The sequence below is a fragment of the Salmo salar genome, chromosome 21 (genome assembly GCF_965601325.2).
Source record: "Salmo salar chromosome 21, fSalSal1, whole genome shotgun sequence".
Classification (NCBI taxonomy): Eukaryota; Metazoa; Chordata; class Actinopteri; order Salmoniformes; family Salmonidae; genus Salmo; species Salmo salar.
The window spans coordinates 50,963,454-51,215,000 of NC_138311.1; the positions used below are offsets into that span (position 1 = coordinate 50,963,454).

General features: G+C 43.7%; 7 protein-coding genes and 1 non-coding gene across 21 annotated transcripts in view; 4 read left to right on the forward strand and 4 right to left on the reverse strand.

Annotated features, from left to right (window-relative positions):
* The window catches only part of LOC106582458 (INO80 complex subunit D), a 45,848-nt gene extending 30,040 nt beyond the window's left edge, over positions 1-15,808 (reverse strand). For all 4 annotated transcript variants that reach the window (XM_082967229.1, XM_014165592.3, XM_082967228.1 and 1 more), the window contains exons 1-3: positions 15,513-15,808; positions 6,246-6,359; positions 5,933-6,113 (exon numbers count right to left, since the gene is read on the reverse strand). The gene's annotated coding sequence lies outside the window, so the exon portion shown is untranslated. The remainder of the gene's footprint in view (positions 1-5,932; positions 6,114-6,245; positions 6,360-15,512) is intronic.
* A 4,853-nt stretch (positions 15,809-20,661) lies between these two features.
* LOC106582459 (uncharacterized) lies at positions 20,662-24,452 on the reverse strand. Its single transcript, XR_014382071.1, has 3 exons — positions 24,000-24,452; positions 23,136-23,247; positions 20,662-22,893 (listed from the first exon to the last, which is right to left on the reverse strand). It is a non-coding gene; the product is annotated as an uncharacterized LOC106582459 (transcript).
* A 1,538-nt stretch (positions 24,453-25,990) lies between these two features.
* LOC106582460 (disintegrin and metalloproteinase domain-containing protein 23) lies at positions 25,991-79,394 on the forward strand. 4 transcript variants are annotated; one of them, XR_006761235.2, is made up of 27 exons: positions 25,991-26,352; positions 27,772-27,989; positions 28,527-28,603; positions 42,933-42,996; positions 44,910-44,992; positions 45,337-45,400; positions 49,269-49,341; positions 49,732-49,799; positions 51,555-51,620; positions 52,039-52,107; positions 53,277-53,443; positions 53,762-53,846; positions 53,924-54,011; positions 54,182-54,233; positions 57,180-57,279; positions 57,392-57,463; positions 57,552-57,638; positions 59,268-59,348; positions 59,438-59,488; positions 59,725-59,788; positions 59,956-60,061; positions 60,216-60,335; positions 60,440-60,608; positions 61,517-61,628; positions 64,340-64,430; positions 66,368-66,629; positions 79,058-79,394. XR_006761235.2 is itself a non-coding variant. In XM_014165597.3 (26 exons), the coding sequence occupies exons 1-26, from the start codon at positions 26,277-26,279 to the stop codon at positions 79,101-79,103; spliced, it is 2,349 nt and encodes a 782-aa protein (XP_014021072.3). In that variant the 5' UTR covers positions 25,991-26,276; the 3' UTR covers positions 79,104-79,394. The 4 variants fall into 4 exon arrangements, 2 of the variants coding, with proteins under 2 accessions (XP_014021072.3, XP_014021075.3); XR_006761236.2 differs by having other exon boundaries at positions 66,368-66,548; XM_014165597.3 differs by lacking the exon at positions 66,368-66,629.
* A 21,266-nt stretch (positions 79,395-100,660) lies between these two features.
* On the forward strand, positions 100,661-117,079 carry LOC106582462 (caspase-8). Of its 2 annotated transcripts, none has more exons than XM_045704864.2 (13): positions 100,661-101,685; positions 103,460-103,743; positions 106,235-106,340; positions 106,484-106,619; positions 106,781-106,854; positions 106,972-107,017; positions 107,154-107,230; positions 108,897-108,930; positions 109,041-109,136; positions 110,046-110,134; positions 110,317-110,437; positions 112,158-112,531; positions 114,227-114,369. In XM_045704864.2, the coding sequence occupies exons 1-13, from the start codon at positions 101,683-101,685 to the stop codon at positions 114,233-114,235; spliced, it is 1,449 nt and encodes a 482-aa protein (XP_045560820.2). In that variant the 5' UTR covers positions 100,661-101,682; the 3' UTR covers positions 114,236-114,369. The 2 variants fall into 2 exon arrangements, with proteins under 2 accessions (XP_045560820.2, XP_014021077.3); XM_014165602.3 differs by having other exon boundaries at positions 100,663-101,685; positions 112,158-112,674; positions 114,227-117,079.
* An 8,370-nt stretch (positions 117,080-125,449) lies between these two features.
* LOC106582463 (interferon-inducible double-stranded RNA-dependent protein kinase activator A homolog) lies at positions 125,450-129,869 on the forward strand. The gene is made up of 8 exons (XM_014165605.3): positions 125,450-125,591; positions 125,810-125,985; positions 126,144-126,225; positions 126,322-126,397; positions 126,553-126,670; positions 126,847-126,941; positions 127,058-127,220; positions 127,352-129,869. The coding sequence occupies exons 1-8, from the start codon at positions 125,533-125,535 to the stop codon at positions 127,507-127,509; spliced, it is 927 nt and encodes a 308-aa protein (XP_014021080.1). The 5' UTR covers positions 125,450-125,532; the 3' UTR covers positions 127,510-129,869.
* Positions 129,870-131,025: 1,156 nt separating this feature from the next.
* LOC106582464 (oxysterol-binding protein-related protein 6) lies at positions 131,026-225,252 on the reverse strand. Of its 4 annotated transcripts, none has more exons than XM_045704866.2 (23): positions 224,964-225,252; positions 190,454-190,747; positions 178,239-178,361; positions 178,007-178,060; positions 177,322-177,435; positions 176,542-176,730; positions 173,602-173,878; positions 168,716-168,819; positions 163,836-163,928; positions 158,409-158,589; positions 155,139-155,269; positions 154,567-154,674; positions 153,909-154,040; positions 151,837-151,924; positions 150,172-150,425; positions 146,385-146,522; positions 145,334-145,397; positions 145,140-145,218; positions 144,482-144,626; positions 144,110-144,254; positions 141,314-141,440; positions 140,558-140,680; positions 131,026-138,076 (listed from the first exon to the last, which is right to left on the reverse strand). In XM_045704866.2, exons 2-23 carry the CDS (start codon positions 190,601-190,603, stop codon positions 137,968-137,970), a joined length of 2,928 nt encoding a protein of 975 aa, XP_045560822.1. In that variant the 5' UTR covers positions 190,604-190,747; positions 224,964-225,252; the 3' UTR covers positions 131,026-137,967. The 4 variants fall into 4 exon arrangements, with proteins under 4 accessions (XP_045560822.1, XP_045560821.1, XP_045560825.1 ...); XM_045704865.2 differs by having other exon boundaries at positions 173,602-173,881; XM_045704869.2 differs by lacking the exon at positions 163,836-163,928 and having other exon boundaries at positions 173,602-173,881.
* Positions 225,253-226,824: 1,572 nt separating this feature from the next.
* Positions 226,825-230,837, reverse strand: rbm45 (RNA binding motif protein 45). 2 transcript variants are annotated; one of them, XM_014165614.3, is made up of 11 exons: positions 230,291-230,837; positions 229,376-229,498; positions 229,014-229,140; positions 228,804-228,923; positions 228,533-228,706; positions 228,303-228,432; positions 228,069-228,168; positions 227,769-227,932; positions 227,332-227,540; positions 227,203-227,233; positions 226,825-227,066 (listed from the first exon to the last, which is right to left on the reverse strand). In XM_014165614.3, the coding sequence occupies exons 1-9, from the start codon at positions 230,558-230,560 to the stop codon at positions 227,348-227,350; spliced, it is 1,401 nt and encodes a 466-aa protein (XP_014021089.1). In that variant the 5' UTR covers positions 230,561-230,837; the 3' UTR covers positions 226,825-227,066; positions 227,203-227,233; positions 227,332-227,347. The 2 variants fall into 2 exon arrangements, with proteins under 2 accessions (XP_014021089.1, XP_014021088.1); XM_014165613.3 differs by lacking the exon at positions 227,203-227,233.
* A 4,569-nt stretch (positions 230,838-235,406) lies between these two features.
* Positions 235,407-241,704, forward strand: LOC106582467 (cytochrome c). Of its 3 annotated transcripts, none has more exons than XM_014165615.3 (3): positions 235,407-235,574; positions 240,723-240,896; positions 240,998-241,704. In XM_014165615.3, the coding sequence occupies exons 2-3, from the start codon at positions 240,728-240,730 to the stop codon at positions 241,141-241,143; spliced, it is 315 nt and encodes a 104-aa protein (XP_014021090.1). In that variant the 5' UTR covers positions 235,407-235,574; positions 240,723-240,727; the 3' UTR covers positions 241,144-241,704. The 3 variants fall into 3 exon arrangements, with proteins under 3 accessions (XP_014021090.1, XP_014021092.1, XP_014021093.1); XM_014165617.3 differs by having other exon boundaries at positions 235,413-235,544; positions 240,721-240,896; XM_014165618.3 differs by having other exon boundaries at positions 235,440-235,548.
* Positions 241,705-251,547: the final 9,843 nt, after the last annotated feature.

The following is a 251,547-nucleotide window of genomic DNA, read 5'->3' on the forward strand; positions in this document are numbered from 1 at the left end:
AGGGTAGGATGGATATAGGTCTATAACAGTTTGGGTCTAGAGTGTCTCCCCCTTTGAAGAGGGGGATGACCGCGGCAGCTTTCCAATCTTTGGGAATCTCAGACGATACGAAAGAGAGGTTGAACAGGCTAGTAATAGGGGTTGCAACAATTTCGGCAGATCATTTTAAAAAGAGAGGATCCAGATTGTCTAACCCGGCTCATTTGTTGGGGTCCAGGTTTTGCAGTTCATTAAGAACATCAGCTATCTGGATTTGGGTGAAGGAGAAATGGGGGAGGCTTGGGCAAGTTGCTGTGGGGAGTGAAGGGCTGTTGACTGGGGTAGGGGTAGCCAGGTGGAAAGCATGGCCAGCCGTAGAAAAATGCTTATTGAAATTCTCAATTATAGTGGGTTTATCGGTGGTGACAGTGTTTCCTAGCCTCAGTGCAGTGGGCAGCTGGGAGGAGGTGCTCTTATTCCCTATGGACTTTACAGTGTCCCAGAAATTTTGGGAGTTTGTGCTACAGGATGCAAATTTCTTCTTGAAAAAGCTAGCCTTAGCTTTCCTAACTGCCTGTGTATATTTGTTCCTAACGTCCCTGAAAAGTTGCATATCACGGGGGCTATTCGATGCTAATGCAGAACGCCACAGGATGTTTTTGTGCTATTCAAGGGCAGTCAGGTCTGGAGAGAACCAAGGGCTATATCTGTTCCTGGTTCTACATTTTTTGAAAGGGGCATGCTTATTTAAGATGGTGAGGAAGGCACTTTTAAAGAATGACCAGGCATCCTCTACTGACGGGATGAGGTCAATATCCTTCCAGGATACCCGGGCCAGGTCGTTTAGGAAGGCCTGCTCGCTGAAGTGTTTTAGGGTGTATTTGATAGTGATGAGGGGTGGTCGTTTGACCGCAGACCCGTTACGGATGCAGGCAATGAGGCAGTGATCGCTGAGATCTTGGTTGAAAACAGCAGAGTTATATTTGGAGGGCAAGTTGGTTAGGATGATATCTATGAGGGTGCCCGTGTTTACAGATTTGGGGTTGTACCTGGTGTGTTCATTGATAATTTGTGAGAGATTGAGGGCATCAAGCTTAGATTGTAGGATGGCTGGGGTGTCAAGCATGTTCCAGTTTAGGTCACCTAGCAGCACGAGCTCTGAATTCCATGCTCCTTCCAATTCCATGCTCCTTTGAATTCCATGCTGTCACAGTTACCAGCCCTTTCAAGCTTAATTAACATCCTTATCATTTATCGCCCTCCAGGTTCCCTTGGAGAGTTCATCAATGAGCTTGACGCCTTGATAAGTTCCTTTCCTGAGGATGGCTCACCTCTCACAGTTCTGGGTGACTTTAACCTCCCCACGTCTACCTTTGACTCATTCCTCTCTGCCTCCTTCTTTCCACTCCTCTCCTCTTTTGACCTCACCCTCTCACCTTCCCCCCCTACTCACAAGGCAGGCAATACGCTTGACCTCATCTTTACTAGATGCTGTTCTTCCACTAATCTCATTGCAACTCCCCTCCAAGTCTCCGACCACTACCTTGTATCCTTTTCCCTCTCGCTCTCCTCCAACACTTCTCACTCTGCCTCTACTCGAATGGTATTGCGCCGTCGCAACCTTCGCTCTCTCTCTCCCGCTACTCTCTCCTCTTCCATCCTATCATCTCTTCCCTCTGCTCAAACCTTCTCCAACCTATCTCCTGATTCTGCCTCCTCAACCCTCCTCTCCTCCCTTTCTGCATCCTTTGACTCTCTATGTCCCCTATCCTCTAGGCCGGCTCGGTCCTCCCCTCCTGCTCCGTGGCTCAACGACTCATTGCGAGCTCACAGAACAGGGCTCCGGGCAGCCGAGCGGAAATGGAGGAAAACTCGCCTCCCTGCGGACCTGGCATCCTTTCACTCCCTCTTCTCTACATTTTCCTCTTCTGTTTCTGCTGCCTCTAACCCTAGGAAGCTCTTTGCCACCTTCTCCTCCCTCCTGAATCCTCCTCCTCCCCCCCCCCCCCCCCCCCCCCCCCTCCCTCTCTGCGGATGACTTCGTCAACCATTTTGAAAAGAAGGTCGACGACATCCGATCCTCGTTTGTTAAGTCAAACGACACCGCTGGTCCTGCTCACACTGCCCTACCCTGTGCTTTGACCTCTTTCTCCCCTCTCTCTCCAGATGAAATCTCGCGTCTTGTGACGGCCAGCCACCCAACAACCTGCCCGCTTGACCCTATCCCCTCCTCTCTTCTCCAGACCATTTCCAGAGACCTTCTCCCTTACCTCACCTCGCTCATCCTTGACCGCTGGCTACATCCCTTCCGTCTTCAAGAGAGCGAGAGTTGCACCCCTTGTGAAAAAACCTACACTCGATCCCTCCGATGTCAACAACTACAGACCAGTATCCCTTCTTTCTTTTCTCTCCAAAACTCTTGAACGTGCCGTCCTTGGCCAGCTCTCTTGCTATCTCTCTCAGAATGACCTTCTTGATCCAAATCAGTCAGGTTTCAAGACTGGTCATTCAACTGAGACTGCTCTTCTCTGTGTCACGGAGGCTCTCCGCACTGCTAAAGCTAACTCTCTCTCCTCTGCTCTCATCCTTCTAGACCTATCTGCTGCCTTTGATATTGTGAACCACCAGATCCTCCTCTCTACCCTCTCTGAGTTGGGCATCTCCGGCGCGGCCCACGCTTGGATTGCGTCCTACCTGACAGGTCGCTCCTACCAGGTGGCGTGGCGAGAATCTGTCTCCGCACCACGTGCTCTCACCACTGGTGTCCCCCAGGGCTCTGTTCTAGGCCCTCTCCTATTCTCGCTATACACCAAGTCACTTGGCTCTGTCATATCCTCACATGGTCTCTCCTATCATTGCTATGCAGACGACACACAATTAATCTTATCCTTTCCCCCTTCTGATAACCAGGTGGCGAATCGCATCTCTGCATGTCTGGCAGACATATCAGTGTGGATGACGGATCACCACCTCAAGCTGAACCTCAGCAAGACGGAGCTGCTTTTCCTCCCGGGGAAGGACTGTCCGTTCCATGATCTCGCCATCACGGTTGACAACTCCATTGTGTCCTCCTCCCAGAGTGCTAAGAACCTTGGCGTGACCTTGGACAACACCCTGTCGTTCTCCACTAACATCAAGGGGGTGACCCGATCCTGTAGGTTCATGTTCTACAACATTCGCAGAGTACGACCCTGCCTCACACAGGAAGCGGCGCAGGTCCTAATCCAGGCACTTGTCATCTCCCGTCTGGATTACTGCAACTCGCTGTTGGCTGGGCTCCCTGCCTGTGCCATTAAACCCCTACAACTCATCCAGAACGCCGCAGCCCGTCTGGTGTTCAACCTTCCCAAGTTCTCTCACGTCACCCCGCTCCTCCGCTCTCTCCACTGGCTTCCAGTTGAAGCTCGCATCCGCTACAAGACCATGGTGCTTGCCTACGGAGCCGTGAGGGGAATGGCACCTCCGTACCTTCAGGCTCTGATCAGTCCCTACACCCAAACGAGGGCACTGCGCTCATCCACCTCTGGCCTGCTGGCCCCCCTACCTCTGAGGAAGCACAGTTCCCGCTCAGCCCAGTCAAAACTGTTCGCTGCTCTGGCACCCCTATGGTGGAACAAGCTCCCTCACGACGCCAGGACAGCGGAGTCAATCACCACCTTCCGGAGACACCTGAAACCCCACCTCTTTAAGGAATACCTAGGATAGGATAAAGTAATCCTTCTAACCCCCCCCTAAAAGATTTAGATGCACTATTGTAAAGTGGTTCTTCCACTGGATATCATAAGGTGAATGCACCAATTTGTAAGTCGCTCTGGATAAAAGCGTCTGCTAAATGACTTAAATGTAAATGTAAATGAAGCTGGATGGGGGGCAATCAGTTCACATATGGTGTCCAGGGCACAGCTGGGGGCAGAGGGTGGTCTATAGCAAGCGGCAACTGTGAGAGAATTGTTTCTGGAAAGGTGGATTTTTTAAAGTAGAAGCTCAAACTGTTTGGGTACAGACCTGGATAGTAAGACAGAACTCTGCAGGCTATCTGTGCAGTAGATTGCAACACCGCCCCCTTTGGCAGTTCTATCTTGGCGGAAAATGTTATAGTTAGAGATGGAAATTTCAGGGTTTTTGGTGGTCTTCCTGAGCCAGGATTCAGACACGGCTAGGACATTCGGGTTGGCAGAGTGTGCTAGGGCAGTGAATAAAACAAACTTAGGGAGGAGGCTTCTAATGTTAACATGCATGAAACCAAGGCTTTTACGGTTACAGAAGTCAACAAATGATAGCGCCTGGGGAATGGGAGTGGAGCTAGGCACTGCAGGGCCTGGATTAACCTCCACATCACCAGAGGAACAGAGGAGGAGTAGGATAAGGGTACGGCTAAAGGCTAAAATAACTGGTCGTCTAGTACGTTCTGAATAGAGAGTAAAAGGAGCAGATTTCTGGGCACGGTAGAATAGATTCAAGGCATAACGTACCGACAACAGTATGGTAGGATGTGGATACAGTGAGGGTAAACCTCTGCATAGAGTGACGATGAAAGAGATATTGTCCCTTGAAATATTATTTAAACCAGGTGATGTCACCGCATGTGTGGTAGGTGGAACTAAAGTGTTAAATAAGGCGTATTGAGCAGGACTAAAGACTCTACAGTGAAATAAGGCAATAAATATTAACCAAAACAGCAATGGACAAGGCATATTGACGTTAGCGAGAGGCATGTGTAGCCGAGTGATCATAGGAGTCCAGTGAGTGGCTTCAGGCAGCTTGCGGGTCGGGGCTAGCAAGCTAACAGAAGGGCCATGGAGGGACGTCGCGACGGAAGAAAGTCTGTTGTGCTTCTACACCGGCATTGCTCGCTGTTTGGGGTTTTAGGTTGGGTTTCTGTACAGCACTTTGAGATATCAGCTGATGTAAGAAGGGCTATATAAATAAATGTGATTTGATTTGGCCCCCTCGTGCTGTTACATCGGCAGATGGATCAGCAGGGCTCCGTGTGGTAAACCAGGCCAATTGGCAGAATAGGTATAGCGGCCAGAGAATTTGTCCGGTGGGCTAACAGCCCGATGTGCTCTGGACATGGTAGCGGATGGGATTTCAGGGGATGAAGCGATAGCGGAGCCAGTTGAGAAAAACCCCATCGGGCGAATCATCACATCGGTGGTCCAGTCATGATGAGTCGTCGTGGGTCCAAGCCAGTTGGCAAAAAGAGGTATTGTAGCCCAAGTAGTGGCTGATGGACCTCTTTGGCTAGCCGGGAGATGGGCCTAGCAAGGCTAGCTCCAGGCTAAACGGTTATTGCTTTGGGACAGTGACGTTAGCCAGGAGTGGCCACTCGAATAGCAGCTAGCGATGATCCAGGTGAAGGAAAAAAAAAAAAAAAAAAAAAGGTTCAGAGTTTGCGGTAGGAGTCCGGAGATATGGGGAAAAATAAGTCCGATTTGCTCTGGTTTGAGTCGCACAGTGCAGGCATGCGAGAGTTGTCCGTGCTAGTTAGCTGGCTAGCTTCTGTTGGGGTTCCGGTTCAGGCGACGGTTCAGACGACGGATCAGCAGGGCTCCATATGGTGGGTATAGTGGCCAAAGAATTTGTTCGATGGGCCTCTTAAGCTAACAGTCCGTTGTACTTTAGACAGCTAGCGGGCCGTGGCTAACTAGTAGCCAGTTAGGTGGCAAGCTTTTGATGAGTTGATGAGTTCTTAAGTATAAAAATAGCAGATCCGTACCACAGTGGGTGAGGCGGATTGCAGGAGAGTATATTCAGTCCGTATATAGAACGTGATATTAAAATATTAAATATATATATGAAAAAAAAACAAGCAAAAACATTGTTTACAAGGGACAAGACAAAAACACACATCCGACTGCTATGCCATCTTGGAGAAAGTCTATATACTACTACTTGGACTCTATTCCAAGAGCCGGCTTGTACTGTATACACAACAGTGTAAAGCACATACCTGGTCTCCCAGGGACAGGAAGTGAGGGCATACGGCTTGGAAGTCAATGCTCCCACAGGGCATACGTCAATCACATTCCCAGACAGCGCCGACATGAACAACTTCTCCACATGAATGCCAATCTGCAGGTCCCCTGACAGTGGTCCCCAGATCCTCCACACCTGTAATCTCACTGGCAAAGCTACAAAGGGGGAAAACCTTATTTGGCACATAGGTGTCTGTCCCCTTTGAAATTCTTGGTAATAATAAGGTGTTGCCCTCTATAATGAATGCTTCCAAGGTGGACCATACTATGATTACTAGCCTGACTCACCGGACACAGTGGGTGGACTGGATACAGCAGGTCATGACGGTCTTGATGAAGGGACCAATGTTCTTGTCCTCCACAGCTCTCTTGCTCTCTAAGAAGCGGCTCTGGTCACTGGTCCTGCACAGTCAGCACACAATGGCAACATGTTCCTTTAAGAAGTCCAATGCCAAAAACCTTGTTACCAGTCCCCCCCCCACAGGCTGAACCATCATCATGACTAACCAGTCCCTCCCCACAGGCTGAACCATCATCATGACTAACCAGTCCCCCCCCACAGGCTGAACCATCATCATGACTAACCAGCCCCCCCCCACAGGCTGAACCATCATCATGACTAACCAGTCCCCCCCCCACAGGCTGAACCATCATCATGACTAACCAGTCCCTCCCCACAGGCTGAACCATCATCATGACTAACCAGTCCCCCCCCACAGGCTGAACCATCATCATGACTAACCAGTCCCCCCCCACAGGCTGAACCATCATCATGACTAACCAGTCCCCCCCCCACAGGCTGAACCATCATCATGACTAACCAGTCCCTCCCCACAGGCTGAACCATCATCATGACTAACCAGTCCCTCCCCACAGGCTGAACCATCATCATGACTAACCAGTCCCTCCCCACAGGCTGAACCATCATCATGACTAACCAGTCCTCCCCACAGGCTGAACCTGTGGGGAACAAGGCTGGAAATTCAAAACATCAAAAATCTAATAATTTCAATTTCTCAAACAATCAACTATTTTACACAATTTAAAAGATAAACATTTTCTTAATCTAACCACATTGTTCGATTTTCAAAGAGGCTTTACGGCAAAAGCATAAAGTTAGATTATGTTAGGACAGTACATAGCCACAAAAGTACAAACATCCATTTTCAATTCAAGGTCAGGCGTCACCAAAAGCAGAAACCAGCTAGAATTATGCACTAACCTTTGTCAATCTCCATCAGATGACACTCCTAGGACATTATGTTATACAATACATGCATTTTTTGTTCCATCAAGTTCATATTTATATCCAAAAACAGCATTTTACAGTAGCGTGAAATTCAGATTTTTTTCTTCTCTGAAATGCTTCCGGTGAACATAACAAAATTACTATTCGAAAACATTGGTAAATTATAATATTGTCATTCAAAGAATAATATATTATCATCTCGTAGTTGCTACCGAATGGCCAGATCTCAAAATAACTTTACTGGGAAATCACATTTTGCAATAAACGGGGTGCTATGCTAAGAACAATAAGCTATGCTATACAGTTAGCATCATCTAATATCGATAATAACATTGTAAATATCCCCTTACCTTTGATTATCTCCATCAGAAGGCACTGCCAGGAATCCCAGGTCCGGAACAAATGTGGTTTCTTTTGACAAAGTTCATAATTTATGTCCAAATAACACCAAGTAGTTAGCGTTCATTATGCTCCCACAAAACGTGGTGGGGGGTTGTAAAATCACGCCGAAAAGCTAAAAAAACCTAGTAAATAATCTATTTACGTTCGTTCAAACATGTCAAACGTTGTTTAGCATTAATCTTTTGGTCCATTTTTAACGTTAAACATCCGTAATATTTTCACACAACCTATCCTATGTCTAGATTAACAATAATGACAAACTCACGCTTCTCAGATTTATGCGCAGGCGCAAAAAAATGAAGTGACGACATGTCAACTTCCTTGCATTCTAATTTGCTCTCTGTTTATCATAGACGCTTCAAACAACTTTATAAAGATCGTTGACATCTAGTGGAAGCCGTAGGTGTTGCGAAATGAATCCTTTCTCACTATGGTATCTATAAAACAATGACACTAAATAGTACAGTCACAAAATTCACTTTTTTTTTTAAATCTATTTTTCACAGGTTTTTGCCTGCAATATGAGTTTTGTTATACTTACAGACACCATTCAAACTGTTTTAGAAAATTCAGAGTGTTTTCTATCCGAATGTGTTAATAATATGCATATCCTAGCTTCTGAGTTGGTGTAGGAGGCAGTTAAAAATGGGCACATATTTTTTTCAAAATTTCTCAATACTGCCCCCGAGCCCCAACAGGTTAAGTCACAGTTTATTGAGATGCATGAATACACCACACCAGGCTTACATTAGGTTATAAGCCTACAAATAGCTATAGTTGAAGTCGGAAGTTTACATACACGTTAGCCGAATACATTTAAACTCTGTTTTTCACAATTCCTGACATTTAATCCTAGTAAAAATTCCCTCTCTTAGGTCAGTTAGGATCACCACTTTATTTTAAGAATGTGAAATGTCAGAATAATAGTAGAGAGAATTATTTATTTCAGCTATTATTTCTTTCATCACATTCCCAGTGGGTCAGAAGTTTACATACACTCAATTAGTATTTGGTAGCATTGCCTTTAAATTGTTTAACTTGGGTCAAACGTTTTGGGTAGCCTTCCACAAGCTTCCCACAATAAATTGGGTGAATTTTGGTCCATTCCTCCTGACAGAGCTGGTGTAACTGAGTCAGGTTTGTAGGCCTCCTTGCTCACACACACTTTTCAGTTCTGCCCACAAATGTTCTATGGGATTGAGGTCAGGGCTTTGTGATGGCCACTCCAACACCTTGACTTTGTTGTCCTTAAGCCATTTTGCCACAACTTTGGAAGTATGCTTGGGGTCATTGTCCATTTGGAAGACCCATTTGCGACCAAGCTTTAACTTCCCGATTGTTGTCTTATGATATTTCTTCAATATATCCACATAATTTTCCATCCTCATGATGCCATCTATTTTGTGAAGTGCACCAGTCCCTTCTGCAGCAAAGCACCCCCACAACATGATGCTGCAACCCCCGTACTTCATGGTTGAGATGGTGTTCTTCGGCTTGCAAGCCTCCCGCTTTTTCCTCCAAACATAATGATGGTCATTATGGCCAATGAGTTCTATTGACATTTCAGATGACATTTCTCCAGAAAGTACGATCTTTGTCCCCATCTGCAGTTGCAAACCGTAGTCTGGCTTTTTTATGGCGGTTTTGGAGCAGTGGCTTCTTCCTTGCTAAGTGGCCTTTCAGGTTATGTCGATATAGGACTTGTTTTACTGTGGATATAGATACTTTTGTACCGTTTCCTCCAGCATCTTCACAGGGTCCTTTGCTGTTGTTCTGGGATTGATTTGCACTTTTCGCACCAAAGTACACTCATCTTTAGGAGACAGAACGCGTCTCCTTCCTGAGCGGTATGATGGCTGCATGGTCCCATGGTGTTTATACTTCGTACTATTGCTTGTACAGATGAATGTGGTACCTTCAGACTCCCAAGGATGAACCAGACTTGTGGAGGTCTACAAGTTCTTGGCTGATTTCTTCTGATTTTCTCATGATGTCAAGCAAGGAGGCATTGAGTTTGAAGGTAGGCATTGAAATACATCTACAGGTACACCTCCAATTGACTAAATTTATGTCAATTAGCCTATCAGAAGCATCTAAATCCATGACATCATTTTCTGGAATTTTCCAAGCTGTTTAAAGGCGCAGTCAACTTAGTGTATGTAAACTTCTGACCCACTGGAATTGTGATACAGTGAATTATAAGTGAAATAATCTGTCTGTAAACAATTGTTGGAAAAATGACTTGTGTCATGCACAAAGTAGATGTCCTAACCGACTTGCCAAAACTATAGTTTGTTAACAAGATATTTGTGGAAGGGTTGAAAAACAAGTTTTAATGACTCCAATCTAAGTGTATGTAAACTTCCGACTTCAACTGTTTGCTATGTAGTTGTAGGCCTATTAGGCTAAAGCCTACTGCAAATTATTGTTGTTTCTTCCTGAAATGGCCGAATGCACAGAGCTATCCTTCAGCACCAAAAGCTGGGTCAACTTCATTGTGTGATCCTGACGCTGTCCTTTCAGAACCACGAAGAGTGCATCTGTCGCTTAAAATGACACTCATCAAGATATGTTGCCTAATAGTCCTACTCATCACTTATTATTATTAGAATTACAGATAGAAGATGATCACTTCTCACAATGGTGCTCTTTAGTAAAGTTAGATCGAAGATCAATGTCTCGCAAGATCACATAAAGATGTATTTCTATTTTACATAACGAACAGCATAGCAGGTCTATAACATTACCGTAACCTCAAAAACACCTCATTTATAATGAGATTTTAGGATGGTTAGCTGAAGCTGAATAGTAAAAAACCTATATCATTATGCACCAAAACTCAGAGCCACTGTGCAGGTTATGCTTTGATTGAAACAAAATACAAGGCTAATAGTTTATTAACATCATCTGCTCTAATTCACTCAGGAAACAGTCATTCAAGAAGAGTGAAATGCTGATTCCCATGAAACTGATTGACATCAAATGATTGGAAGGGAGATGCAGTTTGGACTTTCACAGGTAAAACGTGAAGAATTATTATTCATGATTAACAGGGATGATGGATTATTGTAAATTGGTAGCATATGCCTAACTTGGTGTTTGAGGGTATTAAAAATATAACATTTTCTTGAGAAAACCTTTATTTAACTAGGAAGTCAGTTAAGAACACATTCTTATTTTCAATGACAGCCTAGGAACGGTGGGTTAACTGCCTTGTTCAGGGGCAGAACAAAATATTTTATACCTTGTCAGCTCGGGGATTCGATCTTGGAACCTTTCGGTTACTAGTCCTACGCTCTAACCACTAGTCTACCCTGCCGCCCCAGCGTAGCCTAGTTTGCATAGGCAAACGTTGCAATTGGAGGATGCATTTTATGCATATTCTATAATGATAGGCTATTCAGTTGGCTATGTCTGTCGGTAAAAAACTTTGATTGAAGAAATGTTCATAAAAAATAAAAAAAAGTGCACTCCCTCATCTAAAATAAATTACACTACATCACTGTACACTAGTGTATACACATTTATGTTATTCTAGGGAAATTGGGAGATGACGACAATGGGCAAAGAGATTTATTTGTAGACTAATACAAAATCAGTGGTGGATTTAGGTACGTGCGACATGTGTAGGGCGGCATCTTGCTGGTGGCAGCACGGGGGGAGATGTGCCGAAAATAGGGGGAGATTTTCAAGCCCCTGCCAGAATTCCCCCCCCCCCCCTTCTTCATTGCTGCCACTTGCTTGCTAGTTGAGATTTCTGTTCTTCACTCCTTTGTCAGTTTAGCCTACATTTCACTGATCTTAGTAGCAGAAAGCATTTTTGTCTGCAGTTTTCAGTTTGGCTATTTGTTTCAAGTGTATGTGGCAGTTCTAGCTTGTATGGCGCCCTAGGCGAACCCCCCTCTTCAGTGCCCTAAATCCGCTACTGATTTTGTATTAGTCTATAAATAAATCTCTTTGCCAAAATTCATCATCTCTCCAATGTCTTATTCGACTAGTATTTTTATTTTTTGTGTAATAATTCAGCCATAATTGTTCTAAAATGTTGATTGCTTGCCAACATTTTACTCCCTCCTCTATGTTTAAATAACACACATACATTAATTATTAATTTTGGTTGCCTATCCTGACGTGAAGTTTGTTCTACAGAAAGTATTTGACTAGGCACAAAATGAAGGAAATTAGAAGGGGGGGATTATGGCAGGGGGAGATTTTCGGCAAGACACTGGCTTGAGTAGATGGAAACACTCAAGTAAATCCTGCATGGATTGGTAAATTGGTAAATGCACTAACTTTGTTGGACCGAGGTAAAGACAGTTTGAAGTTGGATATTCAACGGATATTCGCGCTTTCAAACCTCAATAGCTTTCAAACCACTTGAGCCACAGACTACAAATAAGTGTCATGATGTTGGAAAAATTTCACAGGTCTTATTTTCACGATTTGGACATTCATTCGCTTTCCAATGCTAATAAACATGTGGAAATCTGAGCAGCATTTTGTATTCCTAGTTGAATTAGTTAGGGAGCATAAACAATGAACAAACTTTTTTTTACATTCGAAATTCGATAGATCCTTGGTCATGTGACCTACTTGACTCAAACAAGGTTCAGAATGTCCACTGACTACTCTTCTATATTGCACACCCTTTGGTTTGTCCATTTTCATCTCACATGTTTTTACATACATTTTTCTAACTTTCTCATTTCAAAAGCTCCTTGGTCATGTGATCTACTGGACTCAAACAAGGTTCAGAATGTACACTCAGTGGCCCTACACATTGCACACCCTTCAGTTTGTCCATTTTCATCTCACACGTTTTGATATGAATTTCTTTCAATTTATAATTTCAATAGCTCTTTGGTCATGTGACCTACTGACTTCAAACAAGGTTCAGAATGTCCACGGACTAGTGGAGACAGGTGCCGCAAGGCATCCAGTGCGGTAACGCGATCGATCACGGAGAAGCTGGCGGGAGCCCCGGGGAACTCTGGACGCACGCCAGGCCCTTCTCGCGGATCTCCCCAGCTACGGCGTTCGCCGGCCCCACACATTGTAGGTGGGGAGGTCTCCTCTACACTCACTAGACTCGAGGCGGAGACTAAACCCATTGGCCCCGCAGTGATAGGGCGTTGCATGGATCTGGCTCATGCCCTAAGAAGTGGGGAGAGGTATCTCCAGCTTGTCTGGGGAGGGAGGCCTACATCTGATGTGGGTAGTACCATCCACACCCATTGATTTGCTGCTGAACCATAAAACGGACGGAAGACGCCTAGGTTCCCACTGGGCACAGATCACTGAATGTCAACTTCATGAAATTCAAAGGAGTGTACCCACCTGTCGCGGTCACACTCAAATCACCCGTAGGGTGACTGTGACCCCTCATGTCAAAGTGAGGAATATCGATTGAAGCGCTGGTAAAGGTGGTTCCTATGGTTCTGTCCCGGAGGGCTGACTGGGCACGCAAATGATTGAAAGGGGATGATTATTTTCTGTTGCTTCTTCCGACACCCGGTTGATGGTGCCGCTAGATACTGCGAGGGGTAATTGGTTCTCAAGGCTATAAGTATTGCGCTGGCACTTGATGTGGATTGGGTGTAAAAAAAAAAAACAGTTAAAGTCCGCAGAAGGTTAGTAGAGGCATTTGATGTCCAGTTTGTAAGACAGAAAAGCCTCTGATGATACCACCGGGCGTGACTCAGGGGCTGGGGCAGCACTCAGTGCTGTGGAGGTTGGGTTGGGGACTTAGTCTCTGGGCGGGTCACCAGGTGCACAGAGCTTGTTTCAGGTTACCAGGTGCACAATGATGCCTCCATCAAGGCGGGGGGCACTCCGCGTCCGAGCGGGGCGGCCGGACTCGGGGGCAGCACTCAAGCCATGGAGGTTGGAGTGGGGACTTAGTCTGTGAGCAGAAAGAAGCGGGCGGGTCACCAGGAGCACAGAGCCTGTTTCGAATTACCACATGCACAGAGCCTGTTACGGGTTACCAGGTGCACGTGGTTCCTGACAGCGGGACTATAGATGTTTTAGTAATTCCAGGGAGTAAGCTATATTCTAAGGCCAAGGAAGAGGGGTGTTGACCGGGTAGGAAGAGTAGGTGTGGAGGCCTGGAGGTCTGTAGTTCCAGGGAGTAAGCTTTACACTCTCAGGCCCAGGGAGAGGGCAGGCAGGCAGGCAGGCAGGCAGGGAGTGTAGGCTTAGAGACCAGGATTCAGAGGTTACCAGGTCAATGGAGGCCTGCCTTGCAATCATGAAGGCCCCAGGGAGAAGGCCCAAGTGAATAGGTGTGTGAGTGACACTGTCCTTCAGGAGGGCAGAGCAGGCAAATTAATGTAAAAACGTGTGAGATGAAAATGGACAAACTAAAGGGTGTGCAATATAGAAGGCTAGTCAGTGGACATTCTGAACCTTGTTTGAGGTCAGTAGGTCACATGACCAAGGAACTGTTGAAATTAGAACGTTTACAAAAAATGAATGTAAAATCAAGTTAGATGAAAATGGACAAACTAAAGGGTGTGCAATATGTAAGGGTAGTCAGTGGACATTCTGAACCTTGTTTGAGGTCAGTAGGTCACATGACAAACGAGCTATTCAAATTATAAACATTGAAAAACAGAAAATTCATGTAAAATTGTGTGAGATGAAAATGGACAAACTAAAAGGCTGTGCAATATGTAGGCACGCTGAGTGGACATTCTGAACCTTGTTTGAAGTCCGAGGTCACATGACCAAGGAGCTATTGAAATTTTGAAAAATTCATGTAAAAACATGTGAGATGAAAATGGACAAACTGAAGGGTGTGCAATGTGTAGGGCCACTGAGTGTACATTCAGAACCTTGTTTGAGTCCAGTAGATCACATGACCAAGGAGCTTTTGAAATGAGAAAGTTAGAAAAATGTATGTAAAAACACGTGAGATGAAAATGGACAGGGTGTGCAATGTGTAGGGGCACTGAGTGGACATTCTGAATCTTGTTCGGAGTCAGTAGGTCACATGACAAAAGAGCTATTGAAATTTAAAAATGTAAATAAATCATTTAAAATAGTGTGAGATGTAAATCGACAAAAACAAGTGTGTGCAATGTGTGTCTATGCCATCGGGTTAGCTAGAACCAGTTTTGAAAGTTTTAGGAGTAATGGTTAAAGAGCTATTGAAATTTGAACAATTAGATTTGTCACTATGTTGATGGTCCCTAACTTCTGTTGGTTGACGTAAGGAAAACTACAGGCGAATATCGTCGAATATCCAGTCTGAAACTCTCTTTACCTCGGTCATTGTTGGTGACTGCCACGCCCCCTGTAGAGTGAGCCACTCCTGAGAGACGCAAAACGATATTATAATGCACAGCTAGCTAGCTAAGCGAATAAGTAAAAAGCTGGTTTCATCAACAAAGTTGTCACTTAGAAAATGCAATCACTCCCATGTTGGCAAGCAGCATCACCTGACATTACTGTATAAAGATAGCTAGCTGGCTAGCTTTAGTTTCCTTTATAGGATAACGCCTTACCCCTAACTAGCAAGCATCTGTCTTTGGTATCTAACGTTAGCTGTCTCCCTAGTTTAGGCAGGCATAAAAATATTGTGTAAACAGTTAGCTAAAACACATGAATCACTTGCCTACGGAAGCCACGTAGTTGCATATACATTATACAAAAATAACAAGAGCTTGCAATGCATCATTTTTAGCCCCGACCACCCTGACCATTCCCATGACCACCTTGGCTAGACTACGCGAACGAGTTAGCTAACGTAGCCAGCCAATACATCTTTTTACACCCATCAAACTTTATGGTGCCCGTACTATATACAATTCTGATGGTTTTAAAACATCTTCAAATATCACATTCCCCTTATACGTTTGAGATGCAATGTACACACGAGAGCTGTCATAGCGAGTCCTTACCTTGCCCCTATGTCACTCCAGCCTTGGTAGTGGCACCTCAACGATCACCACTGACTGCGCACTTTCTCTATTCAGCTGCGTCACTATTTGGTAATCCCCATATAATGTACCCTAATGTAGCACATAATGTTGCTATCTAACAGTGTTAGGGAAGCTACTCTGAAAATATAGTTTACCAAGATACCAATTACTTTTCACTGGAAGAAGTTACTAAAGTTACTTTGAAAAAGTAGTTCACTGCATCCAAACTACTTCCTGAAAAATTGCATATGTAAATCTGAAATGTCGGACTACAAATCGCAAGAATAGTGCTCTTTACAGGGGCGGTTGGGGGGGGGCAGAGGGGGTCAGTGCCCCGTGACAACAATTTTGGACCCCCTTGTGCCCCCCCTAAATGTGGAGTATGAAATAATTTTTACATAACACATTTTTGCTCTCTTATTAGACAGTGGCAACGTGGAACACTAATGATTATGAACATGGTATTTTGCCTGCTAATGCCTGCAATGCAGTGAAGAAAACGATATGACAACAATAACGTCTAATGTAACTGGCCCCTCTAACAGTACAACTGGCCCCAGCTTGGGGGGGGGGGGGGGGGGTTGATCATTAGAAAACCCTTTTGCAAATATGTTAGCACAGCTGAAAACTGTTGTTTTGATTAAAGAAGCAATAAAACTGGCCTTCTTTGGACAAGTTGAGTATCTGGAGCATCAGCATTTGTGAGTTCGATTACAAGCTCAAAATGGCCAGAAACAAAGAACTTTCTTCTGAAACTCATCAGTCTATTCTTGTTCTGAGAAATGAAGGCTATTCCATGCGAGAAATTGCCAAGAAACTGAAGATCTCGTACAACGCTGTGTACTACTCCCTTCACAGAACAGCACAAACTGTCTCTAACCAGAATAGAAAGAGGAGTGGGAGGCCCCGGTGCACAACTGAGCAAGAGGACAAGTACATTAGATTGTCTAATTTGAGAAACAGACACCTCACAAGTCCTCAACTGGCAGCTTCATTAAATAGTATCTGCAAAGCACCAGTCTCAGCAACAGTGAAGAGGCGACTTCGGGATACTGGCCTTCTAGGCAGAGTTGCAAAGAAAAAGCCATATCTCAGACTGGCCAATAAAAAGAAAAGATTAAGATGGGCAAAAGAACACAGACACTGGACAGAGGAAGATTGGAATGAGGTGTTATGGACAGACGAATCTAAGTTTCATCTGTCCTGTACATTTTTTTTTTTTAAGTTTGAGGTGTTCGGACCACAAAGAAGAACATTCGTGAGATGAATGAAAAGGGAAAAGTGACTGTATGGTAAGAAGCTCCCATCAAACCAATCCAACTTGTGGGAGGTGCTTCAGGAACCATGGGGTGAAATCTCTTCAGATTACCTCAACAAATTGACAACTGGAATGCCAAAGGTCTACAAGGCTGTAATTGCTGCAAATTTAGGATTCTTTGACGAAAGAAAAGTTTGAAGGACACAATTGTTATTTCAATTAAAAATCATTATTTACAGTTGAAGTCGGAAGTTTAAATACACTTAGGTTGGAGTCATTAAAACTAGTTTTTCAACCACTCCACAAATGTCTTGTTAACAAACTATAGTTTTGGCAAGTCGGTTAGGACATCTACTTTGTGCATGACACAAGTCATTTTTCCAACAATTGTTTACAGACAGATTATTTCACTTATAATTCACTGTATCACAATTCCAGTGGGTCAGAAGTTTACATACACTAAATTGACTGTGCATTTAAACAGCTTGGAAAATTCCAGAAAAGGATGTCATGGCTTTAGAAGCTTCTGATAGGCTAATTGACATAATTTGAGTCAATTGGAGGTGTTTCTGTGGATGCATTTCAAGGCCTACCTTCAGGGCCTCTTTGCTTGACATCATGGAAAAATCTAAATAAATCAGCCAAGACCTCCACAAGTCTGGTTCATCCTTGGGAGCAATTTCCAAACACCTGAAGGTACCACGTTCATATGTACAAACAAAAGTATAAACACCATGGGACCACGCAGCCGCCATACCGCTCAGGAAGGAGGCGCGTTCTGTCTCCTAGAGATTTTTGCTGTGTGGTGCAAAAGTGCAAATCAATCCCAGAACAACAGCAAAGGACCTTGTGAAGATGCTGGAGGAAACAGGTACAAAGGTATCTATGTCCACAGTAAAATGAGTCCTATATCGACATAACCTGAAAGTCCGCTCAGCAAGGAAGATGCCACTGCTCCAAAACCGCCATAAAAAAGCCAGACTACGATTTGCAACTGCAGATGGGGACAAAGATTTTACTTTTTGAAGAAATGTCCTCTGGTCTGATGAAACAAAAATAGAACTGTTTGGCCATAATGACCATCGTTATGTTTGGAGGAAAAAGGGGGAGGCTTGCAAGCCAAAAGAACACCATCGCAACCGTGAAGCACGGGGGTGGCAGCATCATGTTGTGGCGGTGCTTTGCTTCAGGAGAGACTGGTGCACTTCACAAAATAGATGGCATCATGAGGTAGGAAAACTATGTGGATATATTGAAGCAACATCTCAAGACATCAGTCAGGAAGTTAAAGCTTGGTCGCAAATGGGTCTTCCAAATGGATAATGACCCCAAGCATACTTCCAAAGTTGTGGCAAAATGGCTTAAGGACAAAGTCAAGGTATTGGAGTGGCCATCACAAAGCCCTGACCTCAATCCCATAGAAAATTTGTGAGCAGAACTGAAAAAGCGTGTGTGAGCAAGGAGGCCTACAAACCTGACTCAGTTACACCAGCTCTGTAAGGAGGAATGGGCCAAAATTCACCCAACTTATTGTGGAAAGCTTGTGGAAGGCTACCTAAAACGTTTGACCCAAGTTAAATCATTTAAAGGCAATGCTACCAAATACTAATTGAGTGTATGTAAACTTCTGACCCACTGGGAATGTGATGAAAGAAATAATAGCTGAAATAAATAATTCTCTCTACTATTATTCTGACATTTCACATTCTTAAAATAAAGTGGTGATCCTAACTGACCTAAGAGAGGGAATTTTTACTAGGATGAAAGGTCAGGAATTGTGATAAACAGAGTTTAAATGTATTTGGCTAAGGTGTATGTAAACTTCCCACTTCAACTGTATAACCTTGTCAACGGCTTGACCCTATTTCCTATTCATTTTGCAACTCATTTCATGTATGTTTTCATGGAAAACAATGACATTTCTAACTGAGCCCAAACTTTTGAACGGTAGTGTACATGTAGTTTACTACTCCTCAACACTGCTATCTAATCAATAAATTGCCATATCTCTATGAATGCATTATCTACCAATAGTGAATATAGCTAGTCAACAATAAACATGTTAGTATTTTTAATTAAACACAACTACTCAACAATAAATATTTGTGTATTTTTAATTAAACACAACTACTCAACAATAAACATGTTAGTATTTTTAATTAAACACAACTACTCAACAATCGTTTTTTTAATCTGTAAATTAGTCTACTGGTAATTTCTTTGCATGTCATGTGAGAGAATTTCAGATATTCTCACTGGCTGAGCAATTCATTTCCATCAATGACATGCAGAATGTTTTTGCTTTCCCTGAGATGCAATTGATTTTCATTCCTATCTCTATTCAATTCAAGTTGTGCCGAAATCTCAGATTAAATGTCCAAAAACACTAATCTGGTTTCATTCATTCCAAATTATTTTTAAACAACCCCATCCATTTGCCAGTTAAATTAATCTGAATCAAATGTCAATAGCTGTCACGTCCTGACCATAGAAAGATGTTATTTTCTATGGTAGAGTAGGTCAGGGTGTGACAGGTTTTTTTCCTATGTCTTCTATTTCTATGTATTCAGGTTCTAGTTTTGTATTTCTATGTTGGGGTTTTGATTGGGATGATCTCCAATTAGAGGCAGCCGGTCCTCGTTGTCTCTAATTGGAGATCATACTTAAGTAGGGTTTTTTTCCACCTGGGTTTGTGGGAGATTGTTTTTGAGTAGTGTATGTTTCACCTCTGCGTCACGGTTTGTTGTTTTGTTCTTTAGTTTATGTTTATGTATCGCATAGTTTCACAGTGTAAATAAAATGTGGAACGACACACATGCTGCACTTTGGTCCGCTTCTCCTTACGACAACCGTGACAATAGCCCACTTTTCCAAGCGTTGTATCAATATATTTGTGAGGACAGACACTTGGAGACGAGAAGCAAGTACAGGGAGTGAATATTTTATAAATAACCGACATGACACTAATCAAGGACAGCGTCTGGACAGTGGTAACAAAACAACATTAATGCTGACACGGGGATGAAACTGAGGAATAGACAGATATAGGGGAGGCAATCAATAAGTGATGGAGTCCAGGTGAGTCCAATGAAGCGCTGATGCGCATAACGATGGTGACAGGTGTGCGTAATGATGGGCCGCCTGGCACTCTTGAGCGCAGAGATTGGGAGCAGGGGGCAGGCGTGACAATATTGACGGAAGAAATGGGGTTAATTAATACAACAATGATACAGTTGATGTTCTTTGAGGCCATGGTCCCAGATGTGGACTTCACTCAACCAAACTCAACTCATCTGGGTTTGTTTGCTAAGGGGGTTTTGGCAATAACAGGAAATAGCTGCATTTACATTGTAAACAACTGGACTGAACTTCAGGAAGCCAGCAGTTAGGACTAAGTGAGGTACTGTTCCAAGTTTTATTGTCACGTGCACAAGTACAGTGAAACACCTTTATTGGAAATGCACATGTGGAGAGCGGCAACACTCTCTCTAGCTACACGTGAATAGGTGTTAGGTACTCAGGTCTTGTGTTTCCTGCTTTCATCAACTATGCGTGTAGTATTTTTATTCCATCTACAGGGTATTGTAACCATAATTGAGGTTACAGGCAATATACCGTTGGTCCTGTTAGATTGAGAACCACACCATATAGCGACACTTCTGGCACTGCGTCTGTATAACACAGAAGGAATACATATTAAAACCCACTACCAATACAGAGAAGGAATACATATTAAAACCCACTACCAATACACAGAAGGAATACATATTAAAACCCACTACCAATACACAGAAGGAATACATATTAAAACCCACTACCAATACACAGAAGGAATACATATTAAAACCCACTACCAATACACAGAAGGGACTGGATTCATTGTTTATTCCTTTGACTCAAGTATATTATAATTAACAAATCAATTGCATGCCAAATTTCCCTCATATATTTCAAATTCCCACAAAAGAAATCCCACACAGTGATTGACAATGTGAACACTATTGGAAAATGTAATGTAAACATTGAGATTAATTTATACGCTTAATATAATTAGAAAATAAAAATAACGGCCTAATAGAATTTGTCTCATGTGTACAGCAGCCATATAATAACAGAGTACACTACAACAACAAATCAACTTGTAATGGAAAACTTTTCAACGTAAAGAGAAGGACTAAATTCCCATCAGGGTTAAACTTGGATTTGTTTGATGACCGAAATCTAAATACAAAGTGTTTATGAAAATGGTAGATCTGCTTCTAATCATTCCTATTCCAGAGACAGCCTGTTCCAGAGACAGCCTGTTCCAGAGACAGCCTGTTCCAGAGACAGCCTGTTCCAGAGACAGAGACAGCCTGTTCCAGAGACAGAGACAGCCTGTTCCAGAGACAGCCTGTTCCAGAGACAGAGACAGCCTGTTCCAGAGACAGCCTGTTCCAGAGACAGCCTGTTCCAGAGACAGCCTGTTCCAGAGACAGAGACAGCCTGTTCCAGAGACAGCCTGTTCCAGAGACAGCCTGTTCCAGAGACAGCCTGTTCCAGAGACAGAGACAGCCTGTTCCAGAGACAGCCTGTTCCAGATCCAGCCTGTTCCAGAGACAGTCTGTTCCAGAGACAGCCTGTTCCAGAGACAGTGGGGAAGGGTGGCCCCCTTTCCTATTTGTCTTCGGGGTAAATAGGATCAGATACTTATTTTTTAAATCATTAAAGTTGCCTCTTTTCTCCTGTGCAAGTTATTCTTTCAGCGCACGTCTTTACTCAAGTTTTCCTATGAGGGCACTCAAACAGATGTTGGCACTCAAAGTAATTGCTACTTGGAAGTATCCAACTCAAACAACTAGCACAAATGTTACACTAAAGTAAAATATAAAATAAGTCACATTTGGACTAAAATAATGGTCAGGCTGGTTCTTTTAGGTCAAATAACAGTTTCTGCTGGTTTCTGCTATAGGTAACTGTGGGATTAGGTCAGTATAATCAAACAGTTGATGATTCTGTGGGATCCTGTGGTGAACTGATGTATGGAGGTCTTATGTCTGCTACAGTCACTGATTCAGTTACAGAGATGGACTGGTTGAGCTCCCGCAGAGAACTCTTTGTGATGTCCAGACACGAGCGTTTCAGGAGCTGGCGAACCTTCTTACCCACCAGCATGTAGATGAAGGGGTTGACGCAGCTGTTGAAATAGGCTAAGCTAGTAGCAAGAGGAAAGCCTGTCTTCAGAACAGCATGTAGGTACAGTGATGAGTGGAAGGAAAGCTCCATTAAACTAAAGGTATGGAATGGTGCCCAGCACAAAAAGAAGGCCAGAATGACAGCTGAAACTGTCTTAGAAAAGCTAGACAGGGACACAGAATTGTCAGACTGGTGGACTTTGATTGCCAGGAGAATTCCAGTCACACAGACGGCACTGAAGGGCAGTAGGAATCCCACTGCAGTACGGACGACCACCAATGTAATGTGTCTCACAGCAGCTATATGTCTGTCCTGGACATTGAAGTTGTTGAAGCACATCACCCGGTCACGATAACTCACAGTGTCACGGAATATCAGGGTAGGGAGGCTCAGTAGAACAGACACCCCCCACACACAGCCACATACGATCCAGGCTCGCCATACACTGCGACACCTCTGACACCAGCTAAGGTGGATCAATGAGACATACCTGTCTAGACTGAGCATTGTGAGAAAGAGCACACTGGCATACATGTTCATCACAGACACAAACGAGTTTATCTTACACATGACCAGCCCAAAGGACCAGTGGAAGTCTCGAAGAACGTAGTCGATAGAGAACGGTAAAAAGAGCACAAACACAAAATCTGCGATGGCCATGTTCAGCAACCATACACTGTTCACTGTCCGTTTGCTTTGAAATGCCATCACCCATATGACTATTCCATTTCCCATGACACCGAGCACGAAGGAAATACTATACATGACTACTGATATGATGTGCATAGCCTCCTTTTGGGAGTATCCATCTTGGACTTTTTCTTCTTCGAAGTCTCCATAGTCCAGGTAATCGTAGGTGTAATTGCCATAGTCCTCCATGGATTCTTCCATTGCTGCAACACTACCTACCATTTGTAAGCCGAGGTCCTGCAAGAATGAGAAAGCAATGATAAGATACATCCTTTAAATATGTGGATTTTTCAGTAAAAGTTGCTCTGGTACCGGTGTAGTTTAGAAACAATAATTACTTATTTTAACACAATGTTGTTAATTACTGTGTAACCGCACGAGTATAAGAACTTAATATATGTTACCAGACTTTCTGTCAACACATAGCCTACTGTTATGTCATAATAGCCCATAATGTTTTGATATCATAGATTCTTCACCTGAATGCCCTTGCACTTCTTTGACACAAATGTCCTTGTAATTATCCAGGTCACAGTTCCTCCAGATGTTTTAAAGCAGAGATTGTAAAATACAGCTGGGTTGGTCCTTTTCCTGGAAGAGTGTCATCATTAGTAAGCCAACTAGAAAAAGAGGGGATGTGGAGTGCCCACACCCTTCACACACACCACACACACACACACACACACACACACACACACACACACACACACACACACACACACACACACGCACGCACACACACCCTTCACACACACACACACACACACACGCACGCACACACACCCTTCACACACACACACACACACACACACACCCTTCACACACACACACACACACACACACACACACTAAATCAGGAAATCACCCTGCTTGTCTGTTTCTTCTGGGAATTAACATAAACTTGGGACCTTTAAAACACAGGAAACCTCCAACCTACACAAATGTGGAAAACACAGTCTCTTCAGTCTCAGTTCCTCTAACTTGGGCCTTGAAGGTCTATAGTCAGATATAAACTGACGGCAACAGTAGAAACCCTTCAAAACCCGTACCACATAATCTTCCATTTAACTGCAGGCCTAATAAACATGTATTTTGTTTTAAAATAATTTGCCACATGATACAAGTATGTGAGCTATGAAACTATTACTAACATAGACATGCGTGAGCTGGGCGTATTCTATGAAATACAGATAACACTGATTGATCAGAAAAAAACTAAATCTGATATTTTGCAGATGCTGTCCATTTTCCTATGCGTTATCCAACAGCCACGAGAGCCTAGTCTACTTATACAGTAGCCTATATATATATATATATGTATATGTATATATATACATACATACCTTCCAGTCGCTAAAAGTTACTATGTCCTGCCAATCCTCTCAGAGTCGGAATCAGTCAAAATAAAAACGTTCAGAAGTTCAACGGCGTTAACGTAGTTAGGCTATAGCAACTGCCAATACTTTACAATTTGTCTCATTCAGTGATATATTTCATTGAAATTCCAAACTCCATCCCTATTTTATCACTGGAGTTGGGGTATTGTTCCTGTTCGGGTATCTTCGTTAGTCTGTGCTGTGCATAAACCCGTTACGCCGTAATACATATTGGAGGAGTTGTGTTGTCGTCCAGTAGGCGCGTCCACTGACGCGTCACTTGCGCTGTATAAGAATGAGGAGTACTGGGGTAAAGGAAGGAATGCCTTGTGTAAGATTGTATAATCGTTATACTTGTAGTCTGTCAAAAAAAGATCGCATGATTTATAGAACAGTCCAGGACGGATCTCCCGACTGGTTGACCACTGGCAATCAAATCTCAGAAGTTCTAAGCACCAGCCTACAATATAACATTTATACAGTCTAACCAACCAATATGATTTACTGTAGTGTAGCACATCATACAGAAGCTCAATATACCGAGTCTAAATCATTCTAGAGTCCGGTAAGTAACCCTGGTCATCACGAACACAGAAATTGCATTATTTGGTTGTTTTACAATCACTCCTTATCATCTTGTTCAGATTTTCGATTTGATGTCAAGTATAAGTTACCAAATTAAAATCCTCAGCATTCCAAAGTTGTTGTTTGATTGATTGATGAAGCTAAAAAAAAATCCGTTGGTGCAAATTAAATCTCCAAGTGATGTCCTTTAGTTGGAGCACTGCTCACGTATTACCCCGTCTTGGCGTCGTGAGATAACAAAACAGGCTTTTCTCTTATCTCTGCCAAGCGACCATCTCACTGCAGACCCATTTAGCCCTGAGTGAGGAGCTGTCATATCCTGCAGGACTATTTACATTTTAGTAATTTAGCAGACACTCTTATCCAGAGCAACTAGGGTTAAGTGCCTTGCTCAAGGGCACATCGACGGGTTAGGATTCAAACCAGCGACCTTTCGGTTACTGGTCTAAAAAATCTCTTACCCGCTAGACTACCTGCCGCCTCATGATAGGATGTGGTGTGTGTGTGTGTGTGTGTGTGTGTGTGTGTGTGTGTGTGTGTGTGTGTGTGTGTGTGTGTGTGTGTGTGTGTGTGTGTGTGTGTGTGTGTGTGTGTGTGTGTGTGTGTGTGAAATTGTTGGACCCATACATTATTTGAACTGGACTTGCTGGGCGCTGTCTTAAAAACATGATTGAAATACTGCCTCCTGTGAGCATTTCCTTGACTGTTTAAAAGCGCTGTGGACATGAAATCTGACGGTGCCACGTGTTTTATGCAAAGCTTTATCAAATATTTAAAACATAGACATGCAGGCAATCATCGACATTGATTGTGTCCTTTGAACTATAGCATTAGCGCAACAGATATACTCTCCTACTAGCTCTGATCGTATAGGATCTGTCTGTGTGGGAATCTGTATCACACAATTTCCCAAGACAGATCGTAGACCATTTAGTCTAGACTTTGATCAGTTAACAAAATCCCACACATTTTGTTGCATTTTAATGAACACCCTTACCATGTTTAAGGGAAGGCCACGATGATCGACAAAACAATACAAATAATTCCCATCAAAATAGCTATTCAGCTGTTATGATGTTTATCACTGTGAGATTAGACAGAGATGGGCACTGTGGAGCAGAATACAGTAAAATATTAATAATCCGTCTGTAAAATACGTAGGCCATACACATTAGCCTACCCACCATAACACAAAACTGCTCACTATTTATTTTGTCTATGTAAAATACAGTGGATAGACAGAGTAGACATGACATTAAACACTACAATACATGAATGCAGTAGGGATGGGAAGCAGTTCAAGCAGATGATCTCTGGGATGCGGGGATATCTTCCCTGTGAAAAAAGCACTTGCTTGTACTTTTAAAGCTTGTGCACGAGCCTGTGCTATGTGCGCGCGGGCAAAGCGTGGATTTATATTGAATTGTTAAAAACACCGCACTTGCGCGGATGCAGCATAGAGTCTGCTGGTTGATTTCAAGTGGCTGGCCATCGCCTTCCATTCGCCCCGCGCCCGATGCTGCAGGAGTCCTCTCCCCCGGTGACTGGATACATGAAGAATTTCCCGTAAACGACATCTCCCCCGCTATAACGGGCCGGAAGATAATTACTGCGTTGACGTGTTGATATACATATATTTTAAAATATCAAATATGAATCATGCATTTGATATTTCTAGCAAATTTGCTCGTGAGCATCCTTGCATCCGGGCTCCATTCATCCATAGCATCAATCGGTATGTAGTCTACTTGCATGTTCTTAGCCCAGTCAGAACGGTATCAGGAACATCTAGTAACTTGCATGCTCCTTTGTGTCATTATCTGATAGATATGTTCGTTTTTCTCGCTGTGCTGTTTCTAATTTGTGACGGAAGTGTCTGGTCCGGAGGACAAGTCTTTTTAAGTGACGTGGAGAGAGTGGGCTAAGTATCTTTTTTGTTCAGGTTATGAACATGAAATATATCTAAATTAACTTGTGAGGAATGTTTGACATTAACTCCTTTTAACTCTAGGCCTACCATTTTGTCCAGTTATTATTGGGTATTTTCCAGAACGTGTGTGCTCATTTCAGAGGAGCCAGCAAGAATAGTGCACTCTATATGTGCTCTGGGTCATTAGACACCATTAGACATGTACCTGTCTGGGGAGTGAACATTACTTTTTATTTCTGTACCAGTGCTATGGCCTAATATCTAAATGTTCCTATGGTTACGCCCATTGGGACTTTTCCAGAACATGAGTGTTCATTTGGGAGGAGTTAGCAGGATGACATGTCTGTTTATTTTTGAACTATTGCTATGGTTCTAATGATTCCATGCCCTAATATGAAACCAAACTCAAATCAGTGCAAGGCAATAAGATAATGGGGACTAAATGCCAGAGGGGATGAGTCATGAAGAGAAGTTACTATGAGTGTGATGTAAAGAGGACAAATGATTGTGTGCCGAGGTTGAACAGGCAGTTGTTTTCATGAACCAGCTTGGCTTTTATTATATTGTAATAAAGTCTATTTGAACTCACAGGCTCCGGTATTTGAGAAATATTATTGACTGAATATTTCCCACGACATTATTAGTACCTCAACGAAGATCAGAACACCTTTATAAACTGCTGATCTTTGAGACATTATTTCCCAGCATTGACCTTATCAAGGCGCTTATATTATGAATTGAACTGTGCTATTTCCAATAGTAGAATAATATTCAACAAAACATAAAGTAGTCTACCCAGTCTGTCATATTCAATTGATCTGTTTCTTTTTGTTGAAGTCAACTAGAGTTTTATGTAATTGAATTGCACATTATTTTGAGTTTTTATAATTGTGTATTTCATTGTAAGCATAGCATTTTTATGGGAATCCCCGGGTATAATTGTTAGGTAGATTTTGAAAATGTTATGTCATAGTTTACTGCCATAACCTGCTATACTCAAATGGTCTGAATACACAACATTATACAGCAATATGTACTTTAGTCTCTCTCCTCTGTATCCAGGAGGAATGGGGAAGTCATGAGCAATTCCTGCAGTAGCAGCAATGTTTAACATTATTAGATTATGATTGACAGGCTTCCATATGTGGGGGCTATGCAGAGTGCCAACTGACTGTCACATGCTCGTGTGGTGGTGGGGTATTTCCTCTTCTGCACTTTCTCAAGGAGGAGAGAATGAGGTGGTGGAGAGGGACGCAGAACCATTATTGTTGGAGCGAGAGGCAACTGCAGCAGCGGCCACAGACAACACAAGTCACCGTGCGGCTGAGCATGTGATCACCTACCCTTCTCGGCTCATCTATTACCTGAAGGAGGACTCAGAGAGCACTTACCATGACCTGGACACCCGGACTAGGAACCAGGTCACAGAGGGTCATGACCAGGTATGACAACATACCAGACTAATATGCATATGGGATGGTCATCCTATTACAGCCTCAGAGTTGCAGTGAGATTATACTTGTCAATGGACGTACACTTGTCCATGTTGGCACACTGGATAAAGTAAACGGATGAATGGGTATACTTTGATTGAAATGATAGTCTAGACGGAATCATCAATGAGAGCATTGTGAGGGTGATTAACTATTTTACTTGATATGCAAGGGACTTACTTAACTTGGATTGGCAGTGAAGTTGGCATGCCATTCCTTACAGTCATTATTACAGTTGCAATTTCTCAATGTAATACCCATGGCTATAAGATTCTAATTGTATGGTTATTAACTAATAATAATAATAATAATAATAATAATACATTTAATTTGTATAGCGCTATATCTACTCTTACCATTACCATTATCAAGGGTGATCATTCTTCCAGTATAGCTACACGTAGAAAGGAAAACAGCCTGATAAGAAGTGAACACAGTGACCTGTGTTTTCACAGGGATGTGTTTAACATTCTGTCTGTTCCACAGGCAGTCCATCTTGCCCAAGCCAGTTTCCAGTTAGAGGCCTTTGGCTCCAGATTTGTATTGGACCTAACGTTAAACAAGTAAGAGCTTTTTATCTACCTTAAACCTCACTGTTCTTACTCAATACAGTTTGGACAGCAGGCGGATATGTTAGCTTATGAAATAGGCATGGGGATTTACTAACAGTGATGAATATGGGAATTTGGGTGTTGCCCTGCTCTTGGTTTTTCATGTTTTACAGCAGAGAGGTCTTTTTATATGAACTTAAGGAGTCATTTTCTGAGCAGTCTTCCATTTTGAACCAGTGTGTGGAACACATCCAACTACAGCTTCTGTTGTCCAGGTCATGGTTACAACAGTAGACACATTATGGCTGACAGGCTAGCTGACAGCTTCTGTTGTCCAGGTCATGGTTACAACAGTAGACACATTATGCATGGCTGACAGGCTATACTCATTGATACGGAGAACACCATATTGGGCTGAGTGGGACATCTTTAAATCAAAAGTGACAGGCCCCATGATTCCTGGGAGTTCTATGTGATTTTTTCACTTGTAATTAGGTGTATTAAAGGAAGATACCTAATCAGTTGTACAACTGAATGTATTCAACTGAAATGTGTCTTCCACATTTAACCCAACCCCTCTGAATCAGAGAGATGCGGAGGGCTGCCTTAATCAACATCCACCACGCCCAAGGAACAGTGGGTTAACTGCCTTGCACAGGGGCAGAACGACAGATTTTTACCTTGTCAGCTCGGGGATTCGATCAAGCAACCTTTCAGTTACTGGCCCAACTCTCCTTATCCGCCAGGCTACCTGCCGCCTCATGTGAATGATTCATGCAGGGCCTCACGTAGATAATGGGGTATGCTATGGCAATTGAACAGGTCATCTTGAGAGAGAGAGACTGCCTGTTTGTCTCATCACTGGTAGACTCCATATTGTGACCACCATCAGCCTTCTCAGCACTGTCACATGATCAACATTAGCTACTATGACCGTGAACATACATTATGGTGTGGGCTGACTATAACAAGCTAAATGAACACTTATAGAATGAGCATGGCAAATGCATTGTCTTTTCAAGTGAATAGAGGAATGGGGAAGCATGGAGACTCATGGTAGACATCGACTACTGAAGGTGGCGTGGTCTGATGACCATGTGAAGGTGGTGTGGTCTGATGACCATGTGAAGGTGGTGTGGTCTGATGACCATGTGAAGGATGGCAGTAGAGATGGGGGAAGTGGTCATATGGACCAATGCTGTCAGAGGAAGAGGGTTGATGTTCCTGATTGCCAGGGGCCAGATGTTGGCACTCTGTTTGGGGACGTTTGACCATGGGTCCACTATGCCTTAATCACTGTCAGAGGGAGTAGGGATTGTGGTAGTTTATAGCCATGTAATCTAGAACCATGTAGCTTGGTGTATAGATTAGCACCTGGCCCTCCCACACACACACACACACACACACACACACACACACACACACACACACACACACACACACACACACACACAGTAAACTACAGCATGAAGCATGTTGCGACATGAGGGGTTGGTGTCCTGTCCCTGACCTGAGAACTTAACCATCTCCGGTCCTCACAACACAAACTAGTTTTGCTGTTACTCTCAGTCCCAACACTCACAATTGCACAACAGGCTTTGAATAATAGGGTTTATGCAAGAACACAAGTTGTTTTTTTAATCAGATGATAATTAGACAACGACCTGGGCGGCGGGGCAGCAGGTAGCCTAGCTGTTAAGAGCGTTGGGCCAGTAACCAAAAGGTCGCTGGTTCGGATCCCTGAGCCGACTAGTTAAAAAAAAATCTGTTGATGTGCCCTTGAGCAAGGCACTTAACTCTAATTGCTCCTGTAAGTCGCTCTGGATAAGAACGTCTGCTAAATGACTACCTACGTCGATCTGCAGAAGTGAAGAGAAGCTGTGCTTTGTGACCAGATTCTATGTTGTTCTTCATTGTTTGTGAGTGAGCTTACTTTGGCGCATGTTTTTTGTTGTCTGTGTCTATGGGTAGGATGAATTGTGTTCACTGTTGTAGCTGCGACAGTGCTGATCTAAATATAGATAGGTCTGCAACCCTCCAATGGGCACAACTTCTACCCCCTGCTCACTGCTACCTGTCACTATTGCACCTGGAGAACATATTTTCAGCATAATGGAGTTTGTTATTCTTAAAGGGATAGTGGTTTCTTTCCCTGTAAGCATTTGTCGCACAAATCCCATTCAAGTCATGCTACTGATATATTAGCATTTTTGGTGCATGACGTTGAGCTTCACAGTCAATTTTAGATACTTTCGGATGATGTGGACATGATCCATGAAAAATGTCTTTCTGCACATAATTTCATTTAAAGTACTCCAAAGTATTTTTCCATCATTCTTTATGTCATTGATCTTGGCTTCATAATACAGTTTATTCTTCATTTTGTTGAGTTTAATCACATCATTTCTCAATTTGAAGTAAGATGTGCAGCCAGACTTATTAGGCACCTCTTTTCCTCCAACTCTTTCAACCATACAGTTTTTCAATTCCTCATCAATCCATGGAGCCTCAACAGTTCTAATAGTCAGTTTCATAACAGGTGCATGTTTATCAATAATTGGAAGAAGGAATTTCATAAATTCATAAAGTGCAGCATCTGGATGATCCTCATTAATCACATCAGACCAACAAATATTTTTTACATCATCCACTTAACAGTCACAGCAAAATATTTTGTATGATCTCTTATACACTATTTTAGTCCCAGCTGTTTGAACTTTGGCTTTCCCGGATATAGCCACTATATTGTGATCCAGCTTTAGAACAAAGTTCTACAGTATTAGTAAAAATGTGATCGATACATGTGGATGATCTTGTTCCTGTAGTGATTGTAAACACCCTGGTAGATTGATTAATAACCTGAACCAGATTACAGGCACTGGTTACAGTGAGAAGCTTCCTCTTGAGCAGACAGCTTGATGAAAACCAGTCAACATTCAACTCCCCAAGAAAGTAGACCTCTCTGTTAACATAGCATACATTTTCAAGCATTTCACAAATATAATTTAGAGACTGACTGTTCGCACTTGGTGGCCTATAGAAACATCCCCAAAAAAAGGCTTTAGATGTGCCAAATGAACCTGCAACCACAACACTTCAATAACACTTGACATAAGATCTTCTCTAAGCATTACAGGGATATGGCTCTGAATATATATAGCAACACTTCCCCCATAAGCATTTCTGTCTCTTCTATAGATGTTATATCCTTTTTTTGCTACTGCTGTATCATCAAATTAATTATTTAAGTGAGTCTCAGAAATTGCTAATATATTAATGTTATCTGATGCTAGCAAGTAATTGATTTCATGAACCTTATTTCTAAGGCTACATATATTAATATGGGCTATTTTCAGCCCTTTCCTGGGGGGCTTATCAGAGATAGACATAACACTAAAAAGAGCAAACAAAGCAAGAGACAAAAATATACATTCAGCAGTCCATTAATCAATGTGTGTGTGTGTGTGTGTGTGTGTGTGTGTGTGTGTGTGTGTGTGTGTGTGTGTGTGTGTGTGTGTGTGTGTGTGTGTGTGTGTGTGTGTGTGTGTGTGTGTGTGTGTTCGCTGCGGGGTTGAAGATACGAACCCATAGGCTTGGCTCTCTCATCCCCTCCAGGCTTCTAGGAGGGAGGGTGGACAATGAGCCTGTCATATCGGATGTAAGCCATGTCCCCACACGCTCTGGCAGCTTTCATGGCTGGGATCAGTTCTTTCCTCTTCTGACGCACAGCTTCAGGATAGTCCTCGTTAAGGAAGTTATACAGTGCCTTGCAAAAGTATTCACCCCCTTGGTGTTTTTCATATTTTGTTGCATTACAACTTGTAATTTAAATGGATTTGTATTTTGATTTCATGTAATGGACATACACAAAATAGTCCAAATTGGTGAAGTGAAAGGACATTTTTTTTTACTTGTTTCAAGAAATTCCCCAAAATAAAAAACAGAAATGTGGTGCATGCATATGTATTCACCCCCTTTGCTATGAATCCCCTAAATAAGATCTGGTGTAACCAATTACCTTCAGAAGTCACATAATTAGTTAAATAAAGTCCACCTGTGTGCAATCTAAGTGTCACATGATCTGTCACATGATCTCAGTATATATACACATGTTCTGAAAGGCTCCAGAGTCTGCAACACCACTAAGCAAGGGGCACCACCAAGCAAGCGGCACCATGAAGACCAAGGAGCTCTCCAAACAGGTCACAGGTCACCACTAAGCAAGTTGTGGAGTAGTACATATCAGGGTTGGGTTATAAAAAATATCAGAGACTTAGAACATCCCACGGAGCACCATTAAATCCATTATAATTTTTTTTTAAGAATATGGCACCACAACAAACCTGCCAAGAGAGGGCCACCCACCAAAACTCACGGACCAGGCAAGGAGGGCATTAATCAGAGAAGCAACAAAGAGACCAAAGATAACCCTGAAGGAGCTGCAAAGCTCCACAGCGGAGATTGGAGTATCTGTCCATATTACTACTTTAAGCCGTACACTCCACAGACCTGGGCTTTATGGAAGAGTGGCCAGAAAAAAGCCAGTGCTTAGAGAAAAAAATAAGCAAACACGTTTAGTGTTTACATTTACATTTAAGTCATTTAGCAGACGCTCTTATCCAGAGCGACTTACAAATTGGTGCATTCACCTTATAATATCCAGTGGAACAACCACTTTACAATGGTGCATCTAAATCTTTTAAGGGGGGGTTAGAAGTATTACTTTATCCTATCCCAGGTATTCCTTAAAGAGGTGGGGTTTCAGGTGTCTCCGGAAGGTGGTGATTGACTCCGCTGTCTTGGCGTCGTGAGGGAGCTTGTTCCACCATTGGGGTGCCAGAGCAGCGAACAGTTTTGACTGGGCTGAGCGGGAACTGTGCTTCCTCAGAGGTAGTGAGGCGAGCAGGCCAGAGGTGGATGAACGCAGTGCCCTTGTTTGGGTGTAGGGCCTGATCAGAGCCTGAAGGTACGGTGGTGCCGTTCCCCTCACAGCTCCATAGGCAAGCACCATGGTCTTGTAGCGGATGCGAGCTTCGACTGGAAGCCAGTGGAGAGAGCGGAGGAGCGGGGTGACGTGAGAGAACTTGGGAAGGTTGAACACCAGATGGGCTGCGGCGTTCTGTATGAGTTGTAGGGGTTTAATGGCACAAGCAGGGAGCCCAGCCAACAACGAGTTGCAGTAATCCAGACGGGAGATGACAAGTGCCTGGATTAGGACCTGCGCCGCTTCCTGTGTGAGGCAGGGTCGTACTCTGCGAATGTTGTAGAGCATGAACCTACAGGATCGGGTCACCGCCTTGATGTTAGTGGAGAACGACAGGGTGTTGTCCAGGGTCACGCCGAGGCTCTTAGCACTCTGGGAGGAGGACACAAGGGAGTTGTCAACCGTGATGGCGAGATCATGGAACGGGCAGTCCTTCCCCGGGAGGAAGAGCAGCTCCGTCTTGCCGAGGTTCAGCTTGAGGTGGTGATCCGTCATCCACACTGATATGTCTGCCAGACATGCAGAGATGCGATTCGCCACCTGGTTGTCAGAAGGGGGAAAGGAGAAGATTAATTGTGTGTGTGTCATCTGCATAGCAATGATATGAGAGACCATGTGAGGATATGACAGAGCCAAGTGACTTGGTGTATAGCGAGAATAGGAGAGGGCCTAGAACAGAGCCCTGGGGGACACCAGTGGTGAGAGCACGTGGTGCGGAGACAGATTCTCGCCACGCCACCTGGTAGGAGCGACCTGTCAGGTAGGACGCAATCCAAGTGTGGGCCGCGCCGGAGATGCCCAGGTCGGAGAGGGTGGAGAGGAGGATCTGATGGTTCACAGTATCAAAGGCAGCAGATAGGTCTAGGAGGATGAGAGCAGAGGAGAGAGAGTTAGCTTTAGCAGTGCGGAGAGCCTCCGTGACACAGAGAAGAGCAGTCTCAGTTGAATGCCCAGTCTTGAAACCTGACTGATTAGGATCAAGAAGGTCATTCTGAGAGAGATAGCAAGAGAGCTGGCCAAGGACGGCACGTTCAAGAGTTTTGGAGAGAAAGGAAAGAAGGGATACTGGTCTGTAGTTGTTGACATCGGAGGGATCGAGTGTAGGTTTTTTCAGAAGGGGTGCAACTCTCGCTCTCTTGAAGACGGAAGGGACGTAGCCAGCGGTCAAGGATGAGTTGACGAGCGAGGTGAGGTAGGGGAGAAGGTCTCCGGAAATGGTCTGGAGAAGAGAGGAGGGGATAGGGTCAAGTGGGCAGGTTGTTGGGCGGCCGGCCGTCACAAGACACGAGATTTCATCTGGAGAGAGAGGGGAGAAAGAGGTCAAATCACAGGGTAGGGCAGTGTGAGCAGGACCAGCGGTGTCGTTTGACTTAGCAAACGAGGATCGGATGTCGTCAACCTTCTTTTCAAAATGGTTGACGAAGTCATCCGCAGAGAGGGAGGAGGGGGGGGGGGAGGGGGAGGAGGATTCAGGAGGGAGGAGAAGGTAGCAAAGAGCTTCCTAGGGTTAGAGGCAGATGCTTGGAGTTTAGAGTGGTAGAAAGTGGCTTTAGCAGCAGAGACAGAAGAGGAAAATGTAGAGAGGAGGGAGTGAAAGGATGCCAGGTCCGCAGGGAGGCGAGTTTTCCTCCATTTCCGCTCGGCTGCCCGGAGCCCTGTTCTGTGAGCTCGCAGTGAGTCGTCGAGCCACGGAGCAGGAGGGGAGGACCGAGCCGGCCTGGAGGATAGGGGACAGAGGAAATCAAAGGATGCAGAGAGGGAGGAGAGGAGGGTTGAGGAGGCAGAATCAGGAGATATGTTGGAGAAGGTTTGAGCAGAGGGAAGAGATGATAGGATGGAAGAGGAGAGAGTAGCGGGAGAGAGAGAGCGAAGGTTGGGACGGCGCAATACCATCCGAGTAGGGGCAGAGTGAGAAGTGTTGGATGAGAGCGAGAGGGAAAAGGATACAAGGTAGTGGTCAGAGACATGGAGGGGAGTTGCAATGAGATTAGTGGAAGAACAGCATCTAGTAAAGATGAGGTCAAGCGTATTGCCTGCCTTGTGAGTAGGGGGGGAAGGTGAGAGGGTGAGGTCAAAAGAGGAGAGGAGTGGAAAGAAGGAGGCAGAGAGGAATGAGTCAAAGGTAGACGTGGGGAGGTTAAAGTCACCCAGAACTGTGAGAGGTGAGCCATCCTCAGGAAAGGAACTTATCAAGGCGTCAAGCTCATTGATGAACTCTCCCAGGGAACCTGGAGGGCGATAAATGATAAGGATGTTAAGCTTGAAAGGGCTGGTAACTGTGACAGCATGGAATTCAAATGAGGAGATAGACAGATGGGTCAGGGGAGAAAGAGAGAATGTCCACTTGGGAGCGGCTACGCGGTGTGGAGCGTTTGTATGGCCTGTGCAGAGGGGAGAGAACAGGGATAGACAGACACATAGTAGACAAGCTACAGAAGAGGCTACGCTAATGCAAAGGAGATTGGAATGACAAGTGGACTACACGTCTCGAATGTTCAGAAAGTTAAGCTTACGTTGCAAAAATCTTATTGACTAAAATGACGAAAATGATACAGTACTGCTGGCTGGTGGAGTAGGCTAGCTAGCAGTGGCTGCGTTGTTGACTTTGAACGTGTAGCTGGCTAGGTAACCTCGATAGTTTCAGTACTACCCCTTGTCATGATACAAAGCAACTTTGTAGCTAGCTAGCTAACATAACACTAATCAAGACGTCCTTGTAATGTATTTAGTTTCTACAATGCTGCTCGTCGGTAATAGTTGGCTGGGTTAGGAAAAATGGCGTCGCAGGGGACGGAAATAGCTGGCTAGCTGACCTCAATGGCTGGCTAGCTAACCTCGGTAATTACTAGACTACACAATTATCAAGCTATGACAAAGACAACTAAGTAGCTAGCTAGCTAACACTGTTCGCCAAAAGGCGTGTGGGAGACTCCCCAAACATATGGAAGAAGGGACTCTGGTCAGATATGACTAAAATTGAGCTTTTTGGCCATCAAGGAAAACACTATGTCTGGTGCAAACCCAACACCTCCCATCACCCCGAGAACACCATCTCCACAGTGAAGCATGGTGGTGGCAGCATCATGCTGTGGGGATGTTTTTAATCGGCAGGGACTGGGAAACTGGTCAGAATTGAAGAAACGATGTATGGCGCTAAATACAGGGAAATTCCTGGAACGAAACCTGTTTCAGTCTTCTAGAGATTTGAGACTGGGACGGAGGTTTACCTTCCAGCAGGACAATGACCCTAAGAATACTGCTAAAGCAATAGTCGAGTGGTTTAAGGGGAAACATTTAAGTGTCTTGGAATGGCCTAGTCAAAGCCCAGACCTCAATCCAATTGAGAATCTGTGGAATGACTTAGAGATTGCTATACACCAGTGGAACCCATCCAACTTGAAGGAGCTGGAGCAGTTTTGCCTTGAAGAATGGGCTAAAATCCCAGTGGCTAGATGTGCCAAGCTTATAGAGACATACCCCAAAATACTTGCAGCTGTAATTGCTGCAAAAGGTGGCTCTACAAAGTATTGACTTTGGGGGGGGGGGGGGGTGAATAGTTATGCACGCTCAAGATTTCTGTTTTTTGTCTTATTTCTTGTTTGTTTCACAGTAAAAAATATTTTGCATCTTCAAAGTGGTAGGCACGTTGTGTAATAGCTTGATATGGAGCTAGCTAGCAGCTAGGCTAGCTGCAACCCTAAATAGCTCCTCAGACCAACCCTTGATCAGCAGGAGTCACTAGAACACAATGAGCCAAGTAAAGCCCCCCCAGCTTTACGACACTGGGCCAATTGTGCGCCGCCCTATGGGACTCCCAGTCACAGCCCATTGTGACACAGCCTGGAATCAAACCTGGCTACTGTAGTGAGACCTCAAGCACTGTGATGCAGTGCCTTAGACCACTGCACCACTTGGGAGGCTTTCAATACTGTGATTTTATTGCGATTCGATGTTCAATACATATTGCTGACTATGTCTGCTGCAGAGGGACAAGAGAGAGCCATGAGAAAAACAAATTTTGTCCAGACAAGGAAATAAAAGTGCTGAAAACAAATTGGCTCCCTATTTGCACTGAACAAAAATATAAACACAACATTAAACAATTTCAAAGATTTTACTGAGTTACAGTTCATATAAGGAAATCAGTCAATTGAAATAAATTCATTAGGCCCTAATCTATGGATTTCACATGACTGGGAATACAGATATGCATCTGCTGGTCACATATACCTTAAAAAATGTAGGGGTGTGAATCAGAAAACCAGTCAGTATCTGGTGTGACCACTATTTGCCTCATGCAGCGCGACACATCTCCTTCACTTAGAGTTGATCAGGCTGTTGATTGTGGCCTGTAGAATGTTGTCCCACTCCTCTTCAATGGCTGTGCGAAGTTGATGGATATTGGCGGGAACTGGAACATGCTGAGCATCCAAAACTTGCTCAATGGGTGACATGTTCAATGGGTGACATTTTCAGCTTCCAGGAATTGTGTACAGATCCTTGCGACATGGGGCTGTGCATTATCATGCTGAAACATGAGGTGATGGTGGCGGATGAATGGCACGACAATAGGCCTCAGGATCTCATCATAGTATCTCTGTGCATTCAAATTGCCATTGATAAAATGCAATCGTGTTCGTTGTCCATAGCTTATGCCTGCCCATACCATAACCCCACCGTCACCATGGGACACTCTGTTCACAACGTTGACATCAGAAAACCGTTCGCCCACACAACGCCATCTGCCCGGTACAGTTGAAACCGGGATTCATCCGTGAAGAGCACACTTCTCCAGGGTGCCAGTGGCCATCGAAGGTGAGCATTTTCCCAATTAAGTTGGTTACGACGGCGAACTGAAGTCAGGTCAAGACCCTGGTGAGGACGACGAGCACACGGATGAGCTTCCCTGAGACGGTTTCTGACAGTTTGTGCAGAAATTCTTCGGTTGTGCAAAAACACAGTTTCATCAGCTGTCCATGTGGCTGGTCTCAGACGATCCTGCAAGTTAAGAAGCCAGATGTTGAGGTCATAGGCTGGCATGGTTACATGTGGTTGAGGCCGGTTGGGCGTACTGCCAAATTTTCTAAAATGACGTTGGAGGCAGCTTATGGTAAAGAAATAAGCATTACATTCTCTGGCAACAGCTCTGGTGGACTTTCCTGCAGTCAGCATGTCATTTGCACGCTCCCTCAAAATTTGAGACATCTGTGGCATTGTGTTCTGTGACAAAACTGCGCATTTTCTAGTGGCCTTTTATTGTCCCCAGTACAAACTATGAAGGAAAAATTCAGTGTGGTTCCAGCCTACTAGCACAAAAATAATGTTGCGATATTGTCAAAACTATACAACATATCGTCAAAAATACTATCCCGATATGTAACTTTATCGATGTTTCCTTCCATCACTTGAAAACATTTATAGAAAGTTTGGTTTAAATCAAAAGGGATGCTGTTAAAAAGTAATTGAATTCAAATGGATTTATCCAATATAGTTTTCATAGAACCCCTATATGCAGATGGTTTAATGTATTGTAGATTGAGTATTTATTGGGCTCATAATACCTCTGTTTTAATAAGCATTGATCTGGGACTGCTTCACTCATTCAGTGTGTCTGGATCTTGGATACAGAACAGTATGTCTTGTCCTCCCTCTCCCATAGCATCACTATTCAATTCTGAGCAGAGCTGATTATTTCCATGTGTCAGAGACATAGCAATGACAGCATCGCGTGTCAGTGAATTTGGGCTGGAACTGGTCCGGCGCCAGGCCCCAGAACCTCCTGCAGTTGCTGGTCTCCCCCTCTCTTCTAACACTGCATTGTCAGTCTCCTGTGGACTCAAAGACCTCAGGGAAGGACTCCCTCCTCTTTAGCCACACACACATAAACACTCGTGCACACTGACTGCACATTGCATTGCACTGCGACATGTACTTCCTCCGGCCTCCCTTCTCCACAAACTCCACTCACTCACTTACACACACACACACACACACACACACACACACACACACACACACACACCACACACACACACACATCTTTGCATTCCACTGATCCAGCCCACCAGACTCTGCAATGCTGCACTCCCCCCCCCCTCTTTCTCTCTCTCTCTCTCTCACTTTCTCTCCATCTCTCTCTCTCTCCCTCTCTCTCTCTCTCTCACTTTCTCTCCATCTCTCTCTCTCGTTCTCTCTCTCTCTCTCACTTTCTCTCCATCTCTCTCTCTCTTTCTCTCTCTCGCTCTCTCTCTTTCTCTTTCTCTCTCTCTCGCTCTCTCTCTCTCTCCCTGTCTCATCCATCAAGCTAAAAATAGCCCTTCACTGGTGCTTTGACACTCTCTCTCTCCATCCCTTTCTCTCTCTCTCTCTCTCTCTCTCTCCCTTTCCCTCTGCTCTCTCTCTCTCTCCCTTTCCCTCTGCTCTCTCTCGCTCTCTCTCCCTTTCCCTCTGCTCTCTCTCTCTCTCTCTCTCTCTTTCTCTCTCTCTCTCTCTCTACACCTAACTGTGTACAGGACTTCCTGCCCACTCGCTGAGCATCACTCAAAACATGTCAGACACACACACATTTTGAAAGACATTGCTTAATCTTTTGTTTCTTACTTATCTGCAGCAAAAGGTGCTGTATGTCCGGGGGTGGGAGGGAGTGTTCAATTAGATCTACAAGGTTACCTTGAAAAGTGCCGTTGTGGCAGAAATGGCAGTCTCTTGAAGTCAGTGGTCAGCTAACATATTGACTGTGTGTAACTGTGTGGTGTGGCATGGCTTGCTGAGTCAGACGGTGGGAACAGCCTGGAGGACAGTGGGGCTCAAGGTGAACCAAAGGCCTCAAACAATCATGTATCATGTCATGCTTCATTGACACCATGTTGAAAGGGGATATGTTTTGCTGGGTTACTTATATCAATATCATGCCAGTCGCTGATGTTCTTTCTATGTTTTTTTGCTTGTCATGGATTTTATTTCTGATCAATGCATTTGTGAAATAGTGAAGCATTGTTTTAGATATTTTCTTGCTTTAAATGTTTTTCAAAGGTTAGAATAGATTTGACATTGTTTTGAACTCCAACGAGCACTTCACTTGTTGGCTCTGTACATGACAGCTTTGTGATGGATTCTGGATCCCATTTTGTACGCTGGCTGTCACCACTGGATCCCATTTTGTACGCTGGCTGTCACCACTGGATCCCATTTTGTACGCTGGCTGTCACCACTGTGTGTTGACTGACTTTCAAACGGTTTCAGAGCATGTACCTTACTGTGTTATACCTACAGTATCATTCTTATAAGGTATTATTGGTACAGTCTTTACCACCTGCAGCTCCACAAAAAGGATCTGATGCATCTAACCTGCTGATGCAGCATCTTACCTGCTGATGCAGCATCTAACCCGCTGATGCAACATCTAACCTGCTGATGCAGCATCTAACCCGCTGATGCAACATCTAACCCGCTGATGCAGCATCTCTTCCGCTGATGCAGCATCTAACCCGCTGATGCAGCATCTTACCTGCTGATGCAACATCTAACCCGCTGATGCAACATCTTACCTGCTGATGCAGCATCTAACCCGCTGATGCAACATCTAACCCGCTGATGCAGCATCTCTTCTGCTGATGCAGCATCTAACCCGCTGATGCAGCATCTTACCTGCTGATGCAACATCTAACCCGCTGATGCAGCATCTTACCTGCTGATGCAACATCTAACCTGCTGATGCAGCATCTAACCCGCTGATGCAACATCTAACCCGCTGATGCAGCATCTCTTCCGCTGATGCAGCATCTAACCCGCTGATGCAGCATCTTACCTGCTGATGCAACATCTAACCCGCTGATGCAGCATCTTACCTGCTGATGCAACATCTAACCCGCTGATGCAGCATCTTACCCGCTGATGCAACATCTAACCTGCTGATGCAGCATCTTACCTGCTGATGCAACATCTAACCCGCTGATGCAGCATCTAACCTGCTGATGCAGCATCTAACCTGCTGATGCAACATCTAACCCGCTGATGCAGCATCTAACCCGCTGATGCAGCATCTAACCCGCTGATGCAGCATCTAACCCGCTGATGCAGCATCTTACCTGCTGATGCAACATCTAACCCGCTGATGCAGCATCTAACCTGCTGATGCAGCATCTTACCTGCTGATGCAACATCTTACCTGCTGATGCAGCATCTAATCCGCTGATGCAGCATCTTACCTGCTGATGCAGCATCTTACCCGTTGATGCAGCATCTAACCCGCTGATGCAGCATCTAACCCGCTGATGCAGCATCTTACCTACTGATGCAGCATCTTACCTGCTGATGCAGCATCTTACCTGCTGATGCAGCATTTTACCTGCTGATGCAGCATTTTACCCGCTGATGCAGCATCTTACATACTGATGCAGCATCTTACATACTGATGCAGCATCTTACCTACTGATGCAGCATCTTGCATACTGATGCAGCATCTTACCCACTGATGCAGCATCTTACCCGCTGGTGCAGCATCTTGCCTGCAGATGCAGCATCTTACCTGCTGATGCAGCATCTTGCATACTGATGCAGCATCTTACCTGCTATGCAGCATCTTACCTGCTGATGCAGCATCTTACATACTGATGCAGCATCTTGCATACTGATGCAGCATCTTACCTGCTGATGCAGCATCTTACCTGCTGATGCAGCATCTTGCATACTGATGCAGCATCTTACCCGCTGATGCAGCATCTTACCTGCTGATGCAGCATCTTACCTGCTGATGCAGCATCTTGCATACTGATGCAGCATCTTACCTGCTGATGCAGCATCTTACCTGCTGATGCAGCATCTTGCATACTGATGCAGCATCTTACCCACTGATGCAGCATCTTACCCGCTGATGCAGCATCTTACCTGCAGATGCAGCATCTTACCTGCTGATGCAGCATCTTGCATACTGATGCAGCATCTTACCCGCTGATGCAGCATCTTACCTGCTGATGCAGCATCTTGCTTACTGATGCAGCATCTTACCCGCTGATGCAGCATCTTACCCGCTGATGCAGCATCTTACCTGCTGATGCAGCATATTACATTCTGATGCAGAATCTTACCTAGTCTTCCTATAGCTGCACAGAATGCAACGTTTATGCTACCTTTAACTGTGAGATGATGTGGGTGGGTGTATTTAGGTTGACTTGGGTGTATTTGACTGTTGGGTTTGAATAAGATTACCTAAGGTTTGTGATGATTGTTGAATGTTGTTCATGAAAGCCACAAGGAAAACTGAGTCACGGTTCTAGATCAGACCACAGCCAGACGGTTAGGGCTGCAGGTCATCACAACAGATACTAACCCATGTACCCTTCTCTTTCTACTTCCCAGTGACTTGTTGTCGTCGGATTATGTGGAGATCCACTATGAGGAGGGTAAACCTGTTCTATCAAAGGTAACATCTCCAGGCAGAAAACACTCTGTTTGGGTACCTGTTTTCATTTACCTTTTTTCAGGCGGAGCCTAATTGGTTCCCAGTGGAAGATACAGGGCCTACAGCTGGTAAAGGATGGATTGGTTTGTTTTACGGTGGCTGATTAGGGCCAATCAAAGTACAAGTGGATAGTTAAAGTAATATGTAGCAAAACGCTTAAAGACTTGTCAGTTGTACCATGTCGACAGGACCTCTGCAGTTCACAGACATTCAAATAAATAATATGGCCGTTGGCCACGTATAGTACAGAGAGGTACTTTTATATTTCTACTGTGATATTATTTATCCACTTGGTCTTGATCTGTCCTAATACAGCTCTTATTGATTACCATTACCTAACTTCATCAAATACAGTATGTGGTGCCAGTTTGCATCATCAGTTCAAATCTGATTCGTCCTGATGTTCAAATATGATTCATCCTGATGTTCAAAATCTGATTCATCCTGATGTTCAAATATGATTCATCCTGATGTTCAAAATATGATTCATCCTGATGTTCAAATCTGATTCATCCTGATGTTCAAATATGATTCATCCTGATGTTCAAATCTGATTCATCCTGATGTTCAAATCTGATTCATCCTGATGTTCAAATCTGATTCATCCTGATGTTCATATCTGATTCATCCTGATGTTCAAATATGATTCATTCTGATGTTCAAATATGATTCATCCTGATGTTCATATCTGATTCATCCTGATGTTCAAATATGATTCATTCTGATGTTCAAATATGATTCATTCTGATGTTCATATCTGATTCATCCTGATGTTCAAATATGATTCATCCTGATGTTGTGTAAGTGTTGTTTCTGTTTTAATGATGAAGAAAGAGAGTGAGGGAGAGCTAGGGGAGAGAGAGACGGGAGAAAGAGAGAGGGAGGGAGGGATAGATGGGGGAGAGGAAGGATGGATGGTCGAGAAAGAGAGAGAGAGAGGGATGGTGGAGAGAGAGCGAGAGCCAGAGAGAGAGAAAGGGAGAGAGAAAAAGAACTGCTGATGGGCTGAGGGGCTGAGGGGCTGATGTCTAAGGGCTGAGGGACTGAGGAGCTGATGTCTGAGGGACTGAAGGGCTGATGAGCTGACGGGCTGAGGGGCAGATGGGCTGATGGGTTTAGGGGCTGAGGGCTAGGCTGAGGGGCTGTGGGCTGGGCTGAGGGGCTCAGGGGCTGAGGGCTGGGCACAGTGGAGCTAGCTGACTCAGCATGGCTCCACTCCGCTCCCCTGCAGCCTCCTGCCTCTCCTGCAACCCAGATCACGTGACAGGGAAGGGAGAGACTGGCGCTCTGCAGTAGCTATGCAGCGTGGGATGGTGGGAGAGAGAGAGAGAGAGAGAAGAGAGAGTGAGAGAGAGAGAGACAGAGAGAGAGACAGAGAGAGAGAGACAGAGAGAAAGAGAGAGAGAGAGAGAGAGAGAGAGTGAGAGAGAAAGACAGAGAGAGAGAGAGAGAGAGAGAGAGACAGAGAGAGAGACAGAGAGAGAGAGAGAGAGAGAGAGAGAGAGAGAGATGAACCATTGAGGTATGAAGAGAACAGTCTAGTTTGAGGCCCACAAACACAACCCACACTCCAGAAATGTATTATTTCTAAATGTGGGCTGATTGCGTAAACCAGGCTGCAGAAGATGTACTGTATTGGAGAAAAGTATAGTCCTCCCAACTGAATTAACAGTATTACAACACAGTTGCAATATTGCAGCAAATACACAAAGGTACTTAATCTGAAGTATATTCCAGATTGTATAGATGGATTAGTATGTGTAGGTGTTCTAATCATCATGCCCCCCTGTTCTCCACAGTAGGTTGCTGTGATGTGAAGTGTTGTTTAAGTGTTGTTTCAGTGTTGTTTCAGTGTTGTTTCTGTGTTCCCTCAGGGTGGTGAGCACTGTTACTACCACGGCCAGGTGAGGGGGAAAGATGATTCCCACGTGGCCTTGTCTACCTGCAATGGGCTGCAGTAAGTGAAGGAACAGCAGCAGTTTTATATATGATAATCCGTGCCTGGAATATGTGTGGAGATTCATCTGTGCTCTCTACAGCTGCTATTGACTCAGTATTGACTGTCTTCTCTCTTCTCTTTGCCTCTCGTTCCCCCTGTCTTCTCTCTTCACTTTGCCTCTCGTTCCCCCTGTCTTCTCTCTTCACTTTGCCTCTCGTTCCCCCTGTCTTCTCTCTTCACTTTGCCTCTCGTTCCCCCTGTCCTCTCTCTTCACTTTGCCTCTCGTTCCCCCTGTCTTCTCTTTGCCTCTCGTTCCACCTGTCTTCTCTTTGCCTCTCGTTCCACCTGCCTTTGCCTGACAGCGGAATGTTTGACGATGGACTCTATCTCTATATAATGGAGCCTTTGCAACAGACTCACACAATTGTAAGTTCTTCCTTCCATTTATGTTTTTAACAATCTTTGCTACACAAATAACATTGTTCTACATCTACTTGTGCTACTGCTAGGATCGCTTTTGCCACTTTTAACCTTACTAAAGCCTCCTTTTACCGTTACTAAAGCCTCCTTTTACCGTTACTAAAGCCTCCTTTTACTGTTACTAAAGCCTCCTTTTAACATTACTAAAGCCTCCTTTTACCATTACTAAAGCCTCCTTTTAACATTACTAAAGCCTCCTTTTAACCTTACTAAAGCCTCCTTTTACCATTACTAAAGCCTCCTTTTAACATTACTAAAGCCTCCTTTTAACCTTACTAAAGCCTCCTTTTACCGTTACTAAAGCCTCCTTTTACCGTTACTAAAGCCTCGTTTTAACATTACTAAAGCCTCCTTTTACCATTACTAAAGCCTCCTTTTACCGTTACTAAAGCCTCCTTTTACCGTTACTAAAGCCTCCTTTTACCATTACTAAAGCCTCCTTTTACCATTACTAAAGCCTCCTTTTACTGTTACTAAAGCCTCCTTTTACCGTTACTAAAGCCTCCTTTTACTGTTACTAAAGCCTCCTTTTACTGTTACTAAAGCCTCCTTTTACTGTTACTAAAGCCTCCTTTTACCATTACTAAAGCCTCCTTTTACTGTTACTAAATGCCTACTTTTAACCTTACTAAAGCCTCCTTTTACTGTTACTAAAGCCTCCTTTTACCATTACTAAAGCCTCCTTTTACTGTTACTAAAGCCTCCTTTTACCGTTACTAAAGCCTCCTTTTACCATTACTAAAGCCTCCTTTTACCGTTACTAAAGCCTCCTTTTACCATTACTAAAGCCTCCTTTTACTGTTACTAAATGCCTACTTTTAACATTACTAAAGCCTCCTTTTACTGTTACTAAAGCCTCCTTTTACCATTACTAAAGCCTCCTTTTAACCTTACTAAAGCCTCCTTTTACCGTTACTAAAGCCTCCTTTTACCATTACTAAAGCCTCCTTTTACTGTTACTAAAGCCTCCTTTTAACCTTACTAAAGCCTCCTTTTAACCTTACTAAAGCCTCCTTTTACCGTTACTAAAGCCTCCTTTTACCATTACTAAAGCCTCCTTTTAACCTTACTAAAGCCTCCTTTTACCGTTACTAAATGCCTACTTTTACCATTACTAAAGCCTCCTTTTAACCTTACTAAAGCCTCCTTTTACCGTTACTAAAGCCTCCTTTTACCGTTACTAAAGCCTCCTTTTACCGTTACTAAAGCCTCCTTTTAACATTACTAAAGCCTCCTTTTACCATTACTAAAGCCTCCTTTTACCATTACTAAAGCCTCCTTTTACCATTACTAAAGCCTCCTTTTACTGTTACTAAAGCCTCCTTTTACTGTTACTAAAGCCTCCTTTTACCATTACTAAAGCCTCCTTTTACCGTTACTAAAGCCTCCTTTTACTGTTACTAAAGCCTCCTTTTACCGTTACTAAAGCCTCCTTTTACCATTACTAAAGCCTCCTTTTACCGTTACTAAAGCCTCCTTTTACCATTACTAAAGCCTCCTTTTACTGTTACTAAATGCCTACTTTTAACATTACTAAAGCCTCCTTTTACTGTTACTAAAGCCTCCTTTTACCATTACTAAAGCCTCCTTTTAACCTTACTAAAGCCTCCTTTTACCGTTACTAAAGCCTCCTTTTACCATTACTAAAGCCTCCTTTTACTGTTACTAAAGCCTCCTTTTAACCTTACTAAAGCCTCCTTTTACCGTTACTAAAGCCTCCTTTTACCATTACTAAAGCCTCCTTTTACCGTTACTAAATGCCTACTTTTACCATTACTAAAGCCTCCTTTTAACCTTACTAAAGCCTCCTTTTACCGTTACTAAAGCCTCCTTTTACCGTTACTAAAGCCTCCTTTTACCGTTACTAAAGCCTCCTTTTAACATTACTAAAGCCTCCTTTTACCATTACTAAAGCCTCCTTTTACCATTACTAAAGCCTCCTTTTACCATTACTAAAGCCTCCTTTTACTGTTACTAAAGCCTCCTTTTACCATTACTAAAGCCTCCTTTTACCGTTACTAAAGCCTCCTTTTACCATTACTAAAGCCTCCTTTTACCATTACTAAAGCCTCCTTTTACCATTACTAAAGCCTCCTTTTACTGTTACTAAAGCCTCCTTTTACCATTACTAAAGCCTCCTTTTACCGTTACTAAAGCCTCCTTTTAACCTTACTAAAGCCTCCTTTTACCGTTACTAAAGCCTCCTTTTACCATTACTAAAGCCTCCTTTTACCGTTACTAAAGCCTCCTTTTACCGTTACTAAAGCCTCCTTTTACCATTACTAAAGCCTCCTTTTACTGTTACTAAAGCCTCCTTTTACCGTTACTAAAGCCTCCTTTTAACATTACTAAAGCCTCCTTTTACCGTTACTAAAGCCTCCTTTTAACCTTACTAAAGCCTCCTTTTACCGTTACTAAAGCCTCCTTTTACCGTTACTAAAGCCTCCTTTTAACATTACTAAAGCCTCCTTTTACCATTACTAAAGCCTCCTTTTACCGTTACTAAAGCCTCCTTTTACCGTTACTAAAGCCTCCTTTTACTGTTACTAAAGCCTCCTTTTACCATTACTAAAGCCTCCTTTTACCGTTACTAAAGCCTCCTTTTACCATTACTAAAGCCTCCTTTTACCATTACTAAAGCCTCCTTTTACCATTACTAAAGCCTCCTTTTACTGTTACTAAAGCCTCCTTTTACCATTACTAAAGCCTCCTTTTACCGTTACTAAAGCCTCCTTTTAACCTTACTAAAGCCTCCTTTTACCGTTACTAAAGCCTCCTTTTACCATTACTAAAGCCTCCTTTTACCGTTACTAAAGCCTCCTTTTACCGTTACTAAAGTCTCCTTTTACCATTACTAAAGCCTCCTTTTACTGTTACTAAAGCCTCCTTTTACCGTTACTAAAGCCTCCTTTTAACATTACTAAAGCCTCCTTTTACCGTTACTAAAGCCTCCTTTTAACCTTACTAAAGCCTCCTTTTACCATTACTAAAGCCTCCTTTTACCATTACTAAAGCCTCCTTTTACCATTATTAAAGCCTCCTTTTTACTGTAAAGGCACATTAGGTTATCTAGTGAAAGTTGACATACTTCATTGTCAAGGGCAATCTTGTTTTTGAAGGAAGTCCATGGTGTACTATAATGAAGGACATATGATAATATCAATCAATCAAATGTATTTATAAAGCCCTTCTTACATCAGCTGATGTCACAAAGTGCTGTACAGAAACCCAGCCTAAAACCACCAAACAGCAAGCAGTGGAGATGTAGAAAGCACAGTGGCTAGAAAACAAAAGTGCTGTATGTATAGAAACGGTTTTACCACACTAATCTCTCATTGATCTTTTTCTAAAGTCACATAAGCCCAGAACACTATATCCCATTCATGATGATAATGGAAAGGACAGTGATAATGGAAATGATCATTATAATGGAATTATAATGATAATGGAAAGGATAATGATGGTGGAAATTATAACGATAATGGAATGATAATGACACTGGAAAGGATAATAATAATGGCAAGGACAGTGATAATGGAAATTATCATTATAATGGGAATATTAATGATAATGGAATGATCATGGAAAGGATCATGGTAATGGGAAGGATAATAATAATGTAATGATAATGTTTTTAGCGTAGTCACGTATTCCATTTTTAAATATTGATTGATGTTGACTCTGTAGTTGTGAAAACCTGATCGTGTCCCTTGTTATGCAGTTGAATGGGAATACCCTCCGATACCCTCTTCCCTGTTCCCTCCACCCTCATCACACCCCTGTTGACGGCCTGTTGATGGTTTCTCCCTCACAGGATACAGCCGCACGGCCCCACTCACTGCGCAGGACGCCCAGCCTCCAGTGGAACAGTGACTCAGAGGAACTGGGTAAGGTGTTCTGCATCTGACTGCCATCTTGGATCTTGCATAACCTCCACCCACCCTCCACCACTTTACATCAACACTCTCATGGCCTGTCTACCTGGCCTTCCGGAACCTCTCCTACTACCGCTGACATTAGATTCCCCTCACCTGGGTCAAGTACATAATGTCAAATACTTTCAAATACCTGTGTTGCGCTTGATTTGGTTTGCCCAGTAGAGTGGAAGGTAAATGAACTTAATGCATACCTCAACTTAATACTTTAGTGTATTTGACGCAGGTTGGGACTGTTGACACATAACCACAGAACCCAGCATGGCATCGGTATCCTGCCATAGACCTCAGTGTGTTTCTCTACCTTTATTATTGTGTTTCTGTGTTCCCCTGTTTCTCTAGTGAAGGACGAGCGGCTGCTTTCGGAGCTGGACGACATGGCCTGGCTGAAGCGTAGGAAAAAGCGGGCTGTAAGTCTGTGACCTCATCAGTCCCTTAAAGGGATTTTGTAAAACACTCCACCTACTCTGTCCCTAACCCTACTGTGACCCTACTGTAACCCTGCTGTAACCCTAACCCTACTGTAACCATACCCTAACTCTAACCCTACCTTAACCCTACCCTAACCCTACCCTGACTCTACTGTAAACCTACTGTAACCCTACTGTAACCCTAACCCTACTGTACCCCTACTGTAACCCTAACCCTACTGTAACCCTACTGTAACCCTAAGCCTACTGTAACACTAACCTTACTGTAACCCTACTGTAACCCTACGGTAACCCTACTGTAACACTAATCCTACTGTAACCCTACTGTATCCCTAACCCTACGGTAACCCTACTGTAACACTAATCCTACTGTAACCCTAACCCTACTGTAACACTAACCTTACTGTAACCCTACTGTAACCCTACGGTAACCCTAACCCTACTGTAAACCTACGGTAACCCTAACCCTACTGTAAACCTACTGCAACCCTAACCCTACTGTAAACCTACTGTAACCCTACTGTGACCCTACTATAATCATAACCCTACTGTAACCCTAACCCTACTGTAACCCTACTGTGACCCTACTATAATCATAACCCTACTGTAACCCTAACCCTACTGTAACCATACTGTAACCCTAACCCTACTGTAACACTAATCCTACTGTAACCCTAACTCTACTGTAACCCTACTGTATCCCTAACCCTACTGTAACACTAACCTTACTGTAACCCTACTGTAACCCTAACCCTACTGTAACCCAACTGTAACACTACTGTAAACCTACTGTAAACCTGCTGTAACCCTAACCCTACTGTAAACCTACTGTAACCGTACTGTAACACTAACCCTACTATAACCCTACTGTAACCCTAACCCTACTGTAATCCTAACCCTACTGTAAACCTACTGTAACCCTACTGTGACCCTACTATAATCATAACCCTACTGTAACCCTAACCATACTGTAACCATACTGTAACCCTAACCCTACTGTAACCCTAACCCTACTGTAAACCTACTGTAACCCTACTGTGACCCTACTATAATCATAACCCTACTGTAACCCTAACCATACTGTAACCATACTGTAACCCTAAACATACTGTAACACTAATCCTACTGTAACCCTAACCCTACTGTAACCCTACTGTATCCCTAACCTTACTGTAACACTAACCTTACTGTAACCCTACTGTAACCCTACGGTAACCCTAACCTTACTGTAAACCTACGGTAACCCTAACTCTACTGTAAACCTACTGTAACCCTAACCCTACTGTAACCCAACTGTAACACTACTGTAAACCTACTGTAACCCTAACCCTACTGTAAACCTACTGTAACCCTACTGTGACCCTACTATAATCATAATCATGTTATAACCTAGTGTGCTATGTAGCCTCTTGTTCTAACCTAGTGTGCTATGTAGCCTCTTGTTATAACCTAGTGTGCTATGTAACCTCATGTTATAACCTAGTGTGCTATGTAGCCTCTTGTTCTAACCTAGTGTGCTATGTAGCCTCTTGTTATAACCTAGTGTGCTATGTAACCTCATGTTATAACCTAGTGTGCTATGTCGCCTCTTGTTATAACCTAGTGTGCTATGTAACCTCTTGTTATAACCTAGTGTGCTATGTAGCCTCATATAATTCTCTATTTTCTTCTCATCCTCTATAAATCTGCCATTGCCGTGTCTTATGAAAGTTAACTAATCTGTGGCTTTTTCAGATGCCTAGGAATGTATTTGAGGAGATGAAGTATTTGGAGATTATGATCGTCAGTGACCATAATATGGTATGTGCCCTCAAAAACCAAGCAACACTATCTAAACAAAACACAGGAAACATGAATGCATATTTCAGCAATGTTTCATTCTTTTACTGTTAAGAGTCTCCACAACATTCCAGCAACACCAAGGAGACCTGATTTTCCTTTCTTGTCCTATGCTTAGCCAGCTACACCCACAAGAGGTTGCAACACTGTTGAATGTGGTGGTGGATGTATGATTCATATCCTAGCTAACGTAACCGTCGTCCAGATTTGAAAACACCAGGCTTATTCTATTGTTGGTGTGGACCATCAAAAATCAACATGTATATTTTGTGTATTTTCTAAAAAGGGTGTTGTAGAAGCTTGTATAAGTATTTATTCATATTCCCCTTAATAATAGTTTTGAATAACATTTGTGTCATTGTTTTTGTGTGGTCTGCAGTATAAGCGACTCAAGACCAAGCAGCACACCAGGAACTCTGCCAAGTCAGTGGTGAACCTTGTTGATGCTGTGAGTAACATCTTCAGTTGGCTCTGAGAACTGATTCTTTTATTCAACTGCAGATATTCAGACCTTCACCTCCTCTTTCTGGTGTATGTTTCAGGGTGTCCATCAGAACAATCTAGAATTATGTTGAACTGATTCTAATTCCCTGGCTCTTGTGTGACTAAACAATATTTTCAATGCAATCACAGTTTAATCAATCATAGTTGAATCAATCATACGTAGTTGAATCAATCATAGTTTAGTCAATTATTGTGTTTGCAAAACACAAGTATATCTAAACGTTGAATTTACAGATTAATTGATCAAATGTATATGTATTTTTTGTTGAGAACAGCTGTTTACCATTTATATTAAAGTTCCCCTTGAGGTAGAACACAGAATTGACCACTTCCTCATGTGTCATACACTGTTTATCTCATGTACCCTGAGTCTCATGTTCCCTCAGTTTCCTGTACCTCAAGTCTCCTGTAATCTGAGTCTCCTGTAATCTGAGTCTCCTGTAATCTGAGTCTCCTGTACCCTCAGTCTCCTGTACCCTCAGTCTCCTGTACCCTCAGTCTCCTGTAATCTGAGTCTCTTGTACCCTCAGTCTCCTGTACTCTCAGTCTCCTGTACCGTCACTCTCCTGTAATCTGAGTCTCCTGTACCCTCAGACTCCTGTAAACTGAGTCTCCTGTAATCTGAGTCTCTTGTAACCTGAGTCTCCTGTAACCTGAGTCTCCTGTAACCTGAGTCTTTTGTAACCTGAGTCTCCTGTAACCTGAGTCTCCTGTAACCTGAGTCTCCTGTAACCTGAGTCTCCTGTAAACTGAGTCTCCTGTAAGCTGAGTCTCCTGTAACCTGAGTCTTTTGTAACCTGAGTCTCCTGTAACCTGAGTCTCCTGTACTTCAGTCTCCTGTACCCTCAGTCGGCCCCATACATGTGTCTGTTATGTTCAGATTATACACTGTATCACTGTGCTTGTTGTTGCTCTGTGTAGCTGGGATGTGGAATAACAGTATTGTGTCTCTCCTTGCTCTCAGTGTGCTGTTTTCCCTGTCCTGTCCTGTCCTGTCCTCAGACAGTACATATGATCATTCACACCCAGTATTCTTCTCCTGTTCCTGTGCTGTGATCTCTCCATCTCTCTCTCTCTGTGTTCTCCCACTACCCCAACATGCTCCGATGACAGATCTTTAAGGAACACCTGCACACACGGGTGGTTCTGGTTGCCGCGGAGATCTGGACGGACAAGGACCAGATTCCCATCAGTGTGAAGCCTCTGGACATGCTGAAAGATTTCTCTAAGTACCGGGCGCAGAGCATCAAGCAGCACGCTGACGCTGTGCACCTCTTCTCGTAAGTGCTCTCTCCTCCCTGTTCCTCAGGGCCACCCCATACTGATGCTGTAGTAAGTATCTCTTGCACACAGAGCCCTTATGGCTTCCCAGATCAGTAGATCATGTTAAAGGACTAGGCCCTAATGCTTTGGCATTTTTCCATACACTTTTATTTTTCCTCCAAGGGTGGCTGAATACCACTCACATGTCCAGCATATGTCTGTCTGCCTGTCCACCTGTCTGTCAGCCTGTCTGTCTGTCTGTGTATCTGACTGCCTGTCTGTCTGCCTGTCTGTGTGTCTGTCTGATAGTTACTCTGTCTCTCTTCGATGCACAGCAATGTGACCTTCCACTATCGCCGAAGCAGTGTAGCGTACTTCGGGGGCATGTGCTCTGTGAGCCGTGGAGTAGGGGTCAACGAGGTGAGACTAATGTCCAGGATCATACTGTTTTATTATGGCAGAACAGACGAGTAACTGCTAATGTTTTGTACCTGCAGTATGGCACCACATGGACTATGGCTTCATCACTCTCCCAGAGCTTGGCACAGAATCTCGGCATCCAGTGGGATCCAGCCGCCAAGAGAAGTACGCAGACCAGCTCACATTCATCACTGCACATTAATTTCTGTCTCACAGATTTACAAAGCAGTCCTTTTTAGAAATATCTAATTTTACAATCTATGTTTTAAATTTGGAATAATTTTAGGCACATATGTTTCTTTGATGGACATGTTGTGTGTTGTTCTCTCTCACAGAGGAATGTGGCTGCTCTGACTCCTGGGTGGGCTGCATCATGGAGGATACTGGGTAATGGGCTGCTGAACTACTGTTATTCTCACTCTCTATTTCTGTCTATGTCTCTCCCTGTCATATGTGCCCCCTCACACACACATACACACAGACAGATATACTACCGTTCAAAAGTTTGGGGTCACTTAGACATTTCCTTGTTTTGAAAGAAGACACCAGTCTCAACGTCAGCAGTGAAGAGGCGAGTCTGGGATGCTGGCATTCTAGGCAGAGTTGCAAAGAAAAAGCCATATCTCAAACTAGACAATCTAATGTACTTGTCCTCTTATTCAGTTGTGCACCGGGGCCTCTCACTCCTCTTTCTATTCTGGTTAGATCCAATTTGCGCTGTTCTGTGAAGGGAGTAGTACACAGCGTTGTACGAGATCTTCAGTTTCTTGGCAATTTCTCGCATGGAATAGCCTTCATTTCTCAGAACAAGAATAGACTGATGAGTTTCAGAAGAAAGTTCTTTGTTTCTGGCCATTTTGAGCCTGTAATCGAACCCACAAATGTCAAAGGAAGTTTTATTGCTTCTTTAATCAGGACAACAGTTTTCAGCTGTGCTAACATATTTGTAAAATGGTTTTCTAAAGATCAATTAGCCTTTTAAAATGATAAACTTGGATTAGCTAACACAGCGTGCCATTGGAACACAGGAGTGATGATTGCTGATAAACATCAGCCGTTTCCAGTTACGATAGTCATTTACAACATTAACAATGTCTACACTGTATTTCTGATCAATTTGATGTTATTGTAATGGACAAAAAATCTGCTTTTCTTTCAAAAACAAGGACATTTCTAAGTGACCACAAATTTTTTAACAGTAGTATATATATATATATAGAGAGAGAGAGAGAGAGAGAGAGAGAGAGAGAGAGAGAGAGAGAGAGAGAGAGAGAGAGAGCGAGAGAGCGAGAGAGAGAGAGCGAGAGAGAGCGAGAGAGAGAGCGCGAGAGAGAGCGAGAGAGAGAGAGAGCGAGAGAGAGAGAGAGCGAGAGAGAGAGAGAGAGAGAGAGAGAGAGAGAGAGAGAGAGAGAGAGGAGGGGGCCGAGAGAGAGGAAGTGAAAAGGAGAGAGGGAGAGATGATATAACACTATTATTAGAGCTCCTATTAGAAGAGAGAATAGATTCCGCGGATTTCTGTTGAGGGAAATGTGTAATGATGAGCTGCTAACCACCTAGCGCCCCAGCCTCTCTCTATGAGCTGTTAACCACCTAGCCCCCCTCTCTATGAGCTGCTAACCACCTAGCGCCCCAGCCTCTCTCTATGAGCTGGTAACCACCTAGCCCCCCTCTCTATGAGCTGCTAACCACCTAGCTCCCCAGCCTCTCTCTATGAGCTGGTAACCACCTAGCCCCCCTCTCTATGAGCTGCTAACCACCTAGCGCCCCAGCCTCTCTCTATGAGCTGTTAACCACCTAGCCCCCCTCTCTATGAGCTGCTAACCACCTAGCGCCCCAGCCTCTCTCTATGAGCTGGTAACCACCTAGCCCCCCTCTCTATGAGCTGCTAACCACCTAGCCCGCATCTCTATGAGCTGCTAACCACCTAGCCCCCCTCTCTATGAGCTGCTAACCACCTAGCACCACAGCCTCTCTCTATGAGCTGCTAACCACCTAGCCCTCCTCTCTATGAGCTGCTAACCACCTAGTGCCACAACCTCTCTCTATGAGCTGCTAACCACCTAGCGCCCCAACGTCTCTCTATGAGCTGATAACCACCTAGCTCCCCCATCTCTATGAGCTGCTAACCACCTAGCCCCCTCCCTATGAGCTGCTAACCACCTAGCTCCCCAGCCTCTCTCTATGAGCTGGTAACCACCTAGCACCCCTCTCTATGAGCTGCTAACCACCTAGCGCCCCAGCCTCTCTCTATGAGCTGCTAACCACCTAGCCCCCCTCTCTATGAGCTGCTAACCACCTAGCTCCCCTGCCTCTCTCTATGAGCTGCTAACCACCTAGCCCCCCTCTCTATGAGCTGCTAACCACCTAGCGCCCCAGCCTCTCTCTATGAGCTGTTAACCACCTAGCCTCCCTCTCTATGAGCTGCTAACCACCTAGCGCCACAGCCTCTCTCTATGAGCTGCTAACCACCTAGCACCCCAGCCTCTCTTTATGAGCTGCTAACCACCTAGCTCCCCTGCCTCTCTCTATGAGCTGCTAACCACCTAGCCCCCCTCTCTATGAGCTGCTAACCACCTAGCGCCCCTCTCTATGAGCTGCTAACCACCTAGCACCCTAGCCTCTATGAGCTGCTAACCACCAAGCACCCCAGCCTCTCTCTATGAGCTGCTAACCACCTAGCCCCCCTCTCTATGAGCTGCTAACCACCTAGCACCCTAGCCTCTATGAGCTGCTAACCACCAAGCACCCCAGCCTCTCTCTATGAGCTGCTAACCACCTAGCTCCCCTGCCTCTCTCTATGAGCTGCTAACCACCTAGCCCCCCTCTCAATGAGCTGCTAACCACCTAGCTCCCCTGCCTCTCTCTATGAGCTGCTAACCACCTAGCCCCCCTCTCTATGAGCTGCTAACCACCTAGCGCCCCAGCCTCTCTCTAAGAGCTGCTAACCACCTAGCCCCCTCTCTATGAGCTGCTAACCACCTACCGCCCTAGCCTCTCTCTATGAGCTGGTAACCACCTAGCCCCCCTCTCTATGAGCCGCTAACCACCTAGCCCCCATCTCTATGAGCTGCTAACCACCTAGCACCCCAGCCTCTCTCTATGATAGTAGGCCAATGACAGGATGTATAGAGCTGTAGCTGCAGCCACCAGAGGCTGTGCAGGGTCATGACCTGCGTTAGCATGTGAAAGTTGCCTTGACTTCATGCTTGTGTTGTTGACAGTGGCTCTTGTTGCACACTGGTCCAGAGTCACTGCCACACCTTTCACTCTCAATCTAGCACATGGTCAATTAACAGTTGGATGTTAAAGGTGGATGTATTCCTTTCCCCCCAGGGTCCAGCATCCCCGGAAGTTCTCCAAGTGCAGCATCTCAGACTACAAGGAGTTCCTGCTGAAGGGCGGTGGATCATGTCTTTATAACAAGCCAACCAAGGTGAGTAGTTTACGTTGCGGTCGCCATACAGCTGAACATCAAAAGAGCGATACTGTATTTAACCAGTAATTCAGATACTGTTATAACCCTCTGATTGTGTTTGTTTGGGCAGCTGTTTGAATCTACAGAGTGTGGGAATGGATACATTGAGGTGGGAGAGGAGTGTGACTGCGGAGATAGAACAGTAAGTTACTATTAAATACTAGTTTATTTACATCTCATTAATATGGTTCAAATACAGTGTCAGACTGGTGCTGCCGTCTATGTTGTAGGAGTGCTACAAGGAGTGCTGTAAGAAGTGTTCCCTAGCTAATGGTGCACATTGTGCTGATGGACCTTGCTGCAACAACACTTGTCTGGTAAGAGCTGTTTAATCACTGTCAGGTTGCTCAATAAGAACCAATATGGCTGTTTAATCACTGTCAGGTTGCTCACTAAGAACCAATATGGCTTTTTAATCACCAGTATGTTTTTTTTTGTTAGTGTTGCTTAAAACCTGTTGGGGCTAGGGGGCAGTATTTGCACGGCCGGATAAAAAACATACCTGATTTAAACTGGTTACTACTCTTGCCCAGAAATGAGAATATGCATATAATTAGTCGATTTGGATAGAAAACACTCTACAGTTTCTAAAACTGTTTGAATGGTGTCTGTGAGTATAACAGAACTCATATCGCAGGCCAAAACCTGAGAAGATTCCATACAGGAAGTGCCCTGACTGACAATTTGTTGTCCTTCTGTTGCATCTCTATCAAAAATACAGCATCTGTGCTGTAACGTGACATTTTCTAAGGCTTCCATTGGCTCTCTAAAGCCGCCAGAAAGTGGAATGGGGTGTCTGCTGTCTCTGGGAAAAGAACAGCAGCAGAATTTGTAAGTGGTCAGCCTGGGGACAGTGAGACTGAGATGCGCATTCACGAGACTACTCCATTTTTTTCTTTCAGCCTTTGAATGAATACAATGTTGCCCGGTTGGAATATTATCGCTATTTTACGAGAAAAATAGCATAAACATTTATTTTAAACAGCGTTTGACATGCTTCTAAGTACGGTAATGGAATATTTTGATTTATTTTGTCACGAAATGCGCTCGCGCGTCACCCTTCGGATAGTGACCTGAACGCACAAACAAAACGGAGCTATTTGAATATAACTGGATTATTTGGAACCAAACCAACATTTGTTATTGAAGTAGAAGTCCTGGGAGTGCATTCTGACGAAGAACAGCAAAGGTAATCCAATTTTTCTAATAGTAATTCTGAGTTTAGTGAGCCCCAAACTTGGTGGGTCTCAAAATAGCTAGCCGTGATGGCCGAGCTATGTACTCAGAATATTGCAAAGTGTGCTTTCGCCGAAAAGCTATTTTAAAATCTGACACCGCGATTGCATAAAGGAGTTCTGTATCTATAATTCTTAAAATAATTGTTATGTATTTTGTGAACGTTAATCGTGAGTAATTTAGTAAATTCACCGGAAGTTTTCGGTGGGTATGCTAGTTCTGAACATCACATGCTAATGTAAAAAGCTGTTTTTTGATATAAATATGAACTTGATTGAACAAAACATGCATGTATTGTATAACATAATGTCCTAGGAGTGTCATCTGATGAAGATCAAAGGTTAGTGCTGCATTTAGCTGTGGTTTTGGTTTTTGTGACATATATGCTTGCTTTGAAAATGGCTGTGTGATTATTTTTGGCAGGGTACTCTCCTGACATAATCTAATGTTTTGCTTTCGCTGTACAGCCTTTTTGAAATCGGACAATGTGGTTAGATTAACGAGTCTTGTCTTTCAAATGGTGTAAAATAGTCATATGTTTGAGAAATTGAAGTTATAGCATTTTTTAGGTATTTGTATTTCGCGACACGTGATTCCACTGGCTGTTGACTAGGGTGGGACGCAAACGTCCCACCTAGCCCAGACTTAAGAGACCTGATAAGATTGGTACAGGAAATCCCAGTCTCTTGTTCTCTCTCTCTCTATGTTAGTTCTACCCACGTGGTTACAGTTGTCGCTATGCGGTGAATGACTGTGACATCTCAGAGACATGCTCAGGAGACTCTGGCCAGGTGAGTTGGGCTTTAACCATTCATTTCTGAAAAAGGATGAAACGTTCAGCTGTCTTAAAAGGAAATATTTTTTATGTTGTTCATTGTAGTGCCCTCCCAACCTCCACAAACAAGATGGCTACCAATGTCAAGTCGACCAGGTGGGCAGCATGATCACTAAGCCACAAGGACATGTACCTATTCAGATGATGTGATTTTAGAAAAGGATTGTCATTGTGAACTTGCTTGAACAGATATTGAATGAATAAGTATACTCCGTGATTCTACACATGCATTGCTTACTGTTTTATGCTGGGTTTCTGTAGAAGCACTTTGTGACATCTGCTGATGTAAAAAGGGCTTTATAAATACATTTGATATGATTTTGTCTCTTTAGGGACGCTGCTACAGTGGAGAGTGCAAGACCAGAGGAAACCAGTGCAAATACCTCTGGGGCCCAAGTGAGTTCAGAATCCCTCTTGCTTAAGTTACTCAATGCCAGTACAGTGGCAAGATATGTCATATAAAATGCAGAGAATCTGAGACTTGTACTTTAGTGATATTAGCTTGTTGTGAGGTGTGGTCACCCTCCTCCCTTTCTCCTCTCCTGTGTTACCTCCTTGTGCAGAGGCGGGAGGCTCTGAGAAGTTCTGCTACGAGAAGCTAAACACAGAAGGAACCGAGAAGGGAAACTGTGGAAAGGATGGAGATAAGTGGCTCCAGTGTAGCAAGCAGTGAGTTTACAGCTGATACCAAATATACACTGCTGTACACTGTAGTCATGCACTATAGCAGAACAAATAGTCAAGTACTGCTGTCTCTGTTCTACATCAATGTAGTATTCACAAATTGTCAATGTTCCCTTAGTCTCTGATTCTCCCTCTGCAGCGATGTGTTCTGTGGGTTCCTGCTGTGCAGTAACATCGGACACAACCCCCGCATCGGCATGATGAAGGGAGACATCACTCGTACCTCCTTCAACCATCAGGGCAGGCCGGTGAACTGCAGGTGGACACAACCTCCTCACCTCACCTGTCAACGCACAGAGACAATATAAGGATACTAACTCACCTCTCTCTTTCTATGGTCTCTCTCTCTCTCTCTCTTTCCAGTGGTGGCCATGTTCTTTTGGACGATGAGACTGACTTAGGCTACGTGGAGGACGGAACGCCCTGTGGGCCGTCCATGATGTGCCTTGACCACAAGTGTCTGCCCATCCAGTCCCTCAACATGAGCACATGTCCCAGCGGGCCCAACAGCCAGGTGTGCTCATCCCACGGGGTGAGTCCAGGGGAGCTGGTCAGGGTTCCCCAACTGGCGACCGGCGGGCCGAATTTGGCCTGTGGTTGGTTTAACTTTTCTGGGGGGGGGTTTCATTGTTGGACATAAAAGAAAAGACTGTATAAAAACCCCAGCTCCAAGTGATTTTAATTGAAGAAATCTGTTCCCAAGTATTTCTCACACATAATATAGAGACACAACGTGATCGGATACAAATGTAAGGTTTGAAATTATTATGTTTTAGTCAAACATTATATCTGTTTGGGCTTCTTGTGGTCAATTTGCAGTCCACAAATGATTTGTAATTATGTCGTCCCCCCACCTCCCGAAAATGATCCCCCAGCTGAATCTAGTTGATGATCCCTGCTCCAGGTGTACCCATATGAAGCTGAATCTAGTTGATGATCCCTGCTCTAGGTGTACCCATATGAAGCTGAATCTAGTTGATGATCCCTGCTCTAGGTGTACCCATATGAAGCTTAATCTAGTTGATGATCCCTGCTCTAGGTGTACCCATATGAAGCTGAATCTAGTTGATGATCCCTGCTCTAGGTGTACCCATATGAAGCTGAATCTAGTTGATGATCCCTGCTCTAGGTGTACCCATATGAAGCTGAATCTAGTTGATGATCCCTGCTCTAGGTGTACCCATATGACCCCAGCCCAGAACTACAACCTTGAAGGCTTTGTTATTAGCCATAATGGTCCACAATGGTGTCTCCAATGACACAGTGTCAGCAAGTGAATTATTCACTACAATTTCACCAATCGTGTAAAATCCTCAGCATGCAGTAGTAATTGAGCCTGGCGACGAGTTTAACAAGGGTGACGTATTAATTTGTCATGGAGCATAGATTAATGAATTCCTCCCTGCCGCCTCTCTTCCTCCCTTTGTCCTACCTGGCCAGGTGTGTAACAACGAGGCGACGTGCACCTGTGACACCACCTGGGCTGGGACAGACTGCAGCATGCCCGACCCTCCCAAGGTGCCTGCACCCACAGAAGACGAAGAACCAAAAGGTTTGTTTCCATCTCGTTTTCAGAACCTCTCCATGGTAGACTAAAGTAACATGCTTCCCTGACTAGAATCATTCCATTGACTTTTAGATCATCTTTACGTCAGTTGGTTTTCAAATACTTTCTTCTGTCTAAAGATCATAGCTACAGTTGAAGTCGGACGTTTACATACACCTTAGCCGAATACATTTAAACTCAGTTTTTCACAATTCCTGACATTTAATCCTAGTAAAAATTCCCTGTCTTAGGTCAGTTAGGATCACCACTTTATTTTAAGAATGGGAAATGTCAGAATAATAGTAGAGAATGATTTATTTCAGCTTTTATTTCTTTCATCACATTCCCAGTGGGTCAGAAGTTTACATACACTCAATTAGTATTTGGTAGCATTGCCTTTAAATTGTTTAACTTGGGTCAAACGTTTTAGGTAGCCTTCCACAAGCTTTCCACAATAAGTTGGGTGAATTTTGGCCCATTCCTCCTGACAGAGCTGGTGTAACAGAGTCAGGTTTGTAGGCCTCCTTGCTCGCACACGCCTTCAATTCTGCCCACAAATGTTCTATGGGATTGAGGTCAGGGCTTTGTGATGGCCACTGCAATACCTTGACTTTGTTGTCCTTAAGCCATTTTGCCACAACTTTGGAAGTATGCTTGGGGTCATTATCCATTTGGAAGACCCATTTGCGACCAAGCTTTAATTTCCAGACTGATGTCTTGAGAGGTTGATTCAATATATCCACATCATTTTCCATCCTCATGATGCCATTTATTTTGTGAAGTGCGCCAGTCCCTCCTGCAGCAAAGCACCCCCACAACATGATGCTGCCACCCCCGTGCTTCACGGTTGGGATGGTGTTCTTTGGCTTGTAAGCCTCCCGCTTTTTCCTCCAAACATAACGATGGTCATTATGGCCAAACAGTTCTATTTTTGTTTCATCAGACCAGAGGACATTTCTCCAAAAAGTACGATCTTTGTCCCCATCTGCAGTTGTAAACCGTAGTCTGGCCTTTTTATGGCGGTTTTGGAGCAGTGGCTTCTTCCTTGCTGGGCGGCCTTTCAGGTTATGTCATATAGGACTCGTTTTACTGTGGATATAGATACTTTTGTACCCGTTTCCTCCAGCATCTTCATAAGGTACTTTGCTGTTGTTCTGGGATTGATTTGCACCTTTCGCACCAAAGTACGTTCATCTCTAGGAGACAGAACGCGTCTCCTTCCTGAGCGGTATGATGGCTGCGTCGTCCCATGGTGTTTATACTTGCATACTATTGTTTGTACAGATGAATGTGGTACCTTCAGGCGTTTGGAAATTGCTCTCAAGGATGAACCAGACTTGTGGAGGTCTACAATTATTATTATTAAAGGTCTTGGCTGATTTCTTTTGATTTTCCCATGATGTCAAGCAAGGAGTCACTAAGTTTGAAGGTAGGCCTTGAAATACATCCACAGGTACACCTCCAATTGACTCAAGTAATGTCAATTAGCCTATCAGAAGCTTCTCAAGCCATGACATAATTTTCTGGAATTTTCCAAGCTGTTTAAAGGTACAGTCAACTTAGTGTAAGTAAACTTCTGACCCACTGAACTTGTGATACAGTGAATTATAAGTGAAATAATCTGTCTGTAAACAATTGTTGGAAAAATTACCTTTGTCATGCACAAAGTAGATGTCCTAACCGACTTGCCGAAACTATAGTTTGTTAACAAAAAATTTGTGGAGTGGTTGAAAAACAAGTTAATGACTCCAACATAAGTGTATGTAAACTTCTGACTTCAACTGTACATGTCACAGAACATTTGTACATGTCAAAGTGAATGGAAGGTCCTTCAAGATGGCTATGGCATTTAACTAGTGTGCCTTTTAATTCTCGTTTGACTGTTTTTAATTTATAAATGTTTTTAATCCTTTTTAACTTGTATTGCTATTTTTTAAATATATATATATATTTTATATCTGCTTTTGTTGCTCTTATTGTTTTACTGTGCTATTTTACTGTGCTATCGTTTTTTTTAAGTGCTAATTTTAACAGCACTTTAAGCTGCTGATGCTCGTATGAAAGGTGCTAAACAAATCAATTTGATTATAATCATTAAAGTTATTATTCTGGAATAGGCACACAGATACATCTAATGATTCCCAGGAGAATAGGTGCTGTAGCTGTGGCCTCTAATACCATTACAGATATAGACATCATGATATCACCATCATCACAGATATAGACATCAATCCCTTCTAGACAACTTCCTAGACAAAACGTTTCACTGTCATAGTAGAAAACCTAAACAGTATATTTGACCTCTTAACTTCCCTGTCAAATCAAAACATTTCAAGCAGGCAACAACAAAAAATTAACAACAAGGGCAAATGGTTTGATGAAGAATGCAAAAACCTAAGAAAGAAATTGCAAAACATAGAGACCCAGAAAACCTGAGCCTACGCCTTCACTATGGTGACTCACTAAAACAATACAGAAATACACTACGGGAAAAGAATGAACAGCACTTCAGAAATCAGCTCAATGTAATTGAAGAATCTATAGACTCTAACCACTTCTGGGAAAATTGGAAAACTCTAAAAAAATAACACGAAGAGTTATCTATCCAAAATGGAGATGGATAATGTATGGATAAACCACTTCTCCAATATGTTTGGCTCTGTAACAAAGAACAAACAACAGGCATTCATGTCTTTCTCCCCCATAACCCTTTGCAGGTCCTAGTGCCACGAATCTTATAATAGGCTCCATCGCTGGCGCCATCCTGGTGGCTGCCATAGTGCTGGGGGGGACCGGATGGGGCTTTAAGTAAGCAACACACCACATGCCTCTTCTCCATGACTCTGGCATCCCCTGCTGTTGCATATAGACACCAGTGTTTGAGCTCCTGCTACAGAATACGGACATGGACTCAGGGACAAACGCGCGCACACACACACACACACCTGATAAAGAATGGGACACACACACATACCTGATACACGTTTGTCCGATGTACCATCACTTACACAGTAAGCAGTAAACACACACTGACATGTTTAAAGTCATCTTGCATCTGTTCATGATACCTTTACTTGTCTTAAAGGTCCACAATCAGTCATATAGGGTGAATAAATACCATAGAGATTATGTTGGTGGGAGAGGTTGGGCATCTGTGAGTCTGTGGCAGAACCTCAAACTGATAAGATGGGCACAGTTCAAAGTTTGACGTGCATGTTCAGTACAGTTACTAAACCTGCTAGCTAAACAGAATAATCATTAAATCAGCTCTATAGGATCACTTGGAGACCAAACTGTTCTTACTACTAATCTAGTAAATGCATTAAGATTATACTGTAGTTTCTCGATACATTCAGATTATAGCTCCTCGACACATTCAGATTATAACTCCTCGACACATTCAGATTATAACTCCTCGACACATTCAGATTATAACTCCTCGACACATTCAGATTATAACTCCGACACATTCAGATTATAGCTCCTCGACACATTCAGATTATAACTCCTCGACACATTCAGATTATAGCTCCTCGACACATTCAGATTATAACTCCTCGACACATTCAGATTATAACTCCGACACATTCAGATTATAGCTCCTCGACACATTCAGATTATAACTCCTCGACACATTCAGATTATAGCTCCTCGACACATTCAGATTATAACTCCTCGACACATTCAGATTATAGCTCCTCGACACATTCAGATCATAGCTCCTCGACACATTCAGATCATAGCGCCTCGACACATTCAGGTCATAGCTCCTCGACACATTCAGATTATAGCTCCTCGACACATTCAGATTACAGCTCCTCGACACATTCAGATTATAGCTCCTCGACACATTCAGATTATAGCTCCTCGACACATTCAGATTATAACTCCTCGACACATTCAGGTCATAGCTCCTCGACACATTCAGATTATAGCTCCTCGACACATTCAGATTACAGCTCCTCGACACATTCAGATTATAGCTCCTCGACACATTCAGATTATAGCTCCTCGACACATTCAGATTATAACTCCTCGACACATTCAGATCATAGCTCCTCGACACATTCAGATCATAGCTCCTCGACACATTCAGATCATAGCTCCTCGACACATTCAGATTACAGCTCCTCGACACATTCAGATTACAGCTCCTCGACACATTCAGATTATAACTCCTTGACACATTCAGATTATAACTCCTTGACACATTCAGATTATAGCTCCTCGACACATTCAGATTATAACTCCGACACATTCAGATTACAGCTCCTCGACACATTCAGATTATAGCTTCTTGACACATTCAGATTATAGCTCCTCGACACATTCAGATTATAACTCCACTACACATTCAGATTATAACTCCTCGACACATTCAGATTATAGCTCCTTGACACATTCAGATTATAGCTTCTTGACACATTCAGATTATAGGTCCTCGACACATTATGTTATGTTCACTAATCTGAGGTATCAAGTGCCAGTCGCTCACTGGTAAACCTGTTGTGTTGAACGACAGGGGTGTTACACACCATTAATCTAAAGAAAGAAAAGGAGTTGTTCAACCAACAAAGCATGCCAGTTAGCAAAGCATCATGTTTGTCACCAAAACATTTATTTCTGCATGTTGACTTGGATAAGGTCAGTTCATTGCACAAAGGCTGAGCCTAACCCAGGATGACATGCTCCTGGGTTACCATACTCTTATCACTACCATCATCTTTTTCTCACTCCGGTACGAGGGTTCGAGGGTGAGAGTTTAAGCGGAAGTGGTGAGAGAGAAGCCAGGGCCATATTGTTGGCCGCAGCCTTTGTGCCATGGCTGGCCACACCCACCTGGATGGCCAGGCTCCGCCCTAGAGCAGAGCAGGACTCCCGGACCCGCCCACACCAGCTGCCATTGCTGCCTGCTTCACAGACCTGGTACACACACGGCGCATTGTACTGCATGACCCACCACGCACATCAATAGAGCCATCTCCAACTGGCCTACTATTGAAACAGGTGCATGACAGACTGCTAGAAGCCCTACATCAAGCCACTTACAGAGAGGTTATGCACAACTCATGTTGTTGGTGTTATCTTGTCGTTGTTGTTGTTGTGGTTGTTGATGTGTTGTTGTCTCCTCTTTCCCTCCTTTTATAGAGTACATTTTTGTTTGGTTCTCTCTCTCACCCCAGATGCTAATGTTTTGAATGGAACAAATGTGTTTTTTCCCTGTCAGAGATGGTAATGAGCGATACATGTCCTCTCCTTGTCCTTGTGTTTTGGAAAGCTAACTGTATGTCACATGGACTAGCACAGCCTTTTCTCATTGCCTCCAGCACCATGCTGTGGTTGCTAATGTGAAACACAAAATCAGTGTCATTGCAATGCAGAAGAATTTACTCACTGTCTTTCTGAAAAATAAACAACCATAAAAGCACTGCACATGCCAATAGTTAATGTACCAATAGTTAATGTACCAATAGTTAACGTACCAATAGTTAACGTGCCAATAGTTAACGTGCCAATAGTTAACGTGCCAATAGTTAACGTGCCAATAGTTAACGTGCCAATAGTTAATGTACCAATAGTTAATGTACCAATAGTTAACGTGCCAATAGTTAACGTGCCAATAGTTAACGTGCCAATAGTTAACGTGCCAATAGTTAACGTGCCAATAGTTAACGTGCCAATACTTAACGTGCCAATAGTTAACGTGCCAATAGTTAACGTGCCAATAGTTAACGTGCCAATAGTTAACGTGCCAATACTTAACGTGCCAATACTTAACGTGCCAATAGTTAACGTACCAATAGTTAACGTGCCAATAGTTAACGTGCCAATAGTTAACGTGCCAATAGTTAACGTACCAATAGTTAACGTACCAATAGTGAACGTACCAATAGTGAACGTACCAATAGTTAACGTACCAATAGTGAACGTACCAATAGTTAACGTGCCAATAGTTAACGTGCCAATAGTTAACGTGCCAATAGTTAACGTGCCAATAGTTAATGTACCAATAGTTAAAGTACCAATAGTTAACGTGCCAATAGTGAACGTGCCAATAGTTAATGTACCAATAGTTAACGTACCAATAGTGAACGTGCCAATAGTTAATGTACCCATAGTTAATGTACCAATAGTGAACGTGCCAATAGTTAATGTACCAATAGTGAACGTGCCAATAGTTAATGTACCAATAGTTAACGTACCAATAGTGAACGTGCCAATAGTTAATGTACCCATAGTTAATGTACCAATAGTGAACGTGCCAATAGTTAATGTACCAATAGTGAACGTGCCAATAGTGAACGTGCCAATAGTGAACGTGCCAATAGTTAGTTAACGTGCCAATGGTTAACGTGCCAATAGTGAACGTACCAATAGTGAACGTACCAATAGTGAACGTACCAATAGTGAACGTGCCAATAGTTAGTTAACGTGCCAATGGTTAACGTGCCAATAGTGAACGTACCAATAGTGAACGTACCAATAGTGAACGTGCCAATAGTTAGTTAACGTACCAGTAGTTAACGTACCAATGGTTAACGTACCAATGGTTAACGTACCAATGGTTAACGTGCCAATAGTTAACGTGCCAATAGTTAACGTGCCAATAGTGAACGTACCAAGAGTTAGTCAACGTACCAATAGTTAGTAAACGTACCAATAGTTAGTTAACGTGCCAATAGTTAGTTAACGTGCCAATAGTTAGTTAACGTGCCAATAGTTAACGTACCAATAGTTAACGTACCAATAGTAAACGTGCCAATAGTTAACGTACCAAGAGTTAACGTACCAAGAGTTAGTCAACGTACCAATAGTTAACATGCCAGTAGTTAATGTACCAATAGTTGATGTGCCAATAGTTAACCTGCCAATAGTTAGTTAACGTGCCAATAGTTAACGTGCCAATAGTTAGTTAACGTGCCAATATTTAACGTGCCAATAGTTAGTTAACGTGCCAATAGTTAACGTGCCAATAGTTAACGTGCCAATAGTTAACCTGCCAATAGTTAACATGCCAGTAGTTAACGTGCCAATAGTTAGTTAACGTGCCAATAGTTAGTTAACATGCCATTAGTTAACGTGCCAATAGTTAGTTAACGTGCCATTAGTTAACGTGCCAATAGTTAGTTAACGTGCCAATAGTTAGTTAACATGCCATTAGTTAACGTGTCAATAGTTAGTTAACATGCCAGTAGTTAACGTGCCAATAGTTAGTTAACATGCCAGTAGTTAACGTGCCAATAGTTAGTTAACGTGCCAATAGTTAACGTACCAATAGTTAACGTGCCAATAGTTAATGTACCAATAGTTAACGTGCCAATAGTGAACGTGACAATAGTTAATGTACCAATAGTTAATGTACCAATAGTGAACGTGCCAATAGTTAACGTGCCAATAGTTAACGTACCAATAGTTAACGTGCCAATAGTTAATGTGCCAATAGTTAATGTACCAATAGTTAACGTACCAATAGTGAACGTGCCAATAGTGAACGTACCAATAGTGAACGTGCCAATAGTGAACGTGCCAATAGTGAACGTGCCAATAGTTAGTTAACGTGCCAATGGTTAACGTGCCAATAGTGAACGTACCAATAGTGAACGTGCCAATAGTTAGTTAACGTACCAGTAGTTAACGTACCAATGGTTAACGTACCAATGGTTAACGTACCAATAGTTAACGTGCCAATAGTTAACGTGCCAATAGTGAACGTACCAAGAGTTAGTCAACGTACCAATAGTTAGTCAACGTACCAATAGTTAGTTAATGTGCCAATAGTTAGTTAACGTGCCAATAGTTAGTTAACGTGCCAATAGTTAACGTACCAATAGTTAACGTGCCAATAGTAAACGTGCCAATAGTTAACGTACCAAGAGTTAGTCAACGTACCAATAGTTAACATGCCAGTAGTTAATGTACCAATAGTTGATGTGCCAATAGTTAGTTAACGTACCAGTAGTTAACGTACCAATGGTTAACGTACCAATGGTTAACGTACCAATAGTTAACGTGCCAATAGTTAACGTGCCAATAGTGAACGTACCAAGAGTTAGTCAACGTACCAATAGTTAGTCAACGTACCAATAGTTAGTTAATGTGCCAATAGTTAGTTAACGTGCCAATAGTTAGTTAACGTGCCAATAGTTAACGTACCAATAGTTAACGTGCCAATAGTAAACGTGCCAATAGTTAACGTACCAAGAGTTAGTCAACGTACCAATAGTTAACATGCCAGTAGTTAATGTACCAATAGTTGATGTGCCAATAGTTAACCTGCCAATAGTTAACATGCCAATAGTTAGTTAACGTGCCAATAGTTAACGTGCCAATAGTTAACGTGCCAATAGTTAGTTAACGTGCCAATAGTTAGTTAACGTGCCAATATTTAACTTGCCAATAGTTAGTTAACGTGCCAATAGTTAACGTGCCAATAGTTAGTTAACGTACCAATAGTTAACGTACCAATAGTTAACGTGACAATAGTTAACCTGCCAATAGTTAACATGCCAGTAGTTAACATGCCAGTAGTTAACGTGCCAATAGTTAGTTAACGTACCAATAGTTAACATGCCAATAGTTAGTTAACGTGCCAATAGTTAGTTAACATGCCATTAGTTAACGTGCCAATAGTTAGTTAACGTGCCAATAGTTAGTTAACATGCCATTAGTTAACGTGCCAATAGTTAGTTAACGTGCCAATAGTTAACGTGCCAATAGTTAGTTAACATGCCAGTAGTTAACGTGCCAATAGTTAGTTAACATGCCAGTAGTTAACGTGCCAATAGTTAGTTAACATGCCAGTAGTTAACGTGCCAATAGTTAGTTAACGTGCCAATAGTTAACGTGCCAATAGTTAACCTGCCAATAGTTAACATGCCAGTAGTTAACGTGCCAATAGTTAGTTAACGTGCCAATAGTTAGTTAACGTGCCAATAGTTAGTTAACATGCCATTAGTTAACGTGCCAATAGTTAGTTAACGTGCCATTAGTTAACGTGCCAATAGTTAGTTAACGTGCCAATAGTTAGTTAACATGCCATTAGTTAACGTGCCAATAGTTAGTTAACGTGCCAATAGTTAGTTAACGTGCCAATAGTTAGTCAACGTGCCAATAGTTAGTCAACGTGCCAATAGTTAGTCAACGTGCCAATAGTTAGTTAACGTGCCAATAGTTAGTTAACGTGCCAATAGTTAGTTAACGTGCCATTAGTTAGTTAACGTGCCATTAGTTAACGTGCCAATAGTTAGTTAACATGCCAGTAGTTAACGTGCCAATAGTTAGTTAACATGCCAATAGTTAGCTAACGTGCCAATAGTTAGTTAACATGCCAATAGTTAGTTAACGTGCCAATAGTTAGTTAACGTGCCAATAGTTAACGTGCCAATAGTTAACGTGCCAATAGTTAACGTGCCAATAGTTAACGTGCCAATAGTTAATGTGCCAATACTTAATGTGCCAGTAGTTAATGTGCCAGTAGTTAACGTGCCAATAGTTAACGTGCCAATAGTTAGCTAACGTGCCAATAGTTAGTTAACGTGCCAATAGTTACTTAACGTGCCAATAGTTAGTTAACGTGCCAATAGTTAACGTACCAATAGTGAACGTGCCAGTAGTTAACGTGCCAGTAGTTAACGTGCCAATAGTTAACGTGCCAATAGTTAGCTAACGTGCCAATAGTTAGTTAACGTGCCAATAGTTACTTAACGTGCCAATAGTTAGTTAACGTGCCAATAGTTAACGTACCAATAGTGAACGTGCCAGTAGTTAACGTGCCAGTAGTTAACGTGCCAATAGTTAACGTGCCAATAGTTAACGTGCCAATAGTTAACGTACCAATAGCTAACGTGCCAATAGTTAGTTAACGTGCCAATAGTTAGCTAACATGCCAATAGTTAGTTAATGTGCCAGTAGTTAACGTGCCAATACTTAACGTGCCAGTAGTTAACGTGCCAGTAGTTAACGTGCCAGTAGTTAACGTGCCAATAGTTAACGTGCCAATAGTTAGCTAACGTGCCAATAGTTAGCTAACGTGCCAATAGTTAGCTAACGTGCCAATAGTTAGCTAACGTGCCAATAGTTAGCTAACGTGCCAATAGTTAGCTAACGTGCCAATAGTTAGTTAACGTGCCAATAGTTAGTTAACGTACCAATAGTGAACGTACCAATAGTTAACGTGCCAATAGTTAACGTGCCAGTAGTTAACGTGCCAGTAGTTAACGTCCCAATAGTTAGTTAACGTACCAATAGTTAACGTGCCAGTAGTTAACGTACCAATAGTTAGTTAACGTGCCAATAGTTAACGTGCCAATAGTTAACGTACCAATAGTTAACGTACCAATAGTTAACGTGCCAATAGTTAGTTAACGTACCAATAGTTAGTTAACGTGCCAATAGTTAGTTAACGTGCCAATAGTTAGTTAACGTGCCAATAGTTAGTTAACGTACCAATAGTTAGTTAACGTACCAATAGTTAACGTACCAATAGTTAGTTAACATGCCAGTAGTTAACGTGTCAATAGTTAATAATGTACCAATAGTGAACGTGCCAATAGTTAACGTGCCAATAGTTAACGTGTCAATAGTTAATGTACCAATAGTTAAAATGCCAGTAGTTAACGTGCCAATAGTTAGTTCACGTACCAATAGTTAACGTGCCAATAGTTAGTTAACGTGCCAATAGTTAACGTGCCAATATTTAACGTGCCAATAGTTAACCTGCCAATAGTTAACGTGCCAATAGTTAACGTGCCAATAGTTAGTTAACGTGCCAATAGTTAACGTGCCAATACTTAATGTGCCAGTAGTTAACGTGCCAATAGTTAACGTGCCAATAGTTAGCTAACGTGCCAATAGTTAGTTAACGTGCCAATAGTTAGTTAACGTGCCAATAGTTAGTTAACGTGCCAATAGTTAACGTGCCAATAGTTAGTTAACGTGCCATTAGTTAACGTACCAATAGTTAGTTAACGTACCAATAGTGAACATACCAATAGTTAGTTAACGTGCCAATAGTTAACGTGCCAATAGTTAGTTAACGTGCCAATAATTAGTTAACATGCCAGTAGTTAACGTGCCAATAGTTAGTTAACATGCCAGTAGCTAACGTGCCAATAGTTAGTTAACGTGCCAATAGTTAACGTGCCAATAGTTAGTTAACGTACCAATAGTTAACGTACCAATAGTTAACGTACCAATAGTTAACGTGCCAATAGTAAACGTGCCAATAGTTAACGTACCAAGAGTTAGTCAACGTACCAATAGTTAACATGCCAGTAGTTAATGTACCAATAGTTAATGTACCAATTGTTGATGTGCCAATAGTTAACGTGCCAATAGTTAGTTAACGTGCCAATAGTTAGTTAACGTGCCAATATTTAACTTGCCAATAGTTAGTTAACGTGCCAATAGTTAACGTGCCAATAGTTAGTTAACGTACCAATAGTTAACGTACCAATAGTTAACCTGCCAATAGTTAACATGCCAGTAGTTAACGTGCCAATAGTTAGTTAACGTACCAATAGTTAACATGCCAATAGTTAGCTAACGTGCCAATAGTTAGCTAACGTGCCAATAGTTAGCTAACGTGCCAATAGTTAGTTAACATGCCAATAGTTAGTTAACATGCCAATAGTTAGTTAACGTGCCAATAGTTAGTTAACGTACCAATAGTGAACGTACCAATAGTTAACGTGCCAATAGTTAACGTGCCAATAGTTAGTTAACGTACCAATAGTTAACGTGCCAATAGTTAGTTAACGTGCCAATAGTTAACGTACCAATAGTTAACGTGCCAATAGTTAGTTAACGTACCAATAGTTAGTTAACGTACCAATAGTTAGTTAACGTGCCAATAGTTAGTTAACGTGCCAATAGTTAGTTAACGTGCCAATAGTTAGTTAACGTACCAATAGTTAACGTACCAATAGTTAGTTAACATGCCAGTAGTTAACGTGTCAATAGTTAATAATGTACCAATAGTGAACGTGCCAATAGTTAACGTGCCAATAGTTAACGTGTCAATAGTTAATGTACCAATAGTTAAAATGCCAGTAGTTAACGTACCAATAGTTAACGTGCCAATAGTTAACGTGCCAATATTTAACGTGCCAATATTTAACCTGCCAATAGTTAACCTGCCAATAGTTAACCTGCCAATAGTTAGTTAACGTGCCAGTAGTTAACGTGCCAATAGTTAACGTGCCAATAGTTAGCTAACGTGCCAATAGTTAGTTAACGTGCCAATAGTTAGTTAACGTGCCAATAGTTAGTTAACGTGCCAATAGTTAACGTGCCAATAGTTAGTTAACGTGCCATTAGTTAACGTACCAATAGTTAGTTAACGTACCAATAGTGAACATACCAATAGTTAGTTAACGTGCCAATAGTTAACGTGCCAATAGTTAGTTAACGTGCCAATAATTAGTTAACATGCCAGTAGTTAACGTGCCAATAGTTAGTTAACATGCCAGTAGCTAACGTGCCAATAGTTAGTTAACGTGCCAATAGTTAACGTGCCAATAGTTAGTTAACGTACCAATAGTTAACGTACCAATAGTTAACGTGCCAATAGTAAACGTGCCAATAGTTAACGTACCAAGAGTTAGTCAACGTACCAATAGTTAACATGCCAGTAGTTAATGTACCAATAGTTGATGTGCCAATAGTTAACGTGCCAATAGTTAGTTAACGTGCCAATAGTTAGTAAACGTGCCAATATTTAACGTGCCAATAGTTAGTTAACGTGCCAATAGTTAACGTGCCAATAGTTAGTTAACGTACCAATAGTTAACGTACCAATAGTTAACGTGCCAATAGTTAACGTGCCAATAGTTAGTTAACGTGCCAATAGTTAACATACCAATAGTTAACGTTCCAATAGTTAGTTAACGTGCCAATAGTTAACGTGCCAATAGTTAATGTACCAATAGTGAACGTGCCAATAGTTAACGTACCAATAGTTAGTTAATGTGCCAATAGTTAACGTTCCAATAGTTAGTTAACGTGCCAATAGTTAACGTGCCAATAGTTAACGTGCCAATAGTTAACGTGCCAATAGTTAACGTGCCAATAGTTAACGTGCCAATAGTTAACGTGCCAATAGTTAGCTAACGTGCCAATAGTTAGCTAACGTGCCAATAGTTAGGTAACGTGCCAATAGTTAGTTAACGTGCCAATAGTTAGTTAACGTGCCAATAGTTAACGTGCCAATAGTTAATGTACCAATAGTTAGTTAACGTGCCAATAGTTAGTTAACGTGCCAATAGTTAACCTGCCAATAGTTAACGTGCCAATAGTTAACGTATCAATAGTTAACGTATCAATAGTTAACGTACCAATAGTTAACGTGCCAGTAGTTAACGTGCCAATAGTTAGTTAACGTGACAATAGTTAGTTAACGTGCCAATAGTTAACGTGCCAATAGTTAACGTGCCAATAGTTAACGTGCCAATAGTTAACGTGCCAATAGTTAGCTAACGTGCCAATAGTTAGCTAACGTGCCAATAGTTAGCTAACGTGCCAATAGTTAGTTAACGTGCCAATAGTTAGTTAACGTGCCAATAGTTAACGTGCCAATAGTTAATGTACCAATAGTTAGTTAACGTGCCAATAGTTAGTTAACGTGCCAATAGTTAACGTGCCAATAGTTAACGTATCAATAGTTAACGTACCAATAGTTAACGTGCCAGTAGTTAACGTGCCAATAGTTAGTTAACGTGACAATAGTTAGTTAACGTGCCAATAGTTAGTTAACGTGCCAATAGTTAGTTAACGTGCCAATAGTTAGCTAACGTGCCAATAGTTAGCTAACGTGCCAATAGTTAGCTAACGTGCCAATAGTTAGCTAACGTGCCAATAGTTAGTTAACGTGCCAATAGTTAGTTAACGTGCCAATAGTTAACGTACCAATAGTTAACGTGCCAGTAGTTAACGTGCCAGTAGTTAACGTGCCAATAGTTAACGTGCCAATAGTTAACGTGCCAATAGTTAACGTGCCAGTAGTTAACGTGCCAATAGCTAACGTGCCAATAGTTAGTTAACGTGCCAATAGTTAGCTAACGTGCCAATAGTTAGCTAACGTGCCAATAGTTAGCTAACGTGCCAATAGTTAGCTAACGTGCCAATAGTTAGCTAACGTGCCAATAGTTAGCTAACGTGCCAATAGTTAGTTAACGTGCCAATAGTTAGTTAACGTGCCAATAGTTAACGTACCAATAGTTAACGTGCCAGTAGTTAACGTGCCAGTAGTTAACGTGCCAATAGTTAACGTGCCAATAGTTAACGTGCCAATAGTTAACGTGCCAATAGCTAACGTGCCAATAGTTAACGTGCCAATAGTTAGTTAACGTGCCAATAGTTAGTTAACGTGCCAATAGTTAGTTAACGTGCCAATAGTTAGTTAACGTGCCAATAGTTAACGTACCAATAGTTAACGTGCCAATAGTTAGTTAACGTACCAATAGTTAGTTAACGTACCAATAGTTAGTTAACGTGCCAATAGTTAGTTAACGTGCCAATAGTTAGTTAACGTGCCAATAGTTAGTTAACGTACCAATAGTTAACGTACCAATAGTTAGTTAACATGCCAGTAGTTAACGTGTCAATAGTTAATAATGTACCAATAGTGAACGTGCCAATAGTTAACGTGCCAATAGTTAACGTGTCAATAGTTAATGTACCAATAGTTAAAATGCCAGTAGTTAACGTACCAATAGTTAACGTGCCAATAGTTAGTTAACGTGCCAATAGTTAACGTGCCAATATTTAACGTGCCAATATTTAACCTGCCAATAGTTAACCTGCCAATAGTTAACGTGCCAATAGTTAGTTAACGTGCCAGTAGTTAACGTGCCAATAGTTAACGTGCCAATAGTTAGCTAATGTGCCAATAGTTAGTTAACGTGCCAATAGTTAGTTAACGTGCCAATAGTTAGTTAACGTGCCAATAGTTAACGTGCCAATAGTTAGTTAACGTGCCATTAGTTAACGTACCAATAGTTAGTTAACGTACCAATAGTGAACATACCAATAGTTAGTTAACGTGCCAATAGTTAACGTGCCAATAGTTAGTTAACGTGCCAATAATTAGTTAACATGCCAATAATTAGTTAACATGCCAGTAGTTAACGTGCCAATAGTTAGTTAACATGCCAGTAGCTAACGTGCCAATAGTTAGTTAACGTGCCAATAGTTAACGTGCCAATAGTTAGTTAACGTACCAATAGTTAACGTACCAATAGTTAACGTGCCAATAGTAAACGTGCCAATAGTTAACGTACCAAGAGTTAGTCAACGTACCAATAGTTAACATGCCAGTAGTTAATGTACCAATAGTTGATGTGCCAATAGTTAACGTGCCAATAGTTAGTTAACGTGCCAATAGTTAGTAAACGTGCCAATATTTAACGTGCCAATAGTTAGTTAACGTGCCAATAGTTAACGTGCCAATAGTTAGTTAACGTACCAATAGTTAACGTACCAATAGTTAACGTGCCAATAGTTAACGTGCCAATAGTTAGTTAACGTGCCAATAGTTAACATACCAATAGTTAACGTTCCAATAGTTAGTTAACGTGCCAATAGTTAACGTGCCAATAGTTAATGTACCAATAGTGAACGTGCCAATAGTTAACGTACCAATAGTTAGTTAATGTGCCAATAGTTAACGTTCCAATAGTTAGTTAACGTGCCAATAGTTAACGTGCCAATAGTTAACGTGCCAATAGTTAACGTGCCAATAGTTAACGTGCCAATAGTTAACGTGCCAATAGTTAACGTGCCAATAGTTAGCTAACGTGCCAATAGTTAGCTAACGTGCCAATAGTTAGGTAACGTGCCAATAGTTAGTTAACGTGCCAATAGTTAGTTAACGTGCCAATAGTTAACGTGCCAATAGTTAATGTACCAATAGTTAGTTAACGTGCCAATAGTTAGTTAACGTGCCAATAGTTAACCTGCCAATAGTTAACGTGCCAATAGTTAACGTATCAATAGTTAACGTATCAATAGTTAACGTACCAATAGTTAACGTGCCAGTAGTTAACGTGCCAATAGTTAGTTAACGTGCCAATAGTTAGTTAACGTGCCAATAGTTAGTTAACGTGCCAATAGTTAGCTAACGTGCCAATAGTTAGCTAACGTGCCAATAGTTAGCTAACGTGCCAATAGTTAGCTAACGTGCCAATAGTTAGCTAACGTGCCAATAGTTAGTTAACGTGCCAATAGTTAGTTAACGTGCCAATAGTTAACGTACCAATAGTTAACGTGCCAGTAGTTAACGTGCCAATAGTTAACGTGCCAATAGTTAACGTGCCAATAGTTAACGTGCCAATAGTTAACGTGCCAGTAGTTAACGTGCCAATAGTTAGTTAACGTGCCAATAGTTAGTTAACGTGCCAATAGTTAGCTAACGTGCCAATAGTTAGCTAACGTGCCAATAGTTAGCTAACGTGCCAATAGTTAGCTAACGTGCCAATAGTTAGTTAACGTGCCAATAGTTAGTTAACGTGCCAATAGTTAACGTACCAATAGTTAACGTGCCAGTAGTTAACGTGCCAGTAGTTAACGTGCCAATAGTTAACGTGCCAATAGTTAACGTGCCAATAGTTAACGTGCCAGTAGTTAACGTGCCAATAGCTAACGTGCCAATAGTTAGTTAACGTGCCAATAGTTAGTTAACGTGCCAATAGTTAACGTGCCAATAGTTAACATGCCAATAGCTAACGTGCCAATAGTTAACGTGCCAATAGTTAGCTAACATGCCAATAGTTAGTTAATGTGCCAGTAGTTAACGTGTCAATAGTTAACGTGCCAATAGTTAACGTGCCAATAGTTAACGTGCCAATAGTTAACATACCAATAGTTAACGTTCCAATAGTTAGTTAACGTGCCAATAGTTAACGTGCCAATAGTTAATGTACCAATAGTGAACGTGCCAATAGTTAACGTACCAATAGTGAACGTGCCAATAGTTAACGTACCAATAGTTAGTTAATGTGCCAATAGTTAACGTTCCAATAGTTAGTTAACGTGCCAATAGTTAGTTAACGTGCCAATAGTTAACGTGCCAATAGTTAACGTGCCAATAGTTAACGTGCCAATAGTTAGTTAACGTGCCAATAGTTAACGTGCCAATAGTTATCGTGCCAATAGTTAACGTGCCAATAGTTAACGTGCCAATAGTTAGTTAACGTGCCAATAGTTAACATGCCAATAGTTAACGTACCAAATCAATACCAGGAATCTACTGTCCGGTGACGTCATTGAAGACATTAGCTGCAGTGAGCAGTCCATTATGAAACCACCAGATATGACTGCTGTTGTCTAAGAGATGAGTGTGGCTGCTTCTCCAATGTGCACTTACTTTACCACCATCATCAATAATATACCAGACATTGACCCCTGTCTTCTTTCCCGACTCTCCCCTGAACGTGAAGAAATGTGAAGAAGCGAAAGTACGACCCCAACGCCAGCGCCATATAAGGTTGGAGGAGAGGCCAGCGGGCACAGAGGGAACCTTCTGGACTTCCTTAGTACTCTACAGCTGGACTGCACTTACTGCGGAGAATTTGTTTGGCATTAGAGATTTACTTGAAAAATACATAGAGGACAATTTAACATTATCCATCTTAGTCATGTAGAGATGTAGCCTTTTTCAACCCTAAAAACCCACCTAACAACCTCACCCACCTACCTAACAACCCACCTAACAACCCCACCCCCCTACCTAACAACCCACCTAACAGCCCCACCCACCTACCTAACAACCCACCTAACAGCCCCACCCCCCTACCTAACAACCCACTTAACAGCCCCACCCCCCTACCTAACAACCCACCTAACAACCCCACCCACCTACCTAACAACCCACCTAACAACCTCACCCACCTACCTAACAACCCACCTAACAACCTCACCCACCTACCTAACAACCCACCTAACAACCCCACCCCCCTACCTAACAACCCACTTAACAGCCCCACCCCCCTACCTAACAACCCACGTAACAGCCCCACCCCCCTACCTAACAACCCACCTAACAACCTCACCCCCCTACCTAACAACCCACCTAACAGTCCCACCTCCCTACCTAACAACCCACCTAACAACCTCACCCCCCTACCTAACAACCCACCTAACAGCCCCACCCCCTACCTAACAACCCACCTAACAGCCTCACCCCCCTACCTAACAACCTACCTAACAGCCCCACCCCCCTACCTAACAACCCACCTAACAACCCCACCCCCCTACCTAACAACCCACCTAACAACCTCACCCCCCTACCTAACAACCCACCTAACAGCCCCACCCCCCTACCTAACAACCCCATCCCCCCACCTAACAACCCACCTAACAGCCCCACCCCCCTACCTAACAACCCCATCCCCCTACCTAACAACCCACCTAACAACCCCACCCACCTACCTAACAACCCAGGTAACAACCTCACCCACCTACCTAACAACCCCACCCACTTACCTAACAACCCAGCTAACAACCTCACCCACCTACCTAACAACCCACCTAACAACCCCACCCACCTACCTGACAACCCCACCCACCTCCCTAACAACCCACCTAACAACCCCACTCACCTACCTGACAACCCCACCCACCCACCCACCTGACAACCCCACCCACCCACCTAACAACCCCACCCACCCACCTAACAACCCCACCCACCTACCTAACAACCCCACCCACCTACCTAACAACCCCACCCACTCACCTAACAACCCCACTCACCTACCTAACAACCCCACCCACATACTAACAACCCCACCCACCTACCTAACAACCCCACCCACCTACCTAACAACCCCACCCACATACCTAACAACCCCACCCACATACCTAACAACCCCACCCACATACTAACAACCCCACCCACCTACCTAACAACCCCACCCACCTACCTAACAACCCCACCCACCTACCTAACAACCCCACCCACCTACCTAACAACCCCACCCACCCACCTACCTAACAACACCACCCACCTACCTAACAACACCACTCACCTAACAACCCCACCAATGGCGGACTGGCCGTCGGGAGCACCAGGACATTTCCCGGTGGCCTGAGGGTCGTTTTGGCCTGCCGTGAATAGTCAACTTGACCAGCGATAATATAGCAAGCAGGAATAAGTTGACGGAGAGTCCATAAATCAGGCGCGACACTCACACTCTCGCTGCAGTGTCCCCGTGCCAAAAATGACCTCAGGTCTCTCCACGACGCACATAGCAACCTTCTACCTGCTTCTCTACCGATAACATTTTAGACAAGTCGCACGGCGAAATGGACGGTGAGAAAAGGAAAAGTGGAGCAGAGAGGGAGAGAATAAAAAAGAGAAAGGCCCTTGCCACAGATGCAGCTAAATGCTGCAAAATAAGCGACATGTTCGCCAGTAAGGGACCAGGTCAGTCAAAAACACACACACACTGACACACACACGACACCCAGCATGGCTAGCTAAACCACACACACTGACACACACACGACACCCAGCATGGCTAGCTAAACCACACACACTGACACACACACGTCACCCAGCATGGCTAGCTAAACCACACACACTGACACACACACGACACCCAGCATGGCTAGCTAAACCACACACACTGACACACACACGACACCCAGCATGGCTAGCTAAACCACACACACTGACACACACACGTCACCCAGCATGGCTAGCTAAACCACACACACTGACACACACACGTCACCCAGCATGGCTAGCTAAACCACACACACTGACACACACACGACACCCAGCATGGCTAGCTAAACCACACACACTGACACACACACGTCACCCAGCATGGCTAGCTAAACCACACACACTGACACACACACGTCACCCAGCATGGCTAGCTAAACCACACACACTGACACACACACGTCACCCAGCATGGCTAGCTAAAACACACACACACGTCACCCAGCATGGCTAGCTAAGTAGCCTAGCTAATAATAGCGACACAACGGCAGGTAGGCTAAACAGTTTGCACGTCTTACGTCTTCTTGAAGGAATTATATCATAGCAATGAGTGCAACATAGTGATCATAATATGACATTGAAGACAATATGTTTCAACTAGTAAAAATAGTAAACCTAGACTATGGACTTGCCAGCATTCGATCATGACTCATACCACATAAGCTGGGGAAAGTGCACATACACTGTACAGCGAAACAGGCTACAGTAACATAACCATAATACATCCATGAACGGAACACAGTAGTCTGTGTGTCACAGCACAGGCAATGACTAAGATCATTAGCGCCATTAGTACAAGCATTACAAGTTACTACATTAATATACAGCTCTGGGAAAGATTAACAGACCACTCCAAATTAAGAGACCACTCTTCATTTTTTCCCAGAGCTGTATTAATGTAGCCTACTGATACACTAATGATAGTGAGTATGATAATAAGAGTATTTTCTTTGTAGGTGGAGAAGGAAGCAGCAGCATCACTAGAGCTTCAGGTGCTCCTGTAGAACCAGAGATGGTGGTCAGTACAGAGTCAGACTCAGAGCAGGAACCTTCAGGTACAACTTCAGAGCACAAACCTAAACATGTAGGCTATGATTTTACATTAATATGTGCTTTATTTATGAGATTATCAGTAGGACTGTAATCAGGGGGCCATACCTTGTACATTTGTATGTGCTATGATTGGTGTATTCCTAGTGAGTTTTTGAGGGTCCACCCATAGCCATAGCATACCTTAAACTCAGTGTTCAGATAGGCTATTTGTTGGTCAGTCCCAAATGTTTGCATTTTGTAATGTGGATGACTTTCTTCCCAGATGAACATAGTGGCCAAATGTATAACTAGTTTGGTACCCGTTACATCAACAAATAGGGTTAGCCTACAAATTAGTGGTCTGGTGGTTTCCGTGAACAGGGTGGCCTGGGATGGAGTCAAATTCCCGGCCTGAATTATTGTTTCAGTCCGCCCCTGAACCCCACCCACCTAAAAACCCCACCTATCTAACAACCCCACCACACCCACCTACCTAACAACCCCACCTATCTAACAACCCCACCCAACAACCCTACCACTTAACAACCCCACCCACCTACCTAACAACCCCACCACTTAACAACCCCACCCACCTACCTAACAACCCCACCACTTAACAACCCCACCCACCTACCTAACAACCCACCTAACAACCCCACCCACCTACCTAACAACCCAGCTAACAACCCCACCCACCTACCTAACAACCCCACCACTTAACAACCCCACCCACCTACCTAACAACCCCACCCACATACCTAACAACCCCACCCACATACCTAACAACCCCACCACTTAACATCCCCACCCACCTACCTAACAACCCAGCTAACATCCTCACCCACCTACCTAACAACCCCACCCACCTAACCCCACCCACCCACCTAACCCCACCCACCTAACCCCACCCACCTACCTACCTAACAACCCCACCCACTTACCTAACATCCCACCTAACAACCTCACCCACCCACCTAACAACCCTCCCACCTAACAACCCCACCCACTTACCTAACATCCCATCTAACATCCCCACCCACTTACCTAACATCCCACCTAACAACCCCCCCACCTAACAACCCCACCCACCTACCTAACAACCCACCTACCTAACAACCCAACTACCTAAAAACCCAACCACCTAACAACACCACCCTGATATCTATAGCCACAGAACTCCTCTCTTCTGATCGCCAGTCCACAGTGGTTCAGGCGGAAAACACACCATTCTATTGTCTCAGCAGGCATGATTTCCCTCACAGAGCGTGCAGCTCGCTTGCCCTGGCATGCGGAGCCCTCGCAAAGAACTGCATGGCTACCAAAGCTATGAACAGCACACAGCAAAAAAAGAGAAATCTACTGAATCATCAAATGGAGGAAATAGCCTCATAAAAATGGGAAATGCAGACCACATTCAATAAATGGACATATATACATTGGGCAAGATTGTACATAAAAGAGGAGCAAGAGTCCAGCTTCTGAATTATAACATATCATTTCTGCTTTGGGTTTACTTTAAGCATGTTGTATAGCGGGTGTTTATGGTAATGTTAATGTAAAACAGTAACGGAATTATGATTTGGTCCAAAATGCTATAGATAACCAGAGAATGTAATGATCTACCTATTAGGTGTTCAGCAAAGTTATCACTCGTTACACACTGTATTTATCCAATATAGAGGTCAAGGGTCAGGGTCAGTATACATGGGATAGAGCAGAGTTCGGATTTAGGGGTGTCTCCTCTAGAGGTCAGATTTAGGGGTGTCTTCTCCAGAGGACAGATTTAGGGGTGTCTACACTAGAGGTCAGATTTAGGGGTGTCTTCTTCAGAGGTCAGATTTAGGGGTGTCTTCTCCAGAGGTCAGATTTAGGGGTGCTTCTCTAAAGGTCAGATTGAGGGGTATACAGTACATGTGTCTTCTCTAAAGGTCAGGGCATAGTAATAATGACAAAAAGATAGATCACACATGATACAGTCTATGAATGACGTCATCGGGTTCCTTAAGCACTTCCAGTAGTAACTCAAAATCCAAAGAATCAATCACGTGGAATGTTTGGATGTTGTCGCACACAGAGCACTTTCCCCATAGTCTGTGTGCCTCTCTCTCCCAGTGCTGCAGACAGACACACAGTGTGTCCCTGCAGACTAGTTCCACCTGTCTGATCAGGTGGCATCACTATTTAACAGTCCTCATCAACACCCACTATTCTGGCTGGCTTGTGCTCTCATAAACTCTTACTAGAAATCAAGTTCAGCTCTGCTGGTACGCTGCATGTATTCACACTATAGTGGGCTTATAATTCTATAAGGGAGTCCCAAAATCCGCAAGATAAAATATGCTGCTAAAGATAGGTGCATGTCAACAAACAAAATATTTATCTTTTATTTCTATGCAAAGAAAGATATTGCACAAACGTATGGGGTTATTACATGTAATAATGATATCAGTATAAACATGGAATAAAAACCTGTGCGAATCAGACAACCTTTTGTATTCAGCTATTCCCACATCTCATTTCATTTCGCTTCAAAGCACTGAAATAAAGAATGACAATGCATAATTAAACCAACATGTCCAAGTGAAAAGCGGAAGAGCATCCTTTTACATTTGTTAAATCGAAGAAAATATATATTTTGTGTGTTTTTCAACCTATCTAAAATGACTATTCTAAATCTGACATACTGTATGTGCCGAAGCCTCAACAGGTTACTTTTCCAGGACTTTAGTTTCCAGCTGACAGACAGACAGCTGGTGTGTTCCAGGTGCTGCCATAGCACTGGCATTGTGTAAACCTCCATGTTAGTCATCATCTCGTGTCCCTATCAACACTGCATCACGTACAGTTGGACTGACGAATAAACGACTGAAATATTTTATCCAAGAACCTCTGTCTTTCTTATGAGAGTACTAGTAGTACACATCTGGCCTAAATTATACAGGCAATGTACACCATAAACGAGTTTAGAGCAGCTGTTGTTTTGCACTTGATTCTGTATATAAATCCATCATGTGATACTGTCCATATCTTGGTCTCAGACGTGTTGAATAGGAACATGAATGTGAGTGTATTATAAATATGTAGGCCCCATGTCATGAAAAGAAAACGGCATCATCAGCCAGGAAGTGCAGCTCAAACTCCTGTAAGTGAAGTCTTCCAAAGTGAAGATGCTTCTGTCACACATGTACAGTATAACAACCGCTTTCCTCATGTTTATACCATCTAAATGAATAGAGAGCCCTGAACTTCCTTCTTATAATCAGTCTATCATTTTAATTTGAACTTTACTATTCCTAATTTGTACCCTGACGCGATTGCTTTCCTTTATTTGAAAGACAATTCTTGTGTCTTCTTATCCAACCTGGTCTCAGAGCATTTTGTATTATTCTGTACGTAAATCCGAGACGTTCCATTTAGTATGATATGATACGTTTCGTATGGTATGTATTAATTTGTGGACGTCCGTCACTCATTTCGTATGATATGTTACGAATTACAATTTGGATTACACCAAATACAACGGGTGTAGACTTTACCGTGAAATGCTTGCTTACGAGCCCTTCCCAACGATGAAGAGTTAAACATTTATAATTAAAATAGAAAACACAAAGAGCCTCCCGAGTGGTGCAGCGGTCCAAGGTACTGCATTGCAGTGTTGCGGCGTCAATACAGCTTGGGGTTTGATCACAACCAGTTGTGACCGGGAGTCCCATAGGGCGGCGCACAATAGGTCCAGCGTTGTCCAGGTTAGGGGAGGGTTTGGCCGGGGGGGGGGGGGGGGGGGGGTTTACTTGGCTTATTGCGCTCTAGTGACTCCTTGTGGCGGGCCGGGCGCCTGCATGCTGACTTAAGGTCATCAGTTGAAAGGTGTTTCCTCCAACACATTGCTGCAGCTGGCTTCCGGGTTAAGCGAGCGGATGTTATGAAGCGCGGTTTGGAGAAGGAGGCCTGACTCGACCTTGGCCCCTCCCGAGGCCGTTGGGGAGTTCGCAGCGATGAGACAAGATCGTAATATCCCGAAATTGGGGAGAAAAAGGGGGTAACATTACAAAAAAAAAAAAAAAAAAGATTTAATAACACAAGAGGTACACAAGAATGGAGCTACATACGGGAGCCGCCGCAGTGGAGCCGGAGTACCAGTACCAGATCAATGTGGAGCTATATACAGGGAGTACCAGTACCAGATCAATGTGGAGCTCGGAGTCCAGTCCGACGGGAGCCGGAGTACCAGATCAATGTGGAGCTATATACAGGGAGTACCAGTACCAGATCAATGTGGAGCTATATACAGGGAGTACCAGTACCAGATCAATGTGGAGCTATATACAGGAAGTACCAGTACCAGATCAATGTGGAGCTATATACAGGGAGTACCAGTACCAGATCAATGTGGAGCTATATACAGGGAGTACCAGATCAATGTGGAGCTATATACAGGGAGTACCAGTACCAGATCAATGTAGAGCTATATACAGGGAGTACCAGGTCAATGTGGAGCTATATACAGGGAGTACCAGTACCAGATCAATGTGGAGCTATATACAGGGAGTACCAGTACCAGATCAATGTGGAGCTATATACAGGAAGTACCAGTACCAGATCAATGTGGAGCTATAGACAGGGAGTACCAGGGTTACGAGATATATGAGGTAGATATGTACATGAAGGCAGGGTAAAGATAATAGACATCAGGATAGATAATAATAAGAGTAAAATAAAGAACAGAGTAGCAGCAGCAAATTAAGAGTGTAAAAGTGTGTGTGTATGTGTGAGTGTATATATAGTGTGTATATACAGTATAGTCTTGTGAGTGTGCATAGAGTCAGTGCAAGATAGTCTGGGTAACCATCAACTATTGAGCAGTCTTATGGCTTGGGGGTAGAAGCTGTCTCGGAGCCTGTTGGTCTGAGAGCCAATGCTCTGGTACCGTTTGCCGGACGGTAGCAGAGTGAACAGTCTATGGTTTGGGTGGCTGGAGTCTGGCAATTTTTGGGGCCTTCCTCTGACACCACCTGGTATAGAAGACCTGGATGGCAGGGAGCTCGGCACCCGTGATGTACTGGGCTGTCCACATTACCCTCTGTAGCGCTTTTTGGCCGGGTGTAGTGGATTTGCCATACCAGGTGATGCTGCAGCCAGTCAAGATGCGTTCTATGGTGCAGCTGTAGAATTTTTTGAGGGCCCTTGCCAAATAATTTCAGCCTCCTGAAGGGCAAGAGGTGCTGTCGTTACCCTCTTCACGACTCTGTGGGTTTGTGTGGACCATGTTAATTCCTTAGTGATGTGGAAAATGAGGAACTTGAAGCTCTCGACCCCCTCCACTACAGCCCCGTCGATGTGAATGGGGGCGTGCTCGCCCCTCTTTCTCCTGTAGTCCATGTTCAGCTGCTTGACAAAGATAAGTTTTTATTATTTCACAGACAACCTTTAGACTGAATATTGATTAATTGTCCCCATGGGGCATAAAATGTGGTTTAACCCATTTATGTTGCGTAACATACTGTCTTGTCAACAATTCAATCATGTTTTTCACCAAAGTAAGTATTTTGAATAAAAACTACATGTACCCTATTCTTAGTCCACTGTACTTTTTACTGACATATCAATCACCTGGTTAAGCACATTTTTACAAGATTCTTGCTTTTTAGTCTTTTTACATTTTGACTACTTATTTTCATATTCCTACTATTCAAGGACTCTACTAACAGGAATGGTGCTATATTAATCCCTCACCAATTGAATTCCTGCCTTTTATCCAACATCTCATTACAGCCCTCTGAATGTGCAAAGTTAGAGTCTCACAACACTGAACTGCAGCAACCCAAAACAAAACAAATGATGTTAATTGATGCTGGAGGGCTGGGGGAGTTGACCAATCAGGTGCATGTGAAGATTTTGTTCATATCCAGTTCTAAATCCACTGTCAAAATATGCTCTACCAGCCAGTTGAGGACAGGGTTAAAGGGCAACTCCACCACTTTTCAACATCATTTTCATTATCTCCAGCACAATACCACTGTATACATGTGTGAAAACGATGCATTTCTACTTTTTGTAGAAAGAAAATATATAAAAGTTCAAAAGTTCTACCGGATGACGTCATCAAAAGTTAGAACATATTAAAAACAGTGATTTTCAAAAAAAACGATGAGATTTGTGGGGACGTGGCTAACAAGAAAATAACCCTCCCTCTGGCTTGAAACTCTGTGTGGGTTTTGAAAAACCCCGTGTTTTCTTTTTATCCAACCCTGTGATGTCACAGAGATCTTCCTTCTCATCTTTCTAACCACAGATCATAGAAACATAAATGTGTAGACAATGGTTTGCTGCTGGAGAAAATGAATATGAGGTTGAAAAGTGGTGGAATTTCCCCTTTTTAATGCTTTAACTGATTGAATCTAGGCCTTTTCTCTCCATTTTACAGTTTGGGCATGGATACTTTTTAATAGGAGGCATCCTCGGCTCTGTCTGTGTGTACAGGACACACGCTGATCTGGTGCCTCCTTAGACAGTGTGCTGTGAGATGCTAACCACTATGTTGTGTGTTGATGTACACTGAACAAAAACATAAACACAACATGCAACAATTTCAAAGATTTTACTGAGTTACAGGTCATATAAGGAAATCGGTCAATTGAAATAAATAAATTAGGCCCTAATCTATGGATTTCACATAACTGGGAATACAGATATGCATCTGTTGGTGACAAATACTTTTAAAAACAAAGTAGGGGCGTGGATCAGAAAACCAGTCAGTATCTGGTGTGACCACCATTTTCTTCATGCAGCGCAACACATCCCCTTCACATAGAGTTGATCAGGCTGTTGATTGTGGCCTGTAGAATGTTGTCCCACTACTCTTCAATGGCTGTGCGAAGTTGATGGATATTGGCGGGAACTGGAACATGCTGTCATACACGTCGATCCAGAACATCCCAAACATGCTCAATTGGTGACATGTCTGGTGAGGCCATGGAAGAACTGAGACATTTTAAGTTTCCAGGAATTGTGTACAGATCCTTGCGACATGTGGGCGTGAATTATCATGCTGAAACATGAGGTGATGGTGGCGGATGAATGGCACGACAATGGGCCTCAGGATCTCGTCACAGTATCTCTGTACATTCAAATTGCCATCAATAAAATGCAACTGTGTTCATTGTCCATAGCTTATGCCTGCCAATACCATAACCCAACCATGGGGCAATCTGTTCACAATGTTGACATCAGCAAACCACTCGCCCACACAACGCCATGCATGCTGTCTGCCATCTGCACGGTTTAGTTCAAACCCGGGATTCATCCGTGAAGAGCACACTTCTCCAGGGTGCCAGTGGCCATCGAAGGTAAGCATTTGCCCAATTAAGTTGGTTACGACGCCAAACTGCAGTCAAAATGATCCACCAACAGTAACTCTTGAACTGTTCAATCTAGAGACACCAAACTAACATTCATATGTTAAAGGCCCAATGATCTAGAGACACCAAACTAACATTCATATGTTAAAGGCCCAATGATCTAGAGACACCAAACTAACATTCATATGTTAAAGGCCCAATGATCTAGAGACACCAAACTAACATTCATATGTTAAAGGCCCAATGATCTAGAGACACCAAACTAACATTCATATGTTAAAGGCCCAATGATCTAGAGACACCAAACTAACATTCATATGTTAAAGGCCCAATGCAGATGTTTTTATATCAATATCAAATCATTTCTGGGTAACAAAACAGTACCTTTTGTAATAGATATCCATAAAAATGGGCTAAAATTGTTTTTAGCAAAATACTTTTTCTCAAGCAAGAATTTTGCTAGGACTGTCTGGGAATGGTCTGAGTGGGGAGGGAAAAACTAAAACTAGTTTGGAACGCTCTTTGTTATTTATCTATCAACCAATTTACTGCATGGTGATATCATAGCATATAGCATAGCATATAACCTGCATAGCATATAACCTGCTGATTATAAGGTCCTGTGTAGATTGTATTTTCAACCAGCAACTATCAGGAAATAAACACTGATCAAATGTTTTCACACTTTTACAGTGTTAGTTTAATCAGCTGTTGTAAAATATGATATAGAAACACAGGAAAACGGAGTTTTGACTGCACTGGGCCTTTGTAAGGCTTTCCTAACCTTCAAGACAAGGGTTGCATTCCAAACACTTAACAGACACTCCACTCAGCCCTCAAATTAAGTGGACACTTCTAATGACGTATCGTTACGTCTGACAAGTATACACTTGCAGGGTAAGGGAGGAAGAATTGATTTTTAAATGGACCACCCTTGCCCGGAAATTTGTCATCCCACGACGATTGTGTTTTCTAGTGATTGGCATTCCAGCTCTTTTCAGTGAGCCGGCTCGTTCGGCTCAGCTCACCATAAAGAGACGGCTCTTTTGGCTCCCAAACGGCTCTTTAAAAAATATATATGTTTTGTATTTTTTCAAGTCAAACAGTTTGCGATAGTTTGACTATGATTGGTGTTAAAACAATTGTAATTAAATTATTACATTAAATCATACTCTGCCTTCAGCACAATGTATTTAAAAATGAATTGGTTTGTTATGAAAAAGAATGCTATAGAACATTTGCATTTAAAGTATAACTTTTTAATGTATATAAACAAAGTGCATATAAATGTAACAATTCAAAACTGCTCATATACATATATAATACTGGATTAAATAATGATGTAGTAATAACTGCTTACTGTACCTCTCTCCACTGATCTCCACAGTGACCTGCTCAAAGGGTTCCAGGACTCTGCACACCTCCTCCACCACCTCCCATTCCTCTTGGGTCAGAGCATCAACAGGTGCATTGACAATGGCCAGGGTAGAGATGATGGCATCCTTTGACTCAAGAAACCGCTTCAACGTATAAAATGTTGAATTCCACTTTGTAGTGCAGTCTTGTTTAGGCCTCAGCTCAGGCATCACCATCTGGCGTTGTGTAGACTTTAGTTTTTCAGCACCTACTGTGCTCCTGTGGAAGTATTCCACAGCTGCTTTCACTTTGGCTCCCAAACAGTGGGCTTCATCACCTTCAGAGCATCTCTTACAATCAGGTTGATTGTGTGGCCAAGAAGTGGATGAAGGGTCCATTTAAAAAACATTAATGGCTTTGGTTATGTTAGCTGCATTGTTTAGTTCAGTTTAGTTTATTCATTTGACCATTTTAAAAAACAAGCACACATAAAACCTGAAAAAGCCATTCATGCACATGAATAAAACCATGGAGGATAACACAATACAGTCTGGGACTTATTTCCATTGTGGTCCTCTTGAGACAAGATGGAACACAGTACGGCAGTGAAATAATAAAACAAAAACATAGAAGAAGAACATCTATCTCATCATTCCAGTTACATCATAGGGGTTATTCATATGGGCACAGAGGACATCAATCATATTTTTACCTTATTTTTAAAGCTGTCCAGAGAGGACGTTGTTTTTATAGCAGAGGCTCCACTATACAAGACAGTACCTTTCCCAGCATTTCTCCTGAACCTGTAGAAGAACACATCAGCAACACCTGATCTGTGTGCATCCCTAACACGAGGAAAGTAATCACTTAGATATCTGGGCGCAGAACCATAAATATCATAAATGTCAACCAAACCCAGTCTAATCTGGGACACCCTAGCCTCAACAGGTAGCCAGTTGAGTTTCTGAAAGCAGCTCCTGCCTATGTGAGTACGTGGACTCACCTTTAATACTACCCTGATCAGCTTATTCTGGGCTATCTGGAGCTTCCCCTTCATAAGTTTAGATAAGCCCCCAAACCAGGAAGTACTAGCGTAGTCAAAATGGCATTGAATGAGGGCAGTAGCTAGCACTTTCATGGAGTCCTTATCAAGCAGCTTGGACTTTCTAGCCAAAAACTTAGTCCTGGCGTTAACCTTCACCTAGCACCTTAGTGGCCATGCTCACACCTCCCAAGCTTCCATCAAGGATACATCCCAAGTAGCTAACAGAGGTTTTAGTAGTCAGCACCTCACCCCCTAACTCCACTCTGATTTCAGACGACCTACACAATTTAGGTCTGGATCCAAAAATAATTGCTTCAGTTTTCCCTAAGTGCAGAGATAGCTTATTATCTCCAAGCCATTTGCTAATGTTAGTAAGCTCTGTGCTAAGTATGCTTTCCAACATAGTTTTACTTTTATGAGACACCAGAAGTGTAGTCATCCACATAAAGAAAAATACGGCAAGAACAAGGATCTTTCATATCATTAATACACAATAAAAACAGCAGGGGCCCAAGCACGCTCCCCTGCGGAACGCCACAACTCATTGGTTTTGCCTGAGACAGTGAACCATTAACCTCTACTACTTGCTCCCTTCCTGATCAATAGGACTTTACCCAGCCTAGAGGGATACTGTTTAACCCCAGTGCCTCCAGTTTGGAGATTAGGAGACAGTGGTTAACTGTATCAAAGACCTTCTGTAGGTCAAGCAGTACCACTCCACACAGATTTCCCTCATCAATCTCTTTCCTGATGAAGTCAGTCAAGTAAAGTACACATGAATCAGTGGAGTATGTTTTTCTAAAACCCGACTGAAAATCATACATTAGACCCTGTTTTTCAACATATTCATACATTTGCTCATGTACAATTCTCTCTAGGATCTTTGATGTTACACAGAGGATAGATACAAGCCTATAATTCCAGGGTCAGACTTTATCCCCTTCTTATACAGAGGTATAACTTTAGCTTGTTTCATGTCCCTGGGAAAGGTGCCTTGTTCAAGAGAGAGATTAACGATATGTGTAATACAAGGGTCAATTTGCTCAGCACAGTCTATTAGAAACCTTGCAGGAACATTATCCAGGCCTGTGGCTTTGGAGCATTTAAGCTCTGCCAGCATACTGACTATTTTGGCTGTTGCTACTTTTGCAAAAGAAAAAGAGTTTGGCTGAACCCCTAACTTTACATAATACTTCTTGACTTGGTTGCTTCCATACAAACCAGAAGTGGTGGGCAGCTTGCTAACCAGCTCATTGGCAACCTCTGCTTTTTCATATACCATCTCACCCCTGATGTTCAGTCCAATACTGTTTCATTTGTTTTTGGTAGTACTACTACAGCCTAGTTCCTTAAATGATTTCCAAAGCTTTTTAGGGTCATTGTTGTTTTCAATTATTTTCTCAGCAAAGTAACCCCTCTTAGCTTCATCCATCCTGCTCTGTGCTTCATTTCTGTGACGTTTATATAGGACAAAAATCATGCTGCTCTTGAGAGTTCTTAAATTTCTTAAAGGCCTTATTCCTTGCTTGGATAGATTCTAGAAGCTCATGATTAAACCAAGGGCTAGATCTCTGCTTTACCCTGACCTGTCTAATGTGAGCCATCACATTCACCACATCAAGGAATCTACATTTAAAGACTTCCCAGGCACTGTCTACCCCTACACTACCTAGCACAGGTGATCAGTAAATTTTACCCACTTCCTCCCTAAACTTTTCTACACAGTATTTTTTGAGTCCTCTGGTTCTAACGGTTTTGTGTCACTTAAATATATCTTTAAAAATCCTCCTTGTGCAAGATGTAATAAAATGATCACTGATTCCATAGACTATTACTCCACTCTGCGATATTTTAGATTTATCAGACACCAATATTAAGTCAATTGTACTTTGCACTGTTTCACATATCCTGGTGGGATTTTTTATCATTTGGGTCAGAGCAAGTGATCTACAAAAGTGCATAAATACATTGTGGGTTGGGCTATTCTTTTTGCAGATATCAGTATTGAAATCCCCTAACAAAATGATTTCCTTCAACAGGGTATCATTACAGTTTGACAACACAATTTCAAGACCATAGAATGCATTATGCTTGGGCGGCCTATAACACACCCCCAACAAAATCGGCTTGGTTTTGGGAAGGCAGATATTCAGCCAGACAATCTCCAGATCAGCGTTTAAATCCGATCTGACGTTAAAAGCAATGTCTGATCTTACAAACGCACATATTCCCCCACCATTCCGATTCCGATCCTTCCTGACAACAGAGTAATTACCTCTCAATTTCTGAGTCACAAACAGATGAATCCAACCATGTCTCAGTAAAACATAAAACACCCACCTCTGATTTGCAAACCAACAGGCGTATCTCATCGATCTTCGGTAGTAGGCTTCGGACGTTTAAGTGCACAAAATGTAAGCCCTTCTTCCCAAAGGCCTCATTGAATTCCCAATCTACTTGTAGCTCGCCTCCCACTGCGCTGCCATCTTCCCCCTGCCCTGCCTCCGGTGGCCTCTCTGTCGCCATGGAGCACCCCTCCCCAGGTGCCACTCCATCGTCCTCACCACCGTGTCCCCCGTCACTCGCCTCTGGTTGCCTCCGCTCCGCTGTGGACCCCCCCTCCTCCGGTGCACTCTCCACTCTCGGTAAGTCCTCTGGTCCCACTACACCTTCAATGCTCACACACCCCGCGGGTACAGCACACCGACAGCAACGGTAAGCTTCATTGACCCCTTGCCCAAAGCTAGAATCGCTGCATTTTAGATGAATCCACTGTGCACATTTCAAACATACCAAAGCTTTGCTGTTACTCTTTATCCACCGTTCGCAAGAGGAGCATAGGCTGTTTGATGGGGTTCGAGATAAAGTGGGGTCCAGGGATTTGATGGATATCACCCGATAAGAGAAGGCATAGAGTTATTATAACATCTCCACCATTAATTTGCGATTTCAGACTGGATTTAGATGATCGTTTTGGTTTGTGCCAAGGTGCTATGAAAGTTCGGTACATAACATTCCTTCCAAATCCGAAGTGCTGGATGCCATCAAGCGTGTTTGCATGACTGAGAAGTTGCTGAGAATTTACTCTTCTTTCATCTAAATAGCAGATGCAATTATTTCCAGGTTGCTAACAGACCACTTTTCCCTCTACTTGCCATTCTCTGGCCACTCTCAACAGTTCCTCTGCCAAGTTCTCTGAGGTGTGTTTCTGTCACTGAACTCAAAGCAGTCCAGAAGACAGCTAGACATTGAAAAATCTTCAATGAAGTGACATGTGGTTACCCTTGATGTCAAGCAGTCAGTGGCAAACTGCAGTAGCTTTTTGGACTCTTTCCCACACTGAAGCCTGTGTACTCTCGTACAGATGTGGAATAAGGGATTTTGAAAGGGTTTTCCTGCTTGGAATTGTGTACATTGGATTTAGACTATTGCTACAATTTCTAAAACCTCTGTCCTCCACGATCGAAAATGGCTGGAAATCGGTGGCAATCATTTTAGCCAATGCAATATCCATTTGGCCTTGTTTTGCTACAGACAGACTTCGGCATAAACTGGTCCATGGAAGACTGCGTTGCTGTGGGTCGTGGAGTAGGGCTACTGGACTGAGTGGATACATCTCTCCACCACTATCACTAGCAGGTCCGCTAGTTTCTCGAAGCTCCGCTACAGCTCACAGTTGGGTGCACAGTTCGCATATGCTGGTGTAGGTTGTGCATAGAACCTGCTTTATATGAGATTTTATTTTGGGAAATTTTACACTATGCTCTAACATTGTCTACATTATTAAAATGCATCCAAATGCTACTGTGCTTCCGATTCATTTTCCAGCTGTTGTTTTCACAGCTGTCCTTCCTCTTTCTTCTCGGCTGCTAAGTGTGTGACTGAGTGAGTTGGCTTGGCCATCCCTCACGCATCTTTGGTTCATTGGTTGACAATGTTGTGTCTGATAGACGGGAACAACAGGTGAGACTGTTAGTCTGAGCAGACAGTCAGAATGAATGTGTGCGCTTGAGCATTTAGATGTAACGTCTCTCTACGAGAGATGGGTGTAGGAGTCAGGCGCAGGAGAGAAGATAATTCCAATAACAAGAGTTTAATAAAGTCCATCAAAAAACACAGGCACCGGACCAAAAATACAGTCCAAAAATGACCAGAAGAAGAAAATCCAAAGGATATAACCTGCATGAAAAAATGATGAACAAAATATCACCCAACATAAAACAGGGAAACGAAAATAAACCCCATGACACAAAGCGGGTGGAGAGAAAATAAATACCCACACTAATCAACCCAAACAAGGAACAGGTGCACAACCAAAACAGACCAGACTAAACGAAAAAAGGATCAGTGGCAGCTAGTAGACCGGCGACGATGACCGCCGAGCACCACCCGAACAGGGAGAGGAGCCACCGTCGGTGGAAGTCGTGACAGTACCCCCGACGCGCGGCTCCCGCAGCGCGCCGACACCGGCCTCGAGGACGACCCGGAGGACGAGGCGCAGGGCGATCCGGACGGCGGTTGTGGAACTCCCTCAGCAATGATGGGTCCAAGATGTCCCCCCTCCTTACCCAGCACCTCTCCTCCGGGCTGTACCCCACCCAATCCCCGAGTTAGTGCAGGCCCCCGACCCGGCGCCTAGAGTCCAGGATGGACCGTACAGTGTATGCCGGTGCCCCCTCGATGTCCAGGGGGGGCGGCGGGACCTCCCGCACCTCAGCGTCCTGCAGTGGACCAGCTACCACCGGCCTGAGGAGAGGGGTTAATACGATAGTGAGGGGGGAGTCTTAACAAAACCGTGGCCCCAGCTTCCGGCAGGGCAGGCGGAGGGACAGATTTCAGGTCGAGTGCCAGACCCGGTCCCCCGGCGCGAATACTGGAGCCTAACTGCAGTGGCGGTCAGCGCTCACCTTCTGCCGTCCACCAGCCCATTTAAGAGACTCCTGGATGTCTCTCCAGGTCTCCTTTGAGCGCTGCACCCAATCCTCCACCGCAGGAACCTCGGTCTGGCCCTGATGCCATGGTACCAGGACCGGCTGATAGCCCAACACGCACTGAAACGGTGACATGTTAGTGGAAGAGTGGCGGAGTGAATTCTGGGCCATCTCGGCCCATGGGACGAACCTCGCCCACTCTCCTGGCCGGTCCTGGCAATATGACCGCAAAAACCTGCCCACATCCTGATTAACTCTCCACCTGCCCAATACTCTTGGGGTGAAAACCAGAGGTCAGGCTGATCGAGACCCCCAGACGCTCCATAAACGCCCTCCACACCCGGGACGTAAACTGGGGAACCCCATCAGAAACTATGTCCTCAGGCACCCCATAGTGCCGGAAGACATGCGTAAACAGGGCCTCTGCGGTCTGTAGGGCCGTAAGCAGACCGGGCAAAGGGATGAGACGGCAGGACTTAGAAAACCTATCCACAACGACCAGGATCGTAGTGTTCCCCTGCGATGGAGGAAGATAGGTGAGGAAATCCACCGACAGGTGGGACCAAGGCCGCTGTGGAACAGGAAGGGGCTGTAACTCCCCTCTAGGCAGGTGTCTAGGACACCGAACAGGAGACGTACAGCCTCACGTCCTTAGCTAAAGTGGGCCACCAGTACCTAAGACCACGCACCGTCCGATTAATACCTGGATGACCAGAGGGTAACGTGTGAGCCCATCTGATCAATCTATCGCGAACAAGCGGAACGTACTTCCAACAAGCTGGACAACCTGGTGGAGGGGGATCTCATCGTGATGCCCGCTCGATGTCAGTGTCCACCTCCCACACCACCGGTGCCACCAGGCAAGAGGCCGGAAGTATGGGAGTGGGATCGATCGACCGACCGCTCCTCAGTATCATAGAGACGGGACAGTGCGTCAGCCTTAGTGTTTTTGGGAACCTGGTCTATGCGAGATGGTGAAGCGGAATCTAGTGAAAAACATTGCCCACCTAGCCTGACGGGGATTCAGTCTCATCGCCGCCTGAATGTACTCCAGATTACGGTGGTCAGTCAAGATAAGAAAAGAGTGTTTAGCTCCCTCAAGCCAATGTCTCCACACCTTCAGGGCTCTGACCACAGCCAGCAACTCCCGGTCCCCCACATCATAGTTTCGCTCCGCCTGACTGAGCTTCCTAGAAAAGAAAGCGCAGGGGCGAAGCTTGGGGGGTGTGCCCGAGCGCTGGGAGAGCACAGCTCCAACCCCAGCCTCAGACGCATCCACCTCCACTATGAATGGCAAAGAGGGGTAGGGATGCGCCAAGACAGGAGCGTCGGTGAACAGAGCATTCAGACGACCAAAAGCTTTGTCCACCTCCGCCGACCACCTCAAATGCACCGGGTCCCCCTTCAGCAGTTAGGTAATGGGAGCAGCCACCTGTCCAAAACCCTGGATAAACCTCCGGTAGTAATTGGCAAACCCTAAAAACCGCTGCACTTCTTTTACCGTGGTCGGAGTCAGCCGATTACGCACGGCCGCAATGCGGTCACATTCCATCTTGACCCCAGATGTGGAAATGCGATACCCCAGAAACCCCAGGAGCATTCGTCAACCCATACCGCATGACGAGGTACATAGTGGCACGATGTGGTACTAAACGCGGTTTTCCACTCATCTCCATCTCGGATACGCACCAAGTTATACGCGCTCCTGAGATCCAGTTTTGTGAAGAAGCGTGCTCCGTGAAATTACTCCACCGCCGTGGCAATGAGAGGTAGTGGGTAACTGAAGCCCACTGTAAAAGAATTTAGACCTCGATAGTCAATACACGGACGCAGACCTCAATCCTTCTTCTTCACAAAAAAGAAACTCGAGGAGACGGGTGACATGGATGGCCGAATGTATCCCTGTCTCAGAGATTCAGTGATATATGTCTCTATAGCCACTGTCTCTTCCTGTGACATGGAATACACGTGACTCTTAGGAAGTGCAGCATTAACCTGGAGGTCTATCGCACAATCCCCTCGTCGATGTGGTGGTAATTGGGTCGCCTTCTTTTTACTGAAAGCGATAGCCAAATCGGCATATTCGGAGGGAATGCGCACGGTGGAGACTTGGTCTGGACTCTCCACCGTCATCGCACCGATGGAAACACCTAAACGGGCACACCTCTGACCACCCCTCTAGAGCCCCGTCTCCAGGAAATTTTAGGATTGTCCAGGAAATTTTAGGATAGTGATCAGCCAACTAGGGAAACCCCAGCACCACTGGAAACGCAGGAGAATCAATGAGGACGAGACTAATCCGCTCCTCATGGCCCCCTAGCGTCACCATGTCCAGTGGAACCGTGGCCTCCCTGACCAGCCCTGACCCTAATGGTTGACTATCTAAGGCGTGCACGGAGAAGGGTTGGTCCAACTGAACCAAGGGAATCCTTAACCTATTAGCGAACCCACGATCAATAAAACTCCCTGCTGCACCTGAATCTACTAGCGCCTTATGCTGGGAGTGAGGGGAAAATTCAGGAAAGGAAACATACACATACATATTACCAACAAGGAGCTCTGGGTGAGTCTGGTGCGGACTCACCTGGGGTGTTCGAGCAGCGCTCTGCCTGCCCTCTCGACTCCCTGACGAGCTCCTCCAGCACCGGTCAGCAATGTGTCCTCTGCGACCACAACTGGTGCAGGAGAAAGCTCCTCCTCCGGTCAGCCTAGCAGCAGTACTTCCCAATTCCATGGGAATCGGAGCAGGTGGGCTGGGAGGTGAAACGAGCAGGACCCGATCAGGATGCCCACGGGCAGCCAGCAAGTTGTCCAGTCGAATGGACATGTCTATGAGCTGGTCCAACGTAAGGGAGGTGTCCCGACAGGCTAGCTCCCTGCGGACATCCTCTCGTAGGCTACACCTATAATGGTCTATCAGGGCCCTCTCATTCAACCCCGCGCCTGCAGCCAGGGTCCGGAACTCCAGCGCGAAGTCCTGTGCGCTCCTAGGCTCCTGCCTCAGATGAAACAGACGTTCACCCGCCGCTCTACCTTCAGGTGGATGGTCGAACACAGCCCGGAAGCGGCGGGTGAACTCTGGGTAATCCTGCCTCACTGAGTCTGGGCCCTCCCAAACGGCGTTGGCCCACTCCAGGGCTCTCCCTGAAAGGCAGGAGACAAGGGCGTTAACACTCTCCTCTCCCGAAGGAGTTGGACGAACAGTCGCCATGTAAAGTTCTACTCGGGAGCACGAGTCGAATCCCGCTGGAACTGGATACCGTTGGAGAGGGTGGTGGAGCAGGCTGAAGAGTGGCGGATGATGGTGTAGAGGTACCACTCCTCTCCCATCCTCTCCCATCTCTCCAGTCTCTCCAGTACCTGGTCCATAGCCGTTCCTAACTGGTGAAGAACGGCCGTATGTTGATTTACACGCTCCTCCATAGATGGGGAAGGCACGTCTGCTCCTGCTGACTCCATAATTGTGGTGCGGGTTTCTGTAACGTCTCTCTACGAGAGATGGGTGTAGGAGTCAGGCGCAGGAGAGAAGATAATTCCAATAACAAGAGTTTAATAAAGTCCATCAAAAAAACATACAGGCACCGGACCAAAAATACACAGTCCAAAAACGACCAGAAGAACAAAATCTAAAGTACATAACCTGAATGGAAAAAATGATGAACAAAATAACGTCACCCAACATAAAACAGGGAAACGAAAATAAACCCACACGACACAAAGCGGGTGTAGAGAAAATAAATACCCACACTAATCAACCCAAACAAGGAACAGGTGCACAACCAAAACAGACCAGACTAAACGAAAAAGAAAAAAAGGATCAGTGGCAGCTAGTAGACCGGCGACGCCGTGCACTACCCGAACAGGAGAGGAGCCACCTTCGGTGGAAGTCGTGACATTGGGCCTATAATTTTTTTTCGTTCTTTGAATTACTTAATTCTATTAATTTAAATCTTTTGATTATTCATATCTTAATGTTTTAAATATTTTTATAAATAGATTCCGCTCTTCTGATATGCGAGCCGGCTCGAAAGACCCATCACTAGTGTTTTCAGCCACTGGTAGATTGTGGGTGCTTTATATGCGCTACACTCAATTATGATTACATGTCTACTTATATTAACTATATAATTATTAATACACGCCTACTGTATGATAGCTAGCAAATTAATTAGCCTGCCTAGCTAGAACTTCTAAAGGAGGAACATTTTTTAGTTCTACATTTTTCCAAAAACTGACCAAACAACATCAGTAGCATAATTTGTAAATTATTTACATTCGTTTTGACTTACACTTGTATGTTGACTTCTCCATATTGACTTTGAGGTTTTAAGTTTTGGCGGCGTTTCAGGTCCCGAAGTGAACAAACTTGTACACATAATTACTCGCAAACTCCATTAAAAACTAGGCCTAAGGAGCTGACGGTGAAAACTTCCCTTGCTTAGCTAATCATTTGGACCGACGACAAATATTGCAGCGGGGATTCCCCCAAAGCATTAGGCCGAGGGTGGGTGGACAAGGGTGTCTTTTATGAGTTTGAAACACAGCAAGCTAGCAAGCGCACACATCTTCAAGAAATGTACCTTTCTAGTTGGAAAGCGCGCAGTACGACAGTGCTGTACTTGTGTTCTCGCCTACAGTACGTTAAATTCCAAAGGACTTCAAGCTGTTGATCAACTAAAATGACTTGTGGTTGTCATCGTGAAGAATACCGGATCTTTGGAAAACATTGATATTCCTGTAGCCTACTTTGTTACCCCTCCAAACCTATCGGCAGGCCTATGTGGATGTGAGATATCTGACGCACATTTAAAACATCGAACGCACAGGTTACCTAATGGTAGGACACTTTTCATTACTTTTTTTAGGGGGGCATTTGTTCGAATTAACAGTAGAAATGGTTTCTACACTGTATAGTCTATCTCTACAGTGAACACATTCTTATTGGACAGCCATGGATTCTCATACATAGTTTAGCCTAAAACTCCCTTTTTCCCAGGGAGTTTTTCCTAACCACCGTGCTTCTTTCACATGCATTGCTTGCTGTTTGGGGTTTTAGGCTGGGTTTCTGTACAGCACTTTTGAGATATCAGCTGATGTACGAAGGGCTATATAAATACATTTGATTTGATTTAATAATTATACATATGGATATTTAACAATAGATACATATATATTACAGTTCTATATAATTATGTGAGCCTAATCTTAGACAAAATGTCTTAAGCACCTGCTCTTCTATACAATGTGAGGTGATTATTGCCCCTATACCCAGCCCCCTGGTTGAAAGTGAGGTACCTTGGGGTCCCCAGCCCCCTGGTTTGGTCCCCAGCCCCCTAGTTGAAAGTGAGGTACCTAGGGGTCCCCAGCCCCCTGGTTTAGGTCACCAGCCCCCTGGTTGAAAGTGAGGTACCTAGGGGTCCCCAGCCCCCTGGTTGGGGTCCCCAGCCCCCTGGTTTATGTCCCCAGCCCCCTGGTTGAAAGTGAGGTACCTAGGGGTCCCCAGCCCCCTGGTTTAGGTCACCAGCCCCCTGGTTGAAAGTGAGGTACCTAGGGGTCCCCAGCCCCCTGGTTGGGGTCCCCAGCCCCCTGGTTTATGTCCCCAGCCCCCTGGTTGAAAGTGAGGTACCTAGGGGTCCCCAGCCCCCTGGTTGGGGTCCCCAGCCCCCTGGTTTATGTCCCCAGCCCCCTGGTTGAAAGTGAGATACCTAGGGGTCCCCAGCCCCCTGGTTTAGGTCACCAGCCCCCTGGTTGAAAGTGAGGTACCTAGGGGTCCCCAGCCCCCTGGTTGAAAGTGAGGTACCTAGGGGTCCCCAGCCCCCTGGTTTAGGTCACCAGCCCCCTGGTTGAAAGTGAGGTACCTAGGGGTCCCCAGCCCCCTGGTTGAAAGTGAGGTACCTAGGGGTCCCCAGCCCCCTGGTTGAAAGTGAGGTACCTAGGGGTTCCCAGCCCCCTGGTTGAAAGTGAGGTACCTAGGGATTCCCAGCCCCCTGGTTGAAAGTGAGGTACCTAGGGGTCCCCAGCCCCCTGGTTGAAAGTGAGGTACCTAGGGGTCCCCAGCCCCCTGGTTGAAAGTGAGGTACCTAGGGGTCCCCAGCCCCCTGGTTTAGGTCACCAGCCCCCTAGTTGAAAGTGAGGTACCTAGGGGTCCCCAGCCCCCTGGTTTAGGTCACCAGCCCCCTGGTTGAAAGTGAGGTACCTAGGGGTCCCCAGCCCCCTGGTTGAAAGTGAGGTACCTAGGGGTCCCCAGCCCCCTGGTTGAAAGTGAGGTACCTAGGGGTTCCCAGCCCCCTGGTTGAAAGTGAGGTACCTAGGGATTCCCAGCCCCCTGGTTGAAAGTGAGGTACCTAGGGATTCCCAGCCCCCTGGTTAAAAGTGAGGTACCTAGGGGTTCCCAGCCCCCTGGTTTGGGTCCCCAGCCCCCTGGTTGAAAGTTGCTGCACTATTCAAGATGTCTATCCATAGGCCTATATTTATTACACACTTGATAGATATTTTCAACTGACAACATATTATTTACATGTGCTGAGATTGTAAATTAACAATATGTATTTATAGTATAAATATCAAACATAATGATCATGTTGGTTTTCATTATATTGGTTTTGCGACAGGAGATGGATTTCCAAAGGCTGCTATTGCAGGTGGAACAAGCCCTGAGCAGTGAAGAAGTACAAGCACTTGCATTTCTTTGCAAAGATCTGCTTGAGAAAGACTGTAGCTCAGTGCCCACAGCAAGTAAACTCTTCTCTCTTCTGATGGACCAAGAACTGTTAACCCCCGATCAGCCTTACTTGCTCGCTGATCTACTATGCACCATCCAGCGCCACAGCTTGATGCGAGAGCTTGGTCTCAACAACCAGCTTCCAACAACCAGTAGCCTCATCTCTCCTTATAGGTGAATATATAGGCCAGAGGTAGAAAAAGGTACTTCATTGTCACACTTGAGTAAAAGTAAAGATAACTTAATAAGTTAAAGTTAAAGTAATCCAGTAAAATACTACTTGAGTAAAAGTCTAAAATTATCTGGTTTTAAATGTACTTAAGTACAGTGGTGGGAAAAGTACTCAATCGTCATACTTGAGTAAAAGTAAATGCTATATATCAAATTCCTTATATTAAGCAAAGCAGACGGCACCATTTACTTATTTTTATTTATTTTTGACAGCCAGGGGGACCATCAAACATAATTTACAAACTAAGCATTTGTGTATAGTGAGTCCTCCAGATCAGAGGCAGTAGGCATGACCAGGGATGTTCTCTGTTTAGTGAGTCCTCCAGATCAGAGGCAGTAGGGATGACCAGGGATGTTCTCTGTTTAGTGAGTCCTCCAGATCAGAGGCAGTAGGCATGACCAGGGATGTTCTCTGTTTAGTGAGTCCTCCAGATCAGAGGCAGTAGGGATGACCAGGGATGTTCTCTGTTTAGTGAGTCCTCCAGATCAGAGGCAGTAGGGATGACCAGGGATGTTCTCTGTTTAGTGAGTCCTCCAGATCAGAGGCAGTAGGGATGACCAGGGATGTTCTCTGTTTAGTGAGTCCTCCAGATCAGAGGCAGTAGGCATGACCAGGGATGTTCTCTGTTTAGTGAGTCCTCCAGATCAGAGGCAGTAGGGATGGACCATTGATGTTCTCTGTTTAGTGAGTCCTCCAGATCAGAGGCAGTAGGGATGACCAGGGATGTTCTCTGTTTAGTGAGTCCTCCAGATCAGAGGCAGTAGGGATGACCAGGGATGTTCTCTGTTTAGTGAGTCCACCAGATCAGAGGCAGTAGGGATGACCAGGGATGTTCTCTGTTTAGTGAGTCCACCAGATCAGAGGCAGTAGGGATGACCAGGGATGTTCTTTGTTTAGTGAGTCCTCCAGATCAGAGGCAGTAGGGATGACCAGGGATGTTCTCTGTTTAGTGAGTCCTCCAGATCAGAGGCAGTAGGGATGACCAGGGATGTTCTCTGTTTAGTGAGTCCTCCAGATCAGAGGCAGTAGGGATGACCAGGGATGTTCTCTGTTTAGTGAGTCCTCCAGATCAGAGGCAGTAGGGATGACCAGGGATGTTCTCTGTTTAGTGAGTCCTCCAGATCAGAGGCAGTAGGGATGACCAGGGATGTTCTCTGTTTAGTGAGTCCTCCAGATCAGAGGCAGTAGGGATGACCAGGGATGTTCTCTGTTTAGTGAGTCCTCCAGATCAGAGGCAGTAGGGATGACCAGGGATGTTCTCTGTTTAGTGAGTCCTCCAGATCAGAGGCAGTAGGGATGACCAGGGATGTTCTCTGTTTAGTGAGTCCTCAGGTCAGAGGCAGTAGGGATGACCAGGGATGTTCTCTGTTTAGTGAGTCCTCCAGATCAGAGGCAGTAGGGATGACCAGGGATGTTCTCTGTTTAGTGAGTCTGCCAGATCAGAGGCAGTAGGGATGACCAGGGATGTTCTCTGTTTAGTGAGTCCTCCAGATCAGAGGCAGTAGGGATGACCAGGGATGTTCTGTGTTTAGTGAGTCCTCCAGATCAGAGGCAGTAGGGATGACCAGGGATGTTCTCTGTTTAGTGAGTCCTCCAGATCAGAGGCAGTAGGGATGACCAGGGATGTTCTCTGTTTAGTGAGTCCTCCAGATCAGAGGCAGTAGGGATGACCAGGGATGTTCTCTGTTTAGTGAGTCCTCAGGTCAGAGGCAGTAGGGATGACCAGGGATGTTCTCTGTTTAGTGAGTCCTCCAGATCAGAGGCAGTAGGGATGACCAGGGATGTTTTCTGTTTAGTGAGTCCTCCAGATCAAAGGCAGTAGGGATGACCAGGGATGTTCTCTGTTTAGTGAGTCCTCCAGATCAGAGGCAGTAGGGATGACCAGGGATGTTCTCTGTTTAGTGAGTCCTCCAGATCAGAGGCAGTAGGGATGACCAGGGATGTTCTCTGTTTAATGTGTCCACCAGATCAGAGGCAGTAGGGATGACCAGGGATATTCTCTTGATAAGTGTGTGAATTAGACCATTTTCCTGTCCTGCTAATTATTCAAAATGTAACGAGTACGTTTGGGTGTCAGGGAAAATGTACGGCATAAAAAGTACATTATTTGTTTTAGGAATGTAGTGAAGTAAAAGTAAACGTTGTCAGAAATATAAATAGTAAAGTACAGATACCCCCCAAAATGACTTAAGTAGTACTTTAAAGTATTTTTTACTATAGTACTTTACACCACTGTATTGGCCTCATTTACGACATCTGAATGCATCACAACAGCTTACCCCACAAATTAATATCGATAAGTAGAACTTGCCATTTATAACACGAATATAAACACTCATGTTGTTGTCTTACTGTTTCCCACATACAGAATACTGTACTGTAATATGATGTTTTCTGAAAAGTGTATGAGTCATTGTATTCCACCATCTGCAGAAAGCTGCTGTATGACTTGTCAGAGAACACCACTGAAGACGATTTGAGAGAGATTAAGTTCCTATTGATTAACACACTCCCTCGTAGGATACTGGAGGACAACGTGGTGAGTACGTCAAAACAGTCTGAAATTCACCATGTGTTGTCCAGAATAGGGTATAACTTATATTATTTAGTGAAATATGAGTAGAAAGAATGCTTAATCTTGATGGACCAACTGATGTTACACATTTTGCTCTATTCTTTAAGACTACCTTGCAATTATTCCTGGAAATGGAGAAAGTGGATATTTTGAGCGTCATAAAACTAAACATTGTTGAAAGTATGTTTGGAAGTGTCTGCCCCATGTTGAAAACAAGAATCAACCAGTTTAAGACACAGCAGGGTAAGTGTTTCACTTTCAGTTTCTGTGGGTGACTAACAAATTCATTTCCCTAGTAAAGTACTGACTGGCTGAACAATCTTATTCATTGCCTGTGTATGCCTGTCAATGATTTAGCACAGTAGTATGACTCAGATGTGTTATGCAATACTATATTCAATCAGGGCCAGTAACCCAAAAAACAGGGGTGGGATTGTTAAGATCAAGGTCTTCTTCTGCATGTCTTCCAGAAAACCAGGTAACAGAGAATGATTTATTTCTTACATTATCTTGATATCCACTAGTCCTTAAGGACATTTCTCAGTTTCCATCTTGATTATCATCACAGAATGTCATGACTATTATTTTCCATCAGGCTGTCTCTATGCTTCCAAGGAGACCTGTGTCATGTGGACTATCAGGTAGGAACTATGACTACAGTAGATGTCAAATCTTCTTCAATATGTTATAAAACCTTTTATTTCTTTTTTTTCTTTTTCATTTAACCTTTTATTTAATTTGCTAAAACGTGTCCATTTATATTCCTGTTTGTCTAAGTGGAACAACGTGGACATTCTGACACGATGTTCTTTCCCTCTTCGAACTTCTCTTCAGCTTCACAGCCTTCAACTGAGGTCAGTGACTAATGTTCAGCTTCACAGCCTTCAACTGAGGTCAGTGACTAATGTTCAGGTTCACAGCCTTCAACTGAGGTCAGTGTCTAATGTTCAGCTTCACAGCCTTCAACTGAGGTCAGTGACTAATGTTCAGGTTCACAGCCTTCAACTGAGCTCAGTGACTAATGTTCAGGTTCACAGCCTTCAACTGAGGTCAGTGACTAATGTTCAGCTTCACAGCCTTCAACTGAGCTCAGTGTCTAATGTTCAGCTTCACAGCCTTCAACTGAGCTCAGTGACTAATGTTCAGGTTCACAGCCTTCAACTGAGGTCAGTGACTAATGTTCAGCTTCACAGCCTTCAACTGAGCTCAGTGTCTAATGTTCAGGTTCACAGCCTTCAACTGAGGTCAGTGTCTAATGTTCAGCTTCACAGCCTTCAACTGAGGTCAGTGACTAATGTTCAGGTTCACAGCCTTCAACTGAGGTCAGTGTCTAATGTTCAGCTTCACAGCCTTCAACTGAGGTCAGTGTCTAATGTTCAGCTTCACAGCCTTCAACTGAGGTCAGTGACTAATGTTCAGGTTCACAGCCTTCAACTGAGGTCAGTGACTAATGTTCAGGTTCACAGCCTTCAACTGAGCTCAGTGACTAATGTTCAGGTTCACAGCCTTCAACTGAGGTCAGTGTCTAATGTTCAGCTTCACAGCCTTCAACTGAGCTCAGTGACTAATGTTCAGCTTCACAGCCTTCAACTGAGGTCAGTGACTAATGTTCAGGTTCACAGCCTTCAACTGAGGTCGGTGTCTAATGTTCAGGTTCACAGCCTTCAACTGAGGTCGGTGTCTAATGTTCAGGTTCACAGCCTTCAACTGAGGTCGGTGTCTAATGTTCAGCTTCACAGCCTTCAACTGAGGTCAGTGTCTAATGTTCAGCTTCACAGCCTTCAACTGAGGTCAGTGTCTAATGTTCAGCTTCACAGCCTTCAACTGAGGTCAGTGTCTAATGTTCAGCTTCACAGCCTTCAACTGAGGTCAGTGTCTAATGTTCAGCTTCACAGCCTTCAACTGAGGTCAGTGTCTAATGTTCAGCTTCACAGCCTTCAACTGAGGTCAGTGTCTAATGTTCAGCTTCACAGCCTTCAACTGAGAACAGTGACTAATGTTCAGCTTCACAGCCTTCAACTGAGGTCAGTGACTAATGTTCAGGTTCACAGCCTTCAACTGAGGTCAGTGTCTAATGTTCAGGTTCACAGCCTTCAACTGAGCTCAGTGACTAATGTTCAGGTTCACAGCCTTCAACTGAGGTCAGTGTCTAATGTTCAGGTTCACAGCCTTCAACTGAGGTCAGTGACTAATGTTCAGGTTCACAGCCTTCAACTGAGCTCAGTGTCTAATGTTCAGGTTCACAGCCTTCAACTGAGCTCAGTGACTAATGTTCAGGTTCACAGCCTTCAACTGAGCTCAGTGACTAATGTTCAGGTTCACAGCCTTCAACTGAGGTCAGTGTCTAATGTTCAGCTTCACAGCCTTCAACTGAGCGCAGTGTCTAATGTTCAGTCCAGGTTTTGAGACACTTATTTATGCTGCATTGGACCTACCGGAACACACCACGTTACATAAGAGACTACGGCCATCCCTCATGTCTGTGTAGTCACTAATTATTCCCTCTACTTCCTTCCACAGGTGTCCACTCTGAATCCAGCTGACACCTCTCTGGGTGAGTCCCACACTGAACAAGGTGTGGCTCAGCACATTTTCTCTGTATTGGAGTACAGTACAGAACTCACAAAACCTTTGTTGTGTCATCTCGGTCTGCTCACACACCAGATGTTCGGAGGGTCTCAGATACAGCGGATACAGTACTTTCACATAGGCTGGCTCTCCTAAGTACCAGTGGGGACAACAATGCTGCTCTCAGCCAAGGTCAGTTCATATCATTTAGAATGCCAATCTATACTGAAAAAATATATAAATGCAACATGTAAAGTATTGGTTTCATGAACTAAAATAAAAGATCCCAGAAATGTTCCATAGACACAAAAAGCTTATTTCTCTCAAATTTTGTGCAGAAATTTGTTGACATCCCTGTTCGTGAGCATTTCTCCTTTGCCAAAATAATCCATCCACCTGGCAGGTGTAGCATATCAAGAAGCTGATTAAACAGCAAGTACAGGTGCACCTTGTGTTGGGGACAATAAAAGGCCACTCTAAAATGTGCAGTTTTGTCACACAACACAATGCCACAGATGTCTCAAGTTTTTAGGGAATGTGCAATTGGCATGCTGACTGCAGGAATGTCCACTAGAGCTGTTGCCAGGGAACTGAATGTTCATTTCTCTACCATAAGCCGCCTCTAACGCCATCATAGAGAATTTAGTAGTACGTTCAACCAGCCTCAGAACTGCAGACCACATGTAACCACGCCAGCCCAGGACCTCCACATCCGGCTTCTTCACCTGCGGGATCATCTGAGACCAGCCACCCGGACAGCTGATGAAATGGAGGAGTATTTCTGCCTTTAATGAAGCCATTTTGTGGGGGAAAACGCATTCTGATTGGGTGGGTTTGGCTCCTGGCTGTGCCCCTGCCCAATCATGTGAAATCCATAGTTTAGGGCCTAATAAATGTATTTCAATTGACTTATATGAACTGTAACTCAGTAAAATCGTTTAAATTGTTGCATTTTTGCATTTCATATTTTTGTTCAGCATACAAAAGGAGCCTGTAGACTGTCCTCTCTCCTACTCTCTCTGTTGGCTCATCGGCATCACTGTTAACTGTTAGCCATATCATTGATTCATTCTTACCTGATCCATGTCTTCTCTCCCATAGAGAATCACCATGTTTCATCCATACCCTCACGTGGACACAATAAGAACTTTGACCCTGCAAATCGTCAGACAGGAAACACCACAAAAGAGGTCTCTCTGATACTGACCTTTTTTAAATGAGCATTGACAAAGTCTTGTCAGTCCATGCTTTTACTGAAAACTGACTGGGTATTGTATAGATTATTTGAGGTACAGTAGCAGTTTTGGGGATTATGGATGATGCTGTCCTTAACTGGATTTATGAATTATTTATGCATGTTTTCTTTCTGTAGGACGTGGGAGAATATGCTATGACAGGAAGAAAGAGAGGTTACTGTCTGATAATTAACAACTACAACTTCAGAAATTCTCCAAAACTCCTAAGCAATAGAGAGGGAACACAGGTTGATGAAAGTAAGATATTTGCTACAGTTGAAGTCAGAAGTTTACATACACTTAGGTTGGAGTCATTAAAACTCGTTTTTCAACCACTCCACAAATTTCTTGTTAACAAACTATAGTTTTGGCAAGTCGGTTAGGACATCTACTTTGTGCATGACACAAGTCATTTTTCCAACAATTGTTTACGGACAGATTATTTCACTTATAATTCACTGTATCACAATTCCAGCGGGTCAGAAGTTTACATACGCTAAGCTGACTGTGCCTTTAAACAGCTTGGAAAATTCCAGAAAATGATGTAATGGCTAATTGACATCATTTGAGTCAATTGGAGGTATACCTGTGGATGTATTTCAAGGCCTAACTTCAAACCCAGTGCCTCTTTGCTTGACATCATGCAAAAATCCAAATAAATCAGCCAAGACCTCACAAAAATAATTGTATACCTCCACAAGTCTGGTTCATCCTTAAGAGCAATTTCCAAACGCCTGAAGGTACCACGTTCATCTGTACAAACAATAGTACGCAACTATAAACACCACGGGACCATGCAGCTGTCATACCGCTCAGGAAGGAGACGCGTTCTGTCTCCTAGAGATGAACGTACTTTGGTGCGAAAGGTGAAAATCAATCCCAGAACAACAGCAAAGGACCTTGTGAAGATGCTGGAGGAAACAGGTACAAAGTATCTATATCCACAGTAAAATGAGTCATATATCAACATAACCTGAAAGGCCACTCAGCAAGGAAGACGCCACTGCTCCAAAACCGCCATAAAAAAGCCAGATTACGGTTTACAACTGCACATGGGGACAAAGATCATACTTTTTGGAGAAATGTCCTCCGGTCTGATGAAACAAAAATAGAACTGTTTGGCCATAATGACCATCGTTATGTTTGGAGGAAAAAGGGGGAGGCTTGCAAGCCAAAGAACACCATCCCAACCGTGAAGCACGGGGGTGGCAGCATCATGTTGTGGGGGTGCTTTGCTGCAGGAGGGACTGGTGCACTTCACAAAATAGATGGCATCATGAGGAGGAAAATGATGTGGATATATTGAAGCAACATCTCAAGACATCAGTCAGGAAGTTAAAGCTTGGTCGCAAATGTGTCTTCCAAATGGACAATGACCCCGAGCATACTTCCAAAGTTGTGTCAAAATGGCTTAAGGACAACAAAGTCAAGGTATTGGAGTGGCCATCGCAAAGCCCTGACCTCAATCCCTTAGAAAATTTGTGAGCAGAACTGAAAAAGCGTGTGCGAGCAAGGAGGCCTACAAACCTGACTCAGTTACACCAGCTCTGTCAGGAGGAATGGGCCAAAATTCACCCAACTTATTGTGGGAAGCTTGTGGAAGGCTACCCAACACGTTTGACCCAAGTTAAACAATTTAAAGGCAATGCCACCAAATACTAATTGAGTGCATGTACACTTCTGACCCACTGGGAATATGATGAAAGAAATAAAAGCTGAAATAAATCATTCTCTCTACTATTATTCTGACATTTCACATTCTTGAAATAAAGTGGTCCTAACTGACCTAAGACAGGGAATTTTTACTAGGATTAAATGTCAGAAATTGTGAAGAACTGAGTTTGAATGTATTTGGCTTAGGTGTATGTAAACGTCCTACTTCAACTGTACATGTTATTCTTGAAATAGTGAAATACTTTTAAGTCGTTTGCTTTTGTAGAACCAGGCCTAAATCACAATCCCCATGTTTGTGTCTCAGGGAGTTTGGTGAGCGTGTTTGAGTGGCTGGGCTTTGAGACGCAGATTGAGCCAGACTGCAGCCGGGAGCAGTTACTGTCTCTAGTTGCGGAGCTCCGCAGCCGTGACCACAGCCAGATGGACTGCCTGGTGTGCTGCGTTCTGAGCCACGGGCTGGAGGGAGGTGTTTATGGGGTGGACGGGCTGAAGGTCAGAGTCAGGGAGCTCACAGAGCCCTTCTCTGGACTGGAGTGCAGCTCACTGAGGGGAAAGCCCAAGCTGTTCTTTATCCAGGCCTGTCAGGGCATCAAGGAACAACAGCCAGTGTTCATCCAGTCTGATTGCCCAGGCGCTGATGGCTCTACTACCACCAGCTCTATCTGCACTGATGCAGTGGTACGCAGAGACTCCATTCCCTCTGATGCCGACTTCCTTCTGGGCATGGCCACTGTCCCTCACTTTGCCTCTTTCAGAGACATGAGTAAGGGCACTTGGTTCATCCAGTCGTTGTGCCAGAACCTCATCAACTTGGTTCCCAGGTTAGTTCCAGAACCTCATCAACATGGTCCCCAGGTTAGTTCCAGAACCTCATCAACATGGTCCCCAGGTTAGTGCCGGAACCTCATCAACATGGTTCCCAGGTTAGTGCCGGAACCTCAACAACATGGTTCCCAGGTTAGTGTCAGAACCTCATCAACATGGCTCCCAGGTTAGTGCCAGAACCTCATCAACATGGCTCCCAGGTTAGTGCCAGAACCTCATCAACATGGTTCCCAGGTTAGTGCCAGAACCTCATCAACATGGCTCCCAGGTTAGTGCCAGAACCTCATCAACATGGCTCCCAGGTTAGTGCCAGAACCTCATCAACATGGTTCCCAGGTTAGTGCCAGAACCTCATCAACATGGCTCCCAGGTTAGTGCCAGAACCTCATCAACATGGTTCCCAGGTTAGTGACAGAACCTCATCAACATGGTTCCCAGGTTAGTGCCGGAACCTCAACAACATGGCTCCCAGGTTAGTTCCAGAACCTCATCAACATGGCTCCCAGGATAGTGCCAGAACTTCATCAACATGGTTCCCAGGTTAATGCCAGAACCTCATCAACATGGTTCCCAGGTTAGTTCCAGAACCTCATCAACATGGTTTCCAGGTTAGTTCCAGAACCTCATCAACATGGTTCCCAGGTTAATTCCAGAACCTCATCAACATGGTTCCCAGGTTAGTGCCAGAACCTCATCAACATGGTTCCCAGGTTAGTGCCGGAACCTCATCAACATGGTTCCCAGGTTAGTGCCAGAACCTCATCAACATGGTCCCCAGGTTAGTGCCAGAACCTGATCAACATGGCTCCCAGGATAGTGCCAGAACTTCATCAACATGGTTCCCGGGTTTGTGCCAGAACCTCATCAACATGGCTCCCAGGTTAGTGCCAGAACCTCATCAACATGGTTCCCAGGTTAATTCCAGAACCTCATCAACATGGTTCCCAGGTTAGTGCCGGAACCTCATCAACATGGTTCCCAGGTTAGTTCCAGAACCTCATCAACATGGTTTCCAGGTTAGTTCCAGAACCTCATCAACATGGTTCCCAGGTTAATTCCAGAACCTCATCAACATGGTTCCCAGGTTAGTTCCAGAACCTCATCAACATGGTTCCCAGGTTAGTTCCAGAACCTCATCAACATGGCTCCCAGGTTAATTCCAGAACCTCATCAACATGGTTCCCAGGTTAGTGCCGGAACCTCATCAACATGGTTCCCAGGTTAGTGACAGAACCTCATCAACATGGCTCCCAGGTTAGTGCCAGAACCTCATCAACATGGTTCCCAGGTTAGTGTCAGAACCTCATCAACATGGTTCCCAGGTTAATGCCAGAACCTCATCAACATGGTTCCCAGGTTAGTGCCAGAACCTCATCAACATGGTTCCCAGGTTAGTGCTCAGATGTGCTTGGTTTCTTTATATTGTGTCATTCTGACTTCCTCTTTGAAAACACCAATAAACACTGGACTATGACATACAGATGTCAGCGTATGGTTGGTAAATTATTATCAGATTGAATTTCCTCTCATTGTTCTTTCTCTGTCCAGTGGGTATGACTTGCTGTCCATCCTGACCAAGGTGAACGATGATGTCAGCAATAGGAGTGATAACCATGGCACCAGGAAGCAGATGCCCCAGCCTGCATACTCACTCAGGAAGAGGCTGGTCTTTCCCATCCCAAAATACCCTCCTCCCAGACTACACCTCCCAGACTACACCTCCCAGACTACGTGAGCCACAAATATTGTCTTGAGAGCACGAGAGCAGAGGGGTTTAAATCTGGTCCTTATACTTTCCCACCAAATCAGGGACTGATTCAGACACTACATGTGTAGACTCACCAACAATATATACACCCTCTGGGATCACTCAGGTAGAAGGTGCAGGTTTACATTTTTTTTAATATATATCTCGCTCTGTTTTATTTACAGTACCAGTCAAAGGTTTGGACACACCAACTCATTCCAGGGTTTTTCTTTATTTTTACTGTTTTCTACATTGTAGAATAATAGTGAAGACATCAAAACTATTAAAATAACATATATGGAATCATGTAGTAGCCAAAAATGTGTTAAACAAATCAAAATATATTTTATATTTGAGATTCTTCAAAGTAGCCACCCTTTTCCTTGATGACAGCTTTGCACACTCTTGGCATTCTCTCAACCAGCTTCATGAGGTTGTCACTTGGAATGCATTAAAATTAACAGGTGTGCCTTGTTAAAAGTTAATTTGTGAAATGTCTTTCCTTATTAATGCGTTTGAGCCAATCAGTTGTGTTGTGACAAGGTAGGGATGGTATACAGAAGATAGCCCTATTTGGTAAAAGACCAAGTCCATATTATGTCAAGAACAGCTCAAATAAGCAAAGAGAAACGTCAGTCCATTACTTTAAGACATGAATGTCAGTCAATATGGAACATTTCAAGAACTTTGAAAGTTTCTTCAAGTGCAGTCGCAAAAACCATCAAGCGCTATGATGAAACTGGGTTTCATGAGGACCGCTACAGGAAAGGAAGACCCAGAGTTACTTCTACTGCAGAGGATAAGTTCCTTAGAGTTAACTGCACCTCAGATTGCAGCCCAAATAAATGCTTCACAGAGTTCAAGTAACAGACACATCTCAACATCAACTGTTCAGAGGAGACTGCGTGAATCAGGCCTTCATGGTTGATTGCTGCAAAGAAACCACTACTAAAGAAACACGAGCAATGGACATTAGACCGGTGGAAATCTGTCCTTTGGTCTGATGAGTCCAAATGTAAAATGTTTGGTTTTATTTAGAATTCAAGGCACACTTAACCTGCATGGCTACCACAGCATTCTGCAGTGATACGCCATCCCATCTGGTTTGTGCTTAGTGGGACTATCATTTGTTTTTCAACAGGACAATGACCCAAAATAATTCCAGGTGAAGCTGGTTGAGAGAATGCCAAGTGTGTGCAAAGCTTTCATCAAGGCAAAGGGTGGCTACTTTGAAGAATATAAAATATATTTTGATTTGTTTAACACTTTTTTGGTTACTACATTTCATAGTTTTGATGTCTTTACTGTCATTCTATAATGTAGAAAACAGTAAAAATAACTGGTACTGTATATATCTAGATTGTGACTTGCTACTTGTTCTTGTACTGAGGCTTAATGTGATTTTTCACCTTTGTGGTGCAGATGGCAACAGAAGGGGCCATTAGAACATTAGGAGAGTTTTAAACCATGTTTCACAATCAGAAAAACAGGTTGCTCATCTAATTTTCAGGCAAGGAGAAGGAGAAATGGTAATTCTGCCTAATCTGACTGGCATGTCAAAACATGGCCCTGCTGTCAGAGTGGCAAGTCAAGACAAAATAACACACACAGTAGTCATTGCTCTACTCGGCTCTGCTATCAATTTAGGTAGTCTTGTTTGTGCAAAGTTTAAATCTCACAGAGACGCGTAAATATTGAGGAGCTGTTTAATTTAACATAACCTTTTTGGAATGTTGGAGCTGGGGTTAAATCCTACACAGAGCATTATTTTCACAAACCCTGGAAAATATGTTTGTTATCTCTCCTTTTATATTCTTTGTAGCCTACTGGTTACTACATGATTCCATATATGTTATTTCATAGTTTTGATGTCTTCACTATTATTCTACAATGTAGAAAATAGTAAAAATAAAGAAAAACCCTTGAATGAGTAGGTGTGTCCAAACTTTTGACAGGTACTGTATACAAAATGGAATTCGGTAGAAATATATCCAAAGAACTGTAAATAGAAAATTAAAGGAAATGTTTTTAATGCGGCAATATGAAACCTTTTGGCCAAATTCACATTACATTTGAGTTATAGATCTGTCATTCTCATTGAAAGCAAGTCTATGAAGCAGTAGATCAGTTCTATGTGGATTATTTCTATGCTTTAAAAAAAATGTTTACATCGGTTTTGTACACCAGTTTCAAACACCTGAAAATACAATATTTTTGGTTATGGAAAATATAATTCACAGCGGTTTAGATGGTACAATGATTCTCTACACTATACTTGGTGTTTTTTGTCCCAAACTGAAATTAGGCAAACTATTAGAATTTTAGCAACCAGGAAATGGTAGAGTGATTTCTGCATATTGCATCTTTAAAAGGTATTTTTAAATGTTGTAAAGGAGAAGCAATAACCAGTGAACTGAAAAGCACTTATTATGCAACTTGTTTACCAGTTTTTTTTCTTCTTCTATATTATAAAATTCTTATCCCCTTGTACGTTGACTTCCTAAATCAATAAATGCAATTTTCATTCAATGTTGATAAGTTTGTTGCTGTTACAACACATCGGTGTACTCCTTGGCACAACACGGCATGTCACACAACACATTTAAGACAAATTCTTTGACATATCAAGAATAAAACAAAGTGATGTTCAAACATTTATTGGTGCGGTCATGAGTTGCACTATGGCTCTCTTGCTTCTTGCGTGACATGCGTCTTGGCCCAAGCCGGTGTGCGTTTTTCTCAAAGTCAGAGATATGACAGGTCTGTCACAAGAAGAAGATTCCTCAAACCTGCTAGTGATGGCTGAGACTCCAGGTTTGAGCGGAGACTCCAATGACACTTGCTCTGCATGAAGAGGATATATAGAATAGCAGTATCGTAACAACTATGTCCAGTTCTTGTCGTGTCTGGTGAAAAGCTGTTCTCAACAAACTGAAGGTTACATCCTCTATCAGATCTTCAGGTAGTACCTAGAAAACCCCACACACTCAGTAACTTCAGAGGTAAACTATCCTATTGTCCAAACCACCTATAAGTCAAATTCAGGTTAACAATTGGTAGCAAGAACACTCCTCTGACCTGGATCTCCTCAAACCTGGCGAGGAGGTCTTCCATTTCTACATCAAAGGCCTTTCTTTGGTTATCCTTTTCCTGCATCTTGTTCAACTGCTCACATGCTGTCAGGGCTGAGAAACATACATTTTTTTAAATTAAATGTCAACACTAAAACTCAGGAACTGTATAATAACTATACTTTCCCAACTGTGAATAACCTCAATGGTTTAATAGTTGAATAACCTTACAATGCATCATGGGATCCCTTTCCTGCTCCTTTTTTCTAGCTGTTCTCTACGCATCACCTCAAAGCTACTGTCCCAGAGCAGTAGGAAAAAAAACATGTTTTTATTACAACAAGTACATTTCACAGACAAAATGTGAAACACCAAGTTCTGACTGGTGCTATGTGCCAACAGGTGTGAAGGCTAATTCACCTTGTACGTGCGGAACGAGCTGTGGAGGAAGTCCTAATCCTTCCCCAGCACGGATGGGAGGGTTTGAAGGGTGAGACTGGTCAGTTTGAAGTATTAGTTAGGATGTCACCAGCTGTTTCTTGTTTCATACCATGTCTGTCCTCTGCACAGCCCTTCTCCCCCTCCAGAGCCTTGGCGTGGAGGGTCACCAAAGAGCTGATTTCAGATCTGAGGGGCTGCATCAGCTGCCTATTTTCAGATGGAAGTGGGCACTAGGAATCACCTCGATGTCAAAGGACCTTATTCCAATTTGACAGTCCCACATAAAAGTGATCTACAACAATGTAATAACAAAGTCGTCCAGGTAATGCTATCCATTTGTTTTGACCATTTGTAGTGTAACCTAGATGTGCTGTAAAACAAATAGACACTACTTCCCTTCCATCCAAAGTACACCTCTGCTAGCAGTGGGGCATAAAGTATCTAGTCCATCTCCAGTAGGTTGTTGATGCTGCCTGCTCAGCTCTGCCTCATCCAACAGCTGTGAAACAGAGACATGATGACCTAAGAAAGAGACAGAGGTTCCCGTCACCTGACCATGTTGGAGAAACTATCTAGGTATGGCACCGCACGACAGCTGTGCTGGTGGGGCCGCCATTCATCCATCAGGAGGGCAGTCAGCTTCCCCACCTGCCCCCATCTGCTCCGGCATGTCCTGCAAAACCCCCTGCCTAGAGAACACATAGGCATGTATAAGCCAATCATGTTGGCTCCCGAGTGGCTCAGTGGTCTAAAGCACTGCATCTCAGTCACTACAGACTTTGGTTTGATTCCAGGCTGTATCATAACCGGCTGTGATTGGGAGTCCCATAGGGCGGCGCGCAATTGGTCCAGCGTCTTCCGGGTTTGGCTGGGGTAGGCCGTCATCGTTAATAAGAATTTGTTCTTAACTGACTTGCCTAGTTAAATAAAGGTTACATAAAATGTATAAGCCAACAACAGATTTTATGCATAGAATGTTACTACCCACATAAACTACCCATTTTAACCATATCAATGGTATTTGAATGAGTTTTGTGCTTTGAGTGATATACTGACCAGGGCAAGGGAAATTAAAAACTCTCACATGTCCATAGTTTGGGAAACCCAGTTGCCTACAATGACACCCAAAATGTAAGGAGTACGTTTGCGTATCAGGGAAAATGTATGGAGTATAAAGTGTATTTTATCACTAGGAATGTAGTGAAGTAAAAGTAGTCAAAAATATAAATAGTAAGGTAAAGATACCCCCAAAAAACGACTTAAGTAGTACTTTAAAGTATTTTTACTTAAGTACTTTACACTACTGATTAAAACAATGATACTGTAGGAATAAAGCCGCAATCTCTTTCTAGAAAACGTAATGTCGTGCTCCTCATTACAACCAGTAGATGACAGTATTAACCTATTATCTGACCTACAACTGCGGAAGAAAAATATCTATTTGACCTGGTGAACCGGGTGTTGTTGATCAAGTTGTCAATTGACGAAATCGGCAATTCCCTCAGCTAAATTCGCCGGTTTCTGCAACAGACAAATACATTTAGACAATATACCATTAGCGTGACGCAACATTAACGTCCCGGTAGCAGACTTGCAGTTTTCCGATTTTGCTTCCAATATAAAAGTCTGCGGTAAAACGCTATTTGTATGTATAGTCATAGTCAATTATCTTACAAAAATTATAACTAAATCAGGGAAAAATCGATCCCAAAGATAATTACTACTTTATACAAGATAAAGAATATTATAAAGTGGATCACATTGAGAAATTACTACGTATTTAATATGTCATTGTATGTTAAGTACCTGACTGATGCTAAATTTAAAAGTGTTTCTTGGTTCTCACAGATCCTATCACGGTTTTAGTTCAATTCCAGTTTGCTCGAGATGTATTCCTGGATGATTATATGGCCTAGTGCATGGTGTAGGCAACTCCTGGTCCTGAAGTGCCACGGGCACTTACTGTTTTTGATATAACTGACCTGGAAGACCAGGTGTATTGAGTTTAATCACTGAACTGATCAATTAGCTCAGTTGGTCAGGTGTTTCACGTAGTTGGAACAAAATCCTTCAGTACCTCTGCGGCACTCCAGGAACAGGATTGGCTACCCCTGGCCTAGTAGCTTACAACCTCGTGTATCTTATCTTAGTAACACCCTCTAGTGTATCTTATCTTAGTAACACCGTCTAGTGTATCTTATCTTAGTCACACCCTCTAGTGGTTTACAGCCTCGGGTATCTTATCTTAGTCACACCCTCTAGTGTATCTTATCTTAGTAACACCCTCTAGTGTATCTTATCTTAGTAACACCCTCTAGTGTATCTTATCTTAGTAACACCCTCTAGTGTATCTTATCTTAAGATACACTAGACGGTGTTACTATCTTAGTCACACCCTCTAGTGTATCTTATCTTAGTAACACCCTCTAGTGTATCTTATCTTAGTAACACCTTCTAGTGTATCTTATCTTAGTAACACCGTCTAGTGTATCTTATCTTAGTCACACCCTCTAGTGTATCTTATCTTAGTCACACCCTCTAGTGTATCTTATCTTAGTAACACCTTCTAGTGTATCTTATCTTAGTAACACCTTCTAGTGTATCTTATCTTAGTAACACCGTCTAGTGTATCTTATCTTAGTCACACCCTCTAGTGTATCTTATCTTAGTAACACCCTCTAGTGTATCTTATCTTAATCACACCCTCTAGTGTATCTTATCTTAGTCACACCCTCTAGTGTATCTTATCTTAGTAACACCGTCTAGTGTATCTTATCTTAGTCACACCCTCTAGTGTATCTTATCTTAGTCACACCCTCTAGTGTATCTTATCTTAGTAACACCCTCTAGTGTATCTTATCTTAGTAACACCTTCTAGTGTATCTTATCTTAGTAACACCTTCTAGTGTATCTTATCTTAGTAACACCTTCTAGTGTATCTTATCTTAGTAACACCCTCTAGTGTATCTTATCTTAGTAACACCTTCTAGTGTATCTTATCTTAGTAACACCGTCTAGTGTATCTTATCTTAGTAACACCGTCTAGTGTATCTTATCTTAGTCACACCCTCTAGTGTATCTTATCTTAGTAACACCCTCTAGTGGTTTACAGCCTTGTGTATCTTATCTTAGTAACACCTTCTAGTGTATCTTATCTTAGTCACACCCTCTAGTGGTTTACAGCCTCGGGTATCTTATCTTAGTAACACCCTCTAGTGTATCTTATCTTAGTAACACCTTCTAGTGTATCTTATCTTAGTAACACCCTCTTGTGGTTTACAGCCTCGTGTATCTTATCTTAGTAACACCCTCTAGTGTATCTTATCTTAGTAACACCCTCTTGTGGTTTACAGCCTCGTGTATCTTATCTTAGTAACACCCTCTAGTGGCTTACAGCCTCGTGTATCTTATCTTAGTAACACCCTCTAGTGTATCTTATCTTAGTAACACCGTCTAGTGTATCTTATCTTAGTAACACCCTCTAGTGGTTTACAGCCTCGGATATCTTATCTTAGTAACACCCTCTAGTGTATCTTATCTTAGTAACACCCTCTAGTGGCTTACAGCCTCGGATATCTTATCTTAGTAACACCCTCTAGTGTATCTTATCTTAGTAACACCTTCTAGTGTATCTTATCTTAGTAACACCCTCTTGTGGTTTACAGCCTCGTGTATCTTATCTTAGTAACACCCTCTTGTGGTTTACAGCCTCGTGTATCTTATCTTAGTAACACCCTCTAGTGGCTTACAGCCTCGTGTATCTTATCTTAGTAACACCCTCTAGTGTATCTTATCTTAGTAACACCGTCTAGTGTATCTTATCTTAGTAACACCCTCTAGTGGTTTACAGCCTCGGATATCTTATCTTAGTAACACCCTCTAGTGTATCTTATCTTAGTAACACCCTCTAGTGGCTTACAGCCTCGGATATCTTATCTTAGTAACACCCTCTAGTGGCTTACAGCCTCTAGTGTATCTTATCTTAGTAACACCTTCTAGTGTATCTTATCTTAGTAACACCCTCTAGTGTATCTTATCTTAGTAACACCCTCTAGTGGTTTACAGCCTCGTGTATCTTATCCCAGGGTTTTCCTAAATCGGTCTTCTGTTCTACCTGATAATCAATTGTACACACCTGCTGTCCCTTGGTCTAAATCAGTCCCTCAACCAATTGTATTAGTTTGGGGACAGGTCGAAAGTCAAAACATTCCTGGACATTAGCTACCTTGCTGTTGCTAGATAATTTGTCTTGGGAGATCAACATTGGGTTGTTATTTTACCTGAAATATATATGGTCCTTTTTTCAAATAATGAACTAATTGATGGAAGCCACAATCTATCTGCAAATTAAAGCTTATATATCCCCTAAATTTAAAAAATAACTAAATAATAATGAACTCATCAAGTTTTGATTATTTGAATCAGCTGTGTAGTGCTAGGGCAAAAAACGAAACAGGCACCCTTTGGGGTCCACAGGACCAAGTTTGGAAAACACTGCCTAAGTTCCAGATCAACTAGCCCATGTCAGCTAACATTTTTTAGCTAGGTTTTTTTATCCCATAGATTTTGTTGTAATGTTTGAGTCACCCAAATATCACATGAATAAACAGACATGGCAAAATGTATAGAATTTCAAGAAAATGTGCTTTAAAATGGGAAACTTTTCTCTGCACCCCATGATGAAATGTGTAGAATTGCAGGAAATAAGCTAAATATAAGCTACATTTTATAAAAATGCAAGGTAGAGTAAAGCTTCTAAGTAATTTCATCCTAGCCATGTCCATTTTAACAAGCAAAGTCTGTGGGACATTGGTTACATAAAAGCCTGAATGTTGAGAGCTTTTTTGAATTCTTAAGATATGTTACATGTTCTGCTCTGTTGATCGGAACCAACAAGGTATTGGCCGATGCTTTCTGCAGAAATGTCCCTCATTTCTACTATCAGTTGTTTTGTAGTCTGGCCATGCACTGCTTGGGCATAACACATCCTGGAAAGGTTTACACTGTGAATGTAGAGCAGATCATTTGCTAAGCAACTTCCGGGTAGAATTTCCTGAACAAAATGTTCAACAATGTCCTTTTACACCACCGTAATGAAGTTGTTCTTGAACGATGGATTGTGAAAATGTAAATGATTTCAATGCTTAAAACTGAGAAATAGCCTTTGTGAAGTGAGAAGATGGTTTCCCTTGGTCAGCTGTAAGTATTATCTTATGGCTTTCAGAAAATATGTCAATACCCACGTAAACCATACAGTGAGGGAAAAAAGTATTTGATCCCCTGCTGATTTTATACGTTTGCCCACTGACAAAGAAATGATCAGTCTATAATTTTAATGGTAGGTTTATTTGAACAGTGAGAGACAGAATAACAACAAAAAAATCCAGAAAAACGCATGTCAAAAATGTTATAAATTGATTTGCATTTTAATGAGGGAAATAAGTATTTGACCCCTCTGCAAAACATGACTTAGTACTTGGTGGCTAAACCCTTGTTGGCAATCACAGAGGTCAGACGTTTCTTGTAGTTGGCCACCAGGTTTGCACACATCTCAGAAGGGATTTTGTCTCACTCCTCTTTGCAGATCTTCTCCAAGTCATTAAGGTTTCGAGGCTGACGTTTGGCAAGTCGAACCTTCAGCTCCCTCCACAGATTTTCTATGGGATTAAGGTCTGGAGACTGGCTAGGCCACTCCAGGACCTTAATGTGCTTCTTCTTGAGCCACTCCTTTGTTGCCTTGGCCGTGTGGTTTGGGTCATTGTCATGCTGGAATACCCATCCACGACCCATTTTCAATGCCCTGGCTGAGGGAAGGAGGTTCTCACCCTAGATTTGACGTTACATGGCCCCGTCCATCGTCCCTTTGATGCGGTGAAGTTGTCCTGTCCCCTTAGCAGAAAAACACCCCCAAAGCATAATGTTTCCACCTCCATGTTTGACGGTGGGGATGGTGTTCTTGGGGTCATAGGCAGCATTCCTCCTCCTCCAAACACGGCGAGTTGAGTTGATGCCAAAGAGCTCCATTTTGGTCTCATCTGACCACAACACTTTCACCCAGTTGTCCTCTGAATCATTCAGATGTTCATTGGCAAACTTCAGACGGGCATGTATGTATCCTTTTTTTATTTTTTTATTTCACCTTTATTTAACCAGGTAGGCAAGTTGAGAACAAGTTCTCATTTACAATTGCGACCTGGCCAAGATAAAGCTTTCTTGAGCAGGGGGACCTTGCGGGCGCTGCAGGATTTCAGTCCTTCACGGCGTAGAGTGTTACCAATTGTTTTCTTGGTGACTATGGTCCCAGCTGCCTTGAGATCATTGACAAGATCCTCCCGTGTAGTTCTGGGCTGATTCCTCACCATTCTCATGAACATTGCAACTCCACGAGGTGAGATCTTGCATGGAGCCCCAGGCCGAGGAAGATTGACAGTTCTTTTGTGTTTCTTCCATTTGCGAATAATCGCACTAACTGTTGTCACCTTCTCACCAAGCTGCTTGATGGTCTTGTAGCCCATTCCAGCCTTGTGTAGGTCTACAATCTTGTCCCTGACACCCTTGGAGAGCTCTTTGGTCTTGGCTATGGTGGAGAGTTTGGAATCTGATTGATTGAATGCTTCTGTGGACAGGTGTCTTTTATACAGGTAACAAGCTGAGATTAGGAGCACTCACTTTAAGAGTGTACTCCTAATCTCAGCTCGTTACCTGTATAAAAGACACATGGGAGCCAGAAATCTTTCTGATTGAGAGGGGGTTGAATACTTATTTCCCTCATTAAAATGCAAATCAATTTATAACATTTTTGACATGCGTTTTTCTGGATTTTTTAGTTGTTATTCTGTCTCTCACTGTTCAAATAAACCTACCATTAAAATTATAGACTGATCATTTCTTTGTCAGTGGGCAAACGTATAAAATCAGCAGGGGATCTATACTTTTTTCCCTCACTGTATACAGTGATTTGCATTCATTCAATCAATCAATCAATCAATCAATCAATCAATCAATCAATCAAATGTATTTATAAAGCCCGTCTTACATCAGCTGATGTCACAAAGTGCTGTACAGAAACCCAGCCTAAAACCCCAAACAGCAAGCAGTGGAGATGTAGAAGCACGGAATTGTGCTTCTACATTGTGGCCAATGGAATGGGTTGAGTAAAAGGCCAGCAACACTTCGTATAATTCAGAGCCACATGAAATGACACCATATATACATTATACAGACCCTATTGAGTATTCACAACAACACTTTTACTTTCCACCTAAAATAGTTTTTACTCTTTAAACTAATATGTATTTCATATACAGTGATTTGCATTGGGGGAATTTATTTGACCTTTAAAGCATGTTTTAAAACCCACATTTAATTAAAATGTCACTGAAATATTAACAAATATTAATCATTGTTAATGTTCGGACAATTATTTTTCATATATCATGAATAAATACAAGTTATTGACACTTTTCTGCTATTACGTGGGGAACTTTTATTTTGAAGATGTATGATATTCCGTGACCCGGAAGTACTTTGTTAGGGTTGTCGATGAGATTTTGATCAATATACCCAACAGCTTTATTAATTAGATATTGTTAGCCATGTCTCAAGACGGATTTCAAACTACAGTTATAAGGACCACGCACAATAACAACACGAGGTCTGTCATGCTACTAGCTAGATACATCTATGTGATGCTCGACGCTAGCTAGTACGCTAACCCTAGATAGATTCCTGGTATAATTGTTAATAGCAATGCCATACTGTGCTTCTCGCAACGTGTACTGTCATTGGTTGCCAAATAATACAACAAACACAGCTATACCATTGAATCTAATGCAGTGACACTAATGACTGTTCATCATGGCTTTTACGCAGCTCGAGTATTCAACAACCACAGGCACCGTGTCCTGGTAAAACACCCATACAAGTTCTACATGAATATGGAACAAAAATTGGTAACCTTCCCGTGTACGTGATGGAAAAGGCCGAAGGGGAGGCGCACCAACCCAGCTTCATCTTCAACGTTACAATAGGAGATATGTCCTGCACAGGTGAGTCATCTTGCAACGTAGATCGCTAGCCATGTACGTTACAGTACTTACAGTAGCTAGAGGATTAGGTCGGCTTGTATGAACAAGATGGGCTTCAGTTATATTGTCTGCCTCATTTTCAATACTTTGCATAATGTCATTCCGTTGTTGTATCCCAGGTCAAGGAGCCAGTAAAAAAGCCGCCAAACATCAGGCTGCTGAGTCTGCCCTGAACCTTCTGGAAATAGACCCTGGAACACCGTGAGTTAACATGGACGATATCTGACATGAGCATTTATGAAACCATTATGGCCACCAGTAACATTCACTTTTTACGTCTGATTTCCCCTACTGCAGCCTTCACATAAAGAAGGAGAGTAACGGCAACCCAGCGAAGCCTAACGACCAACCCAACTCAGTGGGCAAACTGCAGGTGATTGTGTTATTGCTCTTTTTGGAAGACAATAGGGCTGTGCACTGTTGTGTTGTCATCGAGTCCATTCAGGGTAACGGATGAAAAATAGTCCACATGATTATGAATAGATTGCTTGTTTTCACATCTTTGCTAATATGGATTCCTCCCCAAAGGAGCTGGCCCTGCAGCGGGGATGGCGCCTCCCTGAATACACTGTTTTCACAGAGGCAGGCCCACCTCACAAGAGAGAGTTCACTGTTACCTGCAGAATGGAGTCGCTCACAGAGACTGGTATAGTGATTCCACAGTTGTTCTTTATAATGGTTTATCATTGCATTGAAATAACATAGAGTTGTGTTTTTTTTTGGGGGGGGGGGGGGATTGGTGGATTATTTAAACACATTCTACCTTCGGGAAGTGTTCAATTGAGTCATTCATAGTGCTGCTGTATGTCATACCACTGATAGCAACGGGAAATTCCAAGAAGGTGGCTAAAAAGGCAGGTGCTGAGAAGATGTTGGCAAAACTTCAAAATGTGTCTGGTTGTCCTGAGATCACATGGGTATGAAGAATATTTCTTCTATTTGGCCTCTTCACAAAGAATGATGAAACATATATTTAGGACATTTTGTCATCTAGAATGTATGTAATGTGTATTGTTTGACCAACTCATTCCAGATCCCAAAGCCCGGTGTCCGATTGGAGAACTTGCGTAACTCCTCAGCAGAGAAGATGTCTCTCCTAAGAAGGAACCCACTCAGTATTCCCAACACAGACTACATCCAGATGATGCTGGAGCTGTCCCAAGAGCAGGGCTTTGAAGTCACATACTTTGACATTGGTGAGTAGAGTTCATCTCTTCATTTTACTGAAATCAACTCATAGATGTGAATTTTTGTCTGTTTATCAGAATGGCTAAACAGGGGCCTATTCCAGGTGTATTGTACAGTGTGTCTGTCGTTTGCTTGGCAGATGAGCTGACAGTGAACGGGCAGTACCAGTGCCTGGCAGAGCTGTCCACCTCACCCGTCACCGTATGCCACGGCACAGGCATCTCCTGCGGCAACGCACATAACGACGCCGCACACAACGCTCTCCAGTACATCAAGATCATGGCTTCCATCAAATGAGCGATCGTAGTTTAAGGAAAAACATATTTCATCTCAACTGAAAGGTGTCGCTATCCTCCATCTACCCCAGTGTTGTGTGGAATTGGTGAATATTGAAGGAAGTATCAATAGAAATCATGCCATTCAGACAAATCTACCTAGTTGATGTTTTTTTTTTTTTTACAGTGACAGGAAACACAGTTCATCACCTGTGGTGTCTGTCAGCCATTTTTAAATTACTTTAAGAAAAAGTGTTAAAGCTAATCCTGTGGAGTTTATGTTTTATGGAAAAACAAGGACAAGGGAATAGAATGGACACTAGTCTTGAAAGGCCTTGCTGCCAAAATGTTGACATGTTGAGAACAGTCTCCACCCTATCCCATTGTTGACATGTTGAGAACAGTCTCCACCCTATCCCATTGTTGACATGTTGAGAACAGTCTCCACCCTATCCCATTGTTGACATGCTGAGAACAGTCTCCATCCTATCCCATTGTTGACGTGTTGAGAACAGTCTCCACCCTATCCCATTGTTGACGTGTTGAGAACAGTCTCCACCCTATCCCATTGTTGACGTGTTGAGAACAGTCTCCACCCTATCCCATTGTTGACGTGTTGAGAACAGTCTCCACCCTATCCCATTGTTGACGTGTTGAGAACAGTCTCCACCCTATCCCATTGTTGAGAACAGTCTCCACCCTATCCCATTGTTGAGAACAGTCTCCACCCTATCCCATTGTTGACATGCTGAGAACAGTCTCCATCCTATCCCATTGTTGACATGTTGAGAACAGTCTCCACCCTATCCCATTGTTGACGTGTTGAGAACAGTCTCCACCCTATCCCATTGTTGAGAACAGTCTCCACCCTATCCCATTGTTGACGTGTTGAGAACAGTCTCCACCCTATCCCATTGTTGACGTGTTGAGAACAGTCTCCACCCTATCCCATTGTCGTTGTTTTTCTATACATGCAATAGTGTATTGAATGATAAATGTAAAACTATTTGCACTGAACAAAATTAGTGAGAGAACTTGTTTTGTCTCGTTTACTCATAAGCCTATGATAAAGGAATTTATCAATGAATTTGATGAAACACTAACGTAAATCTACCCCTCATTTTTCACATAGGGATATTTTCTAAATAATGAAGCAGATTGACAAAGGTCAGTTTGATAAATTAAGTAGGAACAAACTAAATATTCATTACACATTGGTATTTTGTTTGTACATTATATTTGGTTGATTTAATTGGTTATCATTCCTCTTTGCCAAGTCAAGATTCAATTACATTAGTGTGAAACACTTTTCCATAGTGTATATTAATGACATAGTCCATTATAACTTTTAGTTTGATTTTAGAGTGAAGTTTGAGCTTTGGTTAACACCATTATATTAGTTTCGTTTTTATTGCATTTGATTCCGTCAAACAGGACTTGTGTTTCATGTAACTACCACATGTCTTAACAGAGAACAAGACCAACAGCAGGTTTAGTTTAGTGTCAAAACAAAAACAACTGCTCAATTGGGCTCCAGAGTGGTGCAGCGGTCTAAGACACTGCATCTCAGTGCTAGAGGTGTCACTACAGACTCTGGTTCGATTCCAGGCTGTATCACAACCGGCCGTGATTGGGAGTCCCATAGAGCGGCGCGCTATTGGCCCAGCGTCGTCCGGGTTAGGCCATCATTGTAAATAAGAATGTGTTCTTAACTGACTTGCCTAGTTAAATAAAAATACAAATTTAATTAGAAAAAGTAACATTTGGCTTGTTTAGGTTGAATTGTGCTTACATCATATGAGATGATATAAATCTACGTCTAGACTATGAAAATATGTATTTCTTTTTGTGAAATAGATATTTAAGTTAAGGGTAGCAAGGTTGCATACTCGGAAACATGGGGACAACTCCTGTCTTAGACTTCAAGGCCGCCATTTTGTTGTCTTCTTCGCTCTACAAAGAGACAATAATTGGAATCTTGGCAGCTTTGGTGTTGATGACTAAGAAGGTAGTCACCCTGTTGTGATTGGTGACGTCATGCTTCTCAGTCTACCTGCAATGTAGCCTAGTTATGTCAGCTGTGTATGAAGTCATTTTGCTGTGTGTGTGTTTTGAAGGCTTTGAGTTTGTGCTGGTTGAAATGTTATGCTAATGACGGGATGATATTTGCTACCGGATTTCACCTTGTCCTGAGTTTCTGTCACAAAGCCTAGATTCGGTGGTTTAACCATATTTTGGTTTCCTTTATTAACAAGGTGTGTATTGTATGTAATGTTTTTGGTGGACTCATCCCAAACGTGTGCTGTGTACCTGACCACATTAATACACAACTATTACATGTGAAGTGGGACAGACATGTTAAATAAATCTACTTGACATTGATCTCATTCTAAATTTGACCCCTTTTTTTAAACAATCATGAAAAATATAAATATATTTAAAAAAAACATTTTTTTTTACCTCAGATTTGAACCAGTACTGTAGACTATATAGACTAGCCTGATTTGTAGGAGAGTGAACACTATTTTGGTTTCTGTGACTAATAATACAGTCTCTTGGTATGGGTCAACATGGCAGCAGCAGCACTGACGAAAAAACCCAAATAGCCCACAAAATATTCTTGCAATCCGGTGCAATAATTCCTTCACTTGTTGAGTCACTGGCAACCCAGTCCATTACTGCTATCTACTGTGCAGGAGACTCAGTGTGATGATATTACAATAACTACTCTAGTAGGTACTTAACATGAAACTACTATACCAGGGCTTTTCAACTCTTACCCTACGAGGTCTGGAGCCTGCTGGTTTTCTGTTCTACCTTATTAATTGCACACACCTGATGTCCCAGTTCTAAATCAGTCCCTGATTAGAGGGTACCAATGGGAAAAAAATGTAGTGGAACTGGCTTCGAGGTCCAGAGTTGAGTTTGAAGGTACTATACCAATCTTAGTAATGCTTGGCTGAAACTATTACACTAACCTTAGTAATGCTTGGCTCAAACTACTACACTAACCTCAGTAATGCTTGGCTCAAACTACTACACTAACCTCAGTAATGCTTGGCTGAAACTACTACACTAACCTCAGTAATGCTTGGCTGAAATTACTACACTAACCTCAGTAATTCTTGGCTGAAACTACTACACTAACCTCAGTAATGCTTGGCTCAAAGTACTACACTAACCTCAGTAATGCTTGGCTCAAACTACTACACTAACCTCAGTAATGCTTGGCTCAAACTACTACACTAACCTCAGTAATGCTTGGCTCAAACTACTACACCAACCTCAGTAATGCTTGGCTGAAACTACTACACCAACCTCAGTAATGCTTGGCTCAAACTACTACACTAACCTCAGTAATGCTTGGCTCAAACTACTACACTAACCTCAGTAATGCTTGGCTCAAACTACTACACTAACCTCAGTAATGCTTGGCTCAAACTACTACACTAACCTCAGTAATGCTTGGCTCAAACTACTACACTAACCTCAGTAATGCTAGGCTGAGTTTGGAAGATCAACACTCAAGGCAGCACAGTGTGTGACAGACTCCTCGGTTGTATTTATTTGTATTAGAACAAGCACTATGTAGCAGCAGTGTACAGTGGTCATGGAAAGATATGTACTTAGACAATTGCACTTAAGAAGGTACCCATTAGAAAATGGATTTAAAGAACTCTGCTGACACAGTGTGTAATGTTACATGTCAGTTCGAAACTCAAAAGAAAAAGCCCAAATAGAGGAAATAAAATCTTTCATAAGGCATTTGCAACATTCATTGGCAGGCTATGTCATTTAAACATGCAGATACATAAACATTGTAACCGATTAACTACTCAGGAAGTTTCATTGTTCAACTCTTCGTTATTTTCTACAAGGTCTCTCTCTCTCTCTCTGAAAACAATGTATTCATCTAGAACATCACAGAGTACATGATCCTCCTCAAATATCCTGATGAACTAAGTATTATGTTGAAGTTGATAGTAAAGTCTTTGCATCAGTCTAATCCAAAAGAGGAGACAGGAATATTCTGCTGTTTACATGTGTGAACTGGGCTGACAGTATGATACTGACAATAACAGTGATCACAAATGAGGGGTTGACTGCACAGAAAATTACAATTTCTAGACGATTTATGGGAAATGTCATTGTCCCCCGCCTACATCGTAACAAGATTTCAGACACATTCAGAACACTTCTATTCCCCAACATTATTTAGTACATAAGACAATGTGGGGAACAGTACTCAGTGGGGAAAGTGGTTGATTGGATTTGAAATGGTTTCCTTATCTGACTTGTATGGGGTTTCTTATCAATATTGTGTGCGAGGCGTTAATAAAATGTATTAAGGCACAGCGAGTGGAATTGACGCTGACAAACAAATCGATTTCTGAATACATGGCTACAATATGATACTGTAGTCATATCTATGGTTTTTCTGTCTAATCTGCAGTACTGGACAATACACACAAAATAGTTAGACTTTATAGTAGAATGTTTCCATTCTACATATTTCTAACGTAGAACCACTTTCCCTGTTTCAATCTCCGGCTTCACTAGACAAAACAATGAACAAATCAATATAATCCAAATGTACAATGTATTGTTACAGATTCTGTGGTAATCTAACACACTGAACCATTGTGTATGGACTGCTACATACAGTGACAAAGGGAAGGGGGACATCAAGTATACATTAAAGCTGTTTGGCAGTAATAATCTAAACCTTTTCAAATTGTATTGGTGCATGGTTAAGGACAACATCATAGCAGTAAATTCTAGGAACTGGACATTTGTTTAAAGGATAATCAAATATCATAATAGCTTTTTCTCTGTGTGGTAACTACATAATGAAAACACCATAACTAGAATGAGTTTATATTTTTCTATAATAAAAAAAACCCACTTGTCTTTGGCTTTAACATCAACATTCTGCCATGTTAAAGGATTTGCAAAAGCAAAAAAGTTCTGAAAGTTGTAAAATAACTTTGGCCCTTGGCCTCTTTACATAACATGGATTAATATGTACATGGGAATCAGTTAAGTATTTTCAAAGAACTGACAAGTAGGTATCCCTAGTGTTTCACAATACACTAGTTGTATAAGTGGGGGTATCCAGTCAGTCAGTCTGGTGTAGTTGTATAAGTGGGGGTATCCAGTCAGTCAGTCTGGTGTAGTTGTATAAGTGGGGGTATCCAGTCAGTCAGTCTGGTGTAGTTGTATAAGTGGGGGTATCCAGTCAGTCAGTCTGGTGTAGTTGTATAAGTGGGGGTATCCAGTCAGTCAGTCTGGTGTAGTTGTATAAGTGGGGGTATCCAGTCAGTCAGTCTGGTGTAGTTGTATAAGTGGGGGTATCCAGTCAGTCAGTCTGGTGTAGTTGTATAAGTGGGGTATCCAGTCAGTCAGTCTGGTGTAGTTCTATAAATAGGGGTAGCTAGTCAGTCTGGTATAGTTCTATAAATTGGGTAGGTAGTCAGTCTGGTGTAGATCTATAAATTGGGGTAGCTAGTCAGTCTGGTGTAGTTCTATAAATTGGGGTAGCTAGTCAGTCTGGTGCAGTTCTATAAATTGGGGTAGCTAGTCAGTCTGGTGTAGTTCTATAAATTGGGGTAGCTAGTCAGTCTGGTGCAGTTCTATAAATTGGGGTAGCTAGTCAGTCTGGTATAGTTCTATAAATTGGGGTAGCTAGTCAGTCTGGTGTAGTTCTATAAATTGGGGTAGCTAGTCAGTCTGGTATAGTTCTATAAATTGGGGTAGCTAGTCAGTCTGGTATAGTTCTATAAATTGGAGTAGCTAATCAGTCTGGTATAGTTGTGACACTAATGGTCATGTGGATCCCAGTAGAGGTCATGTGGTTCCCAGTAGAGGACACGTTGACCTCTATACTGCTACAGGACAGCAGGACTACTCCACTTTCACTACGCTTGTCATTACACTGAGGGGCTTTGTGGGAAAATAACGTGAGACCAGACTCACGTGAAAAGGAAACACACTAACGAGCCCACCAGCTCCCCCATTATACATAGAGACCGAATCAAAGATGAGTCGGTGTAACCATGTATCCAGACAAGTGACCCGGTTTTAAATAGATTCTTTAGAAGGGATGGGCACACGGCCAAACGTTCTGAGTAGGTATGTCTTCATATCACCATATCAGATGTCCTGGGTGTTGGCATGTCGATATAGTTCTACTGCAGGCAGGGATTCTCACTATAACACTCAGACAACAACACAGATCAATTGTATTACAGGAAATTAAAGAACATTAAAATTATATTAATACTTTTTTTTCTTTCTTCATCTATCAAAAATAGTTTGCGTGTGAGCTGAATAACAGAAAGCAGTATTGTCTATACATGTAAAAGTTAATTACAAGGAAGTATTGTCTGTAGCTTAAACAGTTGTGATGAGTGACGAGGGTGGTGTGCTGCATGAATGCTCGAAAAGGAAGTCGCTTCCCAGTGCTTATGTATCAGCTGTTGGGCCAGTCTCCCTCAACTAGCCAAACTGGAACTAAACGTCTCTGCTCAAGGGGTTTTGTCTTTGGGAGTTGCTGAGAAAACGTCTCGGCATACAGCAATGTCCTTCACCAATACCAGTGATTAAAACAAATGAAAGACATGTTCCGGAACTTTGGCGACTAATAAGTATTTTTTTAAACCTCTCGCTTTGGGCTGGATGTGTCAATAGCCACGTTTATACCTGTTAATAACATGCGCCCTTTGTCCTGCTCTTGTCCTCATTCTGATTGTGCCACATTTTTAGACAGGTGTAGATGAATAAAAGACGCATTGTGAACTGAGTTTGATCAGATCTTACAATTGTATACTGGCAAGATCAGGACCAGATCAGGACAAAGGACGCATGTAAGTGGCAGGTATAAACGGGGCTAATGTATTGTTCATACATGCATAATCTATGAGCAGAATTACGGTTTTACCTCAGACACAAAATCCCTAGTTTGAAAGTGACTGTTTTTCTGGAAGCTGAGCTGCACCATTTTCCCTACAATTCCCCCCTGTGGTCCAGCCCCCTAGAAATTCGAGTTCAACCAATGAGCTTCAACCATTTGAGTGACAGCTAACAAGAGGAACATCATGCACACACAGCAGAGAGAGAGACAGAGCAATGATGTGGTGCACAAATCTGCACATACAGTGGGGAGAACAAGTATTTGATACACTGCCGATTTTGCAGGTTTTCCTACTTACAAAGCATGTAGAGGTCTGTAATTTTTATCATAGGTACACTTCAACTGTGAGAGACGGAATCTAAAACAAAAATCCAGAAAATCACATTTTATGATTTTTAAGTAATTAATTTGCATTTTATTGCATGACATAAGTATTTGATACATCAGAAAAGCAGAACTTAATATTTGGTACAGAAACCTTTGTTTGCAATTACAGAGATCATACGTTTCCTGTAGTTTTTGACCAGGTTTGCACACACAGCAGCAAGGATTTTGGCCCACTCCTCCATACAGACCTTCTCCAGATCCTTCAGGTTTCGGGGCTGTCGCTGGGCAATACGGACTTTCAGCTCCCTCCAAAGATTTTCTATTGGGTTCAGGTCTGGAGATTGGCTAGGCCACTCCAGGACCTTGAGATGCTTCTTACGGAGCCACTCCTTAGTTGCGCTGGCTGTGTGTTTCGGGTCGTTGTCATGCTGGAAGACCCAGCCACGACCCATCTTCAATGCTCTTACTGAGGGAAGGAGGTTGTTGGCCAAGATCTCGCGATACATGGCCCCATCCATCCTCCCCTCAATACGGTGCAGTTGTCCTGTCCCCTTTGCAGAAAAGCATCCCCAAAGAATGATGTTTCCACCTCCATGCTTCATGGTTGGGATGGTGTTCTTGGGGTTGTACTCATCCTTCTTCCTCCAAACACGGTAAGTGGAGTTTAGACCAAAAATCTCTATTTTTGTCTCATCAGACCACATGACCTTCTCCCATTCCTCCCCTGGATCATCCAGATGGTCATTGACAAACTTCAGATGGGCCTGGACATGCGCTGGCTTGAGCAGGGGGACCTTGCGTGCGCTGCAGGATTTTAATCCATGATGGCGTAGTGTGTTACTAATGGTTTTCTTTGAGACTGTGGTCCCAGCTCTCTTCAGGTCATTGACCAGGTCCTGCCGTGTAGTTCTGGGCTGATCCCTCACCTTCTTCATGATCATTGATGCCCCACGAGGTGAGATCTTGCATGGAGCCCCAGACCGAGGGTGATTGACCGTCATCTTGAACTTCTTCCATTTTCTAATAATTGCGCCAACAGTTGTTGCCTTCTCACCAAGCTACTTGCCTATTGTCCTGTAGCCCATCCCAGCCTTGTGCAGGTCTACAATTTTATCCCTGATGTCCTTACACAGCTCTCTGGTCTTGGTCATTGTGGAGAGGTTGGAGTCTGTTTGATTGAGTGTGTGGACAGGTGTCTTTTATACAGGTAACGAGTTCAAACAGGTGCAGTTAATACAGGTAATGAGTGGAGAACAGGAGGGCTTCTTAAAGAAAAACTAACAGGTCTGTGAGATCCGGAATTCTTACTGATTGGTAGGTGATCAAATACTTATGTCATGCAATAAAATGCAAATTAATTACTTAAAAATCATACAATGTGATTTTCTGGATTTTTGTTTTACATTCCATCTCTCGCAGTTGAAGTGTACCTATGATACAAATTACAGACCTCTACATGCTTTGTAAGTAGGAAAACCTGCAATATCGGCAGTGTATCAAATACTTGTTCTCCCCACTGTATGTGATGTAGTACGCAATTTTCGGGGACCACTTTTTTGGCTCGTGAGTGCTACTTTCAGAACTACTAGCTAAAAACTATAGAAAAGTATCGGAGAATCTCTTTAACTTTCACAAACAATGTGTGACCCAATAGAGAATACAGCTATGATAGAGACTGAACTAATGCAAATGGCTAATTAAAAAAGAAATAAGAGCAATCTTCCAATATTGTATATTAGTTAAATCTTCACTCAATTCTATGACGTTGAAGATATTTTACAAAAACTTCAGACTTCTTTATCTTCTTTTTGTTTTTAAAACAAATAATGTTAGTCTATATAGGATATGCCAATGAAAGCTGCACTCTAAACATGCATGACACATACATTAGTAGGTAGTCAAAGGCCTAATCCAAACACTAGTCTAAATCAAACCGCTTTCAGAACAAACACTAGTCTAAATCAAACCGCTTTCAGAACAAACACTAGTCTAAATCAAACCGCTTTCAGAACAAACACTAGTCTAAATCAAACCGCTTTCAGAACAAACACTAGTCTAAATCAAACCGCTTTCAGAACAAACACTAGTCTAAATCAAACCGCTTTCAGAACAAACACTAGTCTAAATCAAACCGCTTTCAGAACAAACACTAGTCTAAATCAAACCGCTTTCAGAACAAACACTAGTCTAAATCAAACCGCTTTCAGAACAAACACTAGTCTAAATCAAACCGCTTTCAGAACAAACACTAGTCTAAATCAAACCGCTTTCAGAACAAACACTAGTCTAAATCAAACCGCTTTCAGAACAAACACTAGTCTAAATCAAACCGCTTTCAGAACAAACACTAGTCTAAATCAAACCGCTTTCAGAACAAACACTAGTCTAAATCAAACCGCTATCAGAACAAACACTAGTCTAAATCAAACCGCTTTCAGAACAAACACTAGTCTAAATCAAACCGCTTTCAGAACAAACACTAGTCTAAATCAAACCGCTTTCAGAACAAACACTAGTCTAAATCAAACCGCTTTCAGAACAAACACTAGTCTAAATCAAACCGCTTTCAGAACAAACACTAGTCTAAATCAAACCGCTTTCAGAACAAACACTAGTCTAAATCAAACCGCTTTCAGAACAAACACTAGTCTAAATCAAACCGCTTTCAGAACAAACACTAGTCTAAATCAAACCGCTTTCAGAACAAACACTAGTCTAAATCAAACCGCTTTCAGAACAAACACTAGTCTAAATCAAACCGCTTTCAGAACAAACACTAGTCTAAATCAAACCGCTTTCAGAACAAACACTAGTCTAAATCAAACCGCTTTCAGAACAAACACTAGTCTAAATCAAACCGCTTTCAGAACAAACACTAGTCTAAATCAAACCGCTTTCAGAACTCAAGTGGGTTTCACTAAAAGCTTTAAAATGTGTGGTGTGGATAGATGACTTTAAGGCAAGGACAAACACAAAACGACTTAGGATAGATCTACGTGGTAAGATTGTTGCCCTGACAACCCAGCCTCCGCACCAAGCTCAATGAGGGGGATCCAAGAGGATGCTTGGATGGGTGACTGGCCGGCTGAATAGGGCGACGGTAAGTCATCAACTCATCTCAGCTCTTGTATCCTTCCACACTGTCATTTTGTCAATGAGATATTCATTTGAAAACCTCATTGTGCATAGTTAAAAGCCTTTGACAGCGATGATGACATGGTGTGCATAGCGACCCATATGCTACCATAGATTAGGGTTTTCCATGTTGATGAAGCCGGGGGATTTGCGAAGCTCCCAGTAGGTGTTGTTAGTGACCCAGCGCTCCCTTTGATTGGCATCAACCACTTTCCTGGGACGAAAGAGACGGGCAATCAATGGTAGGGAGTTGAATGGAATGGATAATCATTAGTGACACAACTCAGCCACACAAGTAACAGTCAGAGGTATTTCTATCTATCTTGGGGAGACCTTCCAAACCTACCCCGTTTCCCCCACTAAGCTGGCCTGGGGAGACCTTCCCAACCTACCCCGTTTCCCCCACTAAGCTGGCCTGGGGAGACCTTCCCAACCTACCCCGTTTCCCCCACTAAGCTGGCCTGGGGAGACCTTCCCAACCTACCCCGTTTCCCCCACTAAGCTGGCCTGGTGGAGACTTTCCCAACCTACCCCGTTTCCCCCACTAAGCTGGCCTGGTGGAGACTTTCCCAACCTACCCCGTTTCCCCCACTAAGCTGGCCTGGTGGAGACTTTCCCAACCTACCCCGTTTCTCCCACTAAGCTGGCCTGGGGGAGATCTTCCCAACCTACCAACCATTTCCCCCACTAAGCTGGCCTGGGGAGACCTTCCCAACCTACCCCCCGTTTCCCCCACTAAGCTGGCCTGGGGAGACCTTCCCAATCTACCCCGTTTCCCCCACTAAGCTGGCCTGGGGAGACCTTCCCAACCTACCCCCCGTTTCCCCCACTAAGCTGGCCTGGGGAAACCTTCCCAACCTACCCCGTTTCTCCCACTAAGCTGGCCTGGGGAAACCTTCCCAACCTACCCCGTTTCCCCCACTAAGCTGGCCTGGGGAGACCTTCCCAACCTACCCCGTTTCCCCCACTAAGCTGGCCTGGGGAGACCTTCCCAACCTACCCCGTTTCCCCCACTAAGCTGGCCTTGGGGAAACCTTCCCAACCTACCCCGTTTCTCCCACTAAGCTGGCCTGGGGAGACCTTCCCAACCTACCCCGTTTCCCCCACTAAGCTGGCCTGGGGAGACCTTCCCAACCTACCCCGTTTCCCCCACTAAGCTGGCCTGGGGAAACCTTCCCAACCTACCCCGTTTCCCCCACTAAGCTGGCCTGGGGAAACCTTCCCAACCTACCCCGTTTCCCCCACTAAGCTGGCCTGGGGAAACCTTCCCAACCTACCCAGTTTCCCCCACTAAGCTGGCCTGGGGAGACCTTCCCAACCTACCCCGTTTCCCCCACTAAGCTGGCCTGGGGAGACCTTCCCAACCTACCCCGTTTCCCCCACTAAGCTGGCCTGGGGAAACCTTCCCAACCTACCCCGTTTCCCCCACTAAGCTGGCCTGGGGAGACCTTCCCAACCTACCCCGTTTCCCCCACTAAGCTGGCCTGGGGAGACCTTCCCAACCTACCCCGTTTCCCCCACTAAGCTGGCCTGGGGAGACCTTCCCAACCTACCCCGTTTCCCCCACTAAGCTGGCCTGGGGAAATCTTCCCAACCTTCCCCGTTTCCCCCACTAAGCTGGCCTGGGGAGACCTTCCCAACCTACCCCGTTTCCCCCACTAAGCTGGCCTGGGGAGACCTTCCCAACCTACCCCGTTTCCCCCACTAAGCTGGCCTGGGGAGACCTTCCCAACCTACCCCGTTTCCCCCACTAAGCTGGCCTGGGGAAACCTTCCCAACCTACCCCGTTTCCCCCACTAAGCTGGCCTGGGGAGACCTTCCCAACCTACCCCGTTTCCCCCACTAAGGTGGCCTGGGGAGACCTTCCCAACCTACCCCGTTTCCCCCACTAAGCTGGCCTGGGGAGACCTTCCCAACCTACCCCCCGTTTCCCCCACTAAGCTGGCCTGGGGAGACCTTCCCAACCTACCCCGTTTCCCCCACTAAGCTGGCCTGGGGAAACCTTCCCAACCTACCCCGTTTCCCCCACTAAGCTGGCCTGGGGAAACCTTCCCAACCTACCCCCCGTTTCCCCCACTAAGCTGGCCTGGGGAGACCTTCCCAACCTACCCCGTTTCCCCCACTAAGCTGGCCTGGGGAGACCTTCCCAACCTACCCCGTTTCCCCCACTAAGCTGGCCTGGGGAGACCTTCCCAACCTACCCCGTTTCCCCCACTAAGCTGGCCTGGGGAGACCTTCCCAACCTACCCCCCGTTTCCCCCACTAAGCTGGCCTGGGGAGACCTTCCCAACCTACCCCGTTTCCCCCACTAAGCTGGCCTGGGGAGACCTTCCCAACCTACCCCCCGTTTCCCCCACTAAGCTGGCCTGGGGAGACCTTCCCAACCTACCCCGTTTCCCCCACTAAGCTGGCCTGGGGAAACCTTCCCAACCTACCCCGTTTCCCCCACTAAGCTGGCCTGGGGAAACCTTCCCAACCTACCCCCCGTTTCCCCCACTAAGCTGGCCTGGGGAGACCTTCCCAACCTACCCCGTTTCCCCCACTAAGCTGGCCTGGGGAGACCTTCCCAACCTACCCCGTTTCCCCCACTAAGCTGGCCTGGGGAGACCTTCCCAACCTACCCCGTTTCCCCCACTAAGCTGGCCTGGGGAATACAGTATGTCCTTGTAAATGACCATCTAGCCTCTTTACTCACTTGAAGAAGCGTGGTTCATGCTTAATGTCGTTCTCGTCTTGCCACTTCCTCCTGGTGCGCTGCATGTCCTCAATACGCTGCTTTTCTGAGGCTGCCATTTCCACATTCCCCTCCTCCAGGTGTCTAATGTAGAGAAACAACATCCCTATGAGTCAAATATACTGTCAAATGTTACTCATCAGGGAAATACACATAAAGCTTGTAAACATATTTAACCATTCAAATAATACCTCATCCTCTTATTTCAGATGTAAAACTAGCTTTTAGTCCTTTTTAGAGCTTCACTAATCAACCATTCTGTAAATCTATATCAGACCACAACAACAGCTGCATTGTGCTGGTTGGCATTTATTGTCATGAATCTTGTTCTGGAGGCAATTCCGCAGAGTGGTCACTAGCTGGCACAGCCACAAAGTCATAACATCTGATTTTAAACCTAACATTAACTACACCGCTAACCCTAATGCCTAACCCTTGCTTTAAATTTAGACCAAAATGCATATTTTTGTTTTCATACATTTTTACAATATAGTCAATTTTGATTTGGCAGCTGGTTCAACTAGCCTCCAGGGCAAGGTTCATGACAATAAAGGTGTGCTAGTTCAGTGGTTCATCCAGTCAGATCTGTATGATAATGGTACCGCTCCACCTTCTCTCAACAGGTGGCAGCAGTAGGTAGCACACAGTGCATTTCTCATACCGTTTTCTAGGCACAGTAGCTGAAAGTGTGATGGCGTAACGGTTGTATGTCTCTACCTTTGATCGGGTCTGAAGCGGGCATCTGTGGGTGGTAGCAGGTCTTGCATCTCAGGGCAAAGCTCATTGAGCTCAATGGCAAACCTGGTAAAGCCATAATACAGCTCGTAGTCTGTGGGCATGGACCCTGAGGAAGGAACACATGACATCACACAGATCAAGAATCAGTTCAAAGTTATTTTTATTTTATTTAAATGCAGACAATTACATTGATGGAAGCAACAATAAAGCTGATCCAACCCCTAAAGAAAGAAAAAAGAAAAGAATATTTAGTTCAAAGTCTTTTTTTCCATTGGAGTGGATTATTGACACCAGTGTCAACACTTTCTTTGATCCCGTATTATAATCTCATGTAGTAGTATTTTATGGTTTAATCTAATGCTGTTGTCTGCTTAACGATAGCGGATATCCAATTCAAATCGTCTTGCATAGCAACAGTATGATTGACGTAGTTACTTTCGTCAACATTAACTATGATGAAAAATACTCGTCAACTACCTATTTTTCCTGACTAAAACTATGACGAGACACCCTGGGGAAAAAAACGATAACTATTACAAATTACTTTTCATTTTAGTCGCCGAAAATGTGACGAGACGAGAATTCCACGTGAGACTAATGGACATTTAATTTGACATGAAGCTCCTTTTCATCTGTTTTGTCTTAATGCATATATGCTTGCAAAATATTTCATGCAATCCTCTGAGTTGCATGGTCTGATTGAGCTGCTCTGCCCGGCCTTGTCCACTTGTCCATCTTTTGAACTGATGTGAAGCCAGGACACCTCCTTTTTTTTAACCTTTATTTATACAGGTTTTTCTCATTGAGATAACATCTATTTTTCAAGAGAGACCTGGCCTAACCTCAACTAGAAACAATAATCTTTCTTACTTTCATGTAGGCTATTTTTGCTTTGATTAGGGACAGATCGAAATTTACTGGGGAATGGGAGGGGCTGGTCCAACTCAAGGTGTCATAAAGAAAATGCACCCCCCTCCCCAACGGAAAAAATATTTTTACACGACCCTCCCCATAGCCAGTCAAATACATGGAACACCCTCCCCCCTCATTGAATTAACTCAAAATAGTGTTTACGAACACAAATAACAATAACTGTAGTGACCTTGTGTTTATAAATGTGGATATCGACATAGCACAGTCGATGCCACACAGTGCTATGGGCCAGAAGGTTGAGGATTCTCCGTCCACCACAGACGAGCTCACTCTCCCTGCCTGTTTCATTACACTACGATCAGAGTCGGCTGCAGACAATGATCAGCTGGGAGGGAATCACATTTTCATTATTTTGATGCCATAGTTATAATTCTATAAAATATATGCAACACATTTATCACCAACAGGTTTCTGAGCCAATGCACCACACAACCAATAAACAATACCGACTTTGGACACTCCAATATCACGGTTTGTGTTTTCAACACCACAATAAATAGACTATGTCAATCTCGACAAACAGAAAATGTATTCTGCATGCCATTAAAATGTTTGTTGTTTTGTAATAGATGTCTCTTTCCATTCATCAAATGTCCACTGCATAGTTTGGATTGATTGATTAAACAATTTTATTTGTCAGCAAAAAACAATACATATACACTACTGTTCAAAAGTTTGGGGTCACTTAGAAATGTCCTTGTTTTTGAAAGAAAAGCAGATTTTTTGTCCATTAAAATAACATAACATTGATCAGAAATACAGTGTAGACATTGTTAATGTTGTAAATGACTATTGTAGCTGGAAACAACTGATTTTTTATGGAATATCTACATAGGTGTACAGAGGCCCATTATCAGCAACCATCACTCCTGTGTTCCAATGGCACGTTGTGTTAGCTAATCCAAGTTTATCATTTTAAAAGGCTAATTGATCTTTAGAAAACCCTTTTGCAATTATGTTAGCACAGCTGAAAACTGTTGTCCTGATTAAAGAAGCAATAAAACTGGCCTTCTTTAGACTAGTTGAGTATCTGGAGCATCAGTTTTTGTGGGTTCGATTACAGGCTCAAAATGGCCAGAAACAAAGACCTTTCTTCTGAAACTCGTCAGTCTATTCTTGTTCTGAGAAGTGAAGGCTATTCCATGCGAGAAATTGCCAAGAAAATGAAGATCTCGTACAACGCTGTGTACTACTCCCTTCACAGAACAGCGCAAACTGGCTCAAACCAGAATAGAAAGAGGAGTGGGAGGCCCCGGTGCACAACTGAGTAAGAGGACAAGTACATGAGAGTGCCTAGTTTAAGATATAGACGCCTCACAAGTCCTCATCAAGTTGCTGATGCTTTTTTCCTATGGGAAAAACGAATGCTATTTGTTGAATATAAGGAGTACAGTAATAGATTTTGGAAAGCTGAAATTCTCCCCTTTTCAAGGAAACCACTTTTATTTACCCTCCTTGACAGTTATGATGGGGAGAAAAATCAGCTGTAAATTGTTTAACCTGTAGCCAAGGCTTTATAGCCTATATGGTTCATTATGGCTGGCATTGGTTACAATCTGCCCTCAATATTGCCAGCTAAGGTATACGAGGGGATAGTAGGCCTAGTTGAACAAGGCTATCTGAATGTGTACATGATGGAAGTTAGAGGTAGCCTAAATATTCATTATTTCATATTTTAAAAAATGCACCGACTATTATGTGACTAAAATGTCTGTGACTAAAACTACACTAAAATAGTTTTAGTAGACTGATAATAACTAAAACTAACGAAGGATAAAATGATGTGACTAAGACTAAAAGGTATTTTAAGATAAAATCTAAAATAGCTGCCAAAATTCACACCTGGCCTCCAGATGCATCTGGCAGAGGGCGGGACTCCACAGTAAAGGCCCTCGTGCCATTTTCCGAACAGCCGACGCACTACCTTTCCCTCTTGGTCCATCACAAACCCTTGAACCTCATTCACATTAGAACTCCAGTAATTTCCCTACAAGCAAAATGAGACAACAGTAATATTGTGATCATAAGATAAATAACAATCATCATCCACTGGCAAGGAAACAATATTGACAATAATTAAATGTCCAAATTGTAGTCAGCCAAGATAAGTGATACATGATTCACAGGGATGGTTATTTCTCAGCACATAATTGTCTTTGGACTTCATAGTAATTTTACCGGACATATCCACAGCTGAGTTCACCGATGTCTTACCTTGACGAAGGTAAGTTTGCAGATACAGGCACTGCTTTTGGTGTTCCTAATGGTGATCTCCCCGTAGTGTTCGATCCACCTTCTGCCGCTTAGGATGTTGTGCACGCAGGTGGTGACTTTGTTCCATTCATAGTGGTCACCAAAGCTGAACGACACAACAGCAGCAGTCAGGATATCTACAGTAATCACATAATAGCTTTGAAGTGCGACTGTGTCTTTAAGATGCTAACGTGGCCACATAATCACACAGAGCGTTAGAAGTCTCACAAGCTAAATAGCAGGGCCTGTGGAATCTCATTTTTCTGAGGCAGAGACACTTGTGATGTACTATAATCTATGTGCTTATTCAGCAGCCTTCACACATCCCTTCCTGCTCTTCTGTCTGAGTGATTCATTTCCCACAGCTCCCCCCTCCCAAACCTTGTCAAGGGCACTTTAATAGGGCATACAGTAGCTCTGTAAAGCTTCCAGGGACCCAGAGTGGAATGATGGCTGTGGCAGGGGTAGGCTAGCAGGGACCTGAAGGCTTCAAGAAGGTAAGGCCACTTTTATGGATGTACCTCCTATAGTAAGTGACAGTGGGGATATGTCTTGAGGATGTCAGACTCTCTGTGTGTGTGTGTGTGTATGTGTGTGTGTGTGTGTGTGTGTGGAATACCTTGGAAGGATAACATTAACGGTGCCAATCGGGAGGATTTCCATTGATTTCCCCCAGAATTTGTTTTTCCATCTGACGTCTGAGAAGAAAATCGGCAGAATTAGCCATTAATGTACCATCTTGATGCACAATGAAAAACCATGACCTCATTGAGGAAGTGTGTGTGTGACACTGTAATTCAACAGGTAACGTACCTTGCAAGAAGGTGAACTTGTTGGAATCAGCGTGACAAGCTGATATGGGTGGATGGTGGCTCACCTTCAAGAGATAATCAAACGTCATAACATCAGTGACAATACTGCTAGATTATTGCCTCTTAGAGGAATTCATTTTAGGTCCAGATACAAAAGTAGCCACTTCCTTCTAGAACCATTCTAAACGTATTGTGAGAAGGAGAGGGTGAGTCATTATATCGTGAATATCATGCGGACTGGGCAACCATTAACAGCTGACCCTGGACCTGACCCTGGACTTGGACCTGACCCTGGACTTAAACCTGACCCTGGAACCCTGACCCTGGAACCCTGACCCTGGAACCCTGACCCTGGAACCCTGACCCTGGAACCCTGACCCTGGACCTGACCCTGGAACCCTGACCCTGGACCTGACCCTGGAACCCTGACCCTGGACCTGACCCTGGAACCCTGACCCTGGACCTGACCCTGGAACCCTGACCCTGGAACCCTGACCCTGGACCTGACCCTGGACTTGGACCTGACCCTGGATTTGAACCTGACCCTGGACCTGACCCTGGAACCCTGACCCTTACCCTGGACCTGACCCTTACCCTGGACCTGACCTTGGACTTGGACCTGACCCTGGACTTGGACCTGACCCTGGACTTGACCCTGGACTCGGACCTGACCCTGGACCTGACCCTGGACCTGACCCTGGACCTACACTAGCAGCAGACTGGGACAGTCTTTCTTTAAGCACACTGAAAGCCTACAGACCTGACAGGATCAGTCTGCAGCACAATGCAATACAATACTGCAACCTACAGCTCATGTTAGTTATAAATTGTGGGAGGCAACCAGTCTGTCTAGAGAGACTACATTTGACCTGGGTTTTTTTAGGGACATTTACAGTATTTATTCATTTCTTGATAACGTATACACACTGTATGAGGGTTAATAAGGTATTGGTAAATATGCCAGAGCCTGTATTCATAGAAGTGCTGATCTAGGATCAGGTTTCACCCTGTCCATTCATTACAATCTAAAATGCAGTACTGTGGGAACCTACCTGCTCAGCGATAAAACACATGCCCTTGTCCTCACGGATACATTCATATGTCTCTCCCAGTAAAGGGTTGAATGGCTTGCTTCCCGCTCTGTAGTACGTGGAGGAGTACCCTGAGATGACGAACGCTGCCATAATGGCCTGTAGCAGAGAAACAGCAACACAATCAAACAAAACGACACTAACTACATAAAACATACACAATGTCTTTAATGCCTTACGTTAATATGGCTGCTGCAGTTACACTGAAACACAAATTCTCCTTTTCTGAAAGTTATGCATGAATCATTTGTACATCAAATACTGCATGGTACCATAAAGTAACAGCAGTTAAACCCCTGGAACATACTGGTTTACAACATCCCAGTAATGAAATGTCATAGTCTCCAAAATGTTGTATTCACACACCGTCCTGTTATGATAACTAAGCCAGTAGAATGACAGATGTGAGACTGAACAAGGTGGACAGCTGCATCAGAGCATGATATTTCTGGTCTTTGTCTCTGGAAGACCAAGGCTATCTATCCTTCAGAATGGTCACTGTCAACGCCACAGCAGCGCACAGATATACACAAACTAACATGTCTGTCACTACCAGGGACTGGGTCACGCTGTATGGGTTAGTGATGGGAGGCACTGGGTCACGCTGTATGGGTTAGTGATGGGAGACACTGGGTCACGCTGTATGGGTTAGTGATGGGAGGCACTGGGTCACGCTGTATGGGTTAGTGATGGGAGACACTGGGTCACGCTGTATGGGTTAGTGATGGGAGGCACTGGGTCACGCTGTATGGGTTAGTGATGGGAGACACTGGGTCACGCTGTATGGGTTAGTGATGGGAGGCACTGGGTCACGCTGTATGGGTTAGTGATGGGAGACACTGGGTCACGCTGTATGGGTTAGTGATGGGAGACACTGGGTCACGCTGTATGGGTTAGTGATGGGAGACACTGGGTCACGCTGTATGGGTTAGTGATGGGAGACACTGGGTCACGCTGTATGGGTTAGTGATGGGAGACACTGGGTCACGCTGTATGGGTTAGTGATGGGAGACACTGGGTCACGCTGTATGGGTTAGTGATGGGAGGCACTGGGTCACGCTGTATGGGTTAGTGATGGGAGACACTGGGTCATGCTGTATGGGTTAGTGATGGGAGACACTGGGTCACGCTGTATGGGTTAGTGATGGGAGACACTGGGTCACGCTGTATGGGTTAGTGATGGGAGGCACTGGGTCACGCTGTATGGGTTAGTGATGGGAGACACTGGGTCACGCTGTATGGGTTAGTGATGGGAGGCACTGGGTCACGCTGTATGGGTTAGTGATGGGAGACACTGGGTCACGCTGTATGGGTTAGTGATGGGAGGCACTGGGTCACGCTGTATGGGTTAGTGATGGGAGACACTGGGTCACGCTGTATGGGTTAGTGATGGGAGGCACTGGGTCACGCTGTATGGGTTAGTGATGGGAGGCACTGGGTCACGCTGTATGGGTTAGTGATGGGAGACACTGGGTCACGCTGTATGGGTTAGTGATGGGAGGCACTGGGTCACGCTGTATGGGTTAGTGATGGGAGACACTGGGTCACGCTGTATGGGTTAGTGATGGGAGGCACTGGGTCACGCTGTATGGGTTAGTGATGGGAGACACTGGGTCACGCTGTATGGGTTAGTGATGGGAGGCACTGGGTCACGCTGTATGGGTTAGTGATGGGAGACACTGGGTCACGCTGTATGGGTTAGTGATGGGAGGCACTGGGTCACGCTGTATGGGTTAGTGATGGGAGACACTGGGTCACGCTGTATGGGTTAGTGATGGGAGGCACTGGGTCACGCTGTATGGGTTAGTGATGGGAGACACTGGGTCACGCTGTATGGGTTAGTGATGGGAGGCACTGGGTCACGCTGTATGGGTTAGTGATGGGAGGCACTGGGTCACGCTGTATGGGTTAGTGATGGGAGGCACTGGGTCACGCTGTATGGGTTAGTGATGGGAGGCACTGGGTCACGCTGTATGGGTTAGTGATGGGAGACACTGGGTCACGCTGTATGGGTTAGTGATGGGAGGCACTGGGTCACGCTGTATGGGTTAGTGATGGGAGACACTGGGTCACGCTGTATGGGTTAGTGATGGGAGGCACTGGGTCACGCTGTATGGGTTAGTGATGGGAGACACTGGGTCACGCTGTATGGGTTAGTGATGGGAGACACTGGGTCACGCTGTATGGGTTAGTGATGGGAGGCACTGGGTCACGCTGTATGGGTTAGTGATGGGAGGCACTGGGTCACGCTGTATGGGTTAGTGATGGGAGGCACTGGGTCACGCTGTATGGGTTAGTGATGGGAGGCACTGGGTCACGCTGTATGGGTTAGTGATGGGAGGCACTGGGTCACGCTGTATGGGTTAGTGATGGGAGACACTGGGTCACGCTGTATGGGTTAGTGATGGGAGGCACTGGGTCACGCTGTATGGGTTAGTGATGGGAGGCACTGGGTCACGCTGTATGGGTTAGTGATGGGAGAGCACTGGGTCACGCTGTATGGGTTAGTGATGGGAGACACTGGGTCACGCTGTATGGGTTAGTGATGGGAGGCACTGGGTCACGCTGTATGGGTTAGTGATGGGAGACACTGGGTCACGCTGTATGGGTTAGTGATGGGAGACACTGGGTCACGCTGTATGGGTTAGTGATGGGAGACACTGGGTCACGCTGTATGGGTTAGTGATGGGAGACACTGGGTCACGCTGTATGGGTTAGTGATGGGAGGCACTGGGTCACGCTGTATGGGTTAGTGATGGGAGACACTGGGTCACGCTGTATGGGTTAGTGATGGGAGACACTGGGTCACGCTGTATGGGTTAGTGATGGGAGACACTGGGTCACGCTGTATGGGTTAGTGATGGGAGACACTGGGTCACGCTGTATGGGTTAGTGATGGGAGACACTGGGTCACGCTGTATGGGTTAGTGATGGGAGACACTGGGTCACGCTGTATGGGTTAGTGATGGGAGGCACTGGGTCACGCTGTATGGGTTAGTGATGGGAGACACTGGGTCACGCTGTATGGGTTAGTGATGGGAGACACTGGGTCACGCTGTATGGGTTAGTGATGGGAGGCACTGGGTCACGCTGTATGGGTTAGTGATGGTAATGTCTATGGTTGCTAATGCATCCTAATATAAAGAGGTTTTACATCGTCTGATGAGTCTCTGTGGTATGTTTCCTCTGTGTTAGCTGGTTGACTGGGTCACATCATCACTAAGAGTTACAGTAATGTGCCATTTCGTCATACCTTGTGGTGGTAGAGAATGCAGAGTTATACTGGTGGCCTTTTCAGAACTGTAACCATGAAGCTTTATACGACTCAGAGGGGTGAGTCTTTGGGCCGTACCATGAGTTCATACTCAGAGGGGTGAGTGTTTGGGCCGTACCATGAGTTCATACTCAGAGGGGTGAGTGTTTGGGCCGTACCATGAGTTCATACTCAGAGGGGTTAGTCTTTGGGCCGTACCATGAGTTCATACTCAGAGGGGTGAGTCTTTGGGCCGTACCATGAGTTCATACTCAGAGGGGTTAGTCTTTGGGCCGTACCATGAGTTCATACTCAGAGGGGTGAGTGTTTGGGCAGTACCATGAGTTCATACTCAGAGGGGTGAGTCGGTGGGCCGTACCATGCGTTCATACACAGAGGTGAGTGTTTGGGCCGTACCATGCGTTTATACGTAGATAGGTGAGTGCTTGGGCCGTACCATGCGTTCATACACAGAGGTGAGTGTTTGGGCCGTACCATGCGTTCATAGGGGTCCTCCGTATCGGCAGCCCTGTCTAGCAGCTCAGTGTACTCCAGCTCTTCACACATGTGCTGCAGGGTGTTGAGGGGCTCATTGAGCTCCACAGGCATGGACACCTTGGACAGGTCCTTCCCTATGTTGTTCCTCAGGATGTTCCACAGGTTGATGTTGCTGCAGTCTGGCGAGGGGGCGGGGAGACACGGGCGTCGCCCGTTACGGAAGGCACTTCCAGCCAGGTCTCCGTTCGGCACTGAAACCAGAAGTACAGTACTGTCACGGACCATCGTCAGGACTGATGACTGTCTGAACTACAAGGCTTTGTGAAAATCCTAATCCTTGCATCTCATAATAGCCACAGGTAGTTCATGACTGGAACATAGTCGAAGGATGAAGGGTTAGAATAGAAGATAGAGGCATTCCTACACTTCACATAGCTTTCATATGCCCTGAGTGCAGCTGTTGGCACACAGAGAGGCCTGCAAGGTAAATCCCCCCCACCCCCACCCCCACACACACACTGTAATGGAAGGAGAGGCCTGCAAGGTAAATCCCCCCCACCCCCACCCCCACACACACACACTGTAATGGAAGGAGAGGCCTGCAAGGTAAATCCCCCCCACCCACACACACTGTAATGGAAGGAGAGGCCTGCAAGGCAAATCCCCCCCACCCCCACCCCCACACTGTAATGGAAGGAGAGGCCTGCAAGGTAAATCCCCCCCACCCCCACCCCCACCCCCCCACACACACACTGTAATGGAAGGAGAGGCCTGCAAGGTAAATCCCCCCCACCCCCACCCCCACCCCCCCACACACACACTGTAATGGAAGGAGAGGCCTGCAAGGTAAATCCCCCCCACCCACACACCCCCACACACACACTGTAATGGAAGGAGAGGCCTGCAAGGTAAATCCCCCCCACCCACACACCCCCACACACACACTGTAATGGAAGGAGAGGCCTGCAAGGTAAATCCCCCCCACCCACACACACACACTGTAATGGAAGGAGAGGCCTGCAAGGCAAATCCCCCCCACCCCCACCCCCACACACACACTGTAATGGAAGGAGAGGCCTGCAAGGCAAATCCCCCCCACCCACACACCCCCACACACACACTGTAATGGAAGGAGAGGCCTGCAAGGTAAATCCCCCCCACCCCCACACACACACTGTAATGGAAGGAGAGGCCTGCAAGGTAAATCCCCCCCACCCACACACCCCCACACACACACTGTAATGGAAGGAGAGGCCTGCAAGGCAAATCCCCCCCACCCCCACCCCCACACACACACTGTAATGGAAGGAGAGGCCTGCAAGGCAAATCCCCCCCACCCCCACCCCCACACACACACACTGTAATGGAAGGAGAGGCCTGCAAGGTAAATCCCCCCCCACCCCCACCCCCACACACACACTGTAATGGAAGGAGAGGCCTGCAAGGTAAATCCCCCCCACCCACACACACACACTGTAATGGAAGGAGAGGCCTGCAAGGTAAATCCCCCCCACCCCCACCCCCACCCCCACACACACACTGTAATGGAAGGAGAGGCCTGCAAGGTAAATCCCCCCCACCCCCACCCCCCCCCCCCCCCCCCCCCCCCACACACACTGTAATGGAAGGAGAGGCATTTTTGGAAAGCTAAGGAGGACCTACTTTGTCTGGAGACGTTATCAGTCACGCTGGCATTGTCTTCTGAAATATTATCGCTCACATCGCTGACGTATGATTCATCGTCTGAGGCCTAGAGGGTTAGAGGAAGACAACAGAGCCACTGAGTCAGTACAGTATAGTACACACACACACACACACACACACACACACACACACACACACACACACACACACACACACACACACACACACACACACACACACACACACACACACACACACACACACACACACACACACACACACACACACACACACACACACACACACTGCATTTTGCCCGTGACTAGAAAACTGCCGTCAGTGCTTGCTATCTCTTCTCTCTCTTTCTGCAGTCACCACAAGATGAGACACTGCAGCATTTCCACTTTATATATAGTAACATACAATGAACTTACTGCCGGTGGCAGAGAATAGCAGATTGTGGCTGTTGGTAGTAATGAATAGGGCCTGGCACCTGAGGCAGAGGGTTTGGCCCTAGCCTGGTGATGGACCTCCTTGGTGAGTAATCCTTCAGCAGGACTCTAGATAGCAGCACTTGGTTTTCATACCTGGGGAGCAGCCAGATAGGCCTCAAGGGTGATGGCTCTTATGGGGCCATACTGACTGATGCTCGGTACTCATGGCATTGGGCCTGTCATTGGGCCTGTCATGGCAGTGAGTGAAAAAAGCCATCCCTTTGGCTTAAGAACAGACAAACCATCAGACTGGAGGAAGGACCATGTCAAATCCATAAAGAAGGGCGTACCATTGAAAACCTGGAGTTGGTTTCATGAGAAATTGGACATGACTGGACTCAGTTGAAGGACCCAGTTGAAGGACATGACTGGACCCAGCAGCATAATAGACTAGAGACTGGAGACCCCCCCTCTAGTTTGGAGAGCCCCCCTCTAGCTTGGAGAGCCCCCCTCTAGCTTGGAGAGCCCCCCTCTAGTTTGGAGAGCCCCCCTCTAGTTTGGAGAGCCCCCCTCTAGCTCGGAGAGCCCCCCTCTAGCTCGGAGAGCCCCCCTCTAGCTCGGAGAGCCCCCCTCTAGCTCGGAGAGCCCCCCTCTAGTTTGGAGAGCCCCCCTCTAGTTTGGAGAGCCCCCCTCTAGCTCGGAGAGCCCCCCTCTAGCTTGGAGAGCCCCCCTCTAGCTCGGAGAGCCCCCCTCTAGCTTGGAGAGCCCCCCTCTAGTTTGGAGAGCCCCCCTCTAGTTTGGAGAGCCCCCCTCTAGTTTGGAGAGCCCCCCTCTAGTTTGGAGAGCCCCCCTCTAGCTCGGAGAGCCCCCCTCTAGCTCGGAGAGCCCCCCTCTAGCTTGGAGAGCCCCCCTCTAGTTTGGAGCCCCCCTCTAGCTTGGAGAGCCCCCCTCTAGCTTGGAGAGCCCCCCTCTAGCTCGGAGAGCCCCCCTCTAGCTCGGAGAGCCCCCCTCTAGCTCGGAGAGCCCCCCTCTAGTTTGGAGAGACCCCCTCTAGCTTGGAAAGCCCCCCTCTAGCTTGGAGAGCCCCCCTCTAGCTCGGAGAGCCCCCCTCTAGCTTGGAGAGCCCCCCTCTAGCTTGGAGAGCCCCCCTCTAGTTTGGAGAGACCCCCTCTAGCTTGGAGAGACCCCCTCTAGCTTGGAGAGACCCCCTCTAGCTTGGAGAGCCCCCCTCTAGCTTGGAGAGCCCCCCTCTAGCTTGGAGAGCCCCCCCTCTAGTTTGGAGAGACCCCCTCTAGCTTGGAGGGCCCCCCTCTAGCTTGGAGAGCCCCCCTCTAGCTTGGAGAGCCCCCCTCTAGTTTGGAGAGCCCCCCTCTAGCTTGGAGAGACCCCCTCTAGCTTGGAGAGACCCCCTCTAGCTTGGAGAGACCCCCTCTAGCTCGGAGAGCCCCCCTCTAGCTTGGAGAGCCCCCCTCTAGCTCGGAGAGCCCCCCTCTAGCTTGGAGTGCCCCCCTCTAGTTGGCCTTTCTCTGTCTCTACATGTCTGAGTTTTTGTTGTGTGCTATCTCTGTCTCTCACACTGGTTTTAATCATATCTGACTAACTCCAGCTCCACTTGGCCATGTTTTATCTGTTCTCCGACCCCCAGCCCTCTCTCACCTCGTTCTCTGACGAGCTGGCTGACAGCAGTACTTCCTGGGCGTCGAAGAACTCCGACACAGACTCTGACATAGACAGCCTGCTCTCATTGGACGTCTGTTGAGTCAGAGGGATTCCCCTCTGCTCCCCCCCCTTTAAGGAAACAGAGAAACACAATCAGGACAACGTCTTTTACTAGTGACTTTAGGTGGCGAGACGACATAGAACTGAACTGTGTCAAAGTGGAGACGGTGGAGACCCAGCAGTCATTGGTGACTTTATTCTTCCTATATTCCTGGTAAGATCACATTGTTTTTTCCATTTACCTTGACGTCAGGTTCAGCACAACTTTAATGATCAGTGAGCTCACCTGCCAAGAGATACTGGAAGCACCTTCTTTAAGGACAGGAATCAATACCCTAATTGGTAAACGCAGTAAAGCAGAGAATACACAATGTTTTCCAGTTAACTAAAGTTACCTGTCCATCTCTACAACAGGATGCATAGCACCACAGAGGAGATAAACAACACACAAGACCCCTATTCTCCCTGACCTCACCTGGTAGCTACCAGCTGGCTGCCATAAGCACACCCAGCACTGCAATGGCAAGTGTCCTGCACGTCAGGGACAACGACAACAAAACAACGACTTGATCCAGTAGAAGACGTAGCTAGCTACCTCATCAGGACTGGTGATGAGGTTCACACTGATCGTTTGTTCAGACAGGACCGACTCAGAGTGGATGCGGCCCAGTCGGGTTTTAAGCTCAGCGTTTTGGGACAGGGCCTGAAATGAGGAGAAATACTAATCAATCACTAATCTGTCAGCTGGAGGAGAGGGGTGTAGAGAGGAATACAGAACTAAACAAGAAAAACATTACAACTGGATCTATATTGTACAGCTCTACATTCATATTCAGCTCTACACATATCATGTGTAGGTTACCCCCCACTCTACATACCATGGCTGCTCTGTTTTCGTCTCACTGTGTGAGTATATGAAATGGATCCATTCGCAAAGAAACAGAAATCAAACTCAAGCAGTGATGAAAGTCATACCAATTCCATTGAAACTCCTCATCTCTCCAGCAAGTACATTTCATGTTTCAAGTACTGCACAGAATATTTAAGGTGATGTAGTGTGGTCTGACAAAAACAACACAATTAACCATTTATAGTGACTGTTCCCAGTGCAGGAGGATTATGGGTAGTGTAGAAGGAGAATTCTAAATGAACACCTGCCGGTCTCACCTGTGACAGAGACTTCCTGAGGGTGATGACCTGGGCAGACCGCTCTGACTGCTCCTGGTCTGAGAAAACAGATTTGATCTTCTCCTTTTCCATGGCCACCGTGTTGAATGCAGACTTCAACATGGAGTGGACTGCAAAAGACAGGAACCAGAAATCATTTTAAACATACCCTCTGGTCACTTACAACTCTTACTCATGGTTTCCCTACACTTTGCTGGTATGGATAGTGTAAAGGGATGGTGAACAGGGACAGACTGATGCAGGAGCTTACCGAGGCTGAAAAAATGAAATAATAATATATATAATAATACGTTTTAATATATACAGAGCATTCGGGAAGTATTCAGATCCCTTCACTTTTTCCACATTTTGTTACGCTACAGCCTTATTCTAAAATTGATTCAATTAATATTATAGCATTGAGTCTTCTTGGGTATGACTCTACAAGTTTGGCACACCTGTATTTAGGGAGTTTCTCCCATTCTTCTCTGCAGATCCTCTCAAGCTCTGTCAGGTTGGATGGGGTGCGTTGCTGCACAGTTATTTTCAGGTCTCTCCAGAGATGTTGGATCGGGTTCAAGTCCGGGCTCTGGCTGGGCCACTCAAGGACATTCAGAGACTTGTCCCGAAGCCACTCCTGTGTTGTCTTGGCTGTGTGCTTAGGGTCATTGTTCTATTGGAAGGTGAACCTTCACCCCAGTCTGAGGTCCTGAGCTCTCTGGCGCAGGTTTTCATCAAGGATCTCTCTGTACTTTGCTCCGTTCATCTTTCCCTCGATCCTGACTAGTCTCCCAGTCCCTGCCACTGAAAAACATCCCCACAGCATGATCCTGTTACCACCATGCTTCACCGTAGGGATAGTGCCAGGATTCACCGTAGGGATGGTGCCACTGTCAACTGTGGGACCTTATGTCGACAGGTGTGTGCCATTCCAAATCATGTCCAATCAATTGAATTTACCACAGGTGGACTCAAGGATAATCAATGGAAACAGGATGCACCTGAGATCAATTTCAAGTCTCATAGCAAAGTCTCATAGCAAAGGTTCTGAATACTTATGTTTAAATTTTGTATACATTTGCAAACATTTCTAAAAACGCGTTTTTGTTTTGTCATTATGGGGTACTGTGTGTAGATTGCTCAGGATTTGTATTTATTTAATCCATTTTAGAATAAGGCTGTAACGTAACAAAATGTGGAAAAATTCAAGGGGTCTGAATATTTTCCGAAAGCACTGTATATTTAATATTTTATAGTAAGAATAGGCATATAATGTAATGCGACAATGAAAGAGAACATATACTTTCCCCAAACAATCTTGCTGACTGTTGCGGGTGTGCAAAAGTGACATTCTGGGCTTATAAAACAAATGGTACGAGCAAGAGTAGTGTTTCTCTTATCTTGGAACTTTGTCTGTGGAAGGACAGCTTTATCAGTCTTATTTCATGGACGTGTAGCCTATGAATGTATTTTGAACGGGATATAGACCAAACCAATATTTCAACTGGTCTGGTTGGCTTTGCCCCCAGTAAATGTACCCATGGGCCGCTACTGAAGTTAACAAATTGCATCTTTGTGCACCGATTTGTTTACAGAAAATGAGGGTGTGCCAGGAGGATGTTCCGGGATGACAAAACCCCAGGGCCAATGATTTGTTCATCTGGACGTGAAGTGTAAATACATTTGTTGGTTGGTGTGAAATGCATTCCAGTGTAGTTAACATGACCTATCAATCAGTGCAGAAGACTGTGCGTGTTTGTGTGTGTGTGATTGTGTATACAGTATATGTGTGTATGTCTACAGTGCCTTAAAAAAGTATTCACCCCCTTGTCGTTTTTCCTATTTTCTTGCATTACAACCTGTAATTTAAATAGATATTTATTTGGATTTCATATAATGGACATACACAAAATAGTCCAAATTGGTGAAGTGAAATGAAAACAATAACTTGTTTAAAAAAATAAAAATAAATGTTAAATAAAGTCCACCTGTGTGCAATCTAAGTGTCACATGATCTGTCACATGATCTCAGTATATATACACCTGTTCTGAAAGGCCCCAGAGTCTGCAACACCACTAAGCAAGGAGCTCCACCAAGTACAGATCAGGGTTCTAAAAGAATCTCTGAAACTTTGAACATCCCACGGAGAACCATTAAATCCATTATTAAAAAATGGAAGGAATATGGCACCACACCAAGAGATGGCCGCCCACCAAAACTCATGGACCAGGCAAGGAGGGCATTAATCAGAGAGGCAACAAGGAGACTAAAGATAACCCTGAAGGAGCTGCAAAGCTCCACAGCGGAGATTGGAGTATCTGTCCATAAGACCACTTTAAGCTGTACACTCCATAAGGCTTTGCTTTATGGAAGAGTGGCCAAATAAAAGTCATTGCTTAAAGAAAACAATAAGCAAACACATTTTGTGTTCGCCAAAAGGCGTGTGGGAGACTCCCCAAACATGTGGAAGAAGGTACTCTGGTCAGATGAGACTAAAATTTAGCTTTTTGGCCATCAAGGAGAACGCTATGTCTGGCGCAAACCCAACACCTCCCATCACCCCGAGAACCCCATCTCCAAAGTGAAGCATGGTAGTGGCAGCATGCTGTGGGGATGTTTTTAAATCGGCAGGGACTGGGAAACTGGTCAGAATTGAAGAAATGATGGATGGCGCTCTAAATACAGGGAAATTCTTGAGTGAAACCTGTTTCAGTCTTCCAGAGATTTGAGACTGGGACGGAGGTTCACCTTCCAGCAGGACAATGACCCTAAGAATATTGCTAAAGCAACACTCAAGTGGTTTAATGGGAAACATTTAAGTGTCTTTGAATGGCTTAGTCAAAGCCCAGACCTCAATCCAATTGAGAATCTGTGGTATGACTTAAAGATTGCTGTACACCAGCGGAACCCATCCAACTTTAAGGAACTGGAGCAGTTTTGTCTTGAAGAATGGGCAAAAATCCCAGTGGTTAGATGTGCCAAGCTAATAGAGACATACCCCAAGAGACTTGCAGCTGTAATTGCTGCAGAAGGCGGCTCTACAAAATATTGACTTTGGGGGGGTGAATAGTTATGCAGGCTTAAGTTTTCTGTTTTTTTGTCTTATTTCTTGTTTCTGTCACAATAAAAAATATTTTCAAAGTGGTAGTAAGCATGTTGTGTAAATCAAATGATACAAACCCCCCCAAAAATCTATTTTAATTCTAGGTTGTAAGGCAACAAAATAGGAAAAATGCCATGGGGGTGAATACTTTTGCAAGCCACTGTACCTTTCTGAGCGATGAGGCAGAAGTCCTCCTGTAGTTTGATGTAGTCACCGCCACACTCCATGTTGTCAGGAATCTGGCGAGAGACAGGGGTCTGGAAGTCCACCTGCTCAGCGCACAGGTTGGGGTTGGAGGAGTGGAGGCGCGTGGGCGACATACTGGCACTCACAGGGAGAGAGGGGACCTGAGAGGAGGAGAGGAAGGGAGGAATGAGAGGAAGGAGAGGGAGGGAGGAGAGGAGAATGGAGAGAAACGAGAGGGAGAGGAGGCGAGGAAGGGAGGAATGAGAGGAAGGAGAGGGAGGGAGGAGAGGAGAATGGAGAGAAACGAGAGGGAGAGGAGGCGAGGAAGGAGAGGAGTGTCAGTACCACTTGGAGACTTGGGAATGTAGTAATGTGATCTACAGATGGAGCTCCATAAGACCTTCTGCGTTCTCTTCTGACATAGTCAAGACAGATACTCACTCTGTGTTTATATCACTATATGAATCACACCAAGTCTGACAAGTCATATGGGACAGCAAAGCACAGATGAAGCTGAGGCTTCGTTCCAACCAATGTTCTTTTCAAGCCTTGGCTATAAATACATCACTACATTTGCTTAAAAAAAACAAACAAGGAAAAAATCCCTCCCCTTGTTTCTCCTGGACTGATGACTCACTCATTAACAACAATATGTATGTATACCAGAGGGCCGCTAGTGAGAAAACAGTTGGTTCTGGGCTTCCTGGTGACGAAACGGTGGGTTTTGGGCTTCCTGGAGAGGAAATGGTTGGTTCTGGGCCTCCTGGTGACGAAACGGTGGGTTTTGGGCTTCCTGGAGAGGAAATGGTTGGTTCTGGGCTTCCTGGTGACGAAACGGTGGGTTTTGGGCTTCCTGGTGAGAAAATGGTTGGTTCTGGGCTACCTAATCTACCAGAACACACGTAGTGATAAAAACTAAGTATCATGAAGGAAAAGGCTTTTAAACTGTTGCCATAGGTAATTGGGAGAGTTTAAAAGAATAGTGTAATATGAATCCAAAGCCTTCTCTTGAAGCTTTACAGAGTGTTCAAAGTAAATGGAGTAATTTAGTCAACATGAGAATAAGGCATTGTACAGCCCCAAAAATGTGGTTCAGGCTTTGTATTATGAGTACAAAAGGACATTGAATCGAGAGCAGATAACCAAACACGTTCTTTGCCCTGACATATAATTGCATAATGTACAGTTATGACTATAACTACTGTTCCCTGAAGGAGGGAAACGAGGTACCACACAGCTATTAGGAGTTTGCTCGCTAGATCCCTCTACTGAAGAACATTAGAATCATGCCTGACAAGGCCAAGGAACGCTGTGCCTCACCGGAAGCCCCGCCTTCCACAGGGGATAAACTCCAGGCATGGATTCATTCCTTCAATGAAGTACTGCTCTTCCCCGAGCTCAGAACTGGGCGGCGCGGGGCTGAACAGGTGTTGTACCTCGTTTCTCCTTCAGGGAACAATAGGTACAGTCATAAATCTACGTTCCCTTTCAGTCGGTCAACTCAGTACAACACAGCTACGGGGATATGAAATCACGCCCCAAGCCGAACCCCCAGTGGACACCAAATGAAAGGGCCCCAAAACAGACCACCCAGAGTTCCAACTCGACAGGAAAACCTCCGGTACTCGGGTATTGCGCAATCTGCACACTTTGGGCTACACTGGGAGGAGTGTCATCCAAGTGATAAAACCTCACAAAAAGTGTGTGGTGATGCCCAACTCGCCGCATCACAAATATCTCCTACAGGCAACCCTTTAACCTGTTGGGGGTAGGGGGCAGTATTGACACGGCCGGATAAAAAACGTACCCGATTTAATCTGGTTACTACTCCTGCCCAGTAACTAGAATATGCATATAATTATTGGCTTTGGATAGAAAACACCCTAAAGTTTCTAAAACTGTTTGAATGGTGTCTGTGAGTATAACAGAACTCATATGGCAGGCAAAAACCTGAGAGGATTCTGAACAGGACGTGGCCTGTCTGACAAGTTGTTGTTCATCTTGGCTCTTTTTATTGAAGACTGAGGATCTTTGCTGTAACGAGACACTTCCTACGGCTCCCATAGGCTCTCAGAGCCCGGGAAAAAGCTGAATGATATCGAGGCAGCGCCAGGCTGAAACACATTAGGGCGTTTTGCAAGTGGCCGATCAGAGGACAATGGGCTTAGGCGCGTGCCCGAGTCGACCCCATGCTTTATTTTCTTTCGTCTGTTTACCTAAATGCAGATTCCCGGTCGGAATATTATCGCTTTTTTACGAGAAAAATGACATAAAAATTGATTTTAAACAGCGGTTGACATGCTTCGAAGTACGGTAATGGGAATATTTAGACATTTTTTGTCACGAAATGCGCCATGCTCGTCACCCTTCTTTACCCTTTCGGATAGTGTCTTGAACGCACGAACAAAACGCCGCTATTTGGATATAACAATGGATTATTTGGGACCAAACCAACATTTGTTATTGAAGTAGAAGTCCTGGGAGTGCATTCTGACGAAGAACACCAAAGGTAATAACATTTTTCTTATAGTAAATCTGACTTTGGTGAGTGCTAAACTTGCTGGGTGTCTAAATAGCTAGCCCTGTGATGCCGGGCTATCTACTTAGAATATTGCAAAATGTGCTTTCACCGAAAAGCTATTTTAAAATCGGACATATCGAGTGCATAGAGGAGTTCTGTATCTATAATTCTTAAAATATTTGTTATGCTTTTTGTGAACGTTTATCGTGAGTAATTTAGTAAATTCACCGGAAGTTTGCGGGGGGTATGCTAGTTCTGAACGTCACATGCTAATGTAAAAAGCTGGTTTTTGATATAAATATGAACTTGATTGAACAAAACATGCATGTATTGTATAACATAATGTCCTAGGTGTGTCATCTGATGAAGATCATCAAAGGTAAGTGCTGCATTTAGCTGTCTTCTGGGTTTTTGTGACATTATATGCTAGCTTGAAAAATGGGTGTCTGATTATTTCTGGCTGGGTACTCTGCTGACATAATCTAATGTTTTGCCTTTTTGAAATCGGACAGTGTGGTTAGATTAACGAGAGTCTTGTCTTTAAAATGGTGTAAAATAGTCATATGTTTGAGAAATTGAAGTAATAGCATTTCTAAGGTATTTGAATAACGCGCCACAGGATTCCACTGGCTGTTACGTAGGTGGGACGATTTCGTCCCACCGGCCCTAGAGAAGTTAAACAATGCCCAAGAGGCCGCAGGCCCCTGGTAGAGTGGTCGTGCACACCATTACGTAATTCCTGTCATATGCCTGAGAGATATCCTCCACAACCCAGTTGGAGAGACGCTGCTTAGAAAGCGCTCTACCACGAGCCGGATTATCAAAACAGACAAAAAGTTAGTCACACAAACTGACACCCCTGGTCCGCTCAATGTACATGGTAATGCTCGTACTGGACACAGGGCATGCAACCTGAAAAGCTCAAAAGCTAGAGACCTTTAGGACATAGTCATGACCTTAGGGTCAAAGGTCACATTAGGACGCAACGTCACCTTAGAGTCGCAAGGGTGAACTTCATACAGACTGTATAGTAGCAATAACGTTTAGAGGTAAACACCTTGCCATCAGATTGGACCTTTCAGGTGCCAAGCCCACAGATTCCAAATCTCCGGCCGCGGGTTCCAGACCTGTCCGTGCACCTGGGACAACAGGTCCCTGCGCAATCCCCGCCTAAAAGGATGATCCCCATGAACCAAGGTCGTTTGGGCCTATGGGGAGCCACAAGGATCAAAGACAAGCCCTCCCGACGTACCGTCTAGTGTGTGCTGAATCAGATCCACAGCGGGAAACGTGTAAAGGAGGGTCAAAGGCCCCTGGTGCGTGAGAGCATCCATTTCCAACGGAGCACCCAGGTCCCTTATTTAGAAAAACAGCCGACAATTCGCATTTTCTCACAATGCGTAAAGATCTATGTCAGCCCTGCCTAACATTTTCCATATCTAGGAGACCACCCATGGGTACCTGGAGTGAAGGAAAGTGTGCACTGCTCCACAGCAGTAGGGAGCGAGCAAAGGATAAGAGGGCTTGAGACCGCACCCATCCCTGAGCCACCACTGTTCTGTTTTCGGTCCTCACCAGCACATGTTGAACTGTCAACAATGGGAAAAAACACCTGAGCGCTATGTACACCTCCAACAGCTCCAGGTAAATTATGTGCTGGCCGCTCTGCAACACTGTCCACAACCCCCGATTTGTGTTGCCCTCTCACAGTGCACCCCCACCCTTGATGCGTCTGTCGGGATCACCTTGCGGGATATAACTCGACCCATGGGATTACTCAGCAACAACAGCCACGCGTCCCCCCACCAAGCCCGTAGGCATGACGGGGACACCCAGAGAGGCCGATTTAGGTGTCATGCTGCGTCCAAGTGAGTGTCTTTCACCCACCAACATTACATCACATCAGCAACAGCCGAGTGTAAGCACGGCCATCATAGAAGCCATCATCCCCAATAGGCGCAGGTACTGACAAAAACGCACTGTGACCCAGTCAAAATTGGGCCTCCCTCTGCGGGGACAAGAACGCACGATTCTCGACAAGTCAAACTCGAGACCCAGAAATGAAATGCGCTGAGATGGAGTAAAACATCTCTTCTCTTGATTCACTATGAAACCCAGAGAATGAACATTGGAAACCAGCACCACCTCCTCCCTCGACTCCTCGACTCAAGATTTTTGGTTCCAACCCCTGTGTCTTTGTGGGACGCAGAGTAGGTGAACGGATGATCTCTGCATGTGTGGTTCCCACCGTGAAGCATGGAGGAGTTGTGATGGTGCTGTGCTGGTGGCACACTTAACCAGCATGGCTACAGCATTCTGCAGCGATAAGCCATCCCATCTGGTTTGCACTTAGTGAGACTATCATTTGCTTTTCAACAGGACAATGACCCAACACACCTCCAGGCTGTGTAAGGGCTATTTGACCAAGAAGGAGAGTGATGGATTGCTGCATCAGATGACCTGGCCTCCATAATCACCCGACCTCAACCCAATTGAGATGGTTTTGGATGACTTGGACCACAGAGTGAAGGAAAAGCAGCCAACAAGTGCTCAGCATATGTGGGAACTCCTTCAAGACTGTTGGAAAATCATTCCAGGTGAAGCTGGTTGAGAGAATGCCAAGAGTGTGGAAAGCTGTCATCAAGGCAAAAGGTGGCTACTTTAAATAATCTCAAATATAAAATATATTTTGATTTGTTTAACACTTCTTTGGTTACTACATGATTCCATATGTGTTATTTCATAGATGTCTTCACTATTATTCTACAATGTAGAACAAAGTAAAAATAAAGAAAGACCCTTGAATGAGAAGGCGTGTCCAAACTTTTGACTGGTACTGTATGTGTGTGTGAGAGAGACACTGGAAATCTAAGAAATAAGAGGTACCTGATTCTGCAATTTTGAATCTTTGCAGACACTTTTGGCTCTCCATCTTCTGTTCATGCGCTTGTTTTTCTTTGACATGTCTACAGAACTATGCTACACAACAAACATTGATGAGAATACAGTTGAAGTCGGAAGTTTACATACACCTTAGCCAAATACATTTAAACTCAGTTTAGTCACAATTCCTGACATTTTATCCTAGTAAAAATTCCCTGTCTTAGGTCAGTTAGGACCACTTTATTTCAAGAATGTGAAATGTCAGAATAATAGTAGAGAGAATGATTTATTTCAGCTTTTATTTCTTTCATTACATTCCCAGTGGGTCAGAAGTTTACATACACTCAATTAGTATTTGGTAGCATTGCCTTTAAATTGTTTAACTTGGGTCAAACGTTTCGGGTAGCCTTCCACAAGCTTCCCACAATAAGCTGGGTGAATTTTGGCCCATTCCTCCTGACAGAGCTGGTGTAACTGAGTCAGGTTTGTCGACCTCCTTGCTCGCACACGCTTTTTCAGTTCTGCCCACAAATGTTCTATAGGATTGAGGTCAGGGCTTTGTGATGGCCACTCCAATACCTTGACTTTGTTGTCCTTAAGCCATTTTGCCACAACTTTGGAAGTATGCTTGGGGTCATTGTCCATTTGGAAGACCCATTTGCGACCAAGCTTTAACTTCCTGACTGATGTCTTGAGATGTTTCTTCAATATATCCACATTATTTTCCTTCCACAGATTGCCATCTATTTTGTGAAGTGCACCAGTCCCTTCTGCAGCAAAGCACCCCCACAACATGATGCTGCCACCCCTGTGCTTCACGGTTGGGATGGTGTTCTTTGGCTTGCAAGCCTCCCCCTTTTTCCTCCAAACATAACGATGGTCATTATGGCCAAACAGTTCTATTTTTCTTTCATCAGACCAGAGGACATTTCTCCAAAAAGACAATCTTTGTTGCAAACCGTAGTCTGGCTTTTTTATGGCAGTTTTGGAGCAGTGGCTTCTTCCTTGCTGAGCGGCCTTTCAGATTATGTCGATATAGGACTCGTTTTACTGTGGATATAGATACTTTTGTACATGTTTCCTCCAGCATCTTCACAAGGTCCTTTGCTGTTGTTCTGGGATTGATTTTCACTTTTCGCACCAAAGTACGTTCATCTCTAGGAGACAGAATGTGTCTCCTTCCTGAGCGGTATGATGACTGCGTCGTCCCACGGTGTTTATACTTGCGTACTATTGTTTGTACAGATGAACGTGGTACCTTCAGGCATTTGGAAATTGCTCCCAAGGATGAACCAGACTTAGGGAGGTCTACAAATGTTTTTCTGAGGTCTTGGGCTGATTTCTTTTGAATTTCCCATGATGTCAAGCAAAGAGGCACTGAGTTTGAAGGTAGGCCTTGAAATACATCCACAGACACACCTCCAATTGACTCAAATGATGTAAATTAGCCTATTAGAAGCTTCTAAAGCCATGACATCATTTTCTGGAATTTTCCAAGCTGTTTAAAGGCATAATCAACTTAGTGTATGTAAACTTCTGACCCACTGGAATTGTGAGACAGTGAATTATAAGTGAAATAATCTGTCCGTAAACAATTGTTGGAAAAATTACTTGTGTCATGCACAAAGTAAATGTCCTAACCGACTTGCCAAAACTATAGTTTGTTAACAAGAAATTTGTGGAGTGGTTGAAAAACGAGTTTTCATGACTCCAACCTAAGTGTATGTAAACATCTGACTTCAACTGTATGTAAGAGGTGGTTAATAGGACAGGCAAAGCAGAAATGACAGTTAACACACACACATCATTAGCTATGAAATGGCGGATGGTATCATCTCCACACAATTGAGTTAAAAAATATGACTTTATATTAAAGAAACGTTACGATTCAAAGTAAATGGCAAACATTCAAAGTCTGATGAATTATCTTAATCAAATGCAATTTGTTATACATTATTGATTGGAAAGAAACAAAAAGCAACAATGAATAATGTGAGTCTATTTGAGTGTGTTGATGTACAGTGACAGAGATGGTGGCTGTGTTGAAAATGGATTGGGCCTCACACAGCCTGACCATGAGGTCCAGACACACCTCACCTCATCACCTGGGTGACAAGGAATCAACGCCTCGCCTTCCTCTCCCATCGCGCAGGAAAGAGTGAGAGTGAGACTAACCACTCAGACCGCTGTTCTGCGATTAAACTCCCTACTCCTGCTGTGGGTTTGTTTCAAGTTTTATTAGTCGTATGTACAGGATACACATGGTATACACCGTCCAACAGGACATACAGTACCTGTCAAAAGTTTGGACACATCTACTCATGTCCTGTTGAAAAACAAATCACAGTCCCACTAAGCGCAAACCAGATGGGATGGCGTATTGCTGCAGAATGCTGTGGTAGCCATGTTGGTTAAGTGTGCCTTGAATTCTACATAAATCACAGACAGTGTCACCAGAAAAGCACCACCACACCATCACACCTCATCCATGCTTCACGGTGGGAACCACACATGGGAGATCATCCGTTCACCAACCCTGCTTCTCACAAAGATACGGCGGTTGGAACCAAAAATCTCAAATTTGGACTCATCATACCACAAGACAGATTTCCACTGGTCTAATGTCCATTGCTCGTGTTTCTTGGCCCAAGCAAGTCTCTTCTTCTTCTTATTGGTGTCCTTTAGAAGTGGTTTCTTTGCAATAATTCAACCATGAAGGCCTGATTCATGCAGTCTCCTCTGAACAGTTGATGTTGAGATGTGTCTGTTACTTGAACTCTGTGAAGCAATCTGGGCTGCAATCTCTAATGAGCTTATCCTCTGGTTCTTCCTTTCCTGTGGCGGTCCTCATGAGAGCCAGTTTCATCATAGCTTTTGATGGTTTTTGCGACAGCACTTGAAGAAACTTTCAAAGTTCTTCACATTTTCCGGATTGACTGACCTTCATGTCTTAATGTCACGTGTGCTCCCTCTCCGGCCTCTAGGTCACCAGGCTGCTCGTTATGGCGCACACCTGTCCCCATCGTTACGCGCACATGAGCGTCAGACTCACCTGGACCCCAGTCTCCTCCTTGATTACCTGCCCTATATATGTCACTCCCTTTGGTTCCTTCCCCAGGTGTCATTGTTTCTGTTTCAGTTTCCTGTCTGTGCGTTGTTCGTGTTTCTTGTTTTGTTCATTTGTTTATTAAATTGGGCACTCCCTGAACTTGCTTCCTGACTCCCAGCGCACACGTTACACTTAAAGTAATGATGGACTGTTGTTTCTCTTTGCTTATTTGAGCTGTTCTTGCCATAATATGGACTTGGTATTTTACCAAATATGGCTATCTTCTGTATACCCCCCCTACCTTGTCATAACACAACTCATTGGCTCAAACGCATTAAGAAGGAAAGAAATTCCACAAATGAACTTTTAACAAGGCACACCTGTTAATTGAAATGCATTCCAGGTGACAACCTCATGAAGCTGGTTGAGAGAATGCCAAGAGTGTGCAGAGCTGTCATCAAGGCAAAGTGTGGCCACTTTGAAGAATATAAAATATATTTTTATTTGTTTAACACTTTTTGGTTACTACATGATTCCATATGTGTTATTTCATAGTTTTGATATCTTCACTATTATTAAACAATGTAGAAAAGAAAGAAAAACCATGGAATGAGTTGGTGTCCAAACTTTTGACTGGTATTGTACATGGTGTACACCGTCCAACAGGATACACGTGGTGTACACCGTCCAACAGGATACACGTGGTGTACACCGTCCAACAGGATACACGTGGTGTACACCGTCCAACAGGATACACGTGGTGTGCACCGTCCAACAGGATACACGTGGTGTGCACCGTCCAACAGGATACACGTGGTGTACACCATCCAACAGTATACACGTGGTGTACACCGTCCAACAGGACACACGTGGTGTACACCGTCCAACAGGATACACGTGGTGTACACCGTCCAACAGTATACACGTGGTGTACACCGTCCAACAGGATACACGTGGTGTACACCGTCCAACAGGATACACGTGGTGTACACCGTCCAACAGGATACACGTGGTGTACACCGTCCAACAGGATACACGTGGTGTACACCGTCCAACAGGATACACGTGGTGTACACCGTCCAACAGGATACACGTGGTGTACACCGTCCAACAGGATACACGTGGGGTACACCGTCCAACAGGATACACGTGGTGTACACCGTCCAACAGGATACACGTTGTGTGCACCGTCCAACAGGATACACGTGGTGTACACCGTCCAACAGGATACACGTGGTGTACACCGTCCAACAGGATACACGTGGTGTACACCGTCCAACAGGACACACGTGGTGTGCACCGTCCAACAGGATACACGTGGTGTACACCGTCCAACAGGATACACGTGGTGTACACCGTCCAACAGGATACACGTGTTGTACACCGTCCAACAGGACACACGTGGTGTACACCGTCCAACAGGATACACGTGGTGTACACCGTCCAACAGGATACAAGTGGTGTACACCGTCCAACAGGATACACGTGGTGTACACCGTCCAACAGGATACACGTGGTGTACACCGTTCAACGAAATGCTTAATTGCAGGTTCCTGTGTGTGTGTGTGTGTGTGTGTGTGTGTGTGTGTGTGTGTGTGTGTGTGTTCTAAGGTGTGGAGAATCAGAGCAGGTGTCAGTCCAGTTCAAGTGTTCAGCAGTCTGATGGCTTGTAGATATAAACAGTCTTTAAGACGGTTCTTATCAGGCCTCATGCTCTGTTAACGTCGACCTGACGGGGTCCTTGACGATGTGTGTGTGTATGTGTGTGTGTGTGTGTGTGTGTGTGTGTGTATGTGTGTGTGTGTGTGTGTGTGTGTGTGTGTGTGTGTGTTACCTGCATGTCAGTGAAATTGGGCGCTGACTGGGTCCTCTGTAGGCCCTCCAGGCTCTGCAGTAACCTGCTCAGCTCAATCAGGCTGGACTGGCAGCGGGCGAGCTCTGGAAAGAAGCAACACAAGGACATGGGTCACACTGGAAGGCCACCTCAGACCCAATGAAGTGAATGTGACACCCTGCTGTGCTTAACAAATGAGACAACAATTACTGAAAAACAAACGTCCTTATTAGTTTAAGTAACAAAGTGGAATAATATCATAGACAGGCACTACTATCAGGAGATATTGTAAATCAATATCACCAGGGCAAGGGGAACATATACCATAATACCAGGGCATGGGGAACATATACCATAATACCAGGGCATGGGGAACATATACCATAATACCAGGGCATGGGGAACATACCATAACACCAGGGCATGGGGAACATACCATACTACCAGGGCATGGGGAACATACCATAACACCAGGGCAAGGGGAACATATACCATAATACCAGGGCATGGGGAACATATACCATAATACCAGGGCATGGGGAACATACCATAACACCAGGGCAAGGGGAACATATACCATAATACCAGGGCATGGGGAACATACCATAATACCAGGGCATGGGGAACATATACCATAATACCAGGGCATGGGGAACATACCATAATACCAGGGCATGGGGAACATACCATAACACCAGGGCATGGGGAACATACCATAATACCAGGGCATGGGGAACATACCATAACACCAGGGCAAGGGGAACATATACCATAATACCAGGGCATGGGGAACATACCATAATACCAGGGCATGGGGAACATATACCATAATACCAGGGCATGGGGAACATACCATAATACCAGGGCATGGGGAACATACCATAACACCAGGGCAAGGGGAACATATACCATACTACCAGGGCATGGGGAACATATACCATTATACCAGGGCATGGGGAACATACCATAATACCAGGGCATGGGGAACATACCATAATACCAGGGCATGGGGAACATATACCATAATACCAGGGCATGGGGAACATATACCATAATACCAGGGCATGGGGAACATACCATAATACCAGGGCATGGGGAACATACCATAACACCAGGGCAAGGGGAACATATACCATACTACCAGGGCATGGGGAACATATACCATTATACCAGGGCATGGGGAACATACCATAATACCAAGGCATGGGGAACATATACCATACTACCAGGGCATGGGGAACATATACCATTATACCAGGGCATGGGGAACATACCATAATACCAGGGTATGGGGAACATACCATAATACCAGGGCAAGGGGAACATACCATAATACCAGGGCATGGGGAACATACCATAATACTAGGGCATGGGGAACATATACCATAATACCAGGGCATGGGGAACATACCATAATACTAGGGCATGGGGAACATATACCATCATACCCCACAAGACATGCCATCACAACTATGGGAGGCGCACAGTACTACATAGAGCCATGACTACATGGAACTCATGTAAGCAGTAAAATTAGATTTAAAAAACAGATAAAAATACACCTTATGGAACAGCGGGGACTACAAAGCAACAGCGGGGACTACAAAGCAACACAAACATAGGCACAGACACATGCATAGACACTAGAGGTCGACCGATTAATCGGCATGGCCGATTAATTAGGGCAGATTTCAAGTTTTCATAACAATCGGTAATCTGCATTTTTTGGATGCCAATTATGGCCGATTACATTGCACTCCACGAGGAGACTGTGTAACAGGCTGACCACCTGTTATGCGAGTGCATCAAGGAGCCAAGGAAAGTTGCTAGCTAGCATTAAACGTATCTTATAAAAAACAATCAATCTTCACGTAATCACTAGTTAACTACACATGGTTGATGATATTACAACGTTAACTAGCTTGTCCTGCGTTGCATATAATCAATGTGGTGCCTACTTAATTTATCATTGAATCACAGCCTACTTCGCCAAACGGGGATGATTTAACAAAAGCGCATTCACAAAAAAAGCACAATCGTTGCGCGAATGTACCTAACCATAAACATCAATGCCTTTCTTAAAATCAATACACAGAAATATATATTTTTAAACCTGCATATTTAGTTAAAAGAAATTCATGTCAGCAGACAATATTAACTAGGGAAATTGTGTCACTTCTCTTGCGTTCATTGCACGCAGAGTTAGGGTATATGTAACAGTTTGGGCCGCCTGGCTCGTTGCAAACCAATTTGCCAGAATTTTACATAATTATGACTTAACATTGAAGGTTGTGCAATGTAACAGCAATATTTAGACTTAGGGTTGCCACCCGTTCGATAAAATACAGAACGGTTCCGTATTTAACTGAAAGAATAAACATGTTTTTTTTATCAGTTTCCGGATTTTACCATATAAATGACCAAAGGCTCGTATTTCTGTGTTTATTATATTATAATTAAGTCTATGATTTGATAAAGCAGTCTGACTGAGCAGTGGTAGGCAGCAGCAGGTTCGTAAGCATTCATTCAAGCTTTACTGCGTTTGCCAGCAGCTCTTAGCAATGGTCACAGCGCTGTTTATGACTTCAAGCCTATCAACTCCTGAGATTAGGCTGGCAATACTAAAGTGCCTATTAGAACATCCAATAGTCAAAGGTATATGAAATACAAATGGTATAGAGAGAAATAGTCAACGCGTCATAATTCCTATAACAACTACAACCTAAAACTTCATAACTGGGAATATTGAACCACCAGCTATCATATATTCTCATGTTCTGAGCAAGGAACTTAAACATTAGCTTTTTTACATGGCACATATTGCACTTTTACTATCTTCTCCAACACTGTGTTTTTGTATTATTTAAACCAAATTGAGCATGTTTCATTATTTATTTGAGACCAAATAGATTTAATGTATTATATTAAGTGTTCATTGTTCATTCAGTATTGATATTTAAAAATTGTCCGATTAATTCTATATATATATAAAAATTGTCAGATTAATTGGTACCGGCTTTTTTTTGGTCCTCCAATAATCGGTATCGGAGTTGAAAAATCCGAATCGGTCGACCTCTAATACACATACGTACAGGTGGATACTGTGTTGTAGATATGTGGAAGTGGAGTCGGGGCCTGAGGGCACACAGTGTGTTGTGAAATCTGTTATGAATGTATTGTAATGTTTTTAAAATTGTATAACTGCCTTCATTTTGCTGGACCCCAGGAAGAGTAGCTGCTGCATTGGCAGGAACTAATGGGGATCCATAATAAATACAAATATGCCATCATATGAACACAGTTCCATCATATGAACACAGTTCCATCATATGAACACAGTTCCATCATATGACACAGTTCCATCATACGAACACAGTTCCATCATACGAACACAGTTCCATCATATGAACACAGTTCCATCATATGAACACAGTTGCATCATATGAACACAGTTCCATCATACGAACACAGTTACATCATACGAACACAGTTACATCATACGAACACAGTTCCATCATACGAACACAGTTCCATCATATGAACACAGTTCCATCATACGAACACAGTTCCATCATACGAACACAGTTCCATCATATGAACACAGTTCCATCATATGAACACAGTTCCATCATATGAACACAGTTCCATCATATGAACACAGTTCCATCATATGAACACAGTTCCATCATACGAACACAGTTCCATCATACGAACACAGTTACATCATACGAACACAGTTCCATCATACGAACACAGTTCCATCATACGAACACAGTTCCATCATACGAACACAGTTCCATCATATGAACACAGTTCCATCATATGAACACAGTTCCATCATATGAACACAGTTCCATCATATGAACACAGTTCCATCATATGAACACAGTTCCATCATACGAACACAGTTCCATCATACGAACACAGTTCCATCATATGAACACAGTTGCATCATACGAACACAGTTCCATCATATGAACACAGTTCCATCATATGAACACAGTTCCATCATATGAACACAGTTCCATCATACGAACACAGTTCCATCATACGAACACAGTTTCATCATATGAACACAGTTCCATCATACGAACACAGTTCCATCATATGAACACAGTTCCATCATATGAACACAGTTCCATCATATGAACACAGTTGCATCATATGAACACAGTTCCATCATACGAACACAGTTACATCATACGAACACAGTTCCATCATATGAACACAGTTCCATCATACGAACACAGTTCCATCATATGAACACAGTTCCATCATACGAACACAGTTACATCATATGAACACAGTTCCATCATATGAACACAGTTCCATCATACGAACACAGTTCCATCATATGAACACAGTTCCATCATACGAACACAGTTACATCATACGAACACAGTTCCATCATATGAACACAGTACATCTTCCACTACTGGCAGGGAAAGGGAAATATATTGCTGATCCTTGTCATCATCCAGATGGATGTTCTAAAGCATTGATGGTTGGAGCAAGGAAGAGAGGAAGAGAGGAAGGAAGAGAGGAAGGAAGAGAGGAAGAGAGGGAGGAAGAGAGGAAGGAAGGGAGGAAGAGAGGGAGGATGAAAGGGAGGAAGAGAGGAAGGAAGAGAGGAAGGAAGAGAGGATGGAAGAGAGGAAGGAAGAGAGGAAGAAAGGGAGGAAGAAAGGAAGAGAGGGAGGAAGAGAGGGAGGAAGAGAGGGAGGAAGAAAGGGAGGAAGAGAGGAAGGTAGAGAGGAAGGAAGAGAGAGGGAGGAAGGGAGGGAGGAAGGGAGTAAGAGGGAGGAAGAAAGTAAGAGAGGGAGGAAGAGAGAGAGGAAGAGAGGAAGAAAGAGAGGAAGATAAGAAGAAAGAGAGGAAGAACTTACCCTCTGTACACTTGTCCATCTCCTCTGACTCCTGGAGCCATGCAGCCACCTTGCTCTGTCCATTACTGTAGGAGGCAGGCAGGCTGCTCCTGGTACTGGGGGCCTGGGGGGACTGCCATGGTGGGAGGCTGGTGCTGCTACTGGGGGCTGGGGGGGACTGCCATGCTGGAAGACTGGTGCTGCTACTGGGGGCCGGGGGGGACTGCCATGTTGGGGGACTGGTGCTGCTACAGGGGGCTGGGGGGGACTGCCATGGTGGAAGACTGGTGGGCTTGGTCTGCTGGAGGACATGGAGAGAGACAAAGAGGCTGGTTAGTTAACACACCTCAGTCTACAACACCTGAATAACACACACCACGTGAAATAAACATTATGTTTCAGGCTTGCTAGGAGAAAATCTAAGATCATTCCATGCCTTCTAAGAGGCATGTATAATAGCTGAAGAAAAGGACAAGACATAGTATGTGGCCAACAACTCTAAATGTCAAACCACCAAAGATATCCCTTCTGTTTCACCATCACTTCAAAGCAGCAGATGTTTACTGACTCAGTCTCAGGCCCTGTGAGAGTGCTGATCAGTAGGAGGCCATGCCGGCCCAGACCCAGACCAGGCCCAGACCCATGCAGGCCCAGACCAGGCCAAGACCCAGATCCAGATCCATGCAGGCCCAGATCAGGCCCAGACCCAGATCCATGCAGGCCCAGATCAGGCCCAGACCCAGATCCATGCAGGCCCAGGCCAGGCAGGCCCAGACCCAGACCAGGCCAAGACCCAGACCAGGCCCAGACCCAGACCCATGCAGGCCCAGACCAGACCAGACACAGACCAAGCTGCTCTGAATACAGGCCTGATTGATGTCCTAATGGCTTCAGTCTGCCAGACTGTTCTTTCCCTGGGGACACAGTGTATTTGCTTTTTTTATTTTTATTTTTTATTTCACCTTTATTTAACCAGGTAGGCAAGTTGAGAACAAGTTCTCATTTACAATTGCGACCTGACAATTTAACTTTAACACATTCACAGACAAATATTAGTGATACTGCATTACCCACTGCATTACCCACTGTAATTACTTCCAACATTACCCACTGTAATTACCCACATCCTTACCCTCTGTAATTACCCACAGCATTGCTCACAGCATTACCCACATCATTACCCACTGTAATTACACACAGCATTACACACTGTAATTACCCACATCATTACCCACTGTAATTACACAATGTAATTATTCACATCATTACCCACTTTAATTGCCCACAGCATTACCCACTGTAATTACACACCGCATTACCCACTGTAATTACCCACCACATTACCCACTGTAATTACCCACAGCATTACGGTATTAAGGCCATATCTGATTCAGACTCATTAGTCTTATAATTAGCTCAGTAACTGAACAGGGCTGTTAGTAGTAATAGAACCAGTCACAAATGAAAATGTTGCGTGTCTGTACACTGAAACATGAATAGCTTTGTATGTGGGTCAGACAGAAAAGAGCTCAGCTTACCACAACAGAGAACAACTGTGCCGAGCTAACTAACAGGGAAGAGGAGCTAACTGACAGGAAAATGAAGCTAACAGTGAATAGGCGCCAACTGCCAGAAAAGTGGCGCTAACTGCCCGGGAAGTTAGCTATCCTGTCAGTTAGCTTCACTTTCCTGTCAGTTAGCTCCTCTTCCCTGTCAGTTAGCTCGGCACAGTTGTTCTCTGTTGTGGTAAGCTGAGCTGTTTTCTGTCTGACCCACAGGGAAGTAGCGCTAACCGTCAGGGAAGTGGAGCTTACCGCCAGGGAAGAGAAGCTAACTGCCAGGGAAGAGGAGCTAACCGCCAGGAAAGAGGAGCTAATCGCCAGGGAAGAGGAGCTAATCCACCAGGGAAGAGGAGCTAACCGCTAGGGAAGTGGAGCTAACCGCCAGGAAAGAGGAGCTAACCGCCAGGGAAGAGGAGCTAACCCAGCAGGGAAGAGGAGCTAACCGCCAGGGAAGAGGAGCTAACCCACCAGGGAAGAGGAGCTAACCGCTAGGGAAGTGGAGCTAACCGCCAGGAAAGAGGAGCTAACCGCCAGGAAAGAGGAGCTAACCCACCAGGGAAGAGGAGCTAACCCACCAGGGAAGAGGAGCTAACCGCCAGGGAAGAGGAGCTAACCCACCAGGGAAGAGGAGCTAATCGCTAGGGAAGAGGAGCTAACCCACCAGGGAAGAGGAGCTAACCGCCAGGGAAGAGGAGCTAACCCACCAGGGAAGAGGAGCTAACCGCTAGGGAAGTGGAGCTAACCGCCAGGAAAGAGGAGCTAACCGCCAGGGAAGAGGAGCTAACCCACCAGGGAAGAGGAGCTAACCGCTAGGGAAGAGGAGCTAACCCACCAGGGAAGAGGAGCTAACCGCTAGGGAAGTGGAGCTAACCGCCAGGAAAGAGGAGCTAACCGCCAGGGAAGTGGAGCTAACCGCCAGGGAAGTGGAGCTAACCGCCAGGGAAGTGGAGCTAACCGCCAGGGAAGTGGAGCTAACCGCCAGGGAAGAGGAGCTAACCGCCAGGGAAGAGGAGCTAACCGCCAGGGAAGTGGAGCTAACCCACCAGGGAAGAGGAGCTAACCGCCAGGGAAGAGGAGCTAACCGCTAGGGAAGTGGAGCTAACCGCCAGGGAAGAGGAGCTAACCGCCAGGGAAGAGGAGCTAACCGCCAGGGAAGTGGAGATAACCGCCAGGGAAGTGGAGCTAACCGCCAGGGAAGAGGAGCTAACCGCCAGGGAAGTGGAGCTAACCGCCAGGGAAGAGGAGCTAACCGCCAGGGAAGTGGAGATAACCGCCAGGGAAGAGGAGCTAACCGCCAGGGAAGTGGAGATAACCGCCAGGGAAGTGGAGCTAACCGACAGGGAAGAGGAGCTATAACCGCCAGGGAAGTGGAGATAACCGCCAGGGAAGTGGAACCCACCTTTACTTCATGTTGTCCTGCAGCGGGGGAGGCTGGGTGGGGGTGAGGGATGGGGGACTCAGTGCTGGCAGGGGGAGGAAACGTCCTTATGGTGGCGTCTCGGGGGGAGCGGACAATCTCATTCTGCCGGTAGAGACGGTGGTGGCGCAGCTTGACCACCCAGGAGTCAAAGATGTCTGGAGATTTGATCTGTAAAGAGGAGAGGGATGAAGAGGAGAGATTTGCCACAGTAGGCTATTGTTCATAGAAATTGTAATCGTCCAAGCCCTCAGACAAGGGCTAGACTTCTATCATCCATCCTGTGAATCTCTGTCACACTTTCAAGCTAACCTTGATGTGGTAGATATGTTCCTCTGTGTCCAAGTCAATGCTAACCTTGAGGTGGTAGATATGTTCCTCTGTGTCCAAGTCAATGCTAACCTTGAGGTGGTAGATATGCTCCTCTGTGTCCAAGTCAATGCTAACCTTGAGGTGGTAGATATGCTCCTCTGTGTCCAAGTCAATGCTAACCTTGAGGTGGTAGATATGTTCCTCTGTGTCCAAGTCAATGCTAACCTTGAGGTGGTAGATATGTTCCTCTGTGTCCAAGTCAATGCTAACCTTGAGGTGGTAGATATGCTCCTCTGTGTCCAAGTCAATGCTAACCTTGAGGTGGTAGAGATGCTCCTCTGTGTCCAAGTCAATGCTAACCTTGAGGTGGTAGATATGGTCCTCTGTGTCCAAGTCAATGCTAACCTTGAGGTGGTAGATATGGTCCTCTGTGTCCAAGTCAATGCTAACCTTGAGGTGGTAGAGATGCTCCTCTGTGTCCAAGTCAATGCGGCGGGCTCTCTTCTTGATGGACATGACAGAGAGACCCACATCAATGCAGCCATGCAGCTTGCCTTTCTGAATCTTAGAGAAAAGAGAGTTAACATAAGTCATGTATGGTATCTCATTGTTGCTATATAAATGGAATCTCAAGGTGAAGAAAGAAAGATATAGGATCATGATCGAAAGGACTAATTGAATCTTTTAGGACTACTTGGCTCTTATAGGCCTACTTGACCCTTGCGGGCCTACTTGACCCTTACAGGACTACTTGGAGTCTTATAGGTCTACTTGAAGTCTTATTCAAAAGTAACCACCATTAATCATCATTCTGCACTATTACGCAATATCATGCAGTGGGGCTAGTTTGTCTGTTTGGTTCAAAGAGATCAAGGCTGACAAGAACATGGCTGCTTCCAGGAGACACTGTGGAAGGAAGGACCCTTTGGAAACATCAGATAAGTGTGGACCCAGCAGTTTTACCATTAATTTGGAGATTTCCTACAGACTGACATGGGCAGCAGAAACACTATAGGCAGAGTGACCCTGGAGGTGTTTCTGCTAAGTTACCATTGTGCCATAGGGATGCCAACTGAGGCTGCCCTCCATCCCTGCTCCGTCTCTGTTCCATTGGCTACTAGTCAGGGTTACTCACATCAATTGGTGACTTGGAGTACTTCAGCATCCCATTGTCCAGGACAAAAAAACGCTGTAGGAAAAACAAGAACAAACATTGAGTAGGACAATAACAGCACTTGTCTCTGGAAATGAATGTACTCTATCTGAAAGAAGGTGTGGTTGATTACTTTTCTGAAGGGTTTTGCAACAAGGAAATCGATGTAAACAAGTACAAGTGTTTTCTCTCTCAGTCGGCCATCAAGCCCTACCTTGTGCCAGCCTTTCAGTGGCCATTTCCGCTTCTTCAACATGAAGCCTTCGTGTTTATCTGGCCTCTGGACGTTGCTCTGACCGATTTTCAGCCCCTCAATGATTTCCCAGCTGTCTGCCTCCTAGGGATGGAGAGAGAAACAGAGCCATGTCGGAACTCATCTGTTCACTTCTCCAGGGCCGGCGGAAAGAGCAGAGAAAACAGCAACAGTACAGAAAGACCCCCGGCCCGGACCGCAGTGGTTTCCCCAAGTACATGGAGTAGCCAGCCAGGGCGTTGGCAGAACGAGATCTATTCTACTCTGGTACATTCTAATACCTTGATTCCATCCAAAATACACAGCTAAATTAATGATTACTTTAACGACTTTACCTCCCAGATTGTTAAAATGAGTTGTGGTATTGAGTGGAAAGACATCGCTTTACAATTAAAATGACAGAAAATGTATGAATTCAGTGTGTTAGTTGTTTTGGATATCATCAGGCCTTTGTGATCAACACTATTTTCTAAATAAGAGAACCTTTAACATGAAACCTCTCTACTCTTGAGATTCAAGTCATTTTTACAGTTTTACTGCAAGATATGAATGGCCACAATGATGTTTGTTCTTCAAATTATGCTGCTACTGGGGGCAGGATGTTTGTGACTCAAGGAATTGGTAGGGTTTCCGACTTGTCAATCAATCACTGTGGATGGGAGTTTGAGGGAAGGTGGTAGATGAGTAATCTAGTCAGAAAAACTAGTCTACACTTTCAATTTAGTTTATTGTGGCAAAAACCAAAGAAAAAAATATTGTAAACATGAATTCCCTGTTGAGAAACAAAGTCAGGAATAGATCTACCAGTATTTTTATTTATTTAACCAAGTCAGGTAAGAACAAATTCTTATTTACAATGACAGCCTACACCGGCCAAGCCCGGACGACGCTGGGCCAATTGTGCGCCGCCCTATGGGACTCCCAATCACAGCCGGATGTGATACAGCCTGGATGATGGAATGATGGAAGACTGACGCAGGTGTTAAACCAGCAGTTGACTGCTCCATTGTTGACAGTGATTAAATCAGTAGACCTTCATCAATATCTTTAATAATACCATATAAGTATCCTTAGCTTTTAAAACCTTTAATCTGTTTAATTTAATCATATTTTGGACCAGAATGAGGCTCTCTCTCCGCTAGCCTACCTATTGTTCCAGCAGTGAGGGTTCAGCATCTTCATCGAATATAATTAATCTGCAGATAATCGCCAAAAAAGTGTAGTAGGCTATACACACTTTTCTGACTTGCGGATTGAAACGTTTAAATAAAAAGAAGCCTAGTAGTCGGTTTACAATGAGTCTGTTATTGGCAATTTAGTAGACGGCCGGTGCTTATGGAAAACACTGGGAACGCATTTCATCCTGCTGCCTTTAAACAGTATGAATAATAGATACTACCAGATACAACATAAATACTACCAGATACAACATAAATACTACCAGATACAACATAAATACTACCAGATACAACAGAAATACTACCAGATACAACAGAAATACGACCAGTACACTACTGTATATTACGTTGAACTGTGCATTTTTTGTTCTACCTATTAACAGAAATACAGCCCGATTGAGTATCTCCCAGCCCTCTCAGCATTTCCACTAGCTGTCCCCTACTCTGCTCTCCTGTTTCAGGGCTCCTCTGGAATGGAGGATTGGAGGCAGGGATGGGGTCAGGTGGGGATAAGTATGACATGGCAGCAGAAGTGTCCCACTATGAGAAATGAGACCCTGGAGGGCCCCACTTGGCGGCGTGGGTTAGGCCATGGTCAGGTGAAGTTACAGCTGAATACAGAACAGTTAGCTGCCTTATAAGCTGCCCCCTGCAGCGCTGACAACCCAGTGTGTTTGTGTGTGTGTGTCTGTGACAGACTGTGGCCTCACACAACACCCAGGGATCACTATAGGCCATGAAGGGCCATGTGGCTATAAGGGCCATGAAGGGCCATGTGGCTATTACTAAACACAACATCCAGGGATCACTATAGACCATGAAGGGCCATGTGGCTATTACTAAACACAACACCCAGGGATCACTATAGACCATGAAGGGCCATGTGGCTATTACTAAACACAACACCCAGGGATCACTATAGACCGTGAAGGGCCATGTGGCTATTACTAAACACAACACCCAGGGATCAATATAGACCGTGAAGGGCCATGTGGCTATTACTAAACACAACACCCAGGGATCACTATAGACCGTGAAGGGCCATGTGGCTATTACTAAACACAACACCCAGGGATCAATATAGACCGTGAAGGGCCATGTGGCTATTACTAAACACAACACCCAGGGATCAATATAGACCGTGAAGGGCCATGTGGCTATTACTAAACACAACACCCAGGGATCACTATAGACCGTGAAGGGCCATGTGGCTATTACTAAACACAACACCCAGGGATCAATATAGACCGTGAAGGGCCATGTGGCTATTACTAAACACAACACCCAGGGATCAATATAGACCGTGAAGGGCCATGTGGCTATTACTAAACACAACACCCAGGGATCAATATAGACCGTGAAGGGCCATGTGGCTATTACTAAACACAATGAACAATATGCATCTTCTAGCGATCTATTGATAGGACAGGCGCCTGTCAGTCACAAAGCGAGCAATTTATTTTGAATTTAAAAAACATTTGACAGGGAAACTACTGGTCTTCTGTCTGTCCCGCCTCTCGGTACCGGGGTTATTTATGTAGGCTGTGGTTGGCTGCAGTCTCATTTCTCACAGAGGAGGGGAGAGCATGATGCTTCTTCAACATCTCCTGTGAGTGAATTTACACGTCCCATGTAGGCTAATTTAAGTGGTAAAGATGAGTTGACATCAACTTAATGTTTTTTTGGCAAATTCATTTATTTTCTTTAGCGTGTTTCATAGGACTATACAGCCACGGAGTCGGGGTCCATAGGCTATTTAATGTGGTTTGATTGACGACCGAACAGCAAGTTTTGACTAGTTTATAAAAGGTGTCAAACTGATTGAATAAAGTCAATCTCCTATAATTGCCATTCATAAATCATACAACGTAGTTATATGTCCATGGTATCACATCGGGACAGTAAACCAAAGAACTTGTTTGTAATTTCCTCCGATTCGAAGCACATGTCGAGACTTGTCAGTGACCGCTAAAGTGACTTGTCAGTGTCGCTTGGTGATGGGTTGTTCGCGAACAAACGGCTCTTTTTGAACTGATCTTTTAGGTGAACTTTGGGATCCGAATCGCATCGGCGAGAGAGCCGTTCATTTGGCTCCCTAATTTGCACACTGGTAGGCTACTACTGCTGCTTGGTAATTATCTGCAGATAAATTATGAAAACATTCGGTGAAGATGTTGAACCTTCACTGCAGGAACAATAGGTAGCGGATAGAGAGCCTCATTCCGGTCCAAAATATGACAAAAGAAAATAGATTAAAGGTTATAAAAGCTAATTATACTTATATGGTATTATTAACGATATTGATATGTCTACTGATTTGATTTAAATTTCGATTATGGAGTAGTGAACTCCTGCTTTCTGTGTGGCAAAGCCCACGTTTAACACCTACTTCATTCTTCCATCATACTTAAATCTATTCATCGGCGCCGTACTTGGTATAAAAGTGGGTTTGCACAATCTGGCGGGGGTCCTCTCCCTGAACATTTTAGCATTTTTAAAAACCATTTTCCCGCAATTATATTTTGTTTCTCATTAGGGAATCCACGTTTACTTGACAGAATACAATATTTTTGTTTGTTTGTTTTTTGCCACAATTAACTAAATGGAAAGATTCGTTTTTCTGACTAGATTACAAATCTTCCGCCTTCCCTCAAAGTCCCACTCACAGTGATTGATTGACAACTCTGAGTCACAAACATCCTGCCCCCTCCCCTGACAATCCCGCCCAGAGTGATTGATTGCCAGGCAAAACTGTTAAAGGGATAGTTCACCCAAATTACAAAATGACACATTGGTTTCCTTACCCTAAGTGTCCACAGCAGTAGAGCCAATAAAATACATAATTTGAAGAACAAACACCATTGTGGCCATTCATACCTTGTAGTAAAACTGTAAATATAACTTGAATCTCAAGAGAAGACAGGTTTCATGTTAAAAAGGGTTATCTTACTAAGAAAATAGTCCTGATCATATAAGTCTATGCCTGATGATATCCAAAACAACTAAACACACTGAATTCATACATTTTATGTCATTTTAATTGTAAAATCATGCCTTTCTCCTAAATACCGCAACTCATTTTACTGGGAGGTAAAGCCGAAAAAAGTATTCAATAATATAGCTGTGTGTTTCAGATGGAATCAAGGCATTAGAATGTTCCAGAGGCCACCAGAATAGAGCTTGTTCTGCAAAACAAAATCACCGGGGGGGGGGGGCAATCCGGACTCCCCTCCCCCCCAGCCCGGCACTACTTTTTCCTATTCGGCTGAGTATGAGTATGCAGGCTACCAGCTCTACGATAGTGGTCTAAGGCGTCACTACAGACCCTGGTTCAATTCCAGACTGTATCACAACCGGCCGTGATTGGGAGTCTCATAGGGCGGCACACAATTGGCCCAGCGTCGTCCGGGTTAGGGTTTGGAACAAATTCATTGTAAATAAAGGTTAAATAATTTTTGCAACCATATCAAAGATTTTGCTGAGTTCAAGTTTATATAAGGAAATCACTCAACTGAAATTAATTCATTATGCCCCAATGTATGTATTTCACATGACTAGGAAAACAGATATGCATCTGTTGGTCACAGTGTCACACTCTGATCTGTTTCACCTGTCTTTGTGATTGTCTCCACCCCCCTCCAGGTGTCACCCATCTTCCCCATTATGTGTATTTATACCTGTGTTCTCTGTTTGTCTGTTGCCAGTTTGTCAAGTCAACCAGCGTTTTTCGTCTCAGCGCCTGCTTCTCCCCAGTCTCGCTTTTTTTTCGCCCTCCTGGTTTTGACCCTTGCATGTCCTGTTTCTGAGCCCGCCTGCCTGACCACTCTGCCTGACCTTACATTTACGCTTGCCCTGTTGGCGTAATAAACATTGTTACTCTGACACAGTCTACATCTGGGTCTTCCCTTCAAACCTGATAGTACGAATTGGCCATGGCTGAGCCAGCAGACCCGGGCCAGTTGCACGACGCCATCTCCTCCCAAGGAGTCACCATAGGGAGGCACGAGGGACTGCTTCGTGGCCTTATGAGATAGCGCAACGTTTGGGGGTCCAAACGTTGGCTGAACGCCTTGACCAGGCATTCATCGGACAGTTTGCTGGAGCAATTCCGCGGGTTGTCTGGGAGGCAGCCTACCACGGTGGTAACCCCACAGCCCCTCAGTAACCCAGCTGCTAGCAGCGCCATCTCATTGGTCACCCCACTTTCTCAGGGGCCCCTTTAAACCCCCCCCCCACCCCCCCCCAAGAACGCTTCAATGGAGATTTGAGCACCTGCCGGCGTTTCCAGCTCATTGTGCCTTCATTTTTGCGCTTCAGCCCAGTCCCCTTGGATCCCTCCAAGATAGCATATCTCATCATGCTGAAGTCCGGGAGGGCTCTCACCTGGGCTACTGCTGTATGGGAACAGCAACCGGCCATATGCGTTAGTCTGGGAGAGGTGAAGAATGTTTTTTTACGCCCCATTCTCCGAGAGAGAAGTTGCCTGGAAGCTAATCCAGCTTCGGCAGGACTCCTGCAGTGTGGCTAACTATGCAGTGGATTTCTGCACGTTGGCAGCGGAGAGTGCTTGGAACCACGAAGCACTGTTCGATATGTTCCTGCACGGCGTCTCGGAGGAGGTCAAGGACGAGCTTGCTGCTCGGGAGTTACCTACGGATCTCGATTCCCTCAGAGCTTTGACCATTGGAATCGATGGGCGACTACGGGAATGACGGAGAGAGAGGAAATTCGACTTCACTCGCACGTCCAGGGATTCCACCTTGTCTCCGAGTCATCCCTGACGATCCCATTGCCGAGAGAACCCGAGGCTTCCCGACCTTCCACGAGAGTCGCCGGAGTCGGCTGAGTCACCGCTACCCGAGCCTATGCAACTAGGTAGAGCTGGGCTATCGCCAGCGGAACGGGAATACAGGATCAACACAAAGAGTTGTCTGTATTGTGAGACTCTTGGTCATTTTGTGTCCTCTTGTCCTTAAAGAGATCAGGCACACAGGAAGGAGCGAGTACTCTGGTGTGCCATTTGGAGAACTTTCCTGCTTCCCTTGCTCGCACCCCTGTTCATGCCATTCTGTTGGGAAGCCAGTCTAAATCATTCCAGGTCCTCATTGACTCTGGGGCCGATTAGTTTTTTGGATGCTACCCTGGCTTCCGAGCTGAACATCTCCACTCCCATGGATGTTAGAGCGCTGGACAGGCGCTCTATAGGCCGGGTCACTCATATTACCACTCCCATCAACCTACGGGTGTCAGGGAATCACAGCCAGACTATTCAATTCCAGCGCAACAAGTCTCCTCAGATTCCCGTGGTATTGGGAAGCGCATAATTGGCCCAGCGTCGCCTGGGTTTGGCCGTCATTGTACATAAGAATTTGTTCTTAACTGACTTGCCTAGGTAAATAAAAATTATTTTAAATTCTTATTTACAATGACGGCCTACCCTGGCCAAACCCGGACGACACTGACTCCCAATCACGGCCGGATGTGATACAGCCTGGATTCAAACCAGGGACTGTAGTGATGCCTCTTGCACCGAGATGCAGTGTCTTAGACCGCTGCGCCACTCGGGAGCCCAATGCATCAAAAGCATTAAAGCAGTGCAATGACCATTCATTGGTTGGATCCAGTGTATATATCATGGCTATTAAATCACAAACCCAGGTAGTAAAACCATCTAGACTGTTAATACAAATGCCTTAATAGAACTTCAAAAGAGACAGCCATGATTAGGCCTAAGCAAAAAGGCAGTAACTGCTCACTTGAGTTAATGTAATTTTTGCTACATTAAATACATCCTTATTCATGTGGACAAGTATCCTGCCTCTATTGTGTTTTGGAGAAAATGGGGGTCATGTTAACAGTAACTGCATAAAGTTACTCTGAAACCAAGGTAAATAAAAGCCATATTTCTCAGTTCCATGGTATGAGCAGTTACTGCCTTTTTGCTTGGTAGGGCAGAAGCATGTTATGTTTATATTTTTGTTCAGTATAGATTGAAACACACTGGTGTTTTAGGCTACATTAACCTCTAATAACTGCAATGAATCAAACCTTTACTGCAGGTAAGGTCTTTAGGAGCAGGGAATAGAACAAACGATCCTTGGGGACACCTTAGGGTGAATCTGGGTATATCTGGGCTATACATATCTAGACCTTCACCGCAGCAGCAATGTGGGGTAGATAGCCAGAGGGACGGACACCTTAAGGTAAATCTGGGTAAATCTGGGCTATAAATATCTAGACCTTCACCGCAGCAGCACTGTGTGGTAGAGAGCCAGAGGGACACCTTAGGGTAAATCTGGGCTACCCAGACCCCTTCTTTTACGCTGCTGCTTCTCTCTGTTTATTATCTATGCATAGCCACTTTAACTCTACCTACAATTCCATAGGGTCAGAAGTTTACATACACTAAGTTGACTGTGCCTTTAAACAGCTTGGAAAATTCCAGAAAATGATGTCACGGCTTTAGAAGCTTGTGGTAGGCTAATTGACATTATTTGAGTCAATTGGAGGTGTACCTGTGGATGTATTTCAAGGCCTATCTTCAAACTCAGTGCCTCTTTGCTTGACATCATGCGAAAATCAAAAGAAATCAGTCAAGACCTCACAAAAAGAATTGTAGACCTTCACAAGTTTGGTTTGGATTATCTTCCACACAGGGAAACAACTGTTTCAGATTAATCTTCCACACAGGGAAACAACTGTTTCAGATTAATCTTCCACACAGGGAACCAACTGTTTCAGATTAATCTTCCACACAGGGAACCTACTATTTCAGATTAATCTTCCACACAGGGAACCTACTATTTCAGATTAATCTTCCACACAGGGAACCTACTATTTCAGATTAATCTTCCACACAGGGAACCTCCTATTTCAGTTGAATCTTCCACAGTATATCTAATATGTCTAAAAACCAAGAGATGACAGGTGGTTGTTAAAGCATAAAGAAAAGGTTAGTGTGATTATCTGGATACACAGAGGGATGACTGTGTATGATGCACGCTGAATCAGTGTCTGTGTGTGTGTAGTGCTGTGTGTGTGTGTGTATGTGTGTGTGTGTGTGTGTGTGTGTGTGTGTGTGTGTGTGTGTGTGTGTACTATAGACTGCAGGTGGTGTCTAGTTGCACTCGTGAGGGTCTCCAGAGCGTTTAATGGTGGTCAGTAGCATAAGGGGAAGTGATATGTATTGATCCCAGAGGGGCTGGATCTCATTAAAGCTTCCCCCACAAATAGCCACTTATACGGCACCACACGGCACGGCACGGCACACACTAACCAGCATAGACAATGAGGCAACATAGAGTTATCAAGGTGAGTCTTGTGGCTTGAGTTAATGCATCACTATGGTGATGGCGACACTGAGCCGGGCTGTAGCTAGCTGTGGCGTTCACCTCGGAGCCAATAGGGACACAGGATAAGACTGAATGAATGAATCACACCACATGGCCCCGTCTCCAGCCTCAACACAACAATACTGTGTACTGGAGACAATCCACTAGGACTTTCCTGCCCAGTAAATCACCACAGCAACCAAATACAACAGCAGTCACTATGGTCCAATAACATTCTCTAGGTATCGCAGCCTCACAAACAACAGACTAAAGTCATTCAATTGGACAGGTCCCTAATTTGTTGAGCGCCTCTTACCTCCCACACTCTCTACTTTAATTAAACTTGTGAAATTCAAGGAGTAGTAATGGCACATCAATATGTTATTGAGATCAGAGTGAGTTCAGACAATAGGCTAGAAGACTGCAGAACTCACAAGGCACCTTTTGTACACAGTGTCCAGTATGACATGACACGGACCAGAGTAGGACAAAAACCAGAGTAGAACACAAACCAGAGTAGGACAGGGACCAGAGTAGGACAGGGACCAGAGTAGGTGAAGGACCAGAGTAGGACAGGGACCAGAGTGGTGACGGACCAGAGTAGGACAGGGACCAGAGTAGGACAGGGACCAGAGTAGGACAGGGACCAGAGTAGGTGAAGGACCAGAGTAGGTGAAGGACCAGAGTACGGACAGGGACCAGAGTAGGACACGGACCAGAGTAGGACAGGGATCAGAGTAGGACAGGGACCAGAGTAGGACACGGACCAGAGTAGAACAGGGACCAGAGTAGGACAGGGACCAGAGTAGGACAGGGGCCAGAGGAGGACAGGGACCAGAGAGCCATAGGGAGGGTACATCTCTCATTTAGCAGCAAGCCTGACTGCCACAGCAAGTGTTCTGTCTAGTCTGCAATTCCCCCAGCAACTCCCCCAAAGCACTCCTCTTCAGAAAGCAATCTCCCATGGTTACGGGAATGCAGCAGTAGCTCCTACACAGCACAGCATACCTGGGCGTGCCACATGTTTCCTGAACCAATAGAGCCTTGGCTTTCTCACTCTACCTCATGGATAATTCATGAGCCACCATCAGAAAAGCTCCAGACTCCAGTGCAATGTCCTGTTTCTTGGTTGCTACGGTGATACGGCAGTTCAGTTCACAGACCAAGACAGAAGAAGAAGAAAGGCTTCAGCTTCACACCAACGACTAAAGGCTTCAGCTTCACACCACGACAAAAGGCTTCAGCTTCACACCAACAACTAAAAGCTTCAGCTTCACACCAACGACTAAAGGCTTCAGCTTCAAACCAACGACTAAAGGCTTCAGCTTCACACCAACGACTAAAGGCTTCAGCTTCACACCAACGACTAAAGGCTTCAGCTTCACACCAACGACTAAAGGCTTCAGCTTCACACCAACGACTAAAGGCTTCAGCTTCACACCAACGACTAAAGGCTTCAGCTTCACACCACGACTAAAGGCTTCAGCGTCACACCAACGACTAAAGGCTTCAGCTTCACACCAACGACTAAAGGCTTCAGCTTCACACCAACGACTAAAGGCTTCAGCTTCACACCAATGACTAAAGGCTTCAGCTTCACACCAACGACTAAAGGCTTCAGCTTCACACCAACGACTAAAGGCTTCAGCTTCACACCAACGACTAAAGGCTTCAGCTTCACACCACGACTAAAAGCTTCAGCTTCACACCAACGACTAAAGGCTTCAGCTTCACACCAACGACGAAAGGCTTCAGCTTCACACCAACGACTAAAGGCTTCAGCTTCACACCAACGACTAAAGGCTTCAGCTTCACACCACGACTAAAGGCTTCAGCTTCACACCAACGACTAAAGGCTTCAGCTTCACACCACGACTAAAGGCTTCAGCTTCACACCACGATGAAAGGCTTCAGCTTCACACCACGACTAAAGGCTTCAGCTTCACACCACGATGAAAGGCTTCAGCTTCACACCACGACTAAAGGCTTCAGCTTCACACCACGACTAAATGGCCTAACATTTAAGCCCCCATAAGCTGACCCTAAATAAGAATTCTAATTCACTGTTTACAATAGCGTCGCAAAAACTGGCTCATGAGGTCCGCCACAGGAAAGGAAGACCCAGAGTTACCTCTGCTACAGAGGTAAGTTCATTAGAGTTACCAGCCTCAGAAATTGCAACCCAAATAAATGCTTCACAGAGTTCAAGTAACAGACACATCTCAACATCAACTGTTCAGAGGAGACTGCATGAATCAGGCCTTCATGGTCGAATTGCTGCAAAGAAACCACTACTAAAGAACAGCAATAAGAAGAAGGGACTTGCTTGGGCCAAGAAACACGAGCAATCGACATTAGACTGGTGGAAATTTGTCCTTTGGTCTGGAGTCCAAATGTGACATTTTTGGTTCCAACCGCCGTGTCTTTGTGAGATGCAGAGTAGGTGAACGGATGATCTCCGCATGTGTGGTTCCCACCGTGAAGCATGGATGAGGTGTGATGGTGTGGTGGTGCTTTGCTGGTGACACTGTCTGTGATTTATTTAGAATTCAAGGCACACTTAACCAACATGGCTACCACAGCATTCTGCAGCAATAAGCCATCCCATCTGGTTTGGGCTTAGTGGGACTATCATTTGTTTTTCAACAGGACAATGACCCAATACACCTCCAGGCTGTGTAAGGGCTATTTTACCAAGAAGGAGAGTGATGGAGTGCTGCATCAGATGACCTGGCCTCCACAATCCCCCGACCTCAAGCAAATTGAGATGGTTTGGGATGAGTCGGACCGCAGAGTGAAGGAAAAGCAGCCAACAAGTGCTCAGCATATGTGGGAACTCCTTCAAGACTGTTGGAAAAGCATTCCAGGTGAAGCTGGATGAGAGAATGCCAAGAGTGTGCAAAGCTGTCATCAAGGCAAAAGGTGGCTATTTGAAGAATCTCAAACATAAAATATATTTTGATTTGTTGAAAACTTTTTGGGTTACTACAGGATTCCATATGTGTTATTTCATAGTTTCGATGTCTTCACTATTATTCTACAATGTAGAAAATAGTAAAAATAAAGAAAAACCCTTGAATGAGTAGGTGTTCTAAAACGGTAGTGTGTATAGGGGGTTTGGGGGCACCCCGGCTTCACGGGGTCTGCAGGGTACGTGCAAAGCCACTGCTTAAAACTAACTATAAGTTAAGTTGTAACTATAAAAAATATATAAGATGTGTCAAATAAATGATAACCAGCCCAGGGCTCCAGCTATGCATTTGGTTTGCTAACTTGCTAGCTAAGTGGCTAGATGTCAAGATCAAGATTCTTGGTTACAATAGAGATATTCAACCCCCTCCTGGATTCAAGATCCCTGTTGCCAAAATCGTTTTGTGCTCCCAATTATTCTATCTATTTTTAAATAGTGCTCATTGTGCACATTCGGTAATACCGTAAACCCTGTTATAGTACAGAAACGGTATGACGGTATGAAAATCCAGATACCGTCCAATCCTAGAGAGATCACCTGCAGGCTGTGCTGTTGGAGCTGCTACTACCAACCAGTCAGTCCCACTCTTTCTCATGGAACCAGAGTGGACTGAATCAGTCCACTAGTCACTGTTCCCAGAGCAGCTGACTGTGTCTAACTCTGTGTCTGGTGGTGGGCAGGTCGGTCACTAATTACCTGGCGGCTGTCGCGCTGGGACGAGGAGGACGACGAGGCGCTCTTGTGTGTAGGCGTCTTGTGGTGGCGGATGGGCGTGGAGCTCCTCTCCTCGGCGCTCATTGTGCGGTGGCTGCCCTGGCTGGGGTTCCTGTGGTGGTGGTGGGACATGGTCCCCCTCCCTCTCTGTGAGTTGCTCCCTGACTGTACAGGACTGTCTGTTCCTCCCTCAGCAGCAGCTCCAGGCTGCGCGTGTCAACAGCATTATCTCAGGCAGTTATGCAGCACACTTCCCCCGGCTCACGCTCCTCTCATCTGCAGCACAGACAAAGAGACAGAGAGACATACAGACAGGAAACAGACGTTAGACTACGTTATGTTAACCCCTCCTCCCCTCACTGCTTGTGTCAACATAGCCAGTAACACTTGTCAAAATAGTCTGAATTAATCTAAGATAAATAAAAAAAATCTGCAATTAATTGACTTTTTGCCAACGAGGACTAAGTCGCACAATGTTACATTTACAAAGACGTTTGGTGCAGTACTTTTCAAGTGAAAGAATGTGCATGAAAACTAGTCGTCTCGTTGAATGACCAGAAACACTTAATTGAAGAATCCCATCAATAGTTCCCTACTAGGGGTAGTACTGTTGACCAATCACTGATGAAAGGGCGTAGACTTCAACTATCGAAATTTGACTTCCCTCAAGTGTGTGCGCACGAACAGCCCCCCCAAAAATTCCTGCAGAACACCAAAACGAACAAAAACGTCACAAAATGTTGTCATAATATATGTCAACTGGGAAGCATACGGTAAGATTTAGCGTTTGGGCCTCTGCCAACTTTTTGAACCCATCCACCAATCTAAATTCACTACCCGAGCCAGCAGCAGGACTCGATTAAATGGGTATTTTTAGAAACCTGGATTTTCAACCCTATTCTGCTCTAGTTACAGTTTGCATCACCATTTGTGTTACCTTTAGCCTTTAATGATGTTGTTATGGTGAGAAATGTGACGTGCTCTACATGTCACTCATAATCCACTTTGGACTGCAGTGGTGTCTGGCCTCCTATCACTACTCTGCATGTCTCTGTCTCCCACCCAGTATAACTTGATCATCGCCCTTGTCTCAGACAGAGATGAGACACAGGACACCCACTTAACATTTCTTGCCCACTCAGCCTTGTAAATTATCCAGTTCTGTTGTGTGGCAGAACGCCATGTGTCCAGTTAATTCATGAGCGTATTCAGCATCTCGATTGAGGTGGGAAACTAGCCATCTCAGATCCCACAGGCAACATAAATCCCTCTGCATCTAATTACCATTATGATAATGAGTTAATGACGCCAATCGGGTGAGGATACCAAATCAATACAAGACAGACACTGTGTCTATGCAGTACCAGGACCTGGAACACCAACAAGACACAGTGTCTATGCAGTACCAGGACCTGGAACACCAACAAGACACAGTGTCTATGCAGTACCAGAACCTGGAACACCAACAAGACAGTGTCTATGCAGTACCAGGACCTGGAACACCAACAAGACACAGTGTCTATGCAGTACCAGGACCTGGAACACCAACAAGACACAGTGTCTATGCAGTACCAGGACCTGGAACACCAACAAGACACGGTGTCTATGCAGTACCAGGACCTGGAACACCAACAAGACACAGTGTCTATGCAGTACCAGGACCTGGAACACCAACAAGACACAGTGTCTATGCAGTACCAGGACCTGGAACACCAACAAGACACAGTGTCATTGCAGTACCAGGACCTGGAACACCAACAAGACACAGTGTCATTGCAGTACCAGGACCTGGAACACCAACAAGACACAGTGTCTATGCAGTACCAGGACCTGGAACACCAACAAGACACAGTGTCATTGCAGTACCAGGAACACCAACAAGTTTAGGCTGTATGCCAGGCTTGCCTCTAATGTAGCCCAGGAGGTGGCAGGTAGCCTAGCGTTTAGAAAGTTGGGCCAGTAACCGAAAGGTCGCTAGTTCGATCCCCGAATTTCCAATTCCCGCATGCTTATAATACACACTTATACATGTGGAAAACAGGACAATTATAAGCACCCACCTAATTAATCAATATTATTATTCAATTGTTAGGAGTTAGGAGAAAGATATGTTTTGAATGTATATGGAATGAATAGTCGCTATAGTCATGAGTCAGTGGTTACATTCTATAGCCATCATACTGTATTAGAGAAACATCGCTATAGTCATGAGTCAGTGGTTACATTCTATAGCCATCATACTGTATTAGAGAAACATCGCTATAGTCATGAGTCAGTGGTTACATTCTATAGCCATCATACTGTATTAGAGAAACATTGCTATAGTCATGAGTCAGTGGTTACATTCTATAGCCATCATACTGTATTAGAGAAACATCGCTATAGTCATGAGTCAGTGGTTACATTCTATAGCCATCATACTGTATTAGAGAAACATCGCTATAGTCATGAGTCAGTGGTTACATTACACAGCCATCATACTGTATTAGAGAAACATCGCTATAGTCATGAGTCAGTGGTTACATTCTATAGCCATCATACTGTATTAGAGAAACATCGCTATAGTCATGAGTCAGTGGTTACATTCTATAGCCATCATACTGTATTAGAGAAACATCGCTATAGTCATGAGTCAGTGGTTACATTACACAGCCATCATACTGTATTAGAGAAACATCGCTATAGTCATGAGTCAGTGGTTACATTCTATAGCCATCATACTGTATTAGAGAAACATCGCTATAGTCATGAGTCAGTGGTTACATTATATAGCCATCATACTGTATTAGAGAAACATTGCTATAGTCATGAGTCAGTGGTTACATTTTATAGCCATCATACTGTATTAGAGAAACATCGCTATAGTCATGAGTCAGTGGTTACATTCTATAGCCATCATACTGTATTAGAGAAACATGGCTATAGTCATGAGTCAGTGGTTACATTATATAGCCATCATACTGTATTAGAGAAACATCGCTATAGTCATCTGAGTCAACAGATCACCGACCATTTCGAATCCCACCGTACTATGCAATCTGGTTTCTGAGCTGGTCATGGGTCACCTCAGCCACGCTCAAGGTCCTAAACGATATCATAACTGGCATCGATAAAAGACAGTACTGTGCAGCCGTCTTCATCGACCTGGCCAAGGCTTTCGACTCTGTCAATCACTGCATTCTTATCGGCAGACTCAATAGCCTTGGCTTCTCAAATGACTGCCTCGCCTGGTTCACCAACTACTTCTCAGATAGAGTTTAGTGTGTCAAATCGGAGGGCCTGTTGTCTGGACCTCTGGCAGTCTCTATGGGGGTGCCACAGGGTTCAATTCTCGGGCCGACTCTTTTCTCTGTACATATCAATGATGTCGCTCTTGCTGTTGGTGATTCTCTGATCCACCTCTACGCAGACGACACCATTCTGTATACATATGGCCCTTCTTTGGACACTGTGTTAACAAACCTCCAAACGAGCTTCAATGCCATACAACAACACTCCTTCCGTGGCCTACAACTGCTTTTAAATGCTAGTAAAACTAAGTGCATGCTCTTCAACCGATTGCTGCCAGCACCTGCCCGCCCGACTTGCATCACTAATCTGGACGGATCTGACTTAGAATATGTGGACAACAACAAATACCTATGTGTCTGGTTAGACTGTAAACTCTCCTTCCAGACTCACATTAAGCATCTCAAATCCAAAATAAAATCTAGAATCGGCTTCCTATTTCGCAACAAAGCCTCCTTCACTCATGCTGCCAAACATACCCTCGTAAAACTGACTATCCTACCAATCCTTGACTTCAGCGATGTCATTTACAAAATTGCCTCCAACTCTGTACTTAGCAAACTGGATGTAGTCTATCATAGTGCCATCCGTTTTGTCACCAGAGCCCCATATACTACCCACCACTGCGACCTGTATGCTCTCGTTGGCTGGCCCTCGCTTCATACTCATCGCCAAACCCACTGGCTCCAGGTCATCTATAAGTCTTTGCTAGGTAAAGCCCCGCCTTATCTCAGCTCACTGGTCACAATAGCAACATCCACCCGTAGCACGCGCTCCTGCAGGTATTTTTCACTGGTTATCCCCAAAGCCAACACTTACTTTGGCCGCCTTTCCTTCCAGTTCTCTGCTGCCAATGACTGGAACGAACTGCAAAAATCACTGAAGCTGGAGTCTTATATCTCCCTCTCTAACTTTAAGCATCAGCTGTCAGAGCAACTTACCAATCACTGTACCTGTACACAGCCAATCTGTAAATAGCCCACCCAACTACCTCATCCCCATATTGTTATTTATCCTCTTGCTCTTTTGCACCCCACTATCTCTACTTGCACATCATCATCTGCACATCTATCACTCCAGTGTTAAAACTAAATTGTAATTACTTCGCCTCTATGGCCTATTTATTGCCTTACCCCCCTACTCCTTCTACATTTGCACACACTGTAAATAGATTTTCTACTATATTATTGACTGTACGTTTGTTTTACTCCATGTGTAACTCTGTGTTGTTGTTTGTGTCGCACTGCTTTGCTTTATCTTGGCCAGGTCGCAGTTGTAAATCAGAACTTGTTCTCAACTGGCCTACCTGGTTAAACAAAGGTTAAATAAAAAACTACATTAAAAAAATGGTTATATTATATAGCCAGAAACATCGCTATAGTCATCTGAGTCAATGGTTACATTATATAACCATCATACTGTATAAGAGAAGCATCGCTGATGCATCTTCAGCTGACCAAACCAAAAGTTCCTGGCCCATCATTGGTCAGCCAATCATTGGTCAGCCAATCAGTCCATATTTCCAGGCAGGCTGACACCTCAGTGCAGAGTCACTGTGTGAGCTGGCTGTCCCCCAGACTCAGTGTACTGATAAAATGTAGTGTAGGCTGCTACTGTGTACAGGGAGAGGGAGACTGCAGGTTCATTGGACCTTGAGGACCAGAGCTGAATTTCACAGTAGGCAACGTAACACATAACAGCAGTCTATTCCACTGGTGTGGCTGAAACCAAAGACAGGAACAGACAACTGACTGGTGGCAGGCCTACTGTTAGGGTTTGACCAACTATTTGTTAGCATAACCTATATAAAATAACAGTGCAGCTATGCTATAATATTAAGTATATAAACTATAGATAATTGAGTACTGCTATATGTTAAGAGGAAGTGGCTCATGTGATGGTGGGTCATGTGGAAAGAATACTGATGCTTTAAAACAGGGTTTTGCAAGAGCTTTTTGCTGAACAACAGCAATAACAGGATATGGGTGAAATGTATATGCAGGGGGGTGTAAGGGTTTTAGAGAACTGTGCATTGTGCAGTCACACGTTGAGACATCCGCCAGGAAGCTGGAGTGCGTCTAGAGGTTGGGACCAACCTGCACGCCAACGATAGGCTGGAATAAGTCTAAACCCGTATATACGAACCACATATTTACCATTCAAGTGTTTGCATTAATTAAAGTACAAAGAAATCAGAAGTTACTATGTGCTGACTATTTTGTTCTGATACCAGATTCGACTTGACGCGACCTGACACTACGTCTGGTAGAGTGAATAACGGCCTGTGTAGACATGTTGATAGGGTAGAATCAGGGGGCTTGTTTCCAAGCTGCTCCCTCCCACAGGGTATGATTAGTTGTGCGTCTGATCACCATGTTATAGTTCTTACAGGAAAGAGATGATTCGGAAGGACTCCTTATTTCAATAACAGGATACATCGGTATAGTGTTAACGACACACCCCTGAGTGTACCAGTCTGTGCACCATGCGCGCACGCACGCACGCACACACTTCCATCTATAATTCAGATCCATTTAGCATGTCACCAGCCCCTGTCTTTAACCAACTAGGAACTAAGCTGAGACAAACCCTTAGCCCATTCTGATAATTATAGCTTTCTAATAGGTCACCTCCTCTTCCTCTGTCTAGGAAGGAAACATGGAGATATAGGTCACTTCCTCTTCCTCTGTCAAGGAAGGAAACATGGGGATATAGGCCTATAGCTCACTTCCTTTTCCTCTGTCAAGGAAGGAAACATGGAGATATAGGCCTATAGGTCACTTCCTCTTCCTCTGTCAAGGAAGGAAACATGGAGATATAGGTCACTTCCTCTTCCTCTGTCAAGGAAGGAAACATGGAGATATAGGCCTATAGGTCACTTCCTCTTCCTCTGTCAAGGAAGGAAACATGGAGATATAGGCCTATTGGTCACTTCCTCTGTCTAGGAAGAAGAGAAACGTGGTTAGAGCACAGTACAGTAGAGTACAGTTCAGTACAGTAGAGTTCAGTAGAGTACAGTACAGTAGAGTTCAGTACAGTAGAGTTCAGTAGAGTACAGTAGAGTAGAGTTCAGTACAGTAGAGTTCAGCACAGTAGAGTTCAGTACAGTAGAGTTCAGCACAGTAGAGTTCAGTAGAATAGATTACAGTAGAGTTCAGTAGAGTTCAATAGAGTAGAGTTCAGTACAGTAGAGTTCAGTAGAATAGAGTTCAGTAGAGTAGAGCTGATTACAGTAGAGTTCAGTATGTATGAGTACATTTACATTTTAGTCATTTAGCAGACGATTCAAGTTTGGACAGCACAGTAGAGCACAATTCAGTACAGCACAGTAGATATGTTCAGTAGAGTACAGTACAATACAGTATAGTGTGCTGTATTGTACTTTTCTTTACTGTACTGTTCTGTCTTGTCCAAACTTGCGAAACATAGACATCTATGATTGGTTCAGATTTGGTCCGGCCGGGGCGGACTGACCAGATTTCAGCATCTGTGGACGTCCGGTGTCGGTCGGTTATCCATGGGTGAGGAGGTTTGTTACAGTAAATGGAAAGAGGTGGTAGGTTTCAGTAAGAGCCAGGAGAGATGAAATTAACTGGAGGGAGAGAAAAGAGAGAGAGTGGAAGGGAGAGGTTGTCCAGACTGTTTTCACAGTCTGCTTTGACCACCAGACGACAGAAAGAGAAAAAACAGTTATGAGCTACGGCCGGGACGATACCAGTATCTTTGATTTTTTTTCCATGGAAAAAAATAAAACACAAAGCAGACCAAACTCTTTGGTCCTTTAAAAACCTGCTGTATATAAAATATAGTGTGCTTTAGTTTTAGAAAATAAATAAATGTGAAAACCCAGATGACAAAATATATATATTTTTTCCAACATTAGGGCTGATTTCCCTAAGTTAAATCCTCTTGATGTTTAGTTTCCTTGCAAGGGTACTAAAGAGTATGGTGATACTGGTATCATCCCGGCCCTAATATGAGCTGAGTATAACAGTATGCCAGTGGAAGGGACGACAGTAGCAGGTGACCCAACTGTGGTTTCTAACTACTATTATTTCCCATTCTGGACAATTCATTTGCATTAGGACTAATTCCGTTACCGATTTGGTAACAGAATTATGAGTTTTAATCCCTTAATAATTCCTAAACAAACTTGATATCAGTAAAAACATAACTACTGGTAGGTCTACCTCTACTTGTTACTCCTGTGAACATTCATTATCCTCCCTCATTAGGGACAGAAATTAGAAAAGACCAGAAATCAAAGCCTTTGCTTATTCCAAATTTGACCAATTTGAAAATTGGTTGAAAAATGTATATATTTATTTTTATTTAACCTTTATTTAACTAGGCAAGTCAGTGAAGAACAAATTCTTATTTACAATGACGGCCGAACCCGGACCACGCTGGGCCAATCACGGCCAGTTGTGAAACAGCCTGGAATCGAACCAGGGTGTCTGTAGTGACGCCTCTAGCACTGCGATGTAGTGCCTTAGACGGCTGCGCCAGTCCCAATTTGACACGTCTCTATGAACTTCACATGTTGGTGCTCATGGCTTCTTTAAGATGGAAATGCCTTAAATGACACTTGGGTTGGAACCAGAGCTACAGACACATAAACTCCAGGCGGTGCTAACTCCAGGCGGTGCTATGGTCAGGTGACATGAATATAGAGCTCCTTGGCCAGGCACACCAGTGGTGGGTTTGGGGTTGAAAAACAGAAGCATATGCAGATAAGTACCTCATATCTATGGAAGAATATGGTGGTGGATCTTTGATCCTATGGGGCTATTTTGCTTCCACTGGTCCTATGGCCCTTGTTATTTTAAGGTCAACAGCATCATGAACTTTACCAAGTACTTGGACATTTTAGCCAAAAACCTGGTTGCCTCTGCCAGGAGGCTGCCACTTGGCCGCAAGTGGATCATCCAGCAAGACAATAACCCCAAGCACTAACTAGGCTAATCTCAAATATGTGTTAAAATGATGTCTCTTGAGTATAATTTCAAATACTGAGACAAGAAGGGGAGGGGTGGTGTGGCGAAGATATTGGCACGTCTATCTCCAGAATGCGCTGAGCTGTCGCCCGTCAATTCTTGTACATTCATTGTTGTGTTAATTGTTTGCCCTTTGATTTATTATCAATTCCCCATTACATAGTCGTAAATATACTGTTAATCCCCGTCATTTGGTTACATGAATTTATGTTCATCCATGGATTAATTAGGCCTACAGTCATTTACTTTTCTCATTATTGGAGTGGAAACGTTGTTTGTAGAGTTCACAACCTGTTACCTCGTGAGAAACAAGTTTTCAAACCATCATTTGAGTTTTGTAAATGTTTTCATTGTATTTTGTTTGTAGCGCTTCATGTTAGCAATGAGCATGTGTCTGGTTTCTCTGTCCTCTTAATGTTGACTGAGCGTGAGTGCCTGAGCAGGCGTACAAGTAGGCTAACTGGCCTGCTGCGCGCCAATGAAGGAAAGTGGCCATTTGAGGATGTCTGAATTCTGATTGTCTTAACTCGCCACCACTATTTGACTGAACTTCTTAGTCATTTTTTCTTCACCTCAAAACAGTAAGTCAAAGAAGTGCTACATTGACCAAGTCTTTCTCTTTATTCAATGTGCTCATTTATTCAGCTGCCAATGGCCCACGGTGAATCAGTGTGTCCACATGGCAGAGGCTGGTGCTGTCGCATCAGTGGAATTTAAACTTTTAGATTTTTTACATTTTAATTCTAATTTGTATTATTAATCACGTGATAATGTTTTTGAGAAAACATTGTAGAAGACATCAAAACTATGAAATAACACGTAGGGAATCATGTAGTAACCAAATAAGTGTTAAACAAATCGAAATATATTTTATATTTGAGATTCTTCAAAGTAGCCACCCTTTGCCTTGATGACAGCTTTGCACACTCTTGGCATTCTCTCAACCAGCTTCACCTGGAATGCTTTTCCAACAGTCTTGAAGGAGTTGCCACATATGCTGAGCACTTGTTGGCTGCTTTTAATTCACTATGCGGTCCAACTCATCCCAAACCATCTCAATTGGGTTGAGGTTGGGTGATTGTGGAAGTCAGGTCATCTGATCACTCTCCTTCTTGGTCAAATCAAGGAGAGTGGCTGCTGCCAACATACTGACTCAAATCTCTAGCCACTTTAATAATTAAAAAGTGGATGTAATAAATGTATCACTAGTCACTTTAAACAATGCCACTTTATATAATGTTAACATATCCTACATTACTCATCTCATATGTATATACTGTACTCTATACCATTTATTGCACCTTGCCTATGCCGCACGGCCATCGCTCATCCATATATTTATATGTACATATTCTTATTCATTCCTTTACTTAGATGTGTGTGTATAAGATAGTTGTTGTGAAATTGTTAGATTACTTGTTAGATATTACTGCATGGTCGGAACTAGAAGCACAAGCATTTCGCTACACTCGCATTAACATCTGCTAACCATGTGTATGTGACCAATATAATTTGATTTGAAATAGCCCTTACACAGCCTGAAGGTTTGTTGAGTCATTGTCCTTTTGAAAAACAAATGATAGTCCCATTAAGTGCACACCAGATGGGATGACGTATCACTGCAGAATGCTGTGGTAGCCATGCTGGTTAAGTGTGCCTTGAATTCTAAATAAATCACTGACAGGGTCACCAGCAAAGCACTCCCACGACATAACACCTCCTCCTCCATGCTTCACGGTGAGAACCACACATGCAGATATCATCCGTTCATCTACTCTGCGTCTCACAAAGACACGGTGGTTGGAACCAAAAATCTCAAATTTGGACTCATCAGACCAAAGAAAAGATTTCCACCGGTCTAATGTCCATTGCTCGTGTTTCTTGGCCAAAGCAAGTCTCTTCTTATTGGTGTCCTTTAGTAGTGGTTTCCTTGCAGCAATGCGACCATGAAGGCCTCTGAACTGTTGATTTTGAGATGTGGCTGTTATTTGAACTCAAAAGCATTTATTTGGGATGCAATTTCTGAGGCTGGTAACTCTAATGAACGTATCCTCTGCAGCAGAGGTAACTCTGGGTCTTCCTTTCTTGTGGCGGTCCTCATGAGAGACAGTTTCATCATAGAGCTTGATGGTTTTTGCAACTGCATTTGAAGAAACTTTCAAAGTTCTTGACATTTTCCGGATTGACTGGCCTTCATGTCTTAAGGTAATGATGGACTGTTGTTTCTCTTTGCTTATTTGAGCTGTTCTTGACATAATATGGACTTGGCCCTTTATGAAATATGGCTATCTTCTGTATACCACCCCTCCCCTGCATTGTCACAACACAACTGATTAGCTCAAACGCATTAAGGAAAGAAATTCCACAAATTAACAAGGCACACCTGATAATTGAAATGCATTCCAGATGACTACCTCAGGAAGCTGGTTGAGAGAATGCCAAGAGTGTGCAAAGCTATCATCAAGGCAAAGGGTGGCTACTTTGAAGAATCTCAAAAAATAAATTTTGATTTGTTTGACACTTTACAATGTAGAAAATAGTAAAAAATAAATAAAAACCCTGGAATGAATAGGTGTGTCCAAACTTTTGACTGGCAAATGATACATTTGCATCTGTTGGACATCAAATAGGCAATTAAGTTATATGCCAATGTAGGCTACTGTAGCCTACCATTTGATACAATAAATATGTTGAAATGACGATATCGCTGGAGTCACTTGTGCAGCCTACCTGGAGCTGACAAACTAATTTAATAAATAGCCGATAGCTTCAGTTTATTGTTGTTTTGTGTTATTATGTAAATATTAACGCCATGTTTAGTTCATTAAATTGGAAGTTATCAATTGTGGTCATGGTCACAGATCTACTGCTCCACCTTTAATGTCAGTTTCATTCTGGACTTTTCCCTGAAATGAGATGTCAGGGTCTATAGGCTACTAGCTCAGAAAACCATGGCAATTATGTAGTGTTGTCTCTCTTGTCGTGATGTGTGTTTTGTCCTATATTTTATTTTAATTCATTTTTATTTTTAATCCCAGCCCACGTTCCCGCAGGAGGCCTTTTGCCTTTTGGTAGGCCGTCAAGAATTTGTTCTTAACTGACTTGTCTAGTTAAATAAAGGTTAAATAAAAAATAAATAAAGTTGAAATGCAGTTATAAACCCAGATTTTAGTCATTAGCCTATGTATATTGAAATAACAAGTCAATCTTGCAAATAGGCCATTTATAACGGTTTGTAGTCTTAACATCTGGCACATAATAACTGCATAATTCCCAGAAAATAGCCTAAAAATCGTTTTTAGAAATTAGTCCAAGTGTTTTTTTTATATTATTAATATTATACATTTTTTAGGGGGTTAAAAAAGTTTGTCCAAGTGTTTCTTGCACAGAGATCCTCTGTCCAACTTTCATCACTCAAACTCTCCTGTCGGATTTATCTATAGTTATGCACACGAGCAATCTGGATTTATTCACAATTATAAACTGGGTGGTTTGAGCCCTGAATGCTGATTGGTTGAAAGCCACGGTATATCAGACCGTATACCATGGGTATGACAAAAAAATATACTTTTTCTGTTTTAATTATGTTGGTAACCAGTTTAAAATAGCAATAAGGCACCTCAGGGGTTTGTGTCCTAAGAACAGCCCTTAGCCATGCTATACTGGCCATATAGCCCTACTACACACACCTCCTCGGGCCTTATTGCTTAATCATTGCAGTCAAACAAGTTAGATCGACATCCATTGATGGAAAATGATCCTGCAAGTTTAATAAGGGCAACTTATATTTTGTCTTGGGACATATTCTTAAGCTTGCAATAATTATTATTTTGATGGAAAAACTAATTTTGCATCTTAGTCTACGTCGTTACAAATGAAGTCGATATTCCTTAATTTGCTCGATAACGTTATGGAAAAAGGGATTATTGGATAAATGTGGCAAGGCATCTCTTGCTGCAAAATAATAAATAGGGCTAGTTTTCCTTGTGGGCAGGTTTCGCGAGGTCATGGCCTATACATTTTAGCTAGACCTGGCAACCCTGTTTATGTCTGTGAGATTGAGAGTCTGACTAGTATCCCCATTGCTTCTCTTCCCTAGCAGTTGAAACTCAAACATTGAAAAACAACCTAGCTTGTGAACAAAACAATGTAAATAGCCAAGTAACACAACGACAAAGTTTCACTTCAGTAAACTTTTGTTTTGAGTAAACTAGAACAACCTTTATGCCTCCACGCAGCGCTTCTAAAAATGAATCTGTCACTCAGCTCTTTAGGTGCACACAGTCCCCAGCCATGCAGTGTTGCAGCGGCAGGCAGAAATACTGTGAAAACAGCTACTGCAGTGTTTAATTTTGCTATGATCATACTTCACTTTTTACTGGAGCCCTGAACCCCCCCCCCCCCCCAGCGTGGCTGATGAAATGCCAAAATCTATCCGCATTTGGCGGGTGTTAATTTTAGGCCCTGGGGGAGAGGGACAGAGAGAGGGGGAAGAGCGAGAGAGACAGAGACACCTGACTTAACACAAACCGAACTGTCTATTGTACAGCAGAGTGCGTGTCCGAATCCAAACCCCCACAACTGAATATATAAGAACATATCATGAGAGCACAGCTTACAGAACAGAGCTGTGAGCTCTACATGCACAATGGGTCCCATATATAAATATCCCATGATTTGTTTCTCTCCCTGTGACACAGCTGGCCATACCCCATACAAATCAAGAGCTTAAACAAGAATAACTGGACTGACAATTGTCAGAATTAAATAAATATTTATTAGGCTATAAAACTGATGGTTTTAAAGAGGTTAAAACAGACCATGCTAAAAGGTTATTAAAACAAACAAACTTTTCCCGGCAGAGCATATAGCATGTCTACCTCTTCCAAGCATTCCTCTCCCACTATTCAAAACAGACCACCTTCCAAGACCCAAACCAATACTAACACACCTGAACACAGTCAAATTGACAAGACAAACTGCTGACTGTTGTGTATACATATGTGGAATGGTTTGAATAATCAAACCGTTTTTGAGCCCAATTAACACAAAAGTAACAAGATCACACATTTAATATGTATAAGTGAAGGTGTAATAAAATGCCATTTTCAGTCTCCCCAATCTCATTATTATTCACAATAATAATTTAACAGAAAAATGATGTATTCGTTTTTTTAAATTGCAGCACAGATGCTTGCGTTTTGCCACCTCACCACCAGGGGGTGCTGCAACACCTTCAGCACCAGCACTTCCCGCAGCTATGATCAAGGGTGCCAACAATTACGGACCTGACTGTATATTAGGCCACTCACTATAGGCTAGTCTGGAGACAGAAGTTGTGAGCTGACTAGGCTAATGTTGATGAAACAACAGAAGTCAACACTTCCTCTCTACTGAGAACTGTTGTAATCATCAAGCGCTTAGCTAATGCATACAGAAAGCTAGCTATGTTATGTTTAGCTTGAAAGGGAAGTTGAATTCTTCCCATCTAATCCTTGTAGCTCAACTTCTCACAAAATTCTAAGTATTAGCATCATTCAGAGAAAAATATAAAATTAGGACATTTCAAATAGCTGGTTCCTGTTTGAGGTTGAATCTGAATATTGACTGTTTGATTCACATTGACTGAACAGTAGCACATTGTCACTTTTTACAGTTTGAGCCACTGGTCTAAAGAATGCCTTGAGCAGCTCCACGTAGGGATACTGAATGATACTTGTGTCCAGCGGATTGGTGACAGACCCTAGTCAAACATCAGTTTCCCAGCAGGACCTTGCTCTTGGTTCTTTTTACAGCCAGGAGAAATGACACCAAACAAAGCCAATTGATAACACTGCGATGACCGGCATGCAAAACATCCCAAGAATGCCTTTGCATGCAAGTCTCTTACTGCTACGTTAGAGGTGTTTACACTGACACATAAGAACAGACTGAGAGATAACCAGAATACATGGATTGGCTAGTCGTCTTTACCAATAGTGGGAGTTCATCCTCACACAGTCCTAGATGGCTTGAGGAAAATCTCAACTTCTTAACATTTGAATATCCAAACATGTCCTATACTCAGTTCAAAACGGCTAAAATCAGCTAAAATCACAAAGAACATGTTGTAGAAGCGATTAGACTATGGAGCTACGATGAATCCAGTGGTGTCGTGGAGCCTGGACTCTAATTTCGCCCCAAACATTTCCAAACGGCCCGTCCGGTGAAGGAAAAAGGGAGCCCTTTGTGAACAATTCTATGAGAAGCAGTGACATACACTCTGAATGATCTAAAATGATGAAGCCCATGTTGGTCTTCCACAGTCAGGCCAACCCAAGCTGTCCTGTGCAGTAGGATAATAGTAGGCCTACTATTGAAACAGATAAACTGAGTCAGAATATCACAGGTTTCAGATTCTCCCCAAATTTTTTCAGATTTGTGTTCTCAAAGTCACACTTTTTTATTTTACTTATTTTACAGAAAAACAACACAATTGTATGTTCTAAGTCCATAACCATTATTAAACCACATCAGGGAGACCACTTTTGAGGTCTAAGTAAAATCTAAAACATTTTGATTGCTGAGAGTAGTTCCCCTTTAATTGAAGTGTGCAGGCACCTAGCACTACTGTTTGATTAGCAGTGTTTCTCTAGCACATGAGATGGAGTTTGCAAAATAAATAGCCACTGGATTGATGTAAATAATCATATCATTCTGACAGGTAGTTAACAATTAATAGAGAATGTTTTTGGGAAAGCCGTTCCATCTATCTGTCACGCTCTGAACTGAGAGAGCCGTTTTTCTCGGTTTAGTTAGGTCAGGGTGTGATATGGGGTGGGCATTCTATGTATTTTATTTCTATGTTTTGGCCGGGTATGGTTTCCAATCAGAGGCAGCTGTCTATCGTTGTCTCTGATTGGGAGCCATACTTAGGCAGCATTTTCACACCTGGTTTTTGCGGGTAGTTGTTTTCTGTTTTGTATTATGTGACCTGACAGAACTGTTGGCTTTCGTTTTGTTTCTTTTGTTAAAGTGTTTCGTATCATTAAATAATTATCATGAATACTCACCACGCTGCGCTTTGGTCCCCTCCTTTCGACAGCCGGAACACTACCAGACGGTTCTATCATTAGCGTCGCTATATTTTTCCTGTTCCTTAATTGTTTGAAACCTGGACGTTTTATTTCATATGATGAGGCATCTTACTTTGCTTAAAGACAAGCCTAAAGACAAAATCCCACCATAGAAACACGGAGGCAATTATTTTATAAAGACTTCCTCATTATGCGTTCTCCTGTTCTTCTGTCAATTTTCTTTTATTTTTTATTTTATTATACCTTTATTTAACTAGGCAAGTCAGTTAAGAACAAATTCATATTTACAATGACGGCCTAGGAACAGTGGGTTAACTGCCTTGTTCAGGGGCAGAGTGACAGTTTTTTACCTTGTCAGCTCGGGGATTCGATCTTGCAACCTTTCGGTTACAAGTCCAACGCTCTAACCACTAGGCTACCTTGCCGCCCCCTTTCATTGTCTAGCAGCCAAAGGCATTATCCAAGTAATATTAACAACCCATAATAGTTGTTGCATCTTTAGATCTCCCCTCTTTATAACAGACATTTCTATCTCTGTGCACATTTTAGAACAGTGTTTCTCGGCAAATTGCATTTTGAAACATTCACACATAGGCCTACTGCCGTGTGCACATTCAAAAAATAGTTTATCAACATTGTAAGCTTAACATTCCAAATCGGTTCCATCAGCTCTATTAATTGATAAGGCGTATACCCTCCACTACACTACTTTGATAAGTATCAGTGGCGAGTAAGTGGGTATTAAGTGTATACTCTCCACTACACCACTGAATAAAACCATTCAGTAAAATTAGATTATAGTCAAATCATCATGTCTTTCCTGTGTCAAGGATTGATAGAGGACAGTAATAAATCAGTGTAAATACCCTCTCTCTCTCCAACTGTTGAAAAGATGTTGATGCTGCCTGCTCCAAGGCTGTCAAATCCAATAGGTCCATTATAAAATGTGATGGTTAAATCCCCTTAATGGGACAGACTTAATTAGCCAAGACAAGACACCCAAGGACAAAAGAAACACAAATAAAAAAGTGATTGATGCAGTGCTTAACCATTAATGTTAGTCACATTTTCATTTTCCTTCATTAGAGCTGAACAAAGGAAGAGTACATGATTCCAAACTATATTGAGACTTTCAGATTGATCATCTCTTTCTTCAACAATTGTTAAGTTTTATAACATTGAGAGATATACTAGTAGGGCTGGGAATTGCCAGGGACCTCACGATACTTAGGTGCCAATACGACGATATGTGTTGCGATTCTATAGGTATCACGATTCTATATGTATGCCATTGTGATTAGATACTGCAATTCTATAGCAATTCGGAGTTCCAAACATATTGCTCACCATATGTCTGCTGCAGAGGGACAAGAGAGAACCATGAGAACTAGTTTTGATCAGTCATGGAAATAAAGTCCTGAAAAACAAACTGGCTCCCTATTTAAAAAGAAGATGGAGAACAAGCTATAGAAGGAAAAATAGTATTATGGGTGAATATTATTATGGGGTATTGTGCGTAGGTAGGTGGGTGAGAAAAATATACACTGCTCAAAAAAATAAAGGGAACACTTAAACAACACATCCTAGATCTGAATGAAAGAAATAATCTTATTAAATACTTTTTTCTTTAGATAGTTGAATGTGCTGACAACAAAATCACACAAAAATAATCAATGGAAATGCAATGTATCAACCCATGGAGGTCTGGATTTGGAGTCACACTCAAAATTAAAGTGGAAAACCACACTACAGGCTGATCCAACTTTGATGTAATGTCCTTAAAACAAGTCAAAATGAGGCTCAGTAGTGTGTGTGGCCTCCACGTGCCTGTATGACCTCCCTACAACGCCTGGGCATGCTCCTGATGAGGTGGCGGATGGTCTCCTGAGGGATCTCCTCCCAGACCTGGACTAAAGCATCCGCCAACTCCTGTACAGTCTGTGGTGCAACGTGGCGTTGGTGGATGGAGCGAGACATGATGTCCCAGATGTCCTCAATTGGATTCAGGTTTGGGGAACGGGCGGGCCAGTCCATAGCATCAATGCCTTCCTCTTGCAGGAACTGCTGACACACTCCAGCCACATGAGGTCTAGCATTGTCTTGCATTAGGAGGAACCCAGGGCCAACCGCACCAGCATACGGTCTCACAAGGGGTCTGAGGATCTCATCTCGGTACCTAATGGCAGTCAGGCTACCTCTGGCGAGCACATGGAGGGCTGTGCGGCCCCCCAAAGAAATGCCACCCCACACCATGACTGACCCACCGCCAAACCGGTCATGCTGGAGGATGTTGCAGGCAGCAGAACGTTCTCCACGGCGTCTCCAGACTCTGTCACGTCTGTCACATGTGCTCAGTGTGAACCTGCTTTCATCTGTGAAGAGCACAGGGCGCCAGTGGCGAATTTGCCAATCTTGGTGTTCTCTGGCAAATGCCAAACGTCCTGCACGGTGTTGGGCTGTAAGCACAACCCCCACCTGTGGACGCCGGGCCCTCATACCACCCTCATGGAGTCTGTCTCCTGCTCCTCCTTGCACAAAGGCGTAGGTAGCGGTCCTGCTGCTGGGTTGTTGCCCTCCTACGGCCTCCTCCACGTCTCCTGATGTACTGGCCTGTCTCCTGGTAGCGCCTCCATGCTCTGGACACTACGCTGACAGACACAGCAAACCTTCTTGCCACAGCTCGCATTGATGTGCCATCCTGGATGAGCTGCACTACCTGAGCCACTTGTGTGGGTTGTAGACTCTGTCTCATGCTACCACTAGAGTGAAAGCACCGCCAGCATTCAAAAGTGACCAAAACATCAGCCAGGAAGCATAGGAACTGAGAAGTGGTCTGTGGTCCCCACCTGCAGAACCACTCCTTTATTGGGGGTGTCTTGCTAATTGCCTATAATTTCCACCTGTTGTCTATTCCATTTGCACAACAGCATGTGAAATGTATTGTCAATCAGTGTTGCTTCCTAAGTGGACAGTTTGATTTCACAGAAGTGTGATTGACTTGGAGTTACATTGTGTTGTTTAAGTGTTCCCTTAATTTTTTTGAGCAGTATATATTTCATACATTTTGAATTCAGGCTGTAACACAACAAAATGTGGAATAAGTCAAGGGGTATGAATACTTTCTGAATGCACCAGCGCTTAGATTTACCATTGCGTTAGGTTTGTTAAAATAGAGGCCCAAGTTTAAAAAAAATCATTTTCAGTCAATCATATATCATGGCTCACAGAGTTTTCCCCCCAGTGTTAGTTATGAGGATGAGATGTTAATGACACATTACAGACCAAATTGAAGTGTCTTGAATTTTGTTTGTATCTTCTACAGTCTTGTAAAGACAGGGGGTCAAATGTAACATCCATAACGTTTTCTAAGAAAAGTTTTTGTAAAACATACACCTCCTATCGGATCATCTTGAAACTTTCTCTGTAAAGCTAACTTTCATCAAGGTTTTATATGGCCTATAATTGGTGTCTCCTTTTCCAATGTTTGTATCCATTTTCAGCGTTATGATATAAAATCAAATCAAATTGTATTTGTCACATGCACCGAATACAACAGGTGTAGACATTACAGTGAAATGCTTACTTACAAGCCCTTAAGCAACAATGCAGTTTTAAGACAAATAAGTGTTAAGTAAAAAAAAAAATATGAAAAATATAGCCATGGAGAAGGAGCAGCTTCCAACAAAAGAAATGATTGATAAAAAGGGTTAAACTGTTTCAGTCATTTGGAAGTGGTTTGGCTTTTTGAAGTCCGACAAACAGCAGAGCAATGTCCGGTGCAAATTGTGCCCTAGACAGGTAGCTACGAAGTCTGGTAATACGACAAACTTTTTTCAACATCTGAAGCAAAATCACTCTGGAACATGCAGGAAGTTTGAGTTTGCGCCACGGTATTTATAAACGCCCCTCAAGCACCAGCCAATCTAGGGATGTTTGCCCGAAGCAGTCAACACTGACAGCGTTTATACCCTACAAGCAAACATCGAAAAGACAAAGATATCACAAATGCCATTATGCATTGCATTGCTAAGGACATGCTACCAAATAGCACAGTCGAAAAGGAAGGTTTCAAGAGGCTTATCAATTTAATTGACCCCAGGTACGTGCTCCCTGGCCGCAAACATGGAACAATTTTCCTTAAAGTATAATTTTATGTGTAGCTCACATAATAAATAAAAAAATTTAACCTTTATTTAACTAGGCAAGTCAGTTAAGAACAATTTGTTATTTACAATGACGGCCTAGGAACAGTGGATTAACTGCCTTGTTCAGGGGTAGGACAGATTTTCACCTTGTCAGCTCAGGGATTCGATCTAGCATTCTTTTGTTTACTGGCCCAACGCTCTAACCTAGTGGTTTGTTCAGGCATTCTTGAGTCTGAAGCAGATATGCACCTTTTAAACATTATTTGATTAATATCGTGATAATTATCATTATCGAATGAAAAAATATATAGATATCGTGATAATTTATTTGCCATATTGCTCGCCCTATGCTGAAATGCATTTCTCATCAATGTAGCCTATTTTGCATTGATAACCAAACATAAATCCCAGCGACTGTTCAAACAATAACCAAACAACATTGTAGCCGTATACAGTGCATTCGGAAAGTATTCAGACCCTTTCACCTTTGCCACATTTTGTTACGTTACAGCTTTATCCTAAAATTGATTAAACAGTTTGTTTTTTCTCATCAATCTACACACAATACCCCATAATGACAAAGCAACAAAAAAAACTTTTTCACATTTTTTGCAAATTAATAATAATAAAAAAAACTGAAACATATAATTTACATAAGTATTCAGACCCTTTACTCAATACTTTGTTGAAGCACCTTTGGCAGTGATTACAGCCTCGAGCCTTCTTGGGTATGACACTACAAGCTTGGCACACCTGTATTTGGGGCATTTCTCACATTCTTCTCTGCAGATCCTCTCAAGTTCTGTCAGGTTGGATACATCGATATTCAGGTCTCTCCAGAGATGTTCGATCGGGTTCAAGTCCGGGCTCTGGCTGGGCCTCTCAAAGACATTCAGAGACTTGTCCAGAAGCCACTCCTGCGTTGTCTTGGCTGTGTACTTAGGGTTGTTGTCCTGTTGGAAAGTGAACCTTCACTCCAGTCTGAGGTCCTGAGCGCTCTGGAGTAGGTTTTCATCAAGGATCTCTCTATCCTTTGCTCCGTTCATCTGACTAGTCTCCCAGTCCCTGCCGCTGAAAAACATCTCCACAGCATGATACTGGAATAGTCTTGGTGGTTCTAAGCTTCTTCCGTTTAAAAATGATGGAATTCACTGTGTTCTTGGTGACCTTCAATGCTGCAGAAATGTTTTGGTACTCTTCCCCAGATCTGTGCCTCGACACAATACAGTCTCTGAGCTCTACGAACAATTTCATCGACCTCATGGCTTGGTTTTTGCTCTGACATGCACTGTCAACAGTGGGACTTTATATAGACAGGTGTGTGTCTTTCCAAATCATGTCAGAGGACTCCAATCAAGTTGTAGAAATATCTCAAGGATGATCAATGGAAACAGGATGCACCTGAGCTCCATTTCAAGTCTCATTGCAAAGAGTCTGAATACTTATGTAGAGTTGGCCGCCCGGCCAAACTGAGCAATTGGTGGGAGAAGGGCCTTGGTCAGGGAGGTGACCAATAACCTGATGGTTACTCTGACAGAGCTCCAGAGATCCTCTTTGGAAATGGGAGAAACTTCCAGAAGGACAACCATCTCTGAAGCACTCCACCAAATCAGGCCTTTATGGTAAAGTTGATATCAACCTCTACTCTGTCCTATCAACCTCTACTCTGTCCTATCAAACTTGGTGAATAAGTAAACTATGAACAACATCTGCACAATCGTAGGTTTGCAGAAATGCAAGATGGAAATGGATTACTAAATTCAACACTCAATGGTGCGCCACGCAGCTTAGCGGTTAGAAAGTTGGGCCAGTAACCGAAAGGTCTCTGGTTCGAATCCCAGCGCCGACACGGTGAAAAATCTGTAGATGTGCCCTTGAGCTAGGCACTTAACCCTTATTGCTTCTGTAAGTCGCTCTGGATAACAGAGTCTGCAGCTAAATGACTACAATGTAAATGTAATACAACGCACTACATTACATTTTCATCTCTGATATTTTATTGGCCATGTGACTGTGTAATAAAAAAATAACACTAACGCCAGGGATTCTGTAAGGTATCCTTTTGCCTTGAGGACCTTCTGATAAACAATGGAGAACACTAAAACAATGACCTCATCATTCTTCCTCATTCTTCCCAAACAGGCTACTATACTACCAAATGTTCACTGTTGTAAAACTACCCCACACGAGCTCTCAAACACCATACATGGTGTTAACACCGGATTGTTGGACGTCTACGAACACACAGTCGTACATCTCTGCAATGAGCCATCACATTGATGAGAAGTGAGCCATGAAGTCCCATGTACTGAAAACAGAGTACATGGAGGAGAGAGACAACAGAGAACGTAAAACGGTATTAATACCATCGTTTCTTGAGTGGGTGGAGGACAGTAGTAACGTGAGTGTCGTCTGGCAGGTTGCCAGGACTGCGGTAGATTGAACTGCATTGCCACTTATGGGCATACGCAGGACCATATCTGAATTGTGAATCACGTAATTTTATGTTCATTTTAATGTTTAAGCAATCAAATAAAAAAAATGGCAGCATAAAAGTTAAGAAAAATGTTACATTGGTCACATCCCTACATGAAACCTCAACTCTGTCCTATCAACCTAAACTCTGTCCTATCAACCACGCACATGAATCCTCAACTCTGTCCTATCAACCTCAACGCTGTCCTATCAACCTCAATGCTGTCTGATCAACCTCAATGCTGTCTGATCAACCTCAATGCTGTCTGATCAACCTCAATGCTGTCTGATCAACCTCAATGCTGTCTGATCAAACTCAACGCTGTCCTATCAACCACGCACATGAATCCTCAACTCTGTCCTATCAACCTCAACGCTGTCCTATCAACCTCAATGCTGTCTGATCAACCTCAATGCTGTCTGATCAACCTCAATGCTGTCTGATCAACCTCAATGCTGTCTGATCAACCTCAATGCTGTCTGATCAAACTCAACGCTGTCTTATCAACCTCACACATGAATCCTCAACTCTGTCCTATCAACCTAAACTCTGTCCTATCAACCACGCACATGAATCCTCAACTCTGTCCTATCAACCTCAACGCTGTCCTATCAACCTCAATGCTGTCTGATCAACCTCAACCTCAACGCTGTCTTATCAACCTCACACATGAAACCTCAACTCTGTCCTTTCAACCATGAACATTAATCCTCAACTCTGTCCTATCAACCTAAACTCTGTCCTATCAACCTCACACATGAATCCTCAACTCTGTCCTATCAACCTCAACGCTGTCTTATCAACCTCACACATGAAACCTCAACTCTGTCCTTTCAATTATGAACATTAATCCTCAACTATGTCCTAACAACCTCAACGCTGTCCTATCAAACTCAACTCTGTCTTATCAACCTCAACTGTCATATAAACCACGGACATGAAACCTCAGCTCTGTCCTATCAACCTTAGCTCTGTCCTATAAAACCTCAACCCTGTCCTATCAACCTCAACCCTGTCCTATCAACCTCTACTTTATCCTATCAACCTTAACGCTGTCCTATCAAACTCAACTCTGTCTTATCAACCTCAACTGTCATATAAACCACGCACATGAAACCTCAACTCTGTCTTACCAACCATGAACATTAATCATCAACTCTGTCCTGTCAACCATGAACATGAATCCTCAACTCTGTCCTATCAACCACGCACATGAAACCTCAACTCTGTCCTATCAACCTCAACGCTGTCATATCAACCTCAATGCTGTCCAATCAACCTCACACATGAAACCTCAACTCTGTCCTATCAACCATGAACATTAATCCTCAACCCTGTCCTATCAACCTCAACTGTCATATAAACCACGCACATGAAACCTCAACTCTGTCTTATCAACCATGAACATTAATCCTCAGCTCTGTCCTATCAACCACGCAAATGAAACCTCAGCTCTGTCCTATCAACCTCAGCTCTGTCCTATCAACCTCAACTCTGTCCTATCAACCTCAACGCTGTCCTATCAACCTCAGCTCTGTCCTATCAACCTCAACGCTGTCCTATCAACCACGCACATGAAACCTCAGCTCTGTCCTATCAACCTCAACACTGTCCTATCAAACCTCAACGCTGTCCTATCAACCTCAACGCTGGCCTATCAACCTCAACGCTGGCCTATCAACCTCGCACATGAAACCTCTACTCTGTCCTATCAACCTCAACGCTGTCCTATCAACCTCAACGCTGTCCTATCAAACCTCAACGCTGTCCTATCAACCTCAACGCTGGCCTATCAACCTCAACGCTGGCCTATCAACCTCAACGCTGGCCTATCAACCTCACACATGAAACCGCAGCTCTGTCCTATCAAATCAAATCAAATTTATTTATATAGCCCTTCGTACATCAGCTGATATCTCAAAGTGCTGTACAGAAACCCAGCCTAAAACCCCAAACAGCAAGCAATGCATGTGAAAGAAGCACGGTGGCTAGGAAAAACTCCCTAGGAAAAACTCCCTAGAAAGGCCAAAAACCTAGGAAGAAACCTAGAGAGGAACCAGGCTATGAGGGGTGGCCAGTCCTCTTCTGGCTGTGCAGGGTGGATATTATAACAGAACATGGTCAAGATGTTAAAATGTCCTATCAACCTCAGCTCTGTCCAATCAACCTCAGCCCTGTCCAATCAACCTCAGCCCTGTCCAATCAACCTCACACATGAAACCTCAACTCTGTCCTATCAACCATGAACATTAATCCTCAACCCTGTCCTATCAACCTCAGCCCTGTCCTATCAACCTCACACATGAAACCTCAACTCTGTCCTATCAACCATGAACATTAATCCTCAACCCTGTCCTATCAACCTCAGCCCTGTCCTATCAACCTCACACATGAAACCTCAACTCTGTCTTATCAACCTCAACTCTGTCCTATCAACCTCAACTCTGTCCTATCAACCTCAACTCTGTCCTATCAACCTCGCACCTGAAACCTCAACTCTGTCCTATCAACCTCTACTCTGTCCTATCAACCTCAACTCTGTCTTATCAACCTCAACTCTGTCCTATCAACCTCAACTCTGTCCTATCAACCTCAACTCTGTCCTATCAACCTCAACTCTGTCCTATCAACCTCAACTCTGTCCTATCAACCTCAACTCTGTCCTATCAACCTCAACTCTGTCCTATCAACCCCAACTCTGTCCTATCAACCTCGCACATGAAATCTCAACTCTGTCCTATCAACCTCAACTCTGTCCTATCAACCCCAACTCTGTCCTATCAACCTCGCACATGAAACCTCTACTCTGTCCTATCAACCTCTACTCTGTCCTATCAACCTCTACTCTGTCCTATCAACCCCAACTCTGTCCTATCAACCCCAACTCTGTCCTATCAACCCCAACTCTGTCCTATCAACCCCAACTCTGTCCTATCAACCTCGCACATGAAATCTCAACTCTGTCCTATCAACCTCAACGCTGTCCTATCAACCTCACACATGAAACCTCAACTCTGTCCTATCAACCTCCACTCTGTCCTATCAACCTCTACTCTGTCCTATCAACCTCACACATGAAACCTCAGCTCTGTCCTATCAACCACGCACATGAAACCTCAACTCTGTCCTATCAACCTCAACGCTGTCCTATCAACCTCTACTCTGTCCTATCAACCACGCACATGAATCCTCAACTATGTCCTATCAACCTCAACGCTGTCCTATCAACCTCACACATGAAACCTCAACTCTGTCCTATCAACCTCTACGCTGTCCTATCAACCTCACACATGAAATCTCAACTCTGTCCTATCAACCACGCAAATGAATCCTCAACTCTGTCCTATCAACCACGCACATGAATCCTCAACTCTGTCCTATCAACCTCAACGCTGTCCTATCAAACTCAACTCTGTCTTATCAACCTCAACTGTCATATAAACCACGCACATGAAACCTCAGCTCTGTCCTATCAACCTCAACACTGTCCTATCAACATCAACTCTGTCCTATCAACCTCTACGCTGTCCTATCAACCTCACACATGAAACCTCAACTCTGTCCTATCAACCCCAACTCTGTCCTATCAACCTCGCACATGAAATCTCAACTCTGTCCTATCAACCTCTACGCTGTCCTATCAACCTCACACATGAAATCTCAACTCTGTCCTATCAACCACGCAAATGAATCCTCAACTCTGTCCTATCAACCACGCACATGAAACCTCAACTCTGTCCTATCAACCTCAACGCTGTCCTATCAACCTCAACTCTGTCCTATCAACCTCAACGCTGTCCTATCAACCTCAACGCTGTCCTATCAACCTCAACGCGGTCCTATCAACCTCTACTCTGTCCTATCAACCACGCACATGAATCCTCAACTATGTCCTATCAACCTCAACGCTGTCCTATCAAACTCAACTCTGTCTTATCAACCTCAACTGTCCTATCAACCACGCACATGAAACCTCAACTCTGTCTTATCAACCATGAACATGAATCCTCAGCTCTGTCCTATCAACCTCAACGCTGTCATATCAACCTCAATGCTGTCCTATCAACCTCACACATGAAACCTCAACCTATTCCTATCAACCACGCCCATGAAACCGCAGCTCTGTCCTATCAACCTCAGCTCTGTCCTATCAACCTCAGCCCTGTCCAATCAACCTCACACATGAAACCTCAACTCTGTCCTATCAACCATGAACATTAATCCTCAACCCTGTCCTATCAACCTCAGCCCTGTCCTATCAACCATGAACATTAATCCTCAGCTCTGTCCTATCAACCTCAACCTCGTCCTATCAACCTCAACCCCGTCCTACCAACCTCAACTCTGTCCTACCAACCTCTACTCTGTCCTACCAACCTCTACTCTGTCCTACCAACCTCTACTCTGTCCTACCAACCTCAACTCTGTCCTACCAACCTCTACTCTGTCCTACCAACCTCAACTCTGTCCTACCAACCTCAACTCTGTCCTACCAACCTCAACTCTGTCCTACCAACCTCAACTCTGTCCTACCAACCTCAACTCTGTCCTATCTTATCATGATTTCACCATCCAGCAAAGCTCAAGAATGTCAGATGGTTTTTGTTTTTCGTCCAGAATCCAGTTTGGATCCAGCACTTGGAGACTTGTCAATAACGGTCTCTGTGAGTGGCTACGGCAGAGAATTCAGCAGGATACACTGTAGCATTGTTTTGTATGGATGACACAATATGGATTCAACAGTATGAGGTTTCAAACTGCTATACACTATCAAGGGAGAGAATTCATTGTATAATTAAAATAAATCTAAATTAGAGCCATCTGTGCAGACATCTGTTTCTTGACTTATCAAGGTTCATTAAATTGAACTATGGAGCCAGTCCAGCCCGCCTGCAGACAGTAAAGCAGGAGCACTGAGTAAACAACACTAATCATTAGACAAGAGGGTGATAGAAAGACTAAACATTGGTCACATGTCGTTATTAGTGTTCAGCTCAGTGAAATACTAAATCATAGTCCTCCCCAGAAATGTATCGTTACCAAGGAATGTAAAAATGACTGGCTGGAAAGCTTGCTCATTTGCAGTAGCCTAAGTTGCAACGAATCAAGCTAACAAATGGGTAACCAATGAAAGACTGCAAAACAGGACCTCAACCACCCGAGTCACGGTCTGTTCATTCTTCTACCATCTAGCAGACAGAGACAGTACAGATGCATCAAAGCAAAGACTGAGACTGTTGAACAGCTTCTATTACCATCAGACTGTTGAACAGCTTCTATTACCATCAGACTGTTGAACAGCTTCTATTACCATCAGACTGTTGAACAGCTTCTATTACTAGACCATCAGACTGTTGAACAGCTTCTATTACCATCAGACTGTTAAACAGCTTCTATTACCATCAGACTGTTGAACAGCTTCTATTACCATCAGACTGTTGAACAGATTCTATTACCATCAGACTGTTGAACAGCTTCTATTACCAGACCATCAGACTGTTGAACAGCTTCTATTACCATCAGACTGTTGATGAACAGCTTCTATTACCAGACCATCAGACTGTTGAACAGCTTCTATTACCATCAGACTGTTGAACAGCTTCTATTACCATCAGACTGTTGAACAGCTTCTATTATCATCAGACTGTTGAACAGCTTCTATCATCAGACCATCAGACTGTTGAACAGCTTCTATTACCATCAGACTGTTGAACAGCTTCTATTACCAGACCATCAGACTGTTGAACAGCTTCTATTACCAGACCATCAGACTGTTGAACAGCTTCTATTACCAGACCATCAGACTGTTGAACAGCTTCTATTACCATCAGACTGTTGAACAGCTTCTATTACCATCAGACTGTTGAACAGCTTCTATTACCATCAGACTGTTGAACAGCTTCTATTACCATCAGACTGTTGAACAGCTTCTATCATCAGACCATCAGACTGTTGAACAGCTTCTATCATCAGACCATCAGACTGTTGAACAGCCATCGCATCTCCTGTAGTAAGAGAAAGAGACTCACCCCCCCACCACACACACGCAAACTCCTGTGCTCACATATACACACAGCCAATGCTGCTGTCCTATGTATATAGACATTAAACACTTAGAAAATACACTGTGTATTCATATTATGTATTCTTCACACATATTAGAATGAAATGTCTACGACTGTACATTGCATTTGTTCTATACACTGGATTCTCAACATAGCTCACTCTAATGTATCTACTGCTATAGATATTCTTAGTATACCTTTTTGGTGTATAAACACAGATTGCATTTGGGTTGCAGATTGTGTTATTGGGTTGTTAACTGGATTCCTTCTGACATTCATGATTTTTTGTATTTTTATTATTATCTGTGTACTTGTTTGACATTTCTGCTGCACTGTTAGGAGCTATTAACACAAGCATTTAGCTGCACTGTTAGGAGCTAGTAACACAAGCATTTAGCTGCACTGTTAGGAGCTAGTAACACAAGCATTTAGCTGCACTGTTAGGAGCTATTAACACAAGCATTCAGCTGCTCTGTTAGGAGCTATTAACACAAGCATTTAGCTGCACTGTTAGGAGCTAGTAACACAAGCATTTAGCTGCACTGTTAGGAGCTAGTAACATAAGCATTTAGCTGCATTGTTAGGAGCTATTAACACAAGCATTTAGCTGCACTGTTAGGAGCTATTAACACAAGCATTCAGCTGCACTGTTAGGAGATAGTAACACAAGCATTTAGCTGCTCTGTTAGGAGCTATTAACACAAGCATTCAGCTGCACTGTTAGGAGCTAGTAACACAAGCATTTAGCTGCACTGTTAGGAGCTAGTAACACAAGCATTTAGCTGCTCTGTTAGGAGCTATTAACACAAGCATTTAGCTGCATTGTTAGGAGCTAGTAACACAAGCATTCAGCTGCACTGTTAGGAGCTAGTAACACAAGCATTCAGCTGCACTGTTAGGAGCTATTAACACAAGCATTTAGCTGCACTGTTAGGAGCTATTAACACAAGCATTTAGCTGCACTGTTAGGAGCTAGTAACACAAGCATTCAGCTGCACTGTTAGGAGCTATTAACACAAGCATTTAGCTGCACTGTTAGGAGCTAGTAACACAAGCATTTAGCTACACTGTTAGGCGCTAGTAACACAAGCATTTAGCTGCACTGTTAGGAGCGAGTAACACAAGCATTTAGCTGCACTGTTAGGAACTATTAACACAAGCATTTAGCTGCACTGTTAGGAGCGAGTAACACAAGCATTTAGCTGCACTGTTAGGAGCGAGTAACACAAGCATTTAGCTGCACTGTTAGGAGCTATTAACACAAGCATTCAGCTGCACTGTTAGGAGCTATTAACACAAGTATTTAGCTGCACTGTTAGGAGCTAGTAACACAAGCATTTAGCTACACTGTTAGGAGCTAGTAACACAAGCATTTAGCTGCACTGTTAGGAACTATTAACACAAGCATGTAGCTGCACTGTTAGGAACTATTAACACAAGCATTTAGCTGCACTGTTAGGAGCGAGTAACACAAGCATTTAGCTGCACTGTTAGGAACTATTAACACAAGCATTTAGCTGCACTGTTAGGAGCGAGTAACACAAGCATTTAGCTGCACTGTTAGGAGCGAGTAACACAAGCATTTAGCTGCACTGTTAGGAGCTATTAACACAAGCATTCAGCTGCACTGTTAGGAGCTATTAACACAAGCATTTAGCTGCTCTGTTAGGAGCTATTAACACAAGCATTTAGCTGCACTGTTAGGAGATAGTAACACAAGCATTTAGCTGCACTGTTAGGCGCTAGTAACACAAGCATTCAGCTGCACTGTTAGGAACTATTAACACAAGCATTTAGCTGCACTGTTAGGAGCGAGTAACACAAGCATTTAGCTGCACTGTTAGGAACTATTAACACAAGCATTTAGCTGCACTGTTAGGAGCGAGTAACACAAGCATTTAGCTGCACTGTTAGGAGCGAGTAACACAAGCATTTAGCTGCACTGTTAGGAGCGAGTAACACAAGCATTTAGCTGCACTGTTAGGAGCTATTAACACAAGCATTCAGCTGCACTGTTAGGAGCTATTAACACAAGCATTCAGCTCCACTGTTAGGAGCTATTAACACAAGCATTTAGCTGCACTGTTAGGAGCTATTAACACAAGCATTTAGCTGCTCTGTTAGGAGCTATTAACACAAGCATTTAGCTGCACCGTTAGGAGATAGTAACACAAGCATTTAGCTGCACTGTTAGGAGCTAGTAACACAAGCATTTAGCTGCACTGTTAGGAGCTAGTAACACAAGCATTTAGCTCCACTGTTAGGAGCTATTAACACAAGCATTTAGCTGCTCTGTTAGGAGCTATTAACACAAGCATTTAGCTACACTGTTAGGAGCTATTAACACAAGCATTTAGCTGCACTATTAGGAGCTAGTAACACAAGCATTTAGCTGCACTGTTAGGCGCTAGTAACACAAGCATTTAGCTGCACTGTTAGGCGCTAGTAACACAAGCATTTAGCTGCACTATTAGGAACTATTAACACAAGCATTTAGCTGCACTGTTAGGAGATAGTAACACAAGCATTTAGCTGCACTGTTAGGAGCTAGTAACACAAGCATTTAGCTGCACTGTTAGGAGCTAGTAACACAAGCATTTAGCTGCACTGTTAGGAGCTAGTAACACAAGCATTTAGCTCCACCCGCTATAACATCTGCGAGTCCGCGAGATGCGGTGTCCGCGAGTTGCGCCCAATAAACCGTTGATTTGAACACGACATTATAAAAGTCCATCCATTACGGAGCATTATGAGAATATGCCGAGATGCGAGTGTAGATGAGAGACGTCAGTGGCTAGTAGAAGCCCACTGGGCAACATCTGGCTAATATTAGTCGAGCAGTGGATTAAAGTCAATGTTTAGTGAGCGGTTGTGTCATTTCTTTCCCTCTTCTGGCCTCAGAACCACCACTGAGCATTTTCCAAAAAGGGCCTCTGACAGGAATGTCCGCCAGCCAACCAAGCAATTCTCCATGGTACTAAACTAAACCGGTACTAAACTAAACCGGTACTAAACTAAACTGGTACTAAACTAAACTGGTACTAAACTAAACTGGTACTAAACTGGTACTAAACTAAACTGGTACTAAACTGGTACTAAACTAAACTGGTACTAAACTAAACCGGTACTAAACTAAACCGGTACTAAACTAAACTGGTACTAAACTGGTACTAAACTAAACTGGTACTAAACTAAACTGGTACTCAACTAAACCGGTACTAAACTAAACCGGTACTAAACTGGTACTAAACTAAACTGGTACTAAACTGGTACTAAACTGGTACTAAACTAAACTGGTACTAAACTAAACTGGTACTAAACTAAACTGGTACTAAACTGCCACAGAGAGAAGAAAGTGCATACATACCAGAGACCTCTGTGAGGTTTAGCCAAAAGGCTGTTGACCGTCCAGTATGGCAGGCCTGGTTAGGAGTTAAAATGTCAAGGAAATGTGACAACAGCAGATCCAATAGCCTAGTCCATTTCAGTAATAGCCCTAAATATCTACACCAGGATAGTAGTAGGACAGTAGTGGCCCATGCTGTCTCCTTCAGCCCAGTTGAAATCCATGGATTAAACTTTACTTTTCCCGCCTGCCCCCAATAGATTTGGGAGGGGTTGAGGAGGAGGAAGCTCACTTAGACTAGTCAAGTGCCCCGGAGTGCCTCCCTCAATCACATTAAGCAGCTTACAGCCCTAGCCCACTGAACCAGGGATTTTCTATTGATACATGAGGACAACAGTCTGATGTCTTGTCTATTTTACTTGCATCACTGTTGTTGAGTGGTCCAAATGTACATGCAAAAGCACGACTAGCTAAATAGCCTACACATGTTCTGGAAAAGGAACAACATCCGCAGGACAAATCACAGCCCTACAGAGGAGACATATATACGCAACATGGAAATTGTTGGTCCCATGTTTCATAAGCTGAAATAAAAGATCCCAGAAAACATCCATTCTCACAAAAAGCTTATTTCTCTCAGATTGTGCACACATTTGGTTACATCCCTGTTAGTGAGCATTTCTCCTTTGTCAAGATAATCCAGCCACCTGACAGGTGTGGCATATCAAGAAGCTGATTAAACAGCATGGTCATTACACAGGTGCACCTTGTGCTGGAGACAATAAAAGGCCACTCTAAAATGTGCCGTTTTGACACACAACACAATGCCACAGATGTCTCAAGTTGAGGGAGGATGCAATTGGCATGCTGACTGAAGGAATGTCCACCAGAGCTGTTGTCTGAAAATTGAATGTTCATTTCTCTACCATAAGCCGCCTCCAACGCCATCTTAGAGAATTTAGCAGTACGTCCAACCGGCCTCACAACCATAGACCACCAGTTTTACAGTTTATATAAGGAAATGTATACTCAGTCAAATCTTTGAAAGTGTTGCGTTTATATTTTGGTTCAGTATATGACTGTCAGTCATCATTATCACAGTGTTATTGATGGTCTGCTGCTCCGAGGGTGCTGCTAATCACCATTCCTGTTCCATAATTAAGCAGGTGGATAACAGACCCATGTAGATCACATTACAGGAAGAGAACACAGGGGCTTCATTCCTATCAGGGAACAACTATTGCGTGCTATTAACGGGTAATAAGCGCATAGTGATTGGATGACTGGGAGGGGTGAAGAAGGTTAGATGAACTGAACTACTGGCAATGAGGTTAATACAGATGAGACTCAATTTCATATGGCATCACCTTCATATGTGATGACAAAAGTATTGCATTCGCTTCCACTGGCACATTGTAACAGTCATTGAGCAAACAGTCTTCCAATATTCACTCAGTTGGACAATAGAACTTAAATGGGAAGGCAATCATGTGATGTGGATGTGCGTTGTAACTAGGCCTGTACCGTCAGTGTGATTTGACAGTGAAAGGCCGGTGGAGCTAAAGGTAGTTCATTGTGAAGGTCTACTACAATAAAACAATACAAAAAGATTACTATTGAACCCTGAATATTGTGTTTACAATCGTAGAATGGACTGAACATTTCATTAACGTACCGTCTCATTAAACCTGACGTTAAACAGGGTCCTTCAGATCCACAGGCTCTCAGCAAACTACTATAATTGACTAATTAAAAACACAGCTCAAGGGTTCCAATTGTGTCACAATTTTTAATGAAACAAGTCATCAGAAAGATGAAAAGATATCTGTGTTTAATAAGAGAGCTGGTCTGGGATCAGTTTTGCCTTCTAAATCACATGAATGAGAAGGGAGACCTGACACTTAACCATCATGAAATGAGGACACCTTGAGCAGGTCTCCTCTCCTCAGTCCCCAAAAAATGAAAATCAATGTCTAGTGCTACCAAAGCTTAATCTGTTCAGGGATGTGAATGCCTGAACCTACACACAGCTCTGACACACAGACTTATCCCACCAGACATGCCACCAGGGGTCTTTTCATAGTCCCCAAATCCAGAACAAATTCAAGAAAGTGTACAGTATTATATAGAGCCCTAATTGCATGGAACCTCCTTCCATCTCATATTGCTCAGATAAACAGCAAACCTATTATTATTATTTTTAAACAGATAAAGCAACACCTCGCAGCACAACACCTCTCCCCTATTTAACCTAGATAGTTTGTGTGTATGTATTGATATGTAGGCTACATGTGCCTTTGAAAAAAAAAAATGTAGTTCTGTATTTGAGCTGTTCTTGTCTATTGATGTTCTGTATTATGTCATTCTGTATTATGTTTCATGTTTTGTGTGGACCCCAGGAAGAGTAGCTGCTGCTTTTGCAGCTAATGGGGATCCTAATCTAATACCATGTAGTGACAGGCAGATAATTACAACATTGTGATTGTGAATCCCTCCCTCCAGGCTATGCCCTTTTGGTTAATTCAAGTCTGTGTTTAAACCTCACTGCAATGTCACATTCTGACCTTCATTGTATCTGGCTAAATTCCCTTATGGGATGGATCCTCATGCAGAATATCATTGTAGGCTACTGCTGGGTGGGAAAAGGTATTGTACACGGTGCATGACAATCACATGCGAGAAGGTATATAGTGACAGCGTGATGATGCATCTTGTGTACGTCACTCACCAACTCATTTCTTCCTCATATAGACTACTTCACTTAATCGAAGGATAGTCTGACATTGTACAACTAAGACAACCATTTGAAATGAAGACATGAAATCATTGTAGTCCATTATGCAGGCACTAGTAGTTAGTAGCCTGTTTCAGGCTAGAAGTCAGGCCATTCAAATGCAGCAGAATTACTGTCATCGGTTTCTCAGGTAGGCATTGGTCAGGTGGGGCATAAACAGGAGTAGCCTTCCCTAGTGTCTGAGGATGTCTAGTTAACACTTGACTGGAAAGGCTTTTCTAGAAACAATTTGACATCAATTACAAAGCGCAGGGTCACAATTCACATAAAGTACAGTTTGATCAAGTACGGAAAACATAGCTTACCGAGGTTTTATTGTATTGACCATGCCATTGCATTTTTTTTGGCGCAGGAAATAAAATGAGACGACTTCCCTATGCAACTGAAAAACCCGCGCCCTTCTTGAGGCAGATGATAGCTAGAAGGTTCCGCGTTGAAACCCCTTGTGAATATAATACATGATATAAAAAGGTTTTGCACATAAGCAATGGAAAGTCAAAAAAGTACTGTATATATCCGTGTTCTTGAATACAGTGAGACGGATGCTCAATGCTCCTCCCTGCAGCAAGGATGAGTTTTGGAGGGAAGAAATGACCGGACTGGATCCGCACGCGAGATGGACCAATGGCGCTTTCACAAATCCTGGCACTGGATTCATTTACCTCAGCGCAGTAAACTAGTCACAACAAGACGGATAAAGACATTTTCAAAATGATCATATTTGGGGTTAGACGGCTTGTACTAAATTCAAGCCTACTTGAAACGCAGGGACTTTTTTTAATTTTTAGATTAGTATCTTTATAGAAACAAACATATTGAAACAGTTTCACGTCAGAATGTTATATTTTAGTGATGCTGGCTAAGAACATGTTCGTTATTATAGGTCCCTGTATGTGACGGTACTATAAGTTCTACTCTAGCGCATATGTAGAGGGATCAATAACTGCAGATTGATGCAGCAGTGGGATAACCCTGTGGTATGTCAGACCTGTTAGAAGCGTTCCCATGGTCGTACTGGGGTTTGTGCCGGAGGCATTTTACGATTGGGGTAATAGTCTCGTATGAGGGCATAGTACTGCCTCTGCCAAAAAGGTCTGGGTCCTCATGACACAGGTGGTACCGTTTACACTAGGGTTTCTGGTTTGAGCTAGAATCTTTGCTCCATTAAACAGTGTGTGGGGGGGGGTTAAACTGAACCCACAAATTGGTAAAAATGTAAAGTTGCCATTTGTCCAGGATGAATGAGTCACCTCATTCCACCTCTCTCTCGTTGTGGAAGAGTATAAAGCAATGCAGCAGTCTCTCCCAAGAATTAGACTGCCATCTTGTGGTTGTACTGTTAACCAAAGCCCTCAACAAGGCAAACGTCATTTTGTGACAAGTTTTATAGCCTGAACATATACGTTTGTTTAGTGACCATCCGAAATGTACCTACAACCAGCCACCACCATTACTACTGCAGACTAACATAACGTTTTTCAAAACCATACATACTTTAAAACTATAACCACAAAAATACTTAAAAGAGAAAGCAAGTAACATCAATTGTACTTAATGTAGAATTATCATCTAGTTTATGTTCACGTCGCCAATATTCAACGCCGTCTCTATTACAGAACGTGACGCTGTTCAACAGCAAAGCACCGAGTATTTGCTAGTTGACACCATGAGGCATATATACTAGTTATCAGTGTAGTAACTCAGGTGATTTATTATTAATACATGACTCTGGCACGATATATATATTTTACACACACACACAGCTTTCACCCCTCACTGGTCATAATAAAAGCATATCCATTTTATATCTGAAGTCTGACCCTTACTTTCCTGGTCCTATTTTAGACCCCACCCAACCCTAGCTGGTTCTTAATGTATTTTTAGCCTTTGCTCCACAAACATAATTTTTGCTAAATGTGTAAACCACCCCCAATGCCCTTAACTCAAGTCTCTCCAGCAACATTCTGCATTTGCTGTCCTGTTTCTCCAGCAACATTCTGAATTTGCGGCCCTGTTATGCCCTTCAGCCCACTGGAAACAACAAGTAGGCTGCATTAAGAAAATACAAACTTGGGCATAATACAACAAAATCTAGTCTGCTAATAACTGAGGAAAAACGACAATATTTGACACTCAATAAAAACAAAAATAAATTCACACACAAAATGCATTGGGTGTTTTTTTATTGAGAACATATTAGGACCAATGCAGATTCAAACTCTATTCCTTAACATCAAAATATCAATCTTGAGGAGAAAAGGACCACCACTGTCATCACCTTCAGCGTTAGTACAAAGAAACATCAAAGTAAGGTACAGAGATCACTGTCCGTAGTGTGGTCGTAATTTGGTCCTGTCATCATTTATGTCGGTTCAGTCATGTTGGAGGTCATGTCACTTAGGTCATCTCTGTAGGAACAAAAACATCAGCACTTTAAATATGCATTAAACTGTGTTGGTCTCTCCTAACGTGTTGCCCAGAGTCAGGTTATGATAAAAAAAATAAAAAATAAAAGTATATTGTTTAGTCCTGCTATATGCTTACCTTATGTCTGCTGGTAACTCAACATACGTCTCTGGTAATTCAAGTATGTATAAAGAAAAAAAACAGCTTGTGGACACTCGCTGTCATTGATCGCTACAGAATTTAGTCTTAACCCTTGGAGACACTTACCTTGTTCTGTGTCCCCCTAATAGGTGCGTTGACGTTTGTGAGACTCCTCTTTGGGCGGGTCAGCCCGCATCACCTTCATTTTAACGCCATTCACCATTTGACCATGTAGGGTCGCCATGGCATCATCTGCACTCTTTCTCTCTGCGTACTTCATGTAGCCCACATTCCGTCCAGGCACAAGGAAAACCTCAACCAGAGAACCAAAACGGCTGTAGAAACAGAAAGATAGGGGGATAACTGATCTGCAGGAATTTTGACCTCCCCCCAATCATCAATACTCACACAAGATCGCAACTATCCCTCTTGCCCAAAGTTAAAAAGGGAATCAGTAGCACATTACGGAAAACTTTAGAAACAATTAAAATCTCTAAACTAACAGTTTATCAGTAGTAAGTGTTAATAAACAGTGTATTGATGAAAATAATGGTCTCTCATACCAGAACACATCTTCAAGCACATCCATGGGCAGAGGCAAAGGTTTGAAGACCACAAATAGGCGTTCTTTCACCCGGCTGTCTGAGGGGGCCAACTTCTGGAGAGGTGGGAGGGCAACATCTGTCTGTACCCGGGGGCTCTGGGGAACAGCAGGTGATGGATAGCCCTGACAAAGACAAAGTTTGTTAGGAAGTTCAATCATCATGTGATATTTTTTTATTTTTTTTTTTTAATCTTGGTTAGCTCTAGAAAGTACTAGAAAAGGCCTCTTTCCCTCAAGGTTAACCAAGTCAGTAACTTACAGTGCTCGTCTTCCTAAGTGGTGGTGGTCCAGTAGGAGCATTGCACACGATAGACATCATCTGGGCTGCTACCAGCTGCATGGCCATCCTTCCCACTGGGCTGGAGACAACAAGAGGGTAAATAAGGACCAAACAACAACCTAACACACCCGCAATAACATCTGCTAAACATTTGTATCTGACAAATAAAATTAGATTCGATGGAAAATACCATAAAATTACATTGCATCTTACCTTCTTCTGTCCTGCCCATCATCAATGTGAGTGACTGCTAGCCGGTTCCCAGGTGGGTACTCAAAGCCATCCAGTTTGTTTTTCGCATAGACAGCTGATCCAAGGTTGTTGTAGCGAATCATAGCTTGCCCTGAAAGGGTAAAAAAAATACAACAAAAACTACTAGCCACTAATTCCTATGCAATACGTCAGGTGTTGCATCTGAGGGAGTAACTGTGTTTTGTGGCTACCTGTACTGAAACCATATGAATCCTGCTGCATCTCGCAATAATCCATCCCTGGGATCAGGTCAAAGAGGCTATAGACTTGATCTTGTGTGATGCTCGCCCTTGATGACACCATTAAGCACCTGGTGATGATGTCTGTGCCCCGCATGTCTCCTCTGGTATGAAAACCAGAGTCCACTTCAATGGGAGGAAATAGAATGGCTTAGCATTTGCAGAAAAACAATAATGGGTCTGTAGAAATTGTAGGCCTAACACACCAATGGCAGGTACATACCAAATGGATAGGAAGTCATTCCTGGGTCACCCTGGACATGCTCTGCTCTGGCAGGGCTAAAGTAGTCGTTGTCTGGGGCTGGCGTTTTGTTCCTTGGCTCTGCAAGAATGGCCCTATATGCTGTTGTAAACAAAAACGGCAAAACATGGATTACTAGATTGATAGTTTGAGTTTTCACAGACGTGATATGAACAAAAAGAGACAACTTACTCTTCTCACAGTTCTCTATGGCAGTGGCTGCCTGTGAGGGTTTGTGATATCTCACATACCCCAGGCCCTTACTTTCTCCTGTAGTTTTATTCTTTACGATGATGCAATACTCAATGTCACCATATTCCTGTGAGAACAAATGAATGATAAACCATATTGGAATTGCATTTACATTTACGTTTTTGTCATTTAGCAGACGCTCTTATCCAGAGCGACTTACAGTAGTGAATGCATACATTTCATTTCATGCATTTTTTATTTTTTTGTACTGGCCCCCCGTGGGAATCGAACCCACAACCCTGGCGTTGCAAACACCATGCTCTACCAACTGAGCCAAATACAACATGGGGGTGATGAACTACCTTGAATGTTTCTTTCAAGTCGTCCTCTGTAAAGGTTTTGGGAATCATCACAAATATTCTGGTGAGCTCCTCATCCTCCACATCTCGGTGGCTTCCGGAGGACCTCGCCTGGGCAATAAACACCTGGCAGAAGAGATAACTTAGCATGATAAATAAATACACACACAAAAAAAACTTTATATCGGGAGTTGTGCCTGTTGTCAGAGGGCTGGATATAAGACTCATCATGGATCTAACCCGTTTTAAAATGGACATAAGCCGTTGTAACATATTTTAGTAAATACTTTTAACACCTATTTTTCTTAAAACTGCATTGTTGGTTAAGGGCGTGTAAGTAAACATTTCACTGTTGTATTCGGCACATGTGACATATACAATTATTTTATTTGACAGCATCCACCATTTTAAAGTAGTCAACTGGGTGGGGATTCCTATGAGCTGGGAGCAATTCGCCAATGAAGAAGAGAATGGAGTATTTTAAAACAAATGTAGCCTCAATGACGCTACCCATACTGTCACAAACGCTTTATAAACGGTACAGATACAAAAATGAGTCCTCCTGTTCACACGCTTATCTGCCCTCATTGGCTAGAATGGTCCCACCTGATCTACACCCCTCCCCCCTCCACATCTTAAAAGACATGCATTTCCAATAGTGGTCAATCGACTATCTTGTCAATATAATAGACAATAGGGATAAGATGCCGGTGCAATTTCTTACCACACCCTGTGTCCCTTTTTTGGTTAACAAAATGTGTAACGCACTTTCCGAACTTCGAAAGGCAGCAATACGTAGGCCTAACTCCTTCACCCAGCCTGATACTACAAAAAAAATTGCCGGAAAACCAAATGAAGAAGCACTAGTTACAATAGTGTTAATAACATGAGCAAAGTCACTGAAGCCAGAGTACATACCTTGATCGGTTTGGTTCCTTCGACCAAGCATTTTCCATGCATTTCTTCCATTGCCGTACATGCCTCGGACGATTTAGTAAATTTTACAAAGGACACTCCTTTTGACTCCTTTGTCTGCTTGTCTTTGACTACCCAAACATCCTGAATTTCTCCAAAAAGAGAAAACTGCTCCCGGATCATGTCCTCGGTGATGGACTTACTTGTAACTAGAAACAAGCGACTATTTGGGGGATCATCGAGATCCGTCGACGGCCTAAATGCATCCTCCATTTTACCACCCTGAAAACTATCTTGCTAAGCTAACGTTAGCTAACAAGACACACACACACTTGCGAAGTGGAGTCGACGATGATCCGTAAATAGTTATCGATAGTTACGGTTTCACTTGCTCTGTCTACCACCGTTTAAAAACAACAACAATTAATTATATATTTTCTGTATCGTGTATATAGTAGCTAGTGATATTACGTTTGATACTGAAACTCCGAGGAAATGCGTCGAAATCGCAGCAACGTACAAATGACTGTATCTCCTTTTCAGGAAGAAGCACGTGATCAACGACGTCCAAAGATTCGTTTCGTCGAACAACCACCTGATTGGTTTAGAACAGAGATAGATCGTAATGGCGTCTTTTTGTACGTACTGACTCCGCTATGGATCGTTGGACAATGCCAATGGACAAAATGAATGGCATTTTGGTAGGGTTTTTGGATAAACACAAGACTTAGGAGATCTTAAACGTTCTGTTCTATGAGATAATATTCATCAGCTAACGTCACATTTTGTGAATGTATAAGAATTTATGTTATTTAAAAAAATAAAAAGCACATAAACCACAAAGGCTTCATAATTCATAAAGGTCATGTTATCTGACTGCTATTATCTTACAGAAAAAAACGTAAGATCTCCTAAACCTTTATTCCAAAAGCCACGAACCAGAGGTAAATCATTTGCGGGCTTTAGGACTACAAGCAAGCTCTTCCTTCTTCTTTTGAGTTTAACGAAGGTTGGCATCCGATATGTTGCAATACAGCCCCCAACTGGACTATACTATAAATGCATGATACTTTCAAATCAAATAACATTTTATTCGTCACATACACATGTTTAGCAGATGTTATTGCGGGTGTTGCGAAATGCTTGTGGTATAGCGAAATTCTTTGTGGTCCATAAAGTTAAAAATAAATTTAAAAAACGGCAGGCATCACAAACACCAGGAATCTTCAGGTTTAATTGCTCCACCTCCACACTTAACGCTACCCCACTACCCCTGTTCCTAGGAGTAAAGCAAGAAACAGATCTTGACCCAAGTTGTGGGACATGGAGCACCTTCTCCCTCTAGTCAGAAGAAACACAAACAAACATCACAAGTCTACTACAGGTTACCTTCACTGATTCAACTACACCCAACTCCTTTCCCACCCACTCTGAAACCACAAAAAGATCCCCCAAAAGGCAAGGATCCACTTTCTCCCCAAATTTCCCTCCTACTGGACCAGATTCTCTTTATCATATTCATTGATGCCAGGCTCGAGTTCTGAGTTCTTCCCACATCTTCCATCTCACTTAACTCGTCCTCATTCACTTCCACTTCACCTCCAGAAATCGGTCAGGTGCACAGCTCACTCTGTTTGCACTTGACAACCCATCTACATTATCGCTATCTTCCTCAAATTCAAATAAAACCTCTGCTTTCCTCATTCTCTTCTACCTCTTCTTCCCTCTTTTTTCCCCTCCATTCCTCCCCAGATATCTCACTTTCTGTGTCTATGTGCCAATATTCCTCTTCTCCCGACTTTGCTTGGTGCCCGGTGGTATCCCAACGTAACTCCATCTCATAATCGCCAATATTTTGAGAGCATGAGCAGTGGCCACACACAGAAAAAAAATAAAAAATAAACTCTGTCCTTGATGATTTTCTTGCCTTTCTGTGACACTGGGTAATGTAGATGTCCTGGAGGGCAGGCAGGCAGACCCCACCACCCTCTCAAGAGCATTGCGGTTGTGGACGTTGCAATTGCTGTACCAGGTGGTGATACTGCCCAGCAGGATGCTCTCAATAGTGCATCTGTAGAGTTTGTAAGGGTCTTAGGGGCCAAACTGAATTTCTTAAACCTCCTGCCTTGTAGGGTTGTCACGATAGCAATATTGCAATACTACGATACCAGATTTTCCATGGCAAAAAATAAAACACGAATTACACAAAACTATGGTCCTATAAAAACCTACTTATGTAAAATGTTGGGTGTTATAGCTTCTAAAATTAACAAATGTGACAACATAATGCTGTTTGTTTCAAAAAATGTTCCTCAAGAAAATAAATGTTTTGTTTCCTTGCCACGATACTTCCGAGTATTGCGATACTGGTATTGTGGCAAACCCAAAACTTCTTCACGACACCGTCTGTGTGATGGGACCGTTTCAGGTCGTCAGTGATGTGCACGCCGAGGATCTTGAAACTTTTGACCCTCTCCACTACGGCCCCCTTGATGTGGATGGGTGCATACCAGTGGAGGCTCCTCAGAGGAGGAAAATTGTTAAACATTTTAAACATTTAAAAAGTTTGCCCTTTTAGATAAAACTATACTAAATATAATCACGTTACCAAATGTCACCAAATAACTGAAAACACATTTTGCAATGAAGGTCTACAGTAGCCTCACCAGCACTCTGTAAGGTAGCACCATGGTGTAGTCGGAGGACAGCTAGTTTCCATCCTCCTCTGGGAACATTGACTTCAATACAAAACCTAGGAGGCTTATGGTTCTCACCCCTTTCCATAGACTTAATTATGACAACTTCCGGAGGACGTCCTCCAGTCTATCAGAGCCCTTGGAGCATGAACTGACATGTTGTCCACCCAATCAAAAGATCAGATAATTAATCTAGTACTGAAAGCATAAGCTACAGCTAGCTAGGAGTGCAGTGTATAAAATGTGGTGAGTAGTTGACTCAAAAAAAGAAACCTGAGAGGGTGGTAAGGCTTGTGACAATATTCCATGTAACCGCTCTGCCGCGTCCACAATGATTTTGATCTTCCTGGACCTTTTCTCCACCTTGGCAGTGCCATTAATCCCCATAGCAATAAAGCCCACAAAGTCCACCTTCTTAACCTTTAAAATGTCAGGATCCTGCTGGTGAAAGGCAACCCCTGCAGCCTGCAGTGAAGGTCTATCCTCCACCATGGACTCTTCAGGTGCACCATTCAAACCCTCAACCCTTTTAACAGCTGCTGTACATGAAATACTCTGTACAACCCTGACTTTGGCCACCTCATTCTCTTTCACCCTTGTGGGGCATTTGAAAGAAGTGGCTTCATGGTTCCCTCCACAATTGCAACATGTCACATTTTCATCACTTTTATAACATATAATGTGATCTTTTCCACAACTTGGACATCTCAACTTCGCCCTTCTGCAAACACTTGAAACATGACCAAAAGCTTTACAATTATCACAACTGATAAAAACAGTTCGTCTTTCAATCACTCACGTGGGTATAACCAATGAGGAGATGGTACGTGGGTACCTGCTTCTATAAACCAATGAGGAGATGGGAGAGGCAGGACTTGCAGCACGATCTGCATCAGAAATAGGAATGACTTCTATTTTAGCCCTTGGCAACGCAGACGCTCGTTGGCGCGCGCGAGCAGTGTGGGTGCAAGTTTCTGCCTCTCCCATCTCCTCATTGGTTTATAGAAGCAGGTACCCACGTGCCATCTCCTCATTGGTTATACCCACGTGGGTGATTGAAAGACTAACTGTTTTGCAGGTTGTCGTGGTAATACTATGAAAGTGTAGATGGATCACCATAGAAATTCAAAGATGAAAAAGCCTGGAAGGAGGAGAGACGACTAGAAATGATTCGGTTGGCCGTTTTATGTGTTGATGAATTGTTGAAGTAGAGGACCTTGTACATTTCAGGTAAAATAACAACTCAATGTTTATATCCCAGGACAAATTAGCTATCAACAGCAAGCCTGCTAAATAGGACAAATGAGCTAGCAAGTGCAAGCTAACTAGCCATACATGTTTAATGCTTTTCGACCTGTCACCAAATTAATGTCTTTGGTTCAAAGTTTGTTTTGATATTTTAACCTGCGTGTCGTGACCACGTTCGGTGTAGGGGGACAAAATAAATTGATGCACGATAGCGCACGCTCGCAGACGGTTTGGGTTCGGTGTTACAAGATGCTCTCAATTGTGCACCTGTAAAAGTTAGTGAGGGTTTTCGGTGATAAGCCACATTTTTTCAGCCTCCTGAGGTTGAAGAGGCGCTGTTGCACCTTCTTCACCACACTGTCTGTGTGCGTGGACCATTTCAGTTTTGTCGGTGACATGTACACCGAGGAACTTAAAACTTTCCACCTTCTCCACTGCTGTCCCGTTGATGTGGATAGCGGGGTGTTCCCTTTGCCTGCCTCTCGTGATCCTCACAGCTTTCACTCTACCCAGAGCTCTCTCCACCAGTTTGGATATCTCAAATGGATTCCTCAAGATTGGTAATTTGATCAGCTGCTTCTCGTTAATAAACCGTACTCCAACAAGATACGAAGTGACATTCTCATCACTGTACACTAATTTGCTCCATTTTCCATTATTTTGGACAATGCTACAATTCTCCTTGATAATACCGCCATTAGATTCCAAATCCACTTCATCATCCGCTTCGCCAAATTTTTCTCCGTATATGCTTCGCCTCTTCCCCTCTGGTATAGTATATACTTTGGCTAGCTATGTGTAGCTAGATCTTCTTCTCAAAATAACTACCTGGTGTTAGGTCGATGTATGGTTACAAGGATGCAACAAACCCTCTTGACAATGAAATACAGTGGTGGAATTCCCCACAACAATCTTGAACATTCCAACTGTTCACTGATCTTTCCAATGATGATTAAGTGGTTAAAAAAAAAATATATATATATATATATATATATATATATATATATATATATTTGTTGTGGTGTAGTGTGAATACAAACAACGGCATTTCCACTGAAATGTTGTGTAGTATGCTATTTCCATTTGTGTAGTAGGCCTACATCATGTTCTCAACTCCATCTAGGGCTTGAATGCAAAACAGCCGTGTTCGTCATAATGACGCTAGAAGCATGTGACTGGCCAGTCTGGATGACGTAATAAAATCTGGAGGGAAGAAAAAGGAACTCGCTCTCAATACTATTAGATCCAGTGAGTCGGCTACCGGCGAGGAGAAAGCTGATCGGAACTGAAGACTAAAAGCTCTGAAGTTGAACACCTGTAAGGAATATAGTTTATTTGAACAGGTAACATTGATTAAATACGTTTTAGTAGTTTAACTTGTAGTCAATTTCTTGAATTGTGAACATTGCATTGGTTCGTTTTTTTTTATTTTTACATTTTATCTAAAGGAACGTTTTGCCTGATTCTGTATCCGTTGTTGAAACGTGGTAATTTTACGACCTTGTTAGCCCGCTAACATCTAAAATCAAACCGATAACTGAAAAGCCATAACTGTGAAGAAATGGTACATCAGCAAACAGTTGTGGTGACTTGAGTGAATAGCTAACGTTAGCTAGACTGCTTAAATCAGCCGTTTTGTAACGTCGTAGTTATTACTATGGTATTGCCTTTTAACGAGCTAGCTAACCTTGGCCACGGCAACAGCGAGCTAGCTAGCTAACCTTGGCCACGGCAACAGCGAGCTAGCTAGCTAACCTTGGCCACGGCAACAGCGAGCTAGCTAGTTAACCTTGGCCACGGCAACAGCGAGCTAGCTAGCTAACCTTGGCCACGGCAACAGCGAGCTAGCTAGCTAACCTTGGCCACGGCAACAGCGAGCTAGCTAGCTAACCTTGGCCACGGCAACAGCGAGCTAACTAGCTAACCTTGGCCACGGCAACAGCGAGCTAGCTAGCTAACCTTGGCCACGGCAACAGCGAGCTAGCTAGCTAACCTTGGCCACGGCAACAGCGAGCTAGCTAGCTAACCTTGGCCACGGCAACAGCGAGCTAGCTAGCTAACCTTGGCCACGGCAACAGCGAGCTAGCTAACTAACCTTGGCCACGGCAACAGCGAGATAACGAAGTTAACTACACAGTTAGCTAGCTATCATTCAAATACAGCCTAATCTGCCCGTCGTTTGATGGCTATACTACCCAAGCTTAGTTTACGTTGCTACACCCAAATGCCGGTACGTTCAGTCATTCGACTCACCCCTAGCTAACAAGCTATTTTATGTGGAGATTATCAGGGTTTCATGAGGAATTATGAACCCCAAGGTGACCACGACTTAACCTGTGCCTGCCTTCCATTGATTTATTTCCGCTACACACCTACTGGTGTAGCTAGCTACTAAACTAACTACTACTGCAGATATATACTGGCATGATACACTATTGATTCAAAAATAATTTGCTATGGAGAACTTGTTGGTGGTAATTAGTATTTTTTTTGGGGGGGGTTCAAACTGCACAGGACCATTTAAAAAAAAAAAAATTGTTTCTATTGAAGGTAAAAATGTCCTACACTGAATTGTTCAGAATTCAAATATTAATGGAAAGTTGCAGGTGGCTACATGGATTAAAATAACTGTTCAACCAGTTTTGTAAAGATGACATTCTCCATTGCAAAGGTGAGTTTATTTTAGCGCAACTAACTTTGAACATTAAATGCATTTAGAAATAATGACATCACAATTAAAGTTCAACAATATAGGAAATTTCAAAGCCAACAATGGTGAATGTTCAATTGCCAAAACATTGAAAATATTCCTGTCAGGTCCACATTGGGTCGACAGCATGAATGTACTTATGCATGTTCAATCATTTCATCCAAACTTCTTGCATGTGTCAACAGGTGTCTGTGTAGCCAGGTGCTAAAATAGAACTTGGTCCTGTATTTAATGCGCTGCAAGTCCCTCCTCTCCCATCTCCTCTGGGTTTTAGGAGCATATACCCACTTGGCTGATTTGAAAGATGAACTGAGGACCAAACTCCAGTCCAGTTGGTGGTGGTAATGCACCTTAAAGTTGGTTGCTGACGGCCATATAAAGTCCACAGAAGAAATCACTAGAAACGAACTAGTTTATGTATTTAACTAGGAAAGTCGGTTAAGAACAAATTATTATTTACAATGCCGGGGCCTGGACGACGCTGGGCCAATTGTATGCCGGATGTGATACAGCGTACTGTAGTGCTGCCTCTTGGACTGAGATGCTGTAGAGCACACTATTTTGTGACTCAGTAAAGGACCTCGTGCATTTCAGATAAAAATAATAACCCAATGTTTATATCCCAGGACAAACTAGCTAGCAACTGCAAGCTTGCTAAATGGACAAGAGTGCTTCATGTGTACCAACCTGTTCTCAAATTAATATAGTTGGTTCAGTTTGTTTTGATATTTTAACCTGCGTGTTCTTATTGCATCTTGTGTGGATGTACAAAATCAACATGCGCGTGCCCGGTCTAGTCACCATGTTAGTCATCTCTTCTCAGACAGTGGCCAGACATTCTCTGTAACATGGTTTCTGTTAGCTGGTAAAATCAGTCTTTTGGCTAATTAAAATAAATAGAAAAGGCAAATGTAATTGGACCTGGCCAACTGTCTGGGAGAAGAGGGGTTAAATCACATAATTATTTTTAGCTTTTTCATTGGAAATACCAGTCGATGGAAATGTATTTGACTGGTCATGCTTATTAGTCTGAGTTAATTTGCATAGTTTAGTGGAATTAAATTGGCGCGTGTATAGTATATTCCTTATGCATCTTATCACACGCATACAGAGCCGCAAGAGCTGTTGCGTCATCAGCGCGTCACACCACTTTGCGATGAGCGTTAGGGCCGGGCGGTATTCCATATTTTAAGATGTATTGATGTGTGGACTGCTTAGGTTTTTATTTGAACTTTAAGGCATTTGAATGTTATGATGCTGTGTAATGTCTTATTTATTTATATATATATATTAGTTCGCTACTTGAGTCTCCACCCTCTGCTGCTTTCAGCACAGACCTAGCCCCACACTCACTCAAGGAGCATATTTTTTTTTTTTGTTCCTCGACCACGAGACTATTGGGTTCAGTCTGCATGGTCGATGCAGCACATGTGACAATGCTGTTTTCACTTTGCTGCTTAATATAAAACCACGAGCATTCTATAATTACACTTTGTTTCTATTGTTTATTTAGCAAGTTGCAACAAAATTTTGTTAGTTGCTCATTTCTCGCTAGCTAGTTAGTACATGTACTGATTCGGCGCAAACCTAATTGGCTAATCAGCCTAACTATACCAGTGATGGTGTAGACCGAAAACATTTTTTTGTGTGTGTGTGGGGGGGGGGGGTGAACAATCAGAATGGAGAAGGACTCAATTGAATTGAGAATTTTGAATGTTATTAAAAACTTAAAAATACATTAACCTCTCTGGGGTATGTGGGACGCCCACCTGCGGGACACACTACTTCTCGTTAATCCAACCACATTGTCCAATTTCAAAAAGGCTTTACGGCGAAAGCATAACATGTTAAGACAGCGCCTAGACAAGACACACAGCCATTTTCCAAGCAAGGAGAGGCGTCACAAAATACAGCTAAAATTAATCACTAACCTTTGATCTTCATCAGATGGCACTCATAGGACTTCATGTTACACAATACATGTATGTTTTGCTCGATAAAGTTCATATTTATATCCAAAAACCCCATTTTACATTGGCGTGTAATGTGCAGAAATGTTTTGCCTCCCAAAACTTCCGGTGAATGAGCACATCAATTTACAGATACTCATCATAAACGTTGATAAAATATTCAACAGTTATTCAAAGAATTATAGATACACTTCTCCTTAATGCAACCGCTGTGTCAGATTTCAAAAAAGCTTTACGGCGAAAGCAGATTTTGCAATAATCTGAGTACAGCGCTCATATCTAAACAAGCCATACAGATACCCGCCATTTGAGTCAACAGAAATGACAAAAAGTTACAAATATTCGCTTACCTTTTGATCTTCATCGGAATGCACTCCCAGGAATCCCAGTTCCAGAATAAATGTTTGTTTTGTTCGATAAAGTCCATAATTTGTCCAAATACCTGCTTTTTGTTCGCGCGTATAGTCCACTACTCCAAATGCAGGAAGCGCGCAAAATGTCACAACGAAAAGTTCAAGTTATATTTACGTTCGTAGAAACATTGTCAAACGATGTATAGCATCAATCTTCAGGATGTTTTTATCATAAACCTTCAGTAATATTCCAACCGGACAATTCCAATGTCTTCAAAAAAGAAAAGGAACACAGCTAACTCTCACATGAGTGCGTGCCTCTGAGCTCATGGCCTTTTCTCACTCATCTACTTCCAGGAGCTCTTATTCTCTCCCTATTTACAGTAGAAGCATGAAACAACGTTCTAAAGACTGTTGACATCTAGTGGAAACCTTAGGAAGTGCAAAATGAACCCTAAGTCACTGTATAGGCAATCACTTAAACTACAAACCTTAAATCCAACCAGGAAGTGTGGAAATTTTTCTCTGGTTTTTGCCTGCCATATGAGTTCTGTTATACTCAGACATCATTCAAACCGTTTTAGAAACTTTAGAGTTTTCTATCCAAATCTACTAATAATATGCATATCCTACCTTCTGAGACTGAGTAGCAGGCAGTTTACTACGGACACGCCTTTCATCCGGACGTCAAAATACTGCCCCCTACCCTAGAGAAGTTAAGATATTTTGGCCATATTGCCCAGCCCTAATTTGGGATCCGCAGAGGCAATTATTTTAATCAACTTTCTTTCCTTGTCCATTAGTCAGAGGTACAATCCTAGTCATATTACCAACTAGGTTTGGGTGCTATATTATTTGCTTTTTAACTTTTGTTGCATAGGCCTCCTGGTTATGAATTTGTGATTTATTATCCCAAAACTGTCCCAGAGTCTGTTTTAGAATAGAGTAGGTCAACTTTTCTACCATGGTATTGTTGGCTGAGGAAAAGTTAATTTGGACAAATGTGGACAGTTATTCTAACATATCAGAATTTGGTATGAAGGACTGCATATTGTTGCATCCTTGACTTGCATGTTCCATAATCTAAATGGTATTTCTGTCATTCTGAGCACCCATGGGTGGACACCTATTTCGGTTACGCACCCAATGCATATAGGTCCGGTAAATTTAAAAAATGCTGCCGGTCTAATGCAAATCCTGCTCTGTACTCCTGTACTGTTCTGTCTTTAGTCATGCTATTTAAGCAAAGCCAACTGCTGAGATGTCTGACACTGTATTCACAAAGATGAGGCATACTGGGCTCACACAACCTGAACTAAATGGAATTCCACTTATTGAATTGTTGTTTATTCGGTGTTATTAAACCATGTTGGTTAAATCGCTCAGCATTACTACTAATGCAGGTCTTCTACTGTTATAGGTACTGTAGCTGACCTCTTCTGACTTATTGTCCAATAGGAAACATGGGTGACATTGAAAAGGGAAAGAAGGCTTTTGTCCAGAAGTGTGCCCAGTGCCATACTGTTGAAAATGGAGGAAAGCACAAGGTCGGGCCAAACCTCTGGGGTCTGTTTGGACGCAAGACTGGACAGGCTGAAGGCTTTTCCTACACGGATGCCAACAAAGCCAAAGGTACGCGTGAGATTGTCCCCATTCTACAGGAAATAAATGGAGTCTGACAACGTGACACATTTCATTCTCATCCTAACCTGTCCCTTCACATGTGATTTCAGGCATTGTCTGGGACACTGATACCCTCATGACTTACTTGGAGAACCCCAAGAAATACATTCCAGGAACAAAGATGATCTTTGCTGGCATCAAGAAGAAGGGAGAACGTGCAGATCTCATAGCATATTTGAAGTCTGCAACTTCGTAGACTAATGTCTACATTTTGTTCAACGTTATTATTATTTTTGTCTTCGAGAAATATCAACTGTTCAGAGGAGGGGGGGGATCTTTCAAGAAGCTTAGACTCGTATTCATAACAGTTATGCCTTATGTCTGGTGATTTGTTGTGGCTTTCAATAGCCTGCATGACATAACTGCTGGGACTCAATGGCATTTGCATGATCAGTTGCCATATTGATCACAGCTGTGTCTTTGTTTCTCCATTTTGATGGCGTATATTATATCCCCTGGTTTAACAGGTGCTAATATACATCAATTATTGAGCCATAGACTAAGTGTTCCAGAATGTATTGAGTCAAAGCTGTGTGACTAAATGCTTTGAAACAACAAATAGTCTAAATTACACATTGTATGGTTACTGGTTTAAATACTTGCATGGCTAATGCAAGCGGTCAATCAGATTTGGAAAGGTTTCTAAATTTCAAAGGGTTACCTTGAAAGTGATCCCTGGTAATGTCTTCATGTTGCTAATACTTCATATTTCTTTATGTAGGTTTGTTAATTTAATAAATTACATGCTAAACAAGTATCCCAATTGTTTTGTGGTCAAGGATCAGGAAGGCAACACTGCTACTTCCTCCCTCTCTAACCAAGGTGCAGGAATTGAGAAAAAACCCTGAAGGCTTAAAGGCAAGAGCTGGCAATCTAACTAATCTGATTGGTCCCAGAAACGGGTTGGGTCAGAGCCAGAACACGTGGTTAATGCAGTTTTGAACCTTTGTCATTTGCTTTGATAATCTGGTTAGATATGATCCAATCGCTGATGACTAGACCTCACCACAAACTACTTCAACGATGGCAGTCTGAAGTACGAAGCGAAATTATTCTGTTTGAGTCGTCAGGTAAATATAAGGCCCCTGTGAATGTTTGTTTCTTAGTTTATACATCACATTGGAAGAGTTTCAGGTCACTTGAATGACCTTGTCATGCCATTAAAGTATGTGAGAGAGTAATGCTGCATAACCGAGTGGGAAGGTGGAGATTACCAGTTGTATGCATTTACGTGCGTTGCGAAACCAGATTTGGTTAATGGCCAAGTTCTGTCAACCATAGACAAAGTACAGCAATCATGCTTAAAAAAATATATAGATTGCGTTTTGTATTTAACTGCCAAAAATGCTCTTATTGAGGTCATTTCTTTAGGTGACGTGGGAGTTGGCGCTCAGGGATATGCCACATTCATGTGCTAGTTGGAACTAGGGAACTCTGAAATGTTTAACTTGCTAACTGATTGAACGGCATATTGCGTGACACGTGTAAAACTACAACCTGTTAGGAAGTCTGACATTTCAGTTTCCTAGTTCCAACTAGCACCCGGTGATAGACCAGTTCCCAACTAGTAAATACCAGTTGAAGGGGTGTTCAAGTAAATTCCACCTTACCCTGCATTCATAACCAAATGGGAAGTGCCCAATAGAGTTACACAATCCATGGGTTGTTACATGGGAGAAGGTCAAAGTTGAATGTAATGGCCAAACGATAGAGCTAGATAAAGGACACTAGTTTCCAAAAGCCAGTTTTAGCATGGGTAGCGCCATTGAGGACTTTCACTATTTTTGAAGTAGTCTACTGGGTGGGACATCCTACGGGTTAAAGAAGGATCACATAATTCCATCCGGGTCATCAGGAGAGATCTGCCAATGAATAGCCTCTACCAGGATTTCACCTCACCTTTGGTATGTCAGAAAGAGGCTAAAAGAGTTGGAATAGGCACGGTCAGAGGTGGAAACCGAAAGCCAACAATTTTCACTGGTGCCCACGTGGGGTAATGTCATTTCAACCAAATTATATGTAAAATATAAATGTAAAAGAAATATACTATGCTAGTCCTGTAAATAAGCTTTGGATAATTTGCGCTTCCGAAGAGGGATGGAAGGGATGATTTTATTTCAATCAATGTCTACTCACAATCAGCCAGCAGCTGCTGGTAATCAGCATTCATACTTACTTTCATTTTCAGTGGTGATTTTAGCCATTAAATCTTGGTGGGGCAAACAAAACAAAACATTGTGGGATGCATGCCAGCAAAGCCACTACACAACACGATACTAAACAACACATTAATTGCACTATAACAGTGCCCACAAACCGTTAGGGCCTACATAAAGCTGTCCCAACACCTTACCACTGCTACACCTGGCTATCAGTGGAGCCTTGTCTGGCAGCAAAACAGTTCATTCAGCCTCATTTACTGCCTTTAAAAAAAAACATAGCTGATATGGCTGACTTGCTTAAACAAATGTGGCTTCTACTGACAATTGAGATGTACAAACTATGGCATAAGGGGACGACAAGCAGATAAGAGGCAATCCGTAATTTTGATTAAGACATTAATGAGCGAGCTAGGATGGACATAGTCAATATAACTATTTGTTCAGCACTTTTGAAATGTACATAATTCAGAACATGTTCTTAGTGTTCTCCCTGTACACCAAGTCAGAACCATAGGATCAATTAAGGGGGCATATAAGCAGACAATGAAGCTCTTACAATATTCGATGATTACATTTCTCAAAAACAGGTTATAGGCTACCACCAAGTCAGAACTGTGGCAAAATTATTAGGGTGATGTATACGGGCTACTAACAGCTTACTACACAACATACACTTAGTATTACTTTCTGAGCTACAGTATACATATCTCCCTGGCATATTACATAATTTATGCAGCAGCATACAAGACATTTTTGGACTCACCTTGTTGTGCTGTGTTCCCTTGAACAGGAAGGTGGCACGGCGGTCCTTCGTGGGCATATTTTGTCATCAAACTTTGTCATGAAAGTCTGCCATTCTCTGGATTTATTGTGCTTTCAAGACAACTGGGAACTCAAGAGAGAAAAAAAAGGTAGAATCATGACGTCAGTGATCTTCAGGTTGTAGCTCTAGAAAGAGGCCCGAGTTCCGGAATGAAAATTCAGAGTTGGATGAAAGTTCAAAATGTATTTTCCCAGTCGTAGCTTGTTTTTCCCAAGTTCCCAGTTGTCTTGAACTCACTAAAGTCAGATTTTGCAGTTCCTAGTCAACAGTTGTTTTGAGCGAGGCATGCAGGTATCACAGTTTTAGCCTCCATGAGTAACTCAGATGAAGTTCAAGTTCCTTGGGGAAAGGGAATCATTGGATATGTTGCTGAGCATTGAGAGACAGTCAATATCCCAGATGCCTATCAGGTGTGTGTGTGTGTGTTTCTGTGGTTGTGTGTGTGAGAGAGAGCAAGAGCACGCCCACCTTTGAGTGTGTTTGTCTATGCAACAGAGGAGATCATGTGACACATCAACACAGCTTAGGCTTTTTGATATTTGCATTCTTACCTCCATCACTGACTGATGACTTGATTAATCAACAGAAAATTGGTATCACCACATAAAGTAAAGAAAACCTACTGTAAAGAAATGTAAAAAGAAGTGCGTGTTTATACCTCAGTGGTGCTGTGCTGCTGCATCACCCACCAGGGATAACGTGGACTCACCCACCAGGGTTAACGTGGACTCACCCACCAGGGAAACGTGGACTCACCCACCAGGGATAACGTGGGCTCACCCACCAGGGATAATGTGGGCTCACCCACCAGGGAAAAGGTGGGCTCACCCACCAGGGAAAAGGTGGGCTCACCCACCAGGGAAAAGGTGGGCTCACCCACCAGGGAAAAGGTGGGCTCAACCACCAGGGAAAAGGTGGGCTCAACCACCAGGGAATACGTGGACTCACCCACCAGGGACAACGTGGACTCACCCACCAGGGACAACGTGGACTCACCCACCAGGGATAACGTGGACTCACCCACCAGGGATAACGTGGACTCACCCACCAGGGATAACGTGGACTCACCCACCAGGGATAATGTGGACTCACCCACCAGGGACAACGTGGACTCACCCACCAGGGACAACGTGGACTCACCCACCAGGGACAACGTGGACTCACCCACCAGGGAATACGTGGAGTCACCCACCAGGGATAATGTGGACTCACCCACCAGGGCTAATGTGGACTCACCCACCAGGGAATACGTGGACTCACCCACCAGGGACTACGTGTGGCTCAGTTGGTAGAGCATGGTGTTTGCAACGCCAGGGTTGTGGGTTCGATTCCCACGGGGGACCAGTACCGAGAAAAAATGTTTGAAATGTATGCATTCACTACTGTAAGTCGCTCTGGATAAGAGCGTCTGCTAAATGACTAAAATGTTTAAATGTTTACGTGGACTAACCCACCAGGGACTACGTGGACTCACCCACCAGGGGTAACGTGGACTCACCCACCAGGGAAACGTGGACTCACCCACCAGGGGTAACGTGGGCTCACCCACCAGGGATAACGTGGGCTCACCCACCAGGGATAATGTGGGCTCAACCACCAGGGATAATGTGGGCTCAACCACCAGGGATAATGTGGGCTCAACCACCAGGGAAAAGGTGGGCTCAACCACCAGGGAAAAGGTGGGCTCACCCACCAGGGAAACGTGGACTCACCCACCAGGGATAACGTGGGCTCAACCACCAGGGATAACGTGGACTACTGCCAAGCTGACTCCCCAGCGCCCCCAGGACCTCACACTGATTTTATTGACCAAGCAAAGTAGTCTTGATTTACAATTCAGTTTGCAGACATTGGATGCACAACTCATCCAAGTATAGTTAGTGTTTGAATAATGTGTTGTGTGCCAAGCAAAAATATCATATAGTTATTCCCACTTGAAGATTCTCAAATGAAACACAAAACCATATTAAAGGTATGGTGAAGCAGGAGGGTTAGGTTGACATATCCATCCCTCAGTGAGCAAAGGTTGAAGATGTCTTGTCAACAAGTTTTGCCCACAGCATTGTGGCATGCAACAAAATGTCTACACTCCACGGTGAGTTACGGCCTTACCACAGGATCTAACAGGAAGTTACGACGAGTATACTTTTTTATCTGCCTAAAAACATTCATTTACTAAACATTTTTATGTGCGCTTATGTCCTTCCGTCTCCCATGGTTTGCAGGACCGTCGGTTTCAGTGATGAGATTGACGAGCTGTCAGGATACAAAACCAAGTCCCTCCTGTGTATATGCCCATTCTTAACAGTGACAGGGATATCATTGGAGTGGCCCAGGCCATCAACAAGAGTCTAGGGGAGAGGGGGTTTCTCTTCACTTAAGATGATGAGAAGGTAACTTCAATTTGACTGTTTGACAGGTAACTTTATACCGGTTATATATCTGTAGTAACACTGTTATTACACTAGTAACAACACTCAACTATGAAATTACCATCAAACAACTCAAAATATTCAGTTTTGAACAGGGATGTTAGAGAATGACAATTGCTTGTGCTGAATTTTTTCACTGTAGGTCTGTCTGTTTCTCCCCTTTCATCTGTCACACATTCTAGCCTTCAATTGTCCACTGATTCTGAGAGTCCACACGTATAACCGTTCTGACAGATATAGACTTCTGTTCTATTTCCATGTGTAAAGAGGCATGCCTCCATCTTCTCTGGATCATCTCACATCCCTTTTATAGGATCCCAAAAACAATGAAGCCACTGAGGCAGAAAACAGAGGGCTATGTGGACCGTGTTATTAAGACCACTTATAGAGGCCATAGATGGTTTCTCATCTGTCAATCACTTGAAATGAATAGAAATAAATCCATTAAAATCCATCTAGGCTATTGTTAATGAGGATGCTCTCATTCCATTGGTCACGGCTAAATAACATGAGGCCAATATAGACCTTTTATTACGTTTTACAAAATACTGAATATTTCAAGCAGTTTTGTAGTTCAAGCCGATGTTCATTATTTAGGTAGCGTTATCATTTTCCTGCATTAAAGCAGAAGTGGGCCATTTTTTCAGTGATTCGGTTGACAGCTGGGGTGTTTACAAGGCTTGCAGAGGTGCCATCCTTACGGCTGTCTGTCAAGGTTGTTTAGAAGTGGAGACAGATTTGTCGTGTATTTTATAATTACCTGAGCATTATTGTCTCTGAGCAAAAATACTAGTTCTTTTTTTACCATAATTGATCTTTCTAACTGGGACTTGACCTGTCATGTTTTTATTAAAATGTAGAAAAAACAGGCTTTCATTATCTTGGACCATAAGACAAATAGATGGATGTTGTTTATGAACAGAAGGCTCCCAGTTTGCAGTATTTAGTGACTGTCACGCTGCAGTAATCCCAAATAGCAATGACAGATGGCAACTTTTGCTCATTCAGTGTAGAATTTCCATCCACAGACGCGCTTCCAACTACACTGTCATCTAGTAATAGATTACATTTAAAGACATTTTCACTACTTACCACCTCATTAATTGCTACTTATTAGCCAAAGTGAATTAACACTGGGTTGTACGGTAGTTAGCTGTTTGTGGATACACACAAGGGTTAGAGAGTATGGCTGGTGGGTCTTCATATTCTGAATTGGCTCAAACTGTAACCAGATGATCTGAGTTGGCATTTGCACCCAAGACAAAAAGGTTTCTAATGAGGCATACTATTCTGGTAGGCGGGGGCTGGCGCCTCTCATTGCTCTTCCGGATGGGACATGCTGATTCCTAATGAGCTGTTATTTGGCACGGTTAATCATTTAGCTCACTAGCCAGCTCACTAGCCAGTCTCAGATAGAGACCTGCACTTGCGCTCTGTACTTACCCACTTCAAACCCTTCCATGGCCAGGCAGAGGCAGGCAGCCCTAACCCTTCAGCATGTCTGTGCTGTCCCCATACACCACCTTCTCCTCCCCTGTCACCATACACCACCTTCTCCTCCCCTGTCCCCATACACATCCTCCCCTGTCACCATACACCTCCTCCTCCTCCCCTGTCACCATAGACCTCCTCCTTCTCCCCTGTCACAATACACCACCTCCTCCTCCCCTGTCACCATACACCTCCATCTCCTCCCCTGTCACCATACACCACCTCCTCCTTCCCTGTCACCATACACCTCCTCCCCTGTCACCATACACCTCCTCCTCCTCCCCTGTCACCATACACCTCCTCCTCCCCTGTCACCATACACCTCCTCCTCCTCCTCTGTCACCATACACCTCCTCCTCCTCCCCTGTCACCATACACCTCCTCCTCCTCCCCTGTCACCATACACCTCCTCCTCCTCCCCTGTCACCATACACCTCCTCCCCTGTCACCATACACCTCCTCCTCCTCCCCTGTCACCATACACCTCCTCCTCCTCCCCTGTCACCATACTACACCTCCTCCTCCTCCCGTCACCATACACCTCCTCATCCTCCCCTGTCACCATACACCTCCTCATCCTCCCCTGTCACCATACACCTCCTCCTCCTCCCCTGTCACCATACACCTCCTCCTCCTCCCCTGTCACCATACACCTCCTCCTCCTCCCCTGTCACCATACACCTCCTCCTCCTCCCCTGTCACCATACACCTCCTACTCCTCCCCTGTCCTCTGTCCCCTGTCCCTGTCCCCTACCCTGGCTGAATGAAATCTAAATTAAAGACTCTAATGAAATCATTTAGGCTGTCTGTTAACCAGTGTTGCCCGGATATTTGCTATGATTTGGGCTTGAGCCATGGCCTAATAGAGTGATGCTGAGACGTGACAGATACATTCGAACCCTTTTGGTTTCCATGTATGTTCCACCCCCTGTGTGAAAATCATTAGAATTGTAGGACATAATAGACTGTGGGTGCGTTCGTAAATTCACTCTGGTCATCTACTCCAATTTCATAGGACTCTGGTCTGAGTGTGCCAGAGTGCAGAATAACTGAAGAATTTACAAACGCTCAACACCCGTTGAATATGACCACTGTCAGTATTTGTCGGCGGAAAATATGTAGTCACGTTGTTATCAGCAGCACAGGTACAGTCACCAACACTCTAGATAACTTGAAAACAGCCTAACCAGCTCTGCTAGGATAAGGGGGGATACCTAGTCAGTTACAGTCACCAACGCTCTAGATAACATGAAAACAGCCTAACCAGCTCTGCTAGGATAAGGGGAGATACCTAGTCAGTTACAGTCACCAACGCTCTAGATAACATGAAAACAGCCTAACCAGCTCTGCTAGGATAAGGGGAGATACCTAGTCAGTTACAGTCACCAACGCTCTAGATAACATGAAAACAGCCTAACCAGCTCTGCTAGGATAAGGGGAGATACCTAGTCAGTTAGTCACCAACGCTCTAGATAACATGAAAACAGCCTAACCAGCTCTGCTAGGATAAGGGGGGATACCTAGTCAGTTACAGTCACCAACGCTCTAGATAACATGAAAACAGCCTAACCAGCTCTGCTAGGATAAGGGGAGATACCTAGTCAGTTACAGTCACCAACGCTCTAGATAACATGAAAACAGCCTAACCAGCTCTGCTAGGATAAGGGGGGATACCTAGTCAGTTAGTCACCAACGCTCTAGATAACATGAAAACAGCCTAACCAGCTCTGCTAGGATAAGGGGAGATACCTAGTCAGTTACAGTCACCAACGCTCTAGATAACATGAAAACAGCCTAACCAGCTCTGCTAGGATGAGGGGGATACCTAGTCAGTTACAGTCACCAACGCTCTAGATAACATGAAAACAGCCTAACCAGCTCTGCTAGGATAAGGGGAGATACCTAGTCAGTTAGTCACCAACGCTCTAGATAACATGAAAACAGCCTAACCAGCTCTGCTAGGATAAGGGGAGATACCTAGTCAGTTAGTCACCAACGCTCTAGATAACATGAAAACAGCCTAACCAGCTCTGCTAGGATAAGGGGGGATACCTAGTCAGTTACAGTCACCAACGCTCTAGATAACATGAAAACAGCCTAACCAGCTCTGCTAGGATAAGGGGGGATACCTAGTCAGTTACAGTCACCAACGCTCTAGATAACATGAAAACAGCCTAACCAGCTCTGCTAGGATAAGGGGAGATACCTAGTCAGTTACAGTCACCAACGCTCTAGATAACATGAAAACAGCCTAACCAGCTCTGCTAGGATAAGGGGGATACCTAGTCAGTTACAGTCACCAACGCTCTAGATAACATGAAAACAGCCTAACCAGCTCTGCTAGGATAAGGGGGGATACCTAGTCAGTTACAGTCACCAACGCTCTAGATAACATGAAAACAGCCTAACCAGCTCTGCTAGGATAAGGGGGGATACCTAGTCAGTTACAGTCACCAACGCTCTAGATAACATGAAAACAGCCTAACCAGCTCTGCTAGGATAAGGGGGGATACCTAGTCAGTTACAGTCACCAACGCTCTAGATAACATGAAAACAGCCTAACCAGCTCTGCTAGGATAAGGGGGGATACCTAGTCAGTTACAGTCACCAACGCTCTAGATAACATGAAAACAGCCTAACCAGCTCTGCTAGGATAAGGGGGGATACCTAGTCAGTTACAGTCACCAACGCTCTAGATAACATGAAAACAGCCTAACCAGCTCTGCTAGGATAAGGGGGGATACCTAGTCAGTTACAGTCACCAACGCTCTAGATAACATGAAAACAGCCTAACCAGCTCTGCTAGGATAAGGGGAGATACCTAGTCAGTTACAGTCACCAACGCTCTAGATAACATGAAAACAGCCTAACCAGCTCTGCTAGGATAAGGGGAGATACCTAGTCAGTTAGTCACCAACGCTCTAGATAACATGAAAACAGCCTAACCAGCTCTGCTAGGATAAGGGGAGATACCTAGTCAGTTACAGTCACCAACGCTCTAGATAACATGAAAACAGCCTAACCAGCTCTGCTAGGATAAGGGGGGATACCTAGTCAGTTACAGTCACCAACGCTCTAGATAACATGAAAACAGCCTAACCAGCTCTGCTAGGATAAGGGGGGATACCTAGTCAGTTACAGTCACCAACACTCTAGATAACATGAAAACAGCCTAACCAGCTCTGCTAGGATAAGGGGGGGATACCTAGTCAGTTACAGTCACCAACGCTCTAGATAACATGAAAACAGCCTAACCAGCTCTGCTAGGATAAGGGGAGACACCTAGTCAGTTACAGTCACCAACGCTCTAGATAACATGAAAACAGCCTAACCAGCTCTGCTAGGATAAGGGGAGATACCTAGTCAGTTACAGTCACCAACGCTCTAGATAACATGAAAACAGCCTAACCAGCTCTGCTAGGATAAGGGGAGATACCTAGTCAGTTACAGTCACCAACGCTCTAGATAACATGAAAACAGCCTAACCAGCTCTGCTAGGATAAGGGGAGATACCTAGTCAGTTACAGTCACCAACGCTCTAGATAACATGAAAACAGCCTAACCAGCTCTGCTAGGATAAGGGGGGATACCTAGTCAGTTACAGTCACCAACGCTCTAGATAACATGAAAACAGCCTAACCAGCTCTGCTAGGATAAGGGGGGATACCTAGTCAGTTACAGTCACCAACGCT

Excerpts from the sequence above, each read along its gene's own strand:
- LOC106582463 (XM_014165605.3), top strand. The coding sequence starts at position 125,533 with ATGTCTCAAGACGGATTTCAAACTACAGTTATAAGGACCACGCACAAT. Across the intron at positions 125,592-125,809 it reads ACGCACAATAACAACACGAG|CTCGAGTATTCAACAACCAC; the intron begins GTCTGTCATGCT and ends GCTTTTACGCAG. Across the intron at positions 125,986-126,143 it reads AGGAGATATGTCCTGCACAG|GTCAAGGAGCCAGTAAAAAA; the intron begins GTGAGTCATCTT and ends GTTGTATCCCAG.
- rbm45 (XM_014165613.3), bottom strand. The coding sequence starts at position 230,560 with ATGGAGGATGCATTTAGGCCGTCGACGGATCTCGATGATCCCCCAAAT. Across the intron at positions 228,433-228,532 it reads TTCATATGGTTTCAGTACAG|GGCAAGCTATGATTCGCTAC; the intron begins GTAGCCACAAAA and ends TTACCCTTTCAG. Across the intron at positions 227,541-227,768 it reads GTGCTTGAAGATGTGTTCTG|CCGTTTTGGTTCTCTGGTTG; the intron begins GTATGAGAGACC and ends CTGTTTCTACAG.
- LOC106582464 (XM_045704865.2), bottom strand. The coding sequence starts at position 190,603 with ATGTCCCACCACCACCACAGGAACCCCAGCCAGGGCAGCCACCGCACA. Across the intron at positions 168,820-173,601 it reads GATGGACAAGTGTACAGAGG|AGCTCGCCCGCTGCCAGTCC; the intron begins GTAAGTTCTTCC and ends GCTTCTTTCCAG. Across the intron at positions 155,270-158,408 it reads CTGCCTCATCGCTCAGAAAG|TCCACTCCATGTTGAAGTCT; the intron begins GTACAGTGGCTT and ends TGTCTTTTGCAG.
- LOC106582460 (XM_014165597.3), top strand. The coding sequence starts at position 26,277 with ATGCATTTGATATTTCTAGCAAATTTGCTCGTGAGCATCCTTGCATCC. Across the intron at positions 26,353-27,771 it reads TTCATCCATAGCATCAATCG|GAGGAGAGAATGAGGTGGTG; the intron begins GTATGTAGTCTA and ends CACTTTCTCAAG. Across the intron at positions 59,789-59,955 it reads CAAATACCTCTGGGGCCCAA|AGGCGGGAGGCTCTGAGAAG; the intron begins GTGAGTTCAGAA and ends CTCCTTGTGCAG.
- LOC106582462 (XM_014165602.3), top strand. Across the intron at positions 107,231-108,896 it reads CTTCACAGCCTTCAACTGAG|GTGTCCACTCTGAATCCAGC; the intron begins GTCAGTGACTAA and ends TTCCTTCCACAG. Across the intron at positions 112,675-114,226 it reads CTCATCAACTTGGTTCCCAG|TGGGTATGACTTGCTGTCCA; the intron begins GTTAGTTCCAGA and ends TTCTCTGTCCAG.
- LOC106582467 (XM_014165615.3), top strand. The coding sequence starts at position 240,728 with ATGGGTGACATTGAAAAGGGAAAGAAGGCTTTTGTCCAGAAGTGTGCC. Across the intron at positions 240,897-240,997 it reads GGATGCCAACAAAGCCAAAG|GCATTGTCTGGGACACTGAT; the intron begins GTACGCGTGAGA and ends ATGTGATTTCAG.